This window comes from Bos indicus x Bos taurus, chromosome 27 (assembly GCF_003369695.1).
Source record: "Bos indicus x Bos taurus breed Angus x Brahman F1 hybrid chromosome 27, Bos_hybrid_MaternalHap_v2.0, whole genome shotgun sequence".
Classification (NCBI taxonomy): domain Eukaryota; kingdom Metazoa; phylum Chordata; class Mammalia; order Artiodactyla; family Bovidae; genus Bos; species Bos indicus x Bos taurus.
The window spans coordinates 19212608-19500965 of record NC_040102.1 but is presented as its reverse complement, the minus strand read 5'-3'; the positions used below and the strand labels follow the sequence as shown (position 1 = coordinate 19500965).

General features: G+C 39.4%; 3 protein-coding genes across 26 annotated transcripts in view; 1 reads left to right on the top strand and 2 right to left on the bottom strand.

Moving 5' to 3' along the window:
- MTUS1 (microtubule associated scaffold protein 1) overlaps positions 1–86802 on the bottom strand; it is a 187032-nt gene extending 100230 nt beyond the window's left edge. The window contains exons 1-3 of one of the 3 annotated variants that reach the window (XM_027530154.1): positions 86184–86802; positions 21635–23876; positions 15868–16075 (exon numbers count right to left, since the gene is read on the bottom strand). In XM_027530154.1, coding sequence (XP_027385955.1) covers positions 15868–16075; positions 21635–23728 — 2302 coding nt within the window. In that variant the 5' untranslated portion in view covers positions 23729–23876; positions 86184–86802. Of the gene's footprint in view, positions 1–15867; positions 16076–21634; positions 23877–85463; positions 85674–86183 lie in introns of those variants that run through there. The other 2 variants (XM_027530156.1, XM_027530155.1) reach the window with 2 other exon arrangements.
- Positions 86803–125905: 39103 nt separating this feature from the next.
- FGL1 (fibrinogen like 1) lies at positions 125906–179832 on the bottom strand. Of its 2 annotated transcripts, none has more exons than XM_027529884.1 (8): positions 179382–179832; positions 144104–144183; positions 141155–141335; positions 135778–135937; positions 135453–135550; positions 131749–131837; positions 131293–131480; positions 125906–126271 (listed from the first exon to the last, which is right to left on the bottom strand). In XM_027529884.1, the coding sequence occupies exons 2-8, from the start codon at positions 144173–144175 to the stop codon at positions 126112–126114; spliced, it is 948 nt and encodes a 315-aa protein (XP_027385685.1). In that variant the 5' UTR covers positions 144176–144183; positions 179382–179832; the 3' UTR covers positions 125906–126111. The 2 variants fall into 2 exon arrangements, with proteins under 2 accessions (XP_027385685.1, XP_027385684.1); XM_027529883.1 differs by lacking the exon at positions 179382–179832 and adding an exon at positions 150794–150904.
- Positions 179833–179964: 132 nt separating this feature from the next.
- PCM1 (pericentriolar material 1) lies at positions 179965–270859 on the top strand. Of its 21 annotated transcripts, none has more exons than XM_027529869.1 (43): positions 179965–180366; positions 182255–182325; positions 192516–192633; positions 194860–195105; positions 196205–196375; positions 197300–197470; positions 197653–197769; positions 199244–199432; positions 205011–205188; positions 205356–205445; positions 208098–208198; positions 210110–210326; positions 212563–212764; positions 213889–214062; positions 214579–214736; positions 214855–215093; positions 219230–219366; positions 219505–219634; positions 220627–220767; positions 221567–221757; positions 222350–222553; positions 224326–224545; positions 224651–224796; positions 225693–225883; positions 228129–228300; positions 230747–231105; positions 240032–240196; positions 242511–242567; positions 244975–245147; positions 245496–245627; positions 250313–250424; positions 252065–252226; positions 252466–252602; positions 256293–256427; positions 257097–257294; positions 261566–261628; positions 261890–262025; positions 262318–262478; positions 264988–265063; positions 265383–265657; positions 267193–267285; positions 267377–267491; positions 268617–268805. In XM_027529869.1, exons 3-43 carry the CDS (start codon positions 192538–192540, stop codon positions 268775–268777), a joined length of 6591 nt encoding a protein of 2196 aa, XP_027385670.1. In that variant the 5' UTR covers positions 179965–180366; positions 182255–182325; positions 192516–192537; the 3' UTR covers positions 268778–268805. The 21 variants fall into 21 exon arrangements, with proteins under 21 accessions (XP_027385670.1, XP_027385661.1, XP_027385665.1 ...); XM_027529860.1 differs by having other exon boundaries at positions 196106–196375; XM_027529871.1 differs by lacking the exon at positions 268617–268805 and adding an exon at positions 268849–270859 and having other exon boundaries at positions 179966–180366; positions 196106–196375.
- The last annotated feature ends 17499 nt before the right edge of the window (positions 270860–288358 follow it).

Genomic DNA, 288358 nt, shown 5'->3' with positions numbered 1-288358 from the left:
AACGTATTGACTCTTATTCCTAGATAAATCATGTCATTATTTTCAAAGAGGAAATTGGGAAAATTTTTTAAAGAGCAATTTAAACTAGAATAAGGAAGAATAGTCAGAATTTTTTAGAACATAAAAATGAGGATTGTAACTCAACAGCAACAGCAACAAAACTGATTTTAAAATGGGCAAAGCACTTGAATAGAACTTGCATGAAAGAAGATACAGTGGCCAAGAAGCACATGAGAAATTGCTCACCATCCCTAGTCATTAGGGAAATGCAAATCAAAACTACAGTAAGATACCACTTCACATCTATTCGTATGGCTATTATAAAAACAAGACAGAAAATAATTGTCAGTAAGAACGTGAGGAAATTAGAACTCTGCACTGGTGCTAGGACAGTAAAATGGTATAGCTGCTGTTGAAAATGGGATGTTGGGTTTCTCAAAAAAAATTAAAAACAGAACTGCTTTATGATTCTTCTGGGTAGTCATCTGAAAGAACTGAAAGCAGGACCTTCAGTAGATACCAGTACATCAGGTTCCTGGGAACATTATTCACAATAGCCAAAAGGCGGAAGCAATCCCAGTGTCCAGCAGTGGATGCCCGGATAAAGAACATACAGCACATACATAATTACCACGAAATATTTATTCAGCCTTTAAATAGGGAGGAAATTATGACACAGGCTACAACATAGATGGACCTAAAGACCTTATGCTAAGTGAAATAAGCTAGTTCCAAAGGACAAATGACTCGTCTTATGTGAGGTGCCTGGAGCAGTCATATTCACAGAGAACAGAAAGGGGATTGCCAGGGGTTGAGGGAAGGGGAGGCTGGGAAGCTGATGTTTATTGGACAGAGTTTCAGGTGCAGAAGAGGAAAAGCTCTGGAGACGGGACGGTGGTGGGGGCCGTACAACAATGGGAATGGACGTCATACCACCAAGCTGTACACTGAAGTTGTTAAAACGGTAAATTTTCCATAGTATTTGTTTTACTACAATTTTTTTTTAAGTTTAAAAGCGTAGAAGGAATGTTACTAGTTTATTACAGTATAAAATAGTGAAACAGTCTAGTAATGGCAAAAACATATTTACAGATTAATAAACTGGTGTGTCAATCTCAGAAATACAAAAATTTAGAATAAGATAGTGGAGATACTTCAAATCAGTGAAGACACCTATTTGTGATATTAACATATATGAATTAAAAAACAATTAAAAGTGAGAAGCAGTATGGTGTAGTAAAAGTAAAAGTCGACAATCTGGAGTCAGAATTGTCCAACAGTTAAGTTGTGTTCAACTTTGCGAGCCCATGGACTGTGGCATGCCAGGCTCCTTTGTCCCCCATTATCTCCCGGAGTCTGCTCCAATTCATGTCCATCGAGTCGGTGATGCTATGTAAACACCTCATCTTCTGCTGCTCCCTTCTCCTTTTGCCCTCAATCTTTCCCTGCCTAGGTTTAAACCCAGTTCCTCTATGCCATGTCCTCATGCATAAAAGAATGTGGGTGATTATAGTGGACTCATTTCACAGGTGCTTGGGACATTTAGATGAGTTTATATTTTAAGGGCTTAGAATAGCAACTGGCAGATAGTTAAGTGGCATATAAATAGCAGCTACTAGTTCTCATCATACACCATAAATATTTATAAAATTGGATTAAAAAGGAAACTAAAACCATACCAATTAACCATAATAATTATATGTCTTTCAGTTGTGAATCATAAAAACACGAAAAATTACAAGATGTGACTATAAAAAAACGGAAAAATTTCTAAATTGTTGTATGCAAAATAAAGTCATACAATGAAACACAAGCCAAAGGACGACAGATAATATCAAGTCAGTAACAAAGCATCATATGCCCCAAAACAGTACAATATAGCAAAAGGTCTAAACAAGAATAAATTAAAATAGAACTCTTTTTTTTTTTCTTCAATTTAACCTTATCGCGTGTAACATCTCTGTTTCCCCAACTGGCACTCCTAATCTCCATTTCTATTGCTCATCTTATAGAAAGCTTCAAATAAGCCAAATACTTGCGTTCCTAACCATTCTTCAAGTTATGGGTAACCATGTGATCCGGTATGTGCCAATAAGACTTAAAGGTAAGAGTGCCAGGGGGCAAGGTGCTCAGTAGCACCTTTCCTTCCTGATAAAGGTAGGCAGGCATGTCAGGAGAAAGGCCGGTCCGCTCAGCCCACCGCTCCCAGCCTCTGCCCAGCAGCAGCAGGACCTTGGAACCCTTAGCGACCATACTTAACTGAAAAGTCCCTGACAAGAGCAACATGCGGAGGCAGCACGAGGGGAAGGACAGAAGAGGTGACAATACTCAATCACCAACCCAGGAACTGCCTGCCTCTGGCTTCCTGTTAAATAAACACACAATCAGATCAGATCAGATCAGTCGCTCAGTCGTGTCTGACTCTTTGCGACCCCATGAATCGCAGCATGCCAGGCCTCCCTGTCCATCACCAACTCCCGGAGTTCACTCAGACTCACGTCCATCGAGTCAGTGATGCCATCCAGCCATCTCATCCTCTGTCGTCCCCTTCTCCTCCTGCCCCCAATCCCTCCCAGCATCAGAGTCTTTTCCAATGAGTTAACTCTTTGCATGAGGTGGCCAAAGTACTGGAGTTTCGGTCTAAAACAGTTTTTGTCTTAACTACCACATGTTCCTTCCTCCTACCTTTCTGCAGTCCCTTCCTGCTCCTTATTGTGACTCCTTCTCCTCTCTCCAGCCCTTTAAAGCCAGGAGGACCCCAGAGGCACTTCGCACGCACTCCACGGAGTTCCCTAAAGGACCCTTGACCCGTTCTTGTGCTCTGATCCAGTTCAGTGGCTTTAAACACCATCTACCTGTTGGTGAATCTCAAACTAATCTCCCTCGACCAGACTCCTCCTTCACACTCTAGACATTGGTCCGCCTTTCTACGCTGCACCTTCACTTACGTATCTAATATTCATCTCAACATGGTGTTTGTACAACTGAGATCCCGATACCCACCTCCCAGCATCTGTGTCTCCTTCCTGCTTCCCCATCTCAGCATCCCGCCGCTGCTCATACCGGAATACTAGAGCATCTCTGACTCCTCTCTTTTGCTCTTGCCCCTCATCCCACCAGTAAACCCCACTGGCTTTATTTTCAACACATATATCTAGAATCTGGATCCCTCTAAAACCCTATCCAACCCCTCATAGCCCTGTGTAAGCCACAGCCTCCTGCCATGATTACATCGAAACCTCACTGAGCTTTCTGATGCGGCGCTCACCCCATTCAGTGCATCCTCTCCACAGCTGTCACAGTGATTCTGTTACAATTAAAGTCACTTCGGGAGGATGGGCAAAACAGTTAGGGACTCTGAGACTGACATGTACACACTATGGTATTTAAAATGGATAAACAGCAAGGACCTACTGTATAGCACAAGGGACTCTGCTCTGTGTGATGTGGCAGCCTGGATAGGAGGAGAGTCTGGGGGAGAATGGATACATGTGTATGTATGGCTGATTCTCCTTGCTGTCCACCTGAAACTATCACAACATTGTTAATCAGCTATACTGCAATATAAAATTTTAAAAAATCAAAGTCACTTAGGTTAAAAGCCAAAGTCCTTATGATTTTCAAGACTGTATGTGATCTGGCTCTCTACTACCTGTCAAACCTCATCTCCTGGCTCACTTATCTCATTCCTTGCTACTCCTGGAGCTGTTAGACACTGCTTCAGGGCCTTCCCACTTGCTGTTTCCTCTCACTGGTACAGTTTTCTTCCAGATGTTCACGCACTGGGTCCACAGGCCGTCACACAAAAGCCACCACTCCATCCCCTGACCCACGCTCTCTGTCCCTCTCTCTCCCACCCCCCACAAACCCCAACATTTCACATTCCCCTTATTCCACCTTAGTATTTGTTCTCTCTTTAGTACTGGAGGTTGTCAAACATCCTTTATATTTCACTTATGAAGGCCCTGTCTCTCCTACCAGAATGTAACTTCACAGAGGACACATTTTGACCTTGTATTCACTTCAATTTCTGAGCACTTTGCCCCTTGTATCTACAGTCATCGACAAATATTTGAGCGCCAAGCATATGCCAATTAAAATAACACATTTTACTTTCCTAAAGAGTGAATATCTGGCAAGATTGTCAGTGAGGGGAATATAGCCAATATTTTATAATAACTATAAATGGAGTATAACCTTTAAGAATTATGAATCATTATACACCTGTAACTTACATAATATTGAATAGCAACTATACTTCAATTAAAGAAAAATTTAAAACATGTATTGGCTAGGGTGCTGGGATAAATGCTTACAGAGTCAGAGCAGGAGCACAGACTTGCATGTTGTTTCTAAAGGGCAACTTGTAACGTGTATCCAAAGTCTTACAGATGCCCACACCCTCTGATTCCACTTAAAGGAATGTATCTAAGTAATTTATCTGATCAGCTTAAGTACTAATATACAAAGGCCTTCAGTATAGAGTTGTTTAACCTACTGAAAAACACTGGAAACAATGTGATGTTCAAAAAAGTCTGAGAAACAAATCACAACACATTTAGGCTACAACAGAGTCATTTTAAGTCATTTCTTAAAAAGAATATATAAAATAAATAAATATATAAATATAAATAAATATATAAAATAAATATATAAAAACTTCAAAAGTCTACCAAAATAGGCACCACACCTTTTAAAATGAAACAGAATTTCAATCAAGTAAGTGCCTACTGACTGTTATGTTTGGGGTTTATTACCCTCTTTTCTTGGTGGTTCAGACATTAAAGAGTCTGCCTACCATGCAAGAGACCCGGCTTCAATTCCTGTGTCGGGAAGATCCCCTGGAGAAGGGAATGGCAACCCACTCCAGTATTCTTGCCTGGAGAGTTCCATGGACAGAGGAGACTCGTGGACTACAGTCCACAGGGTCACAAAGAGTCGAACACAACTGAGTAACCAATACTTACACTTTCTCAGAAATTGTTTTTCCCCATCAAAATGTGTAAGCATATGGGCATGAGAATATGCAAAAAGAAAAACTAGTGAATATCTATAAATTATGAAGTAACACTGGCATTGATTAGATTAAGATGTTCCCCACTCTGCCACTTGCTCCTTCCTTCCCACTTCTAAAGGGCTATGTACTTTTTAAATAGTCTGCTGGGAAGAGGGCATTGGAAATCTGATGTGATATTCAAAGCATTAATACCGGGTTAAATTCATGATACAGTGGGGCAGAGTAAGGTTTACCTTGCTTGGGACAATGCCTGCCATGCTCCTTTCTTGACCTTGACAGACCTGGGCTCTGTCCAAACCCCTTATCTTTGCTGACTGCTTAAACACCAATGCTTCCCTGATAGCTTAGTTGGTTAAGAATTTGCCTGCAATGCAGGAGCCCCAGGTTAGATTCCTGGATCAGGAAGATCCCCTGGAGAAGGGATAGGCTACCCACTCCAGTATTCTTGGGCTTCCCCTGTGGCTCAGCTGGTAAAGAATCCGCCTGCAATTCGGGAGACCTGGGTTCAATCCCTGGGTTGGGAAGATCCCCTGGAGAAGGGGGAGAAGGGAAAGGCTACCCACTCCAGTATTCTGGCTTGGAGAATTCCATGAACTGTATAGTCCATGGGATTGAAAAAAGTCAGACTGAGCGACTTTCACTAAACACCAATGCACTGCACTCTAATTACTTACCTGCCCTCCTCAATTGGTCCACACATTCTGTACTGACTGCCCACGACCTTTACATTCTATACTCTGAACCCTAGCTTCCCATTTATTGATACTTCCTAGTATACCATGGAGAAGGAAATGGCAACCCACTCCAGTGTTCTTGCCTGGAGAATCCCAGGGACGGGGGAGCCTAGTGGGCTTCCGTCTATGGGGTCGCACAGAGTCAGACACGACTGAAGCGACGCAGCAACAGCAACTAGTATACCAGCCAAGTATTAAAAAACATTTGAATTCATATGCTTCCTTCTTATTTTTAATTCTGGGATTTCAGGGGCAGAAATTAAAAAGCAGAGAGCATCAACACTAACCCAAGACTCTTATGTAGGTAAAAGTATACCTCCATTATATTAGAGAATTATCTATATTATTACTGCAAGAAAGAAATTCAACAAACTTTGATATTTGTAAAGTTATACCCTTCTAAATCCCTAGAGCTCTTTTTTTTTTTTTTTAAATAGTACTCTAAGGATAGATGTGATGAGGGATGAATTGCCATTGCCGCCTTCTAAGAATGGGCCAAGAATCACATCTTACCCATTCCATGACTCTTCAGGCCCTGGAGTAAGAGTTGCACAGTGCACACTTTCAAACTCTCTGCCAAGGGAACAAGTGAAGTGCAAGTGTGAGTCATTCAGTCTGCCTGACTCTTTGTGACCCCAGGGACTGTAGCCTGCTAGGCTCCTCTGTCCATGGAATTCTCCAGGCAAGCATATGCGAGTGGGTAGCCATTTCCTTCTCCAGGGGATCTTCCCAACCCAGGGATTGAACCTGGGTCTCCTGTATTGCAGGCAGATTCTTTACCATCTAAGCCACAAATGCCTACAAAAATCCAGAATTTCAGAAGCATTCTACATCTATATATTGTAAAATATGACTTCAGTATTCCACATTCTTGAATTAGCTAAGGCAATATTATGCCAGTAGGGTAAAAGAAACTGTCCTCTGTACAATCACGACTATTTCCTTAAGTTCAAAGATATACCATTCAGGTATGACCTAAATCGAATCCTTCACGATTATACAGTGGAAGTGCCAAATAGATTCAAGGGATTAGATCTGATAGACAGAGTGCCTGAAGAACTATGGACGGAGGTTCATGACATTGTACAGGAGGCTGTGATCAAAACCATCCCAAAGAAAAAGAATGCAAAAAGACAAAATGGTTGTCTGAGGAGGCCTTACAAATAGATGAGAAAAGAGGAGAAGTGAAAGGCAAAGAAGATGAGGAAGGATATACCCATCTGAATGCAGAGTTCCAAAGACTAGCAAGAAGAGATAACAAAGCCTTCCTCAGTGATCAATGCAAAAAAACAGAGGAAAACAACAGAATGGGAAAGACTGGAGATCTCTTCAAGAAAATTAGAGATACCAAGGGAATATTTCATGCAAAGATGGGCACAATAAAGGACAGAAACAGTATGGACCTAACAGAAGCAGAAGATATTAAGAAGAGGTGGCAAGAATACACAGGAGAACTATACAAAAAAGATCTTCATGACCCAGATAACCACGATGGTGTGATCACTCACCTAGAGCCAGACATCCTGGAGAGCAAGGTCAAGTGGGCCTTAGGAAGCATCACTATGAACAAAGCTAGTGGAGGTGATGGAATTCCAGTTAAGCTATTTCAAAGCCTGAAAGATGATACTGTGTAAGTGCTGCACTCACTATAGCAGCAAATTTGGAAAACTCAGCAGTGGCCACAGGACTGGAAAAGATCAGTTTTCATTCCAATCCCAAAGAAAGGCAATGCCAAAGAATGTTCAAACTACCGCACAGTTGTATTCATCTCACATGCTAGCAAAGTAATGCTCAAAATTCTCCAAGCTAGGCTTCAACAGTACCTGAACTGAGAAATATCACAAGGTCAAGCTGGATTTAGAAAAGGCAGCGGAACCAGAGATCAAATTGCCAACATCCACTGGATCATCGAAAAACCAAGAAGAGTTCCAGAAAAACATCTACTTTTGGTTTATTGACTACGCCAAAGTCTTTGACTATGTGAATCGCAACAAACTGTAGAAAATTCTTAAACAGATGGGAATATCAGACTACCTGATCTCCCACCTGAGAAATCTGTGTGCAGGTCAGGAAGCAACAGTTAGAACTGGACATGGAACAACAGACTGGTTCCAAATCGGGAAAGGAGTATGTCAAGGCTGTATATTGTCACCCCAATTATTTAACTTATATGCAGAGTATATCATGTGAAATGCCAGACTGGATGAAGCACAAGCTGGAATCAAGACTGCCAGAAGAAATATCAATAACCTAATATATGCAGAAAACACCACCCTTATGGCAGAAAGCGAAGAAAAGCTAAAAAACCTCTTGATGAAAGTGAAAAAGGAGAGTGAAAAAGTTGGCTTAAAACTCAGCATTCAAAAAAATAAGATCATGGCATCCAGTCCCATCACTTCATGGCAAATAGATGGGGAAACAATGGAAACAGGGACAGACTTTATTTTGGGGGGCTCCAAAATCACTGCAGATGGTGACTGCAGCCATGAAATTAAAAGATGTTTGCTCCTTGTAAGAAAAGCTATGACAAACTTAGCATATTAAAAAGTAGAGACATTACTTTGCCTACAAAGGACTGTCTAGTCAAAGCTATGGTTTTTCCAGTAGTCACGTATGGATGTGAGAATTGGATTATAATGAAAGCTGAGCACTGAAGAATGGATGTTTTTGAACTGTAGTGTTGGAGAAGACTCTTGAGAGTCCCTTGGACTGCAAGGAGATCCAACCAGTCCATCCTAAATGAAATCAGTCCTGCATATTCATTGGAAGGACTGATGCTGATGCTGAAGCTCCAATACTTTGGCCACCTGATGGGAAGAACTGACTCATTTGAAAAGACCCTGATGCTGGGGAAGATTGAAGGCAGGAGGAGAAGGGGATGACAGAGGATGAGATGGTTGGATGGCATCACCAGTTCTATGGACATGAGTTTAAGCAAGCTCCAGGAGTTGGTGATGGACAGGGAAGCCTGGCGTACGGCAGTCCATGGGGTCACAAAGAATTGGACACAACTGACTCAACTAAGAGTAAACTCAAAGGATAAAGTCAAGGAAGTACAGGTGAGTCACAACAAAAACAGCAAGTCTTAAGAGAGCAGTAGTTTGACAGAGAAAAAAGAACATCCCACAAACAAGGTTCTCACGATGACTCCAATTACATAGGAGCATAGTGCTTATGGTGATACTGTCAGTACCTGTTCCTGCAAGTAAGTTCACAAGATGCCTGCTGCTTCAGGTGGAGATTAAACCAAAATAGCTTCCTGAGTCACGGGCCTGAGAACACACGCCCCATAGCCAAGGGTGTAGTAAGTCAAAGGCTTAGAAATGTTGCGTGGCTTTCCAGGTACCACAAAGATGAACGAGGGTCTTCACGTGTTCATCAGCAAATGTACTGCCCTGGTTGTGAGTGATCTCACCGTTACTCACAAGAGAATTCCTAATAAGAGCCGAGGCCACAGTAGGGAGCCTCCTGGCTCACTGAAAACCAAGGTCCACAAGCAGAGCTATACTTTGAACACTGAGGTCACAGAGACTCAGAACGGAACACCCTCTTCAATCTGCTACCCCTTCTAAGCCGACAAAAACAAATCAATCAACAAAATCTGCACAAGCTCCCCTGAAAGAAATCACCTAAACTCACAAAAGTGAGCCAGAAAATCTGAAAGACAAAGCCACCCATTCTCCACAGCTGGGGCTCTGAATCTTCACTCTTAACCCCTCGACCTTTTACTCTCTAAGTGGGTCTGTATATGCACACTCTGCACCTCCGTCTCTGTTTCAGAGACTAACGTGCCTGTGCCCTGGAAACATGGGTGCTCCCCTGCCCGGCTGTCACTCACCCTGTCCTTCATCTCTGTACCAGCTCTTTCCCTACAGCTTCTTCACCATCCTTACATTTTTAATGTCTTAACACATACATACACACACACACACACACACACACACACACACACACACACACACACACCCTTCGAGGTGCTTTCTCAGTCTTTAACCTCTTCAAGTTCAACATGCCCCCAAACTAACCCATTATTTTCTCTCTCTTTTTTTCTGGCCGTATCACAAAGCACCTTAGATCCCAGCCAGGGATCGAACCTGCAGCCCTGCAATGGAAGCATGGAATCTCAACCCCCGGACCGCCAGGGAAGTCTCCCATCACAAGGCCACTCAGACAAGAAAGTTGGGCAGACACTTGGATCATTCACTGCCAGTGGGGCTTACCAGACCCTCTTTCTGCAAAAACATTTTTATTATTTTCACTCTGCTCTCTACTCCCAAACACCAGGGTGACTCTTACAAGTCTGTGCCTAAACTATTAGGACTGATCTGCCTTGACCTTTCTTGGGGCTCACTCATCACTTACCCCAACACATGGCCTGCTCAAAGCATGGCTGACCCCACCTTTTATGTTCCCCAAACACCCCAGGCTCCTCATGAGGCTACATTTGCACCCCTGGGAATGCCAGCAACCTCCCAGGCCTGGAAACCCCCCAGGGGCACATTCCAAGGCCAGCTCAATGTCACCACCCTTCTCCAGTCTTCCCTCTGGCTAAGTTAGTGGTGTTCCCTTTACTGTGGACACACGGTACCTCATACAAGTTTCCAGGCAAGTCAAGCCAGATAACATTTGAACACCTGTTGTGCAATAGGTACACTGTGCTGAGGACTGGAAAGGATAAAAATAACTAAGACCTGGACTGTATCCTTATGGGTGGCATGGAGATGGAAGAAAATTACTATAGCCCAGCACAATAAATGCAGGTTATCACAGAAAACAGGACAGTTCAGCTGGGGTGTGAAGAAGGAAGAGGTGGTGTTCAAATGATTTTCCGTAACCCCTTCCCACCTCACCCTCCAACTAGGGAGTTCATTAATAGGGTGCATAAGTCATGTTTATATTCTCCGAATCTAGCAGACCACCCAGCACAGAGCAGGCATGCCAAACATTTCTTGAATGGACAAATAAGACAGACTGCACGGTGTGTGAGTCACTGCCTGAAGCAATCATCCCCAGAATTACTTGCCAAGTGAGAATGGTGTGAAATGATCAAGAATTCACAGCGATGATGTGAATAAAGAAGAAGAGAGAAGACACTGTCTCTGAGGTGTCTGCAAGGCCCTCCTTGGTTGGCCTCATCCCCAGTCCCTCATACTCACACTCACTCACACACACACACACACACACACACACACACACACACACACCCCTAGGACAGCTGCCTGGTTCTCAGACCCTACCCCCACTGCCTTGATCTTCTCACTTGTGTTCCCTCCACCTGATAACCAGATATTTCCCTCTCCTCCCCCAGGTGTCTGCTCAAATATGTCACCTTATTTAAAGACCTAACTTCCTAGCCTGCCCTATTTCCCTCCTTAGCCATTATCATTTTACACACACAATATTTTAACCACTACTTGGTTTTCTGACTAGAATTTAAGCTCCACAAAGGCAAAAATTTGCCTGTTCCATGTACCTGTTCATGCCCGGTGCTTAGAGGAGTTCCCAGGCACTCAGAGGCTTATTGAATGACTGCGCGTGCCCAAGGGGCAGGGGCACAGAGCTGGGGACTCCCAGGCCTGTTTCCTGTCTCCACCAATTATTAGCCATGTCAATTTGGGCAGACTGCTTAAACTTTCCAAATCTCAAAATCCTTATTTGCAGGATGGGAATAATCATGGTATGTATACATCATGAGTTGTGAAAATTAAATTACACATTTAGAAATTATAATCTAAATTATACATTTAGAAAGCTTAGAACAGTTAGCACTCAAAACACCTTACTACTATTATTATTATTTTTTATGGAGAACAACTACTATTATTATTTTTTTATGGAGAAAAACCTTGAGATACATTCTTTAAAATGTGAGTGAGTAAGTGGTTTAATTACATACAAATAAACAACATCTCTATAAGCAACATATTCAAGTTTGCTTTTAGACTGGTTATTAGATGATCTTTTCTGGCTTTCAGTACTTCTGCAAGCGTGACTACATTTCTCATAATTCTGATTGCTATCTCTTCTCAAACTCTTGCCTTGAAAAGGCCGAAACGGTACAGAAGTAAGCTGAGACAATTTTAAAAAACACTCTAGCACTAAATCAACAAGAAGCCAGTTTACAAAAACACCTGAGTGGGAAAGAAGGGAAACCTCGAAGGGTAGGCAAGTCATTACAGGTTTGGGATGTACTCCTGGTCTGAGAGGAATTTATTTTACTAACCCACATTAGATGAATGAACACAAAGGTTTACCCTTTTGAAATGGTCTTTAGTTTTCTTCTGGAGAAAGAGAACCATTTCCTTCATGAGGCCTTGCTTCAGACTCTGGTATGATCAGACGGGTCCCTGAACATCCTTCTTTTCCTCCAAATCCTAAAGCACCTAAGGGCCCTCTGCACACTGCTTACATATCCCTTTGAGCTGCTCTGCGGTTGCTGTAGGAACACACTCTCACCCTTGCCAGGTAGTTAGTTAAAAGGTGCTCCACGGCAGGGGCATACTCTGCTTTATTTCTGTAATCCTGCCTACCTCAGGCTGGCCCCTGGCAGGGCAATTACAAGTGGCTATGAAGGAACACACACAATTATAATCTAAAACCTGGCAAGAACTGGTATTACCTCTGAAAGAGGGTAGCAGGCAGTTTCTGAAGGCACTCGATCTCGAGGTATTTCCTAAGCAGTTGTTTTATTCAACAGCATTAATCTGCAATGCCCACATAAAACCATTTACATCACAGGAAATTGATACAGATTGTGAAGACAACAGACATACCACAGTTTCTAATGTATTCAGCTGAGCCTAAGAACTTTTCCAAAACTCATGGTTAATTTGAAAGTGTTTCTTTCATGAAGAAACATGATAACATGAAGGTGAAGAGCATGGACTCTGAGCCCTGTTACTGGTCAGAATCTGTAACCTCTGTGACGTTCTAGCTGCACAACCTGGAAAATGATTCAACCTCAGTGTGATGGTTTCCTCTTCTGTAAAATGCAGACAAGCCTCATAGACCTATTGTGAGGAGTAAAGGAATTTATAGGTGAGATGATAAAGACAAAGCCTGGAACCTGGTAAGCATGTTAACAAGTGTGAGCTGCTACTATTGGCATTATGATTATTATTAGAAATATTTTTCCTTGCTTATGTCATCTTATTTGAGGGGTTAAAACACATACATACTCCAAAGAAGCAAAGATGACTTGCATATGGTTTGTTATAATCACTAATCTGGTTTCATATGAATTTCCAGATTTAAGTTACTTTTTTATTTCTAGTTTTAATGAGATGTGATTGACATACATCACCGTATAAGTTTAAGGTGTGCAGCGTAATAGTCTGACTTACATGTATTGTGATTACCACAACACCCATCATCTCATATAGATACAATTAAAAAACTTTTTTCCTTGTTAGGAGACTTACTCTCAGGATTTATTCTCTTAGCAACTTTCCTATATATTAATATATAGCAGAGTTAACTACAGTTCTCATGCTGTACATTACAATTCCCAAGTTTTGACAAGTGAAATGGAAAAGTTCCATTGGGTTTAATCCCAAGTCTTCCTCATACTCATTTTATAGCTTCAAGAAAATGGCTATTTCACAGCTCCAGGTCTGGTTTTCTACTTGGTTCTCTGAAAGGATTTATTGAAAACCCCAAGTGGGCTGGAACATTCCTGCTGGTTACCTTTCAGGAGAGCAACTTTGTATGAGCACAGAGAATGTCCATTTGGTTTCAATTTTCAAAGACACAAACACTTCATTGTACGGCAAATGGCAACATGCTCTCAAAGATCCAAAGACACGTTGTTTTGGCTGCTTGATTTTCTGTTCTAACTCTGTGATGATTAAGTTTCCCATTTTCCACGACAAACACCTCTCAATTTACTGTCAGCGTGCAAACAAGTTATGGTTGCTATTAATTTTATTAAAAGATAAACACATTTTAAACATAGCATCACCAAGTTAATCTTCCAACTGTTCAACTCAAATGCAAACCCACAAAATTTCTGGCTACAGTCATTTTTTTGCGTTTATATATGGAAAATTACCAAGTGAGAGATTCCGTTTTTGCCTAATTGAGTTTTTAACTTGGATTGAAAACTCTGAATGCATAACTTAGTTATTAAGCTTATGTACACAGGTTAATAAAAGCTCAAGAAATGTCCTGTCTTTTCATGAAGACTAGGCAGACCTACTTTTCTCTCTTTAAGGCATGGCATTCTGTAGCATACAGTAAAGGGACTTCAAAAATATGTCACTCCTTGGTGGGATCACCTATATAAAAGAATCTCATCTTTTACAATATATTCTGGGTACTGGCCTAATTTGTAGAAATGTGTGTGTTTCAGGTTTTCTGGGATTTGAGCACCACGTGCTAGAATTACACTACGAGCAGCCACTACTCAGAAAATTAGGTGAGCTCCACACTGTCCCTAGAAAGATGAGGACTGCAAAAGCCTGACTGTCTCAAACCCTGTCACTTCACAGAAGCTGGGGGAAGGCACATGACTAGCTCAGGCAGCTCCCTGGGGCCACGGCCCTGCCATAAGGCAGCACTCCTCGCAACAGGCCAGGCTGCCAGCGGCTATGGCCTTCCTGGACGCCAGGCCACCGGGGCCCCTGATGCCTGAACAGGAAAGGGGCTTCCCATCTGCAAATCCGTGAGCCTTGGACGGCAGCAGCAGTGAGGACCAAAGCTTCGATCTCACTTCTGCCCCACTCTCCAGACTGTGGCAACATCCCGAATAAGATTTATTGCTTCTCCCAACGTCTTGAGCGCCTCTTACTGTTGTTCTCCCAGAGTTCCTCTCGGGGTAGAAATGGAAATGCATGCAAAGTCCCCTTCCTCCTCCTGGGTTTGCTCCTCACGACAACCCTCAAGATTTGGATGCACAAGCCCTGATTTATTGGGGCCTGGACCTAAATAAATCACCCTTACAACCTGTCTGCGTGTTATATAAGCTTCTCACGTAACAGCTTCATAATAGGAAGCTCGACAGCTTCATAATAGGATTGGAAAATAAAACCTCAAAATCCTAAGGTGTAGACAGGTAAAGAGAACCCTGGGGATTTCACTGGTTTCGTTAAGTTTCTGCAGAATGTTCTCACATCTGAGGACACAGAAACTTTGGGGCACCTTCTCCCTTAGACCATTCAACAGCAGCCACTATTTTTATAAGGGAACTCACTTCTAAATCTATCTGACATGCCTTTCATTTGCTCAGTGCTATACCTGCTAAAATGAGGGGTGACCCCTGCAGAGTGCTCTCAGTCAACTGGAATGGCCAGCAGGCTTTTTGTCTTCGTCTCTTTGAAAGGGGCTGCCTTCCCCACTTCCTGTTCTGATTTTGTAACACAGAGAAATCCTAACCTCAGCCAAACTTAGGAAGACATTTAAGAGCTGCTCTGGAAGCTCTCAAATTTTATAAATCTGCCTTCACTACTTCTAATATGCAAACCAATATAAACAACCTTTGTATTAGAAAAATGTAACTCTGTAGTCACCTTCATATCCCCGAAGATTTTTAACATATTTATCTGACTGCGTCGGGTCTCAGTTGTGGCGTGTGGGACCTAGTTCCCTGACCAGGGATCAAACCCCGGTCCCCTGCATTGGGAGTGTGGAGTCTTAGCCCCTGGACCACCAGGGACATTCCTCCTAGAAGATTTTATAAAACACCTTTCAGTAAAATTCAAGAAAAACACTAGTCTCTTCATTTTTTGATGAGGGCACATGATGAAAGGAGTGTATCACACAAGTATTATTAAGCACTTCACTGTTTGTAAAGTGAAACGATTCCTGTATGACCAGGGCCTGCTTGTATATGGAGACACGCCTGCTTCTGGAGAGCTTTTATGTCAGCTTATACACATCTCTCTCCGTTCCAACCAGCCTCCAGCGCTGCTCAAGGATCAGAGCTGCGTCTTGGACTTCTTTTTCCACCTTTCCTGTGCAAGATGCTGGACCACAAAAGACGAAACGCTTTAGTGACACAATGCACCAGAGTTCTAGAACCAAAACCCATCTCTCTGAGACAGGTTCCTGATGGGACCAATTTAAATCTGAATCATTTATGAGCTGCTCTAAAGCACAGCTGAATTATTTGACTCTTACCAGAACTGGACACACGCCTGATCCTCTGAGGAGACACGGCCCGATCGCAGGTGAGATTTCTGCTGTCGCTATTCCGCCTCAAACAGGAAACAGAAGGCCCCACTCTGGCTTTCGGACCAGGTGTTTTCCTCAGAATGGAGGGGCTGGGCGTAGCTGGTTTTGTAGCTGGTTTCCCACCTGAGATGCCTGCAGGTTTGGAAGCGGAATCCTGTGGGGAAAAGAGGGAAGACGTCAGGCCAGGTCACACCTCCCACTCCCACACCACCACTTCCCGATGGTGGTAGGTATGGGAAAGAAACAATCTCTGTCTAAACAGATACGCCCGATGGATATTTTTCATTTTTACTATGAAGACATTTCCGCTCTTGATAGTTTACTCTTTGATTCACCATGATCTGCCTTGGGTCCCATCAGGGAAACTGTGCCCAAGGTGACTGGTGTCACAAGTTAAATTCATAGCTTTCAGTCCTTTTCCTAGATTTCCTCTCCACGGTCTCCAGCCCCCATGATGCCATCTTCCATTGGTTTCTCCCACAGAGCTCTTTCCTGGATCCTCTTCTATCCGTCTGGCTATTCCTTCTCTGGGTTCTGTTCTTCTCTGCCTTTAAATGCTGGTCATCGCAAGTGTTCTAAACTTGGCCCTGGAAACTTTCTCACCATATACTCTCCCCAGATGACCTTGTCCACTCTTTCAACCACCACCAAGCCCTCACGTCCGAGTCGGCACTCTCTCCCGAGTTCCCCACATACTTCATTTCTTTCTTCATCTGCCTCACTTAGCATACTTCAGGTGCCTTGACCCAATAATGTTGACAATAATCATATTATTGTTGTTTTTACTAACCAACATACAGCCCTTTTAAAATGAAAAGTAAGTTCAAAATGTACGTATCAATTCATGATCCTAACAACCCTTCAGGGATGCTTTCACCATACTCCATTTCACAGCCGAAGGACATGAAGCAGTTTCTAAAAATCAGGTGAATTTTATCCACCCATCTCAAAACTTAGCTTTTCTCATATTCACCACCACGTGCCCAGACACCCGACCTACACAGTGAAAGCTATCTCTACAAGTCTCCTTTCTTAACTTCTGTATGTTTCTGTATCACCGTTCCAACCACATACACAGAACACAGCAGACAGAGGCATAACCCAACCATCTTCAATTAAGTCAGACATTAAATTTACAAAAATGTGGAACAGTGCCAGTCTCCTCATTAAGTATTTTTGTTTTGGAAAATGCGGTTAGTTTTTAAAATGTTACATTAAAACACAATGGATTTAACTTTATTTCAAATGAATATATATTCTGGAAATGTCTTAGTTTTAATGTTAAATGTCATAAATGCTGACAGTCCAAACTGGGCCAGGAGGCTTCCCTCAGTCTCCTAGATAAAGTCAGCTCTTCTATAAAAGGCCTCTGGGGTGTGGCGGTCCTGCCCTCCCCTTCACTGGTTCCTTACTGCCTGTGGTTCTGCACTCCCAGCTCCAGATATCCTCACTACCCTGTGACCCCTGCGTGACAATGCGCCTTCATCTTGGCACATGTTATTCCTTCCACCCAGAATACCCTTCCAACTCATCCTCGATCTTTAAGCTTCAGCTGGTGATCCATGCGCTCTCCCCCCAGAAGCCTTCCTTCCTGGATCTCTCTCCCCATCACCGCCACCAGCACAGCAGCCATACACACCCCCAACTGACAGCCTGACAGCCCATCTTTCTTTACATTCTAATGCCCGCTGCACTAGACTCTAGGCTTGGCCAGGGGCTGGGTCTTTCCATCTCTATATCCCAACAATCACCACCATATACAGCACACGGTGTGTGTTGGCTGCTCAGTTGTGTCCAGCCCTTTGCGACTCCATGGACTGTAGCCCATCAGGCTCCTCTGCCCATGGGATTTTCCCAGCAAGAATACTGCAGTGGGTTGCCATTCCCTTCTCCCAGGGATCTTCCCAACCCAGGTATGAAACCATGTCTTCTGCACTGGCAGGCAGATTCTTTTACCACTGAGCCACTTGGGAAGCCCCCCAAAGCACACAGTGGGCACCCAATAAATGTACACACAGGAAGTGAGAGCCTGAGGTTTACTCCAAGAACAAATTTCAACACTGTAAGCCATGATTTATATTCTTCCATTACATAAAGAAAAATTGAGCCTCACAGAGGCTGAAACTTGCCTGATGCCTCTTTGCCAATGAATGGATGGAGCTACCATGTGAAACCATGTCAATCTCCAAAATCGGTGCTATGAACCTCTGCGCTGCCTTTCCCCCAGCAGGACCCTTGCTTAGTAAGTCAGAAGTAGATAATTTCCCACAGAATGATATAAAGTCCATGCTGATGACATCCACTACGTGAATTAAAAACTAACTTACATAGGGCAATACTCTAAGAGAACACTGGAAAGCAATGTAAAATTGGCCAAGAAAAGCAAGCAAAGGATAAAAAATCTTCTCCCACCATTGTGAAACTGGCTAAGGTAATCTCCCCAGAGAACAACATTTAAAAAGTAACCCAAACTTCTAACCAACTTACAAAGTAAATCTTTAACAAATCAGATTTGCTCTGCCTTTTAGAGTCAACATTCCTTGAAATTCTGAAAGCCCAGTGTGTGGAGCAGAAAGGGCTAGGATTCAGATCAGGAGACCTGAGTTTGAATCTCAGCTTTTACAACTTACCGGCTGTCTCTGTGTTTTAAGTGACCTCTATGAATCCTTAAACTGTAGCAAGAACTTGCCTGTTGTTACTGGAAAGAGTAAATGATAATGTATAAAGCACCTGAACATTCTGGAAAATTAAATGGCATAATATACGTAAGAGCCTAGAGCAGAGGGTTTCGCACAGTCACTGAAGAAATACGTGTTTCCTTGCTTTTAGATAATTCCCCATTCCTTTCATCAAACACACTATCACCAATACAAAAGCTCTGTAATGCATAGCTACACTCAAATGCATCAAATTAAAATCAAGTTCCTTCTGACATAGAACTTTTATGAAGTTTCAGATAAGCCCTGACTAGCTTCCCTTGCTATGGAGAAGGAAATGGCAACCCACTCCAGTGTTCTTGCCTGGAGAATCCCAGGGACGGGGGAGCCTGGTGGGCTGCCATCTCTGCGGTCGCACAGAGTCGGACACGACTGAAGCAACTTAGCAGTGGCAGCAGCAGCAGCCTCCCTTGTGGCTGAGATAGTAAAGAACACGTCTGCAATGCAAGAGTCCAGGGACCGATCCCTGGGTCGGGAAGATCTCCTGGAGAAGGGAATGACAATCCACTCCAGTATTCTTGCCTGGAGAATCCCATGGACAGAGGAGCCTGGTGGGCTACAGTCCTTGGGGTCACAGAGTCAGACATGACTGAGAGAATGACACTCACTCAACTCAAACAGCTGTGAAGCTGTAGGCAACCTAAGGATTCCGTAAACTCAAGGACTAATTCTGCTCAGGACCAACAGAGCACAGAGAAAACGCATATCCCTCCAGCACTGTCTCAGCATGGACCCAGGGCAGATCCAGAATCTTTAGGTACTGCCGAAGTGACCAAGAAACACAGGGGTCTGCCTACAACATGAGGCAAAGGCTGATTCATTCAGCTCTCTATAGTAAGTACAAAGCCTGTGGCCAGTGGCCGTTTGGCCAGCTCCTGCCCTGTGACACACAGAAATGTGTAAGCAGTGAATAGGGATATTGGAGAGAACTGCGCATAAAACATTACCATGGGGGGGAAAATGAGTTTGTAGTATTTGTCAGTAAGTAAACATGTCAGTGCTAAAAATATGGAAATTCTACTGCAAAATTTCTAAGATGAAAAGTGCTTCTTCTCCAAGATACACTGGGATCCAGATGATTCTATCACCTTATTTCTATACGACATCATCACGCTGAAAAATAGGATTTCCTTCTGCCTGTGGGAAACAAAATGCTGACTTACATGATGCACGGATCAGAAAAGCTTTTCATTTCAAAATTACACCACCAATTTATAGTCAAAGCAAATGTTATTTAAAGAAACTTTATGCTAGGATTTGGGAGGCAGTTGGTGATCAATGCACAATTAAAAAGTCTCCCATAAATCAAGGAGGAATAATTCTATTGTTTTCATGTATATGTATCTAGAAATAGCAAACTAAGACTGTTTCTTAGCATTACAACAGTGTATTATTTAATTTAGCAAAGTATCAAATTAAAAATTGGATACAATGAGTTTCCTAAGTTTGACTTCAAAAGAAGTTAAAAAAATAAACACCTGGGTTTTGAAATAATGGACAATCTCAGTAGTTCAGGGATCACTGTGGTGTACCATTCTTTCTAAAAGATTTATTATAAAAGCTAAAGCATCTCTAAGCTGACCTAGCTCAAGACTATCTCTAGCAGAACCTAAGAATTCCTGATGTACCATGAAAAGTGAAATTGTTAGTTGCTTAGTCATGTCCGGTTCTTTGTGACCCCATGGACTGCAGCACACCAAGCTTCTCTGTCCATGGGATTCTCCAGGCAAGAATGCTGGAGTGGGTTGCTATGCCCTCCTCCAGGGCATCTTCCCAACCCAGGGATCAAACCCGTGGTCTCCTGTGTTGGCATGCGGATTCCCATCTGAGCCAGTAGGGAAGCCCTGAAAACACTTACAACAGCCTTTCAACACTTCAAGCCATACATGTATCATTCCTTCAGACGGGAGTCCTTCACACAGATGACTCACAGCTGCCTTCCTTCCCTGGCACCTGGCACCCGGCACCCACGTCCACTCTTGACCCACAAGACAGAAGCCCAAGAAAAGCCCTACATGGGCTGAAAACGCATGCCAGTGCCCACTGCCAAAAACAGGACCAAGGACACACACACAGAGTCCAAGACTAGCCTCTGAAATGCTTCTACAACTCCGAAAGCCAGTTTCTTCATGCTCTGGGCAAAAATTACATACATGTTTAATGTCTACGGCTGAGTCCCTTTGCTGTCCACCTGAAACTATCACAATATTGTTAACCACCTATACTCAAATATAAAATTAAAAGTTTAAAATAAATACACATGCTTAATGAAAAATAATCTTTGAACTGCATATGGATTCCTGTTTAAATCGAACACCCAAGTATCTGCCAAGTGCTGTAAAAACATATTGCCTTTTCACCATACGAAATACAGTGGGTTTTCCTTTAGTATCAGGGACCAATGTGTTAGGACAGCAAGAGATCTCAGACAGCTACTAGCCCAATCCTTTCATCCCTGTGTCTCAAAATACTACTTGGCCGAAGTCACATTAGCTGATCAGAGGCAGCATCCCGAATCCTCCTGTTCACCAGAGGGGGCTCCACTGCCCAGAGTGCTTCCTCAGAGCAGCCCAGGAGCTATTTTCATATTAACTCTGTTTACCAGCACTGCTGAGACATTGTTCAACTGTGGTCTGATACAGTTCAAAGTTCATAAAAAATGTTTTTTTTTTTTAATAAATATAAAATCCAACCAGATATCTAACTTCAAACAACTAATTACACGAAAACATTAAAGTAACTTGTCCTTTCAGCTTACTATTAAAAGGAATATTGATGCTCAAAATAAAATACCGAAATTGAGATTTTTTTAAAATATGCATATAACCAATGAACACCCTAAAATGTACTAAAAATTAATGAATAATACTGCAATACCTGAAAGCAAATCTGCACACAGAGTTCAGCAATTTTATTCACTATTAAAGGGGAACCAATTGCTAATCCATCCCGCTGTTTCCACCACCACTTCTGAAGCAGGAAGAAATTTCACTTACCAAAAACAGAGAACCAAAGTCAGAGGTCTCGCTCAGGATTTCCTTTTTTAGCTCCTGTTTTGCCACTGGTGTCCCATTTCCTTCTTCACCCTTCTTTTCAGGGCTAATCCTATCGATGTGGGAAGTAGAGGGCACTTCCAAGCCTTCTGTGCTTTCCATTTTCACAGGGAGCTCATCTTTGATCTGAAAAACTGCAGCCACGGACCCAGTCTCACATGCTGGATTGGAAGAACTTGCTTTGTCAACATCTTCCTGATTTGATTTCATGGCAGATGTTGTTCTTGGATGCTTCTTGTGTGAAGCATTTTTAGAATGAGTTGTAACATGCACAGCCTGGCTCGTAATGAGTTTATTAAATTGCTGCTTATGCGTCTTGTTAATTGGAATTTCTGCTTTGGGGTCTGCATTCAAGTCATATGTTGCTGTTTTGCTTAAACCTGTTGACTGTCTTGAGGAAGACACTGATGAGGGAGATGAGGCACCAGTTAACTGAGGTCTGGGTGCAGCTTTTGATAGAGCAGGGTCCTTGGGCTGCAACATGGGTCTGGATATAACTTTTGCTTTAACGTTCTTGAAGTTTGGTCTTGGGTAACTTATAATTTTGGTTTTTCTAACTTTGCTGCCTAGGGGGCTATTTGCTTTGGTGGTTGATTTTCCTAGGTTAAGTTTTGACACAATCATTGGTGCCGCCTTCAAATTTGGTAAACATCGGAGCTCTCGATTACTCGTCGGCACTTTGCTACATTTCTCCACGCCTTCAACAGGTGAGACAGAAAAGGTTGTATTTATAGGTTCAAGGACTGGCGTGGACATGCAAATTCTGTTATCTGTACTGATGACCATATCATCTGCATTCCAAGTCAGCTCAAGTACTGACGCTTCCTTTTGTCCTGGCGGGCTATTCGGTATCAGTTCTATGGTAAGATTTTGGGTTCCCAAATGCTTTTCATTGGGGGCAGTTGGTGTGTCTTTAGTCCCAGTGACTTGGTGTTTTGGGCCCAGCACTTGGGTTTTGCTTTTATTAACAGCTGGCACCAGTAAAGGGCATTCATCATCTATAAGACAATTGGACACTGTTTCTCTTACATTTTGGCCCATTTCCTTTTGCCCATATGAGCTCTGTGAATGTGTCTCCCTATTTGGTTCATCTTTAGATGGACAAAAGAACTCTTGTAATACAGACCCACTGGGAACATCCATGCCATCAGAAACTTGTGTTAGAGCTTGTATCTCCTTTTCTGTGCCTCGTCTTTGCTGTGCTCCATCTGGGTACTCACTGGCAACCTTTCCTGAAGAACAGTGACACTGATTTTCAGTATCTGGAACAACAACATCAATTTGCATCACCATGTCAGAAAATACTGTGTAAGTTGTGTCCTGGGCCTGTGATGCCGCAGCTTGAGAATTTTCAAAGCTCTCTCGATCACAACTTGTTTCTCTCACATGTATCTTATCAGAATGGGAAGATGGAAGAATGGAACAGGATAAAGATGTATTTATGCTTCTTGTGTTGTTTGGCTGCAGGCTTGCAGTGGTAGGCAAAGACTGACTTTTTCCAGTGGTATCATGTGTTACGAATGTACCGTTAACGTTATCCACTTTTATGTCAAAAGTCTGGTTGAGCAGCAAGGCAGTAGGATTGTCTGTACAGTTCAAATCATCACTGTTAGTTTTCCATACAAAAGTTAGAGATGTCTCAACACTCTGGTTCAACGATCCTAGGGAATGACAACTGCTATGCAAATGTTTGGGTTCCACTGTATTTACAACATGTGCAAAAGATGGACACGTGGAATCCGTGTGCGCCTCCAGTGCCTCCTTACTGATGAAGTTACTTGAGGACTTTTGGTGATCGTGTACTTCAACACACTGAGGGTTTAAAGAAATATTTTCGCCAATGTCCACATCAGAGCCAGTTTCATAATCAACCACCATGCCATCTGGGTTGGCACAATGCCAACTCACATTATTGGTTGAAGCGTTTTGGGTAGGTGGTGATTTTTGTTTGCATCCATATGTGTTTCCATTTTTATCACAGATAAATAAGGACTGCAGTTCATCTTCTGTCTTGCCATCTGAATTATCATCATTCATCCTGAGTATTAACTTTAAACCTCCGCCGTTTTATTTCTTTTTTAACTCCTTTCAAATGAGAGGGAAGGAAAATTTGTCTTCGGTTTTTCAGCACAGTTGAAAGTTTCTCAGTCTAAGATGCTTTGCAGTTGAAATGGTTTGTTGTTTCCTGGAAAAAACAAAAAGTTTCACATTCAAGTGAACATTAGAAAAATCAACAAGTCATTATTTGATTAATTTCAATTGCCTTATTTTTACATTTAAAACCTGCAACTAAGGACATAGGTAATTAAGATATTAGCTACAGACTCAACCTCTTTTCAAACACACTTTTTCATTTGAGGAAATGGGCAAAACGGAAGACAGAGGCAAGATGCTGTTAAAACTGTCCCCTCCCTAACTCACTGCAGTAGAGAAGGACGCCCAAATCTGACAATAGCTTTTCTTTCTTTTTGGTTGACAGAGTTGACCACTGGTTCTAATTTGCCTAGGATGGTCCCAATTTATGCTTATTGTCCCAACATAATTATAAAGAATGCCCTTTTCACTTTCGGAAGGGCCCCCTACTGTCTCCTTGGAGGGTGATTACCAGATAGACTAGGCAGGCACAGCAAAAAAAGGCTGAATATCGATGAAGACTCAGGGCACCAGCATTTCTCTTTTCCCTGCTTTCAGTGTGAATCTCAAACATACTGCACTTCAAAATTGAAAACAAAAGCCATTGATTCTTCATAGTTAAAGTGGTATTCTATTGGAAGTACCAAAAAATGTTAAACTGAGTTACTGTGTGACACAGCAAATCTACTCTGACATATCTACGAAAAAGAAAAACTTGTGTCCAAAAATTTATACACAATAGTACATGATTTGTAATAGAAACATTATTCACAATAGCCCAAAAGTGAAAGCAAGCCACAGGTCTACTAACTGGTAAACAGATAACAAAATGTTATATATCCATGCAATGAAATATTTTTCAGCAAGAGAAAGGAGTATTGATTGGTACGTGCTACAACATGGAATCAACGTTAAGACTTCAAATATTATAAATAAAAGAAGAGTATAAGCAAAAATTACAAAGTATAAGAAGCCAGTAACAAAAGACTACATATGATGTGACACTATTTCCATGACATGTCCAGAATAGGCAAATCTATAGAAAGCAGATGGGTGGTTCTCTAGGGCTAAGAAGGGGCAAGAGGGAAAAGAATGAGGAGTGGCTGCTAACTGGAGCGTGTTTCTTTTTCAAAGTAATGAACTACAAACGTTAAGACTGTGGTGATGGCCGCAAAGGGCTGTACATACCCTAAAACAATTCAATTGTACACTTAAAAAAAAAAAAAACCGTTAAAAACAACCCATGAAAGCTTTCAAATTCAAGGATTTTGTAAATAACTAAAACCTTATTATGCTTTTGGTTAAACTGAAGTGCTTAAGAAAGGCCCAAATATTTAAGCTAAGACTGCAAATAAGTCACACAGATAGACATTTGTTTGAACTGACTTGCTCATCTTGGTAGGTACTGTCAATTGGGTATCATGGTGCTGTTCTGAAGAAATAAAATATCCATCAGGGAAAACAATGACATTCTGTAACCTAGAAAATTGTAAATTAAGAGTAGATCTCATTTTTCTAACTTTCAATCTTTCCTCTGTATTCAAACATACTTCAGTGACCTAAATACAACCAGGACAATAGGAACAAGGGAAGAACTGAAACGATCAGTATCTCCACTAACAGGGCTCTGTGTTTCCTGCCATGAATGCTGAAACCAGCCTTTACTGGGGGCACGAAGAAAGGCCTCAGTGTTTATCTCAATAGCACTCATGTGCATGCATACCAACACATGCAACCAAGAGACTCTGATCTCAAAATAAGTGCTATATAACTCATATACTAACAGAAATAGAAATAGAATTCTATAGAAAATAAAATTTTCTATACTAATAGAAAATGTAAATATCTTTTTTTCCCCACTGTAATTCCTTAGTTAGAAAATAAATTACTGAAATAATAAATTTGGGGGCAGCACCTTAATAAAAGATTTTATGAAACACAAATTAACATTTTTAATTCTCAAGTATAAAACAGGTTCAAGCTAAATGAAAAGGGAAGTCCGTGTATTCATATTTTAGCTTTGTGTGTGGAGGGGGGGAGGCGGTGATTTCACAAAGCACTAAATATGCTACACCTTTATGCTTCCATGAAGGCCAATACTCATTTAAGAAACCCTGGTATAAGCAGTTGGGAGTGCTAGAAACAGAAGAATTGAACACAAATCATAGAAGTTATTTGTCTGTATAAACAGATTCACTAAAGTCAACTGATGGAGCTTTCACTTCCTGAGCTCCCTCCTCCAAAGTATATAAAATATGATTTAAAAATCGCAAAAGAATAAAGAAAATGGTTTGTATGTCAAAACATCTCAAATTATTTCAAAAAAAAATGTACAGAGGATAATTTACACCACTTTGTTGTTTAGTCACTAAGTCGTGTCCGACCCCATGGACTGTAGCCCCACCAGGCTTCTCTTTCCATGGGATTTCCTAGGCGAGAATTCTGGCTTGGGTAGCCACTTCTTTCTCCAGGGGATCTTCCAGATCCAGGGACTGAACCTACATCTCCTGCATTGGCAGGCGGATTCTCTACCACTGAGCCACCAGCGAAGCCCTAATTGACAACATGAGTTACACGTCATTCTCTGCTTAGGTTGTTTCTAGTTTTATTATTAAATATTATTTACTTATAAATAACACTGGACTAAATATTTTTGCTGTTTCCACTGTTTGTCACTGTTTCCCCATCTGTTTGCCATGAATTGATGGGAAACAGTGGAAACAGTGACAGACTTTATTTTGGGGGGGCTCCAAAATCACTGCAGATGATGACTGCAGCCATGAAATTAAAAGACCCTTGCTCCTTGGAAGGAAAGCTATGACCAACCTAGATAGCTTATTAAAAAGCAGAGATATTACTTTGCCAACAAAGATCCATCTAATCAAAGCTATGGTTTTTCCAGTATCATGTATGGATGTGAGAGTTGAACCATAAAGAAAGCCGAGAGCCAAAGAATTGATGTTTTGAACTGTGGTGTTGGAGAAGACTCTCGAGGGTCCCTTGGACTGCAAGGAGATCCAACCAGTCAATCCTAAAGGAAATCAGTCCTGAATATTCATTGGAAGGACTAATGCTGAAGCTGAAACTCCAATACTTTGGCTACCTGATGGGAAGAACTGACTCATTAGAAAAGACCCTGATGCTAGGAAAGATTGAAGGCAGGAGGAGAAGCGGATGACAGAGGATGAGATGGTTGGAAGGCATCACCATCTCAATGGACATGAGTTTGGATGGCATCACGACTCAATGGACGTGAATTTGAGTAAACATCGGGAGTTGGTGATGGACAGGGAGGCTGGGGGTGCTGCGGTCCATGGGGTTGCAAAGAGCCAGACACAACTGAGCGACTGAACTGAACTGAAATATTTTTGCCATCTTTGACTACCTGTTATTGCTTCCTTTGGAAAAACTTCCTGAAAAAAACAGCATCACTGAGTCAAAGGATGTGACTTTTTAAGGCTCTTGATATAGTCTGTCAAATCATTAAAAAAAAAAGGCAGATTATTAATAACATACATATTAATATGCATATGTAACCTGAGTTTTCTTTTAAAGCTTGTGCATCTTGCTCAGCATTGTCTCCCAAAAATTTTCCCGTGTTACTGGAATACAAAAATATTTCTAACAGTTGTGAAATTCCACTAAAAGTAAGATTAAATTTTTTAGATTTATAAGTCAGTAGATTGCAAAGACTAATAGGAAAATAAAGAACCCATCAATTCTCACATGACTGTTCAGCACACTTGGGTTTATGATTTTTTGAATTCACAGATACAAAAAAAAAAACAACTCCAACTCAGTGAACAAAGCTATCAAAAAAAAATAAATAAATAAATACCACAGGGAGTTCCCTGGCCGTACAGTGGTTAGGACTGTTATGGCTCTGGGTTCACTTCCTGGTCGAGGAGCTAAGATCCCGGAAGGCATGCAGTGAGGGAAAAAAAAACAACCCACCCCACCTCCCTAAAAAAGAAGCCACAAAGAAATGGATTCAGAAGAAATACTTTAGGAAAATTTTGGTAAGAAATCAATTTACTGAAGTCTTTCCTACTTTAGACTTCCCTGGTGGCTCAGATGGTAAAAGCACCTGCCTATAATGCAGGAGACCTGGGTTCAATCCCTGGGATGGGAAGATCCCCTGGATAAGAAAATGGCAACCCACTCCATGGACAGAGGAGCCTGGTAGGCTACAGTCCATGGGGTCACAAAGAGTCACTGAGCGACTTTACTTCACTTCATTTTTCCTACTTTTAGATAAGAATAGATAAGAGCAGATAAGAGTAAAGAATTAGAGGTACAGAGATGTGAATACCACACGAATTCTGCAGTAAGCTTATCAGCTTCAGGGTTAGTTGGAAGATTAACCTCAACATTCACTGAAGAAAAAAATAGCTTCAAGACATCATCACTACGGAGATAGAGCCCTGGGCAGGATAAAGTTGACCAGCCTTCCCTCAGGAATTTTGTAAAAAAAAAAAAAAAAAAGGTTAGCCTTGTATTATGGCCAGTTTCACTCCCTTCCTGCCTTAAGAGAAGCACTGACATATACCCACTACCATGTGTGAAACAGACAGCTGGTGGGAAGCTGCTGCAGAGCACAGGGAGCCCAGCTCTGTGATGACCTAGAGGGGTGGGATGGGGTGCAGGTGCAGGAGAGAGGCTCAAGAGGGAGGGGATATACTCATACTTGTATCTCATTCACTTTGACATACAGCAGAAACACAACATTGGAAAACAATTATACTTCAACTTAAAAAAGAATAGGACTTCACTGATGGTCCAGTGGTTAAAGAATCACCTGTCAATGCAGGGGACACAGGTTCAATCCCTGGTCTGGGAAGACTCTACATGCCTTGAGGCAGCAGCTAAGCCCCGGCACCACAACCCCAGAGCCCAAGCCCTAGAGTCCGGGAGCCACAACGGAGGAAGCCTGCACACCCTACAGCTTGTGCTCTGCAGCAAGAGAGTAGCCCCACTCGCTCCATCTAGAGAAAGCCTGTGCATAGCGATGAAGACCCAGCACAGCCAAAAATAAAACAAACAAAAATAAATCTTAAAAAAAAAATAGTACCTAAATTTCTATCACATAGAACTCAGTCTCTGACCTAGTCTCATGTTCTTTGCCTTAATCTCACCTGACACATGAAGAAATGTCTTTATATTTCTATGATTACAATGTGATTTGTAAAGCCTTTCAAGTTACTACCTTGGGAACTTTTTTTTTTTAACTAAAGCAAAATTAAAGATGCTTAAAAAAACAGAGAGAGAAAAGGTTGGACTAAATCATTCTCACCCAAACAGTTAATTTCTCAAGCTGTCTTTCAGTAGCATTATCTACCAGAACAAAGTAGAATGATTAACTTTGCTCTCCTTTCTAAGACAGCCATCTAGGAAAATAGGGAGATCTTTTTCCGAGAACAATTTGGATGAGAGAGAACAAATCCTCTACTTATTAAGATTTGGGAATATGATAGGGGAGCTCCTCTTGAAAAAAAGATTCAGTTCAGTTCAGTCGCTCAATCGTGTCCGACTCTTTGCGACCCCATGAATCGCAACACAGGGCAATTTCTATAATTATCTGTAAGGTCAAATATTGATAGGTCGTAAAAGAAACGTTCAATGAAAAGCACCACTGGTACAAGATGTGAGCTATTTCAGCATCTTTAGAAAAAAAATAAGGTTGCTCTCTAAATCTTAGCTTAAGAAGAATGGCTATTAGTTCCCCAAAGATAAAAATTCATTATCATATAGTTGAATTCATTATCATTAATACTGGAGGACATTTTAGAGATTCAATTCAAATTTCCTCATTTTACAAATGATGAAACCACTTCTAAGAAATAAACTACAAGGCTGGACCAAATTAGTTCTAATGGCAGTTTACTGTGAGATTACACAATAGTTATATGTTTTCTTTGTCAACTGAACTATAAACCCAGAAGAGGCTAACACATCGGTAGGTATCGTCTACATTTTCCAATGACCCTGCAATGTCGAATCCAATGGTTTGAACTTAATATAGCTAAACTTGAATCCCATATAATTATGAAATACTATGTTTCCACAGGTCACATTGCTTTGCAGCCATAAAGAACTTTACTACTTATTTATGTTAACACAGCATACCAGTTGTTTAATACAAATATGGCTATAATTTACAGCTTTAAATCATAAAATTATGTCAGTCAACTTTTTAAGAACTCACTAATTACAACTGTAGTTCAGTTCTCTGAGCTTTAAAACCCAAAGTATTATCTAATGTTCAACTTACGGTAAAAAAAAAAAAAAAAAAGAAAAAAAGACACATGCATTCAAGCCCTGAGTTTAGTAAAGAACATCTTTATATCTAGGAATCAAGTACCAACATACCTACTACTTGCTGGTTTTGTAAGAGCATAACAGTTTTCAGTGAAGCCATTTAAAGGAATGGCTTTTCTTCCTTCTCCAGAAGGAATCTAGAGTTGGTTTAGTAAATTTAAAAATGAAAGCTACGATTAAAAATAATGAAATAATGCCATTTGCAGCAACATGGATGAACCTAGAGAGTATTATACTGAGTGAAGTAAGTCAGACAGAGAAGGAGAAATATCGGATGACATCCCTTATATGTGAAAGATACAAATGAACTTACTTACAAAACAGGGACTTACAGACTTAATGAACTTATGGTTGCCAGGGAGGACGCATAGGGGGAAGGGTTAGTTAGGGAGTTTGGGACAGACACATACACACTGTTACATTTAAAATGGATAACCAACAAGGACCTACTGTGTATTACAGGGAACTCTGCTCAATGTTATGTGGCTGCCTGGATGAGAGGGGAGTTTGTGGGAGAAAGTGTGTGCATGTGCACACTCAGTCGTGTTTGACTCTATGACCCTATGGATTACAGCCCACCAGGCTCCTCTGTTCATGGGATTCTCCAGGCAAGAATACTGGAGTGGGTTGCCATTTCCTCCTCCAGGGGATCTTCCCCATCCAGGGATCAAATCAGCTTCTCTGGTTTCTCCCGCATCACTGGCAAATTCTCTGCCACTGCCTGGGAAGCTCTTGGGGAGAATGAATACGTGCACTTGTGTGAGTGAGTCCCTTCACAGGACTGACCACCTGCAGCTCTCACAACATTCTTTGTTGATCAGCTATACTCAAGTACAAAATAAAAAGTTTTAAAAAAAAATGAAAACAGTAGAAGTTCCACAACAAAACTGAGCTTTCAATAATTTAGAAAAGAGATACAAATCAACTGGGCTGCTTGTAAAAAAAAAGCAGACTGAGTCAGTAGATCACTGGTGGGGCCTGAGAGTCTGCATTTTCTATTCATTTCCCTAGTGATGCTGAAACTTCTGGGCCATGGACCATCCTTGGAGTAGCAGGGATGTAGCAGAGTGCGCTGAGCAAAGACTGCCCACCGAGTCAATCGGATCAATACAGGAACTCGTCGGTCAGAAGCAGTTAGCCTCACATCCAACTTTATAGTTTGTTCTCCAAAACAGACATTTCCTACTTTTGAACCCTTAATTTATGCTTTTGCTCTTTCCTCTCAGCTTCCCAGATGGCACCAGTGGTAAAGAACCTGCCTGCCAATGCAGGAGACGCATGTTCGATCCCTGGGTTGGGAAGATCCACTGGAGGAGGGAATGGCAACCCACTCCAGTATTCTTGCCTGGAGAATCACATGGACAGAGGAGTCTGGGGGCTACAGTCCATGGGGTCACAAAGGGCCAGACACTACTGAAGTGAACTAGCAGCTCAGACAGCTAATATGCCCTCTATAGAAAATAACTGGAAAAATTTTTTATAGTCAGAGTTTATGTTGCTTCTAAATCCTACTTGAGTTTATTCCTTCCACATGGAGGGAGTTCAGTTAATGCAACATTCCTGCCCCTCTTCTGTGCTTTTATTCATTCCATCCAGAAGCAGGAATGTGACTGGATTCCACAAATTCAGAAGAACCAGCTGGGTGAGGACTAGTAATGATGAGGGGGGCATTTGCCTCGGGCACTAAATTTAAGACAGACTCAGTAACAGTCCCCACTGGAGCCTGAGGCGAGGAAAAAGTCACTAATGCTGACCCCATCTTCATTTTAAATTTTGAGATTTTGTTTATGCTTTTTTTCTTAACATTCTGATATTTTAAAATAGCGCATTAAATATTTATCTTGATCACCGAGGTTTTTCCGGCCTCACTCTCTTCACCCTAGTCTCAGCCCCATTGCCCATAGAGAACACAAGCTCTATTCTGTTCCCCTGTCCCTACAGTGCAGGGACACTTAAAGTTGTAATTCACCTGTAATCATCTAGCCACCTTACTCTCTTTCCTATTTCTCAGATGGTTCATAACCAGAGAGAGGAAGGAGGAGAGTATCCAAGAATCAGCAGCTAACCCTGACCATGTGCTGGCCACGCTTTGGAGCAGAGCCCAGGAAGCCGGGCCCCCGGATGCTGGATGGGGTGGCAGGAGGTCGGGGTGAGGGGGCAGCGACAGAATCCCCCAGGAAGGGCTGCAGTGGCTGCGGCAACCCAAGGAAGCTCGTGGGGCTTTGGACTGTGCTTTTTCACAAACCACTGCAGGAGGGCGTCTATACTGTAACCATCAGCTCAGCCAGTCTGAACAGCCGTCTCAAAAAACAAGGTATTATTTATTGAGCCCTCTCAAAACTGTAAATATGTCACACTAGGCAGCAAACCATCAGAAATTAAGAAGGGGTAAAGTGTGCGGGAGTAAAACCCATGTGGGGAAACTGGGGCTCCTGCCCTGGCCAAAGTGGAAGGTGCTTAGGCTCAAGGCACTGCCTATCCTGTAATCCAATGGCAACCCACTCCAGTATTATCATCTGGAAAACTCCATGGACAAAGGAGCCTGGTGGGTTACAGTTCATGAGCTGGACAGGACTGAGTGAGTAACACAACAACAATGATCTTGTAATCCAGCTCACTTTTTCAGCTGGAAGGTTGGTTTTAAATAACATGGACTGGGCGAGAGGCTTTAAGCCTAAAACTGTACATTCTTCTGACCTGAGTGAACAGCTGCAGCTCACAGGAGCTGGGTCCGTGGGAGAGTGGCTGTCTCCACGGAAGGAGGCTGCACAAGTCTGCATCTTGAAGAGAACCGGGCCAGGGACCCCGTCTGAAACAAAGCCACTTGGGTGGAAGCCTGAGGACAGGCTGTTCGCAGGCAGCCTCTCTGTGCGGGGCACCCAGCTGGACCTCGAATGGGGTCTGGCAGACGTGGGCGAAAGCAGAGGCTCCAACAGACCCATTAGACAGCTGGCGGGAAGCTCGGGTGAGGCTCAACTACAACTGTAGGGAAGAGAGTTGTGATGGCCCTTTCAGACATTGGTGGTCTACAGAATACATGCCTTGCTCATGACAGCAAAGCAGAAGATTCCTGTGTGCCCCACGGAAAACGAGAATGTTTCTGGCTTTCAACTGTTAGCAACAGATCTGGCAGGTGGCGCTAGACAAGTCACCCCCAATTCCATTCTAACCAGTCAATTAATTCTAAAGGAAATCAACCCTGAATATTCACTGGAAAGACTGATGCTGAAGCTCCAATACTTTGGCCACATGATTCAAACAGCCGGCTCACTGGGAAAGACCCTGATGCCAGGAAACATGGAGGGCAGGAGGAGAAGGGGACAACAGAGGATGAGATGGTTGGATGGCATCACCGACTCGGTGGATATGAGTATGAACAATCACAAGGAGATGGTGTAGAACAGGGGAGCCTGGAATGCTTCAGTCCTTGGGGTCACATAGAGTCGGACATGATTTAGCCATTGAACAACAAACAAACACATTCAGAGACAATGTGGGAATGTAGATGGGCTTTGGTGAACAGGAATCCATGTGGGATTTCAGAAGTTTCAAGAATCACAACACCAGCCCCCCAACACACATACACACCCCAAAGTGTTTCCAATTCCTCCTTGATTGGATAATTAAATACTAAGGAGTAAATCCTCCATAAGACTCAGGTTTCTTATATTTAAGAAATCTAGAAAAGAGGCATAAGCAATAAGCTGTTAGCAGCACAAACATGAAAATGTTTGCTTAAAAGAGAGGGTTAAGGTGTGTCATAGGTGGGGGCTTTCCTAGTGCAGAGCAGTGACCTTCAGAAACACTAAAAACCATTTTAGAAACTACAGCTCAGATAAACTTTCCCTGTATTACTATTTTAGGGTTAGGCTATTGGGTTGTTTTCAAAATGTGGTAGTTTGGGAAGGGGGAAAAGGGACAAGATGATACCGGGGTCACCTGTGTGCCCTTCACACTCTGGCTGCTGAACTAACAACTCGGCAGTAATGACAGCCCTGACTATGAAGAACTCAGACCGTGTTTTCTGGAAGAACATGAAGTCCATCTAGATTCTGAGACCTCTTTAGCCTGACAACCTGAGTAAGATACTCGTGTGCTAAGTTGCTTCAGTTGTGTCTGACTCTTTGCGACCCCATGGACTGTAGCCCACCAGGCTCCTCTGTCCGTGGGATTCTCCAGGAAAGAACACTGGAGTGGGTTGACATGCCCTCCTCCGGGGGATCTTCCTGCCCAGGGATTGAATCTGTGTCTCCTGCATTGGCAGGCGGGTTCTTGACCACTAGAGCCACCTAGGAAGCCCCAGATACTGGTAAGGATATTTAATGAAACTCAATTCTGGTCTTTTAATTCAAAGTCTCCAGAAAGTAAGGTCCATAAGGACAGGATTTCTTCTCCCTTGGGTCTGGTTTATTCACCAAAATATCCCCAATACTTGGAAGAGTACACAGAGTGGATTTTCAATAAACTGTTGAGTTAATGAATATATGAAAGGGCCATGAAAATTTGACTTTGAACTTTCACTTCTGTAACATATTTCAACTTTAACTTTCAAAGTTAGGCAATTCTACAATTAACTTTCCCCTAGAATCATGACAGTGGTAGAGGTTTATAATCAAATTTAGGCATCGTCACTATATTATTGGCAGCCTTCCCAGGTGGCCCAGTGGTAAATAATTTGCCTGCGATGTAGGAGACACAAGAGACGTGGGTTCAATCTCTGGGTCAGGAAGATCCCCTGGAGGAGGGCATGACAACCCACTCCTGTATTCCTGCCTGAGAAATCCCATGGAAAGGGGAGCCTAGTGGGCTGTAGTCCATGGGGTCACAAAGAGTCAGACATGCCTAAGCACACACATACACACACACATGTTACTGGCAATTTAACTCTGTCATGGGAACTCACTATAATTTGTGGGACAACATGGCTTTATACCATCTGAGATTAGAAAGAGGAAAGTAAAATTAAGTCCCGGGCACAGAGTGGCCAGAGTCAATGTAATTAATGCAACCATCAGAGCCTCCAAACTCTCTGCCCAGATGTGCTAGAAAAATACCCAAAAGGAGAGAGGTTTCACTGGGGAGCAGTCCCTTGAACCCTCAAGGGCAAGGCCCTGGTTAACCATGGGTTAGATTCTAAGTACAACGTGTGAAGAGACCCAGAACCAGAGAGGTTGGAGGAGAATCTGTTCCCTGCACATGGAAGCTCAGTCTATCCTCCATGTCAATCTGACCTTTACCTTCATCCTGCCCTGAGGATGGACGTACTATATCTGCCTGGAAAAATGGGGACAAGTAGATGGGGCAGGTTTGGCTGAGCTCTGCCCACTGTCTTCTGGGATCACGAGGTGGCCTGTGGGGAGCACAGGACCCCCCACTCCAGGGCAGCCCTACAGTCACCAGGAGAACCGAATTCTGGGGGCTGTACCAGAGTTCCAATTTACTTACATTTTCACCAGAACATATTCCTTTGTTCTTTTTATTTTTTTTAAGATATAACAGCCATCCTATTGTGTATGAAGTGATATATCATCGTGGCTCTGAACTGTATTCGCCTAATGACTCATGATGTGGAGCATCTTTTCACGTGCATACTGATCATTTGTTTATTTTCTTTAGAGAAATGTCTATTCAAGTCCTTTCCCATTTTTCAATTGGTCTTTTTGATACTACGGTTGTTTAGCCCACTCTTTAAGATCACACGCTTTAGAAAAATATTTTCCTTTTCTCTGGGAAGCTTGACTGACTTAGTCTGTTGGAGCAGGCCCAACATCAACTCCTGTTACTAAACTGGTGTTACAGGTTGCATTGCGTGTCTCAAAAAGAGACTTACGAATGGGCATTGTTTGGAAATAGGGTCTTTATGAATGCAATCAAGTTAAGATTAAAGTCATTAGCGTGGGCCCTAATTCAACATTAGACTAGTGTCTGTATAAGAGAAGGATCATGCAAAGAGAGAGGAATGCCATATAAAGGCACAGAGACACAGGGTGAAGACAGCCATGTGAAGTGGAGGCAGAGACTATAGACTTACACTGACAAGTAAGTGAGAGCTAGAAGAGGCAAGGAAGCACCCTCCCCCAAAAGCTTCGGGTGGGCAGGTCCTGCTGACACCTTGACTTTGAATTTCTGGCCTTCAGAGCTCTGAGAATAGGTTTCTGTCAATTTAAGCCAACCAGTTTGTGTCACTTTGTTACAAACTACTACAACTCTGTTCTAGAAAAACAGTGCATCACTCAAGTCCTTTTACAGGTTGGTTGTATGGAATTCAGAACACAGTTTCCATTATTTTAAACACACACACCCATAAACGATGACTGGGTTCCCAGGCAGCCTAGGGATGGCGTTTTAACCCTTCCTGGAGCATAAGCACAGCCCAATAGTACTGCTATATCTCCCAGAATTATGGGAAATTCAGTGAGCACTGGACATGGGGCCCTAAGTCATGTCCGACTCTTTGCAACCCCATGGACTGTAGCCCACCAGGCTCTGCTGTTCATGGGATTCTCCAGGCAAGAATACTGGAGAGGGTTGCTATTCCCTTCTCCAGGGGATCTTCCCAACACAGGGATCAAGCCATGTGAGCCACCAGGGAAGCCCATGCCAGCAACACAAATCCTCTCCCATAGCCACAGCCTCCAGATAAGTATACCTTTTCTCTCTAAAGCGCTCGAAGTGCTCCCTGTTGCCCAAATGCTGACTATCTATCCTTGCTGCCCTCTTCCGCACACACCTGCACTCCAAGTGCACAGCCAGTGACAAGAAAGACTATAGCTCCTCCAGATGTTTCTCTCCCTGCTTATAAAGGCAGCAAAAGTTTAAACTGTCTTTCACTTCAAGGATAAGTAGCAGTGAAAAGAAATGATTTGAGGTAAAGATCTTGGTTTTAATCCAAAACTATCTTTACCTTTGGGAAAGTTAACCCAGGTAGCAACTAACAGTTCAACTAACAAGTCCAGCAACAGTGGAAAGAGATTTACCTTTTTTATTATAAATATGATGGTTAATACCTCAGTTTAGAATTTCAATCCATATAAATTTAACAATAAAAAAATCAAAAGAACAGACTCCTATTTAAGCTCAAAGTTTCAAAGTCTTTTCATCTGAAACTCACAAGCAGATGTAAAAGAGTCAAATGCCAAACTTAACCTTGAGGATGATGGTAGCAAAAGCAATGCAAACACACCATCACACAAAAGCTACACAGAAAGTTGCGGTAAAAGTGCCAATGAACAAAGCAACATTGCCAAGAACGTTTCATTGTGTAACTAAAAATGAACACAAGTAGTACCTTCCCCCGTTCTCCCTAAAGTACAAAGTCATCCTTCCCCGTATGAAGACACGTGACTTTGATACAGCACGCTTACTCTTTGCCTAGTCTGAAATCATTATAATCAATTTTTAAAATATTTACTTGAAAAGGAAAAAAATAAGAATAACAAAAAATCCACTATTATGCGACATGATAATCACAAACCTCAATATCTGAGGGCAGAAACGACTTACTAGAGTACAAAGAAGTCAAACAAGTTTGCAAAGAACATACTGCAGGGTGCAAGGCAGACAGGCTGCACAAACCCAGAGGGACCCAGGAATTAGACACACAAACAACAGAAGGTGGGCAGGCGGTGCTCACGATGGGGAGAATATCTGTCTCTGTTGTTCAGTCACTAAGTCATGTCTGACTCTTTGTGACCCCATGGACCACAGTACACCAGGCTTCCCTGTCCTTCAGTACCTTCCAGAGTTTGCTCACATTCGTGTCCATTGAGTGGGTGGTGCTATCTAACCATCTCATGCTCTGCCACCCCCTTCTCCTTTTGCCTTCAATCTCTCCCAGCATCAGGATCTTTTCCAATGAGTGAGCTATAAGGAATTATAATTCTCTGTAAGGATCCACTAAACACCTCCTCTGCCCAGGTCCCCACCTCTACCCTGTACATTTAGACAACTGTCCCGACTCTGGCAACAGCCATATGATCTTAGAAGAAACGGGCGAGACACCCCCATTTAGAGCCACCAGACCCAGAAGACGGCACGGATAAGGCACGGTGGGTACAAACAGGGAAATTTGGTGAAATTTTTCCTATAAAATGGTAGGACTACCAACGCACTTCCTGTCCGCAGCTCCATAAAAAGCTTATCATTGCCAGGCTTAAACATTCCAGGCAAAGGATAAGATTATTTGCAGGAGAACAATGCTTGGAAAGAACAGAGAAAAAGACCCACAGATACTGACACCAAAGGTTTCACATTATCATGCCTCCCAGGGTAAACCCTGCCCTGAAGACAGAGACAGTTTTCTGAGCTTTTTTAGAGGATCAACCTGATGCAAGGAAGCCAAGCATCAACTAGATATTTGAGGACATTCTGATATAAAAGAAAAACAAATAATAAAAAAAATTCTCAGAGGAAATTGAGGCCATGCTGGCAAGAGAAGAAAAATTAGAAAATCTGTAATTAATAGCCTGAAATATATATCCATGCTAAAACTGCGATTATTTTAAAAAATATAAGGATATAAGAATGCTCAGAAATCAATGTGAAAGTCATAATGAAAAATTTCAGAAGATATAATCTAACAAACTAGCTCAGAAATGTAAACTAACTCAGAAATTTTCACAAAAATGAAAAAGGATTTTTTTTTAATTAAAGATTAATCCATGTGATCCAGCATTCAACTCATAGTATTATAAGAGGGAAAAGAAAAATTTTGTAGTAAAATATAATTAAAGAAATAATACAAATTCTTCCTAGAGCTGATGAACTAAAGCCTCCAGATTGAAGAGGTGCATTGTTTGTTCTACACAATAAATGAACAAGCTTTGATCACTGCATGTCACTGATGTTTCAGAAAAGTTAGAGTTTAGTGACAAACAGCAGCCACTATACGACTCTTACACGCTAACAGCAGTTCCAAGCACCATACATCTTGTATAATCCACAAACAAGCTTTCAGAGGCATCAAGTACTATTATCCTCACTTCACACATGAGGAAACTGAGGCCCAGAGAGTTATATAACTTGCCGTAGCCGTGTAGTTAGAAGGAGGCAACCCTAGACAGTCTGGGGTCATGCCTGTGGTTTCACTCCATGCTATGAAAAGGACTTATGAGGTGGATGAACCTAGAGCCTATTATACACAGTGAAGTAAGTCAGAAAGAGAAAGACAAATATCGTATATTAACACATATATACGGAGTCTAAAATGATGGCTACCGATGACTCTAAGTGCAGGGCAGCAAAGGAGACACAAACATACAGAATGGACTTTTGGATTCTGTGGGAGAAGAAAAAGGTGGGATGATTCACGAGAACAACATTGCCACATACACAATACCATATGCAAAGCTGCCAGGGGGAGTTTGATGTACGACCCAGGGCAACCAAAGCTGGTGCTCTGTGACAACCTAGAGGGACGGGGTGGGGAGGAAGGTGGGAAGGTACAGGATGGAGGGGACAAGTATATCCTATGGCTGATGCATATTGATGTATGGCAAAAACCATGCTGACTCATACTGAGGTATGGCAAAAACATCACAATATTGTAAACTAATTATTCTCCAATTAAAATAAATAAATAATATTTTTTTTTTAAAAAAGGACTTACAGAAGACCAGGTATCAGAATAGCAGACTTTACCATATTAATACTGAAAGCTAGAAGACAAATGAAGTGATATCTTCAAAGTTCTGAGAGAAATGTTCAAATAGGAATTCCAATCCTGCCAAGCCACAAATCCAACTTGAGTGAATAAAGGGGACTTTAGGCACACAAAGCCTCACATTTCTCTCTCCTACATGTTTTCTCAGGAAATCTACAAGAGGCTGAATGCTGCCATCGTGAGGAATTAAACCAAAGAGGGGTATCATGGAGGAAACAGAAAGTCCGAGAGGAGAAAAAAGGAAGGACTCTCCAGAAAAGCCCAGGTGACAGCTGTGTCCTCTAGGCCAGCAGGAAGTCAGCGGTCCGACAAGGACGTCTGTGGGAAAAACAGAGCTAATCAGCTTTAGGAAGTTGGCACCAACTGAGAAACTGAACTGAGAGAAATGTGAGAGTGCTTTTGAAGGATGTGAGCTGTTTCTGCCAGATATTAAAACTAATAATAAAAAAGAAACATCACCCACTTCCCTCTGGCTGGCCCACCAGCACGTGGCCGTTCATTGCTGCCTCCACCATCATCACCTGCCTCTTTGCCAGCTGACATGCCTTGTTGCCCCCTGCACAGCAGGGGACTTGGGCAAGGGTGCTGAAGGCAGGCAAGGGGCGCACAGAGACAAACCAACTGACAGCCAGGCAGCCCCTAAGGACAGACATTCAGGCAGCAAAGTCTCCCTGCCCTCTCTTCCTTCCACGATCAGAAACTTGTCCCCCTACCTTCACAAATGATGGGAGGAAGAAGTGGGAAAAATACCCTTCCAGTATCCCCCAAATGTCTGAGCCTTCAATGTTGAGTTTTTTCTTTATAAAAATGTACTTTTATTGTATAAAACAAAAAAACAAAAAGAAACATCATAAAATGCCAGTTGTATCACAGAAATACTATTCATAGTCATTTTGATTTAAGAGATGAAACACAAGAAACAGTGGAGAGAAGAAACATGACTGTCTCTGAGAACAGAGTGGGCTGTTCTTTTACATAAGCCTCTGCAGAACACTACTTATCTTCTTAAACTCTCAACATTTGATAAAAAGTTAAGGAATTTGTTGTTCACTTGTTTCCAACTCTTTGCGACCCCATGGACTGCAGCATGCCAGTCCTTTACCATCTCCCGGAGCTTGCTCAAACTCATGTCTGTTGAGTCAGTTATGCCATCCACCCATCTCGTCCTCTGTTTGGTAAAAGAATTATTTTGAACCCTTTCTATTTATCTTCTTTTCTCCTCTTATCAAACAAGGCTGCTGTCTTAGTTCCTTTTAAAACCCTCAACAGCTTGGCTTTTCTGTGGCTGAGCCTCGGGAGAAACCAGTGAGATTACAGACAGGACTCCAAGAAGAAAGCCAAACTTGAGCTGCAAGGGGCCTCTTCCTGAGCCTAAAACTAGCAGCTTCCTCGCTGCTGCACTATCCTGACAGTGTCTTTGTTCACCTTAAGCCAGCAGCCACACTTCAACATTGTCCTGCTAACTCAAGCCACTCTTAAGGACACCTATAGACCATCAAGGTCAAATGTCAGATGCTGTTCTAACTATATTTCAAAGCCAAGAGTCCCTCGGACTTCCCTACAGTCCTAGACATGCTGTAGGCTCCCCTACAGTGGCGAAGAATCCATCTGCACATGCAGAGAACATGGGTCCAATCCCTGGTCTGGGAAGATTTCACATACGGAGGGCAACTAAAGCCTGTGTACCGCAGCTCCTGAGCCCATGTGCTGTGATTACTGAGGCCCGAGTGTCTACAGCCCATGCTCTGCAACAAGAGAAGCCACCACAACCAGAGTAGCCCCACTCACCGCATCCAGAGAAAGCCTGCCCTCAGAAATGGAGACCCAGTGCAGTCAAATAAATAGCCCCTCTTGTAAAACACATCCTTGCATCAGAAACATTAAAATGCAAAAACATATGTCTTAGAAATGAACAAATACTATAATTTAAAAGTTCAACACTTCAAAGTCACTGACTCTCAGGGTTACAAGAGACCTTAAAAATGACCTGTGGAATCTTAACACTAATCTGACATTTAAATCCTCTTAAGCTGTAATCAACCAAATCTCTGCCCCTCCAGAGAATGTACAATGGTTCCTGGCAGTTCCTACTTCCCCTGTCTAAACACTCCCTGCCCAGACTCATAAAGTATACAATAGGATTTAGGATTCAAAGTCCAGCCATAGCAGACAGAAAACCTCAAATAAGTGGCAAAAGACAAGTTTATTTCTGTCCCAGACAAAAGCCTGCATAGGTTGTCCAGGGTCAAGAGATCCACATGTTAGGGACCAGGGATCCATCTTTCTCCTTCCTCTCCTGTGCATGACCTCAACCTACAGCCCCAAATGGCATTATCTGTGTTTCCTTGAATAGGGCAAAAGGGTCCAGAGGCAATAAACATGAAAGTTAAGTCCAGATAACACAGCATACTGAAGCCAGTGGCCAAAACCTGACCATCCAGCCACACCTGCCCATAAGGCAGGCTGAGGCATGGACACCAATACAGCATACCTACACCTGGTTAAAAATCCTATAAACATAAAAGATGAGGAGAAGTGGAGTGATGGACAGCCACCTCTGTCACATTTAACCACAGACCCCATGCTCCACTCCACAGAGTACTACTCTTCACTACCAAGGGACTAGATCTGTATTTAGACAATCAGGTTTTCTAGAAGCCAGGAGGTCTCAATCTCAGATCCTTTCTGAGAGTACCCTGCTAGACTCTGGGGAAAAGTTCTTGTGGGGAGATCTTCACCGTTAGGACATGAAAGTGAAAGTGAAATCGCTCAATAGTGTCCAACTCTTTGCAACCCCATAGGCTGTAGCCTACTAGACTCCTCAGTCCATGGAATTTTCCAGGCAAGAGTACTGGAGTGGGTTGCCATTTCTTTCTCCAAGGGGATCTTCCTGACCTGGAGATCGAACTCAGATCTCCTGCACTGCAGGCAGACGCTTTACCATCTGAGCCACCAGGGAAGCATCTATGTTACGACATAGATGTGATCTATGAACTATGGAGATGGGCTTGTAGACTTTAAGCAAAGCTTGTGGACCACTCTGAACTACCCTGATGTAACTGAAAATTTTAATCTGTTTTCTTAAAGATGGTCTATCAAGCTTACTTTCAGTCTGGTTTTGCTTTTCGGTGAATCAAACTCCTTGAATGGTCCACTTGAAGTGTGATTCATGGCAGTTGTACTTTTGGATCCTGGACTAAAATTTGTATGCAATCCAAAGTTGAAGACCACTAAAATCACAAGATGAATACAATTAGGGATATTATTTGAAATATGCCTTTCCTGTCTCCCATGTACTGGGCAGTCAGGTTCTGGGGCTGCTGTAGACTTGACTGTGGGCGTTTGTCTGGGACATGAGCTGTAACAACAAGATGAGTGCCTTCCTGAAGAAAAGATCAACAGACCAATACAACAGAAGGATGAACAGACCATAGCTGAGAGATCTGTTTGCCTAGTGAAGCTGGGGGAAACTATCAAGTATAAATGGAAAGACAGGCAATGCAGCAGAAGGAATCCAACTGGCTCTAAAGTAGGAAAGGGCTGGAAAGACTGCGAAGACTACAAAGCTCAAAGTGGCTGCAGATGGAAAGGGTAAAGAACAGCCACTGGGAATGTTCCACAGTTTGAATTCTATTCTGGGAATGGTGCGAGTCTGCCAAAGCTGTTAAGAAGACACTAATACTTTGGTTTGGCTGGAGAGGGGAAGATGTCCCGGTGAGCAAAGAGCGACAGCAGGATATATTGGGAGGGACCTGAACCAGCACAGCAGTGTCGGGATGAAAAGGAGACAAAAAGCCAGATGGAGCTTAAAAAGGTTCACCTCTGTGCTTTCTGCAGCAGAGAGCCTGGCGCACAGTAAGCACCCAATTACGTGACTGCAGACACACACATGAGTTTAAAAGACTACTTCATTTGTGTTAATATTTTTAAGATGGAAGTCACAGCAAATATATTGAAAAACTGCACAAATAAAACTGGGTAGATGCAAAAAAAAGATTTCAGCATTCAGTACAAATTTTCTAAGTATTTCAGAATATTCTTTCTATTTTTCTTTAAATAAGCTGACATGAGTTTAGGATATTGATTCTGGGAGCACTAACTGCAAAAAGGCTTTTTAACCATTCCAAGCAACAAATGAGAGATTCACAGAATGAATAAAAGATCTAAGTTACAATGAATAAGGTATTAGGCACAAGGACATATTGCTTAATCACTCAAGGAAAATTAATTCATTTCTTTCTAAATCATCTCAGCTTTAGAATTTTTAAGTGAAAATACTATTCAACAGTAAAACCTACCAGGGAAACTTTGTTTATGCCGTGATAAAACAAAACTACTTCAACAAAAATATATCACCTCACCCCCCATCCATGCCCAAAACCATATGACGTTTGTATTTAAAATACCTTTAAGATCTTCTATTTCATTGATTAGAACATGTTTATAGGAAGGATCTATTTATAGTATTCCCAACTGTCCTAACAGAAGATCCTCAAATAACCCCAGTAATAAGACTCTCAGCAGGTAACAGAGTAAACAGATGGCACTCAAAACGGACATAAAACACGCCAGAAAAATTAAAGAAGTATCCCAAGGGGAAACAAACAAACCATTTTTACACTAATAAATAAAGATTAAACGATTAACTGATAGTCTTTGAGCCTTGTAACCACAAATAATTTTAAATTATTTTAAATCTATGGTCACATCTTAATGAGAACTGACGTCTGAAAACAGACTATTCTATACTTATTACTACACAATACAGTTGGCCCTCCATATCTGTGGGATCTAAATCCATGGGTTCAATCAAGATCAGATAAATATTGGGAAACAATTCCAGAAAGTTTCAAAAAAGCGAAACTTGAATGTGCCATCATCCACTGGCAATTTTTTACATAGCATTAATATTCTATTTCTATTACATTTACTTAGCATTAATAATAGGTTACACGCAAATACAACCCCATTTTATACAAGGGACTGGAGCATCCACAGATTTGGTGTCTTCAGGTCCTGAAACCAAGCCTCCACAGATATGGAGGGACTATAGCATAGTTAGTCCTTTTTAGATAAATCCACACTTACAGGAAATCCAATGGACAGAGGAGCTGGTGGCTACAGTCCATGGGGTAGCAAAAGAGTTGGACACAACTTAGCAACGAAACAACACTTGCAAGAGAGGCAGAGAGAGTGAAGCCCTGGCTGATTAGGATAAGGACACCACCACTGAAGAAGAATCTGCTAGAAGAGTCAACACAAAGCCCGTTAACAACCTCCTGAGCTTCAAGAATTCAGATCTCTGGACTTTATTCCAAAAATGTACTTTTATTCCAAGACTTCCTGGCTGAAGAATTTCCTAAAACCTCAAACCAGCATGTGGAAGACCCCACACACTCACAGACTCTTAAAACCACATTCCTGAAAGCTTAGTCAGAAATTCTCTTAAATAGAATGTTTTAATATTTTCCTTTTACAAATGTCTACATTTCAGGACATTCTATATTCTTTAAACATATCAAACAGCATAAACAACCAAGCTGTGTTTCCATAATTCTCTTATCTTGTTGCTAAGATAGCATGGAAGTCAAATGGCCAGGTTAAACATGCTCAGAGCATTTTAAATCATAAATATTTCAGTAGTTCTAGCTTTCTTCCACACCTCCCTCCCTTCCTCCTACCCTCTTCTGTTCTCTCTCTCTCTCTCTCACACACACACACACACACACACACGGACTCAGAGTTATAACCAGAATCACAATGCAAAGCTGACCAAATAACCAAGGATCTAGGCACTTCAGATGACAGAGTAACTACATCTGGAATCATCTCCTACCATACACTTTGCTATTGTAGGTGTAAAAACAAAACAAAACATTAAAATGACCATGTTGTGACAATATAGAAAATTTACAATATATAAAATTATATATTATATTAAAAAACTGACTGGGTAACGTGAACTCTGATGAGGCAATGTGTGAAATTTTTATTTAGCAACTTAAACACAAAACACAGCATCACAGGGGCTGAACTTTTTTCCTCTCTAAAAAAGTGATCATTTTGATATGATCATTTGTTCATAATAATCTTTGGCTTTCACACATTCTAGAATTTATCCTGAAATAGCTGTATTTTAATAAGATAAATATTACATATAGAAGGAGACGAAAAAGTGTATCTGACTTAAAAAGCATTTTTTTAAAGTACCACTTCTAAAACATAATTAACTCTAGCATTTTTGCTTAAATGCCCCAAATCAACCATGTCAAGGTAACTTACCTATATTTCTCAGAAATCAAAATCAACAACTATCAATATAAGCAAGTGATGTCTCATTCAAGTTTAAAAAAAAGCATACTTGGCTGCACCTTAGGGACTGTCTTCTGATAACGCAGTGCAGAAACTACAGCCACACTGAAGGAAATGCACACCAGACCATACAATGAATCCTCTCAAGGGACCATGGTTATTCAAAGACCAGCTCGGCCTTGCAGCAGTAATACGGCTGGGTATAATGACTAATTTTTTTTTCAAAGTAAAGAATTTCCCTTGGGCTCTCTGCCAACAAAACATCACAGATTTTTTTAAGCCTTACGGAGAGAAAACGTGTATGTTTCTTGGCTATACTGTACATCACTTACAGTAAAACTCAAAACAAAAACAAAGTGTTCTGTGAAGTAAGCAACTTCCTGGCCTATCCAGACCAGGTCTGAAACAGGAGTTACTTTCACCTGTCAGAATAAATCAGCACTCACCGTTGCTGGGTGACTGCATCTGGATTAAAGAAACCAGAATATTCTAGTGATTTGGAAACAAAATATTTGAAGAAAAGATGGTAAGTAAGCATCTATATCAAAATATAAAACTCAGATTTAAGGTATAATCTTCATTCATTTACCTACAATTTCACTTCTCACTTCCTATACTAATAAATTCTTAGGCATTTCATATCCTTTGAACTTAAGGTGAATACTCAGAAATTTTCAACTTAACATTTGTGTGACAGAAAGTTCTAGAAGGATATAATTTCAAGAGTTTATCACTATCCCCTTAGGTTGGAGCAGGGGTGTAGAAGAGACTGCCACATTATACCTTTGTATTACACATTTCATTAAATATTTATAATTACTTTTGGAATTTATTTAAATACCAAGATATTAAAGATACATCTATATTCCAATGGAATAAAATACATTCTGTACAAACTGTACTTCTTTGATCACCGTGTTTTGTGTTTTTTTTTCCATAAAAACTGAAATTAAAGATTTGGAGGTCATTTATTCAGAATCTTTGGAGAAGGAAATGGCAACCCACTCCAGTATTCTTGTCTGGAAAATCCCACAGACAGAGGAGTCTGGTGGGCTACAGTTCATGGGGTAGTGATACTGATATATTAATATTAATGGCTAGTGATACTGGATATCTTTCCAAGTGCTGTTTGCTGTCTGTAGATCCTCTTTGGTGAAGTGTCTGTTCAACTTTTTGGTACATCTTTATATAGCTTTTTGGAGGGTGGTTTTTGAAGAAGGAAATGGCAACCCACTCCAGTACTCTTGCCTAGAAAATCCCATGGACGGAGAAGCCTGGTGGGCTACAGTCCCTGGGGGTCACAAAGAGTCGGACACGACTGAGCAACTTCACTTTCACTTTCACTTTATTCAACATCTTAGGTCAACATATCTGCTCTTCAAAACATGAATAACTAGTGTCGAAGCTGTTATAGATCTTCCTCAACTTATGATGGAGTTTACATGCTAATAGACCCATTGGAAGTTAAAAACAGTATAAGTTGAAAATGCATTTGGTACAGCTAACCCACCAAACACCACAGTTTACCTAGCTTACCTTGAACTGCTCAGAACACTTCCATTAGCCTACAGCTGGACAAAACCATCTAACACAAAACTTATAATAATGTACTATCTCATGTAGATGATTGAATACTGCACTGATGGTGAAAAACAGAATGGCTGTCTGGGTACAGAAAGGTGAGTGCATCGGTTGTTTACCCTTGTGATCACGTGGCTGATGGTGCCTGACACTACCCAGCATCAGCAGAGGATCCTAGCCCAGGAAAAGCTCCAAATTCAAAATATGGCTTCTACTGAAAGCACTAACACTATTTTGCACCATCAAGTCGAACCACCATTCGGACTTGACAAAACAGTCAGTGTAGTCCCTAAATAAATGCCTTTCAAATTCCAACAATAGAACCATTCAATTCAGACACCTGAAACATATTCCAAGAAGTCTTGGAGCAGTTTACTCATGAATCCAAAGACTACAACAGACGAACTTCTCTTGAAACAGACTACTCTTATGAGCGAAGGTAATTTTACTATTGTCCTGTGAACAGGGCCCACTCATGGAAGAGGGGTTGACAAACACTAATGACTGGCTCACGTGTCCAGATTCACTGAATCCAATCTGAAAATGAAAGTGTTGCTTGCTCAGTCATGTCCAACTCTATGCGACCCCATGGACTGTAGCCCGCCAGGATCCTCTGTCCATGGGATTCTCCAGACAAGAATACTGGAGGGGGGGCCATTCCCTTCTCCAGGGAATCTTCTAGACCCATCAATTGAACCCACGGCTCCCTCAATGCAAGCAGATTCTTTACAATCTACTTATTCTATATGTAAGAAAATTGTGGTCTAGAGAAAATAAGTTATGGTTTTTAGTGCTGCTTTTGATTACATGACTGTACGAGTCACCATTCACACATATTCTGTGGAAAAGAAACACCAACAGTAGAGTTACATTAAAGATGGTGGTGATGGTGCCCCAAGAATCATGCAAGGTAGCAGCTCTGATGACTTCCAGATTCATACAAGTATTTAGAGACAGAAGCAAGATTAAATACTCTTGCTTCCAGCCCCTTAGAGTCACCACCATCTTGCCTCATGAAAGTATGATTTAATGGTACATTTAGAATAAAGCCCTATCCTAAATTTTTATCCTCTTTAACAACATGCATTTAACCACCTTAGGTGAAACGGCACAAGTACCACAAACTAACCCTGCATTAAGAAGATCAAACATAACTTCAAAGAAAAGAAACCAGGCCTGCAGAAACTAGATACAAGCTGAAAGAATACAACACTTAAAAAAAAATATTAAAGGCTGTCTACACCAATGTAACGTATTAAATAAACAGTCTGTGTCTCAAAGCTACAAATGAGCAAGGGTAAATATTTCACTTGCATTGTCCAAACCTGAGTCCCTATTGTTCTCAATCTCCCAGTGACTACACCAAAGAGGAGCTAAATAAAGGGACTCTTACTACAACTGTCAGGCACATCTGCTAAAACAAAATTATCTGGACCTGCTTCCTAGAACAAGAGGCCAGCTTCATCTTTTGATGTCCTACCAAGGAAGCAGTTTGGCTACAATCGCCAATGCCAATTAAGATAAGAAAATCAGTACATTCAGTACCTGTCTCGAAACAGATTATGTTTTTCTACAAAGGGAAACTCGGCCAAAAACTAAACACTGTATGTTCAATGTTTTTTGTGATCCAGTATCACTCAATGATAAAGGAGATCTAGTAGACACAGTTCAGATTGTTCACTGAATAACCAAAGTAGTTCTTCCAGTTTCTGAAACTGTACAACCACCTGTGATACTTCACAAAGAAATAGGGGGAGACGAGGTAGGGGAAATGAGATGGACTCGAGCCTATGAAAAGAAGTAGCAGCTCAGCGGAAAAAGGAGCACATTTTAGTCAGTTCTAATGAGGTGGATGAACCTAGAGCCTGTTATACAGAGTGAAGTTTAAGTCAGAAAGAGAAAAACATCATATATTAACACACACACACATATATATTTGGAATTCAGAAAAATGGTACTAAGTAACCTATTTGCAGGGTAGGAATGGAGACTTAGACAAAGAGAATAAACTGTGGACACGCTGGGGGAAGGAGAGCGGGGGACAAACTGAGAGAATAGCACTGAAACTTAGACACTGTCAGGTGTAAAACAGATAGCTAAAGGGAAGTTGTTGTGGAGCAGGGAGCTCAGCCTGGTGCTCTGTGATGACCTAGAGGGGTGGGATGGGCTGGGGGGTTCAAGAGGGAGGCGACATGTGTATATGTATGGCTGATTCACATTCAGGTATAGCAGAAACCAACACAACATTATAAAGCAATTATCCTATAATTTAAAATAAATAATTTTTTTTAAAGTAGCAGCTTAGGAACTTGTGGAAGATTATATAAGAAAACTATTTAATCCATATAAAAGACTCAATCTACAAGAGATTAAACCTCCAAAGATATGTTCCTAAGAAAGAGAAATTAACTCCGAAACTAAAGCATCCTGTCAGGTTCCAAGCAAATGCAACAAACATGCGCACAATATTCCCTCCTTTCCCCTACTTGATTTGAAAAGTTAGCTTAGGCTGAGAACTAGTTCTCTTCATTCTCTGAGACACCAGTAAGCTCCAAGAGGAATAAAGGTATATAGCTGTAGGGGAACAAAATTTGCCACCCTAAAATCTCTCTTTGGCATGAAGATTATTTCAAGCTGGAAACAATCAAGCCCAAAAGACTCAGAAAGAAACTCTGACCTTCCCCCACTGACTGTCTGGGCTTCCCTGGTGGCTCAGTGGTAAAGAATCCGCCTGCCAATGCAGGAGACACAGGTTCGATCCTTGGTCAGGAAGATCCCCTGGAGAAGGAAACAGCAACCCACTCCAGTATTCTTGCCATGGGAAACCCCATGGACAAAGGAGCCTGGCAGGCTACAGTCCATGGGTCATAGAGTCAGACACAAGTGAGCACACACACACACACATGGACTATCTAAAGAATGTAGACAGAGGACTTGTTCCAGGAAGGGAGCCATCATCATAGACAATCTGGTATGAGCCAGCTATGCACAGGGGGAATCTAGCAGTCTGTTTGTTAAAATCCTCTGTGTCCCATTGTCTCTACTGACCCAGCAAACATTCATTTACCTAACATTTGCTTTTCCATCTTTGTGTCAACTGCCTTCCTCCCTTCTGAGGCCCCACCATTGTGCCCAACATCCTTTTTTTTCTTTAGCTGAAATGGTATTTAAGGTGAGGATTTCGGCTATTTTGATGAGTTGCTCCGTTTTCCTGGGTCCCTCCCATGTATAGTGATAGAGAAGTCACTCAGTCGTGTCCGACTCTTTGCGAAATGTATACTCTTTTTTAGTATACATGTTACTAAACTTCTGTGTGATTTTCTCCTGCTAGTCTGTCTCATGTCAGTTTACTTCTGAGACCAGCCAGAAGAATCTAGAAGGGTAGAGGAAAATTTATTCCTCCTTGTAAAATTACATAGAAAGAGTAGAAACCAGATCCCAAGGGGAAAAAACAATCACTTACACATCACTGGAAATCAGAATCTCTGAGCCAAACTTTTAAAACAGCTTACTGTTGATGCCTCAGACCAAACTCAAGTTGGGCCATGGGAGAAGAGTCCGTAAGAGCCATGCTAGCTCACGATCAGTAGAGACAGAGGTGCTCTGAGGTTGCTGGAGCCTTCATACTCAGCCATCTCTGAGACTCTGCAACTCCATGGACTGTAGCCTGCCAGGCTCCTCTGTCCATGGGATTCCCCATGAAGGAATACTGGAATGGGTAGCCATTTCCTACTCCTGGGGATCTTCCCCACCCACTGACTGAACTCGTCTCCTGCATTGGCAGTCAGGTTCCTTACTGCTGAGGCACCAGAGAAGCTGGGCTGCTGGAAGTCATTTGGAAAGTCTAGGGTGTCAATATTAAAACAAAAAAAAAAAGGGGGCAGGAGAAAAAAAGAATTCAAGGAATAGACACAGTTTTAAATGTCCGTATGAAAGGCAACTAAGACCAAAAAACAAAGTCTAGGGCTGCCTCGGTACACAAAGGCAGACTTGGGGTAAGATGCTACCCTTTGATGAAGCATCAAAACCCAGCAGGTTCAGTGACTGTGAAGCTGGGGAAACTCCAGCCAGGAGAAGGACTTCAGATCTCATTGTCCTCCCAGCCCTTTGATGCTCCCCCAAAGCCCCTCAATAAAATGGCTTGATCCTCCCCTTCTCCCAAAAACACTCTTCTGTCTCTCTTGATATTTCTGTATTTGTCAGTCAGCACACAGACGTTACCCCTAGGCACATGTGTATCAACAGCTGGAATTTCTGAGGTAGAAACTTGGCTCCAGAGCACCACCCAAGTAGGTGGGATGCAGACGCACCAAGCTGGTGCTGTTCCCCTCTCTGCAGCCCCTGTACACATGCTTCCTCCACAACTCCACTCAGCTCATCACACAACCTTCAGCTACTCTGCTGGTATAGGCAGTCCCCAGTTTATAAGCAGGTCACCACCCACAGTTCATTTGAAAATTTATTTTAACTCAAAACTAATTTGCCTAGAGCAATGCTCTTCATGAGGAAGAGGATTCTAGCCTGGCCCCAAACCGAAACAAATTTAATTTATAACGTAAGTCCTATTAGGTCAGCTAGACCTAGCCCTTAACACATGTCTGAAGACCAAGAAGCTGAACACAAGCTAGGGTGTTGTTTCAATGGGAAAAAAATGCACTCCGGGTCAAAAAAAAAAAGAGAATCAAAGAAGTTACTCGTCCTACTTGACCCTGGCTATCACCATCCTCATCTCAAGAGTCTGAAGATGTAGGGGCTGGGAAAATGAAAATGGGAGAAAGTTTTCTCCCTTCTAAAACACAAAGAAACAAGAGGGGAGGCAACCTCATTTTCCATCCTGCCTCCTCTTCCTCCTTTTACAATCCTAAATGGGGTTAAAGGCCTTAAGCCTTTCTTGCTCCAATCAGACAGGTGGAGTGGCCTACCTGCTCTGTGTGTGTGGGAGCACACAATCCACTTGAAGATCCCAAATGCAAATTTTTACTTCAAAGGATAAACCTGTAATATTTCAACATCTTCTGCTAAAACAGAGAAAACCTTCCCACTTTCAATCCAATCTTCTTAAGAATACATATATACACATAGACAAGAGAGCTAAAATATAGGACTGTGAAACACTGAAGCCAAAGAGCAGGAAATTTCATTCCAAGGAAGGAGGCATTTCTCCAAGGATGATATGCAAATGACCCTTGAAAAGATGCTTAACATTATGAGTCTTTGGGGAAATAGAAATCACAACCATGAGATGTCCATCAACAGAGGAATGGGTAAAGATGTGGCACACATATACAATGGAATATTACTCAGTCATAAAAAAGGAATGAAGTTGTACCATTTGCAGAGATGTAGATAGACCTAGAGGCTGTCATACAGAGTGAAGTAAGAAAGAAAAAAAATGCATATCAGCATATATGTGGAATCCAGAAAAATGGCACAGATAAACCAATTTGCAAAGCAGAAATAGAGACACAGACATAAAGAACAATATATGGACACCAAGGGGGAAAAGGAAAGATGGGATGAATTGGGAGATTGGGGTTCACATATACATACTACTATGTATAAAATATGTTAACTAATGAGAACCTGCTGCATAGTACAGGGAGTTCTACTTAAGGCTCTGTGGTGACCTAAATGGGAAGGAAATCCAAAAAAAACCCAGGAAATATGTGTGTATGTATGAAATTCCCTGATGGCTCTTAGTAGTAAAGAGCCACCTGCAATGCAGGAGACTTAAGAGACTCGGGTTCCATCCTTGGGTTGGAAAGATTTCGTCGAGGAGGAAATGGCAACCCACTCCAGTTCTTGCCTGACGAACCCCACAGACAGAGGAGCCTGGCAGGCTACCCTCCTAGGGTTGCAAAGAGTCAGACGCAACTCATCGACCGAGCATACATGCATGTATATGTATAGCTGATTCACTTTGCTGTTAACACATCATACCCACTGGCATGGCCATGATGAAAATGTCAGCAAGGATGTGAAGAAACTGAAGCCCTCCTGCATTGCTGGCGGGTAGGTAAAATGCCTCAGTGGTTGTGGAAAACAGTTTGGTGGTTCTTCCAAAGTTAAACACAGAATCACCATACAATCTCGCATTCCACTCCAAAGTGTACGCCGAAATGGACCCAATGCAGGGATTTGAACAGATCTCTGTACACGCATGTCAACATCAGCATTATGGATAGTAACCAAAAGGTGGAAGCAACCCAAGGATACATAGGTGAGTGAATAAACTAAATGTGGTAGCTAAATACAATGGAATATTATTTGGCCATAGAAAGAAATGAAATTTTAATAATGCTGCAAACAGATGGACCTTGGAAACATTCTAAATGAAAGGGACAGAAAACGATAAACATGGTATGATTCCTCTTACATGAGGTACCTAGAACAGGAAAATCCATAGAGGCAGAAGGTAGGAGAGAGGTTACCAGGAGCTAGTGAGAAAACTGAATGAGAAATTATTCCTCAATGATTTCAAAGTTTCTGTTTGGGATGATGAAGAATTCTGAAACTAGACAGGGTGATGATGATACAACACTGTGAATGTACTTAATGCCACTGAATTGTATACTTAAGAATGGTTAAGTGGGATGAGCAGAGAGAGTAACATGGAAACATACATTACCACATGTAAAACAGAGAGCCGATGGGAATTTGCTGTATGGCTCAGGGAACTCAGACTGGGGCTCTGTAGCAACCTAGAGGGGCGGGATGAGGAGGGAGGTTCAAGAGGGAGGGAAAATAGGTATACTGATGGCTGATTCATGCTGATGTTTGGCAGAAACCAACACAATACTGTAAAATAATTATCCTTCAACTAAAAACAAATGAATTTTTAAAAAAATCAAAATAAATAAAATGGACAGGCAACATGGGCCTTCTATACAACATATCGAACTCTGCTCAATGTTATGTGGTGGCAGCCTGGATGGAAGGGGAGTTTGGGGGAGAATGGATACATGTATATATGTGGCTGAGTCCCTTCACTGTTCACCATTGCTAATCAGCTATACCCCAATATAAAATAAAAAGTTAAAAGAAAAAAAAGAGAATGGTTAAAACGATGAATTGTTATGTGTATTTTACCACAACTAAAAAAAAAAAAAGATAACACCACAAACTGACAGCTTAATTTCACTGCTATCTCAACTTTCCCAATCTACAAAACAGGTGAAAAAGTCTATATCATGTATCTTAGAACTTTGGGATGCCAAGGTCCATACAGTCAAAGCTATGATTTTTCCAGTAATCATGTATAGATGTGAGAGTTCAACCATAAAAAAGGGTGAGCACTGAAGAACTGATGCTTTCAAACTGTGGTGCTGGAGAAGACTCTTGAGAGTCCCTTGGACTGCAAGGAGATCAAACCAGTCAATCCCAAAGGAAATCAACCATGCATATGCATTAGAAGGACTGATGCTGAAACTCCAATACTTTGGCCACCTGATGCGAAGAGCAGACTCACTAGAAAAGATCCTGATGCTGGGAAAGATTGAGGGCAGGAGGAGAAGGGGACAAGAGAGGATGAGATGGTTGGATGGCATCATCAACTCAATGAGCATGAATTTGACCAAACTCCAGGAGACAGTGGAGGAAAGAAGAGCCTGGTGCGCTGCAATCCATGGGATCACAAAGAGTCAGACATGACTTAGCGACTGAACAAATGACTATTTGAGATCTCAAGTGTTCAATCCACAATGGGAAGGGTCTACACAACGGCAGCACACTGACAACTGTGGCACCACACCTGTGAGGCAGAAGTTCTTCTGGGCTAGACAGTCGCATAGAAAGATACCATTTGCACATATGAACAGATACCCTTAAGTGTGCAAGTTTTGTTGTCACAATCTTTTAAATCCTCACCCTATCAACATCAGAGTCATAAAAGAGATATGTGATTTCAGAGAAGAGTAAAATCATGACAGTAACCAGGGCATGTTGCTGACAAAGACTTTCAGATGCGGTTGTCTGAGATTGAGGAGGAGGAAGCAGGAGCAGCTTCTAGACCCACAGCTAGTCAACTGGGCAAGTCCCCGGAGGGATCAGGCAGGGATTCCAGGACAAGCGGCCTGATCAGCCTAGGAGACTCCAGCCAGGGCCTAAAGCTTCAAGACAGCACAAGACACACAACCCTACTGGTCACACAGCTTAGGAGCAGGCTTCTAGGCAGGCATCCATAAATGGAGGTGCTTAGCTTCTTACCAAGCCTCCAAACCTTTCAGCATCACTGTCTGGTTCTTTTGGTTTTGTTTCTGCCACATCACAAAGCTTGTGGGATCTTAATTCCCCAACCAGGGATTGAACCCAGGATCACGGCAGTGAAAGCACAATTTTTAATCACTGGGCCACCAGGGAATTCCCAGCACCACTACTGAATTATTTCCAGATTGAAGCTGACATGACTACCTTTACATGGAACACTCCCACTCAAGGGCCACTTCAAAAGAAACTCCTTCAGGGTTAAACAAATCTCAGTTGGATTGCATGGTTGAGAGAATAATCGCTCTGAATAAACTACCTGTATTTTACACACGTCTTGGGCACAATGCTTATATAAAGTAAGCATTCAACAAATGTTGGCTGTAAAGCAGACTTTCTCAGCTATCCATTACATATCCCTCAGAGATGATGGATCAAAGCCAAGGAGCAGCAAACAACTATTTTTAAAATATAAACACAAATACAAGCACCCCAGGTGGCTCAATGGTAAAGAATTCACCTGCCAATGCAGGAGATGTGAGTTTGATCCTTGGGTTGGGAAGATCCTCTAGAGGAGGAAATAGCAACCCACTCCAGTATTCTTGCCTGGAGAATCCCATGGACTGAAGAGCCTAGAGGGTTACAGTCCACAGGGTTGCTAAGAGTTAGACACCACTGAGAAACTAATCATGCAAACACAAATACAAAAAACATACATATAATTACTGTCTACCAGCCTCCTCATTTTTTTTCAATTAACTGTTTTGGATTACTTTAAAACTTTCTATTTTATATTGGAGTACAGCTGATTAACAATGCTGTGACTATTTCAGGTGAATAGCCAAGGGACTCACCATACATATACATGTATCCATTCTCCCCTAAACTCCCCTCTCATCCAGGCTGCCACATCACACTGAGCAGAGTTCCCTTTGGAATTCAACTTCAACGGTGATGAAAATGGCTTTTATGTAGTCTTATTTGAAATCTATAACTTCAAGGGTGGGATCAGGTCACAACAATCCCCTTTGACAACAGTTCCCTTGACTCCCTGAAGTGGCCCCACTCTATGAACTGGCCCTGGTAGAGACACCAACCCTCAAACAGGGCCAAATTCTGTCTTCCAAACCACCACGCAGATTTGAAAGAGACTGGCAGAGTGGATCCATGGGATTCCCTAGAACGGAGAAGTCGATCAAGCCAAGCCTTGCAGTTAGTCCCCTTCCTCCCTGCACCCAGAAGCAGAGGAAGCGAGGATCTGCAGGAAAAAAAGCAGCTTTGTCCCAAGAGACGCAGAAATGAAAGCAGTGAGGGAACTGACTTGACTTGGTTCCCAATAGCTACCTTGACATTTGAGTTGTGAGCAACCTCCCACAACTTTCCTTATGAAGCCTATCTGGGTTTTGCCTTGGTTCACCTGGATTGATTTCTATCACTTTCAATTAAGAGTCTTAGTTAACTGTTGCCAAGAATTTGTCATAGGGGAGGCCAGAAGATTTTTAGCATATTTTCCACAACTGACTTAGAAGCAATCTAAATGTGAACAGGGACTGATAAGAAAATTGTAGTAGAGTAATTCAATGAAATACAACCATTTTTATCTATGCAGGGTACAAACAACTAGGGAAAATGTGCATTTTATGATTACAGTCATATAAAATATATAGTAAAAGAACATGAGAAGATGAATATATTAGATGTGGTGGGGGGTACAGGGCTATGGGCTATTAATGCTGTTTTAATATCATGTCTGTGTTATTATTAAGACCAGGAAGAAAAATTTAATCATTTCCCCAAATTATAAGTAAACACAAATGTTGATAGATGAATAAAATATCTACAGTATATCCATATAATGAAATAGCACTCATCAATAAAAAAAAAGGTATGGCTTCCTGGTAGCTCAGATGGCAAAGAACTCACCTACCAATGCAGACCTGGGTTCAATCCCTGGATCGGGAAGATTCCCCTGGAGAAGGAAATGGCAACCCACTCCAGTATTCTTGTCTGAGAAATCCCATAGACAGAGGAGCCTGAGGGGCTACTGTCCACAGGGTCACAAAGAGTTGGACAGGACTGAGCAAGCTATAAATAAATCATACCTCAGTAAATCTACCTTGAAAGCAAATACAATACTGAGCTTGGAAACCAAAGCTATGGTAGCACCTCTGAGAGAGCTCTTTTCTTGACATTCATTCATCCAATTTGTCAGGTGCCCATCATATGCCAAACATGGCTGCTAGGTGTGTGAACCAAATAGACACAAGGGTGAGTGAAATATACAAAAAAAAACATTACACAAGTATTCAGTCAGAAATTGTGGTCAATGAAGAAAGACATTGGTATTCTGGTTACTATTACAGGAGTAGGGGGTGTCTGAGCAAGTCACATGTGTAGGTGAGACCTGAAAAGTTAGTAGTGGCTAAGGAGGCAAAATCACTGCAGATGGTGACTGCAGCCATGAAATTAAAAGACGCTTACTCCTTGGAAGGAAAGTTATGACCAACCTAGACAGCATATTGAAAAGCAGAGACATTACTTTGCCTACAAAGGTCCATCTAGTCAAGGCTATGGTTTTTTCAGTGGTCATGTATGGATGTGAGAGTTGGACTGTGAAGAAAGCTGAGCACCGAAGAATTGATGCTTTTGAACTGTGGAGAAGACTCTTGAGAGTCCCTTGGACTGCAAGGAATTCCAACCGGTCCATTCTAAAGGAGATCAGCCCTGGGATTTCTTTGGAAAGAATGATGCTAAAGCTAACTCCAGTACTTTGGCCACCTGATGCGAAGAGTTGACTCATTGGAAAAGACTCTGATGCTGGGAGGGATTGGGGGCAGGAGGAGAAGGGGACAACAGAGGACGAGATGGCTGGATGGCATCACCGACTTGATGGACGTGAGTTTGAGTGAGCTCCGGGAGATGGTAATCAACAGGGAGGCCTGGCGTGCTGCGGTTCATGGGGTCGCAAGGAGTCGGACACGACTGAGTGACTGAACTGAACTGAACTGAAGGAGGCAAAGAACAAAAAGGGTCTTTATATATGTATATATCTAATTTAAATATTGATTTATTTAGTTGCACAGGGGCTCAGTTGTGGCACTCGGGATCTTTAGTTGTGGCATGTGGGATCTAGTTCCCTGACCAGGGATCAAACCTGGGATCCTGGCACTGGGACGGTCAAGTCTTAGCCACTGGAGCACCAGGGAGTCCCCAGGAAAGTCTTAAATGTAGTGTCTTATCAGCAGCCAACAGCAACTCAACTGTTTAATATATCAAGTGTGGTTATATTTCAATGTGATGTGGAATGGGGCCTCTGAAGTAAGAGCCCAGGCAAAGGAAGGTCTTAAAACAGCACTAAGGGCAGTCAGTGGTTGATATAAAGAAGTGTTTGGGGACTTAAGGGCCCTTAAAGAGAATTACGGTGCCTCCACCCACTGTCAACATTTCACAAATGATTAACAGAATGCATACATTTCTCTGAAATGAGGTTGCCTAACTAAATCTCAGATTCTGGGTTTTTTTTTAATTGATTTTTATTCGGAGTCTAATTTCTTTACAATGTTGTGTTAGTTTCTGCTGTACACCACGAGTCAGCTGTATGTATACCTATATCCCTTCTCCTCTGAGCCTCCCTCACACGCACCCCCCATGCCACCCCTCGAGGCTGTCAGACGTCAGCTCGCTGAGCCCCCTGTGCTATACAGCAGCTTCCCGCTAGCGCTCCATTCTACACAGGAGGATATCCATGTCAGTGCTCCTCTCCCAGTTCACCCCACCCTCTCCTGCCCCCACTGTGTCCACAAGCCTGTTCTCTATGCCCCCTCTCTGACATTCCTACCCTGGAAATAGGTTCATTTTTCTAGATTCCATGTATTCTGGTGCTTTATAGTAATTTGTTGTATTTGTTTTTACTTTTGGCTGAATTTGACCATGGTTTGCTAAAGCTTATCAAAGATTCTAAATGACAACTAAACACACACCAACATACAACTTAACCAAAAAGTGAACAACAGTGTTCTCTGTCTGGTAAACACAACTCTTCACCCACCCTAGGGTTCAAATTCAAGACACCTCCTTCACGTGACCTCAGAGGCATTGTTCTGTCTGCATTCTCTGAAACTCACAGGCTGCTTCTTGGCAAATTCCTCTTCTGGATTCTTCTCTGACCAACACCCCCAACCTTCACCCGTGTTGGGAGTAAGGCAGGGCTCAGCCCCTTAACCCCTTCTCTTCCCAACTCATGGTATTATTATAGTAAATACTTTCTGTTGGATAACGACTCCCACAAGCATATAGCTCTAGTCCTGATCTTTCTCTAAAGCTCCAGATTTTAACAGCCGGTTGTCGAGTCAACACCTACATTTGCTTATCTAATAAGCATCTCAAACTTCCTACACCTACAAGACAACTCTGGGCTTGTAGACCTCCCCCCAGCTTCCTTCTTGCCCCAGTCTCTGTACAGACACTACAGTGCAACCCCACTGATTACGCCGAAAACCCAGTTGTGAGCCTTCATCCCCCCTCCCACCCCAATAGCCACTCCTAAAGAGGAGAGAGGCTACCTTCAAAATACCTAATACATCCCAAACGCAGCTGCTTCTCACCCTCACTACTATCCCAGGTCCAAGTCACTATTGTCTCTCTGCTGAACCAAATGAGCAAATCATTAGCCTCTTGCCTCCTTTCAATACATTCTCCACAAAGTGACCAAAAGGATCCTTCTGAACGTGTCACCTCGTGCAAATCTTCTCCCAAAGCTCTCTATGGCCTCTCATCACACTTAGGAGGAAACACAGACCCATTGATCTAGAACAACAACTAGCAAAAGGTTAGCCTTTGTGCTAAACGTGAGAAGTATTTTCAGGAGGCAAGGGAGCTCTCACTGTGGCCCCCCAAAAAGATGATACGGTCTAAATAGTCAACTTGGGCTTCTCTGGTGGCTCAGTGATGAAGAACCCGCCTGCCAATTCAGGAAGCCTCAGGAGAAGTGAGTTCCATCCCAGGTCAGGGAGATCCCCTGGAGAAGGAAATGGCAACCCACTCCAGTATTCTTGCCTGGAGAATTCCATGGACAGAGGAGCCTGGAGGCTATAAATAATGGGGTTGCAAAGCGTCAGACATGACTGAGTGACAAAACGTCAACTCTGGGACAGAGTGGAAGAATCCTTGAAAATAAATAACCATCCATTCCTAAATCAGTATGGAGAACTCCCTGGTGGGCCAGTGGCTACAACTTGTCACTTTTCACTGCCAAGGGCCCAGGTTCAATCCCTGGTCAGAGAACCAGATCCCCAGGCCATGTGGCATGATTTAAAAAGAAATTAAATAAAGCCTAAATCAACAGGTATGCCTTCAAACAAAATATTCTCCATCTCTTCACCATCCATTGTTATTGTTTAGTCACTAAGTTGTGTGCAACTCTTTGTGACCCATGGATTTCCCAGGCAAAGAATACTGGAGGGGGTTGCCATTTCCTTCTCTAGGGGATCTTCCTGACTCAGGAATCAAACTTACGTCTCCTGGTGTTCACTGCTGAACCACCGGGGAAGCCCCTTCACCATTCAGTCCTCCACAATTACCTGAAGGCTGGGAGGAAAAAGGTGTTCTTGGCCTTTACATGACTGATTGTTTGTCAAGTGATAAAGGTTTCACCCTAAATTACATATACAAGTCTCTAAAATAACTATTAAGTTTTGGATATTTCATACTGAAACAAAAACCAGCTACCTTTCTGAAAAGAGTCTTCTGTGTCTCACTTTGAGACTGAAGTTTCTTCAAGCTCACATGACTTCAACATAAAATGCGCACCATATATATCCAAAGAGTTATGAGTAAACGTGTTAAATAATCATCCCAGAAATTTCCATTTAAAATGTACAGGTCTTTGTCTTAATGATCTGTTGTCTGCAAGTTTTCAGACAATGTTCGGCTTTGTGTTCCTGGGGCAGTATAGGAAACAAGGCCCATTACTGTTTCCATTCCTCAAAACTACTGTGACTAACATTAAGTACAAAGTGTTTTCTTACAAATGAGAAACATCAAGAAATATATCTCACCAAGCCCAGCCTCATAAAAAGATAGCCTCCGTTATTTCCCTTTTTCTAGGGTTTTTAAGCAGTCAATAACTAACACTGCTACCTCCCCCTACGCGAGTCAACAGGAGAACACTCGCCCTCCCTACACTTTTCACACCTGTCTTCAGACACACACCCTCCCGACACACACCCTCCCCCTTGACTGCTCCTTTCGGGATCTTCTCCTGGCAGCAGGAAGGCAGCAGTGGCTCTGTGCCATTGACTCTCTCCTTTTTTATATTGGGACTATTTTTAGGGCAGCAGCCCCTCTCTGATTCTGGACTTGGCCCTGGATCATCACAAGGCCAAGTCCTTAGAGAGAAATCCTGCAGAAGCCAGGCAAGTCTCAGGAGGATTAGTGGACACTCCTCTGCTAACGCAGCAAGAATCTAAGGGCCCTGCAAAGGCAAATGCCCTCCAAGGATAGCGAGGTCATGACCTTTACAGTCCAACCCTCCCCAACGCTGCCTTCAGTTGGCCTGACCAAAGCTCAGCTCCTTTTCCAAACATGCAACCCATAATGCCCACTATTTCATCAGGTTAAAAAGAAGAAGAAGAAAGGCTGAAAGATCTCCTGCTGCTGCTGCTGCTGCTGCTGCGTCGCTTCAGTCATGTCCGACTCTGTGCGACCCCATAGACGGCAGCCCACCAGGCTCCCCCATCCCTGGGATTCTCCAGGCAAGAACACTGGAGTGGGTTGCCATTTCCTTCTCCAATGCATGAAAGTGAAAAGTGAAAGGGAAGTCACTCAGTTGTGTCCGACTCTTAGCGACCCCATGGACTGCAGCCTACTAGGCTCCTCCGCCCATGGGATTTTCCAGGCAAGAGTACTGGAGTGGGGTGCCATTGCCTTCTCTGAAAGATCTCCTACTCTTATGAAAATTTTAACACATGTGCCAGGAAAAAAAAAATAAATAAATATTGTGGTTTTTTTTTTTTTTTTACATCTTTTGGCCATGCCATGAAGCAAGTGGGATCTTAGTTTCCTGACCAGGGACTGAACTGTCACCTTCTGCAGTGCAAGCATGGTGTCTTAACCACTGGACCACCAGGGAAGTCCCGTGCCAGGAAATTTTAAGCTCAGTGACAATTTTTTTTTCCTGAAATAATCACATCCAGCAAGCAGCAAGTTGGAGAATTTAGATTTGTGTAACAGCCTTGGGAATAGGTAGGTATTGATAAAAATATTCTAAGAAAGTTTTAGTCACCTTTCAAAAAAAGAATCGCATACCAAGACACAGTAAGTTAAATATCCCTTTGCACTATTTATAAACATAACCATATACTAAAACTTGTGTAATTGGAACAGAGCTACCAGAAACACTAAATATATCTTATGATAAAAGACTGCACCGTTTACTACTACACCACCATAAAAGACAGCTATGGCAATATGAGTTTCAAGCTAAGTGTTTGGTTGGTTTTTCCATCTCACTGCTAAAATGAAGCATTAAAAACCTCAAACTAGGCTTGAAGGTTTTAACAACTGAAATTTCAAGGGAGAACACATATAAAAAACACAGGGGAAAATACATTTCTGTATTTTATCTTGTACGTCTCCTGCAAGGACACCAGGCCTCATCAAAATTCATCTCTTTCATTCATCCCCAACTTGGATGTTCTAAAGAAGTTCTAAAGAAATGTGAATGTTTTCTGAAGAATCCACAGTGTTAAATATTTGCTCTTCAAATTTCTACTGATAAAAAAAAAAAAGAAATAAACAAATTTCTACTGATAACATTAAATGAAGACCTCATGAAAATGTTAAGAATAGCATGTTAGGCTCTAGTATTTGAGAAGACAACAGGGCAGCCTGACACTGAGCTGCAGGTCCAGGGAAGAAAGAAGGGTCAGTCAGGGGTCCTGGCCATGGCACTTAGCGTCTGCTCACTGGGGGTCTCCAGCCCTGCAGGTGAGCACCCTTCCCTCCTGCAGTCCCAGGACAGCTGAATGCAGGAATTCACCAGGAGAACAAAGGAATAATACAACATGAACCTCAGGACGTGAGAAACTCAGCCAGGTCCCCTCCTTTACCCTCATAAGCAGAATAAAACCTCACTGCTCCACAATTGGCTACTTTTGGCATTTCTCAGACAGGAGTATAGAGGGAGCCTATTCTTAGACTCTGTCCTCCAGAAACGTGGAAAAATAAACAGTGTAATTGAAAAAAAAAAAAAGACACTGAATATGCATACTGTTGCGCTAAAGGCTTCCCAAGTGCCTCAGAGGTACAGAATCCACCTGTCAATGCAGGAGATGTGAGAGATAGGAGTTCGATCTCTGGGTTGGGAAGGTCCTCTGGAGTAGGAAATGGCAACCCACTCCAGTATTCTTGCCTGGAGAATCCCATGGACAGAGGAGCCTGGGAGGTTACAGTTCACGGGCTCGCAATAGAGTCAGACACAACTTAGTGACTTAACAACAACAAACTGTTGTCCTATAGAAGTACTTGGAAATCCACAAATTTGGGTCTGTTTAGCTTTATATTTCTAAAGCAAACTGTTTAATACCAAGTCTTCAGCTCCATGAAAATGGTCCAAATTTGGCTCCCAACTGAATGACAGCCTGACTGATTGTGACAGCCTTTAAAATCATCAGTACATGAGAGTCAATTGAGACAGAAACCTCTCAACAAGTATCCTCAGCAATCAATTCTCAGAAGATATAATTCAATAATATAACTCCAGCCTCAATGGCAATCCAGAACTCAGTTGTGGCCAACATGCTGTAAACTGACCGAGGCCAAGAGCCCTGCTTCCCTTTACACAGACCTGTGATGGCAAGACAGGCTGGCTTGGAGTTGAAAAGGCAGAGATGGAGGTAATGAAAATTTGCACTTAAAAATAGGAGCAGATTCCTAGAGATGGAAATGGCAATCCACTTCAGTATTCTTGCCTGGGAAAATCCCACGGACAGAGGAACCTGGCAGGCTACAGTCCATGGCATCACAAAGAGTTGGGGACACAACTTAGTAATTGAACAACAACACACAATCAGGCAGACTGTGATTTGGGGAAATAGCTCTTGATGGAAATGTGGAACAAAATGGAGAGTGCGGTGACCTAGCATATGGAATACAGAGATTTGTAAGGAATTAAAATTTGTGCATAGGCTAATAGGTGCAAATGTGCAAACAATGAAGTCCGTGGTTAAAGGAAGAAGAAAAAAAATTGGGAGAGGATTGCTCCACTAAATAGTATTTGTGAAACTCAACATTCCAATTTAAGTGAAGAATTCCAGTATCTACTCATGCCTTTCTCCAAGTGACTGTAACTCTGTATAAAATATTTTAATCAGAATTACATAAAATAACACCACTCTTTTGGGATACTAACTTCCTAGTTTAGCTGTTATAAACAAGACGGCAGTATCAGTTCAGTTCAGTCACTCAGTCGTGTCCGACTCTTTGCGACCCCATGAATCGCAGCATGCCAGGCCTCCCTGTCCATCACCAACTCCCGGAGTTCACTCAGACTCACATCCATCGAGTCGGTGATGCCATCCAGCCATCTCATCCTCTGTCGTCCCCTTCTCCTCCTGCCCCCAATCCCTCCCAGCATCAGAGTCTTTTCCAATGAGTCAACTCTTCGCATGAGGTGGCCAAAGTACTGGAGTTTCAGCTTTAGCATCATTCCTTCCAAAGAAATCCCAGGGCTGATCTCCTTCAGAATGGACTGGTTGGATCTCCTTGCAGTCCAAGGGACTCTCAAGAGTCTCCTCCAACACCGCAGTTCAAAAGCATCAATTCTTCAGTGCTCAGCTTTCTTCACAGTCCAACTCTCACATCCATACATGACCACAGGAAAAACCATAGCCTTGACTAGATGGACCTTTGTTGGCAAAGTAATGTCTCTGCTTTTCAATATGCTATCTAGGTTGGTCATAACTTTCCTTCCAAGGAGTAAGCGTCTTTTAATTTCATGGCTACAGTCACCATTTGCAGTGATTTTGGAGCCCCCAAAAATAAAGTCTGACACTGTTTCCACTGTTTCCCCATCTATTTCCCATGAAGTGATGGGACTGGATGCCATGATCTTCATTTTCTGAATGTTGAGCTTTAAGCCAACTTTTTCACTCTCCTCTTTCACTTTCATCAAGAGGCTTTTGAGTTCCTCTTCACTTTCTGCCATAAGGGTGGTGTCATCTGCATATCTGAGGTTATTGATATTTCTCCTAGCAGTCTTGATTCCAGCTTGTGCTTCTTCCAGCCCAGCGTTTCTCATGAAGTACTCTGCATATAAGTTAAATAAGCAGGGTGACAAATATACAGCCTTGATGTACTCCTTTTCCTATTTGGAACCAGTCTGTTGTTCCATGTCCAGTTCTAACTGTTGCTTCCTGACCTGCATACAAATTTCTCAAGAGGCAGGTCAGGTGGTCTGGTATTCCCATCTCTTTCAGAATTTTCCACAGTTTATTGTGATCCACACAGTCAAAGGCTTTGGCATAGTCAATAAAGCAGAAATAGATGTTTTTCTGAAACTGTCTTGCTTTTTCGATGATCTGCGGATGTTGGCAATTTGGTTTCTGGTTCCTCTGCCTTTTCTAAAACCAGCTTGAACATCTGGAAGTTCACGGTACACGTATTGCTGAAGCCTGGCTTGGAGAATTTTGAGCATTTCTTTACTAGCATGTGAGATGAGTGCAATTGTGCGGTAGTTTGAGCATTCTTTGGCATTGCCTTTCTTTGGGATTGGAATGAAAACTGACCTTTTCCAGTCCTGTGGCCACTGCTGAGTTTTCCAAATTTGCTGGCATATTGAGTGCAGCACTTTCACAGCATCATCTTTCAGGATTTGAAATAGCTCAACTGGAACTCCATCACCTCCACTAGCTTTGTTCGTAGTGATGCTTTCTAAGGCCTACTTGACTTCACATTCCAGAATGTCTGGCTCTAGGTCAGTGATCACACCATTGTGAGGGCAGTATAGTTGAACTTAATCCACATTTACAGTTGAGACTAATTCTGTAATTCTGTCTCCCACAATTTTATAAATGTAAGATATTTTAGTTAGCAATCTAAACCTTAACCAATTTCCTTACAACTATTTTCTTACTATTAGAGACTTTCAAGCATGAAATATTTCTTATGCGATTTTTATTATATTCAAAAGCCTTCAACTAGCTACCAAAAAAATAAAAGAACCCATACAAGGGTACTAGAACAGCACTAAGTGAGAGTCAGTTACTTCACGCATCATCCTACCAGTTTCCTCATCCCGGCTATCAGGTGACCTTTTACTAAAAGAGCTGTCGTTCATTCAACAAAATGCGTTACTCACCTACCATGCACCAGGTGCTCTGCTAGGGACACGATGTTGAAGACAGTCCCTGTTCTCGAAGCAAAGGACAAATAAATAATTACAAAAATTGCAGGGGACTTCCCTGATGGTCCAGTGGTTAAGACTCTGAGCTTCCACTGCGAGGGGCATGGGTTCGATCCCTGGTTGGGGAACTAGATGTTACACGGCTCGGCCAAACAGTAAAAACGTTTTCTAAAAACTACAAAAATGACACAGTCTGAGGGAACCTGGAGGATGGGCTCTGCTGCTGCAGACATGGAGGGCATGGTCAAGTGTGGAGAAGGGGAAGCTTGAGCTGAAGATAAGGAACAGGTCAGCAAGTGCTGGTTGACCTTTCAGATTTCATGGACAAGTGAAAATTTCCTCTCTGAAGATATGAAGAGACAATGTGGGGAAGCCAGCTTTAAATATTGCCCCTAAAGACTTTAGACAAAGTAACTTTTTACTACTACCAACACACTATAAAAGGACATTTTAACACCAAAGTGAAGGGTGTACATAATTGTAGAACATTCTTTTAGACTATATGAATTAGCTTGATGAAAATCTCAGTATGTCCCCCCCCCCTTTTTTTTTTCACTTCATCATTTCATAGTAGACATTTTGTCCCCAAGCACACTTGGTTCATAAATCCTTACTTGGCACCTCTGAGCCCAGTGAAAGAGGCAGCGAGGAAGAAGAGGGAGGGTGCCCGGGGGGCCACAAGCAGCCGACGCCCACTGTCCAAGATGACCAAAGAGGAGAACAAGAGAGAGAGACTCACGCAAAAGAAACTGCAGAGACAGCCAGTGGATCAGAAAGGCCTGGGAGCCCTCGAAAAGGGTCAGTGGATGCCCCAGCCCTCCACTGGAAGCCCATACAGAGACCAAGAAGCTGGCACACACACAAAAGCCCCCTGGGCTTCACACATCAAGAGGCATCTCAAGACTGTCCACGATGTGTGGCTTCTGCAGAGACCAAGAGCTTGGCAGGAGGACCTGGACCAGACAGCCTCCCCTGTTGCTATGACGACATGATGCTGTAACGCTCCTCCAGGACCAGGAACCATCCCGGAAGCAGGTGTACTGGGGAAGGAGGAAAACGATCCTAGAGAAAGCAGCCCTGGAGAGAATGCCTGCACTGACCAAACTTAATTCCTGAAGTTAGGGCTACATTTCATCACTAGCATCTACGCTAATGATGGGAATGGCTCATCTTCAGGAACACAGAAGAACACATGAGAGAATTCCATTCAGGCTGGTACACATCCCGCAGTTCGGATTACTCAGGGACTCGCCCACCTCAAGCCAGTGCAAACTGTTTTGTATCAGGGGTCCACTTTTCAGAAAGAAAATCAAAATAGAACTGTTTAAAGACTCCCTTCAAATAAAATGACAAGCATTGTGGAGTGAGGCTGACGTAACAGCTGAAAAATGGAGGCTTTTGAATGTCAGAAGACGTGAGACAGAAAAGGCTGTGTAAACACAGTGTTCAGCACACCGAGAAACTGACAGGCAGGGACTGCTTCTCCCTGACACTGTCAAGTCCTTCTTGTCCGCCCACAGTTAGCCAGTGTGTGCGGCCAAGCTGGGGGAGAGGCACTACCTCTTCCGAGGTTCAAGATAACCCACCAGTGCACAGCACTTTAAAGTCCTCAACGTGTTCTCATAGTCATCCGCCCAGCTGATAGCCCCGTGGGTCAGACAGGTCCCATGACAGTCACCTCCTTCCCAACCCGAGCCTTTTCAGATGTTAAATCTGATGCTTCCAGTCATCCAGTACCTTGCCCAAGAAAAAGAGTTAATAAATAGCAATGGACATTAAAGTCAGTTCAAATGTGTCCTCAATCTCTTTCCAAACTCTCCTTTTCACAGTAATAAAATCAACTAACTTTTATGGATGTGCGAGTTGGACTATAAAGAAGGCTGAAGGGTGAAGAACTGATACTTTGGAACTGTGGTGCTGGAGAAGGTTCTTGAGAGTTCCTTGGACAAGAGATCAAACCAATCAACCCTAAAAGAAATCAATCCTCAATATTCATTGGAAGGACTGATGCTGAAGCTCCAGTACTTTGGCCACCTGATGCGAAGAGCTGATTCACTGGAAGAGACCCTGATGCTAGCAAAGACTGAGTGCAGGAGAAGAAGGGGTGGCAGAGGATGAGCTGGCTGGATGCCATCAACTCAATGGACATGAGTTTGAGCAAACTCTGGGAGATGGTGAAGGACAGGGAAGCCTGGCTTGCTGAAGTCCTTGAGGTCGCAAAGAGTCAGACACAACTGAGTGACTGAACAACAATGAACAAATACAGCTACAGACCCATAGCTGCCTAGAACTGAAGGCAGGCAATATTCATGGAGAGTGCCCACATTTACTCAATAACTGGGTTACCTACCTCGAGCAAGCCAAAAATAATCTTGGCCACATTTTCCTCATCTGTAAAAACTGACGCAACAAGAATTCTGTGAAAGTTTTAGAAACTTTCTAACTCACACACAATTGTTGGCTGCTATTGTTATAATGTTAGACAATCTTGCAAAACAAGCATTATTATAATCCTCACTTTACTAGTGACCAAAGCTTAGCAACTTGTTGACATGGTTGAAAGAACTTTCTGGGAGTGATGGACACGTTTTCTACCTTGATTGGTTACACAAATGAGTACCTGTCAAAACTCATAATTGTGCACTGAAGCTAAATGCATTTCAGGGTACTTAATTTTATCCCAATTAAAAAATTTTTTCACAGATCACATGGCCAACAAACAGCATAAGTATTCCAGAACACATCCATTCATTCAGGTTGGAACAGAGATGTTCTCCTGGTTCTTATTCTATAATACACTTTCCGATTAATCCTTCCTACCCAATTGAAAACCTGAATGCTGACTATATCCACAACCATTTCTGTCTCGATCTCATGGACATCAAACCTGCTCTACTTAAGCAGCTACATGAAAAAGAAAGGAATTAGAACATTCTTTGACACCATACACAAAAATAAATTCAAAATGGATTAAAGACCTACATGTAAGACCAGATGCAATAAAAAACAGGCAGAACACTGACATAAATTGTAGCCATGTCATTGATCTACCTCCCAGAATAATGGAAATAAAACCCAAAACAAACAAACGAGATCTAATTATACTCAAAATATATTGCACTTTAAAGGAAACCATAAACAAAATGAAAAGACAACTCACAGAATGAGAGAAACTATTTGCAAACAGTATGACTGATAAGGGATTAGACTCCAAAATTTACAAACATCTCATGTAGCTTATTAAAAAAAAAAAGTAAAAAAAAAAAAAAAAAAGGCAGAAGACCTAAATAGACATTTCTCCAAAGAAGACATACAGGTGGCCAAAAGGCACATGAAAAGATGCTCAACATTGCTAATTATTAGAGAAATACAATCAAAACTACAATGAGAGTATCACCTCACACCAGTTAGAAAGGCCATTATCAAAAAATCTGAAAAACAATAAATGCTGTTTATCTATTCCTTTTCTCCACCCTCCTTCACTGTTGGTGGGAATGTGTAAATTGGTACAGCCACTATGGAGAACAGTATGGAGGTTCCTTAAAAAAAACTGAAAATAGAGCTACCATATGATCCAACAATCTCACTCTTGAGCGTATATCCAGAGAAAAACATGGTTTAAAAGGATGCATGCACCCCAGTTTTCACTGCAGCACTATTTACAATATCCAAGACATAGAAGCAAGCTAAATGCCCATCAACAGGTGAATGAATGAAGAAGATGTGGTACCTATATGCAATGGAATATTACTCAGCCATTAAAAAGAATAAAATAATGCCATTTGTAGGAATATGGATGGATCTGGAGATTATCATACTGAGTGAGTAAGTCAGTAAAAAACAAATATCATATGATATCACATATTGCAGAATCTTAAAAAAGAAAAAAAAAGATACAAATAAACAGAAACAAAATCAGACTTAGAAAACAAACCTAAGGTTACCAGGGAAGAAGGGTAGGGGAACTGATAGAGTTTGGGATCAACATGTATACACTGCTATATTTAAAATAAAATGCCTTTCCATGGGAGGAAAAATGATGCTTTTCCTGGTTCTTATTCTATAATCCACTCTCCAATTAACCCTTTCTATCCAACTGAAAACTTGAATGCTCCCTGAATGAATTTGTATCCTACTGTTGCATGTAAACTGTATAAATCTTAATTATGCTGAACTGCTTTATAGTGCTTTTCGGTATACTATATCCTTCTACTTTACTGCATATTCATTCTATTAATTTTTGAATTTGATATTGAAACTCCACTAAATATCTTAATTTATTTACTTTAAAAAATAATTGTAAAAAAAATAAATAAATAAAAATAAAAAATAATTGTAATATACAGTGGAACTATATGTAGCTTTGTTGGAATTTTCCAAGTCTCCTGTAAATATGTTATCATACTTTCATAAGTTAAAAAGTGAAAAAGAGGGGGAAAAAATGAATGCTGACAACACCCCCTACCCTTTTGGTCTGATCTCACGGACATCAAACCTGCTCTATACTTATTCCAATATTTACATTTTACTGTTAACTTCCCACCACATTACATAGACTTCCTAGAGGAGGAAGTCTCTGGCAATGACCCTACAGGGCATTACAGGTCTAGACCTCAACAGCCACCTTGAAAATGCAAGTCAGGCCCATGTACTAGGTGCCTACAAGCCAAATCAACAGGTCCCCAAGAATCTAAAATATCAACTCGCAGTCTAAGTCAGCATTTCTTCAACATTTTGGGGGGTCAACTGATCATGCAAAGAAATAGAAGAAAACAATAGAATGGGAAAGACTAGAGATCTCTTTAAGAAAATTAGAGATACCAAGGGAACATTTTATGCAAAGATGGGCTCAATAAAGGACAGAAATGGTAGGGACCTAGCAGAAGCAGAAGATATTAAGAAGAGGTGGTAAGAATACACAGAACTGTACAAAAAAGATCTTCATGACCCAGATAACCACGATGGTGTGATCACTCACCTAGAGCCAGACATCCTGGAGTATGAAGTCAAGTGGGCCTTAGAAAGCATCACTACGAACAAAGCAAGTGGAGGTGATGGAATTCCAGTGGAGCTATTTCAAATCCTGAAAGATGATGCTGTGAAAGTGCTGCACTCAATATGCCAGTAAATTTGGAAAACTCGGCAGTGGCCACAGGACTGGAAAAGTCATCTCACATGCTAGCAAAGTAATGCTTAAAATTCTCCAAGCCAGGCTTCAGCAATATGTGAATCATGAACTTCCAGATGTTCAAGCTAGTTTTAGAAAAGGCAGAGGAACCAGAGACCAAATTGCCAACATCTGATGAATCATCGAAAAAGTGAGAGAGTTCCAGAAAAACATCTATTTCTGCTTTATTGACTATGCCAAAGTCTTTGACTGTGTGGATCACAATAAACTGTGGAAAATTCTGAAAGAGATGGGAATACCAGACCACCTGACCTGCCTCCTGAGAAACCTGTGTGCAGGTCAGGAAGCAATAGTTAGAACTGGTTCCAAATAGGAAAAGGAGTACATCAAGGCTGTATACCGTCACCCTGCTTATTTAACTTATATGCAGAGTACATCATGAGCTAATGCTGAGCTGGAAGAAGCACAAGCTGGAATCAAGATTTCCGGGAGAAATATCAATAACCTCAGATATGCAGATGACACCACCTTTATGGCAGAAAGTGAAGAGGAACTAAAGAGCCTCTTGATGAAAGTGAAAGAGGAGAGTGAAAAAGTTGGCTTACAGCTCAACATTCAGAAAACTAAGATCATGGCATCTGGTCCCACACTTCATGGCAAACAGATGGAGAAACAGTGGAAACAGTGTCAGACTTTATATTTCTGGGCTCCAAAATCACTGCAGATGGTGACTGCAGCCATGAAATTAAAAGATGCTTACTCCTTGGAAGGAAAATCATGACCAACCTAGACAGCATATTCAAAAGCAGAGACATTACTTTGCCAACAAAGGTCCATCTAGACAAGGCTATGGTCTTTCCAGTGGTCATGTATGGATGTGAGAGTTGGACTATAAAGAAAGTTAAGCACTGAAGAATTGATGCTTTTGAACTGTGGTGTTGGAGAAGACTCTTGAGAGTCCCTTGGACTGCAAGGAGATCCAACCAGTCCATCCTAAAGGAGATCAGTCCTGGGTGTTCATTGGAAGGACTGATGTTGAAGCTGACACTCCAGTACTTTGGCCACCTGATGCGAAGAGCTGACTCACTGGAAAAGACCCTGATGCTGGGAAAGATTGAGGTCAGGAGGAGAAGGGGACGACAGAGGATGAGATGGTTGGATGGCATCACCAACTCAAAGGACATGAGTTTGAGTAAACTCCGGGAGTTGGTGATGGAGAGGGAGGCCTGGCGTGCTGCAGTTCATGGGGTCGCAAGGAGTCGGACATGACTGAGCAACTGACCTGAACAGAACTAAACATAAGGCACTCTTCTAAGTATTCCTGACAAGGGAAGTAAATGAAATTAAATTCTTGGTTTGTGGCTATTTCATCATAGTGGAGATAACTTTCAGAATCCCATCAAAAAGTGAGCCTTTTCATCCAAATCAGTAAAACAAGTCAAAACAATAAGTCAATTTCACAGGAGCAATGAGCCAGCGCAGAAAGGCCTGTCTCTACGAAAGTAACTAAAACCAAACCACCACTTACACACAGTGCCTATCGAGGGCCACTGGCAAGGGTTTGTACAACTGGGCTTGAGAAATGATTTGATGTAAAAACTCTGCACTCTTTTTGTTTTTAAATTATGTATATCTACTTAAAGAAATTACCACCAGAAAACAGCACAGGTTGTTTCAGGGAAATAAAGATAGACCAGGTGCACAGGGCAGAGTTCAAAACTAAAATAATTATCTTTTCCTCAAAGTATTAAATGAGGGACTTCCCTGATGGTCCAGTGGTTAAGACTCCACACTTTCAATGCAAGGGACGCAGGTTCAATTCCTAGCCAGGGAACTAAGATCCCACGTGCAATGCAGTGCAGCAAAAAAATTAACTAATTTTAAAAATGGTACTTCCCTGGCAGTCCAGTGGCTAGGAAGCCACACTCCCATCACAGGTTCAATCCCTAAGATCCCACATGCCAAGGAGTCAAAAAAATAAAAACTAAGTATCAAATGACCACAAATAGGGACTTGTTTAGAATCTTTCAGACACTTGCCATATCTCTTCAAAGTTCACTTGGCAAAAAGGAAATAATTTTCCATCTGAATCACGCCAAGACCAACTGAAAAATGCCATTATGTGTGCACAGTTACGCAAGTCGGCACTTTACAAGTCGCTATCTTCCAACCTACATTAAATATCAGCTTCCTGTAGCCTTTACTGGAGAATGATAATGGGTGGTGAGCTTTCCACTAGCAAATAAGAGTGTTTAAACAGAACGTCCCGTATGTACACATCTAACTCACGGGGGCGGCCCGGGATGAGCCAGCCTCTCTGAAGGAGCCTACTCTCCAAGTCCTAACACCAGGCATTCTTTAGAAGTCACTTTGGTAATAAGAACTGTTGACCTTTAGGGCTAGAAACCCTGGCTGATATCCAAGGTGAAACTGTGGTTTTATGGGACATTCTCTTCCCGGTTCTGACTGACAACAGGCCTTACCTACTAGTTAAATTTCTATCTGGGATTAACTCCATCTGGCCAAGAATTACTTGCCTCCAAATAGCTTAAAATACGGAAATAAGATTCAAAATCTCCATGGGTGGAAAAAACTTTTCAGAAAACAAATATTGGACATCCCTAGTGGTCCAGTGCTTAAGACTTTGCCTTTCACCGCAGGTAGAGGCTCCTGGCTGGGAAGCTAAGATCCCTCATGCTTTGAGAGTAAAATAAAAACAGAAGAAATACTATAATAAATTCAATAATGACTTAAAAAAAAACAAGTATTAGTCCCTATTCAATGTGCATGAACTTGCATTACTATCTGTAAAATGGGTATACTTTACAATGTATTGTTGAACAGTCAAATGATTCAGATGATCGTTCAAAGGAATCTAATTAGGTTCTTTTTGAAAAAAGCAGCCTGAAAACTATAAATTCTTATAGAAATGTGATCTAGTATGGTAATAATCTGCAACTGTAAATTCTCCATTTGTGCTATTAATCAGAATGGCTTACAAGACTTAACATTCTGTTTTATGTTCTGTGGCTAGAAAATGGAAGAACAAATCCTAATTCTAAGCTATGTCATCTAAAATTTTACATATCCAAACTACCATGTGCCTTTGATCCCATTTCAGCAGCAGTGTGAAGAAAATGCTAGCAACACTAGTGTATTACACCTTACAGCATTAGCAATAGTCAAGTAGCAGTATCATATGCGGAGTGGGCAATGCACCAGCAGGGAAGACCAGGTCCCAGTCCTGGTTCCGTAACTTACTCATCATAACACAAAACATTTATGCAAAGAGTTCTGCTTCTCGATTTCCTCAGGTATAAAACAGAGCTCCAATCACATGCCTTGCCACCTCATAGGGTGGATGTGATAACTGAATGAAAACATCTTTAATATCATACCTACAAGCTACTTTCCAAAAACATATGGCATTTTATTTCACTCTTCTGAAAGATGAAAATTTAGCATTGCCTCAGTAATTATACATGATTGCTAACATTTTAAAACCAAAACCCTTAACATGACTGTCGTTGGACTAAGTAACAGGTTAAAAAGATCAGAGGGTGGCAGTACTTTAAAATCTACAAGTGCTTTTTCTGGTTCAAAGTGATGACTCAATTCTGAGCACTTTTAGAACGTGCTGACAACAAACTGGCAACATTATGAACAGATTTTGCAAAGATCAAAGTATCTAATTTAAAAAAAAGGCATCTCAAAAAAAAAAAATATATATATATATTAGCAACTCGACTCAACACAAACTTCCAAGAAACCAAGGAGTGACAAAGATGGTGTTGAAGGATAAGTTGTCTCAGATGGTACCAGTACAAATGGATTTCTTTTAAGGAAGAGGGAAAGTTATCTCAGGCTCCTGTTTCTGGAATTTAATTCTCTACAGAGAGCCCCAGAGGATGCAAGCAACACCCCCAAAGCTGAGTGGAGAAAATGAATGAAACTCCCTAGTCATGAATTAGAAGAGGTTTAAAATAAGAAGCAAAGGAAGATTGTTAGCATTTCTTTATACCTTTCACGTATCAGGCCCTGTGGCGAGTATTATCCCCACCATTCTGAGAAGGCAGCCGGGGTGAAAAGGAGATTGAATAACTTACCCACAGCCTCACAGCTTAGGCACAAACCCTACTTGATCAAGTCTGCACCCTCTCTATTACATCCCTGTACCAAATGTTCTGGGTATCATTAACATTTTTTCCAGTTCTATAACAAAGTATGCCCCCAAGGTTTCATAAAGGACATCAGGGTGAACAAAATGTAGCTCAAGGTTGAAATGCCTCTATTTGTTTTATTTTCCCAATTTTAATAAAAACACAAGGAAGCAGAGAAAAGCAGTACCCTGGCCTGGAGGCTTCTACAAGTAGAAAATATTTTTCACCTGATTATATACTTATAAAGTTATAAACTTTAAATAGTCAGTGTAACAAGATATAACCAACATTTTCAAACACAGTAGTCACATCTTCAATATAAAATCACTTAAAGTGTTTCATAAAAAGAGAAACGCAGGATTTTTCCTATCTCCATTCCCTTTTCATTGACTAGACCCACTCTTCTCATACTGCAATCAAAACGAATTAGTGAATCCTTCTGCATAGTTGTCATATTTAGTATCTCCGTAAAGTAACATCAGAACATTAAGCATTAAAAAATTAAATAGTTGAGAGTATTAAATTCAATAAGCAGCAATTCTAGTGAATAATCAAAAAGTTCCACAGAAATGCAAAACTACTCTGCAACAAATCCTATTAAATGTAGTAAGAGAAACATTCCCAGACTGAAAATTCATCTAAATCCCTCTTCAAAATGTAAATATGTATTTCCCCAGACAAGAAACAGTCCAAGTCTCTATTCATGAGAAACTGTCAACTTGGGGCTGTCTGCCCAAATGGAGAATGGAATAAAAAGGATCACAGGAGGCATTAACTCTGTGCAAGTATTTGCACGTGGGTGTGCCAGATGTTCTGAGAACATAATAAGACAGAATTATAACTCAGAAGGAGCAGAAACCACACACCTTCCGCTCTATTTTACCCATCAACCCTGAATATTCATTGAAAGGACTGATGCTGAAACTCCAATACTTTGGTCACCTGATGTGAAGAGCCTACTCATTTGAAAAGACCCTAATGCCGGGAAAGATTGAAGGCGAAAGGAGAAGGGGGCAGCAGAAGATGAAATGATCAGATAGCATTACTGACTCAATGGCCATGAATCTGAGCAAACTCCAGGAGATAGTGGAGGACAGGGGATACAGGATAGTGAAGGGGACCTGGCGTGCTGAGGTCTATGGGGTTGCAAAGAGTCACAGACATAGCGACTGAACACCAACAACCTAACGGTAGTCTTCCAAAGGGACACGAAGCCACAGGTTGAGCTGGGCTGAGTGTATCACAGTGAATGGAGAGGACGGAGCACCAGGAGAAGACAAGGAGGAAAGTCAAGAAAAGCAGTGAGGAAATTAATATCTTGGGCTTAAAAGATCCTCTAGTAGCTATGACTAACTGAAGAAAGAATTTCAAACTCCCATGCCATCAGAGTTCAGAGCTCTGGATGATTTACTCCAAGCTACATCTGATACAGATAACTATTAAAAATACAATTTTACCCAGCATTATAAGGTTTAGCCCCTATCCTCAAGAAGTTCATCACAAGACGTAATATAAAGATACAGGAAAAGGTCACTAAAAAGTTTATCCAGAGGAAGTGAGTGAAACCACAGACTGTAGTGCTAAGCATCTCTTGGTAAGAAGGAGAAGAGTAAGAGTGAGTAGCGATCAGGAGTCATTAGGTAACTAAAAATGTCAAAGAAGCTTTATGTCTACCAAAATTTGGTCAAGGCAGTAAGCAGAATTTCCGAGACCCGAGAGAACATATCTGGGAACCTGAACACTTACTAACATTTCCAAAACAGCCCTTTTCACAATGGCAGAAGCTTTCTTGAACTGACCCCTATGAGAACTGCAGCCAGTTTTGTTTTTTCCATATCTACCCTGTACAATATTTGGCCCATAGAAAGTTCTCAATAGATGGTTTGAGGCAGAAGAAAATCAAACTTAAGATTCCAACAGTAAGGATTGTTCAGTTCAGTTCAGTTGCTCAGTCGTGTCCGACTCTTTGCGACCCCATGAATTGCAGCATGCCAGGCCTCCCTGTTCATCCATCACCAACTCCCGGAGTTCACTCAGACTCACGTCCATCGAGTCAGTGATGCCATCCAGCCATCTCATCCTCTGTCGTCCCCTTCTCCTCCTGCCCCCCAATCCCTCCCAGCATCAGAGTCTTTTCCAATGAGTCAACTCTTCGCATCAGGTGGCCAAAGTACTGGAGTTGCAGCTTCAGCATCATTCCTTCCAAAGAAATCTCAGGGCTGATCTCCTTGCAGTCCAAGGGACTCTCAAGAGTCTTCTCCAACACCACAGTTCAAAAGCATCAATTCTTTGGCGCTCCTGAGTTTTCCAAATTTGCTGGCATATTGAGTGAGGATTGTTACTCATATCTTTTTTCCACCACTTAACATCAAAATATAATCTTAACTATACACCATGTATAGATGGCCTGATTCTATATAGGGTCTAACTAGAGGATCCAATAAAACAGGTGCATTTTTTCTTGGTAAACAGAAAAATTTACCCTTTGTAACCCATTTCTCCCATTTTTTGAAACTTATTATTTATTTGGGTTTGCGCTGGGTCTCTGTTGTGGTGTGGGGGCTTCTAATTGCAGTGACTTCTCCTGTTCTACTGAGCTTGGGCTCAGTAGTTGTGGCACTCGGGCTTGGTTGCTCCACAGCACGTGGCATCCTCCTGGACCAGGGATGGAACCTGTATCTCCTGCACTGGCAGATGGATCCCATCCACTATACCACCAGGGAAGTCCCTCTCTCACTTTTTTTGTTTAATTTTAACCATGCCTAGCCACATGTGGGATCTCAGTTCTCTGACAAGGGATCAAACTCTCAACCCCTGCATTGGGAGTTCTGAATCCTAAACTGCCAGGGAAGTCCCTCTCCCACCTTTCTTGATTTCTTACCCCCAAGGAAGATGTCTGAAGTTCTCATCTGAATTATGGACAATTTAGTTAGGAGAAATGTACAAATATGGTCCAAATCAATAGTCTACCTAGGAATGAAATGACTACAGTGTAGCAGTTTACTGTACAAGAAAAAACAGACCTTTTATAGCACAAGGAGATTTAACTGGTACTTATTCTGGTAAATAACTCAATCAACTTGACAGAGGTTGGGAAAGGGAGGGTAAGTCCACGTGTGAACATTGCCTCTTAGACTGCCTGTATCTGTATCGGCTTCTATTTTCGTTCCATGAAGCTAGCCACGGGAACTGTTTTTAAAAGATGCAGTTTCAACTTGATATCATTAATTGTTGCCAACTATCAAGAAAATCTATGAGATAAACATAAAAGAGAATTTCTCATTTGTCACTGAACAATAAGAAACACTTTGTATGACCTGCTTATCAGAAATAAGAAGAAATATTGGTTTTTCCTTCAGAATTGTGATGTATGTAAATAATGTCTGAGTTAAATATTAGCCAGTTGCCAGTGCAGAAAAAGCATGGAAGACAAGCTAACAACCAACAGTCAACCATGAACATTGCCATAAACATGAGTTAAGCTACAGGTTAATTTACACAAGAATATATATTTTTTCACCTCTCCTCCTTCCTCTTTTGATAAATGACTCTCTCCTAGAGGGGTTCCTTTCTCAATGCCAAATGAGGACACAAAATGCCCCAAAATATGTTGATTCATTGCAGAAGATTCGGGTAATTATGAATGATTGGCCCTCAAACTCAACACTCATGTTTTCTTGGCATTTAATTTAAATATAAGTTGACAAGGCACAATTTAAAAGAATGATAAGGTAATCTAATACCTTTAAAAAAAATCCTCTCCCCGGGACTCTCCCTGGTACTCCAGGTGTTAGGAGTCCGCTTGCCAATGCAGGGGACATGGGTTCGATCCCTGGTCTGGGAAGATTCCCCATGCCTCAGAGCAACTGAGCCCTTGTGCCACAACTACTAAAGCCCGTACACCTAGTGCCTATACTCCGCAACTAGAGAAACCCCCGGCTCACTGCAACAAAGACCCATGCAGTCAAAAATAAATAATAGTTAAAAACAAAAAAACAGGACTCCTTAACTCAGGGCTGACCCATTCCCCTCTGTTTTGTTCCCAGTCCTCTCTTCCTTGCGCTGTGTGTACACAGCCGGGGGGGTGGGGGGGGCTGGCCAGGCCTGCCCTTCCACTCAGCAGTTCTTACTGAAACACAAAACCTGTACAGTTTCAGACGAAATGACACCATCTGGAAGCATTGGATCAGCTGAAAAGTTCACTCAGGTTTTTCTGTAAGGTAGTATGGAAAAAGCCAAGCGAACATTTTGGCTGACCCAATAATTTTTCACAACCGTCTGCCCTTTCCCGCTTGAGAAACTCAGGACTCACTTTTCATCTTCCTTCACTGCTCACAAAGAATTGAATCAACCCAGAAGACGTCAACGTCTCCTTAAAAGAAACTTCTAACTGCCTTTAAAACTACCTGTACATAGTTTAATAACTTCAAAGTGAAACAAACTTTTTTAGGTTAGACTACAGGTAGGATGTGTGATTTTTCTTTTACTCGTGTAAGTAATGTGTACACAAGAACATTTATTAATTTAGATCTGGGCCTATTGGCTATCTTTAAGTAAATACACGTTTGCTTCTCTTCGATGTGGGACTTAAACTGAAAGCTAAGGAAAACCTACTAGTTTTAATGAACAAAGTTACTTTGGAATCAAAGATTCATATGCAAATATGTACTTCTACAATGTTTGAATGCTATTTACTTAAGCAAAATACCACTAGGTTTAACCTTGTTTACACTGTAAGGTTGAGAAACAAACCCTTTTTTTCCCCTTGATTGTATAAAAGTTAGACATCAGGACAGTCACAAGTTGCAAAATTACTTATGGTACACAAAAATGAAGCTTCATTGTACATAGTCAAGAGTAGCCCCCAAATCTGTCATCCCCAAAATGGAAAAGTCTTTTTCATCTTGAGTCAAATGAACAAGAAAAAGTCATGCATTAAGATCATGAATACCCACATAAGTAGTAGTACCTGCTGATTTCAAAGAATATTGAAGCCATTTTAAAAAGGAAACTACCATGAGGGCAATCTTTCATAAAACTTGCTTAGAAACAAATTTTTAGAGGTTGCCAGTCAAACTGAGTTCCTGGTTATACTGGATATCCTAAGCCAACTCTGGAGAAGCCCAATCAAAGCAGGCTTTTCTGAACCACATTTCAGGTTGGCTAATGTCACACCAAACCATTCAATCCTTGTCTTCCTGCAAGGCAAGATCACTCATCCTCGGTCCCTCTTTATCTCCTATGGAGGCCACAAGCCACTGCTGCCCAAGTACCTGCCAGCTAAGGGGCAGTGGTAGCTTCCTTCTAGACTCACGTACCTCCAGGTCTGGGCCCATTTCCACACACACCGCATACCAACCTCACCCCTCACACTCATATATGGCCCTATGGTTTATTGTTAGGCTGGAAAAGATGGGAAATGAAAGGCAGAAACTCAGGCTTTTATGGACAGCAGTCTGAGTGAGGTCTTTTAACACCCTCAGGGTATATTAAAGCTTCTATAGTAAGGGAAGATAACTCAAGTTTCAGAAATCAGAAGGGTTTTATCCCCCCACCTTCGAATAAATAGTTTAATCTATGAGTGGTGTTAAAAATTAACTTGGAAAAATTTTCGAATTACATATACATCTTATCAGACATCAAGAAATGACTTAAATCAATAACTCAGTATGAAAAAACAAAATGGATATGGAAAGAAGAATTCTGGCAAAATACTACTACTATCAATGGGTTACTGAAGATAAGGTTGTGACCCTAGTTTACATAATCATAGAACAGATCTGAAAGGCTCATTCCCTGCAATTGAAAACTTTCCTGATTTCAAAGGATGCTGTTCTGAATGTTACATACCATATACAACTCTCCTTCATCAACAGTCCACTCTGTTCTGCAACAGTCTCTACTCCAAGACATGGAGATTCTAATACATTTGAAAATTCTGGAGAATTCTCTTAAGAGTCATCTTGTGCCAGTGTCATACATAATGCTTAGCCTATGATTCAGAAGCATTAAACGTTTTTGTTTTTGAGTAAGTCAACTGGTTTGCCTATATTAAAGTACAGAAAGAACTATAAGTCAGAACCACTATACATGTGTGCTGTTTGTCTTTATAAGACAAAGACAAAATGGGGGGAGAGATATTTGCACTACGAAAGGCAAAAGTTTACTGCTGCTACTGCTGCTAAGTCGCTTCAGTCGTGTCCGACTCTGTGTGACTCCATAGACGGCAGCCCACCAGGCTCCCCTGACCTTGGGATTCTCCAGGCAAGAACACTGGAGTGGTTTGCCATTTCCTTCTCCAATGCATGAAAGTGAAAAGTGAAAGTGAAGTAGCTCAGTCGTGTCCAACGCTCAGCGACCCCATGGACTTCAGTCTTCCAGGCTCCTCCATCCATGGGATTTTCCAGGCAAGAGTACTGGAGTGGGGTGCCATAAAAGGCTCTTATGTATTCACAGAAAAATACTAATATCTCCAGGAAAGAAAATTGTCACTACATTCAATTAAAAGGGAATAAAAATGGAAGACAACTAGATTTTTTTTATATTCAACATCATTTAGAATCAAAGAAATTAAATTTAAATACTGAGATAGCACTGTTCACCTATAAGACTGGAAAGAATTATTTTTCCTTTGCAGGATAAGTTTCCACATTAACAAAAACATAGTAACACAGATACTCTCATATAGTGGTAACTGGTGGGAACAAACTTTGGTAAAACTTTTTTTTTTTGGAAAGCAATGATCACTCTGTATTGATAGATCTTTGGGCTATCAACTATCTTCCAGAGGACTCTATTCTAAGGAAACACAGGAGACACAAACAAAGTTTTACAAAAGTTATTTGTTGCACCAGGCTTCCCAGGTGGCACAGTGGTAAAGAATCTGCCTGCCAGTGCAGGAGATCCATCCCTGGGTCAGAAAGATCCCCTGGAGGAGGAAACGGCAACCCACTCCAGAATTCTTGCCTAGAAAATTCCATGGACAGAGGAGACTGGCTGGCTATCCATGGGGTGGCAAAGAGTCTGACATGACTGAGTGACTGAGCATATATGCATTTGTTGCATCAGTATATATTTAATAATAGTAACTGGAAATAAATGAAAAGTTCAACTATAAGGAAATGGTTACATAAATCGTTACATCTATACAATGTAATATTATATAGCCAGTAATAATATATAGAACTGTAACGACATAGAAATCTTGTCACATGTTAAGCAGAGAAAAAAAATGCAACAGTTACTAACTACAGTTACACAGTTTTGTGTAAACTATAAAACTGTAATAAATCTGTTACATGTTAATAAGTATAAAGAAAATACTGTAATTATTTTTGGATGCTGGAATTATTTAATCCTTACCCTTTTTCTGAATCTACCGTTTTTATACTGCAAGCATGCATTACTTGGAAATCATAGCAAACCAGGCCAACAGAACAGGGCTATTAAGTGACACACTTTTTAAATGTTCAAGGCTAATAACTGCAGCTTCACTTCCAAGAAATACTGAAAGAACTCCAGCACTGTATAATCCTCTGAATTATTGATACATAATTAAAAGATGCAGCTCTTCTACAGCATTATTTGTCCATATATATAATGCTAATCTTAAAAACAGGTAGAAAAGTTGGTGCATGTTAAATATTATATAAACAAAATTCCATTTCTAAGTATTTTTTAAGAGTACATCTATCTAATCATTTCTTTGCATAACTTATGGGAAAAAAGGGAAAAAAATAAAACATTTTATACATTGTAAAGCACTGTTCAAACAGGGCATCATTGTATCAATTTAAATTGCCTATCATTTCCTGCCCTAATTATCCCTGAAGAAGAAGTTTGTCTACAGAATAGCAATTTCAACTATGTAATTCCTTTCAGGGTTAACCACACACTCTTATCTGGGCTATCTACACTCCTTAAGAAGGTCAAAGGTTCCCAGGAAGGAGAGACTTTTTTTAAAAAATTCTCCTGCCTTTTAGATTCCCCTCCCATCTTCCCTCCAGGCCTAACACTCCAAGCTCACCCTTCAGCCCAAGGGCTCGAGGTTATGTGACAATGATTGAATTCCTATCACCTGGCTAAACACAAATACTTTCATCTCCCCTGTTTTGCCTAAGACTTGATTCAAACAAAGGGGAAAAAAAAACCAAAACCAAAAACAAAAAGAACACCAGATTTCCTAGTACACCGAGTCCTTAAAACAAATAGTAGTTAGTAGAATGTGAAATTTTATGCAGGCTAAGTGAAGAATTAATCTCTTCATTCCTAGTCCAAAATAAATGAGTCCAAGCCAAAAATCAATAAATAACTTAGTATAAAAGAGCAAGTCTGAAAAAGAAGAGGGGAAAGGTTTCTTGAAGGTAGGTAAACACCTCAGTCCACCAATGACTCGAGTTAATCAGGTGACCTTAGTTGAGAGTTGGATTTTTCTAAATAGCTAGGGAAGCACATGCGAACCTCAGGAAGTAATGAGACCCAGGCGAAGGGCCTTGAGAACTGCCCCAACCCCAAGAATGCCCTATTTCCAGCCCGGATCGACCAAGCTGAGAATGGGCCCCAGTGAACCGCCCAGCGGGACGGCTGAGACCAGCGGCCCAGTAGGGTCCAGTGTCCTGTGGGCGGCTTCCGGCGGAGGACTTGTCAGTCTGCGAAACTGACTCCCCTGGGAGCTCCTTCGGTCACTTTCAAGGTGACAGCTAGGAGATCGGCACCCGTCCCTCCCTCGGTGCCGCGCTGCCCCCACGTGAGACCAGCCGTCCGCAGCCTCTGCAGCTCTCCCCCAACTCCTGCAACCCGAGTTCCCAGGACGCCCCCCGCCGCCTGGCCCAGATCCCCTCCGCACCCCCGCGCATCGGCACCAACTCCGCACTCACCCGCAGCGCCGCCGAGCCGACCCCGCGCTGCACAGCCCAGACGCCGAGCCCGGGCGCCCCTCGGACCCCCGGCAGAGGCGCCCCAGGCCCACCAGCGGAGCCCGCGGTGCACTCAGGGCCGGGCTTGCACCTGGGCACGCCGGGGCTCGTCCCCCACCCCGGCCCCCGGCCGCATGCCGGCCGCCGCTGCAGCTGCCAGGCGGGAACCCCGAGTCCGGGGCGCCCCCAGCCTCCCCGCCTCCTCCAGGGCCGCCGGGGGTGGAGCCAGGGCGGGGAGTTGGGGAAACTTGTAAATAGGCGAGCGCGGTCGCCTGTGCCCCGCTCGCCCGCCCGCCGCCCCCTCCCGGCGGCCCCAGCCTGCGCCTCGCTGCGGGAGACAAAGGCCGGGCGGCCGCCGAGGGGGCTGCGCCCCCCACCTCCCCAAGAAACCTGAAAGACGCGCGAAGCAGAACCTCAAGACGTCGGCCCCGCAGGCTCCAGGCGCTCGGCTCCGCGGAGGGGCTGGCTTCCGGCTCTCGCTCCCGAGCTGAGTACCTACCCACCCCGCGCCCGCGGCGCCCGCTCCGGCCGAGATGCACCTGTTGCCACGTGCGACGCAGGACCCGCGGCTGCTGCCCGCGCACCTGGCGGAACCGCGGGTCCGGGACCACAGCGGTCCACGGCGGGCGACCCGAGCTCGGCCGCGCCCCCAAACCTGGCCGGCTGCCGAGCGGATCTTACCTCCTACTCCCCTCCTGTCACCTGAGTTTTCCGTGCGAGCTCGCGGGCTTCCCGCTAGCCCGGGGGCAGGGCCGCGGGGGCGGGACGGGCTGCGGGTGGGAGAGGCAAGCAGGCAGAATTGTCTGAGCGTAGGTGTGCGAGCAAGCAGCAGTGATTTTGTCTTCAGAGCGTCCCGACTCCAGATCGGTATTATCTTTGTGCTTCTAAGCGGTTAACTAGCTAACACCTAGTACAGGTTAAACCCAAAAGAGTTCCTAAGGACCCGCGGGGGGGCGGGGGTGGGGGAAGACGAGGCCCAACCCACTTTTCTCAAAACACAAATTAAGTCCCTTTTACTAAACTGAACAAATGTCATCCATAGCTGTTAGACCCGTAAAATATTTTCCTTATCGGCCTATTTTAAATACAAAGCTTTTCCAAAGAGGCTAGTCCACCTACAAGAGATGTATTAATAACGTTATTGAATTATTAAATGTCAGACAACTTGACTCCAAATTTCTTTGAAATGTTATCTGGTTTGGATTTCCCAAAAGCTTTTCAAGAGAAGTGAGTTTTTTGTTTGTTTGTTTGTTTTTTCTTGAAAATTAAGCTGATAATACTGTAATTGACAACGTTTTCTATACTGTCAATATCAGATCAACTAATAGATAATATTGCCATTTACTGTTGTAAAGCCTTTTCATTGTACAGTATTCCATTAGTTCTTCAACAAGATCAAGTAATAAATAGGTCAGATTATTACCTCCATTTTTCAAGTGAGGAAATGGAAGCTGAGAAAGGTCAAGCGATTTGCTCAAGGTCACACAGCTAGTGAGGGAGGGGCTAGCACAAACTAAGCTGACCTAACTCCTAATCTTTTTATTCCATTACCTGGAGGACAGTTCTTTGAGATTATTTTAGAGATACAGTGTTAAACACCATTGAATAGTTCTTCCTTATTGCAAAAGCACCAAAAAACAACACAAATTACAACAAAGCACTAACATTTGTTTCTGCAGGTCATGAGGCAAGTATGCTAATTAGCAACATGCCTCCTGCCTAAGCAGACTACTCCTAGTGTTAAACATATTATTTAATCTTTATAACCCTCATGTGACCCAGATGACTTGGTCCAACCTCCTACAGTTCTATTGTGTGGCTTAGTTATATCTATAAATATAGAACCTGTTTTACTTCATTTTTCTGTGGTATAGATTGAAGGGAAAAAACAAAACAAAAACTCCTAAGTATTTAGAAGCAACTTTTATGGCCGCTGAGGAATCTGAAACTTAGCTTCTAATTGCATTCACATAAAAACAGAAGTTACCTTCTAGGGACATCATCTGGGTCTCTGTCAAGGCAAACATGCTTCAAATGGGGCCTGCTGCCTTTTCTTTCCTTCTTGGTTCTGGGCATGTTGCCACGGTCTTGATCTCTGAACTCTAATACAGACTCCAGGAACAATACAAAGGGTGATAATACCACATGACTTTGTGGTCCTTTGTCCTAAAAAAAGATTAGCATTTTCTTTCTCCATTAGGAAGATGCAAATTAAAACTACACTGAAAAGTCACTTTTCACTTATCAGATTGATATTGACAAAGATTAGAAAGTTTGATAACCTCTGTGTGTTGGTGGAAGTGTGGAGAAACACAGTTGCAGTGCAGATTATGAATGTAAATTAGAATGATTTCCATCAAGGGCCATTCACAACAATGGCACCCCACTCCAGTACTCCTGCCTGGAAAATCCCATGGACGGAGGAGCCTGGTTGGCTGCAGTCCATGGGGTCGCTAAGAGTCGGACACGACTGAGCGACTTCACTTTCACTTTTCACTTTCATGCATTGGAGAAGGAAATGGCAACCCATTCCAGTGTTCTTGCCTGGAGAATCCCAGGGATGGGGGAGCCTGGTGGGCTGCCGTCTATGGGGTTGCACAGAGTCGGACATGACTGAAGTGACTTAGCAACAAAATTATAAAGACACATAAACTTTGAGCCTGTAAGTCTACTTGTAAGAATTCATCTTACAACACACGTGAGAAATGGCAGGTGTATATAAGCTTGTCCATTTCAGCATTTTTTATAACAAAAGATTTTTAAAGTACATTCATTAATACAAGACTGGTAAATTACTGATACAGCCATAAAATGACATCTGGGGGCTTCCCTGGTGGTTCAAATGGTAAAAAGAATCTGCCTGCAATGCGAGAGACCCAAGTTTGATCCCTGGGTCGGGAAGATCCCCTGGAGAAAGAAATGGCAACCCACTCCAGTATTCTTGCCTGGAGAATTTCATGGACAGAGGAGCTTGGTGGTCTGCAGTCCATGGGATAGCAAACAGTCGGACACAACTGAGTGGCTAACACACTATGAAAGCTTAAAAAAAAAAGAATGAGAGCTCTTTAAATTTCTATGAAATGATCTCTAAGATCCATTATGTGCACAAATTTTAAAATGCAAAATGATTATGTAATAGTGTATTTTCTATTAAAAAGGGGAAATTGTATACCGTTGTTTGTTTGTAGAAGCATAATATGTCTCTGAAAAGATATACCAGAAACTGGTAAAATTGGTTGCTTTTTGGGAAGGGAGCTGGGTGTCTGAAGGGCAGGATTTGCAGAAAATTTGAAGAAGATAAACTGCACGAGATATAATTTTGTATTTTTTGAATTTTGAATGATGTAAATAATAGTACCCATTTCAAAACTTAAAATTTTTCACCACTTGAAGTTGGCCATCAGGAATGGCTCAGATTCCCTCCTTACTAATTTAACTTACAGATAAAATAAATAATCAAATTTCTCATGCATTAATGGGGCAACAGCAAAATTCTCAATAGATGCTTTCAAACCATTTGTTCTCTAGTTTATCTAAAGAGAAAGGCTTTCGTACATAAAATTCTAACATGCTGTGATTATGGTGAAGATGATGAGCTAGCAAATTCCTCAGTTTTATTAACAGTGACATCTCCCTGGGGCAGAGCTTCCAGCTAATTTTCCCAAAGTCACATTCAATCAGAAATGAAAGAAGGAGCTCAGGCTAGTTCCCAAGAGGGATATTCTAGTACCATTGATTTGACTGCGGGGGAAATAATTCCGTGGGAATTCCATGGAGTCATTTATTTTACTCTCAAGTTTGATATCTTTTTGTTTTTTAATTTGGAAAAGATCCTGATGCTGGGAAAGATTGAAAGGAGAAGGGGGTGGCAGAGACCGAGATGGTTAGATAGCATTATCGATTCAGTGGACATGAATTTGAGCAAACTCCAGAAGATAGTGGAGGACAGAGGAGCCCAGTGTGCTATACAGTCTATAGGGTTGCAAACAAGTCAGACATGACTAATGACGTCCAACACTTTGGAGGAGGAAATGGAAACCCATCCCAGTATTCTTGCCTGGAGAATTCCATGGACAAAGAAGCCTGGTGGGCTATAGTCCACGGGGTCGCAAAGAGTCAGATATGACTGAGCAACTAATACACACACCATACCATCACTTCATTGAACAAGGGATCTGAACAACTCACAAAGACAGGCACAGTAAAACTTTAAAATAAATATTTACAAATGTAAAATAGAATCCAAGGAAAAGCAAACAGCTAAGAGTAAACATATCCCTGAGTAACAAATTAAGCCAGTGAGCTTGTTGGTAGCCAAGTGTCCCAACCACTTACATAACAGCCATTTTTCAAAAGGGGCTGATAGTTCCTCAGTGGAAGCTCTGAGTTTCCTAGCACTGAATTCAAAGAAAAAATTTTTTCACTCATATTTCCAGTCAAGACTACTGAATGGAAAACAATAATATATTGTTGATTATACTGTAAGAACCTTTTATGTGGTTATTTTTGTAGTCATTTTGAATAAAACTCAAAGTATTATAATGAAACTCAACAAAGGTATTCACCCAATCGGGTACCAGGTCAGTGTCAAACTGGACTGCAGTTCCTTACTATATTCTTCAGAAAATCAAACATACTCACAGTCAGATTTTTAATGTCTCCACACATCCCTCACCTTAGAGATAGATGTTTCTTTATATAGCATTCCAGAAATTGTCTAGTCGGCCAGTCATCTGATTATTATTAGAAGTGATACTCAGTTGGTATAGTCATGTCTGACCCTATGGACTGTAGTCTGCCAGGTTCCTCTGTCCATGGAATTCTCCAGGCAAGAATACTGGAGTAGGTTGCCATTTCCTTCTCCAGGGGATCTTCCTGACCCAAGGATCAAACCTGCATCTCTTGAGTCTCCTACATTGCAGGTGGATTCTTTACCACTAGTTCCACCTGGAAAGCCCTTAGATGTGATAGAGACCCAGAATGCTGGAATTTCGTAATGCTGTAGATGACTTTTTCCCTATTTTTGTTAACAGAAAGATGTACATTACAAATTGCCATATGACTTTTGCTACTTGTATCCCAAGATCATGAGACATGCAAAGTCAGATGTGTACACTGACCAACTGTAGCAATGACTGCAGAGCAAGAAAACATCGTCACAGCAGTGAATGATCTTGATTTATTTACAAATAATTCTTAGGTTCCTAATTATCCATTCTTCTTTTCAGTGGGCTTGGAGACTCAAGTGGACTCCCCTCTCTGTGTTCCAAAAGGGTGAGATCAGATTAGGGATGTTCTAGTGTAGAAGTCTGCAGATTAATAAGTAAAGTATCTCAAGAAAGAAAAGAGTTTCTTGTGACTTCAGAGCCATAGCAGTTATAAGGAAATACAGCTTTCTCTTATCAAAATGACTTGAGAACATCTAAGAAACTTCTCCATCCTCTAATAAAATGGAAAGCATCTTCAACAGTCCTTTTATTCCATTTATAGACTCGGTAGAAGGAATCATTCTTATAGCATGATGCCAAAATTATTTTAGCTCACGCACAAACAAGTTGTTCTGTAATTGTGCTTTTGACCACTTCATATTAGGAAAATATTAAAAAATATATAGCACTACCACTTTGTTATGAAACCACTTTGAAAATGTTTACTTGGACTCTTTTAAATGTCATGACTAAAGAAACTACTGTTGTGCGTGATCCACTCTTGACAGTGAATCATAACTGTCACAGTTGGACTTGGTTAGCCTTTGCTCTGATCTGACAGTCTTTCCTTAAAAAGTGGATGTCTTTCCAATTGCAAACTATTTATTGCTTCTTGAAAAATATAATAACAAGTTTGTGACTCTGAAATCCCATATCTTGGAGACTATCATAGTCTCAATTTAGACTTTTTGAATACGCTTTTAATTTATGCCTCTGGCTTTATGCTCCTGGCCAAACACAAGCCCTGAAAGGGCTGGGGGATGCCTTCCAACTAGCCTCCATTTCCCTCAGACCTTGATAATTGATCAGTTATCTCCTAAAAAAGAGTGCACACCGTGGAGTTCAGTGGGTTCAGTGTTGCTCCATGGTGACCCATACCCTGTGTCCAGGCCTCATCTACTGATTGATTTTTGGTTCCATACTTTGGCCACCCAATGCGAAGAACCAACTCATTGGAAAAGATTCTGATGCTGGGAAAGATTGAAGGTGGGAGAAGGGGATGAAGGAGGATGAGATGGTTGGATGGCATCACCGACACGATGGACATGAGTTTCAGTAGGCTCCGGGAGATGGTGATGGACAGGGAGGCCTGGTGTGCTGCAGTCCATGGGGTCGCAAAGAACCAGACACAACTGAGCAACTGAACTTTTACAGCTTTTGGTTTGGGATCAGAGTTCCTGATCCGTACTTGACCTGGAGATCCTCTGGCCCTGCATAGGATATGCAGTCCAGCAGGCCTAGTGTTCTAAATTCTAACAAATGTTTCAAAATATAATGATGTAGGAAGAGACCTAGACTAAATCAATGACAGCAATTAGCTCTCATGCTGTTACATAAGCATTCCTCAAAATAGAACCGCTCTTCTAAACATGGACTGGCAATTCAGGATAGAGCCACTGGAAATGCTACCCTTGTTATTCTCTTCATACAGTGAATAGGACCCACACTAAGGGCCTAAACCGCACACTGCTCTGCGACAACACTGTCAAGTCAGCATGCCTGGTTAGTTACCGGAAAGCAGGGAGATCTTAACTCTGGGTTTCTAGAACACTGAGAAGTCAGATTGATAATCCATGATAGCTATTTAACACTACCAAGATTTATCTGTTTTGGATAAGTCTACTTTTTATCTCTTTTTGAGTATCTACAAAATTATGGTTAGTTTTTCATAATTTACAACACAATTACCAATTACCATATACATACATACATATCTGTATATGTACATATATATATTTGTTATCTAATCCAGTAAAAAAATTTCATTGTCTGCAAATTTTAAATAGAAGAATAAATCCACTACAACCAGCAAAAAAATACGATTGGGACTTCCCTGGTGATCCAGTGGTTTAGACTCTGCTTCCATTGCAGAGGACGTGGGTTCAATCCATGGTTAGGGAACTAAGATCCCACATGCTGTGCAGCTTGACCAAAGAACACAAGACCAAAAAAACCCCATAAAACATTATCACTCCAAAATCAAGGACACAAATAAGACTTAGTTTTGATGCCTATTAATAGATACGTTTTAATTGATTTGATCGGGTTTAGATCTTAGGGTCTCTTCTATAAAATTACTTCTTTAGATCTCATGGGGGTTTTGTGAGGACAAAGTATGTTTGGAATTACTGATATCACTCATTTCCCTTCCCATTGGTCTGTGAACTTGAGCTAAGGAAAGGCTTACCTGCCCCAACACCATCCCCTCCAGTCTACTGAGGCCTGCCACATTCCTCCTCACTTAGCCTTTCATTTCACACCTGAAATATTCAAATGAGCAGACCAGTGATCTCCAAACCACTCCCCCATACACCCCATCTATAAAAAAAATTAAGTGTGCATGCCAACATTTGCTTATTTATACATTGTGTATAGCATCAGAGTACTGATGCTATGTACACAATAAACTACACACAAAAATAGAAACGGATCAGATTTTAAAATAGATAACTAAAGTTATCATATTTTGTTCCCACACCCCAACGTATACTCTCTGGGGACAAAAAACAATCTCACTCCTCTTAAGAGCCTTTATTTATTTATTAAAATTTTTTTTCATCATGCTGCACAGCTTGTGGGATCTGAGTTCCCCAACCAGGGATTGAACTCAGGCCCTCAGCAGTGAAAGCACAGAGTCCTAACCACTTGACTGCCAGGGAATTCCCTAAGCAGTCTTTAATGTAGAAGACTTCTCCACTGGTGACAAGTTAAAAGGCAAAAGTAAGTGCCACTTTTAGTGTAAATACCCAAAGCCGCATCTTTTAACAGTTGGGCATTCTAGGTAAACGCCAACAGGTTTCCATTAAAATGAATGTACCTGGATGCAACCCTTTAAATATTAATTTAACGTCTATCTATAAATTTAATTAATTTATCTTCTATCCAGAAAGATATGGGTGAATTTTTTAAACTTCCTCATTGTGTTTTTTTCCAACACACACATATCAATTCTCAGAGAACACTGACAGGTTGCCTTACAAATTTAACTTATTTCTTTGATAGCATCAGATCCCACAGGATAAGGGCTCAGTCTCACAAGACCTCTCTACTTCAGATGACACACCCAATTCCAGGTTGTTACCTGAGCTTCTGACCTTGTGTGTATGTGTGCATGCTCAGTCATGTCCCACTCTTTGCTACCCTATGGACTGTAGCCCACCAGGCTCCTCTGTCCACGGAATTTCCCAGACAAGAATACTGGAGTGGGTTGCCATTTCCCCCTCCCTTCCAGATCCAGGGATCAAACCAGGTCTCCTGCATCTCCAAGTCAAGGGAAGTGTTAGTCATGTCCAACTCTTTGTGACCCCATGGACTGCCCACCAGGTGCCTCTGTCCATGGAATTCCCTAGGCAAGAATACTGGAGTGGGTTGCCATTTCCTTCTCCAGGGGATCTTCCCAACCCAGGGATTGAACCCAGGTCTCCTGCATTGCAGACAGACGCTTTACCATCTGAGCCACCAGGGAAGCCACCAATGAGGAAAGATCTACCTATCACTGGAGAAATTTCAACGGTTTTAGGATCTTTGTGCCTTTAACTGAGGCAAAGACCTAACACATTTTTTGTTACACCACAGTCTAATTTTAAAACATAACAGACACAAAACTTCATGAAACAAATTCGTAACCTAATAAATTTTATAAAATAAACATTCTTTAAAGCCACTTCTTCACTTAGGAAGTAGAGGGGGAGTAGGAACTGGATGAAGATGATCAAAAGTACAGACTCTGCGAGATAATGAGGGACAGGGAAGCTTGGCGTGCTGCAGTCCATGGAATCTCAAAGAGTCAGACATGACTTAGCTACTGAATAACAACAAGGGCTGTAATGGCCAACATGATAAATATAATTAACACTGCTGCATGTTATATATGAAAGGTAAATCCTGAGTTCTCATTACAAGGAAAAAAATTTTTTTTTCTTTTGTATTTATGTGAGATGTTCACTAACTTATTGTGACAATTATTTCATGATGTGTGTAATACAGTGCTGTGATCCTCTGTTTTTATGGAGAGATTGGTGACCCTCCATCTTCCAGACACAGTGACTATCAGATGGAAAATTTTGGTCACCACAAAACCTGTTTGGTGGGCACTTCTTGACAGCACAGAGAATGAAATGTTCACACAGGTTGACAGAAGCCTTCTGTGGATGCTTAAAGAGATCCATAGAGAAAAAAAAAGAACACAGCAGAAGGCAACCAGCTTTTACTTGAAGTCGACTATGTGCTCAATATTTTGCTGCTGCTGCTGCTAAGTTGCTTCAGTCGTGTCCGACTCTGTGCGACCCAATGGACGGCAGCCCACCAGGCTCCCCAATCCCTTGGATTCTCCAGGCAAGAACACTGGAGTGGGTTGCCATTTCCTTCTCCAATGCATGAAAGTGAAAAGTGAAAGGGAAGTTGCCCAGTCGTGTCCGACTCTTCACGACCCCATGGACTGCAGCCCACCAGGCTCCTTTGTCCATGGGATTTTCCAGGCAAGGGTACTGGAGTGGGGTGCCATTGCCTTCTCTGTGATATTTTGCTAGGAGTTTCCATATCTGTCATTTCCATTTGCGTTAATCTAATTGGGATTTCTTTGGAAGGAATGATGCTGAAGCTGAAACTCCAGTACTTTGGCCACCTGATGCAGAGTTGACTCATTGGAAAAGACTCTGATGCTGGGAGGGATTGGGGGCAGGAGGAGAAGGGGACGACAGAGGATGAGATGGCTGGATGGCATCACTGACTCGATGGACGTGAGTCTGAGTGAACTCTGGGAGTTGGTGATGTACAGGGAGGCCTGGCGTGCTGCAATTCATGGGGTCGCAAAGAGTCAGACATGACTGAGCCACTGAACTGAACTGAATTGAATCATCACCACAATTTTCTGAAATAGAATTTAAACCCAGGTCTGCATAAGCCCTATGTTCACTTCACTTGTAATTATGAGAAACTTAATCTCTCTGAAGGAATAGAAATTGATTAAAATGTGACAGAGTACAGATAGCTGCCTCAGCATTACAGAACCTTTGAGGTCCTTTTGTTTTAGTCAAACTTGGTTGGAATCTTAAAGTAAGGTTATGAATACCTTTTAAACACAAAGGATGACATAGCTAAACTTAAAAAGCATAGGAAAATATCATTCTAAGATGTAAAAGGAGTGGATTTAATAACAGAGATCCTATCAAAGCAGGCAGTTCAGAAAATATAGACACACTGGCACAACACTGTAAATCAACTATAATTCAATAAAAAAATGTAAAAATATAGAAACATAGCCTTGAAAAGTTAAACAGCAGCACATAGCTTGATAGGGAGCATAGACTCAAGAGTTTTTTGGTTAAAATTCTGTCATTAAAATTAATTATGATTCAGATCAGATCAGTCACTCAGTCGTGTCCGACTCTTTGCCACCCCATGAATCGCAGCACGCCAGGCCTCCCTGTCCATCACCAACTCCCGGAGTTCATGCAGACTCATGTCCATCGAGTCAGTGATGCCATCCAGCCATCTCATCCTCTGTCGTCCCCTTCTCCTCCTGCCCCCAATCCCTCCCAGCATCAGAGTCTTTTCCAATGAGTCAACTCTGCATCAGGTGGCCAAAGTACTGGAGTTTCAGCTTTAGCATCATTCCTTCCAAAGAAATCCCAGGGCTGATCTCCTTCAGAATGGACTGGTTGGATCTCCTTGCAGTCCAAGGGACTCTCAAGAGTCTTCTCCAACACCACAGTTCAAAAGCATCAATTCTTCGGCACTCAGCCTTCTTCACAGTCCAACTCTCACATCCATACATGACCACAGGAAAAACCATAGCTTTGACTAGACGGAACTTTGTTGGCAAAGTAATGTCTCTGCTTTTGAATATTCCATCTAGGTTGTTCATAACTTTCCTTCCAAGGAGTAAGCGTCTTTTAATTTCATGGCTGCAGTCACCATCTGCAGTGATTTTGGAGCCCAGAAAAATAAAGTCTGATGCTGTTTCCACTGTTTCCCCATCTATTTCCCATGAAGTGATGGGACTGGATGCCATGATCTTCATTTTCTGAATGTTGAGCTTTAAGCCAACTTTTTCACTCTCCACTTTCACTTTCATCAAGAGGCTTTTGAGTTCCTCTTCACTTTCTGCCATAAGGGTGGTGTCATCTGCATATCTGAGGTTATTGATATTTCTCCCAGCAATCTTGACTCCAGCTTGTGCTTCTTCCAGTCCAGCGTTTCTCATGATGTACTCTGCATGTAAGTTAAATAAGCAGGGTGACAATACACAGCCTTGACGTACTCCTTTTCCTATTTGGAACCAGTCTGTTGTTCCATGTCCAGTTCTAACTGTTGCTTCCCTGACCTGCATACAAATTTCTCAAGAGGCAGATCAGGTGGTCTGGTATTCCCATCTCTTTCAGAATTTCCCACATTTTCTTGTGATCCACACAGTCAAAGGCTTTGGCATAGTCAATAAAGCAGAAATAGATGTTTTTCTGGAACTCTCTTGTTTTTCCATGATCCAGCAGATGTTGGCAATTTGATCTCTGGTTCCTCTGCCTTTTCTAAAACCAGCTTGAACATCAGGAAGTTCACGGTTCACATATTGCTGAAGCAATATTATAATTATGATTATAAAAATAATAACATCAAAGCTTGATGTGTGCCATGCACTAGTATAAGCATTTTATATTTTACATGTGTTGTATAATTACTCATAACAACCCTATTAAGTAGGTATTATTTTATCCATTTTATAAATTAAAAATTGAAACCCAGTCTGGCTAGAAATACTACCCAGTGTCACACAGCTAATAATTAACAGGACATAGGATGGAAACCCAGGTCAGTTTGACCTCCAAGCACCAAACTCTTCATAATTCTTCAGTAGATTTACTGTTGCGTTCCAGCAGCAGATGTATAGCTCAAAAATAATGCGTTACATTAAAACTAAAGGTAAGTTTTAAATGAAAAGAATCAGGAACAATTGTATACTCTGTTGTTAAGGATCTCTTAGAAACACTAGATTCAGATCACACAGTAGTCAGTTTACTTACGGAAACATAATGAGGTAATTCTGTTACCACATCACTAAATATAGAGTGTAAACAAATTTACATTTGCATATTACCTGGTTGCATGCTGAAAATTTCAATGGAGTTAAATAAGAATTAGTTATCATAGACAACTAGAAAGCAGAATTCATCTTATCAACAAATGCATTAAGTATCTGGAAGTAAATTTAATTAAAACATGCTTTTTATGATTAAATCCTAAGAGGGAAAAAATAACATAACTAAAGAATTGGGCATGTTTTTTCAGAGAAACTAAAGATATCAATATTTTTTTATTTTAATATATAGATTTATTGCAGTACAAGTAAGAAGAACTTACTTAGTTCCTGCAAGAACTAATGGTGAAAAATAAATGAACAACAACATCAAAACATTTTCATAGGCAATAAGGATAGATTCAGCCTAGCAAATGTGGAAAACTAAACTCACTGTGACAGTGATTAAAATCATACGGTATTGAGTTATTGGAGTTTGAAATATGAGCCTGACCTATAATAGAGACAAAATAAATATAGGGCAAGGGATAACCACTTAATTCATTGTCTTTCAAATAGTTAGCTAATGACTTGGAAAGAATCAACTTTAGATAAACACAGGAGAACCAAACACTACAATAAATTCCAGCTGCATCAAAAAGTAAAAGAATTTTTTAAAAACTGAAGAATAGCTTATTTATCCCAGATGTGGAGAGAACATGTTCTTCTAATCCCTGGAGAAATGAAGGTTGTTATCTGGAATAAAATAGAGTAATTGGATATGCTTTTAAAACTTTTAATTTTCATGCAACAGAATATAAAATTCAATAATCTGATTATAGGTTTCTCCCCCAAATATATGAGGAAATCAATGATTGTATAAGTCAATAACCACGACAAATTCATCACTTTCAAAGGGGGAAATATTCCCAACTAGTTTGATTTCAAATTTTCTTATAGGTTGACTCTTCCCAGGTAAGCCTGACCTGTTAGACTTCTTTGTCACTGCTTGATGGAATTATTCCTTATCTTACAGAGACTAAGGTGAACTGGAAACTGGGAGTTGAAAAGGCTTTTAAAAAACATTGTAGACTGTTGATATGTCTTCTGTTTTGTACCCCAGGTAGAAATGCTAAGCCAAGGAAAAGAAGTAGGCAAATTCAATTTTAGTTTCAAGGACCCTTTATGGGTAATTATAAGGATGAATTATCTGCATGCATGTGGTAAAGCTCTGTGGCCCATGAAAGGAGGATTTATAACAGACCTATGACTGGTATTTCAAGACAAAAGCCATAAAACAAAGACTTAAAATTTTCATCATTAGACTAATTGTAATTCACTTGATCCTCCAGTGTAACAATATCCTTCTGTCCAAGCCATTATTCCTTCCATTCAGCATTCTGGCTTGTCTGTCATTAAATATTCATTTTCTGCCATGCTTTTTGGAAGGCAGACAAAGCAGTCACTTTATTGCTTTATATTGATTCCTGCCTGGGTTGTCTTTAGGAAAAGGTTTCAGTAAGTTCAATAGTTTTGAAATATATTTAGGTTTACTCCATGATTGGCAAATATATTTCTTTCTTCTTACTTCAAAAATGGAATCTTAGAACTTAGATCTTAATTTTTTCCATCTAGTCTGTACTCTCATTATCAGTGAAGACCCTAAATGGTACTGAACTGTAAATGAACTCTATCTGCTTACGAGAGTATTAGAGGAAACAGGGTCACTTTGCATGCTTCCAGACATGAGTTCAATTGTTTTCAAAGGAAGTTGTACAGTGAAGAAAAGAGCCTTTAGGAAGGCTGAAGTTACTTACGGGCTTCAGGTATATTTCTGACTTCTATGAGGAAGAACTCAATAGTTTTATTTAACTAAGAAGGCTCTTTATCAAGACTTACATACAACTGGCTTAAACTTGAACTTGTGATTTATAGAATCCTTTCATGAAGCGTCAGTGTTTTTTTTACAAGACACTTATCACATATTTATCCAGGTTCTTATGAGACCCCTCTTTGGTTTGAGTGGATGATGTGTTATCTTCCATAAAGTGGATTTAAACAAAATAGTTTTATTTTATGTTATTACATATTTGCTGTGGTAAATATTTGAGGGGCCAGTTATAATGGAAAAAAATATATGGATGTATGTAATAATAGTCATTTTCTTTTCTTCCCCAGCTTTATGGAGATATAATTAATATAAAACACTGTACAAGTTCAAGGTGTGTCATTTGCTGTTTATTATAGCTAATCCAAAGATATTTACTAAATGGATGCTATGTTCTCTATATGCTGTACCATGTGCAGCTACTCTAAAAGATCCACTGTATAGAGTATAAAAAAAGTATAAAATGTAGTTCCTGACCTAAAATATAAAGTTATAGTAATCAAGATGGGTAATATTGGCAAAAGAAGAGACACATAGATCAGCAGAACAGAACGAAGAGCAGAAATAGGCCAGCATCTATATGTTTATTTCATTTTGGGTAAAGATGCCAACTCACAGAAATAGAAGAAACAATCCTAAGATTTCTGTGGAACCAGAAAAGACCTGGAAAAATAAAAGTAATCCTAAGATATAACAACAAAGCTGGCGTTATCTCAGTTCCAGATTTCAAACAAAGGTAACAAAAGGTACCAAAGCAATTCAATGAGGAAAGAAAGTCTTCAATAAATTATGCTGGAAAACTGGATATTCACATGGAAACAAAAGAACTATGACTTCTACCTCTTTAATTCAAGATAAATCATGGACCTAAACGTAAAGGATACAGCTATAGAGAGTTTAAAGTAAAAATATCAGTATATTGGCACAATGTAGGAAAAGGCAATCATAGAAGAAAAAAATTAACCAATTAAGCTTTCTCAAAATTAAAAAATCTTCTTTTTAAAAGTCAATTAAGAGAGTGAATAGGAACCCACAGACTGGAAGATGGACTTGTGCCCAGAATAGAAAAATAACTGCTGTATCTCAATAATGAAAGCCCAATCCCAAAAGAAAAGGAGTTAAAAAAAACAAACAAACTTTGAGACACATGGCAAAAGAAGCTTTGTGACCATCTAATAAGTACACAATAAATAACTCAGTATTGTTAATAATCAGGGAAACACAAATTAAACTACACTGAGAGAATTGCCTTCAGGCCAGTGGTTAGGACTCAGGACTCAGAACTTTCACTGCTGTGGGCTCAGGTTTGATCCCTGGTCAGGGAACTAATATCTCACAAGGTAGTGCCAAAAAACAAACAAGCAAAAAAAAAATACAAATATGATGAGATATTACTCCATACTCAACTAGAATGGCTAAAATTAAATACACTGAAGATACCAAATATAGGCCAAGAGGTGGAAGAAGTGAAACTCCCACATATTACTGATGAGATGCAAAATAGTACAACCACATGCCCTCTTGAGAGTCCCTTGGACAGCAAGGAGATCAAACCAGTCAATCCAATCCAAAAGGAAATCAACCCTGAATATTCATTGGAAGGACTGATGCTGAAGCTTGAAGCTGAAGAAGCTCCAATACTTTGGGCCACCTGATGCGAAGAGCAGACTCATTGGAAAAGACCCTGATGTTGGGAAAGATTGAGGACAAGAGAAGGGGACAACAGAGGATGAGATGGTTGGATGGCATCACTGACTTAATGCACATGAGTTTGAGCAAGCTCTGGGACAAGGTGAAGGACAGAGAAGCCTCACGTGCTGCAGTCCATGGGGGTCGAAAAGAGTTAGACGCGACTTAGCGACTCAGCAATAACAGCAACCAACCTCATTCATTTGGCAATTTCTTATAGACATACATCTACCTTATGACTCAGAAATTTTATTCATAAACGTTTACCAAAGAGGAGAGAAAACGTACATCCACCAAAATGCATGAATGAGAACATTCACAGGCATCAAAAACTGAAAATAACCCAAGTGCTCATTAATAAGTGGGCCAAAATCACTATTTTTTTTTTTCCCAGTCTCATTTTCAAGCCATTTTAACCCTCAAAATTCCTCCACAAAATCTGGTCTTCTTATATTTCCTGTCTCAAAGTCTGTCATTCTCATCCACTCAGTTGCTTAAGCCAGAAGCTTGGGCCTTATCCTTGACCTCACTTTCCTTCAGCACCCATATCCAAGAAAGCACTAAGTTCTGACCATTTCTTACCAAATAGCTTCTGAATTTTCACTCTTTTTTCCATCTCCTCTGACCCTATCTCAGTTCAATAGACATCTACCAAGAAGTTCTCTCCAAATCTCTCACATCTGTGGGTGTGTGTGTGCTTAGTCACTCAGTCTTGTCCGACTCTTTGCGACCCTGTGGACTGTAGCCTGCCAGACTTCTCTGTCTATGGGATTCTCCAGGCAAGAATACTGGAGTGGGTTGCCATTTTCTTCTCCAGTGGATCTCCCCAACCCAAGGGTCGAACCCAGGTCTCCCACATTGCAGGCAGTGTCTTTACCGACTGAGCTACCAGGGAAGCCCATGAAAACTGGACTCGAACTGAGGTCTCTTGCATTGCAGGCAGATTCTTTACCAGCTGAGCTTTAGTGTAAATATTACTTTTCTATGCACTAGAAAACCAACATTGCACAGTATGCCCCGAGGGGAATCCAGGGTGAAGAAAAACAGATTATTGGTCCTAGATAGTGAAGACACATATTAAAGAAATAATTTCAACAAGCCTCGACTCTTCCTATATGTAGAAAAGCACTAAAATCGTTAACTTGCGGTGTCTAGATTTTTGTAGCTAGAAGTAATCTTTTGATGTTCAGTTACATGTGTTGTGCAGTTTGGGTTTTTTTTGTTGTTGTTTTCTCTGTTGTTGGTTTTTTTTTTTCAGGTGAAAGCTACCACATATCCTAGTTCTTCCCTTATTTCTTTGATTAGACCCTCAGATCTGTATGAGAGGCTGCCTTCCCAGGCTACAGTCCTCAGCAATGTCTTTGAATAAAAATATAATTCTGAACTTTTAGGTTGTGCTTTTTTTTCAGTCAGACCTTCTTTTCTTGGTTAACACTTATTTAACAGTTGGATCTCAGCTTAATAGTTCCCTTTCTCACAGAAATCTTCCTTAATCCCCCAGCCTAGATCAAGTACTCTGCACTTTAACATTTACCACACTGTGAGGAAAAAAAAAACAGGTACAAAAACCTATTAATAAGATTTTACTTTTTTTTTTTTCCTACCATTAGCATGGAAATTTCTTGCCAGAAGCTAACTTCATTTGTACTGAGGCTGCTGCTACTGCTGCTAAGTCACTTCAGTCGTGTCCGACTCTGTGGGACCCCATAGACGGCAGCCCACCAGGCTCCTCCGTCCCTGGGATTCTCCAGGCAAGAACACTGGAGTGGGTTGCCATTTCCTTCTCCAATGCATGAAAGTGAAAAGTGAAAGTGAAGTCACTCAGTCGTGTCTGACTCAGCAACCCCATGGACTGCAGCCCACCAAGATTCTCCGTCCATGGGATTTTCCAGGCAAGAGTACTGGAGTGGGGTGCCATTGCCTTCTCCGGTATTGAGGCTAGACTAGATGAAAAAAGAGAGAGGGTGGGAGATCAAGGAGGTAGTTCTTCAGGCTGAGAGGAAGGAAGAACTTTGGGAAAATCAGTTTCATCAGCTTACCACTGGCTGGGTGCCATATTGAGAATTTAAGATAAAGGAAATAAAAGATATTTTATTGTGCAATAAGAATGGACTCACCCTCGGGTATTTTCTGCAGAGCCTGCAATAAAGATTCGAGTTGCTTTTATTTAATATGTCCTGCTGGACTAACCAAGAGGGTGGCTGGTTTATATGGGTTACACATATTGAATATTAACTTAACGACTCCCCACCTCTCACCCCTACTTGCATACAAACTTTATAAGGTCAGTGGCCTTGTGTGCTTTGCTCATTGTTTTAGCTCTAGTGTTTGCACAATTAGTAGCAGATGCTGAATCAATATTGGTTGAATTAATGTGTGATTTGAGGCAATTTGCTTAGTCTCTCCAGGCCTTAACTAGTATTGCAACTTCATGTTTCTCAAATTTTTCAATAGACAGAACCAGCTGCAGAAGAGAAAAAAAAAAAAAATTACCCTAGAAGCCTAGGGTTGCCTGAAACATCCCATTACAGTTCTAATATTTCTCTGGAGTTTCTTTCAAGTTTTGAAATCAAGCAAGACCCTGAGGGGCCCTCCCAAGTACAAAAGCCCTTCCGTGTCCCCATTTCTTGTTGTAGAAATAGGCTTTGCTGCTGCTGCTGCTAAGTCACTTCAGTCGAGTCCAACTCTGTGTGACCCCATAGACAGCAGCCACCAGGCTCCCCTGTCCCTGGGATTCTCCAGGCAAGAACACTGGAGTGGGTTGCCATTTCCTTCTCCAATGCATGAAAGTGAAAAGTCAAAGTGAAGTCGCTCAGTTGTGTCTGACTCTTAGCGACCTCATAGACTGCAGCCCACCAGGCTCCTCCATCCATGGGATTTTCCAGGCAAAGTACTGGAGTGGGGTGCCATTGCCTTCTCCGAGAAATAGGCCTTAGTTGAGTCCAAAGAAGAGACTCAACAGTTACTAATTAGGAAAGTGAGTGGATGCAGAAACAGAGGAAAAGAAGTTAAGCAAGAAAAGTAATGACAGCTTAAACAATAGTCAGCAGCTAAAACAGAGTTCTATTGATAGTTCCTCAAGAAATAATACATAACCATCTGACACATATCTTTGAGTTATCTGGCAGAAACTAAGACCCCAGCCCAGGCTGAGGATGATGACTACACGCTGACAACAAGCATGTAGACCCCAGACAGGTTGGAACCAAAAGGTTGATGAAGGTTCCTGAAACACCACCTCCTCTCACCAGCAACCAAACAGAAGACAGTCCATGTGTTGCAACCCTCACCCCCAAACATTTGCCTTTTAAAACCCTTCCCTAAAAGTCATTGAGTGGCTTCCCCGGCAGTCCAATGATCAAGACGCTGAACTTCCACTGCAGGTGGCACAGATTTGAGCCCTGGTCCAGGAATTAGGACTCCACACGTCATGTGGTGCATCCCCTACATGACCGCCCCCCCCCCACCCCCGGCAAAAAAAAAGGCTTGGTGGCTTGCAAATAAGTGCTGTACTTTCCTTTACCACAACCTGGTGTCCGCAGATTGGTTTTGCTGTGCAGCAGGCAAGCGAGCCCTAGTTTGGTAACAGTTTCAGATTTCAGCTTCTTTTGGCCACATGGCATATGGGATCTTTGTTCGCTAAACAGGGATCAAACCCATGCCCCCTGCATTGGAAGTGTGGCATCTTAACCACCAGACTACCAGGGAAGTCCCTCGTGTTTCATCTTAAAAACCTGTTTCATGTTTCACTTTAAAATGTACTTAAATTTTACACCACTATATATCAGTATTTATTTAAAACTAAAGTAATTTTTAATCTCAATTCTTCTAGTGAAAATGAATGACATTGTACCTATTACCGGCTGGGCTATACAAACCTCAAAACTTCTGAGAAACTCAAGCACTCATTAAGTGATCTATAAGGGTCCCTTTTCGCTCAGAGTTTTATGATTCTCTAATTATAACTAGTCAAACAACTAATATTTACCGAGTTCCTTTCCTGTTCAAGTCACAGGGGGAGAATACAAGCAGCAGACAAACCATTTGCTTTTAAGAAGGTTGAGCTGTCATGACAAGTCATAAATATGTAAAAAGATAGTATTACAAGGTAGTGCAGACTGGTGCCAAGCGACTGAAGAATCTTGTTAGCACAGAACAGTGCAGAAGAAGAATTAAGCCCTCTAAGCCTCCATTTCCTCATTTGTAACACGGGATAATGATGCTCACACCTTTTATCTCAGAGGGTGGTTGTAAAGTTCGAGAAGGTAAAATATGCCCACTTACAAATAAAAAATAACATCATTAAGAGATCAGGGCATTCCGTAGCATGGTGGAAACTTGACGTATGGGTTGCAGACAAGTGGAAAGGCGAGTATGGGCAATGGTCTTCATGAGGTCATGGAAGGAGAAATACATCACAAAGGCACCGGAAACTAAAAATAACATAATCTTTATTGAGCTGAAAGCTCAATGAAGGAAGATATGTCTGAACAAAGCAGAATATTGCTGGCCGTGAATTCTAAGTTAGGGAGTGTAGAATCACTCCTGTAAACTTTATTTTGAAAAGATAAAGTTGGAATAATTTGGTCCATATTTTGAGACAGCTGGGAATATTTTCACACAGACCAAAGAACTATTTAAAATGTTTCAATTCCTTTAAAGAATAGTAAAAGGAGAATTGAAGAAACCAGATAATTGTTTGCAGAGATCAAGTGTCAGGATTGCAATATGGCTAAAAGAATAAAGAAGGAGAGCATGGTTGTTTTTTCTAGCCAAAAGTGAGTTGGCATTATGCCAAGTGAGACAGAACAAAATAGAAGTAAATTCAAAAAGGAGTTTCAATATAACTCTTGATGGGAGGCTAGAAGCAAATGGCCTCTAGAATAATTTGGAATACATCTCAGCACTATTGAATGAATAACACATGGTTCAAATCTTAATCTGAAAACTCCATCAGTTACATGGGATGAAACCTGACATTTGTAGAAGGCTGAGCTTTGGGGGCATGCGTTTTTTAGGGGAAATGGTACCTGGTGATGATGACAACTCTATCTGATCATTTAAATGGGATATCTGAAAATCAATTAAAAAGAAAAGCCATTGCTAGTACACAGCCTGAGAAGGCAGAGGCACTCCACTCCAGTGTTCTTGCCTGGAGAATCCCAGGGACAGGGGAGCCTGGTGGGCTGCCATCTATGGGGTCGCACAGAGTCAGACATAACTGAAGCGACTTAGCAGCAGCAGCAGTACACAGCATGAGAATTTGTGTTTAATGGAAGCATGTAAGTGCAAAACAAATCCCTATTTGAGGAAATTTCTATAAACCACACCTTCTTTTGCAAAATTAGAAAAGGCCATAGAACTTAATGTTGGCATCATATACATTGAGTACATCTGAACAGTGAGTAGGGTGTACCACATTTTGTATAGAAAAAAGAATATACCTATTTGCTGGTGTATGCATAAAATAAGCCTGGAAGGATACAAAACAAGCTATTCATCTTGCTTTGCCTCCAGGAGACAGGAATAAAGAGGAGAAATTTCTTTGTGTGCCCTTTTTTATTTTTTAAATTGGAGTATAATTGTTTTACAATGTTGAGTTTCTGCTGTACAACAAGGTGGATCAGCCATAAGTATACGTATAGCCCCTCTCTCTTGAGCCTCCCTCCAACCCCACCCCCAACTCTAGTTCGTAACAGAGCACAGAGCTCGGCTCCCTGTGCTACTTCCCACGCTGTTTTACACATGGTGGCGTATATATATCAAAGCTACTTTCTCAATTTGTCCCACCCTCCTCCCTGTGTCCACAAGTCCGTTGTCTACATCTGCATCTCTACTCCTGTGGTACCCATTTATATTTTTAAAATCTGACTCCCGTTCATTATGTAGTCCGATAAAGAGACAAATCAAGTGTCTGCAAAGAAAACAGGTATCTTTGACACGGTTTCTGGAGATGTGATGTTCAGTGAATTAATAAGTGAAACTGCTTACACTCTATAGTCAGACAGATAAGAGTAACCCTTCTGAAGCATGTTTTCCCCAAACTTTAGCATGCATTAGAATACCTTGGCTAAATATAGAACTGACATGGTAACATTACACTTTACCCACCAAATTGTGTGCAGTGCAACAGTGGAACATTTCGGGGGAGAATACTGAAAAAACTAAAATGCAATGAATATGCCTTTTGTTGAGGAAGGCTTGCCTCTGATTGTTTTGAATTTGTGAGTCAGAATCTGGAGGAGGAGGGAGTGGAATCCTTCCCCTCCCCTCCCACCCCCCATCCCCTGTTCTCCCACACGGCGCCCCTTACTGACCACAGATTCTTGGCTTTGACTCTTATTAGGGGTTTTCTGTCAGATTTTATGGTTTTCCACATTCTAAAATACAAGTTGTATAAATAAATGACACATGCTTCAGGCCCACAGATGCCTTTAGATGTTTTTGAGATTCCCTGTGGGCTAGTTCTCCACCTTCCTTCATAATGTAACACAGATTGGGCATTTGGACTGGAATCAGCCAGCAATAATTGGGTTTCAGCCCTGGACTTTCACTTGCCCGTTGCTGCAGTGGCCCTGGCTGGTGTTTGATTAGGGTATATAGGATTTTAATCAACCTACTTTTAACAATTTTTGGAAAGTTCCCATCTATCAAAGTAAAAATTTTTGTGATGTCTCTGTGAATATTGACAATATGTTGGTGTATCGTGTGCTTCATTCTGTAAAACTAACCTGCAGTGTATCACAGGCAACTGGTAAAGGTAGGGTTCATTCAGTCAGCTCCTACCCTCAGGTTCAAGGATACATCCTACCAAGTAGGCAGAAGGGAGAATCAGAAGTTTCCACGGAGCAACGGGGAATAAGGTATTAATAGCCAACTCACTGCAAAAGACCCTGATGCTGGGAAAGATCGAGGGCAGGAGGAGAAGGGGGCGAGAGAGGACAAGATGGTTGGGTGGCATCACTGACTCGATGGACATGAGTTTGATCAAGGTCTGGGAGATGGTGGACAGGGAAGCCTGGCACGCTGCAGTCCATGGGGTTGCAAAGAATCAGACACAACTTAGCGACTGAACAACAACAACATAATGAAGAATATTAGTGGACTTCCCTGGTGGCTCAGTGGTAAAGAATACTGATAATATAAGTCAATACTGGAGACACGAGTTCAATCCCTGATCTGGGAAGATTCCACATGCATGTAGCAATGAAGCCTGTTCACCACAATTATTGAGCCTGTGCTCTAGAGCCCAGGAACTTCAACTACTTAAGCCCGCACTCCCTAGAGCCTGTACTCCAAAATAAGAGAAGCCACCTCAATGAGAAGCCTGTGCACCGCGACTAGAGAATAGCTCCCGCTCGCCACAACTAGAGAAAGCCAGCACAGCAATGAAGACCCAGCACAGTCAAAAGTTTTAATAAATAAAATTATATATATATATATAAGAATATTAATAAGATCTTCCCCCAATCAACTCTGATTGTACCAAATTAGGGAGAAATTTCTAGGATCCAGAGAAAGGACTGAGCAAGAGATGATCTTGGCCTCCAGCATCAGGGGCAGAAGAAGGCTTCTGTGGTGGATCATCATTTTGAGATTGTATATAAGTATTCTTCCACTACTTACCTCCATCAACCAGATGAAAAACATGCGTGCTGTGTGCTTAGTTGCTCAGTCGTGTCCAACTCTTTGTGACCCCATGGATTGTAGCCTCCACCCTCCCCCTCCCCACCCTGCCCCAGGCTTCTCTGTCCATGGGGATTCTCCAGGTAAGAATACTGGAGTGGGTTGCCATCAGGGGATCTTCCCAATCCAGAGTTTGAACCCAGGTCTCCTGCATTGCAGGCTGATTCTTTACCGTCTGAGCCACCAGGGAAGACCAATGAAAGACATACTATTTTCTAATTACTGAGTCTGAGGATGCCTGAATCCTTACTCATCGTGCCTGAGTTTGGGCTTTGTTACAAAGATGACAATTAAAATGAGGTGCTTTCTTCCCTCTGTCCCTGTCAGTTCAGTTCAGTTCAGTCACTCAGTCGTGTCCGACTCTTTGCGACCCCATGAATCACAGCATGCCAGAACTCCCTGTCCATCACCAACTCCCAGAGTTCACTCAGACTCACGTCCATCGAGCCAGTGATGCCATCCAGCCATCTCATCCTCTGTCATCCCCTTCTCCTCCTGCCCCCAATCCCTCCCAGCATCAGAGTCTTTTCCAATGAGTCAGCTCTTAGCATCAGGAGAAACCAAAAAGATCACTCCACTTATTACTCAGCTGATGCACGTGTGTATTTACAATTCAGTTCAGTTCAGTTCAGTTCAGTCGCTGAGTTGTGTCCGACTCTTTGAGACCCCATGGACTACAGCACGCCAGGCCTCCCTGTCCATCACCAACTCCCAGAGTTTACCAAACTCACGTCCATCAAGTCAGTGATTCCATCCAGCCATCTCATCCTTTGTCATCCCCTTCTCCTCCTGCCCTCAATCTTTTCCAGCATCAGGGTCTTTTCAGATGAGTCAGCTCTTAGCATCAGGTGGCCAAAATATTGGGGTTTCAGCTTCAACATCAGTCCTTCCAATGAACACTCAGGACTGATCTCCTTTAGGTTGGACTGGGTGGATCTCCTTGCAGTCCAAGGGACTCTCAAGAGTCTTCTCCAACAACACAGTTCAAAAGCATCAATTCTTCAGGGCTCAGCTTTCTTTATAGTCCAACTCTCACATCCATACATGACTACTGGAAAAACCATAGCCTTGACTAGATGGATCTTTGTTGGCAAAGTAATGGCTCTGCTTTTGAATATGCTGTCTAGGTTGGTCATAATTTTCCTTCCTAGGAGTAAGTGTCTTTTAATTTAAAGGCCGCAGTCACCATCTGCAGTGATTTTGAAGCCCCCCAAAATAAAGTCTTTCACTCTTTCCACTGTTTCCCTATCTATTTGCCATGAAGTTATGGGACCGGATGCCATGATCTTAGTTTTCTAAATGTTGAGCTTTAAGCCAACTTTTTCACTCTCCTCTTTCACTTTCATCAGGAGGCTCTTTAGTTCTTCACTTTCTGCCATAAGGGTGGTGTCAAACCTGTATATCTGAGGTTATTGATATTTCTCCCGGCAATCTTGATTCTAGATTGTGCTTCATCCAGCCCAGCATTTCTCATGATGTACTCTGCATATAAGTTAAATAAGCAGAGTGACAATATACAGCCATATCCTCTACCAAAATTCCAGCTTTGGTTAAATCCTGTGATGATAATTTTATCAACACAAGAGGCAGCTTATATTATCTTTTAGGTAGCTTTGATTCTTAGGAGATTTCTCCTAACTTAATCAACATTAGCATACTTGAAGTTTGCATCCATCATGCATTTAATTTACTTGTTTTACTCTTGAGTTTGGGGGAATAAATACAATACAACATCTTTCCACAGAAACACTTCAGACATTTGCTGACTGTTCATATTTCTCCATGAGTTTCTCTGGGTACCCCAGTTGAGCTAAGTATTACTAATTTTGTCCATCGTAGACAGTCTTTCCTCAGTGAACTTACAGTTTCTTAATATCCTTTTAATTTTGGTCCAAATTGAACCCAGTATTCTATATCTAGCTGGTAAAGTTCAAAGTAGTTACTACTGATATTTACTATTCTATATTCTAGATGTTATACTTCTACTAATAGTTCCCAAGATCAAACTAACTTATTTTTTGGTAGCAACATCATCTTTGTGAATAATATTGTATTAATTTTGTCCAAGTGACTGTCCCCACACAGGTCTAATTAGCAGCTCATTCTTTGGCGGTTCCATGGCATTTGTATATAGACTGCTATTATCAAAGTACAAAGGTATTTTAATCATTTTATTGTGCTTTGATTCTAATTTCTAATTATTTTATTGTGATTTTGCATTTGACTATGAACTCTACCTAGGGGAATTTTTCATCATTTGTTGTAGTGACTAACAACTTATCTACTACATAAACATGTCTGTTCAATAAATGTTATATTAATCATTATAGTGCTTTTTAAAGGTCATTGTAGTTAACAAAGATCATTGTACCATAAAGTCACATAAAAATTTTGATAGAAGAGGGCCACAGAGATGAAAAATCCCATCTCCTTTTCTAGAAGCTTGCATTCCAAACCATCTAGATAAAGAGTTGTATAACCTGAATCTACTGAATATCAAGATAAGGGATTATTAAACCTAGTAGCTTAGCCAAGTGTATGCCCTGTGCATGCCTCCCACTGTATAACCATTGAAAACATCATGTGAGATATGAATGGATTACCATGCAGAGTCAGCACCCACCACGGCAAAGTTATCAGTTTTAGAAAACTAACGCCATGAGCAAACCTGTTCCAAGGAAACCTGATGCTGGAAACTTCCAGTGAATTCTGCAGCATCGGCAGTTACTTGACATCCCACAATCTGGACCAAGAAAACTTAGAGAACAGCATGCCTTTCAGGAGATTGCAATGACTCTGACCTTAAACTAAACATGGGAGCCTGAAAGACTATGGTTCTATTTCTGCTGTTTGGGTTTTTATGTCCTTCATATCCTTTCTTATTTGCCCTTTGGTTAATATACTTTCTTCGGTAACAGCTGCTGTACTACACACAGAGGAACAGCTACCTTGAGACCTTAAATTCTACTGGATTTTGCAAACTTGATGTACAATTTCTGGATTAGCATTGATAGCAATGGTTCCAAGTGACAATTAGTAGAAAATGATGAGGTCGGTTCTCCCTCAGTGCAGTCCTGTGTGCACTGGGGCGATGTGGGACACTGAAAAAGTGGCTGTCCCTGTCTTTGATGTGACTCAGGCTGCATCCAGTAACTTCCTTTCCTTTATGTCCAGAAATTCCCAACAGAAAAGTTACAACCAAAATAAATAAAGCTGTTGCTTGCTTACTGAAGGGCATTTCCATTACTTGAGAAGAAGGGAAGACATTCTAGCCCTTCCTTATTAACATCTCAGGAGGCATTGGTGAAGCAACACCTGAGAAGATACAAGCAAGAATGGACAATCAATTCCCATTGACTGTTTGTTCCCAGGCCCATACACAGAGCCTCTCTGAAGACCCTGAGGAGCCCGAGGCAGAGAATGCCAAGCAGTGGTGAGGCGTGAAGGCCTCGGCCAATGTCTAGGGAGCCCACTGGGCCAGTTCCTTAGGGAGGAAGGCCTAAAGACAGGAGAGGGAAAAGCCTGGCTTCACCTAGGATTTGATCTGCAAAGAAAGTTGTCTCTGGGAGGCATCCTTTGTCACTATCACTTTGCAGGGTGAGCAAGCCATGTTCTGAATCCACAGTACAATTCCACCCGGGAAGTAGCAGGAGCAGATGCACAAAGCGGCCTATGAGCAATCAGACAGAGGCAGTCACTCTGTCAGAGCCCACATGGTCTGGGCAGGGAGGCCCGGCCTACACTGCAGCCAATTCTTCAGACAGCGGACACAGTGTCTCACTGAAGGACGGAACTCAGGTCACACCCAATGAAGGGCCTCGGGTCTGTCTGTTTTACACCTCTCCCACCAAATTCATAAATAGCAAAGCTAGAAAAAGCTAACAAGAGTGTCTTCATGTCCCACCACTGCTGGACCTTTTTTTTTTATAAACTATTGCACAAAATTCCCTCCTACATTTTCTTTCTGTTTTTCAGGTAACGTACGCAAGTATTTATTATAAAATATTTAAATTTTTACATTTTAAAGCACTCTCTGGCCCAGAAAGTATTCTGTCCTGAGGACTTGTCGCATCTTAGAATGGATGGCTGTGTTTTGGCGGGTTTTATTTATGGATATAGGAAAAAACAAGTCACTGAAACTGGTCAAATAGACTGCCCCCACACTTTACCAAAAAAAAAAAAAAAAATTGCTCTGGGCTTGCATCCAGCGTGGAAAAGTTTTAGTCTCTAAATAGACTCAGGAAGTTGTGGGTGATGGTGAAGGATGGTATAAAGAGAAGACTTGTGGCACTCTAGCTTTGGCTTTGATGAATATTTTCTTATTAAAAAACTAGAGTGACCAACGGACTTCGGGGACCAGTCTTTCATTAGATTATGAAACGAGGAGAGAGACAGCTGACATTCATGCCGCCTTGGCCAGCCTGGGCTTATTGACTGAAGGAATGAATGCGGAGTGCTCTCCAGCTGTCTAAGCATCCTCCTTTGGGGCATCTGATCCTCCAGCGGTACCTGAAGGACTGGGAGAGCATACCGGATAGCCATCAGCACGCTGTAACCATCACTGAGAGGTTTCCTTCTTGCACTGTTTCAGAAAACCGTGCTAGACAATAGATCTGGTTTTCACATAAAATACTATCATTTTCCTTTTCTCCTTTTCTCCAGGAAAGCGAAGTTTATCGCTTTCAGGTTCATCCTGGAAGACTATCCTTGAACTAAGACTAAGATGTCAGACAGTTCAACTTCTCTGAATGAGAAGAGTGTAAAAAAAAAAAAAGAGAAGAGTATAGAGGAAAGACTCCAAGGATCTTTAAATTCACCCTGAAGGGTGAACCAGATTTGTTTAAGCAACTTGTTCAAAAGTAAGTGGCCCTGGATGACAGCTTGATATTTAAAAACAGCCTTGAAAATAAGACACATGGTCCTTCCAAATGCCTAGTTTGTCTGAGTTACTCATCCTGCTACCTGTGACTCACATACAAACAGTATGCAGATGTTCTCTGAACCCACCTTTCAAAGATCCTTATTGAGAAAAAACTCTTCATCATATTCACCAAATTCCTTACATATTCTGAAAGTTTTCAGAGTAATTATTGTTCTGGTCCTACTGGTCTCTGAGGCAACACGGAATTCCATGTAGGGCTCTATTTTAATTTGACACATTATTTTGCATAATCATTGCCTAGATAGAAGTCTATCAGCTTTTGACTTTTCAGCCAAAAGCTAATAGACTTTTTTCTGTTTTTTCTTTTGAGTATATTATTTCCTGCCTCTTCAACATGAGTGAATACATGAGGGTATAATACTCTTTCAAACCACAGCCATCAGAATCAGACAAAAGTTGCAAGAGAATGATCATTTTCCACCAGTGAGCTACTTAGTATTGTTTCAGAGTTAACTTTCTCCTAACTTGGAAAACATAAGTTATTTTTATCTTTTTTAAAAAACTCATGATTAAAAAGATGGTATTATCTCTTGAGGGCCTTCTTTGAAGAGTGTGAGATTCCTAAGGATCTCAGTTAGTTAGCTGGTCACTAGAAAAGGAAAGAGAAGCCTTCATAACTAGCTGACTTTTCTGAGGTTTCATTTTACATTTCAAGAGCTCCAAGTTTCAGTATCCCTCAACTGAAGAGATAGAGTGGGTGTAATTACAGGAGAAGAGCAAAAGAGATGAAACAGCTGGCATGTGTTAGCCACCTTTACTGCTGCTGCTGCTGCTGCTGCTAAGTCGCTTCAGTCGTGTCCGACTCTGTGCGACCCCATAGACGGCACCCCACCAGGCTCCCCCGTCCCTGGGATTCTCCAGGCAAGAACATTGGAGTGGGTTGCCATTTCCTTCTCCAATGCATGAAAGTGAAAAGTCAAAGTGAAGTCGCTCAGTTGTGTCTGACTCTTCTCGACCCCATGGACTGCAACCCACCAGGCTCCTCCGTCCATGGGATTTTCCAGGCAAGAGTGCTGGAGTGGGGTGCCACTGCCTTCTCCAAGCCACCTTTATGAGCTCCCAAACTACCTGGTATTCCAAAGAATTATGACGTGCATGATCATTCCTAAGGGTTTAATCATTCCTTCTGGGAGAGAAGCCACAGCAGAAACCAGAGAGTGAGCTAGTATCCAACAAAGGAGTATCTGTTCAACACCGTGAAGAAAGAAAAAAAAATCACACTACCCCTAAATCCAACTGTGTAAGGTCGTCTCTGAATGAACTAGAAAACTAGTTCTTTTAAGATATACTCCTGGCCTCATTCCAGTTACTATATGACCTTGCATAAACCTCTTTTGAAGTTTTCTGTGTCTATAAAACCTGGATAATAGTACTATCTGTCCCAGATGGTTGGATTATATGAATTAATTAGTTCAAGCTGGAATGATCTTTGATAATCTTAAAGTGCTGAATATTGTTGTTAGAGGTGCAGGTCGGGACAATGTTATGAAGCACATCTATAATTAGAAAGGCCTAGAAACTGCAAACGGTGCCAACACCCAAGGAGTGAAGCTAAAAAGACAATACCCGGTGTCATTTTCTCCCTGAGACCAAGTTGGCATGACTGAATGCCTAATTTGCTCTTTTATCCTCTTGTAAATGTGGCAGCTTGTCATGAACTTACCCACCATAGAGTGTAGTATTTACTGAGTGCACAGGCTTTAGAAGGCAGTGTTCTAAAGGAAGTGCTGATATTCATTAGAACACAGGGTACAGTCTTGGGATTATAATACTTCTTAACTCACCTGAATCCAGGGAGTAACTAAGTCCTTTCCCAGAAAGACCTGTCCTCTGCAAAATGCAGTAAACTTCTTCCTGAATCTGAAAAAAGGAACAGATCTAAACCTTGTTTGAGAGACAATAAGCTTTCTTTCCTTTCCAAACAAACAAAGTGAAGTGAGGTTGCTCAGTTGTGTCAAACTCTTTGCAACCCTGTGGACTGTAGCCCACCAGGCTCCTCCATCCATGGGATTCTCCAGGCCAGAATACTGGAGTGGGTTGCCATTTCCTTCTCCAGGGGATCTTCCCGACCCAGGGAAAACAAACAAAACCACATATGTGGAACCCAAATACAGAGACTAGATTAAAAACAAAAACAAACAAACAAACAAAACACAGCTGTGTCGAATGAAAAATGAAAGACGAAAACTTCCTGTTCTCTGAAGTGACCCCAAGGCACACTGTCAAAATCAAAGACCCTTCCCCACCCCAGCCCTCTGTAGAGACCACTGGATCAGGTTTCATTCTCTCACTTTTTAGTATTTTAAATTCTATTAAGAATCTGTAAACCAGGTTTCATTCTCTCACTTTTTAGTATTTTAGATTCTATAAAGAACCTGGACTGCAGAGCTTTTAAAAAAGATACAACTTACCCAGGGACATAACTCACTGTATCTACACCCTGTCTGGAGAACCTCTGTCTTCTCACACCTTCAGCTTTAGGTGAAGGTCACACAGGACTCTAGTTCGCCATTACCACATTCCTTTTTTAAAGAAACTTTTGATGACTTTGCCAATTATCTTTTAAAAAATACATTATTTATTTTTTTATTTTTGGCCATGCAGTGGAGCATGCAGGATCTTAGTTCCCTGACCAGGGATCAAGTCTGTGTCCTCTGCACTGGGAGTGCAGAGTATTAACCACTAGACAGCCAGGGAAATTCCCATATTCCTTTTTTATCTTCCTCTTCTTCACTAGCATCACCACTGTTATCATAGTAAATATTTATGGAGCACTTAGTATGTGCCCAGCATAGTATACCTCATTTAATCCTCACAACACTACTATAGGGTAGCTATATTGTTATTAATACTTTAGAGATAAGAACACTCAGCACAGAGATGTAATTTGTCATAGAAAAAAGCAAAGATAAAATTTAAACTCCAGACAGTCACATTGCAATCTTTTGGGACAATAGATAACATTAAACCATCTTGATTATCGCTTGGAATAGACTAACTGCCTGTGTGTTGACTTGTCTTTCTTCCCGATTAATTTCGTGCTGGCTGAACCATAGATTATGGGCTGTATGGTGGGATCTTAATTTTATTATTTACATCCTTGTTGAAATTATAGATCTTGGGCAAACTTGTGAAGTTGGTACTTTAAGGAACACCTCCCTACCCTCCTTTTCTTAAAAGTATCATTCATCTTCTGGTGGAAAACTCTTCTACAATGATGTCAGGTATTCAGTATTCTTGCATTTTATTCTACTTTGCTTTATTTAAAAAAACAAAACAACTCTTGGCCATAATACAATCACCTGATGTAAATTAAAATATATTTGCAATTTTAGGATGGGGAGGGAGATGGGAGGGAGGTTCAAAAGGAAGGAGATATATGAATATCTATGGCTGATTCATGTTGAGGTTTGACAGAAAACAACAAAATTCTGTAAAGCAATTCTCCTTCAATTAAAAAATTAATAAACATTTTTAAAAAGTGGTAAAGTCTAGCAAATAACCCTCTAACAGTAAATTATTTGAGGAACTGGTTTCAGAATGGGGTATTTCTGGGGTTTTGACTTCAGGTAGTAGTAGCAGTGAAGTCGCTCAGTCGTGTCCGACTCTTCATGACCCCGTGGACTGCAGCCCACCAGGCTCCTCCATCCATGGGATTTTCCAGGCAAGAATACTGGAGTGGGGTGCCATTGCCTTCTCCAGGGGATCTTCCCGACCCAGGGGTCGAACCCAGGTCTCCCGCACTGTAGGCAGATGCTTTTACTGTCTGACTTCAGGTAAATAAGTCTAATTTCCCTCTCTCACATCTAAACTCAAATAGCCTATCTTCTCTATCTGCTTTTATTTCCGCCCTCTGGCTATTCTCCCAGACTAGTCCATTGAAATGGGCTTAAGGACACTTAAGTTTAAATAACATTAGCACTATATCCAAAGGTTTTTCATTAGAACTCTTTCTCTTCCATCTTTTTATGGCATTAAAATTGTTTTTCATTCCCTCTGCATTGAAAAATTATTACACTGAGATTTATGTAACACGATATTTGTTTAGCTCCCCTCCCACTTGTCTGTAAAATCATTTTTCTCTCCTTTAAAAGCTTTTCTTCTTTTGATCTCCTAATTGCATGAGGTCTTTATGCTATTACTTGAGCAAATAATACCCATATTTTAAATTGCCACTGGTGTCCCATTATTTATACCTTCGCAAAGTATGATCTATGGAACACTGTTCCCTCAAGACTGCATTTTTTAAAAAAAAGTTCAGTAATCTATGAAATAGAATCACAGAAAGAGCAGACTTGTGGTTGCCAAAGGGAAAGGTGGGATGGGGGAAGGATGTGGGAGTCTAGGATTAGAAGATGCAAACTCATACATAGAATGGATAAACAAGGTCCTATTATATAGCCCAGGAAACTATATTCAATACTCTGTGATAAACCATCATGGAAAAGAATATGAAAAAGAATGTATCTATATGCATAACTCTGAATCACTTTGCTGCATGGCAGAAATTAACACAACATTGTAAATCAACTATAATAAAATAAGTTTTAAAAAGTTCAGGAACCATGGCAGATACTTCTCTTGCCTGTACATTCTAGTAACTATAAAATAAAAGAATCTCCCTAATAATCTTACTTTCAGCTAGAATAACTACATGACGCAATTCTGGCTAATAAGGCATAAACTGAGGTCTATTTATGCTTTATTAAGCCAATAAGGCATAAATAAGAAGATAAATAAATCCTCCCTTCTTCCTGCTTTCAACAGGGACTCAAAGCAGAAACTGCAGTAGAAAACCTGAGATTCTGAAGGAAGGGCAAAGTGAGTGGCAGAGATATCAGCTTCCACACTGCAGAGCACTGAACCAAGGCCAGCAACCTCCTACCTCCTGAGTTCCTGTTACATAAGAGGGACATGTCCCCGTTTGTCTGGACTTCCATAATCAAGTGATTAACATCTTGCAGCTGAACACACTCGATGCTGCTGCTGCTGCTAAGTCACTTCAATCGTGTCTGACTCTGTACGACCCCATAGACGGCAGCCCACCAGGCTCCCCCGTCCCTAGGATTCTCCAGGCAAGAACACTGGAGTGGGTTGCCATTTCCTTCTCCAATGCATGAAAGTGAAAAGTCAAAGTGAAGTCGCTCAGTCAGAACATACTCCTAACTAGATCTAAGAACACAAAAGTGGTTTCCCCTGCTTATCTGCAGGGAATATGTTCAAAGACCCTCATGGATGCCTAAAACCGTGGATAATACTGAACTCTATGTATTTTTTTTTCTTATACATACATATCGATGATTAAGTTTAATTTATAAATGAGGCATAGTAAGAGATTAACGGGCTTCCCTGGTGGCTCAGAGGGTAAAGTGTCTGCCTACAATGCAGGAGACCCGGGTTCAATCACTGAGTCAGGAAGATCCCCTGGAGAAGGAAATGGAAACCCATTCCAGTATTCTTTCCTGAAAAATCCCATGGACAGAGAAGCCTGGTAGGCTACAGTCCACGGGGGTCGCAAAGAGTCGGACATGACTGAGCGTCTTCACTTTCACTTCACTAAGAGATTAATAACAACATTCGTTGGATCATAGAGAAAGCAAGGGAATTCCAGAAAAACATCTACTTCTGCTTTGTTGACTATGCTAAAACCTATGTATGGACCACAACAAACTGTGGAAAATTCTTAAAGAGATGGGAATACCAGGCCACCTGACCTGTCTCCTGAGAAACCTGTATGCAGGTCAAGAAGCAACAGCTAAAACCAGACATGGAACAACAGATTGGTTCCAAATTGGGAAAGGATTACGTCAAAGCTGTATATTGTCAGATCAGATCAGTTGCTCAGTCATGTCCGACTCTTTGCCACCCCATGAATCGCAGCACGCCAGGCCTCCCTGTCCATCACCAACTCCCGGAGTTCACTCAGACTCACGTCCATCAAGTCAGTGATGCCATCCAGCCATCTCATCCTCTGTCGTCCCCTTCTCCTCCTACCCCCAATCCCTCCCAGCATCAGAGTCTTTTCCAATGAGTCAACTCTTCGCATGAGGTGGCCAAAGTACTGGAGTTTCAGCTTCAGCATCATTCCTTCCAAGGAAATCCCAGGGCTGATCTCCTTCAGAATGGACTGGTTGGATCTCCTTGCAGTCCAAGGGACTCTCAAGAGTCTTCTCCAACACCACAGTTCAAAAGCATCAATTCTTCAGTGCTCAGCCTTCTTCACAGTCCAACTCTCACATCCATACATGTGCTTATTTAACTTCTGTGCAGAGTACATCATGCACAATGCCAGGCTGGATGAATCACAGGCTGGAATCAAGATTGCCAGGAGAAATATCAACAACCTCAGATATACAGATGATACCACTCTAATGGCAGAAAGCAAAGAGGAACTAAAGAGCCTCTTGATGAGGGTCAAAGAGGCGAGTGAAAGAGCTGCCTTAAAACTCAGCATTCAAAAACTAAGATCATGGCATCCAGTCCCATCACTTCATAGCAAATAGAAGGGGAAAAAGTGAAAACAGTGACAGATTTTACTTTCTTGGACTCCACAATCACAGCAGATGGTGACTGCAGCCATGAAATTAAGACAGTTGCTCCTTGGCAGGAAAGCTGCAACAAATCTATACAGAATATTAAAAAGCAGAGATATCACTTTGCTGACAAAGATCAGTATAGATCACAGCTATGGTTTTTCCAGTAGTCATTTATAGATGTGAGAGTTGGACCACAGAGAAGGCTGAGCACCAAAGAATTGATGCCTTCAAATTGTGGTGCTGGAGAAGACTCTTGAAGAGTCCTTTGGACTGCAAGGAGATCAAACCAGTCAATCCTAAAGGAAATCAACCCTAAATAATCATTGGAAGGATTGACACTGAAGCTGAAGCTCCAATAGTTTGGCCACCTGATGCAAAGAGTCGATTTATTGGAAAAGACCCTGATGTTGGGAAAGATTGAGGGCAGAAGAAGGGGACGACAGAGGTTGAGATGGTTGTGTTGCATCACCGATTTAATGGACATGAGTTTAAGCAAACTCTGGGAGATAGTGAAAGACAGGGAAGCCTGGTGTCCTGCAGTCCATGGGGTCACAAAGCATCATACATGACTGAGTGACTAAACAACAAACAATGAAATAATGATACACTAATAATCACGATGGTGTGATCACTGACCTAGAGCCAGACATCCTGGAATGTGAAGTCAAGTGGGCCTTAGAAAGCATCACTATGAACAAAGCTAGTGGAGGTGAGGGAATTCCAGTTGAGCTATTTCAAATCCTGAAAGACGATGCTGTGAAAGGGCTGCACTCAATATGCCAGCAAATTTGGAAAACTCAGCAGTGGCCACAGCAATGGAAAAGGTCAGTTTTCATTCCAATCCCAAAGAAAGGCAATGCCAAAGAATGCTCAAGCTACTGCACAATTGCACTCATCTCACACGCTAGAAAAGTAATGCTCAAAATTCTCCAAGCCAGGCTTCAGCAATATGTGAACCGTGAACTTTCTGATGTTCAAGCTGGTTTTAGAAAAGGCACAGGAACCAGATATCAAATTGCCAACATCTGCTGGATCATGGAAAAAGCAAGAGAGTTCCAGAAAAACATCTATTTCTGCTTTATTGACTATGCCAAAGCCTTTGACTGTGTGGATCACAACAACTGTGGAAAATTCTGAAAGAGATGGGAATACCAGAACACCTGATCTGCCTCTTGAGAAATTTGTATGCAGGTCAGGAAGCAACAGTTAGAACTGGACATGGAACAACAGACTGGTTCCAAATAGGAAAAGGAGTATGTCAAGGCTGTATATTGTCACCCTGTTTATTTAACCTACATGCAGAGTACATCATGAGAAATGCTGGACTGGAAGAAACACAAGCTGGAATCAAGATTGCTGGGAGAAATATCAATAACCTCAGATATGCAGCTGACACCACCCTTATGGCAGAAAGTGAAGAGGAACTCAAAAGCCTCTTGATGAAAGTGAAAGTGGAGAGTGAAAAAGTTGGCTTAAAGCTCAACATTCAGAAAACAAAGATCATGGCATCCGGTCCCATCACTTCATGGGAAATAGATGGGGAAACAGTGGAAACAGTGTCAGACTTTATTTTTCTGGGCTCCAGAATCACTACAGATGGTGACTGTAGCCATGAAATTAAAAGACGCTTACTCCTTGGAAGGAAAGTTATGAACAACCTAGACAGCATATTCAAAAACAGAGACATTACTTTGCCAACAAAGGTTCGTCTAGTCAAGGCTATGGTTTTTCCTGTGGTCATGTATGGATGTGAGAGTTGGACTGTGAAGAAGGCTGAGTGCCGAAGAATTGATGCTTTTAAACTGTGGTGTTGGAGAAGACTCTTGAGAGTCCCTTGGACTGCAAGGAGATCCAACCAGTCCATTCTGAAGGAGATCAGCCCTGGGATTTCTTTGGAAGGAATGATGCTGAAGCTGAAACTCCAGTACTTTGGCCACCTGAGTTGACTCATTGGAAAAGACTCTGATGCTGGGAGGGATTGGGGGCAGGAGGAGAAGGGGACGACAGAGGATGAGATGGCTGGATGGCATCACCGACTCGATGGATGTGAGTCTGAGTGAACTCCGGGAGTTGGTGATGGACAGGGAGGCCTGGCGTGCTACAGTTCATGGGGTCGCAAAGAGTCAGACATGACTGAGCAACTGAACTGAACTGAACTGAACACTAATAAAAGTTATGTGAGCATGGTCTCTTTTCTCCCTCTCCCTGCAAATATTTTATTGTATTAATTTACTGTCTTTTCCATTTTAACTAAGCACTTACCACACTCTGTGGCTGACTTTTGCAGTTTGAGATGCAACAGCAAAACTAGCACAAATTTCTTTTTCCTTGCTCACAATTTCACAGAAAGGAGATGAGGTCTTACTGTAGACTTTAGCAACTCTAGCATATGACTTCTTTTGCTTTCTGATTGAGAATTTTCACCTTTCAGTTAAAGGAAGCACTTTATAACTCCTCTTTGGCAAATCCGAACTGCAAGCATCACCACCCTTGCACTTAGGGTGTCATTATGAAGTAAAGGAAGGGTCGCTTGAACAAAAGTATCCTGATACCCAGTTGATCTGATACTGAGGTGGCTACTAAGTAACAGGTAAGAGACTCCAGATAAAGGGAAGATTTACGTCCTGCAAGGGCCAGAGCAGATCGGCGCAAGATTTCATCTCGTTAATCAGAAGTTACATAATTTATCAATAACACATAGTTTATTTCTGAAATTTTCTGTTTAAAATGTTCATACCATGATTGACTGTGGGTAACTGAAACCTTGGAAAGGGAAGAGGAGGAGGACTGTATGTTCCTGTTGGAACTTTAGCATGTACCTAAGAGTATTACAGGACCCGAGAAATACTCAAGAGAAGAAATCTGTTGAATTTTGTTTACTATATCATCTCCTAAATACATTTGATAGAGCCCTTTTCTTCTTATATTAACTATTACTATCTCACAGAACTATAGTTTCCTGTTTTTGTTGTTTAGTCGCTAATTCGTGTCCGACTCTCTTGCGGCCCCATGGACTGTAGCCCTCCTGGCTACTCTGTCCATGGGATTTCCAAGGCAAGAATACTGGAGTGGGTTGCCATTTCCTACTTCAGGGGATCTTTCCAACTCAGGAACTGAACCCGAATCTCCTGCATTGGCAGGCAGATTTTTTGCCACTGAGCCACCAAGCAAGCCCGTGGTTCTGTACACCCTTACGGTTCAAAATGTGATCCCTAGACCAGATTCCTCAATATTCATCACCTGGAAACTTGTTAAACTCACATCTTAGGCCCCACCCCAGAATCACTTTAACAAGATGCCCAGGTGGCTGGTGTGACATTAAAGTTTGAGAAGCACTGCTTTGGGAAACACCGTTTAGAGAGAAAGTACGACTAATTTTAACGTCTTTACGTGACTCATTATTTCAAGACATCTATTTTTATTGTCCCCTAATGCCTATTTCACTAATAATCACACCTACGTCTTTCTGATTGTTTTGTGCAAGGCACTATTCTAAGTACTTATGTAATCCTCAACCCAATCCAAAGAGGCAGGCACTGTTATAATCTTCACTTTATGGATGAGATTACTGAGGCTCAGCGGAGTTAAGTAGCCTATCCAAGGTCACACAGATATTAGGTGGCAGAAACCTTGGTTTAAGGAATTAAGGATCACCAAAAGGCAATGGCACCCCACTCCAGTACTCTTGCCTGGAAAATCCCATGGATGGAGGAGCCTGATGGGCTGCAGTCCATGGGGTCACTAAGAGTTGGACACGACTGAGCGACTTGACTTTCACTTTTCACTTTCATGCATTAGAGAAGGAAATGGCAACCCACTCCAGTGTTCTTGCCTGGAGAATCCCAGGGACAGGGGAGCCTGGTGGGCTGTGGTCTATGGGGTCGCACAGAGTCGGACACGACTGAAGCGACTTAGCAGCAGCAAATATACTCTCTATGTTTCCATGTACTTTCTTGCTTTGTGTACTTTACACAAGGATTTCTTTCTTCCTACAATGATCTCCCACACACACACCTAGTGAAAAGATCTCAGGGACTTCCCTGGTCGTCCAATGGTTAAGAATCCACCTTTTAATTCAGGGGACTCGGATTTGATCCCTGGTTGAGGAACTAAGATTCCACATGCCAAGGGGCGACAAAGCCCTTGTACCACAACTACTGAGCCTGTGCTCTAGAGCCCATGCCACAGTGAAGATCCCACATGCCGCAACGAAGACCCGACACAGCCAAAGAAATGAAAACATATTAAAGAAAACAAAAAAAGCTCTCGGTTTAAAAAGTTCATTCCTCCAGGAAACTTCTCTGGCCCCTCTCCTCTGAACCAGGTCATGTTCCCTACTACACATCTCCCAGGCACACATTTTTTCCTTCTTACTTATCAGCTTTTAGAATTATTTACATTTCTGTGATTGTATGGCTGGTGGATAGCAGTAGCAGTGTTAGTCGCTCGTCGAGTCCAACTCTTTGTGACCCCACGAACTGTAGGCCAACAAACTCCTCTGTCCATGGGATTCTCCAGGCAAGAATACTGGAGTGGATCACCATTCCCTTCTCCAGAGGATCTTCCTGACCTAGGGATCGAACTCAGATCTCCTGCATTGCAGGCAACTTCTTTACCATCTGAGGTACAGGGAAGATCTATGGTTTAGTGTATATCTTTAGCTAAAAAACTGAGCTTCATGTGGACTTGAAGTATATCTTCTGTGTCTGACACAGGCTGGCAGAAGCCGTAGCCTGGATGCAAAGTATTTGATTTTGCATCAGAAGACTTGGATTTGAGTCCTTGTTCCCCTACTTATTAGTTTTGTAATTGTTAAGCAATCAAACCGTCTTAGATCCATAAGTTCTCAGCTCTGTTAAGTGGGGATAATAATGCCTGGGCTTTCCTGGTGGCTCAGTGGTCTGCCTGCCAATGCAAGAGATATGGGCTTGAGCCCTGGGTCGGGAAGATCCCCTGTAGAAGGGAATGGCAACCCACTCCAGTATTCTTGCCTGGGTAACCCTATGGACAGAGGAGCCTGGTGGGTTACAGCCCATAGGGTCACAAAGAGTCGGACATAACTTGGCAACTAAACAACAGCAACAATAATGCCTTACAAGATTGATAAAAGAATTAAAATGAGGATTCTGAAAGAAGCGTATAGTCTACATAAACATCCAAAAAATATGAGAGAGTGTTCCATAGTGATTAAGATCCTGGGTTGTATTTTAAGGTTCTAATGTGCAGTGAGACACCTGAGTTCATTGCTAACTCATAATATTTACCATCCAGGCAGCTGATTTGGCCATCCATCATTTCCTAAACTTTTTTCATGTATTTTTTAAACTGTATTCATATGTAATTTATTATATATCTATGCTATGTTGTCTCCCAAGTAATGTATATACTGTATGATTTTATATTTTGCTCATCATCTCTTATCAGAGCCCTTTGCACACAGCAATTCAATAGATATTAATATAATCTACATTTATTTGGTAATTATCACATATTTGCTGTATGGAAAGTACCTGAAGTAAGAAAAGTGAGAAAGAAAAGTAGTGCACATAACAATTGCCATCATCATACATGTGAATATTCAGATTTGCTACATTTTTCAAATCACTTAAACCAAGATAAACTGCAGAACTGAAACTCCAGCAGGGACAATTAAACAATATTTGGAATGAAATCATTTGGCCTAATTTTCATAACCACAGATTTCAAGGAATACCACCATCCATGCCAGGTGTGCCAGACAATCCCATTGTCCGTTTTAGCGGTGTAGGGACCCTTGTGGTAGAAGCCATTCAGGTTTGCAGAGTGACACCTAGTGGGAGGAAAAATAAACACGAAGCAATCAGACTAGAAAAATATCCTTTGAAACCCTTATTCTGTGATCAAATGGCTGAAAATATTTTAACCAAGAATTCTGCCATTTTTTCTTTTTTTGAGGGGGGGCTATCCCTTGTGGCTTATGGGATTTTAATTCCCCAACCAGGGACTGAACCCGTGCCCTTGGGAGTGATTGCACAGAGGCCTAACCATTGGACTGCCAGGGAATTTCCTGTGCTGTTTTTGGATAAGAGAATATTTAGCAGTTTCCAAAAGCCAAGAGATTTCTACAACATGAGTATTTTAAACTGGTGGGTTTTAGTACCATAACAACTCTCAGGATAAAACCCAGGCCACTTATAGAGTATTTATTTATTTATATCTGGCTGCACCTGATCTTAGTTTCAACATGCAGAATCTTTGATTGTCATTGCAGCAATGCAAAACCCCACTCTTGCAGCATGTGGGATCTAGTTCCCTGACCAGAGACCAAACCCAGGGCCCCCTGCATTGGGAGTGCGAAGTCTTAGCCTCTGGACCACTATGAAGTCCCACTTATATTGATTAAAAAAAAAAGTAGCTCTGTTCTTAACAGACTTTAAATGAGAAAGAAAGGAAGGAAATGAGAGAGGGAGAGAGAGAGGCAGGAAGGAAGGAAGAAAGAAAAACAAGCAAACAAAAGCATGACCTGGTAAGCCTGAGCCTTAGCCAGAGTGGTATGGGTGTGGTGCGCTGCTCCATTTGCCAGCTTCCCTGTATAATTTACACTTAAAATGTTCATCCATCTGCTGCCAAGACTTAGCTTTCATAATTTCAATTCCCTTCCTCCCTCTTGAGTCACCAGTATATCAATTATTTTAACCTCAAAGGGGTAAAGAAACAAAACCCAAACCATGATTTAAAGTTTTCTAGTATCAACTAATGATCATCTGTCTTAATTGCAGAGTTTATTATTTTTACCTATATTGTTCCAACCAAGATACACTGGTTAGGTTATCATAAATCTTAAAATGTCCCCCTTCCTCTTTGGGATCTGTACATTTTGCTCCTAATATGGCTAAACGAAGAGTAGGCGATAATTTTCTGGGTACTGTTATTAAATTAGTTACTATATATTTCTTTATTGCTACAACCAATGAAAAGATTTCAGACACTGGGACATAGAGGAACATGCAAAAGAATAGTTCTAAAAATCTATGGAAAGTGCCTGAATTACTGAGTCAAAGTAAGCATGTAATTTACCCGTCAATGTTGAGTGGTTGACTAGCCTCACTTACAAGCCCTCATAATTCTTTCCTGCTAATTGTCCCCACAGTCCTCCTAATTTAAATTGATGTAACTAATCAAAACCATGTATGCTAAATCTTCAAGTGTTAAGAGCCTGTTATGTTTTTAAAACTGCATGGAAAGTAATGGCAAAAGAGAAAATACTCTAGACTGAGCCTCCCAAATACATATTTTGACATATTCTATCTTCCTAGAGATATCTACTATATATATTAATATTTTTCTATTTAGTCTGTGATTTGAATCCTGTTAGGAAGCTGACTCTGGTCAACATAGCAAACCTTAGCAATTCTAAGACCACTTTTTCCCAGCATCTTTCAGGTTCTAGAACAGCCTGGACTTGAGGCTAGGTTGGGAGATTGTTGGGGCTCCCTTGGTGAAGAAGTAGCCTTGTGCACACACATGAGATGCTACATTGGTAAAGAAGAGAAGACATCAACGCAACGCTCAGTGATTGGTTTGCTATGATGAGAAGGAATGCCTAGTAGGTGGGTAAAACTTAGAAATGCCAAGAGTTTATGTAAATTGGAAGAACTATGGGACAGGAGAAAAATAAGAACAAAACAAGAATAAGGAGGAAGAGGATGATGGAGTTAAACCATAGCAGAGGCAGGCATGGAAGAAGTAGCACTGAGCTGCTGGAACAGTTGGCTTTCTCTTCAGCTTTTCTGACTTTCCACCTGCATGATTTCATTTGACTCCAAGGATAATGGAGCTTCCTTGGGTGGCTCCAGCAACTGAATTGCCTTTCTTTGTCTTCCCTGAACTCCTATCTTTAAAGTCAAGTAAATCATTTATTATTCCACGTTGAACTGTGTGCCACTTATCATTTAATTGGGTGGGTACTTGGTTTTGATCTGCTAATATTAACCAATGTGGTTGTTATTTCCATGTATGGAATTCTGTTACATTAAGGGGTGCTTGAGACTTTGTGAATTATAGACAAGTTTTACATAATGTTGATAACTCTTACATAATGCTAACTTAGAGGGAAAGGGGAAGAAAAAGGAGGATAAAGAGAAGGTGATAAATACAGTTTTAAAGAGAACGAGAAAACCATAAGGGAAAAAGATCGTCACCACCTTTGTTTGATCTGTTAAGTAGGAAAGATAACTTTGGTTTTCTCTCCCCTCTCACTGCTGTGTATGTTCCACTTCCTTTACAAATGACCAAAATTTAAATGGACTCAAACTTTGAAAAAAGCAAAATCCAGATAAAATAGTGTTTATATATTCAATTTGATATTCCACACTATATACAGCTAACTGTACCTCCATAGAATTTATGACTCTAAAATCAGCACATCATAATAACTCAAGATGTTCATAAGGAGGATTCTCATGATTTTATAGAAAATAGATCTATGTCTGGTATACCTCCACTTAAAAAGATGGAGGATTCTTTATGTAAATACTTAAAAAGTATTTACGTAATGAAAAAATGTTAAAATTTAGATTGTGGAATTTAAATGATTAGTCCTCAATTACACGGAAAACTCAGCACTCCAGACATACTCACGAAGGATTCTGTAATGGAATGTTTAAGTGTCCAGATATTTTGTCTTCTAAAGACAAAAGGAGATGTTCAAAGGCCATGTACTAAAGAAAAAAAAAAAAAAAAAGCCCATGTATGGCGTAACTGTTGAACACAACTGCTTTGTAGACATAGTGGGCTTATCAGGTTATTTTAAAGAATGACTGAATTTTTCCATTCCTGCCTTAACTTTGTGATGACAACAAAAGGTACTGTCTGGAAATCATCCTGGGTGAAGAATAGTTAAAGGAATGAAATGTTAATGAATAGTTAAAGAAGAGAAAACGTCGAGGAGCACAGTAAATATTTTCTTACCCAGACCCGAAGAGTTATGTTGAAAAAGAATACAGTTACTCTGTAACTACTGAGGAAAAAAACTGACAAAGTAATAAGAAGCAAGATTTCAGGTTAATACAAGAAAATGAAGAAAAGCTGACATAGCGGACTTCCCTGGTGGTTCAGTGGTTAAAACTCTGTGCTTCCAGTGCTGGGGGCCTGGGCTCAGTCCCTGGTCAGGGAACTAAGATCCTACAGGCCCCACAGTGCAGCACCCCCATAAAATTTTCAATACACAAAAAAAGATTAAAAAAAGAAAAACTGATTTAGTACAATCAAAAATGGAATGAATTTGCTGATAAAGGAACATTGGAGTATTCAACCAGAAGATAGAATTAGGTTTCAGGAATGTTAGAGGAAATTTATGCATTGAGAGGAGCTTGGGTTGAATGATTTTAAAAAAGTCACAGTAAATGTAAAACAGTATTACACAGAAAAATTTATAATAACATGCTAGGAGAAGGTGAAGAGCTACCTGGTTATTAGAATGTCGAAAATGCTCTGTATTTCTTTGCGTCAATTTGTGACCCACTATGATAACTCACCCGTAACTCCATTTGCAAACAATTTTTATGAAAGCAGTAGTTTGATTTTTCTCTATGACGTATCTTTCAAGCTTGACTAAGGTACACAGTGAACAAATCCTCAAAGCTACTTCATTACTGAAAGATTCTAATAAGGATGATTACTTAATAATACCAGTATTACAAAGCAGACCAACACTCCTGCATACGTTTTAATTAATGCCCACCAGTCAGATATCTGGAGAAGACAATGGCAACCCACTCCAGTACTCTTGCCTGGAAAGTCTCATGGACGGAGGAGCTTGGTAGGCTGAAGTCCATGGGGTCGCTAAGAGTTGGACACGACTGAGCAACTTCACTTTCACTTTTCACTTTCATGCATTGGAGAAGGAAATGGCAACCCACTCCAGTGTTCTTGCCTGGAGAATCCCAGGGACGGGGGAGCCTGGTGAGGTGCCGTCTATGGGGTCACACAGAGTCGGACATGACTGAAGCGACTTAGCAGCAGCAGCAGCAGTCAGATATCATCAATGCAATTGCAACTGTGTTTAAGAAACATCAAACCTGTTTCTTAAACAGAATGGCAATGAAACATGTAAAGTATCATGTGGGAAACGAGTTGCCAGTCCAGGTTCGATGCATGATGCTGGATGCTTGGGGCTGGTGCACTGGGACGGCCCAGAGGGATGGTATGGGGAGGGAGGAGGGAGGAGGGTTCAGGATGGGGAACACATGTATACCTGTGGCGGATTCATTTTGATATTTGGCAAAACTAATACAATTATGTAAAGTTTAAAAATAAAATAAAATTGGAGAAAAAACCAAAAAAAAAAAAAAAAAAAAAGAAAAACTAAATAGACAATTATACACATTAAAAAAAATCATATTGCGTGTAGAGCATGTATTGTTATATAAGCCACATTTTTCCTAAATCACAAAGTAACACATCTTTCTGTGACTATAGATGTTGCTCAGAATTTCAAATGGTTACAGAGCATTTCCTTACATATCTGATCATTCTCTTAGCACTGGACATTTGGATTTTCTATTATAAACAAATCTTAGGTGAACCATCTTGTACAAGCATTTTTCTTACTTGTCCGGTTCCCAGCAGGGGCGATTCTGGGGGTCAAGGTATTTTAAAAAAGATTTTTGATTATTTTTCTTAATTGGTTTTACAAAGGTTGTACTAGTTTCAACTGCAGTCAGTTAAGTTTGACAGTGTCTTGTTTCCTATATTTATATGACTTTCTTTAATCTTTACCAGTCAGATAGGTAGGAGATAAATAAAGATGTCTTATTGCTTTAAAAAAAAAAAAAAAAAGAAACATCAAACCTGTTAAACCACCAGCCAGACTGATCCTCTTTCGCACAGTTCCCTTCGTAGTTGTCGTTGTCTCTGTCCCACGTGCTGAATTTCATTCTTTGGTGACTGGCCCACCATTGCACTTCAGGATGAAAATTTCCAGTAAGGGAGTCTCCAGCGGTTCCAGAATATTCCCCAATATGTAAATCATAGGAATTCTAAAGAAAAAGAGGCGATTTCCATGATCAGTTGTTACTATTTTGTGTATGTGTATGTGTGTGTTCAGTCACTCAGTAGTGTCTGACTCCTTGTGACCCCATGGAGTGTAGCCCACCTGGGTTTCTCTATTACTATTTTAAAAACAGGCTTATGTAATAAATAAAAGATCAGGCTCTATCACAGATTTTTGTTTCCCCTGACTTTGGGTTTTATATTGTATGTTTTACACATTAATTTGTGGTGATATGTATTTGAAAATGTTAGTACCTTTTCATCTCCAACTTTGAAATTTTTATATTGAGCATAACGGCTATTTTTCTCAAAATCTGCAAGGTCGATTTTTAATGTGTAATCTCCTAGGAAAGGGAAAAAACAGAAATTGTAGGGTTTTTTTTTTAATGTATGAGATGACATTTACTTCAGTTCAGTTCAGTTCAGTCGCTCAGTCGTGTCTGACTCTTTGCGACCCCATGAATCGCAGCACGCCAGGCCTCCCTGTCCATCACCAACACCCGGAGTTCACTCAGACTCACGTCCATCAAGTCAGTGATGCCATCCAGCCATCTCATCCTCTGTCGTCCCCTTCTCCTCCTGCCCCCAATCCCTCCCAGCATTAGAGTCTTTTCCAATGAGTCAACTCTTTGCATGAGGTGGCCAAAGTACTGGAGTTTCAGCTTTAGCATCAGTCCTTACTGAGGCTTAAAAACAGTTTGTGGCTCTATTTTACTTAGACCATTTCCTTCTACCATGAGGCAGCTTTCAAAGAATAAACAGTGACTCCATTGTATTTACAATATGCATGTTTTATTGTGTATTTTACTTGGAAAAAGTTAGGAATGTAATATTAAAGGTAGAACATTTCTACTAGATCTATTATAGATAAGAGCCAGTGTAGTTCACTTGGCAAAGAAGAACAGAAAGCAAGTCATTTTTCAGTACATAGATTAAGAAATCTAACAGTGAATAAACAGAAGTTTTGTGAAGTTTAAAAGCTGACTTTTTTTTCTTACTTTTGGTAAGGATGTTGATCTTCAACATTAAATAATGACTGAAATAGTTGATACCATCAAGTAATCAGCTTTTCTTCATTATCTCATCATTTGCAAATAACAAAGACTACTCTTTCAGAAACAGAACTATTGTTAGAAACATAAAAAGTTATAAATCAAACTGACAGTCAGATAATATATTTGTATTCAATCCTTCTACTTTGATAAATAAAATTTCACAATGACTAGTAAGATCAGGTCTGAATTCAGAGTCTTAGCCTCTTCCTAGTTCTAAGCTGGAACATAGCAGCAGGTCATGCAGACCTGGCCCATGGTCAGCCTGCTCTCTTGTCCCACCCCAGTCTCCATCACACAGAGCAAAGGGCCTTGCCCACACTTATGGACATTCCAGACTGCACACCAAGCTCTGTTGACATCCAAAATAAAAGCCGTTTCTTTACTTCCCCTCAGACTTAGGGGTGCACACATCAGATGTACAATTTTCCTACAGGGGGACAGATGAAGAAGAGGCATGAATAGGTCCTGGAGACAAAGTCAAGGCTTCTTCAGTAGAGAATGCTGGACTCTATATCGCCAGAGTGAGTCTAGGAGACTCTCTGGCCCCACAGATTCCTTGGCTCATGGAGCTCTCTAAAGTGGGATTTCAAGGAAGAGGCCGCTTTAATCTGATCAAAAGGTAGTAAATGTTATGTGAGCTAAGACTGTGAAGTGGACTAGAGCAGAAATAAAGGCTAAATCAATGCTCCTAAAAAGTACTTTGCATTATAGAAGAGGTTTAGACTTTTAGGTAACCATCTAAATATCTCTTTAGTCCACGAGTAAATAAAAATTCAATTTTGGATCATTTCTAAATTAGCTTTACTGCAAACACTTCCAGCCAAAATTTATATAATGGGGATAAAGTTATTTTAAAGAGGCAACTCCTTAGCTTTAAATGTTCTCATAATTAAGAAATGCAGGGGGACTTCTCTGGCAGTCTAGTGGTTAAGATTCTGTGCTTTCACTGCACAGGGCATGAGTTCTATCCCTGGTCTGGGAACTAAGATCCCTCATGCCGAACATGGGGGATATTGTGGTACAGCCACAATATTTTTTTGTTTTTAAATAAAAAGGAAAGAAAAGAAATGTAGGGAGAAAGTCACTCTTTTTCCTTGGGATGATGTTCTATGCAGTTGTGATCCCTGGAACTGATAAATACATTTTTGCCACCATGAGAGTAGCCAGCCTGAAATACCAATGAAAATGTGAAGCAGATATGTTGCCAAAGTGCATCTGGACAAATAAATACTTAATAATAATTTGAAAAATAATATTTATTTTTAAAATAGTTAATTAATAATATTTGTTGTTGTTTAGTTGCTCAGTCATGTCTGACTCTTTGCCATCCCATGGACTGCAGCATACCAGGCTTCCCTGTCCTTCACTATTATTAATTAATAAGTTTAAATTCTGTATGTTTAGAAGGATCCAAGGGTTACTTCTTGGGGTTTTCATAGTTTCAATGAAAAACCAGATGCATATTAATATGTAAAAGAAACAGGAATTGGTATGATAAATGTTATATATCTATCATAAAACACAAGTAGGATAATAAATACTTTGAAATTTAGAGAACACTGATCATAAGAAGAATGTACAAAGAAAGCTTAAGATTTCTAGGATTATCCATCCTCTCTAAGTTACTATCCTGGGGTGTTTCCAAGATCTCTATAATACTATTATGAATATAGACACACAAATCACTTTCCTTAACTTGTTTGGAATGAATAAACCTTGCTCTTACAATTAGTGCCTTGCCAGTGTGATTTAACATGCTTTCTTGAGCAATACAATTGTCTTTTATGAAACATTAAGAATCAGATTTGAGTGGAACTGACTACAATCTCAGGTAGAAAGTGAGGTAAGGAAGATAAAGGACTGGAGCAAAAGAACATGGAAAAGGGAAGCTTGGAAAATATTAAGCTAGTGATACTTTAAACAAATGTCAAACTCCAGTGAAAGACATCCATGCAAAAGCAGATAGAGGGAATGATACAGATGTCTGCAATATACTTGGAAATGTCAAAGAAATGGATCAATGGATGGATAGATGAAAAGTTACAGGATTAAAATGTTAATGTAAAATCTAGGTGGTAGGTTGAAATCTCTTCCAGTTTTGTTGTATCTTGCAAGTTTTTCAACTTAAGATTTGCAAGGGGATGGGAATAAGAACATTTATATTCTTTGGTATTTGATTCCAAAAACAGCCATAATTCCTCAATTCTTCACCTTTCCCTTTGCAATGGGACTTTAAGTCCTCCCATTAAGCCTATTTCCTTTCTCCTTACATCTGAGCTGGTCCTGTGACTTGCTTTCACCAAAACAGAAGGCAGTGTAAGTGACTGTGTGCCATTACTGAGTCTAGGTCTCAAGTTAGTTATGTGCTTTCATTCTCTTTCTTAGAACTCTGCTTCTGCTTCAAGAACAAGTCCAGGCTAGCCAGCTGGAAGATGACGGACCATGTGGAGTGAGCTGGACAGCCAGCCTCCCACTGATGAGGAAGCTGGTCACCAGCTCATGAGCAAGCCCAGCGAGATCAGCAGAGCCCAGCCCTAAGGAGCAAAACCACCCAGCTGCCCTGTATATTTGTGAGAAATAATAAAGAGTTGTTGTTTTAAGTCACTAAATTCATAAGTGGCTTGTTATGCATACAATATATATGTTTTGAGTCACACAAGTCATTTAAAAGAATGATTATGACAGTAGATTTCCTTCCCAGAAACAGAAAAAATGTATGTGAGAAATATCTCTCCCACAACCTAGGTCTAAGCAGCCACCTTTTACAAAGGAGATTATTTCCCAAAAGGGATTATTGGCCATCTGCAAATCATAGTAGTTACTGAATTTGTTCTAGGATTTAGAGAAAAACAGTTGTGTTCCCTTTTTGTATTTCCAGTGAATTTGGTATGAGGTAAACCTTACCTTGTGTGGTCAATAAGTGAAGATTTCTATTACCCAACCAATATTCACCATTTTTTTGGACAAAATTTCCAAAGCCATTTTCATAGTCACTCCAGTCTCTAAAAAAATGAAAGTGAAAGCTGACTTTAGCAAAATCCAAACGGACCTTTGCAGTACCCAAGGTGCACACTTTTACCCCTACCCACAATATCTTCTTGATTAGCTAATGTACTTCTATTTAGAAAGAATGAAGTTCTAATACACTTCAGGTATAATAAAGAGGCTTAACTTTGGTAAACCTCATATTTCCTACTCCAAATAAATCCTTATATCATAATTAGCACACCTGTTAAAGTTTTCACTGCCATCAGATCGTCTCTGAATTACAGTCCATCCTCCTCCATCAGACATGTCACAATAAACAGAGAATTCTGCTGGGCTCTGGAGAGGTTTGATTTTATAAAATCCACTCTGCTTGTACCCGTCATTGAAAATCTCTGAACAATCTGTTTGGAAAACAAAGTAATGTAATATTTGTCATGTGTCTTTTTTTTTTTTTTTAAAGGGAGCCTCTGAATGAGATTACTCAATACTAATGGAGACAGATAAATACATGATGTAGATAATCAGCTGTTTAAAACTGCATCTTGTACATCTTCCAGTGGCTACTAGGAAGTTCTTTTTTTCTAGATGATATAATTATCATCTGACTTCTTGATATGATCATGAAAAAAATAAAATGGTGAAATAGGTATATGGTTTCTCATTTTGATTTTTTTAGAAGAGTCTGAAATTATATTTTAGTTAATTACAGTATATTTAAGTGAAACATTTTATCAAACAGTACAGAACTTTTTTCTCTCATGGCACTAAAATGAAAGTAGAAATATAATACCAAACAATTTAATACAGATTATCTTGATTTACAGCATTATAAATCATTCTGAACATCTGGAAATGAACTCAAAATAGTAATCTTGTTAGATTCTTATAACCTCCCAGTCTCACCAGAGTTTTTACTCACCCACTGAAATTTCGAAGAGTCCATGCATTCTTAGATGTTTTTGCTAAAAACTGCAAGTTTCTATTATTTCATCCCTGCGGTCTTCTCTGCGCTGATATTTCTTTGACCACTGAAGCCACCAATTTGTCACCAAAAAATAATATCTGTTTCTTAAATCATGTGCTGCTGCTGCTGCTAAGTTGATTCAGTCGTGTCCGACTCTGTGTGACCCCATAGACAGCATCCCACCAGACTCCCCCGTCCCTGGGATTCTCCAGGCAAGAACACTGGAGTGGGTTGCCATTTCCTTCTCCAATGCAGGGAAGTGAAAAGTGAAAGTGAAGTCGCTCAGTTGTGTCCGACTCTTTGAGACCCCATGGACTGCAGCCTACCAGGCTCCTCCGTCCATGGGATTTTCCAGGCAAGAGTACTGGAGTGGGTTGCCATTGCCTTCTCTGTAAATCATGTGAAGGTGGGATAAATTAATAATCATTGGTCTCATCTAGGCTGATCTGGGCTGAATTAGAGAATACGGCTGATATGTGTGTACTAGATCACTTCAGTCAACTCCAGCTCTGTGGGATACTATGAACTGTTGCCCACCAGGCTCCCCTGTCCATGGGATTCTCCCAGGCAAGAATACTGGAGTGGGTTGCGGTGCCCTCTTCCAGGGGATCTTCCCAACCCAGGGATCAACTTGGCGTCTGCACTGCAGATGGATTGTTTCCCACAATCCTCCTGCATTGCAGGTGGATTCTTTACCACTGAGCCACCGTGGAAGCCCATATGGCAGACAGGAACTCGATATTGTTTAGATGCCCAGGCAGCTCTGCTTTAGGGTAGCTGAATTGATGGCCACTGTAAAGAGATAGTTTCAAGGATACCCAATCACAATTGGGTATTTCTTTAATAAAAAATACTATAATTTAACATCACGAACTTTCAAATTTTACCCTTATTATTTTGTTCGTTTCCTCCTTTTTAAAAAAATGTATTTTCTACAATTCTGTAACTATAAATGGTGATGGATGTTAACTGGACTTAGTGTAGTGATCATTTCACAATATATACAAACATCATATCATTATATTATATACCAGAAATTAATATAATGTTTTATGTTTAATTGTACCTAATGAAAATTTTCTTTCCCTGATTGACAATTTCATTCTTTTAGCATATTAAGTTCTTTCTTCATTTTCATTGTTCTGATGCCAAATTGTCTATAATTTTGTTACAAATAAAATATATCCCACATTAAATAGATTGAACAGGCAATAGGAATCAGAGGAGAAACAAAAATAAAGAACCTTAGTCACTTTCTAAAACCCTCATCAGGTTGAGACCCATCATTTACTACTGCTTTGGTGAGATGTCCATTTTTCTAATGAGTTAGGCCTTAATCATGTATTTATTTTTGAGATTCAGAAGCCCCTGTGTTCTTTTCCACATCCTGGATTTTTTTTTTTTAATCCTGTTTTGCAGTTAAACAAGAAGAAAAACAATGTGAAAGTGATTATCTAAAATTAGTTCAAGGTTGTTCAAAAGCTTACATCTTGTGGTCAAGTACATTGCACAGCATTTTTCATTAGAGTAAGCAGATTTTTTTTTTCCACTTACTTTTTTTTTAAATTGGAGGATAATTGCTTTACAATGTTGTGTTGGTTTCTGCTGTACAACAAGGTGATCCAACCGTAAGTACACATGCATCCCCTCCCTCTTGAGCGTCCCTTCTAGCCCGACCCACACCCCCAGGTTGTCACAGAGCACCCTGTGCGCTATAGTGGCCTCCCACTGGCTATTTTACACATGGTAGGGTATGTATCTGGAGAAGACAATGGCACCCCACTCCAGTACTCTTGCCTGGAAAATCCCAGAGACAGAGGAGCCTGGTAGGCTGCAGTCCATGGGATCACGAAGAGTCAGACAAGACCGAGCGACTTCACTTTCACTTTTCACTTTTCTGCATTGGAGAAGGAAATGGCAACCCACTCCAGTGTTCTTGCCTGGAGAATCCCAGGGACAGGGGAGCCTGGTGGGCTGCTGTCTATGGGGTTGCACAGAGTCGGACATGACTGAAGCGACTTAGCAGCAGCAGTGGCAGCAGCAGTGTATATATCAATGCTTCTCTCTCAGTTAGTCCCACCCTCTCTTCCCCCTGCTGGGTCCACAAGTCTTTTCTCCATGTCTGTATCTCTATTCCTGCCCTGCAAATAGGTTAATCAGTACCATTATTCTAGATTCCATATGTATGTGTTAATATGCAATATTTATTTTTCTCTTTCTTACTTCACTCTGTATAAGCTTGTTAAGAAAACAGCTCTTTGCTTACATTTAACCACCTACCAAACAGCTGAATAGTAAAGACTCACAAGGTTCAGACTATTTCCCAAGCAAATGTGGGAATAATTAGCTATAACATTTGTCTCTGGAAAATTCTGTGAATATGGAGTTTTCAGCCAACATTTTCTATTTGTTCTTATTTTATGCCAACTCTGAATTTAAGTTTTTAAAAATTTTTTGATCTTCCCAGAGGAAAATGCCAAACAGAACTTAAGATTCAGAGGAAAGATTTCCACTGAAAAAAACAAAAACAAAACCCAAACAAAGAAAAAAAAAATGCCACTAGCTCAATTTCTTACAGCAAATAGATTAAGGAGCCTGCTTTGGGAAAATGTGACTTTTACTCTGATAGAAAGTTCAAGCAATAGAGGGTTTAAAATATTAACTAGATATTTCAAACTACGATTTCAACCACCCCAGAGAATAGACAGAAGAGGGGTAGAGGGTTAGAGAGATCTGTGCTCACGGGAGTTTAAAAAAGAATTTTTGGATACTTACATAATGCTAGAGTGAGGCCAAGGCTTCCTGCCCTCTGTTTGACAAACAGTGTGTTAAACTGGGTGAGGTGAATACGCTCTGCTCAAGCATAAAGCAAACCGTGCTGGAAGCACGACTGTTGAAGCTTCACAAAGGGACGTGCCAGCCTGCCAAATGAACTTTTTCCTTTTGTCCCAGAATGGTGACTGAGAACCAAAGGCACTAAGTACCCCCACATTCTAAACTCGAAGGAAGGCCAGCCTGAGCTCAGCCACATGCCACAGAGCATGCTGGGAAATGCCAGGAATGCCATCCTCAGCCCCAGGCAACATAAGATGAGATTTAGAGGAGAGAGAGGAAGTTGCAATATTGCTGTGCGGAGGATTGGTGGGCTCTCTCCTCTGAAAGTAAGGGAGAGAAGATATAATAATGTAGGTAGAGAGCTGGCATTCATTGAGCCAAATGAGAAATGCTTTTGTAAGCATTTCATTAGATCTATTAACTTATTTGATCTTTACACCAAAGAAATAGGTATCCTTATCACTCCCATTTTACAGATGAGGAATTAGAGGCACAAAGAGGTCAAGTAATTTGCTCAAAGGCCACTTCTAGCAACATGTGCAACTGGATTTTGAACCCAGGCTTTGGAGTCTCTACTTTAAACGCTACACATACTGCCTTTTGAGATACTGTCTCGTAAATACTGGGGGCTCCTGCACAAGGGGCCATGGTTAAACTAGTGGTCATGTTGGCCGAACAGATGATGCTAAAAGGCTGTTTTGATTGTCAACAATAAGTGTGAATTTGGTAGACTAATCTTTTAATAAAGGCACATAATTCAATCACACCCAAAAGCTTAAAAAATACATTTAACTATATGTTGTATAAAAATCATGTGATTTGTGCATTGTTTTCAAAAATTGCCAGGTTGTATGTAATTAGGTGTTTCCTACTATGAGATGAATTAGGATTCAGAAAATAATTGATTTAGTAATAATACAGTAACTTATAAATAAGAAAAAATAAATTTATTTCTATGGATCATATACATAAATATTTAACCTTTTTTTAAATTTAAGGAGACCAAAAACATACCCTTTGGTGTGAGCAAATTTTTATATATTTTATACATTATATATTACGCTAAATATATTATGTATTTTCTTAGAATTTATGTTTTATTATGTATTTTGTTTATTGAGTGTTTTTTTTTTTTTGCTCTTGATAGATTCTCCAGTAGTTTTCCTGTATGCTGAAAAATAGAGTAAAATTGAATTGGATTTGTATTTCATAGTTTATTCCTCCTTCTCCTCCTTCATGCTTACAACATCTGTGAAGAATATTAAATACAGATCTACTGACTTCTGGAATTTTCTTTTAGCTGTTATACCCCCAAACAGTCACACAGGATGTCTATTATCCATCTTAGGGGCTCCCCTCATAGTTCAGTCGGTAAAAAATCTGCCTGCAATGTGGGAGACCCAGGTTCGATCGCTGGGTTGGGAAGATCCCCTGGAGAAGGGAAAGGCTACCCACTCCAGTATTCTGGCCTGGAGAATTCCATGGAGAGTCAGACACGACTGAGCGACTTTCACTTTTTATTATCTATCTTATCATTGTGTCATAAATTTTTTATTTAAAAATCTTTATTATTATTATTTTTAATAAGCTTTGGCTTAAAAAAATTTTTTTTGGCCAGGCTGCACAGCATATGGGATTTTATTTCCCTGACCAGGGACGGGACCCATGCCCCTTGCATTGGAAGAGTGGAGTCTTAACCACTGGACCACCAGGGAAACCCCAATGTTAAGTTATTGAAACACTTAAGAAAATTAGATTATGTAAATGAACTATACCCCAATAAAAAATTAAGGAAAAAGAAATAAAAATAAATTCTGACCTGCGTATTGCCTCTTTCCTCCAAGGTCAATGACACTATTCTCCTCTCCTTTATCAAGGAGCTGGACTTGTTTCTCATGCAAAAGCTGCGAGATCTTGACTTGTTGCTGCTTGACCCGGGTCTCCAGCAGGTACACTTGGGCTCTGAGCCGCGCCTGCTCCTGGAGGCAGTTCTCCAGAGCCTGCAAAGTAATGTGCATATCGTCTTACAGAAAATAAGCCCCCGGAATGAGTTGCTAAATGTATGGTTCAATTTTCTCCCCAGTTCCCATTTCAGAATAGTATTCTAACTAGGAAGTGTTTAGAGGTCCGAAAACCATGCATTTGAAGAAAAAGAAATTATGGCTTACCAGAATAAGAAATTTTTGAACTAAAAAATGCTATAATGTAAATGACCATGCTAAGAGCTTTAGAGTCGCTGCTTCATTTGATCCTCATAACAATTCCATGAGACAGGAAAGAGCTCATCTTTGAGTAAAGTTGCTCAAAAATTCTCAGTGGGCAAGAAGAGTCTGGATTCACATCCAGTTCAAGGTCCCTGCTCTCAATCTCAATATGTCTTCTCCTGAGTGCTTTCTTAACAGGAAAGTGCCTTATGCATGACTAGTGTTGCAGTTTCTAAAATAAACGAGGCTTTTGAATGATCTTTTGGTATTAACATGTTTAAAAATATATTTGAATGCTTATAACCTGATGACACATGGCCATCTTTATAAAGGATGCTACTTCAGTTCCTCCTGTCCCCGAGGATCTTACCCATTTACCTGTTGCTAGAAATATGACTGGAGTCACTTTAACTTTGTATAGTGTTTTTCCCTCAATGACTTCAAAAAAGGGATGGAGAAGCCTGAGTTTTTCAGTTGAATCAGCTACTTTCTTTAACAAAGGCAAATAACCCAAGAATGCTGCACATGAACGAGTTTATCAGTTCCTTTCTAAAGTGGCATCTGACTGAGCAGATTCCTCCAGAAATAAAGCAAATTCGGTGAGTTGGGAAGGGGAGTTGCAGAGGTGGGTCTCCTGGGAAGAGCTACTGAGACCAAGAAGCTGTAATAAAGGCTCTTAAGTATTTAACACTGGGAGAGTTACTTGGGGACCATGAAAAAAAAGGACAAAACACAAATTTTTGCCACTTTCCCATTTTTACTTTGACATCTCTGTTTGCAGCTCATGTCATGATCTCCTGTGATAAATGCAAATGTTTGCTGAGAAATTTCGATTCTTAACATGTAAGTGCTTTATACTACTTTTATATTATTTCCTTTTATAGGCATTTAATTAGTCAGGTATATTTCTCAATTTATATTCACATAACTTTCTGTTCCTATCTTTATCTGCTACCTTATATGTATTCCTTCCATAATCCTCCAGGGGATCTTCCCAACCCAGGGATCGAACCCAGGTCTCCTGCTTTGCAGGCAGATTCTTTACCAGCTGAGCTACCAGGGAAGCACCTTATATATATTTCTTCCATAAATTGGAGGACCTACTGTGTTCTGGGCACTCTGTTAGGCAGTTTGAACAGTAGATATCCTATTTGAGAAAAAGAAAGAGGTGCGTTTTTTCACTATGGACTATAATGTAAAAACAAATTCAACCTCAAAACTGAAAGTCTTACAGCAAGTGAGTGGCAATGAGAATAGAGACCCCCTCTCTCCAATCTCCAGTACCAAGTCGCCGACTCGCTCCTGGCTGTTTCTCTAAGTACTATTTCTCTTTCTTAAAACTTTTCATTTCTTTCTTTATTTCTGGCTGTGCTAGGTCTTTGTCGGTTGGTGAGTGCAGGCTTTCTTTAGTCGTGGCAAGCAGGGGCCACTCTCTAGTTGTGGCGTGAAGGCTTCTCCTTGCGGCTTCTCTTGTTGCAGAGCACCGGCCCTAGGGCACGCAGCTTTCAGTTGTGGCGATTCCGGGGCTCTAGAGCACAGGCTCAGTAACTGTGGCACACGGGCTTAGTTGCTTCTCAGCATGTGGTATCTTCCTGGATCAGGGATCGAAATCCTGTCTCCTGTTTTGGCAGGCAGATTCCCAACCACTGGACCTCCAAAGAAGCTATTTTGTATTTTTGTAACTTTCACCTCACCACTCTTTGATTCATTCTGTTTGAACCAATTATTTGCTTAGCCCCCTCAGTCACACCTGTCTAAAAAATGAACAGCAAAGTCATTTTAGGGCATCTGGAATTCTGCCTTGCTTTCTAACAGTGGAAGATTGGTTGTGATACTGTTAAATACAGTGAACTATACAATTTAAAGTGACTACAGGATTACAGGGCAAGAATGTTCAATTTTTATGTGACTATATATACCGTGTTAGTAAACTTATTTAAAACTTAGTGGGGGAGCTTCCCTGGAGTACAGTGGCTGGGATCTCACCTTCTAAACCAGGGGTTGCAGGTTTGATCCCTGGTCGGGAAGCTAAGATCCTACGTGCCTGGTGGTCAAAAAAGCCAAAACATAAAACAGAAGTGATATTGTAACAAATTCAATAAAGACTTTAAAAATGGTCCACATCAAAGAAAAAAAAGATCTTTAAAAAAATTAGGGATTTTCTTTCTCCTACAACTTTGAGTAAATGAGTGTTTTCACACTTTTATTCATGGAGGGAGGCACAAGTGCATTGCAATTACTTTCAAATAATCTGTTTAGTTTACATGGACAGTGTCCAATATTACAAAGCTCAAGGTAAATCTGAAAGAGCTTTTAAATTCTTAATACCATGTAACCACCCAAATAACCTCAGTAAATCAAAAAGACAGTGTAAATACTGATTTTTTACTCTAAAAAAATTTTAAAGCACTTAATAATGCCTATTATGTGGCAGGTACTTCCACAAATCTTTTTTAGTTTTCCTCCTTAGTTTTTTCAGTGACAAGTTACTACAGTTTTTTTGCAAGAGAAAATTAAGATCAAAGCAGGAATTAAAAATATAATAGTTTTTGTAATAAGCTTACCGAGCTTCCCCTGCCCATTACCAGAGCAGTGGTGACAAGGATGAAACTAAACATCTTCGCCATTTTTCCCATTGGAAGAACTGTAGGAACAAAAAGGATTTAACTTATTGTGAATTTCTTATGAGACCAGTGTTGGCTTGACTCTACGTGATCCAGGAGCTCAGACACAGCTCTAGGTCGAGTCTAATCTGTGAGTTGCCAAGGAAATTCTCGGATTTTCCCAGGCTTCCCCCCACAGAAGGATGCTCACTGTTATCTTGTAGAGAATTGAAGCAGTTTGCAAATATAGAGGCAGGTCTATGGTTCTCTGGAGTGTGGAAAAGGCACAGACTCTTTAAGCACAAAGACCTGGTTCCATATTTTGGCTGGTCAGTTCCTAGTGGTGTGACCTCACACAGCTTACTATAAAATGCTCCTGATCTGTAAAATGGACATCATGATTCTTACTTTGTAGGACTATGGCCATTTTGATATTAATTTTTCCATATACCCTGGCATGTGATAAGTGCTAAATGATTAGTTACTCATTTTGTACAGGGAAGCCTGTTTTTATTTTGAGAAAAAGGAAAAAAAAAGTTACAACAAATAGGAAGTAATATGAATTGCTTTTCTCAATGTTTTAATGTGTAGGCAGCTAATGAGATAAAATAAAACCTGAAGTTCTCTTTAAAGTTGTAGAAGAAAATTAATTTTACCACTTGAGATTATTCTTAAAATCAATCATGAAGTCATGAGTCTTGATGAAAAATTTTGCTCATCCTCAAAATAATTTCTCTATGTCATCAGTTGTGAATTCTCATAAATTTTAGAAGCTCAGGAGCCTAAGAGGACAGAAATATCTGCATAATATTCAAAGAAATTTTATACCTATGGTTGCTGCTAAAAAAAAAACAAAACTGAAATCAACTGAATTATTTATTTGTCAGCCTATTTTTATCCTTATAAAACCTATGACCACAGGTCCTTTCCATGTATCTCTTTCTGAGTTTCTATGTAATTAAAAAAGTGGGTCCTAAACTTTGGTGCCCATTGGGATCACTTGACGAGCTTTAAAAACATTTCCATGTCCAGGAATTAAGTCTAATGTCTAAAGGTGGCAGTCAGGCCTTAGAATTTTTAAAAGACTGCCAGCTTTTTCCAAGGAGAAGGCAGTGGCACCCCACTCCAGTACTCTTGCCTCGAAAATCCCATGGATGGAGGAGCCTGTAGGCTGCAGTCCATGGGGTCGCTAAGAGTCGGACACGGCTGAGCGACTTCACTTTCACTTTTCACTTTTCTGCATTGGAGAAGGAAACGGCAACCCACTCCAGTGTTCTTACCTGGAGAATCCCAGGGATGGGGGAGCCTGGTGGGCTGCCGTCTATGGGGTCACACAGAGTCGGACATGACTGAAGTGACTTAGCAGCTTTTTCCAATGGTCAGCAAAGTTTGGGAAGCAACGATTTAGGGATTTAATAGACATATTTTTTCCAGTCTATTTTAACAAAATAGGTAGTTCTCAATCCTTGTGGGGCCATACAAAACAACAACAACAAAAAACAGCTACAGTACGAGAGGGGCATTACTTAAATTCAGGGGCAAATAGCATGCATGAGCATCTTGGGAAACATTACTATATATAATGTAAATTTTTAGAATATGTGAAATTTGCACATTACAGAGAGTAATAAAGAGTCTCCTAGATAAACCATAAAATTTTACTTCACACAATTTTACTTTTGGCTGATGTATATTTTTATTACATACCTAGAATTGTGCTATGCATTTGACCCAAAGACTTTTTTTTTCTTCTAATTTTATTTATTTTTTAACACCAAAAACATTTTGCATTGGGGTACAGCCAGTTAACAATGTTGTGATAGTTTCAGGTGAACAGTGAAGGGACTCAGCCACACATATACATGTATCCATTCTCCCTTAAACTCCCCTCCTATCCAGGTTGGCACATAACATTGAGGAGAGTTCCATGTGCTATACAATGGGTTTTTGTTGGTTATCCATTTTCAATATTGGGCTATGCATTTTCTGAGCATCTTATTTCATCCTCAAATAATTCTCTAAGGCAAGTATTATTATCTGCATCTTACAAATGGATAGATCAGAGATGTCAAGTCACTGAATACCTAATGTTCCTTCACGAAGCACAGGACTTAGGAACGGATAAGTCATAGTCGTGTTTTAGAAGTGAGAATGATCTTCACTGGAGAAGGTCAAGGAGCAGGGCCTCTATACCTCTGTGCATCTTGCGTCCCTTTGTGTAACAGGCATATATGTATATAGAAAGGAAGACCATGCAGAATACAGGTTCGGGGTCATGGGCCCTCCAGGTAGGAAGCCTTTGGCTCCTGTGAAGGAACATTAGGTCAGCCTGGCAGGAGAGGAGACAGCAGCACTAACCAGAAGCAGTCCTAGATAATCCTGGGGCCAGCAAGTGCTACCTGATCATCAGCTAGCTGCTCAGCACTGGCTCACATGCTGTGGGAAAATAACATAGCTGCCTCATCAAGGCAATATTTGGGGGAAGAAATTAAAATAAATATTAAAATGGAAAGAAAGACAACAGAAATTTAGCATACATGAAGCCATATGTAGTTAAACATAAAAACTAAATTTTTCCAGATGAACTCTCAAGACAAAATTAATTACTTCCTCCACTGTGATCTCACACTATGTTTACAGACCAATAAAGCATTCACTCACTCAGGGAACAGTGTGCGCTTGCGTGCTACGTATGGTCCAGGCACTGTGCCAGGTGATGGAATTATCATCTAGTCGGCTTTTCACATGTCTCTCTCCAAGTGCTTCCCTTTGTCCATGATTCTGTTTAGGGTAGGGTTTTTGAAGGCAAAGGCCACATCTTGGTAACTGTTGTATCCCAGCATCTAACTGAAATTGCGGTGACTCCAATATAAGTTTAGAGTTTCCCAAGAGGGAACATCTTTCCCAGCGGGGAAAAATGTGATTTCCTTGGCATAAAACTGGTCTGTTCCCAGTGACATAATTCCTCCCCTGTGCTTATCCTTGTCAGGGGGAAAACAACGAGCTAAGTATATTTTGAAAATATGTGTTAAGAAGGAGTTAGGGACTTTGGGTTGGATTGAACACATACATTTTTTTTTTTTTTTCTTTTTCACAAAACCCCACTAGGAAAGGAGTAAAGATAAATGGAAAAGACAGGGATTGACAAGGTGGAGGAGAAAGAGAGAGGATAAAACACTTTGCATGCAACGTCAACAACAGGACAAAAAGCACATGGCAGAGTTCACAAAACTGCTAAAAAAGAATTATTTTAAGAAGAGATATTTGGATTTATAAAATCCCCAAAGGAAAAAAAAAATGGAAAACTTAATACCTAGAATATTAAAAATTTGGCTCTTAATGGGCAGCTCAGTTGGTAAAGAATCTACCTGCCATGTGGGAGACCTGGGTTCGATCCCTGGACTGGGAAGATTCCCTGGAGAAGGGGAAGGCTACCCACTCCAATATTCTGGCCTGGAGAATTTGATGGACTGTATAGTCTATGGAGTCCCAAAGAGTTGGACACGACTGAGTGACTTGCACTTCGCCAATGGGGCTAAAGCCATTATCATAGCTATCTCATGATAAATTATTAGTTTGACTCTTATTTTCAGTTGGTAGTAAATATATTTATTGAGCAAAATTACAACAGTTATGCTGCTATTTTTAAAAAATCTCATTTGTACTCTTATGGTCACTTATTATTTAATTTTAAAATTTACCATGAAGTTTAAGTAGCAAAAAGTAAAACCAAACCAAACCAAAAAAACCCTCCACATAATGGAGGTTTCTTAACGTGTAATAGTCTTCTACATATAATCATACAAAAAAAAGAGGCAAGAATAATCGTTTTATTATAAGCAAGCAAAAGAAAATAAAGACAAAAAATAGAAAATATTCTTTTAAAACACATAAAAGAGATTTTAGAAGTAGAAAGTATTGTCCCATGAGGCTAGAACACACGGTCAAAATATAATTAAAGGAAGTGAGATCATCTGGTCAAATGTCATCAACATTTGAGGAAACATTTGAGGTTCAGAGAGGGAAAATAATTTGCCTAAAGAAATAAAACAGACTTACTAAGGAGATTCACATTAACTTAGAAGCTTTAAAAATGTACTACCATTTGTGAATGTGAGTCATATGAATGTGAGTCATACTGTTTTTCTGACTGAAAAGAATCAATATAGTGAATGGATTATTGATTGGGGTTTTTCCTTTTTCTTTCCAGTAGGAAAAGTAATCTCATTTTTCTTATAAAATAGCAACCAGATCTTCATTACTTTAATTCACTTCCAGCAGCTATCATATAAAATATTCAGGAATCAGGAACTAAGTTATGAAAACTTTTGCCATTCTCACTTTAATATTATCTGTTGAAAGTATTATATTTTTGTTTGGTTCATCACATTCCCTTATATATTTGTGGGATCAAGTATTTTATTTCAGAAATGAATAAATTAGGTTAAAAAGAGAGCTTTAAAAATTGTTATTTTCCCCCCCCAGATTGAAGTATAGTTAGAAAGCAACCTAAATGTCCATGGACAGATGGATGAATGAAGGAGATGCAGTGTCTGTGTATATATAATGGAATATTACTCAGCCATAAAATGAATGAAATAATGCCATTTGCAGCAACACAGATAAACCTGGAGATTATCACATTAAGTTGAACTGAAGTCAGACAGAGAGAAACAAATACCATATGATATCACTTATATGTGGAATCTAAAAAAAAATGACACAAATGAATTTATTTACCAAACAGAAACAGACTCACAGACATAGAACACTTATGGTTACCAATGGGGAAAGGGGCAGGGACATTAGGAGCTAGGGGTTAACGTATACACAACACAATACATATAAAATAGGTAAACAGCAAGTACCTAATATATAGCACAGGGAACTATGTTGCTGTTTAGTCACCAAGCTGTGTCCGACTCTGTGCCCTCATGGACTGTAGCCTGCCAGGCTCCTCTGTCCATGGAATTTCCCAGGCAAGAATATTGGGAGCGGGCTGCCATTTCCTTCTCCAGGTGATCTTTCGGACCCAGAGATTGAATCCATACCTCAGGCGCCTCCTGCATTGGCAGGTGAATTCTTTATCACTGAACCACTTGGGAAGTCACAAGGAACCGTACCACTTTGCTATACACTTGAAGGCACCATTAACTATACTTTAATAGAAAAAATTATGTTCTTAAATCTGTATCTGAATCTGGCTCTTGTGCAAGGAAAAGTGTGTGTTAAAAGTGCTCTGGGAGATACTGGGAAATTATTTAACATATATACAGATTGCAATGTATTAGATTTTGTAGAAAATAAAGGGCCAATGAAAAGCTTTGGCAGGTTTCTCTTGGTCTCCTGAAATTTCCAACTCATTGACAGTAAAATAGTCAAATCTGATCTTTCCCAGAGAAAGGAGGCAGCCCTAGTCTGGCAGATCTTTAAACAATAAGGCATTTTAAAACGCTATATATATTTTAACAGTCATTACATTACTTTTATCATCTTTAGAATAATTCCTGAGACTATCTTAAGACCTCTAAAATTCCCTAGTGCCTCCATTAGTAACCCCACCCATATTCTACAATATTGAAGAAGTATTTAGGTATAAGAAACTTGCTTTGAAATTCTCATCTCCATCATTCATTATAGTAACCATTACTGTTTTGCAAATCTGGCTTGTGGTGAAGCTATCAGATTATTCACTCTTCATTATACAATTAGTTGTATTTACTTTACAATGCTTTTGCTTTGGCTGTCTCAAAACTTTAAATTATTGTAAAATTGAAATAGTTTCAAATGGTGGTCCTTTGATGTACTGTATTATTTGATACAAATTGTTCAAAGTGTTAAGTCTAATTTCTTCCCAATAAACATTTTTAAGTTAATTAATTATAGTAAATTAAAATTAAAGGCAAAATATTAACTTTAGGGCTATAAAGTTTTATAGCTAACATGTAAGTCTTAAAAACACAATCACCAAACAAACATACATTACTAGCATGTAAAATTTCAAAAATGGTATGTTTTAAGTGAGCTATTATGAAAGGATACAAGATAGAAGAAATTAAAAAGAAGAAAAAGTTATTGAAGGAAGCATATTTAATCAGTTGGCATTCTCAGACAGCAGTGCTCACACATATTAATGTGTCTCATATTAATGTAAAACAGTTAAACAATTACCCATTAACATAGACTTAGAGACTCCCTTTGGGTTATTTTCCCCTATTTTTTTCCCCCTCTTTTTTCTGGTAATGGAATATAACAGTATTTTTGTTATTTATCTCAAGAGTGTATACTCAATGAAAGCCTTAAAAAGCCAAGTAAGTTTGACTTTCAAAAGACAGAAATAAAGAACAACATATCTGGAGTTTTTACTTCTGAGGTAAAAATTATAACATGGTCCATTTTGTTTTCTATTTTGTATTTAAAGTTGCAATCTTTTTATTTACATCAAGTTCTCATCTAATTCATTCAAAATGTATCAGGAATGGAAAAGAGATGTAATTCTAATCTCTTTTCCAAGCCGCAGAAGCGGACATCTATCTAATCAACATCCTTCTCAAGAGCCAACAGTTGTTTCTTGAGTTGTGTTTTAATATCGTACCTATGAAACAAACTAGCATTATTATAATTATGTCAAAGTGCTGAGAAGTTAAATACCTTGCCTAAAGTCAGAAATGAGTCAGAGACACAGCTTAGGCGAGGTCCAGTTGCTCTGCCTTCCAGGCTCCTCTATCTGCACTCAGACTTTGTAATTGCTTCTCCACTATTTGATTAGAAAAACGGACAATGTTGATTCTGGCTTCAGTCCAGAAATAAATAGATGAGGAAATCAGTTTAACTGGAAGGAAAACTAAAAAAGGAGATTCAAGGACAAATTCTAATACTCTGATATTTTTCTTGTTTTCCCTATTTGTATGAATTTTTATGAAAGATCCAATAATATATCTTTATAAAAATATATCTCTGATTTTTTAACCTTTTACTATTGTGCTCATCCAGAAAATTTTTGTACTTTGACTAATTTAAGTAATGCTCACTTTAAGATTAAGTAAAACCAAAGTGCAGTGGAAGCTTTGCTTTATTGTACTAATGATGATAAAATTTTACCTATAAAAGATATGGATTAAATGTCATTTCAATTACCATATGGAGAGAGCCAGATTTTTCTTACAGAAAAAAGTGGCAATATTTGCCAAGATGAAACAGTTTATTTGATCTTTAAAATATACAAAAATATTCCCTGAGGGGCAAAATTGTGAAATTTATCTGTAAGCATCAGTTATCCTCTGAATGAGCTGTTCCTTTTGTTTTAAATTGTAGAGGAGTTTGAATGTGTGAGATGTTAGCTTCATTATTCATATTGTGTAATAGTTTCAGACTGGAAACCCAGGTTCATTTCTATTTTAATTCTGTTGTAACTCACACAGTCCTTTGCTGTTTGTTCTTTGATCACTATTTATTAACTCAGATTCCAGTAAAAAGTTGTTTCTTTGCTGTTCTTTTCTGAACTCAAGTATTACTGGTGTTCAGCCTTCCCGTTAAGCATTGTCACATTATTCCCTGAGAAGTTTTCCAGTTTATTAAGGAAAAGGTAATCCTGCTGATTTATTGGAAAGAAAAAGTCAATTAGGTTGGAGTGATTTACACCCACAGGAGAAGTGGAGATTATACATTCATAATAACAAATTCAAGCTGCTGCAGTTAAATTTTAAAAACAAAGGTATGGGATTATTTGGCTGATTTGATAATTACCTCTGGTAAAATGCAACATTTTCAAGTAAAAATGTATTTTTTTTTTTAATCCTTGTATCCCTTTTGCCTCTTCCCTGTTCAAGCATTTAATGAGCCCTGTGCCTACTTCCTCAGAGGAGGGACAATCATTGTGGTAACAATAGCTATCATGTGTGGCACAATTATGTACCAGACATGGTAAAAAATGAACTCATTCAGACCCAACAACCCTATCATCAGGAATTGCTATCTTCATTTCACAGATGAGGAAACTGAGGCACAGAGGTTTAAAGAACTAGCCCAAGGTCACATATTAGCAAGAGGGAGAGCTAGGATTCAAAGGAAGACTGGCTCAGAATCTGTGCCCTTTACCATTAAAGATGGTCAGTGCTGTCTGTCAAGGATCTCTCCAGCCCTATGCCTCAAGAGAAACTTGGAAAAAGCAAATTAGACACAGGGACAGAAAAAAAAGTAAAAGTGAAAGTCACTCAGTTGTGTCCGACTCTTACAACTCTATGGACTGTAGCCCTCCAGGCTCCTCTGTCCATGGAATTCTCCAGGTGAGAATACTGGAGTGGGTTGCCATTCCCATCTCCAGCGGATCTTTCTGACCCAGGGATCGAACCTGGGTCTCCTGCATTGCAGGCAGATTATTTACCATCTGAGCCACCAGGGAAGCCCCCAAGGGCAGAATTTAGGGTGAATGTCTTGTGAAGGCATGCCAGAAGCTGAACCTCCTGGGAGGAATACTATCGCTGTAGTTCATGGATGCATTGTCATAGCGTAGTGGAGGAACTGTCATCAGGAAAGGTCAGATTTGTGACCTTGCACAGCTGTACCAAAGCGATGAAGTGAGAATGAGACCTGAGCTCACTGGCTGACAGAAGTGTGAGAAAACAATGATAAAGAGGAGCCAGTGGGATCCAGTTTTTGAGGAGATGGGCCAGAAACAGAGTGGTTGGGATGCGTACTCTAAGGTGCAGCTGCTTCCTGCTGCCCACCTGCCCCGCTTTCTTTCTTTGTTAAAATTTGAAGTATAGTTGCTGTACAATATTATATAATACAAGTGTACATACAGTGATTTGCCATTTTTAAAGGTTATACTTCAATGATTGTTATTATAAAATATCGGCTACACAGAGTCACATAATAAAGAACAAATTTATAGTCATCAAGGGGGAAGGGAGGAGTGGGATGAACTGGGAGAATGGGATTGATACATACATACTATTGATACTATGTATAGATAACTAATGAGAACCTACTGTACAACACAGGGAACTCTACTCAATGCTGTGGTGACCTTAATTGGAAGGAAATCCAAAAAAGAGGTGATTTATGTTTAGGTATAGCTAAGTTACTTTGCTGTACAGCAGAAACTAACACAACATTGTAAAGCAACTAGATTCCAATTAAAAAATAAAATATTGGCTATATTCCCCCATGTTGTACAATAAGTCCTTTTAGTTTATTTTATATGTACTAGTCATACCTCTTACTCCCCTACCCCTCTTTTTTCCCCTCCCTGCTTCTCTCTCCTCACTGGTAACCATTAACTTATTCGCTATATCTGCAGGTCTGCTTCTTTCTTGTTATATTCACTAGTTTGTGTATTTTTTAGATTCCCCATATCATACAGTATTTGTCTTTCTCTGTATTTTTTCACTTAGCATACAGGGCACAGCTTCTTAAAGAGACTTTACTGAGCAGAATAGTGAGATCATTAGGCTTACACCTTCAATCAGCTTGTCTAGAAGTTGTATTTTACACATTTACCCTGAGTGATTATTTTCTGGAAAATGAACTCACGGATAACAGTTTCTCAAAGGATAAATAAAACAAAAGTAACCATATTAATTTAGAAAAAGAGAAGTGCTTGGTAAGATAACCTGTTTAGGAATTTACAGAGATTTCCTCATGGTGGACAGATATTCAGTTCAGTCAGTTCAGTCGCTCAGTTGTGTCCGACTCTTTGCAGCCCCATGAACCGCAGCACGCCAGGCCTCCCTGTCCATCACCATCTCCCGGAGTTCACTCAAACTCATGTTCATTGAGTCAGTGATGCCATCCAACCATCTTATCCTCTGTCATCCCCTTCTCCTCCTGCCCCCAATCCCTCCCAGCATCAGAGTCTTTTCAAATGAGTCAGTTCTTCGCATCAGGTGGCCAAAGTATTGGAGTTTCAGCTTCAGCATCAGATAGATATTACACAAAAGCAAATCAAGCAAAAGGAATTTTGATGAACAAAGAACTTGAATAAAGTGCATTGGACTTAGAGGCTTTTTTTTTTCTTTCCCCAAAGTAAAGTAATTAGATATACTTTTCCTCTCTGACCAGAGAATATTTCCACTGGATGACAGATATAGTTGCACCAAGATTAATCAGGTCACTCTGGCTCCCAGACAAGATTAGATGAGCACTGACAAATTCTTTCCTTCTCCTTTTGGATTTCCCTGGTGGCTCAGATGGTAAAGCATGTGCCTACAATGCAGGAGACCTGGGTTCGATCTCTGGGTCAGGAAGATCCTCTAGAGAAGGAAATGGCAACCCACTCCATTACTCTTGCCTGGAAAATGGAGGAGCGTGGTAGGCTACAGCCCATGGGGTCACAAAGAGTCGGACATGACTGAACAACTTCACTTTCACTTTTCTCCTTTTGGAAGACTCTAGTCAGAGAACTCTCTCAATTAATACATCACTTATAGCACACTATCATCCAAACCCTCTGGACTCTGTATTGTGCCTGCCCCTTACTTGATACCTGACCCAGTCCCAGGAGGAAAGTCAAGTTCCGGGTCTCCCCATCTTTAGTGGCTCCCGCCTGCAGCAGTGAACATGTCTGTTCTCATCCCCATCATGAACTAAACTCAGACAACTGTCATATATCCTTTAGTGTATTCTACCAGCATACATTCCTGATGGTCACACTTTCCAACCTTAACCGCCAATGAAGGGGGAGACACCTTGTATGGGACTTATAAAATCCTTTGCTCTAAATACAGTGAGTGCACAATTGCACTCATCTCACACGCTAGGAAAGTAATGCTCAAAATTCTCCAAGCCAGGCTTCAGCAATACATGAACCATGAAATTCCAGATGTTCAAGTTGGTTTTAGAAAAGGCACAGGAATCAGAGATCAAATTGCCAACATCTGCTGGATCATCGAAAAAGCAAGAGAGTTCCAGAAAAACATCTATTTCTGCTTTATTGACTATGCCAAAGCCTTTGACTGTGTGGATCACAACAAAATGTGGAAAATTCTTAAAGAGATGGGAATACTGACCTGCCTCTTGAGAAATCTGTAATGCAGGTCAGGAAGCAACAGTTAGAACTGGACATGGAACAACAGACTGGTTCCAAATAGGGAAAGGAGTACGTCAAGGCTGTATATTGTCACCCTGCTTATTTAACTTCCCTGGTGGCTCAGATGGTAAAGCGTCTGCCTACAATGCAGGAGACCCAGGTTCGATCCTTGGGTCTGGAAGATCTCCTGGAGAAGGAAATGGCAACCCACTCCAGTATTCTTGTCTGGAAAATCCCATGGATGGAGAAGCCTGGTTGGCTACTGTCCATGGGGTTGCAAAGAGTCAGACACGACTGAGCAACTTCACTATCTATCACTTTGCAGAGTACATCACGAGAAACGTTGGGCTGGATAAAGCACAAGCTGGCATCAAGATTGCAGGGAGAAATATCAATAACCTCAGATATGCAGATGACACCACCCTTATGACAGAAAGTGAAGAAGAACTAAAGAGCCTCTTGATGAAAGTGAAAGAGGAGAGTGAAAAAGTTGGCTTAAAACTCAACATTCAGAAAACTAAAATAATGGAATCTGATCCCATCACTTCATGGCAAATAGATGGGGAAACAGTGGAAACAGTGGCTGACTTTATTTTTTGGGGCTCCAAAATCACTGCAGATGGTGACTGATGTCATGAAATTAAGATGCTTGCTCCTTGAAAGAAAAGTTATGACCAACCTAGACAGCATATTAAAAAGCAGAGACATTACTTTGCTGACAAAGGTCTGTCTAGTCAAAGCTATGGTTTTTCCAGTATCATGTATGGATGTGAGAGTTGGAGTATAAAGAAAGCTGAGCGCTGAAGAATTGATGCTTTTGAACTGTGGTGTTGGAGAAGACTCTTTAGAGTCCCTTAGACTGCAAGGAGATTCAACCAGTCCGTCCTAAAGGAAATCAGTCCTGAATATTAATTGGAAGGACTGATGCTGAAGCTGAAACTCCAATACTTTGGCCACTTGATGCGAAGAACTCACTCATGTGAAAAGACCCTGATGCTGGGAAAGATTGAAGGCAGGAGGAGAAGGGGATGACAGAGCATGAGATGGTTGGATGGCATCAACGACTCAATGGACATGAGTTTGAGTAAAGTCAGGAGTTGGTGATGGACAGGGAGGCCTGGCATGCTGCGGTCCATGGGGTCACAAAGAGTTGGACACGACTGAGCAACTGAACTGAACTGAATACAGTGAGCACATTTTCAACTTAAAAATATAACTTTTATAAAATATTTAGAATGGAACATACTTTAAGTATCAAGGAAATGATTATCAAGGCTAATCTTCATTTCAGGCAACTAACAGGGCCCCTCAGGTGGAAATAATAAAACTCCTAAATATATAAACTTTCTAAAATGTTGGTTTAGATATCATTTCATATGGAGTCCTGACAGGATATAAAACATTCTCAAGTAGTGTAAGTCTGAGAAATTACTATGGAAAAGTATTTTTAAAATTAGTAAAACTAAACCAAAATCTTACTAGTGAATCACCCTACCTATTCCTGTTGTCTATGTAACTAGTAAAGTTTAAATTAATAGATACTCAAAAATGGGTCCTGAATTAATTAATCCATGTCATGTCAATATGAATGGTATGGTCAAGGGAATAAAGTCATTTTCCTGAAGACTGAGAGAACTGCATTGATTTCCAAGCTCTGTCATGGCTCATTATATGCTCTTGAGCAAGTCATTGCTCCTCTCTGAACGTTAGTCTTCTCATCTATGAAAATAGCTATTGGATCTAATAACCCTTATGACCCACTCCCACTTTTAAATTATTTTTTGCTTATTTATTATTATCTTCAAGAAATCTCCCTAGAACATGCTATAAAGAAAGAAAGATAGCACTAAGTCATGTCCAAGTCTTGCAACCCTATGAACTGTAGCCTGCCAGAGTCCTCTATCCATCAGATTGTCAAGGCAAGAATACTGGAGTGAGTTGCCATTTCCTTATCCAGGGAATCTTCCCAACCCAGGGATTGAATCCAGGTCTCTAGCATTGCAGGCAGATTCTTTACCAACTGAGCTACACAGGAAGCCCAGAACATGCTATGAAAAAGGACTGAAGTTTTATATCAAAGTTAAGAAAGTTCATGGATAGCAAGGCAACACTAATAAGTATGTGCAATGGATGAGTCAACTAGGTTGGAACTGAGACTTGGGGTACAGAGTCCCATGGAATTAAGAATCCCCTTCATAGCTCCTCTGGGACTCAAAGCAGAAAATCACAAAACTGCTGAATTATCCAGTTGGGAAACCCGTATTATCTAAAAAAGTCTAGTCGTTTTGCTCTGTTTCTGGCCAACTCCTGCAGTTATAGGGCCATGGTGGTCTTGAAATGCTGCGGTTACCACCAGATTTCAAAATATAAGTCATGGTGGTAGGAAAAAATCACTTTCTCCTTCCCTAACCTAATCTAGACTTGGACACAAGCCTCTCCCCTGAAACCCCAACAAAAGCATTTAATAGGCTGTGATTTTTGCAAAACTTCTGAAACTCATGGGATAATGGAAGGAAATTACAATGCAGAGAAGGAAAATGTTAAGCAGCAATATTAGCTATGACTATTCTCTTCTCCATAGAGAATAGAGGGCCCCCTGGGCCACCTCTCCCCTTATCCATGGACCCACACTACTGACATATTGAAGGAATTACATAACCCCCCATGCAGAGAATGTCCTTGATCATATCCTACCCTTAATTCCTCTCTTGGTTTATAAGAGGGGAAGAAACTTCTATGTCCCCAGCCAATAAAGTACTAACTACTAGGGATTCTTTACCTACTATTAAGACAAATTTATACATGGTGCAGAAAAATTTTGCTTTTTTCCATAAAGTTTCCATTTCAGAATATAGTCTGCACTGTACTTTTGTATAATAAAAGCTTATTAAAGTATCACTTACCAAGAAAAAGAAAAGCTGTCTCCAAAGATAAGTACAGCTCTGTTTCTAGCTAAAAAAAAAATTGTTACCAAAATCTTGTTAAATATGGTGGATTGATTACATATTTTAATATGTGTTTTCTCCTCAAATCTCTTTAAAATGACAGCAATGAAATAAAAAAATATAAACCTACAATGTCAAAAAAGGGCTTCCCTAGTGGCTCAGTGGTAAAGAATCCGCCTGCCAATGTAGGAGACATGAGTTCATTCCCTGGGTCAGGAAGATCCTCTGTAGAAGGAAATGACAACTCACTCCAGTATCTTTGCCTGGGAAAGCCCATGGACAGAGAAGCCTGGTGAGCTATGGTCCATGGGGTCGCAGGGTTGGACATGACTCAGTGACTAAACAACAAGAACAATGTCAAAGCAAACAGGAATGACATGTGAAGGAATAAGAGATTACAACAACTTATTGGAAGAGATTTTAGAGGAAACACAAAATTTGAGAGTGACTGTCAAGGATGAAAATAAGGGGATTGGTAAAATAATATATAAAGTGTAGTTGGACCTGATTGCCTCTTCCCTACCCCATGTAACTGCTACCCTCTTTATACATATACTACCTACCACTTGCCCAATTTTTACTCCTAAAAGAATTTGATTTGGAATTTATTTTCATTTGGGAGTAGCAAGAACATTGAAAGGCAGGAGCTACAAACAGAGAAAGTTAAAGTATGTATAGAAAAAATACAACCAGGCACCTCTTTCTATCAGCACAAAGCAGAAAGAGCTTAAATAAATTAAATAGTCAAAGTCAAACTTCACTGAGTGCATTAGAATATATATTCAAGGAATCCTGCCAAAAAGCAGAATAAAAATACAAGGGAAGCTGAATAGGAGAGAAAAGATAAGAAAATTAGAGGTATAGTTTAGGAAGTCAATTAGGTACCTAATAGAACTTTCAAAGAGGTGACAGGCCCCAATGGAGAGTGAATTATCAAAGAAACAATACAACTCCCAGGACTGAAGGAGAGGAACCCAGCAAGCTCCTCTGCCCAGGGGATTTCCCAGGAAGAATACAGGGGTAGGTTGCCATTTCCTCCTCCAGGTGACCTTCCCAACCCAGAGACCCAATTGGTGTCTCCTGCATGACAGGTAGATCCTTTGCCACTGAGCCACCAGGGACGGCTCAGTGAAGGAGAGGGAGATGAGTCTATTTACTTGCCAGCACAAGGCTTTCCTGGTGGCTCAGTGGTAAAGAACCAGCCTGCCAGTGCAGGAGATGTAGGTTTGATCCTTGGTCTGGTAAGATCCCCTGGAGAAGGAAATGGCAAACCACTCCAGTATTTTTTTTTTTTTTTTGGCTACACTGGGTCTTTGCTGCTTTTGCGTGGGTTTTCTCTGGTTACAGCAAGCAGCGGCTGCTCTTTGTTGTGGTGCTTGGGCTTCTCATTGCAGTGGTTTCTCTTGTGAAGCACAGGCTCTAGGCTCTCGAGCTACAGTAGTTGAGGCACACAGGATTAGTTGCTCTGTGGCATGTGGAACCTTCCTGGACTAGGGATTGAACCCATGTCCCCTGCACTGGCAGGTGGATTCTTATCCACTCTGCCACCAGGGAAGTCCCCACTACAGTATTCTTGTCTGGGAAATCCCATGGACAGAGGAGCCTGGGGAGCTATAGTCCATGAGGTCACAAAGAGTCAGACAGGACTTAGAGACTAAACAACAACAACAGCAAAGAATTTATAAAACAAGACAAAAAACACCCACCTCTTGGGAAAATCATGATAAAATTTTGAACAGCAGTGTTAGTGAAAAATTGCAAAAAGCTTTCAGAAGTGAAATCACATAAAAAAGTATGGAGACTCAGAATGACATCTTGCTTCTCCACAGAAAGACTGCCTTAAAAATTCTGAGGGAATTTATATTGCCCAAATTGGGACTCTCCACTGCCAAGGTAGCAATCACGTGTAACGTGTGAATAAAGCCATTTCAGACGTGCAAAAACTAAAAAAAAATAATAATAATAACAAATAAAACAAATAAACTGCCTTAATGTAGCCTTTCTGAGAAAGTCTGACAAATATGATCCAGAAAAAAAGGCCGAATGAAGATTGATAAAGAAAAAGACAAAGAAGGAACCAAGAAAAAGGGTTGGGGCGGGAGGAGGGGGTGGGGTTGGGGATGGTGTCAACTTATCTAGACTAAGGTCTTCCCTGTAGCGCAAATGATAAAGAATCTGCCTGCAATGCCAGAGACCCCAGTTCAACACCTGGGTCGGGAAGATCCCCTGGAGAAGAGAATGGCAATCCAATCCAGTATTCTTGCCTGGAGCATCCCATGGACAGAGAATCCTGGTGGGCTACAGTCCCTGGGATCCCAAAGAGTCGGACTGGATTAACACTACTATGTAGACTGAACTCCATTTCCCAGAAATCCCTATCCTTTCCCACAGCTGAGATTCCTGCTGAGAGGCTCGCAGGGCAGGCAGGCTTTGTAGCTGTCTCCTGCTGTTGCCTGTCTGTTGGCTCATCTCATCGGCCTAAGGCCTCTGCCAGAGTTGCAGCTGCCCTGGCTTCCTCTGGATTTTCAGCATGTGACAGAGGGTTCTGCTTCTCCGGGACACCCACAACACCAAGGTCAGAGGCAACTAGGGCTGACACAGCTTTCAGTCCATCTTCATGGGCTCCGGCTCCTGCTTCCCGGAGGGCCATCTACCCTTCCCACTTTACCCTCATCCTTCGAACTCATCCACCATCTTATGTCAAGAAAAGGGCCTTTGTGAGATCCACAGTAGCCTAAGGTTCACCCCTTATGTATCCTAGAGGCTCTGCTTCTCTGAGTGAACTCTGTTATGTACAGGATCTGAAACAGAAAGACCGAATGCCAGAGAAGGAATTTTCCGAATACACTGTTGTTTGCTGGAGGACTCCCAGCCAGAGCCCTCAATTCTGCTCAAATCTGGAATGCTGGTCCTGTTGGTCTGCTACATGAAGCCTGGAAAAAGTTCTCCTCAACAGATGTTTGACAGATGTCCCCAAATGTAGACCTTCAGGTCCCACAACACCTTTATCCTCCCCTGCTTCCCTGTTAAGATACAAAATGAAATGCTTATTCACTACTCTTCTTTCCAGAGGTTGCTCACCTATCTGAAATTTTTTTCCTCTGGTATCAGACCAATTCAAAATTTGTTGCTTAACAGGGCTAAGTACAAAAGATGTTTCTTAATTTATTTTCCCAGCAAAGAATAAAAAGAGCTCTGGCCAAGGAATGTTTTTCTTACAATGTGTATGCAAGGACTTCAGAATTGCATATATTTTATGCTTCTGAACAATAACATCTTTCCTTAAATAGGAAGCTTCCCATAAGTTCATGTCATTAAAAAAAAAAACTGTAATCAAATAAATATTAAATTCTAACATTTTAAAACATATTTTTTACATTAAATACATGAAGATGAAATTCAGCCATATTGTGTAAAAAATACATGGAGAAAAAATAAAACAAGAGCTCATATTAAGTAAAACCACATTTTAAAATACAATTTTATACCCAAGGAAGGTGGGTGGTAACACAAGTGTCTGCTTTCACTCCACTCCTCAGTACAACTTCTCTGATTTCTTTGATAAATTTGCTATAAATCTTTTTCGTTCAGGTACCTAAATCTGATTTCTGTGTGTGCTTTCCCCTGCCCAGATTTTAGATTCTTAAAATATTATCTCTCCTAAAACATCACCCAACTAATTTGAAAACACATGATGACCACATCTAAAATTAGAATTCGCAGAATTATTAGCTATCCTGACAAAATTTCTGGACACGAGCAGAAAATTTAAAATAAAAAAAAAATTTTTTTTGCAATTGTCGAAAGTGTATTTGCACATTTGAATTTAAAAGTTGCCCTTATTTTTCATTCAGCTTTTAATGATTTTTATTTCTTAGAAAAAACTGACAGTCTAAATATAATGCTCTGAGATACGGTTCTTACTTTCACTTCAAAATAGCTACACAATCTGAGAGAAAGTTTTATTGTGCACAATTAGACACATATTCTGATTTGCTGGTTAGCCCACAGATGGCTCATTACAAGGAATTAATTTTTCTGCATGTGCATTTAAGATCAGAAACTGGTGTATTAAACTTTACGTTTAAAAATTTTACATTGACACGTGAATGACTTTACCAACAACTAAGACTAATTCAAAAATAAAGGATAGGTGCCCACACATGTGCATGACCAACAGTGTACACTGAAGTGATTCTCTAAGACTAAAGTGTTTTCTTGTGTCCTCCTTAGAGATAGTGAAGGAAAATTCTAGAACTTTTAGACTAGATCTTTTGTCCCTACCTCTAGTAATCAAAGATTATGAAATATCAAAGCCCAATCTCAGAGTAATTCATTTACACTGTTTTTCGTTTTGTTTGTGCTTGTAAAGCTAAAAAAATTAATTTATCTAGTCATTGTGAGTAAAAAAAGCAATTTAATTTATTGGAGGGATACTAAGGTAAGTAACAGAATCAATAACATGCTGCCACAAAAAATGCTGAGAAAGGCAGAATGTGTATTGCAGCAAAACCCTCAGCAGGAGGTGTTGTGGGATTGACTCTGCTGTGTGCACCCTATGTTGCTGTCTAGTTGCTAAGTTGTGTTCGACTCTCTGGGACCCCATGGACTGTGACCTGCCAGCCTCCTCTGTCCCTGGGATTTCCCAGGCAAGACTGCTAGAGTGGGTTGCCATTTCCTTCTCCAGGGGATCTTCCCTACCCAGGGATTGAATCCAAGTTTCTTGAGTCTCCTGTATTGGCAGGCAGATTCTTTACCACTATATGCGTATATATGTGTAAATAATATATTCCAGTCTCTTTTCATTTATTTGCCTATTCTAATATTCCAATAATCCCTCTGTAGCCTCTATGAGTGAAATAAGACTTCCCTGGCCACCTGCTCTACCCCTGAGCCCATTCACCTAAGCTAGATGTCTTCCTGTGTTTCCTCTCTTACATCACACATCACTATATCGTGTACTAGAATTTCTCTTGTCATTAAAGAGTGATCATGGACATTTTTCTTGCTTCTTTATCCACAGCATCTTAGTATATACATATCATACAACAGAGGCTCAAAAATAGTTATTGTTCATGGAACAATCCCCTATGTGTAAGAGTATATAATAAAAGATTCAAACTTGGTAACTTAAATGAAGTACTCACTACTGGGCCTAATACACAGATGACATAAATTTTAGTTTCTTATTGTTTTGAAATAGGAATATGCCTATTGAATTTAATCTATAGAGAATGAGGAAGCATTATATACACACAGATAATTAAAAGTTTCATGTGCTAAGTCACTTCAGTCATGTGTGACCCCATGGATTGTAGCCCACCAGGCTCCTCTGACCATGAGATTCTTCAGGCAAGAATACTGGAGTGGGTTGCCATGCCCTCCTCCAAGAGAGTATCCTGACCCAGGGATCAAACTCATGTCTCCTGCAGCTACTACATTTGGATTTTTTACTGCTGAGCCACTGAGGAAGCCCTAACAGTTTCATATATATTGTTAATTTAGAAGAAGGAAGAAAGTGCTATCTAAAATATAGAATTATTTGTGAGATGGGGAAGAGGTGAATCTGGAGACAGTATCCTGCTCCTAAAATAATTTTCTAACAATGCCAAACTCACACGTCAAGCAGAATGAGAATTTTATATTCTAATAAAGAAAGGTAACAGAAGCTTCTGCTTTGATCTATAATGGAAGTACTTGTAGCATAACAAAATTGTTACCAAGAAAAACTTGATCACTTAGGGAAATAAAAAAGACTATCTGTATGAAAGCATCAGGGAGTCACTAAGGCAGTCAGGGCTTAAGGGGCCAGACTGCAAAGAGAAGAAAGCTGCCCACAGTCATACCACAATAAATGTAAGTTATTCTTGTTTTTTTTTTTTTTAAAGTGTAAACAGTTGAAAGCAAAAAATACACACAGGAAAAGTGCACAACTCATTAGTATATAGTTCAGTGAACTTTCTCAAACTACTTTTTCTGTAGTGTAGACATTCTGGTGATTGATTTTTCCATTTATTTACATCTGAAAATATTTTTGCCTTAGTTTCTGAAAGGTATTTTGCTGCATATAGCATTCTCACTTGCATTATTTCAACAAGAAATGCTCTAGTATCCTTGTTTCTCCCTATGTAACACTTGTTTTTTCCCTCTTGCTGGTTTTAATGGAACTAAGTCTGTCCATTCAGATTATATTCTCCAGGAAGCTAACTGTGAGACAGAGTTTTGTTCTTCCCATATTCAAGAGGGAGTGGCTTGTGATCCACCCCTGTGGAAGGGAGCAGGTTTGGGTAAAGGGAGAACCTATGCAGAGTTTTGAATTAATATGGCCCATCAGAGGTACACTGTTTTGGGCCAAAACAGCTGGACCTTACTCCCTGCTTGATGGGACATGACATGTGGGCTGCCCAGGGAGGCAAGAGACCTTGGCCAGAGGGGGGTCTCTATACTGAGGGAAGCCTTTAAGGGGCTGACAGCACACCCAGCAACAGGGCAACAAATTCTCCCTTGAAGTGGTCATCTGGATATGGTGCATCACCATTTTGATTACACCTACGGATATGGTCGCAGGAATTATTCATTCACTTGGTGGAAGAGAGCAGAGCCTATTAATAGATACCCAATACACAGAAAGGAAAGGAGAGTGAAGTCGCTCAGTCGTGTCCGACTCTTTGAGACCCCGTGGACTGTAGCCTACCAGGCTCCTCTGTCCATGGGATTTTCCAGGCAATAGTACTGGAGTGGATTGCCATTTCCTTCTCCAGGGGAGCTTCCCAACCCAGGGATCAAACCCGGGTCTCCCACATTGTAGACAGATGCTTTACTGTCTGAGCCACCAGGGAAGTATACAAAAAGCTCTTTATGACCCAGATAACCATGATGGTGTGGTCACTCACCTAGAGCCAGACATCCTGGAGTGTGAAGTCGAGTGGGTCTTAGGAAGCATTACTGCAAACAAAGCTAGTGGAAGTGATGGAATTCTATCTGAGCTATTTCAAATCCTAAAGATGATGCTGTTAAAGTGCTGCACTCACTAGGCCAGCAAATATGTAAAACTCAGCAGTGGCCACAGGACTGGAAAAGGTAAGTTTTTATTCCAATCCCAAAGAAAGGCAATGCCAAAGAATGTTCAAATTACCACACAATCACACTCATTTCACATGCCAGCAAGATTACGCTCAAAATCCTTCAAGGTAGGCTTCAGCAGTATGTGAACTGAGGATTTCCAGATAAACAAGCTGGATTTAGAAAAGGCGGAGGAATCAGAGATCAAATTTCCAACATAGGCTGGATCATAGAAAAAGCAAGGGAATTAAAAAAAAAAATCTACTTCTGCTTCATTGAATAAGCTAAAGTCTTTGACTGTGTGGATTACAACAAACTGTGGAACATTCTTAAAGAGATGAGAATACCAGATCACCTTGCCTGCCTCCTGAGAAATTTGTATGCAGGACAAGAAGCAACAGTCAGAACTGGACATGGAACAACAAACTGGTTCAAAATTAGGAAAGGAGTAACGTCAAGGCGGAGAAGGCAATGACACCCCACTCCAGTACTCTTGCCTGGAAAATCCCATGGATGGAGGAACCTGGTAGGCTGCAGTCCATGGGGTCGATAGGAGTAGGACACAACTGAGCGACTTCACTTTCACTTTTCACTTTTCTGCATTGGAGAAGGAAATGGCAACCCACTCCAGTGTTCTTGCCTGGAGAATCCCAGGGACGGGGGAGCCTGGTGGGCTGCCGTCTCTGGGGTCGCACAGAGTCGGACATGACTGAAGCGACTTAGCAGCAGCAACGTCAAGGCTATATATAATCACCCTGCTTATTTAACGTATATGTAGAGTACATCATGTGAAATGCCCCGCTGGATGAAGCACAAGCTGGAATCAAGATTGCTGGGACAAGTATCATAACCTCAGATATGCAGATGACACCACCCTTACGGCAGAAAGTGAGGAAGAACTAAAAAGCTTCTTGATGAAAGTGAAACAGGAGTGTGAAAAAGTTGGCTTAAAACTCAACATTCAGAAAACTAAGATAATGGCTTCTGGTCCCATCACTTCATGGCAAACAGATGGAGAAACAATGGAAACAGTGACAACTTTACTTTTTGGGGCTCCAAAATCACTGCAGATGGTGACTGCAGCCACAAAATTAAAAGACGCTTGCTCCTTGGAAGAAAAGCTATGACCAACATAGACAGCATATTAAAAAGCAGAGACATTACTTTGCCAACAAAGGTCTGTATAGTCAAAGCTATGGTTTTTCCAGTAGTCATGTATGGATGTGAGAATTGGACTATAAAGAAAGCTGAGTAGTGAAGAATTGATGCTTTTGAACTGTGGTGTTGGAGAAGACTCTTGAGAGTCCCTTAGACTGCAAGGAGATTCAACCAGTCCATCCTAAAGGAAATCAGTCCTGAATATTAATTGGAAGGACTAATGCTGAAGCTGAAACTCCAATACTTTGGCCACTTGATGCGAAGAACTCACTCATGTGAAAAGACCCTGATGCTGGGAAAGATTGAAGGCAGGAGGAGAAGGGGATGACAGAGGATGAGATGGTTGGATTGCATCACTGACTTGACGGATATGAGTTTGAGCAAGCTCCGGGAGTTGCTGATGGACAGGGAAGCCTGATGTCCTGCAGTCCATGGGGTCGAAAAGAGTCAGACATGACTTAGTGACTAAACAACAACAATATTCCATTGTATGTATATACCACATCTTGTTTATCTATCCGTCTGTTGATGGATATTTGGGTTGTTTCCACCTCTTGGCTACTATAAATAATGCTACTATGAACATTGGTATACAATATATCAGTTGCTTTTTAATCTCTCCATGACTAATAAAGGATAAAAGAGAGCAAGAGGCCAAAATATGAACTATGAACTTCAGTTGGTGAGATTCAGTGTCAGATTTTGAGTTTTAGGTCATTCACACTATATGAGAATTAAAAGCAGGTTTGCAAAACAGGTAAGTGCCTTAAAAAGTATTGTTCAGCTCTCAGAAGAATAAAAGTCCAGGAAAGGTCTGAACAAACTCATGTTTCCTCCACCCCAGCCAAACTGGATATGTGCCATTTCCCAAATACAAGTTGTACTTTCTGTTTCTGTACCTTTGCCCATGTTGTTCATTAAGCCTGCAGAAAACTTTTCTCAAAGGACCTGTGATAGTCAACTCTGACCTATAGGTCGGAACAGAGCAAAATGCTAATAATTATTTTCCTATTCTGAGGCAATTTCATTTAGCATCTTTTCATTACACTGCTAATGCCTATTTCAATTTATTCCTTTTTTATTTTTCAGTTTGTCCTTTAAATACTACATTATACACATTACAGCCAACGAAAGTTGTATGTTCTAGGTCATAAGGTTCTTATGTGCTGTGATCAGATAGATGGTCAGTCATGTTTGACTGTTTGCGATCTCATGGAGCGTAGCCCACCAGGCTCTTCTGTCCATGGAATTTTCCAGGCATAAATACTGGAGTGGGTTGCCATTTCCTCCTCCAGGGAATCTTCCGACCCAGAGATCAAACCCAAGTCTTTAAAGTCTCCTGCGTTGGCAGGTGGGTTCTTTACCACTAGCGCCACCATGTGGTTATTCACTTATTAGTGACCAGTTCTGCATCACCCACAGTCAACAGGCAGCCCCAGACAACAGCCCTGTCTGGTTAACTGAACTGTCTGGTTATCTGCAGTTCTTTTGCCTCCCCCTTCTATTTCTCCTCCCTAATAGCATCTCTATTTTGCCTGGGGCTTCTCCAGAACTTTTTGGGGAATTAATTCTGTGCTTCCACTGCAGGAGCCAGAGGACAGTGGGCTGAGGGCGCTAGGTGCTTTCTCCAGAATTTGCCTGTTTAAGGAGAGACACAAGGAGGTTATGCATCCCAGGAGAGCAGAGGAGGCAGCATGCTGGCCAAAAGGTCCAGGATATGATACAGCTGCTCTACCCTCTGCTTCCTGCTTCTTGGCTTTCCAGAGCTCCCTGAATTTCTGTGCATCCTCAAGTCTGATGGTCCCAGATGCCTTATGATTATGTGAGCCTGACAGTTTACAGTAAACTTCAATAAAATTGCTTAAATTAGCCAGTCAGAAATAGGAACTCTGATACATTAGTATTTTCTTGCTCCTACTCACCTCTCGAATTTCTGTTCTGCTCTGCTTCTGCTGCTGCTAATTTGCTTCAGTTGTGTCCGACTCTGTGCGACCCCATAGACGGCAGCCCACCAGACTCCCCCGTCCCTGGGATTCTCCAGGCAAGAACACTGGAGTGGGTTGCCATTTCCTTCTCCAATGCATGAAAGTGAAAAAATAAAGTGAAGTCGCTCAGTTGTGTCCGACTCCCAGCAACCCCATGGACTGCAGCCCACCAGGCTCCCCCGTCCCTGGGATTCTCCAGGCAAGAACACTGGAGTGAGTTGCCATTTCCTTCTCCAATACATGAAAGTGAAAAGTGAAAGTGAAGTCGCTCAGTTGTGTCCGACTCTTAGCGACCCCATGGACTGCAGCCCACCAGGCTCCTCCATCCATGGGATTTTCCAGGCAAGAGTACTGGAGTGGGGTGCCATTGCCTTCTCCGATTCCCATCTCTAACTACCCTCTTATTGTTCTCCCTCCTTTCCAACCAAGCTTCATAAAAAGGGCATTCTACACTCACTTCATGGCAGATAGATGGGGAAACAATGGAAACAGTGACAGACTTTATTTTCTTAGGCTCCAAAATCTCTGCAGATGGTGACTTCAGCCATGAAATTAAAAGGCACTTGCTCCTTGAAAGAAAAGCTATGACCAACCTAGACAGCATATTAAAAAGCTGAGATTACTTTGCTAACATAGGTTTGTGTAGTCAAAGCTATGGTTTTTCCAGTAGTCATGTATGGATGTGACAGTTGACCATAAAGAAAGCTGAGTGCCGAAGAATTGATGTTTTTGAATTGTGGTGTTGGAGAAGACTCTTAAGAGTCCTTTGGACAGCAAGGAGATCAAACCAGTCCATCCTGAAGGAAATCAGTCCTGAATATTCATAGGAAGGACTGATGCTGAAGCTGAAACTCCAATACTTTCGGCACCTGACTGGAGGAACTGATTCATTTGAAAAGACCCTGATGCTGAGAAAGACTGAAGGTGGGAGGAAAAGGGGATAACAGAGGATCAGATGATTGAATGGTATCACTGACTCCATGGACATGAGTTTGAGCAAGTTCCAGGAGTTGGTGATGGACAGGGAAGCCTGGCATGTTGCAGGCCATGGGGTCGGACACAAAGTTGGACATGACTGAGTGACTGAACTGAACTGAATGTTCACTGACTCTAGTCTCACTTCCTATTAATCCCACAACTAAAGCCAGTGACTTCTGATCTCTTCATTTTGCTGCAGCTGCTTACTGTGAGGTTGCAAGCCTCTTCAGAGCAATTTATTGATTTCTCAGACTGCTCCTTCTTCAAGACTTACTCTTCAGTGAGTTTTCCTAAAACCCTTCCCTCTTAGCTCTCTGGGTGTCCTCCAAGTTTTTCCTCTTTTCTTTATATAGTAGTTACTCTTCCTCTGCTAGTCCACTGAAAGTCAGTGTTTACCAACTCCCAAATTTCCAACTCCAGCTTTCACTTCTATCTGTAACTCTAGAAGCATTTGACCAACAGTCAACTCAGCCTCATTCTCTTCTGTTCCCCAGAAGAAAAGTCTTGCCTTTGGGAGAACACAGCGAGTTGGTAAAACTCCTACTTACTTATTTAGTTCAAAAACCTTGGCATTATCAGACATCAGTCCTCTCCCTCATCTGTTATTTCCTTAGTAAGTCTTACTGAATCTACCTCCTAAATCTGAATTCTCAGCATCAGCCCCTTGGTTACAACCTCATCACCACTGCAATCTGAATTTATGTCCTCACCACCTTAGCTTAGTATAATCTGTTGGTAGCTATTCCTTTCTCCAGGGGATCTTCCCAACCTAAGAATCAAACCGGGGTCTCCTGCACTGCAGGTGGATTCTTTACCAGCTGAGCTACCAAAGAAGCCCATAATCTGTTGGTACCTCCTCTGTGATCAATCTGCTTCTAGTTTCCTTCCCATGGTGAATATTTCCTTTGCAGTTAAAAAAAAAGTTATCTGTATAAAAACAAATGTGACCACATCACTCCTCTGTTAATAAGACTAAAGTGGCCCTTGATAATCAACAAAATAAAATCCAGTTTCTTTTATGTGGTGATTTTGTCTTGGTGTCAGTATCCACTGGTAGTCAAATGGTCCCGACGGTTAAAGCCATCTGTGACTTAGCCAAACTGGTATAGTGTGAATGCTTTGAAACCTCTGCTAAAATGTGATGCAGGAATGGGTCTTGAAAACTTGAGGCCTAAGTCAGTATTGACACAGAGCCTTCTTTGCAAGCTTAATAAGGGTAAACATTTGTATCTGTGAGTTGGGTGACATTTTCTGTGTATTAACTCATTTAATCCTTGTAACAGCTCTTTGAGATATGTATTTCTTATTTTTATTCCCATTTTGCCAGTGAGGTAACTGAGACATAAAAAAGGGCAAATAACTTGCTGAAGGTGGTCAAATATACTAGAGTTTGACTTGAAATAGTCTGGCCTCAGAAGTATGTTCTCATCCATTTGCTGAGGTGCTCTGCTAGCTTTACACAAAGGCAGTGGGGTCACCCAGCCTTAGAACATCATTACAGCCTCTCCAGGGATCTATGCTAATCAGAGGCAAAGTGTGGGAGCCTGAGTCAATGGCAGCTGCTGCTGCTGCTGCTGCTGCTGCTAAGTCGATTCAGTCTTGTCGACTCTGTGCGACCTCAGAGACAGCAGCCCACCAGGCTCCCCCATCCCTGGGATTCTCCAGGCAAGAACACTGGAGTGGGTTGCCATTTCCTTCTCCAATGCATGAAAGTGGAAAGTGAAAGTGAAGTCGCTCAGCTCAGTTGTGTCCAATCCTCAGCGACCCCATGGACTGCAGCCTTCCAGGCTCTTCCATCCATGGGATTTTCCAGGCAAGAGTACTGGAGTGGGGTGCCAATGGCAGCTGAGGGCAACCTAAAGCTGCAGCATAACATTTTACGGAGAATCCTTGTCTCCACATCTTCCCAGTGCCCCCAACCTCCTTGCCAACACTCCATGAAAAGCTTCTGAGAGCCCAGAAGTGGAATCACTGCTGCAGGGGATAATGATGGCCACACATCATACAGGGATGTTTTTAAAGATGACAAGATGAGGGCAGTAGAACAAAGAACAAAACGTGGGATCTGTCTTGAAAATCAGGCATAGTCTGCCCTTCTCTCCCCACTGTGGGTTTGGACTAGACTGACTCCTAAGAACCGAGTTAAGCATCCTCCACTCCATTCTTGAATATCAAAGGAGGAAATGTCAGGGAAGTGGTTCAGTTCAGTTCAGTTCAGTCGCTCAGTCACGTCCAACTCTTTTCGACCTCATGGACTGCAGCACACCAGGCCTCCCTGTCCATCACCAACTCCCAGAGCTTACTCAAACACATGTTCACTGAGTCGGTGATGCCATCCAACCATCTCATCCTCTATCATCCCCTTCTCCTCCCACCTTCAATCTTTCCCAGCATCAGGGTCTTTTCAAATGAGTCAGTTCTTCGCATCCGGTGGCCAAAGTATTGGAGTTTCAGCTTCAACATCAGTCCTTCCTATGAATATTCAGGACTGATTTCCTTTAGGGTGGACTGGTTGAATCTCCTTGCAGTCCAAGGGACTCTCAAGAGTCTTCTCCAACATCACAGTTCAAAAGCATCAATTCTTCGTTGTTCAGCTTTCGTTATAGTCCATACTATAACTCTCACATCCATACATGACCACTGGAAAAACCATAGCCTTGACCAGATGGAAGTAGAGGGACATGTTTCTTCTTACAGTCTCTGCTCATCAGGATAGTTAAGTCTTATGCAGATAATTTCAGCATTCAAAGAAGATACAACTTTCTTAGAACTTCATGCTGAGGAAATGGGTCACATTAATTCTTGTAGCAGAAGAAGAACATTGTTTATTTTAATGGTAGGTCTAGCTGGGACAGGCTAGAAGCAAGACCAAGGGAAAAACACTGTTCTGATAACAAGGAATTGCTGAAGAATTTGTAGGTTTCATGGGGAACCCAAGAGGAAGAGGGTGAAAAGTGAGGAGTGAGTGAGATAAGAATGGGGAGTAGAATGTGAAGAATTCATCAAGATGACAAAGTTCATGAGTGGCAGCCAGTGAGAAATTCCAGCTATGGCCAAAGATCTCTATAGAAAGGGGTGCTGATATCCATTTTTAAGATGTTTGCTGAAGCACGACTAAGTCCTCTTTCTCTTCACCCCCTTGCACTGCTAGCTTTTCTTCAGTGAAAAACTACCAGACAAAGGTGCCTTGTGTCCGTGGTATTTTGAGAAAATAAAGAGGAAGAGGCCATGTTTGCCTTGGGAATGATGTGGGATGAAGAAAAAGAATAGCCAAAAGAGGCTAGACTTGGGAATTCAGCAGAAGCAAAAAATAAAGCAAAACATAAGCTCCAAGGATTCCAGAAGATGTTGGCAAATGAGATCAGGTTTCCTGGTGTTTCTGTGACTGCAATGTGGTTACCCCAGCAGCCTTGAGGGCTTGGGATCAGTTAGGTAGCTGACATCTGAACTGTGTAAGTAAAGTGGGTATATTTCTTATGCCACAAACTTACATGAGAAAGATAACTGTAATTCTTATCTTTCCAATTGGATTTCAAGACAATATTCTACGGGCTTGAAGAAACCCAGTCTCACTTGCACTGATTTCTGGGGCTTCTGGTAGGTGAGGTCTGCGTTGGCCAATGAGAACCAGCTATTCCTGTTGCAGATACTGGCCCCTCTGAGTTCTCCTCAGTCATCAGTCCACACAGACTGCTGCTAAACCTTCCTCCCCTTCCTTTTCAGAGATGCAAGGGACAGCATCTAACTCTTTTGACTTCCCATCCGTTCTTCCTCTTTCCACAAATTCTAAGGGATAGAAACTGCTCTGACCTTAATTTTTTTTTTTTTTTCCTGAAAATTTTCTGTCTCTGAGTGTGACAACCCATCATGGAGGCAATGCATACCTATAACTAACCCGAATGGGGGAAAAGAAAATACATAAGAAAATGAAACAAACTAACACCTACAAATACTGTTCAGTTGCATTTGCTTGATATTCTCCCTTTCTTCAATAGTTCAAAAGATTCCTTGCAAAATGATCACCCTGCAAAGTAGTGAAACTGTACTTTTTTTTCTGTTGCTAACTTCTCCTTTGATCTATCATTAATTATCTAAAAACTTTAAAAGTTCAGTACTCTATATCAGGGGTCAGCAAACTATGACACCTGGGTTAAATTGGGCCCACTGCCTATTTTAATATTTTTAAGTGGTTGGAAAAAAATTAGGTGATGATTAATATTTCGTGACTTGTGAAAATTATATAAAATTTAAATTTTAGTGGTTTTTAAAAATATTTTATATAAAAACAATATATTTCCAAAATATTGTTATGTTGGAACACAGACTGCTTTCACTGCACAATTATTAAGTAGGGGGACTGTATGGTCCACAGTACCAAAAATATTTCATATCTAGCCTTTCACAGAAAAAGCTTGTCAACCCCTGCCCTACATCATTCTGTTGCTCTTACTGGCAGGGTTTTATTTTTTCCTTCTCTAGACTGGACTGTCCATCATTCAATATCTTCCAGTTTTTAACTCTGGAAATTTTGTACTCTTCTGCTAAAGAAAAAACATTCTGACTTCTCTTACCTGATTAATCTGAGTTCACAGGTTTTGACAATTCTCCCTGACCTTAGATAGAGTCTTTCTTATGAAGAAGGAATGCGGTATGCGAAGTATTTTTATGGTAAAAGAGCAGAAATCACAGCAAATACAGATGGGGTCTCCCTACATAATGGAGTGAATGGAAAATGACTCAATGTAACCCCAATCATGTTGGATACATTATCCCACCCTTAGTTTCATGCATATACCAATCTAGTTGTCACCTACAATCTCCTTATTTATTGGAGAAAAAAGCACCCAGAGTTCATCTTTTACTGAGTTACTCCAGATTACTCCTTTATACCCATGGCAATTGTTGAGTTATTTCATGTAATTTTAATTTTAATGACAGGTTTTTAAAAGTAAAAGCTGAAGATTACTTTTCATAACTTTCTAATATTTTTCATATGAATTAAGGCACAAAATCTCTATTAGCCTGTATTTCCATAAGGGGCTTTCTGGGTAGCTCAAATGGTAAACAATTGCCTGCAGTGTGGGAGACCTGGGTTCGATCCCTGGGTTGGGAAGATTCCCTGGAGAAAGGAAGGGCACCCCACTCCACTATTCTTGCCTGGCAAATTCCATGGATAGAGGAGGCTGGTGGGCTACAGTCCAAGGGGTTGCAAAGAGTCAGAAACCACTAAGTGACTAACACTTTCACTTTTCACTTTCCATAATTACCACTTAATTACATGATTTAATTATTAACAACCGACATCTAGTTATATTTACTACTTTCCTGTTGTAGGGTTGGTGGGAAGCTCATAAAAAATATAGATTATTTTCTTTCCAGTTTTTTATTGCTACTCAGAATCTTTTTAATTTTTCATTTTTTGGTCAAGAGCATGGAGGATGCATACAAACATCCTGCGTGACCTTAGGCAAATGACTTAACTTCTCTGTGCTTCAGTTTCCCTCTCTCCCCCCCCGCCTTTTTTGGCCATGCTACTCGGCATGTGGGATCTTAGTTCTGGACTAGGGATTGAACCCACATCCTTGCAGTGGCAGTGCAGACTCCTAACCACTGGATCACCAGAAAGTGAAAGTTAAGTCGCTCAGTCATGTCCGACTCTTTGCAACCCCGTGGACTGTAGCCCACCAGGCTTCTCTGTCCATGGGATTCTCCAGGCAAGAATACTGGAGTGGGTTGCCATTTCCTTCTCCAGGGGATCTTCCTGACCAAGGGATTGAACCCAGGTCTCCCCCATTGCAGGCAGATGCTTTAACCTCTGAGCCCTTAAAAAAAAATCCCTCTAACTTGATTTTTTCCTGGGAAGCAAGCACTGTACACAGGAGTGCATGACTGCAGCTCTGATCAGGTTTACAGTGAATAAATAAGGAGGGTAAAAACATACAGACTCCCAAGAATATATACAAGCAACATAGATGAAGAAGGGTATAGTAATTATACCTCTACAGTTGGAAAGCCATGCAAATATGTATGGGATTGTTGGAATCACAGGATTGCATATATTGAATGAGTGAATTTTGAAAGAAAAGGACCATAAATTGGTTAGGAAGGAAAGAACAGTTTGGACTGATGTAAATGTTATTATTATACATTGGAAGGGGTGATTAGATATTTTGGAATCTAGTAATAAAAAGTCTGAGCTAAACAGTAATGAGAGATGTCATGGTAATTAGATATGGGGGAAACAGAGGATGGTAAGAAGAGCCTTGAAACATTACTTATGCATGTGGATTTGGTATAATTATGTGATATAATTATATAGTAATTAATTGATTTAATTATTTATATTAATTATAGATAATTAATATAATTATTTCATTCAGGTTTTTTGAGCAAAAGAAGTACATAAAAATTATAATTAACACAGTGGTTTCTCATTGCAAACACTAGACAGTGCTTCTCAACTGGGAGTGATTTTGCCCTCACCCCCCTACCCCACCCTGACTCTGGAGGGTATTTAGCTATGTCAGGAGACATTTTTGACTGTCACAGCTGGGGAGACAGGGTGCTACAGGCATCTCGTGGGAAGAGGCCAGGGGTCCTGCCATGCATAGGACAGCCCCCCGCAGCAAAGAACATCCAGCCCTGAATGTCAATCATGTCAAGATTAAGAAACTCTGGGCTTACTTAAGGCAGAGCAGTAAAATGCTCAGATTTAACCAAAAGGTGAAAAAACTAGGCCAGAGGTCTCCAACTAGTATCCTGTGTGACATGATCAATCTCTCTTTTTTTTTTATCAAAAAGCTATCTTACTCACAAAGCTAAGATAAATAGTAAAGACAAATCAGTTATACTCAATTGGAGAACTATTCAAAAATTAATTTTACATTCTGCTCTTAATAGATCTTGTGTTTCTACCCATCGACATGGATGAATCTCAGAAATGTTAACAATGAGTCAATAAACAAGTCAAGCAAGAAAATAATCAGCATGATATCATGCATATGAAGGTTGAAAACAAAACTAAAAAATATACTATTTAGGGATATATAAATATAGTTACACAAGGAAAATGAAGGAATTATAACACCAATGTCATTCAAGATAGTATTTATGTCTGCAAAGAAGAGGAACAAGCTTGGTGGAATGCTAAGGAATCCTTAAATATACAGATTATATTCTACATTTTATGTTAGTAAGTGGGTTATTCAGTATTTCTTTTCTTGTTGTACTTAATAATTTTCTTGGATATACAAAAAATCACATAAAAACAATCTTAAATTCAGTTATAATAGTAATATACTTTGGCCACCTGATGCGAAGAGCTGACTCATTTGAAAAGACCCTGATGCTGGGAAAGATTGAGGGCAGGAGGGGAAGAGGACAGAGGATGAGATGGTTGGATGGCATCACCGACTCAATGGACATGGGTTTGGGTGGACTCCGAGAGTTGGTGATGGACAGGGAGGCCTGGAGTGCTGCGGTTCACAGGGTCGCAATGAGTCAGACACAACTGAGCGACTGAACTGCACCAAACAGTGGTCTCTGAAGGGTTTTCGTTTAAGTTCTATTGCCACCTGCAGGTTATAACTAAGTACTGCAAAAACTGTCTTCAATGAACATCAAAATTAATGAACATGAGAAAAAATGAACTTCACAAGGCATTTGGGATACAAAGAAGCATAAAAGGCAGGCTTTCTTCTCAAGCCACACTTAAAATCTATCTGTGGATAAAGAACTTACAGAATACATTAAAGAGATAAACAATATAGCACAAAACATTATATTTTAAGTGCCCCCTGTTCAGTGTCATACTAAATCTCAATAACACATTTTGATATTTTATACAGCATGACAACTGATTTAATTAACCATCAGATTCCAAGCCCTTGACTTGATTCATTCTGCCACCACCTTAGACCAGGCTTTAATTATTTCATGCCAGTTACCACCCATTCTTTGTCTCTCCTCTGTCCTCTCCCTAGTCAGTTCTAAACATTGCCACTAGATTAATGTCTTAAAATGACTACTTCATTTATATCATTGCCTCTTTCAAACCCTCATTTGGTTCCACACTGTCTATCGAACAAAGCCCAACCTTTCAGATCAACATTTAAGATTTTTTTTTACAGTTTGGCCCTAACCTGTTCATCCATTTTGCTTTCTTCTCCTGTTTCCCCATTCCCCACCACATGAATTCTCTATTTGACCCTGTCTGTCTTCTGCATTATCTATTGCTTATTTTGGACATACTATCTAACTTATAGCTCTTTTTTCCTTGAACATCATTCTTCCATTTAGGCCTTCACACCCATCTTTAATATACGTTAAGTTTTTCTTAAACATGGAAAGCTGAGATGTAGTTTCAACCTGTATCTCTTAGAGGCCGCTCATTCCTTATTTACATTTCCACAAGGGTGTTGCCCCTAATTTCACCCTACAGAGATATCATAGAACTATCACCATCTTTGAGGCAATGTAACATACTTACTTCAACAGAGCTTCCCAGTGATAAAGTATCTGTTTTCCAAGGTAGGAGATGCAAGAGATGTGAGTTCAATCCCTGGGCCCAGAAGATCCCCTGGATGAGGAAATGGCAACCCACACCAGTATTCTTGCCTGGAAAATCCCATGGACAGAGGAGCCTGGTGGGCTACCACGGGCCCAGAGGGTCACAGTGTCAGACACGACTGAATGGCTGAGCACGTAAGCATTTAATAGAACATACTTTTTCTCTGCATTCCTAAAGCACTTACTGTATCTTTATTTGCCATATTCATACACTAACACTACCGATGCTAAACTGGTTTATTTGCATCGTTGTTTTCTAAATTAGATGTGAAGTTTTTAGAAACTGGGGACAATTTCATCATTTTTGGGTTCTTTCCTCTGTCCACTGCCCATACTTATTTTGAGGCCCCCATTTTAATATAAACATTTATCAGGCTCCTCCCACCACCAGACATAAGAACATTAACATTTTTTTAGGGTTCATAAATTTAAAAAAATTTAAAAATAAAATAATGACCACAATGATTTCAGTAGTGCTTTTGAATCCATTTGAACTGTTTCAATGCCAGTAGCTTCTATCACCATTTTGTTTTATGCATATGTTATTATAGGCATAAAACAAAATGGTGATGATGATGGCTTATTTTTTTTTCCCCATGCATTTTCTTGATTAAAAAATTCTTTTAAGGGGTCACTAGACCTCAGTTTAAACCTGGGCTCTCCCACTTGGAGCCCTCAGAACTCTGACGATTTATTTAACCTCTCATTAGTAAAATGGAACTGATGCAGAACGAGTTATCTTCATGACAGTTGTGAGAATTAAAAAAATTACAACAGATGAAATGCTGGAACCGGTGTCCGTTACAGAATTAACATTACTTTAAGCGGGGGGGCGGGGGGGCGGTGGGGGGAGCGGGGCGCCGAGGGAGCCTTTCAAGGTAGGCAAGGTTACTAGCTCTTGTCCCTCCTTTCATGGATGGGGCAACTGAAGCTCAGAAAGGTTAACTTGCCCAAGGTCTTAATGGGCTAGAGTAATCTAATCCATTATCCCATCGGTGGTGTGAGTTCCCACAGCACTTTATTATCTTATAAAAAAGAATTTATTTACATCATACCTTATTTCTTCATCATTCAATAAAATACCTCTCAAAGGGCAGGGACTAAGTTTTTGTTATCTAAATAATGTACTTAAAAATGTATGACGAAGTGTCAAAGATCACTGCACTGAAACTGAACCTACATTCAGTTGCAAATTACAGTAGCAGGAAGGGCTTTATTTATCTGAATTATGTATTGACATGCAGTTCTACTAATCGGTTTTGCTAACAGTTTTTATTGGTGACTAAGAACAATTTGTTCTTGGAACTCAGATGCGTATTCTTCATTCCTCCTACCCTTATTTTGCTTAAAACAAAACTATCCCGCAACCGCAAACTGTCGAAAAATAAAATGCTCTCGCACTCAAGAAAAATTGAGCTGTGTTTAAAGCTTTCAGTTAGCCACACCGAAGACCTTAACTATCACTTTACCGCATTTGGGGGGTTTACGAGAGAACCTGTCAATGTATTACTAACCTTAACAGTGTCGCTGATGAGAGAAGAGAGTACATACACAGGGAATTCAGAGACTATGGTTTCAGATAACATTTCTTGAGATTCAATTTTGATGAAAATCATCCGGCTCTTCTAAGACCAGCAGGGCATGAATTCAAGCTGGTATTAATTACTGACTGATGATGCTCCCACTGACCAACTGGACGATTTCGACTATTAAACTTGCGTGGGTTTATCTCCTCAGGCGTATAAAATTAGGCCCATATTGTAAAGGTCCTTTTGGTTCCATCCTTTCCCGACCCACATATGGGTGGAGAGAGACCCCAGTTTCTGGTCTCTCTTCTTCCGGCACTTTCAGGGGCTGGCACCCATCCCGCCCCTACCCCCCGCCCCAAGGAAAACGAGATCGCGCCTCCTCTCGTTTTCCATCTGTCAAAGTAGGTCTCCAACCATTTCCTCAGAGGCCTCGCCTTCCTTGTGGAGGAGCCGGAAGCGCACAGCATGCTGGGATTCGTAGTCACATCCCTCGTGGCGAACGAGCGGGAGCGTGTAACCCGAGATCGAGCTGGCATTCTGGGATGTGTAGTTTCTGGTGGTTCGTTTGTGGACTCGACACCGGGCTCCGGAACGAGAGGTGACACCACCGACTCCAGCGGGTCACATGACTCCGGTCTAGCGCGCGGATCGCACTGCGGCTCCCGCCCGGGCGAGTTTCGCCCCCGCGCGGCCGTTGCCGAGGAGACGGCGCATGTCTCCCGGCGCGTTGCCCCCTCTGCAGTCCCCCCGCCCCTCTTCTCCCACCACAATGAGATCCTAAGATGGCGGTGGCTGCGGCGGTTGGCGCTGAGGAGCTGAGGTAGACGAGGCGGCCATTGGGCCCTAAGCAGCCAGGGAACTTGGGGCTTCTCCCTGCTGCGGTCTCTAAGGGCGGCCCGCTGCCGGTGGCGGGTCGTGGGGGCGCTGACCGCTACTCCGCTTTTGGCAGGAGCGGCTGCTTCGTTTACAGGTAATGCCTGCGCGTTCCCAGCCCTTGGCAACCGAGGGCAGCGCGGCGCCGGGGCGGGAGAGCAACGGCCCTGGGACACTTGACCCTGGAGAGCCTGGCCTCGGGCCCACGCCTCTGCTGGGGCTCCTTGCTGCTTGCTTCCCGTCCCCTGGGCGGGCCGATTGCCCCTTTCCCCAGACCGAGCGATGCTAATCTCGGGGTGAGCATCTAGGGACGCGTCGGCAACTGCAGGACCCCCTGGTTGCCTCCCCGCCCCTCTTGCTGACCCCGGGGAGGAGGCCGCCCTGGGGACTCGGGCGCTCCAGGAATGTCCTTCGCGAGTGGAGGAAGCGGAGTGGGGGCTACGATTTGGTTGGCGGGCGGAGGGGGGGGGGTCTTGTTTTCCATAGCAAGGGGCCTTAGTGGGCCATAATCTGCGCCTCTTCTACCCTACCCCCCAAATTCTGTTCCGTGGGGCTCTCGAGCTCCAGAATTTGGAGTGGAGAAGAGCGGGTTAGGAGCGGTGCGACTTTGGGGTTGGGCCGTGAGCAGCAGGACTTAACGCCGTCCCGGGCGTTTTTAGAGCTGAAGGGCCGGGGGAGGCGTTCCTGACTTTGGGGTTCCTACTGGCGAGGCGAATGCTAATTTCACCGCGCTTCCTTCCGCCCTCCCTCGGCGCCCCTTCGCCATCCCTTACTGCAGGTCCAGTTTGGATGGGCCCCGGGTGGGGAAATAATAAATGCCAAATGGATTCGAGGAACGTTGCTTGCTCTGCAGAAACGAGTGTTTGGGGATTAGGTCGTAGGCCCCGCTGGGGAGGCGGGGCCTCCAAACTTTTAAGCCCCGCGTCTCATTCCTCTAGAGCTCATCCTATCTGAAAAAAATTTTTTGTTTTTTTGGACCAATTCGAGGTCTGTGGCGGGGGCTCTACGGGTGACGGATCGTGTTTTGACGCTGGAAGAAGCGGGGTTTCTGGGCGCCCCTTCCACCCCCGCCCCATAACTGCCTTCCAGACTCCGCCTTGTGCTATTTCTCTGGTTACTGGAGTGGGAGGTGGTGTAAAGCTTCGGGTGCACCTGCTTCTTTCTTTCCCTAACACCTTCCCAGATAGAGCCGCTAGAAACCATTATAATTATGAGTTTTTTTGAACTGAAATGTAAACCTTGGTTTCTGTAGTGACAGGGTTATTTTTTAATGAAGTATCTAGCTTTTAAATAAAGAAAAAGATGTTCTCATCAACGGGGATGCAAAGTTCTGGAATAGTTTTGCGTGACAGGAAGTTAATGACTTGGTCAATCTGAAAGAGTAATCTTTTGCGTGGATTTTAACTTTCATGGAGAAATCTATGTGATGATTGCATTATAGTGTTTTTACATTATAATTTCATTGTATTCGGAGAAGGCAATGGCACCCCACTCCAGTACTCTTGCTTGGAAAATCCCATGGGCTGCAGTCCATGGGGTCGCTAAGAGTCGGACACGACTGAGTGACTTCACTTCCACTTTTCACTTTCGTGCATTGGAGAAGGAAATGGCAGCCCACTCCAGTGTTCTTGCCTGGAGAATCCCCAGGGATGGGGGAGCCTGGTGGGCTGCCGTCTGTGGGGTCGCACAGAGTCGGACACGACTGAAGCGACTTAGTAGTTCATTGTATTCTAAGTAGATATTAAGGTATCACAGTGCTGTTTGGTAGGCTCTTAACAGGTTTGGAGGATTTAAACCTGTTTATCGCCTTGTTTTCCTAAAGGATTAAAGTACGTTGACGTTGAATTTAAAATATTGATTAATTGGATTTTTCCTTTTCTGTTGATTTTCTGAGCACACTTCAGGTTATAAATACTATTTGATATTCTGTACATCACAGTGAAATGGGCTAAAATGATTTTTTTTTCTTTTTTTTAAATCATAAGCACACAACGGCTTTGAAGTGTGAAGCAGGAAGGGAGCTGTTTCTGAGCTACGAAAACTAGATTTTAAACAGGTAATTTGACATCACTGTATATGTTATTGGCTTTTGTATTCTATTTGAAGAAGACTTGATGCTGGATACGGTTATAAAGTACCAGTGCCTGTAGTAAATGAACGGCCTCGGTTTGCTGCCCTGTTTGGCCTGCTTTTTACTGTGCCACTTTGGTCTGTCTTCATACTTTTGTTTGAAAAGAGCCATGTCATTCGTAATTATTAAATGCTACAATAGTTTATGTAATACTTTTTAAAATGTCTTTGTCTTCACAGTTTCTTCATCTGCTCATTTGAGTTTGAATGTTTCCTGTAGCAACTATTTGGATAGCCTCTTGTTCCCAATTCATTTAAGTCATCCGGTACAACTTTTCTATTAATTGGCTGTTTTTATTTTTTATTCACAAGCTCCTCTACTTTTTGAGCTTATTATGTATACTGTTGATTGAAGTTTGTTAGTTGCAGTTGTCTAAACTTACTTTAAACTTTAGTTTCCATACACAGGGCATTCTCAAATGCTGGTTACGTAAAGATACTCTCTGACCAGCAGGAAGAAGTCAATGTAAGTTCACTGAGGGAAAGTTAAGAAATTGTTTGTTAAGGACAATTTAGAAATTAAATGACTAGAGGATAAGGATTAGAAGAAATTTTTGTTAGAACCATTTTAGCAATCAGATCAGATCAGTCGCTCAGTCGTGTCCGACTCTTTGCGACCCCATGAATCACAGCACGCCAGGCCTCCCTGTCCATCACCAACTCCCAGAGTTCACTCAGACTCACATCCATTGAGTCAGTGATGCCATCCAGCCATCTCATCCTCTGTCATCCCCTTCTCCTCCTGCCCCCAATCCCTCCCAGCATCAGAGTCTTTTCCAATGAGTCAACTCTTCACACAAGGTGGCCAAAGTACTGGAGTTTCAGCTTTAACATCATTCCTTCCAAAGAAATCTCAGGGCTGATCTCCTTCAGAATGGACTGGTTGGATCTCCTTGCAGTCCAAGGGACTCTCAAGAGTCTTCTCCAACACCACAGTTCAAAAGCATCAATTCTTCTGGGCTCAGCCTTCTTCACAGTCCAACTCTCACATCCATACATGACCACAGGAAAAACCATAGCCTTGACTAGACGAACCTTTGTTGGCAAAGTAATGTCTCTGCTTTTGAATATGCTATCTAGGTTGTTCATAACTTTCCTTCCAAGGAGTAAGCGTCTTTTAATTTCATGGCTGCAGTCACCATCTGTAGTGATTCTGGAGCCCAGAAAAATAAAGTCTGACACTGTTTCTACTATTTCTCCATCTATTTCCCATGAAGTGATGGGACCGGATGCCATGATCTTCGTTTTCTGAATGTTGAGCTTTAAGCCAACTTTTTCACTCTCCACTTTCACTTTCATCAAGAGGCTTTTGAGTTCCTCTTCACTTTCTGCCATAAGGGTGGTGTCATCTGCATATCTGAGGTTATTGATATTTCTCCCAGCAATCTTGATTCCATAATTACTCTCTTTTAAAGATTTCAGAAAATTTAGTTCTCCTGTTAAAATTTTAAAGACAGCCTAATTCTCAAAATAAGATGAATATATCCTTGCTTTCTAGCAAAGCAGACAAATCTTCAACACACTTATGCAATAGGTTATCATAAGAATATAGATTGGCCATTGATTTATATCTTAATTGTACTTCTTGGTATCTTTTTCTGTTAGTTGAAAGACTATAATAGAATAAGACAAGAAAAATAGAACTCAGAGGAAATGTCAGATATGAATCTGTGTTTCAGAGCCTTTAACACTGGAGTATTTGGTAAAATAAAAAGTTGTAAAATCAGTCACAAATAATTTTCCTTTTAACACTTTAGCAAAGATGGGTAAAATAGAATAAAAATACAAAGCAGTTGAGTTAAACTTGCTTTAAAAGATCTTGGTTTTCTCAATAGGAGATTTGGCCATTTGTTGGAAAAGAGGTAAATGTGTATGAGATTTGGAAAACATAGAGTGTTCAGAGTAATCACACTAGGGAATTTATTAAGAAGCCAGAAAAGGGTAACATGATAACATAGCATTCATCTTACACATTTAACTGAGTGCATACAATGTGTGACTTCATGGCTGCAAAGTACTAGAGATAGAGCAGTGAGCAAAACAGATAAAGTGCCTTAGCTCAAGGAGTAAACCTATATTTTGAAAGTGTCAATGTGTAGTATACCTTAGTAGTGGACACAGTCAGTGCCATTTTCTAACTATTTGACAGTTTTGAGAGTACCAACAGAAAGAATGAGAAATGAGGTTTATGCAGAATTGAGTTGATGAAATGGGCAAATTGATGAGGAGGCCAAGGATGCTATCAAGGCATTTTTGGAAGTAGCATTCATGGGTTAAGTAAGACAGTAAGAAGCGAATGGATTCTTGGAAAGGGAAATGATCAAGGGACAAGAGGTATTGAGCAGGGCCAAGGGGTAAGTTCAGCAGGAATGAGCAGGTGAGACAAAGCAGGATGCAAGGACTTAGGTTCAAAAAGTGGTATTTCAGAAGTGTAGGATGTTGAACAAATTATCTGTCCAGAGTAGAAATAGAATAGAGCAGATAAGATGAATGTTGTAACTGAGGTCAGAGTCTTAGAAAAAATCATTACAGATGTTCAGGTCATGAAAGCAAAGAGTGACGTGGAGAGTGAAAACCACAAGCCAGTTAAAAATGTAAGACGGTCTTGGGGTGAACAGTAGGAAATCGTACCCAAGATAGGGAGAGTGGTGTTTTTGATGGTTAACTTGTTCAAAAGAGGAAGGCTAAGCATTGTTAAATAAGAATAGTCTGTAAATGATATTCTTTCCCCATGAATCTGAGAGACTAGGAAGAGTAACATCTTCTAGAAAGGATTTCTAAGGAAATAGTGCTTTCAGAGTGGTTTAGGATTTTATTGAAGCCAAAGAAGTAGAAGGAATGTTTGGGAATAGATCGAGGATGTATAATAGGGAGTGAGTTTGTAATGGTCCAGTGGAAAGGAATCACAGGAAGAGCTGTTATCAGTAGAGAGTATGGGATGGAATGGCATTGAAGATTGGGATTGGTTATAGCAGGATGTATAGATTTGCCTAGGGAGGTATCAATGACAAGGAAGTGACAGATTTCAAATATAAGCTGTAGAGAGAGGTTTTAACAACCTGAATTTAGTTGACCTCAGGGTTCTCATTTGCTTTTATAGAGAACGAGGATATATTAAATTTTCTTGGTGTGGAAACATTCTACACAGAGTAACTGTATCGTAAGATAGACCCAGTACAGTACTTGGTACATGGTGAGGTCTAATCAAATTTTTGTTGATTCCAATTGAATGTTGTATGGCAGTCTATTCATCCTCTTTCCCCCAATACCTAAAGAGCTTTTGTTTTTTTTTAAAGAGGGTAATTATAAAGAGATACCTTAAGTTCTAAAAAAAATTACTGAAATTTTTAGTAAGTGTCAAACTCAAAGAACTATGCAAAAGATCTGTATGGTTTTTAGGTATAGAGAAGAAATTGAGAAATTCCTTAAATGAAACTAAACAACACATAATGCCAGAAACTTACACGTTTTCTTCTCAGTTTCCATTGAACGTGCTTAGTGTAGTTGTGCACTATGTTAAGGCTTTCAAAAGAGTATACTGGATATTTCCTTATATAATTAGTAAAAGAAATAGCCCAGCTAATTCAACCTTTAGAAAACTTGTGCAGATAATATAAGATACCAGCTCTGGTTATTTTGTGACTCTAAGCAAATATTAAAAAAAATATATATATATATATATATACTGTCTATAATATTTTATTTGGATGTGCTTAGTTGCATCTGACTCTTTTCTACCCCATGGATTATAGCCTGCCAGGCTCCTCTATCCATGGGATTCTCCAGGCAAGGATATTGGAGTGGGTTGCCATGCCCTCCTCCAGGGAATCATCCCAACCCAGGGATCAAATCTGCGTCTCTTGCATTGGCAGGTGAATTCTTTACCCCTGAGCAAACAGGAAAATCCTTTATTTTGATGAGAATTTCTAAAACCTTGGTTTACAACTGTCAGTTGAGATGTAAGATATTTCCAAAGACACTTATGAGTCATTTAATATCATTTGAGAAATAATATCTGAATTTTAAAGATTTTAGGAAAAATAATTTTTTCTTTTCTTGATTAATTTGTTTGTATTTTTATTTCAAAGGTAACTTTAATCAGTCTTAGGTATTTTCATGGTAATTAATACTGTGATATTCTACTTAGATATCTGTAATACTTATAGTAAGACTCCTACAACAGGATTTTCTTCAGAAAGATCAGTCACTGAAAGTACCTTGTAAATTGCCATGGTATTTTTGCATTTCATATCCTTGTAAGATGAGGAAACCAAATAAGACTGTCAAAAATAGCAAAATGAAACTTATAAATAATACTTTCAACTTACTTTAGTAGGTCATAGGGTGGATGAAAGTGCTTGTTTGAAGTAAAAGAATTTTATCTCCATTCTGCTTCACACACGATCATCCATCACTTGTGCTAATTATTTTCCAGTGGCTTCAGCTTTCCCATCTCATTGTTTTTCTATTAAACCTGCCTGGCAAAATCCCAACCTTGGACGGATTCAGTGGAATCCACTGCTTTATATCAAGGCTGATGAGCACTTCTGGGAAAAAAAATGGAAACTGCAGATTAGTGTTACATTAGTGCTAACAGTGAATGTTCTCTGCTCTCATCTGAGTCCTGAGTGCTGCTTATTCACTCTCCGTCACTCTTCCCCAGCCTCTCAGACACTGTCATCTTACCCTCACATATTTAACGAGCAGTCGGTTTTACTTCATGGTAATTAACAGACTCTTTCAGCTTCCTACCACCAGTTCTGCTAACTAGCCTGTATCCAATTCTATCCTTTCTTGCTTTCATTTCAGTGAAAGAGATATTCTTTTGCCTATCTAATGCTAATCATGTTTCTTAAGCCCTAGATCCCAGTCCTTCCCAGTTTTTCAGAGACCACACACAGTTTGCATCTTTGTCTCCCTCTGTGAGCGCTATCCTGACAAATTTTAAATGTACTCAAGATACCTCCCTCTTTGCCCCCTGGTTAGATATATATTTATCGGTTTTATTAATACTTTTTTAAATTTTATTTTTAATTGGAAGATAATTACAATATTGTGTTGGTTTCTGCCATACATCAGTATGAATCAGCCATTGGTATACATATGTCCCCTCCCACCCCTCTAGGCTGTCACAGAGCACCAACTTTGGGTTCCCTGCGTCATACAGAATGCATTTGAGTCAGTTATACTGAGGTGGACAAACCTAGAGTCTATTATACAGAGTGAAGTAAGTCAAAAAGAGAAAGACAAATATCATATATTAATGTGTATATATGGAATCTAGAAAGATAATACTGATGATCCTATTTGCAGGGCAGCAAAGTTGCTAAGAATCGGACACAAGTGAGTGACTTCACTTTGACTTTTCACGTTCATGCATTGGAGAAGGAAATGGCAAACCCACTCCAGTGTTCTTGCGTAGAGAATCCTAGGGACGGGGGCGCCTGGTGGGCTGCTGTCTATGGGGTCGCACAGAGTCGGACACGACAGAGGTGAATTAGCAGCAGCAGCACAGGAAACACCGACTTTTGGATACAGTGGGGGAAAGGAGAGGGTGGGATGATATGAGAGAGTAGCATTGAAACATGTGCATTACCATATGTAAGATGCCTCCATTTTAAGGAATCTTTCTACCTGACCTTCTCTGGCTGCTTTGCATCACAGAATGGTTTTTTGAAAAAAATCACCTAATGACTTCCTTTAGTTTTTGCTCTTCACCATCAATAAATGCATTTCAGTTACGGAATTGATTTTTACCAAGGTTGCCAGTAACCTTGTTGCTGAATCCAGATGTACACTTCTCACTAGTTTGTGTATATGATAAAGTAATACTTGGCATTCTTATCATACCCTCCTTCTTTACACACTTCTCCCTCTTGCTAGCACATTCTTCTGGTTTTGGTTTCCCTCCTGTCTTTCTATACCTTCTGAGTGTTCTTTTCCTTTCTTTTTTAAATATCTATGTCCTTCAAGGTTTAGTCTTCTCTTACTCTTTATCTTCTCCATGAGCCTTCTGTTCCACTTTTCATTCTCTTATTGATGATTCGCACATCTCTGTAGGCTAGATTTCACTGCTGAGAGATGGCTGTTTGCCCACTGGACAAATTTAATTGGGCATGGAATAGATATCTCAAACGTCTCTAAAACTGAGCTTATCTTTTTGTTTCATTAACAGAAATGTGTTTCTTTTCAAATTACTTTGAATGTATCATCATATACCCTGTTTTCAAGCTAGAAACCCAGGGGTCACCCGTTAACTCCTTTCTCCCTGCCTCATCTCCAACTTCATTATTGAAGTTGGATTATTGAAGTTGGATTATTGAAGCCATATTGATTCCGCCATCAAAATCTTCCTTGCATTGGTCCTCTTCTCTTGCATACCTAGTGTTTTGATTATTAAAAGTCTTTCTATACAAATCAGAGATCAGATCAGATCAAATTAGTCGCTCAGTCGTGTCCGACTCTTTGCCACCCCATGAATCACAGCACGCCAGGCCTCCCTGTCCATCACCAACTCCCGGAGTTCACTCAGACTCACGTCCATCGAGTCAGTGATGCCATCCAGCCATCTTATCCTCTGTCGTCCCCTTCTCCTCCTACCCCCAATCCCTCCCATCATCAGAGTCTTTTCCAATGAGTCAACTCTTCGCATGAGGTGGCCAAAGTACTGGAGTTTCAGCTTTAGCATCATTCCTTCCAAAGAAATCCCAGGGCTGATCTCCTTCAGAATGGACTGGTTGGATCTCCTTGCAGTCCAAGGGACTCTCAAGAGTCTTCTCCAACACCACAGTTCAAAAGCATCAATTCTTCTGGGCTCAGCCTTCTTCACAGTCCAACTCTCACATCCATACATGACCACAGGAAAAACCATAGCCTTGACTAGACGAACCTTTGTTGGCAAAGTAATGTCTCTGCTTTTGAATATGCTATCTAGGTTGTTCATAACTTTCCTTCCAAGGAGTAAGCGTCTTTTAATTTCATGGCTGCAGTCACCATCTGTAGTGATTCTGGAGCCCAGAAAAATAAAGTCTGACACTGTTTCCCCATCTATTTCCCGTGAAGTGATGGGACTGGATGCCATAATCTTTGTTTTTTGAATGTTGAGCTTTAAGCCAACTTTTTCACTCTCCTCTTTCACTTTCATCAAGAGGCTTTTGAGTTCCTCTTCACTTTCTGCCATAAGGGTGGTATCAGCTGCATATCTGAGGTTATTGATATTTCTCCCGGCAATCTTGATTCCAGCTTGTGTTTCTTCCAGTCCAGCGTTTCTCATGATGTACTCTGCATATAAGTTAAATAAGCAGGGTGACAATATACAGCCTTGACGTACTCCTTTTCCTATTTGGAACCAGTCTGTTGTTCCATGTCCAGTTCTAACTGTTGCTTCCTGACCTGCATACAGATTTCTCAAGAGGCAGATCAGGTGGTCTGGTATTCCCATCTCTTTCAGAATTTTCCACAGTTTATTGTGATCCACACAGTCAAAGGCTTTGGCATAGTCAATAAAGCAGAAATAGATGTTTTTCTGGAACTCTTTCTTTTTCCATGATCCAGTGGATGTTGGCAATTTGATCTCTGGTTCCTCTGCCTTTTCTAAAACCAGCTTGAACATCAGGAAGTTCACGGTTCAAATATTGCTGAAGCATAATATAATCAAAAACTATACATTATATTAATGTGTTTACAGAATAAAATTTAGAGGGTAGATATCAGTAGTTTTAAAGGTGACTTTGGGAAGAGGTTAAAGAGGTTGACATAAGAAAGAAATGACTTGCCTTTGTTTTCACTTCATTAGCTTCATGCTGATAATTTTACTTCTGTAGGAGTATGCCTTCTCAACCATTTGGTATCATTAGTACTGAGTTATAAATACTCAATATCTTACGTCAATCACAACTAGACAAAGTTGTTTATAAACTTTGTAGACTTTTATTTAGTAAATGGTCTTTAAAAATGATTTTTAAGAAATAGTTGACCTATTTTCTCCAGACTAATTTTAATATATGTTTTAAGTTGTTTTAGAAACCTGTGTTCAAAGTCCTTAGCTTATCACTAGATCCTTAGGAAAAGCTCATTTTAGGAGGAATTCATTATAATAAAAAAATGAGTATAAAACATCTCTTTGAATATATTTTTAATTTATCTTAAAGTAAACTTACTTTATTATTACTCTACTGATAGAAAATGCAAAATACTGTATTTTACCAAAAAATTGGTAAGAGTTTTTACTTAAATATTATAGCAATTTCTCTTCTAATCTCCACTTTAAGATAAATTGCTTTTTGTAATGTTAGGTATTGTTTTCACCTCTATTGCTTATGTATTTTTTTGAGCTCCTGTTCTTTAATATTACAAATTACATCAGTGCATCTTAGAAAAAGGTAGTTGTAAAATGTTTCATTTAAATGAGTCAGTTCACTGGACATACCTCTTTATGAGTATCAGTTATTTTGCAAAGTTCTTAAATATATTTCTGGTATAAAAAATGTTGTAAAATATTGCGGAAAATATATAAGGTAAAGAGCAAAAATCACATTCCTACCCTGTAACCAACAACTGCTTTCATGCAAGCATTTTTTAATATAGTAAAGATACTAATTATATACTTCATATTTCTTTCAGATTTTTTTCCCAGCTTGTCATTTACTATTTATTCTCAGTATACATAGGATTCACTTGTGTGTGAGTAAAATTGGTTGAACATATTCCTTTTTATTTCCACATTCCAAATTGGTAAAAATCTCTATTTTTAAAGCTCGTTCTTTTTTCTTGTCTTTTATTTGACTCTTTAATCTTATCCATCTATTTTTAATCTACTGGATAGTATCTTGGTTTATGGTGTAAGGCAGTCTTTTTCATCTGAGGGGAATTAAGCTCTAACACTGTAAGGCATCTGTTGTTTACTATGAATTAATTCTTCTGTGTGTCTGGAATGGTACTGGGTATGTACCATCCTTGGGAGAATTGAGAAAATAGTCACTGAAATAATTTTTCTGTGTTTTGTGTTTAAGATGATGAATCCTAGTTTAGGAAGTCTGTTAAAGCTTTAAATAAACTTTTTTCAACATTGTTAGCAAATTGTCCCATGTGGAGAATCCTGTGGACAGAGGAACCTTGCGGGCTGCAGTTCATGGGGTCGCAAGAGTCAGACATGACTGAGTGACAACTTGACTTGACTTACCACTCAATTATTGCAAAGGTTAAATGATAAACATAAAATGTTTAGCATTAGCATTTGGCATATAGTGAACAAAATTGATGTTAGCTATAGTTAATTTTTGTCATTAAATTTTTTGAATTGGGTATATTTGAGGATTTTCTTTTTGAGTGGTGCTTATTGAACCATATAGATACTTAATGTGGTTTAATATCTTGGGATTAATTTTCTACTCTCTTGACCACTACAGCAACTTTTTCTTTTATTTTTCAGGTAATTTTTTTCTAACTTGTTTGTTCTTCCAGATCGTTTTTAGAATTGTTCTGTCAAATTCCAAGAATCCCAGTGGGTATTTAATTAAGTCTATAAATTCAGAAAAAATGTTTAGTCTTCTCATCAAGGGAGATAGTATGTTTTTCCACTTATTCACATTTTCTCTTGCATTGTTTTGTAGAGTTTAATAGTGCTTCTTGTATGTGTTTAAGTGAATCACTTTGCTGTACAGCAGAAATAAGCACAACATTGTAAATCAACTATACTTCGATTTAAAAAATAATGTGTCTTTACTACATAGGGCAAAATTATATTATTCCTAGATAATTTTACTTTTTGTCACTATTATAAGTGATGTCATTTCCATCCAGTAACTTTTTCCTACTCTTTACCTTTTTGGATTGTATCAGATAAATTGAGTAACCTTAAAGGATGCAAGCCTGCAGAAAGAGTGGATATTCCAAGGTTTTTTCCTTCCCCTCCCCGTCACTTCAGCTACTTAATGCATGCTAAACATACTATGCCTGTGGCAGATAAATCATTTTGTGTATGGTTGATGATGCCTCTTTTATTTCATAAAATCAACTTTTTTGATACTTGTTTTTATTGCTGAGCTTCATGGAAAGATTTAAATATTACAGTTTGTTTTTATGTGTTAAAAAGTTTAGTCTTCACTTGTTTTGCAGAAGATTAATTGTAAAAGCCAGTATGGCCACAGGAGGAGCTCCTTTTGAAGAAGGTGTGAATGATCAGGATTTACCAAACTGGAGCAATGAGAGTGTTGATGACCGACTCAACAACATGGTAAGATATCTTATTATTGATGGTGTGTTGTTGGCTACTGACATTAAAATGCAGTTTTCCGCTGACTTAGCCAAGTCACGCTCACTGAAACTATGTAGACACAGTTTTCTTGCTGGCCAGTATAGTAAACGACCCGGGGCTGTTTGCTATATTAGTTGAAGACATTTTTCTTTGCAGGTTAATGTATCAACTTGAGTTAGCTTAAACTGAAAAGAGATTTATTATAAGAATATAAAGATGTTTTATGGAAAATAAGTTAAAGGAATATAGCTGGGTTTTAGGAAGGAAATAGAAAAAGCAGTCAGGAAGTTGTCAAGAATTACTTTTTCACTTCACTTACTCTTTGCTTCTGAGTGCCTCTACTAGACCCAACTTTAATTTCACAGACCAGTTTTCTCTCTCGTCTTGTCCACGTGATATACTGTGGCTGCTCCTTCATTCTACAGTTTTCAGTTATGGCTGCTGTTATATAGACTGACTAGTTATCTGTTAGTTCCAATTTGAAATTTTAAAGTATGATTATCCTAACTTGTGTTAGTATGCATCTCTTTTCCAGTCACCTGTGGCCAAGATTGGGTGGGGTAAGTAGAACAGGAGGTTGGCAGGAACATCCACATGTGAATTGGGCTGGAGGGACAGTGTATAGAGAAGGAAGTTTTGTTACAAAAGTGAAAAATATTCTAAAAGGTGTTAGTAAAGTAAAACTAAAATATTCTTCCAATATGGATAAGGTGGGAATTTACAGAACTTTTGAATGTGTTATGTGAGTATAGCTAAGTAAATAAACATATTTTCTGGTAAAACGTTCAGTTCAGTTCAGTCGCTCAGTCGTGTCAGACTTTTTGCGACCCTATGGACTGCAGCACGCCAGGCCTCCTTGTCCATCACCAACTCCCGGAGTTTACTCAAGCTCATGTCCATTGAATCGGTGATGCCATCCAACCATCTCATCCTCTATCGTCCCCTTCTCCTCCTGCCCTCAATCTTTCCCAGCATCAGGGTCTTTTCAAATGAGTCAGTTCTTCCCACCAGGTGGCTAAGGTATTGGAGTTTCAGCTTCAGCATCAGTCCTTCCAATGAATATTCAGGACGGATTTCCTTTAGGATGGACTGGTTGGATCTCCTTGCAGTCCCAGGGACTTTCAGGAGTCTTCTCCAACACCACAGTTCAAAAGCATCAATTCTTCAGTGCTCAGCTTTCTTTATAGTCCAACTCTCGCATCCATACATGACCACTGGAAAAACCATAGCCTTGACTAGACAGACCTTTGTTGGCAAAGTAATGTCTCTGCTTTATAATATGCTGTCTAGGTTGGTCATAACTTTCGTTCCAAGGAGTAAGCGTCTTTCAATTTCATGGCTGCAGTCACCATCTGCAGTGATTTTGGAGCCCCCAAAAATAAAGTTTGTCGCCATTTGCACTGTTTCCCCAACTATTTGCCATGAAGTGATGGGACCAGATGCCATGTTGAGCTTTAAACCAACTTTTTCACTCTCCTCTTTCACTTTCATCAAGAGGCTCTTTAGTTCTTCTTCGCTTTCTGCCATATTTTTTTATCATTTCATATAAGACCTTATCATGTAGTACATTGTTGTTGCCTATAGAAAATAATAATAACATTATTATTATTAACATCTATTGCTTACTACATGCTAGGCACTGTGCTGGATGTTTTATATATGTTATTTTAAATTGTATTTTAAAGGTAACACTATTTTAGAGATTAGGAAACACATTTATGAACGTTAAGTTGCCTAGGGTCACACAGTGGAGCATTTCTTCATATAACAGTAACTGCTTTAGAACACAGGTTGATTCCTCATCTGTCTACCTATACATGTTGACTTTAAAGGAGACCAGTGAAGATATCTATAATTTTATTTCACTAATCAGTTTATAAATAGTAAGGAACCATTTTTTAAAATGCTTCTGAAAACATTTAGACTGATGCTAGGGTTAGAGGTTGGGTATTTGTTAATGATTTGTGACAGGGAAGTAGTTATTTTCTGAATAATTACAATAATTTCAGCACAGTTTAAAATTTAGGCTATGTGTAGTAGAGGGAAAATGGGCTAATACAGGTAAGTTATTGTCTCTAAGACTGTGTATTTATGTGAAAAATGTTTTGTCATTTCTAACTTTAAGACCCAAAATTTTAAAGCATACCAAAGTATTTTCCTGATTTGATAGAGGCCAGATTAACATTTGCCTTTACTTTTTTAAAGGATTGGGGCAGCCAGCAGAAGAAGGCAAATAGGTCATCAGAAAAGAATAAGAGAAAATTTGGTGTAGAAAGTGATAAAAGGGTAACTAATGATATTTCTCCGGAGTCATCGCCAGGAGTTGGAAGACGAAGAACAAAGACTTCACTGACGTTTCCACATAGTAGATACATGACTCAGATGTCTGTTCCTGAGCAGGCAGAACTAGAAAAACTCAAACAGCGGATAAACTTCAGTGATTTAGATCAGGTTTGTAAATATTTTACAAATCAAGTTATGACTGTGGAAAGTACTTGCATAGATAAATCATTTGTCTTAATGAAGTTGAACTGTTTACTTCTTTTTCTTGGCTTCTGTGTATATGGAAAGAATGTTAATCAGTGGTGATGGTACTGTGTTCTTTGGAAGGCAGCAAAGTCCTTATTTCTAAACTTGCTGAGGACAGGTTTTTCAGAACTTTATTATTACAGTGTTTGGCTGACTTAAATGATTTCATTTTGAAACTAAAATTTGCATGCTACTAACTGGGTAAGATAGCTGTTAAGCAAAAGAGAAGATCCACTTTAGAATATTTATCATTGGCTAAGTGTGGAATGTGCTGTTACCTCAAGTTTAGAATAAAACTGTTATTTGTGTTTATAATCACCAAAGTCAAGTTTAGAACTAAAGCAAGTAGAAATGAAAATGAACTCTTCACATTTTATTGTCTGATCTGTACTTGATAAAGTTTCTCTAAATATGCATAAAGATAGATTCTAGTCTGGTATGATGACGGTGATGATCATATATCATTTAGTCACCTTTGTATCAATTATTGAACAGTTACTGTATGCTGGGCACTAAGTTGAATAATTTATCAGACAGTGCTTCACGTTGACACATCTTTATGTTAATGTTTGTATTATTTAACGTTGATTCATTAGGTCCAAAGCCTATGTTACATTCTGTGATCAAGTATGACTAGCAATTTGAGTTATAAATATGGTTCATAATCGTACTTTATTTAGACCAATCTTGCTCATAGTCATCATTTCAGTTGTCTCTGACAGAATGAGGAATAGGACGTGATAATTGAATTTGGTATTTTTCTAAAATAATTTTGTAGGTCTGAAGCTGCTCTGAATCTTATGACAGATCTTTTTTATATACCTCCTGAATCAATGTCTGATGGTGAAGCTAAGAACATTGGATTTTTTTTTAATTTTGAAAGATTAATGTTTGTGGGATTTGGTTTTTCTTTCATGTATAGAGAAGCATTGGAAGTGATTCTCAAGGTAGAGCAACAGCTGCTAACAACAAACGTCAGCTTAGTGAGAACCGAAAGCCCTTCAACTTTTTGCCTATGCAGATTAATACTAACAAGAGCAAAGATGCCACTGTAAGTCCTCAAAAGAGAGAAATGATTGGATCAGCACAGTGTAAAGAGTTGTTTGCTTCTGCTTTAAGTAATGACCTTTTGCAAAACTGTCAAGTCTCTGAAGAAGATGGAAGAGGAGAACCTGCAATGGAGAGCAGCCAGGTGATATATTTCTTTTACTCTTTGCTTTCATAAACCTCAGATTAGAAGCATGAAGATTTTAAAAAGTACACATAGGAATTTCAGTTAGGTAGAATGAAAGTACTTCCCAGGTTTCCCATGTGGCACTAGTGGTGAAGAATCCACCTGCCAGTGCAGGAGTCATAAAAGACAAGGGTTTGATCCCTGGGTTGGAAAGATTGCCTAGAAGAGGGCATGGCAACCCACTCCAGTGTTCTTGCCTGTAGAATACCTTGGACAAGAGGAGTCTGGTGGGCTACAGTCCATAGGGTTGCAAAGAGTTGACATGACTGAAGCTACTTACCTTGCATGCATAGTACTTCCTTAACTTTTGCTCATTAATCCTGTCAGGTTTATTAGAAACTGTGTAAATTTATTTTTACAAAAATGATTTTAGAAGTGGCATAGTCAGGTAAATTAAGACTTTCTGTTCACCTGTAAAGTGCTGTATTGTTAATTTTTAGTAAAGAGAAGTTGGAGTAATGTGATTAATAGATTGTTGTAGAAATTTCTTTAAATGGTTATATAATTCATTTGAAAAGATAATTGTTTTTAAAGTATTTTAATTTTTAAAATTTATAAAGAAATATAAACACTAGAAGAATTTATATAAATAATAGTTTAATATGCAGTTTTATAAAGTGAAGTTTTCAAGTAATGTAAATTAAAACTAATTTTGAAATTAATGGAAATTGGAGTTGTTAGTATTGCCTATTAAGTTTTGATTAAATTGTAAATTTGGTTCAGATCTTTGGCATGTATGAATTCATGCAATAAACTTAGAAGTATCTTTGGTTATTTGAAATTAAAATCTGTAAAATTGTTTCTGTTCAATAAAATATGCTCATTTTCACATCCTGTTTATTTTCATGTCCTTCCCCCACCCCCCTAATATTTCCCCTGCAGATTGTAAGCAGGCTTGTTCAGATTCGTGAGTATATTACTAAAGCTAGTTCCATGCGGGAAGACCTTGTAGAGAAAAATGAAAGATCTGCTAATGTTGAGCGCCTCACTCATCTAATAGATCACCTTAAAGAACAAGAAAAGTCATATATGAAATTTCTCCAAAAGATTCTTGTAAGTTTTGAACCTTTTACTTAATGTACTGATTTTTGTAGTACATTAGTGTGTACTTATGGTGATAACATTCTGATTGCCACCCCAGAGGAGTTAATATATTTAAAAAATCATGCCATCCCTTGTAACATTTTATTGCCCTTTTTAATAGTTGTATGATTTATACCACTAAAATATTTCAGGCTAGAGAAAATGAGGAGGAGGATGTTCGGACTATAGATTCAGCTGTGGGATCTGGTTCTGTAGCTGAGAGCACATCGCTAAACATAGATGTGCGGTCTGAGGCTTCAGATGCCACGGTAAGCGGCTTTTTAGTAATTAAAGTGCTGGAAATGAAGATAAAAACTTTCCCCTTATTTTTCACAATAATACTTTTGTAGGCATTCCTTAATGAAAAATTTATCTCAGGAAAGAAACCCTCAGATTGTTAATGCTGTATATATTCTTTTTGAACATGGAAATTTAAAAGTTTTATTTATTAACATTAAAAGTAGTTTTAATGGTTGATTAATTTCTGGTCTTCAGCTTGCAAAAACCTGGGTTTCCTCATTTGTATCGTTAAGCACAGCTTTGCTCATTTTAAGAGGCACTGGGAGAGTTAAAATTCTTTGTAGATGTACTAGTTATGAGGACTGTGTCATTGCTTGGCATACTGTCTTTTGGAAAAGCCTCCCAAGTTTCTCTGCCACTGAGGACCCGTTTGAAGGCTGTTAGGATTTTCATTTGTCAGGCTAGCCTAGAACTGAAGCCAAACCAGACGGCTGGTAAACTGAGCTGAAAATGGGACAGGTTAGCATTTACTTAGGGATTTATTTAGTGAGAAAAGTATATAAATTTTAACTCTGCAAAATGAGATGTATCAAAATACTGTCTTTTGGGAAAATCAGAAATTTTCAGAACTTTGAGGCAAGATTTGTAAAATATACTTCATAGAAGTTAGTATGAAACTAGTATACTTGTAAACATTTTAATTTTAGCAACTGCACCTATAACCATGCGTTAGTAAACTTGAAACCCTGTTGTCAGTAATGCCTTTCTTGTGAAAGGATAGACCATGTGTATCGTTTGTTTCTGAGGTATGTTCCAAATTTCTAGTCAGCATTAAGAATCTGAGGGTTTGTTTCCTTTTAGCATCGCCCTGCATAGTTTCTTATCTGCCTCCTTTCTCATCCTGCCCTTCCTGATTCGAAGAGGAAACTTGAATTTTTTTTTCTCCATTATTTTCACCAGGAGGTGCTCAGAGGGCTTGATCCAAATGGTTGTTGAAGAATGCAGTCTACTGTGGGGAAATTGTTTTTCTGTTCACAGTGGTGTGGGGAATAATTCTTTCTCACATTTCATTCCAGCAGAAATGGAAGGGTGGGGGCATGTGTGTAAAGGAATTGTGTTTGAGAGGGGTGGGAAATGGTATAATTGATTATAATAATTTATCTGTATATGTAGTGTATATAGTGTTCACCACGATGAGATTTTCTTTCATAGCGTAAAATCAGGACATTTTGGAAATCAGTAACATACAATAAATGTTAAAATATGCTTCAGTGATTGTTGTATAGCTTGGAAATTGCCTAAGATATGATACTTATTTAGAATAAGCCAATAGTCTAGTCTGTGGGAATTTAAAAGTCTAAAGTTTTATTGCCACTTGGGGAGAGGGTGGATTAATTTTCTAAATCATGGATTGGTGAATTTTTATATTTATTTACAAGGCTGGCTTGTATGTTAAACAGGAGTTTGTATTAAGAAATTAATATGCTACACTATTTAATAAAGGAGGCATCTTTTAGTCTGAGAATTCGGCCGTGCGTTGAGGACAAACTAGGGAATTCAGCTTCACAAGCACAGGTTTCAGACACTGACGTTACTACAAGTCCAAAAGGGAAAGGTGACAGACCTCCTCAGCATGACAGGGAGCTGAGGCCTAATAGGAAATGTAGCCGGAAACGTGGATTTCCCTCAAAGGTATACTTTATAATATTAACTTGGGAACCCTCTAAATGAGCACCTCTTTTGTTCGTATTTCCTCTTGCTTATTTGCTTTTCTGTTATTGCTGTAACTTTTAAATTTGTATGTTATTAACATGGTTAGTTGTACAGTAATTTGCATTAGTAAAGATACCTTAGTGTTTTTCTTCTTTTCTGCTCTCCGTGGACTATGTGTGGCAGCTGTTTTTAATTTGCATTAACAAAAGACTTGAAACTTAATCCATTTTCCTTTTTTTTTTGCTATTGAGAACTCAAAATATAACACATTCTTAAACCCTAATCATTAGTTGCCTTTTGTTTCTGATATTTGTGTCTGTGGATTAAAATGGTCCTTTTAAATCTTGTCTTATTTCCTTAGTCATTTATTAAAGAGAAAAAATGGAGCAAGCTGTTAGCGTTCCTTTTTTTTTTTTAAGAATGAAATATTTTTATAGTGTTTTTGATTTATATTTTTTCTTCCCATTGGAAATCCCTTCCCTTCTTTTTTTTTTTTAGAAAAATATTTTATTAGTCAGTTGACTTGTTTCCTAATGTTTTTGCTCCTTTTTTTCCTCCAGTGTTTGCTCTAAATGTTCTTTCTTTAGAAACTTTCCATGACTTGCATCAAGACATTCAGGAAGGGTTTAAAGACAACCATTTGTGTAGCTCCACTTCTCTGTGGGAGAGGGAGAGGGTGGGAAGATTTGGGAGAATGGCATTGAAACATGTAAAATATCATGTATGAAACGAGATGCCAGTCCAGGTTCAATGCACGATACTGGATGCTTGGGGCTAGTGCACTGGCACGACCCAGAGGGATGGTATGGGGAGGGAGGAGGGAGGAGGGTTCAGGATAGGGAGCACATGTATACCTGTGATGGATTCATTTTGATATTTGGCAAAACTAATACAATTATGTAAAGTTTAAAAATAAAATAAAATTAAAAAAAAAAAGAAAAAAAAACAGTTTGAATAAAAAATAGCATTTGTAAAAGTGCTCCTATCCATTTGACAAGAGTACAGTACTATTTTAATAATTGAGTATGCTGCTGCTGCGTTGCTTCAGTCGTCTCCGACTCTGTGCGACCCCATAGACGGCAGCCCACCAGGCTCCCCCGTCCCTGGGATTCTCCAGGCCAGAACACTGGAGTGGGTTGCCATTTCCTTCTCTCCAATGCATGAAAGTGAAAAGTGAAAGTGAAGTCGCTCAGTCATGTCTGACTCCTAGCGACCCCATAGACTGCAGCCTACCAGGCTCCTCCATCCATGGGATTTTCCAGGCAAGAGTACTGGAGTGGGGTGCCATTGCCTTCTCCGATAATTGAGTATAAATAAGATCAATTTCGTATGTTTTATTACTAGCTTATTACCTAGGATTAGTTTTTATCTTTGGAGAAGGCATTGGAAACCCACTCCAGTACTCTTGCCTGGGAAATCCCATGGAGAGAGGAGCCTGGTAGGCTGCAGTCCACGGGGTCACAAAGAGTCGGACACGACTGAGTGACTTCAATTCCACTTTTCACTTTCATGCATTGGAGAAGGAAATGGCAACCCACTCCAGTATTCTTGCCTGGAGAATCCTGTGGACAGAGGAGCCAGGTGGGCTGCTGTCCATGGGGTCGCACAGAGTTGGACACGACTGAAGCGACTTAGCATGCATGCATGCATTGGAGAAGGAAATGGCAACCCACTCCAGTAGTCTTGCCTGGAGAATCCCAGGAATGGAGGAGCCTGGTTGGCTGCCGTCTATGGAGTCACACAGAGTCGGACACAACTGAAGTGACTTAGCAGCAGCAAAAGTGACCCCCCAAAAATTAAAATGACTGAGCTTAACCTCTAGTTATTTTGGTGTCCCACCCCAGCTCCCGCAAGGTTTTGAAGATATGGTTTCAAACCAGCTGAGCTTCCCTGGTAGCTCAGAGGTAAATAATGTGCCTGCCAGTGCAGGCGACAGAGGTTTGATCCCTCAATTGGGAAGATTCTCTGGAGAAGGAAATGGTAACCCACTCCAGTATTCTTGCCTGGAGAATCCCATAGACAGAGGAGCCTGGCGGGCTACAGTCCAAGGAGTCGCAAAAGAGTTGGATGCGACTTAGCCACTAAACAGCAACAACGTAGTGATCTTACTATAAAATGTTAAGCTAAAGGTGTCCCAATTCAACAGAAGAGTAAAGTAGCTGGTTATTTTTAAAACTAGTAGCATTGGAGAAGAAAAGGTGAGTGGGGGGAAAATAGATGTCCTTTAGAACTTAATGTTCCTTTCTTCTGAAGTCTTTGAATAGCAACAAGCAGAACTTGAGTTGACAATTACTATAGCATAGTATCTGCTAGCTTTTTTCCTTAAGGCATTATGTTTGCTTTTAAAAGCTATTATTCTGTTTTTAGGTTTCTTTGAATAATGACCTTATAAATGAATATGATTTTCTCTTGAACTTCTTTTTTGGAGTTTATTTTAATTTGCTTCTTTTGAATCTTTTGATTCTTAGGGCCATCCTAGGGTAGTTTTGTCAGTACTCTGTTCATAAAGTGATTTCAGTTTCTTTAAAAAAAAACCCTAAGTCCCACTGACTGTCTTTATCCTTTCTCTGCTATGCAGACCCTCTTGTTCTCCCCACCTACCTTCATTCCCTCCTTAACATGTTTGAAAATGTAGTATTCTGCTACAAAATTAGGGAAGAAAGTTGGTGTCTTAACCAAGGTTCTGAGCTTAAAGCAGCCTTGTGAGTTGCAGCTTAATAGGAAATAAGTGATATTCTTGAGTTGCCTACAAGGGCAGAGTCTATTCCTTAAAATATTTTATAGACATGATATCATTGCATAATTTTTTTAAAAAGCCTTCCCAGAATGCTTTCATTGTTTTCCCACACTCATCCTCCCCCCACATACTTAATCTCACTTCTTAGAGAATTCATAAGCTTTTCAAAATGCCATCTACCCATTTTTTGCTATTATTTTTTTTTATCATTTCTGATTATTTCATGTGGGCTAGATATGTCTCCCAAGCCAGATTATGCTTCTTCAGAGATAGTTCTAAGTACATAAGACATGATCTAAGGATGTAATTTGGGTAAGAAACCGTAATATTAAATTGTTTAGTAAATTCTTTAAAGTTAATCTAATTTTGAGAGATGAGAAAATGATGAGTTAGATGGAGATAGTGCATTCTTGCGGAGAAGGCAATGGCACCCCACTCCAGTACTCTTGCCTGGAAAATCCCTTAGACGAAGGAGCCTGGTAGGCTGCAGTCTATGGGGTCGCTAAGAGTCGGACATGACTGAGTGACTTTACTTTCACTTTTCAATTTCATGCATTGGAGAAGGAAATGGCAACCCACTCCAGTGTTCTGGCCTGGAGAATCCCAGGGACGGTGGAGCCTGGTGGGCTGCTGTCTATGGGGTCGCACAGAGTCGGACACGACTGAAGCGACTTAGCAGCAACAGTAGCAGCAGCAGCAGCATCAGTGCATTCTTGATGGTTTTTTCCCTAGGTGAATTTTTGTCTTAATATGTATAATGTTTCTTTTCTTAGTTATTTCCATTGATGCTTTGTTGGAGTATTTGATGTCAATCTGGAGATATTTCTCTTGAGTCTTTCCAATTGAAATCTGTACCTAATTGGATCTGGTTTATATTTTACCAATGACTTTGATGAAATTGCTTCCATTGTGGCTCAGCTGGCAAAGAATCCACATGCAATGCAGGAGACCTGGGTTTGAGACCTGGATTTGAGACCTGGGTTGGGAAGATCCCCTGGAGAAGGCAAAGGCTACCCACTCCAGTATTCTGGCCTGGAGAATTCCATGGACTGTATAGACCATGGTGTTGCAAAGAGTCCGACATGACTGAATGACTTTCACTTTTCAATGAAATTAATTTGGTTCAAATCTGAGATGACTCGCTATATCAGATTCATAGTTTTCTCTCACCTTTCAAATTATTTTACGAGATGTAAACAATCTTAAATTGAGCCAGAACTAAGAAGATGACTTTTTATAGGAATGAGTGTAATGTTAACAGAGTAACTCTACTTGTGTTGGATGGGAGAGAACTGAGTAAATTGTTGTTGATTTGAAAATGGGTTCAGTTTATTGGGAATTCTCCAGGAAATAGTAGCTTAACCAAGATGTGTTATTTCTCTTCCATGTTCATGATAGAGCACTGACCTGGCTTCTCTGATACATTCATCAAAAATTCTGATTGCAGTCTTCTACTTATTATTTGATCTTCATTTCTTTGAGTTCTTAATTCTGAGCCATGTACTTACTTTTATTGCTTGCCAAGTTACACGGTTACTCACTTACTGATGAGTTCTGCTTGGGGAGATAAAGAAGTTTTTGCAAAGTATTGGTAAGGGATGTCACCCAGAAGGAAACTTCTCTAGAGCCATTTGTGTTCTCCTTAATTTCTCCTGGAATTACATGTACATAGGGAATACAGATCAGTGCATTTTTATTTTCAAAAGAAATCATTGAACTTCTTTATCCTCCTTGTTAACTTCAGCCAGGGCCAAGGGAGGTCATTGATTTAAAGTCTATAAATAACCCCAACAAAAATTTGATACCAATGCAAATTTAAAATTGACTGTTTCTAAGCTGATAGAAATACTTTATGTAAATATTAGGTAAAATCATTAAACTTTTAAGATATAAAAATTTTAAAAGGCAAATCAATGATGAAAAATACCATTGTGGTATAATTTCATGCATAATTTGACTTAAAATTTTATTGTTTCCAAGTTGCACTTAAATTTGTCTCTTTGATTAATTGACCATAGTGTTTCTGGTTGAGTTACATTTGAATAGGTTGAAGATTAATATTTAAAATTTTATAGTTCTTTATAATTGACATCTATTCAGTCTGTTCCTCTTTTAGGCAAAATGCTGTCTTTAGGGGGAATTTCAAAGTAATTTGTGTTCTTAGACTTATCTAAAGGAGCATCTTTCAAAAGAAAAAAACGTTTTTCTTTATTGTATGCTTATATAAAGTGATACAAGTAAATTAAAGCCTTTCACATCAGATAATCAAATAAAAATGCATTTTAAAAATTAAATAAAAATTAAAAATTAAAAAATTTTTCATCTGTTGGTTTTGTTGGGTTTAAACATCCCTTCTAGGAATGAGGCAGAGCATCTTTTTGGTCTGGGCTTTTTCAGGGCTACCTTTGGGGCATTAGCCTGGTATAACATTGCTTCTCCCTTTCTAAGACCTGGATCTCATTCCTGTGTGTGTGTACGTGCACGTGGGCATGTGTCTGTGTTTCTGTGTGTAGCTCCTTTTGCCTTCTTGACCCTTTTATCTTTCTTTTTGTAAGCCTCTTCCTTTATTTTCCTTTTGTTAATTCTTCTTCATGCTAAGTTTGTGCATATGGTCTTTTACCTTGAAATTACTTAATTACCTAATTCTTAACATGACAGGCTGTCTCTGTGTCATCATTTTCTTTTTTTTCCTTTCAAGTCTGTATCTTGTGTTGTATATTTAATACAAATTTATTATTTATGTTTGTATTTTACCATTGATAGTTGACACATGAGCATAGATTTTAAATAGATATAAGTGTTGTTGGTCTTATTTTTCAGGCCAGAGATCCTCAGCAGGAGCCTATAGAAGAGATAGAAAATTTGAAGAAACAACATGATTTATTAAAAAGGATGTTACAGCAGCAGGAGCAGCTGAGAGCTCTACAGGGACGACAAGCTGCTCTGCTTGCCCTGCAGCATAAAGCCGAGCAGGCTATAGCTGTGATGGATGATTCTGGTATGCTACTGTCTTAGGATGTTGTTTTTATAAGTAACGCCCAGTAAGCAATGGTACGATTGCAAGGTGGATGCTGGTGGTTTTTTAATCAGATCTAGGATTGTTGCCTAGTTTAAAAACCTACATGTAAGGCTTACTCTGTCCTGTGCTTTTCTCTGGTTATGCAGAAAAGGTTGCGGAGACAACTCCTGGCCATCATACTGTACCAGGCAGACAGCCGGCTCGTTCACCTTTGCATCAGAGAGTACCCATAAGAGGTAAAGGGACAGGCTGTCATTCTGTTTTTGCATTTCAGATTGATAGGGCTCTTGTTGCTTTTATTTTTGCCTTTTGTACTTATTTAGCTAGGATTGCTATACTTTGCTTGCCTGCCAAGGAAGGGTTAAAACTTTTAAGTGAGGCAGCTTCACTATTGTATCAGTAAGGTACCCAGTTGTATGCACTAGTTCCTTTGAACTAAATTTGTATCCTATCCAGTCTCCCTGAGACTCAGAAAGGTTCTTTCATTGTTTCCTTCTTCCCTCAGAGCCGTGTACCACTTAGATGGAAATAGTATTGAGTTCCTTGGTATTGAATCTAACCTTACAATTCTTCTCATTACCTTCAAACCTAAGTGTTTGATTTCTCAGTAAGTCAAAAACAAATTGTTACTTTTTAGAACTCAGTAAAACTAGGGTCTAATTTGTAGTAGTGTGTCATCCCAGTCTAATAATAATTTATCTCCTGTGGGCTCTCCATTTTAGCTTCTTACTGTGGTTACCCTCTTGTTACTCAGTTTATCATGCTGTCTACACTGAGCCCATTGGCTCAACCTTCTGATCACTGTTATTTGTAATTTAATTTTCCATTTTCATAGGAAATTTTTATGACTTGTAAGTTAACTTACTCTTTTATAGTAATTATATATAGTATAGCATATACCATATATATATTTGTATATATATGGTATAGTATATAATTATAATTATGCAAATCTTCATCCCTATTTTTCCCTTGTAGTAAGCGGGTAATTTTTTTTTTTTTTTACTGTACTCTTATGAGTCTGGGACCAAGAGGAGAATGGACAGGAATTTAAATTTGAATTTATTTTATGTACTAGTTCAAAAAGAATTTTAGGTTAATGATTGAAGACAGTTTTCCTCTTGTACTTAGGAGATTTTGCAGGAGAATACTGATAAAAAAACAAACTTACAGTATTTAATCTTCTGGTCTATGAGAGAGGCAACATGATTTTCATGGGAAAGAGTTTCCCTTTCATCAGTTAACTAGCTTGTGTGTTATCCTAGAGTCTAATTTATTTTTTTCAAATAGTTTGGACTAGATACGTGGGATATTATCCTGCCCTGAAATTCTAATTTCTCATTGAGAAAGCTAATATTTTTCCTTCAAAACAGAAATAGTTTATAGTGTCTCTTAGAGCTGGAAAGATAAACATGGTTGAGTGAGTAGTAGAGCAGTAACTTTTATCAAAATTGTCATCAGAATACTGCCTTGGGAATACAGCCTGACAATAAAAACTGTGGTCTTTTAGTATAGCTTGTATCACAAGCAAGTGCTTCAATAAATTACCTGTTCTATTGTAGAAGTGAGCAAACTAGCCTGAAATAAAATTTCGTGGAACATAACCATGTTCATCTGTTTATGATTATATATAGTAGCTTTTGCCATGCAAAGGCAGAATTGGGTAGTTGAGACAAGTAATGTATTTCCACAAAGCCTAACATATTTACTATCTGAATCTTTAAGGAAAGTTTGCTGACCCCTGTATAGAGCATTGATTTTGTTGGATGAAGTGGGGATTGAGGCTGGTGAGAATCAGCTGGGCTTTTTCAGAAGCACCACTTTCCCTGCCACTTTTCCAGCCCAATTTGGTAGACCTGCTTGCACCCCAACTCTATTGAGTCCCTATTATTTTCCCCCCTTTTAAAAAAAATTTATTTTTAATTGAAGGATAAATGCTTTACAGCATTGGTTTGATTTCTGCCATACATCAACATGAATTAGCTATAGGTGTACATATGTCCCCTCCCTCGAGAACCTTCCTCCCACTTCCCACCCTTTGCCACCCCTCTAGGTTGTTACAGAGCCCCAGTTGGAGTTCCCTGAGGCATATAACAAATTTCCGTTGGCTGCCTGTCTGACATATGGTGGTGTATGTATTTCCATGGTACTCGCTCCGTTCATCTTGCCCTCTCCTTCCTTCCCCTCCCCTCCCGCCCTTGTGCGTAAGTCTGTTCTCTGTGTCTGTCTCCATTGTTGCCCTGCAAATAGGTTCATCAGTAGCATCTTTCTAGATTCCATGTATATGTGTTAATATATGACATTTGTTTTTCTCTTTCTGACTTACTTCACTCTGTATAATAGGCTCTAGGTTCATCCACCTCATTGGAACTATGTTGAGTCCTTTTGCTTAATTGAGATGTAGCAATTTCCCTCTTGACTGTTGGGACAGAAAGAGTTGAACCACAATACTAGAGTTTTATGAATTTTCCTTTATTTCAGGTTAGAAATATAAAATGATTGGTTGGCAGATAAATCTAAGAGTTAACTAGTTTCAACTTACATTAAGTGACATTTTAAAATCCTCACCCCTACCCCTCAATTTAGGCTTCCCTGGTTGCTTAGATGGTGAGGAATCTGCCTGCAATGCAGGAGACGTGGGTTTGACCCCTGGGTTAAGAAGATTCCCTTGGAGAAGGAAATGGCAGCCCACTCTAGTATTCTTGCTTGGGAAATCCCATGAACAGAGGAGCCTGGTATGGTACAGTCCATGGAGTCACAAAGAATCAGACATGACTGAGTGACTAAGCATGCCCCCTTCCAATTTATTTTTAGCTTCTCAGAAGTAAAAGTGTTGTTTTCATTTATTTGCTTTAATGAATAGTTAACTTTCTTTTTAATTGTAACAGAAACTACAGGTAGCCTATCTGGAGTCAGTATCACCTCTGAACTAAATGAAGAATTGAATGATTTAATTCAGCATTTTCATAATCAGCTTCGTGATTCTCAGGTATCTGTGATTCTGTATGCCGTGATTCTCATGGCAGCACTTCGTTATTTTGGTGTACTGGATTTAAAATCACATTAACGAAAGCAGTGCTTCTCAGACTTTACCAAGCATAATGATGTCACACAGCATGATTGTTCGAAATTGTAGATTTCTGGTCAGTGGGAACCTCCACTTCCAAAATTGTTTTGATTCACACATTTGAGATGGGCATCCTGCCATGCAATTCCACTGCTGGACATGTTGGGACTATACTTTGGGAAACACTAAATTAGAGGAAATACCTCCTTTAAACGTAGTGATGAGTGAAACTTCCCCTTCCTATGCTTCCAGATGACACATTCTTATTTCACCTTAAAGATTGTATAGTCACAACTGTTAAGTTATTGTGAATATGTGTTTTTGCAGTGTTTAACTAACAAGAAAGTCCTAAAGTTTAATTTCAGAGTTAATAAGTTTGATGACCTTTGTAAATAATGATATAAATGAAAAATTTCAATCTGTGGACTTTAAATAATAAAGGATGAATTAATCTCTCTCCACTGGAAATGAGTATGGTTGACAATGCATTATCTCCTGTCTGCTGACCAAGTTAAAATGACCCAACTACTTTGGAGAGTTATTTAGCAGTATCTAGTACATTTTCTTTCGGAGAAGGGAATGACACCCCACTTCAGTACTCTTGCCTGGAAAATCCCATGAACAGAAGAGCCTGGTAGGCTGCAGTCCATGGGGTCGCTAAGAGTTGGACACGACTGAGCGACTTCACTTTCACTTTTCACTTTCATGCATTGGAGAAGGACATGGCAACCCACTCCAGTGTTCTTGCCTTGAGAATCCCAGGGACTGGGGAGGCTGGTGGGCTGCCGTCTATGGGGTCGCACAGAGTCGGACACTTAGCAGCAGCAGCAGCAGCAGTACATTTTCTTTAGTGACCCTGCAGCGGCCCACCTTGGAGAAACTCTCAGATATTCAAAAGGAGATACATACAAGAATGTTCATGGCAGTATTGTATTAATAGCAAAGTAGAAACAATCTAAATGTCCATGAACAGGAAAATGGGTTAATAAATTATGATATATACACAGAGCGAAATCCCATAACCAGTTAGAGTAAACAAACCAAAGCTAATGAATGAAAATGAAAGTTTAAGAAGGATACCACTTAGCTTATCTAATGAGTAATGAGTGTATATTTTTTATGGATACATGGACAGGTATTACAAAATAAAAACATGTATGAGAATGGTAGATGTCAAATTCCAGATTGTGGTTATCTCTTGAGAGAGTAATTGGTTGAGGTTTTGTACCTATAAAGCTTTAGCTTTAATATTATATTCATAATATTTCTCTAAAAGAATTGACGTGAATGTGGCAAAATATTGAGTTAGCCAAAAAGTTTGTTGGGGTTTTTCCCATAACATCTTAATATTAAATATTGAAATTGGACTAAAGTCAGTGGTGGTTATTCATATATGATTCCCTAATCCTTTGTGGATTTATGTTTCATAAATGTTTCATTAATTTTTTTTAATAGGAAAGAAGTGTTAGGAAAAACCGATAGGTTAAGAAGTGTATGATGGTGATTGTAAAAAGATGGCAAGAGAGAGGATGAGATTTTTGAAGGTTTATTCTGTATAAAATGTGGCATTTCTAGAACTTAATTTAGATCCAGGTAATAACATCCAATAAATCCCCACTGTGTAGTTATTTGTGTCTATAAAACAGTATATATCACATTATATATAGTGGCACATCAGAAAACTGTATGCAATTGAGGAAAAGGAAAGACACGCTTACCCAGCAGCACAATACAGTTGTTTATCTCTTTTTATAAAGAATATTTACGCATCTTTAAAATGAGAATGCAACCTTGAATTGCCTTTATTTTTCTTCTCTTTTTTTTTTTAATAAGCCTCCAGCTGTTCCAGACAATAGAAGACAAGCAGAAAGTCTTTCATTAACTAGGGAGATTTCTCAGAGCAGAAATCCATCAGTTTCAGAGCATTTACCTGATGAGAAAGTCCAACTTTTTAGCAAGATGAGAGTGTTACAAGAAAAGAAACAAAAAATGGACAAACTTCTTGGAGAACTTCATACACTTCGAGATCAGCATTTGAACAATTCATCATGTAAGTAAATCTGGCTCAGTAGTCTTAAGTATAGGACGCATAAGTATATATGTCAGCGTGTAGTAATTACTTTGTAAATATTTGATGAATAAATGAATGCATAGTTACTCAAAATTAAGATTTTTGTGGTGAAATAGCACTTGCATGTGAAACATTTTTGAGTAATAAAGCAATATAATGTAGAGCCAAATAGATGGTAGATATGTTCTGTAAAATTCAGAAAAAAAGATGAATTTGGACTTGAAAAATTGGTAGCATTTTAGAAAGGGAAAAGTATCAAAGCACTTAGATACTTGGACATAGTAATGCTGCACTTTTTAGCATATCCAAAATTTTTCCTTAAAGAAAAACTAAACCAGATTAGTACATTTATTTTAAAATTATAAAACAGATTTAGGAAGTATTTATACAAAAAAATCGAGATATGAAAAACTTAGTCCAGAAAGTTCCAAACACCTCATTTTTTGAAATATAGAAATAGTCATCTCAGGCAGGAATAGAAAAGGCATACAGTCAACCTAGTTAATACTAGTTAAATAATTATACAGCCATTTGTTAGTATCCATGGGGGATTGGTGCCAGTACTCCCACCCACACCTTCTACAGATGACAAAATGTGAGGGTGCTTAAGTCCCTTATCTAAATGGCATAGAATTTACATATAATCTAAGCACCTCATCCAGTCCATTTGAAATCATCTCTGGGTTACTTAAAATACGTAATACAGTGTCAATGCTGTGTAGACAGTTAACCAGCATGCTGCAGATCCACGTTTTTTTTTTTTTTCCTGAATATTTTCTGTCTGCTTTTTGTTAAATCTGCACATCTCTTGTATATGGAGGGCTGATTGTACTATTTATATTGATTTATAACTAGTTAGTTATATAAGAAAACCAATGGTCATCTCAGTTATACTGTAGAAACTCTTTTCCGACCTCATGTTTTACTTGCCTTTGTCTAATTGAGATCTAGTTACTTGTCCTCATTTAACCTTATCCTTCTCCAAGTCTGGTCACGCCTCTTCCTCAAACAGTTGATAGTAGGAGCTATAGTGTTGGAAATCAGAATTGGCAGGATCAACCCCACTGGTCATTATTCTCTTCAGCTGCTGTCTTATTAAAGAAAAAACGAGGGATAGAAAACATCATCTCTGGACCTCTGTTCCTTGTTCTTCAACCTAATTCTCTGCCACCCTCAAAGAAGTGTACTGTTTCTTCCCTGAAATACACTCCTTTCTTTCCCCCGACTTCAGCTACTCCCCCCCTCCTCCAGAGTATAATCTAATCCCAATGCTTATTCTTCCTAAACTGATGATCATAACCAAGAAAAACATCTTAAGTTTTTCGGAAGTTGTACTCAGAGCCTTGTGGTCAGCTTTATATATATAAAGGAAGGAGCACTCTGTCTACTGAGACTAAAAAATCATACTTTTCTCTGGGAAAAAGCGTGAAAGCAGCAGCAAAAGGTAAAACAGTCAAGGAATAGAAAGAAAAGACTATTGGAAACCAGCTGTAGTAGATGGTAATGTGAGCAACAAATGATGGTTGTCATTGTGAGAAAGATAAATGATTATAGCTTAGAGTGGTAGGAGAGAAGCACAAAGGTTCTTAGCCTTCATTCATTGCATTTGAAAGCATAAAATATCTTTGATTTGTGTGGACAGAAGAGTAATTAAAATGTAGTTCAAGAACTGCAGAGGATTAGCCATCAACCAATTAGAAAATTTTATTGCATTTCATGGTGTAATGTACCACAGTCACTTTAACAATTTTGCTTTATCTTTTGGAACAAGAAGAGTTCTATCTTGGAGACCAGATAGAATCCCTCTGGAGTGGAACATTCTCAGGGACCTGATCAGCTAGGGCTGCCCCGTAAATTTGTAGCTCGTGGGCTGTACATCATACACAGTGGCTGTGTTTAACTTAACCTAGAACCAAATTGATCACAGAAGCACTCTCGTTAATTTTTCAAGGTAGAATATCATAGTTCTTGTTGATTTCCATCTTGTCTTCCTGCTCTTCTTTCCCTTCTGTTTTAACTCTGGTTGGTTGAGGGACTTCTTAATTAACAAGTAGCCTGGATGTTATATGCTTAAGTTTCACATTTTAAAGCTGCAGAATTTAAGATGTTAATGACTTTTAGTTTTCATTTTTCTCTATCCAAGCAAACTGTGAATGTGTTGTTTGATGCTATATTTATGTATGTTACCTGGCTTTTTTTTTTTTTTTTTTGGTAGTTGTGCCTTCTTCAGCCTCTCCACAAAGGAGTGTGGATCAGAGAAGTACAACCACAGCTCCTTCTGCTCCTGTAGTCTTAACACCAGTGGTCAATGGAGAATCCAATAACCTCACGCCATCTGTTCCTTATCCTGCTGCTTCTCTAGTTTCTCAGAATCAGAATGAAAATGAAGGCCACCTAAATCCAACTGAAAAACTCCAGTAAATAATTTATACGCACATTGTTTACATAGATTATAATTGAATCATAGCGTCAAATTTAGGGTTTTTTGTTGTTGAAAATTCTGGAAAAACTGAATTTAATATGATAAACATTCCTAAGTGATATAGTGGAAGAGTAAGTGTGTATGTATTATACATGCATTTTTGAGTTATCCCAGAGAAATGTAATTTCTGTGAGCTAATGTATTCCTGGGGTATTCCCAGGTGGCACAGTGGTAGAGAATCTACCTGCCAGTGCAGGAGATGCAAGAGACATGGGTTTGATCCCTGGGTTGGGAAGATCTCCTGAAAGAGGGCATGGCAACCTGCTCCAGTATTCTTGCCTGGAAAATTCCATGGGCAGAGGAGCCTGGTGGGCTATATAGTCCATAGTGTCACTAAGAGTCAGACCAGACTGAGTGAATGAGCACAGCAGTACATAATATATTCCCATTTTACAAGTAAAGGTACTGCAGTTAAAAGATCTGTGTATTTTAGCCCAGACTGTAGAGTCAGATAGCTTTGAAGTTGTATTTCACAAGGCTGTGTGACTGGACGAATAGCACCCTCACTAAGCCTCTTTCTCTTCATTTGGCATAATATATTTGATGATAAAGGTGTTTTAAGTATTAAAAACTATTGGCATTATTACTGGAATTCAGTAAAAACAACCTAATTATTATTTTTTGTAAAATGTGACATACTTTATAGAGCTCTATATATTGTAGACAAATTGAGAATCTTCAGTAAATGCTCAGTAATCCCTATATATTGGATTTGCCTGAGAGGTACTATTTAAATGAAATATTTAGTACTTCACATTCTTGATACTTATTAAGAAACCTAGGAATATCTTTGACATTAAGATTTAAGCTGTTAACATTTGTACCTGTTTAAAGTGAGCACTTTAAGGAGAATTTCTTACATTTTTGTCTGTAACGTTTAGATATAAGGTGATGAGATTTTGAATAACTTGCACTTGAAATTAAATTCATTGCAGTCTCGTACCCTGGGTATTTGACTGAGTTTAACATTTGTATGTGCTGGCTGCTACTGTATGGAAATGGTGTATTCTTTATTTTACTAAAATGGGTATTAATTTGTATATATTTGTTGTTTATCAGGAAGTTAAATGAAGTTCGAAAGAGGTTGAATGAACTAAGAGAATTAGTTCATTATTATGAGCAAACATCAGATATGATGACAGATGCTGTGAATGAAAACACAAAAGAAGAAGAAACTGAAGAGTCGGAATATGATTCTGAGCATGAAAACTCTGAACCTGTTACTCATATTCGGTGAGAACTTTTTTCAAGTTTGTTTTTCTAACATACTCATTCTAATAGTACTTTTAATATGGAACAGAAAACCCTCAGTAGAGTGCTTACTGTTTGCATTTTACTTAAGCTTTTCTCCTGTAAGTCTGCTGTTTGGTCAGTGTAATCTTAACTTGTCCTGTAAAGAATAGCAAGTAGGGATTTATTGAGTACGGAAGTTTAGTAAATTTGCTGTTTGTTACATCAAATATAAGTTAATTATAAGAAGTATATAATTTCTCATTTTCCTGTGTCTTTATTTTTTGGTGTAATTTTAATTTTCTTTGTTGTAATTTTGATTTTTTTAGATATTTTTCTTCTTAAATTTCTGAATAGCTGAAGCCAGTGAAATGCAGGAGCCATTTATTTAAAAGATGAAATAGCCAATGATGTTCATAGTTTGGAATTATTTTTTTAGTAGTTCTAAAACTTTGATTTTTTAATATTACATATATTTTTTTACTTTAAGTAACTTGAGGCTGTTTTCCTTCCTTTCAGAAATCCACAAGTGGCTGCCACCTGGAACGAAGTAAATAGTAATTCTAATGCACAGTGTGTTTCTAACAATAGAGATGGGCGAGCAGTTAATTCTAACTGTGAAATTAACAACAGGTCTGCTGCCAACATAAGGGCTCTAAACATGCCTCCTCCTTCAGGTATGATTGACTCTATTCACAGATACTTGTACCATACTCTTCGGAAGTGGATTTTCTTTCTTTAGAGCTCTTAATTAAGTTCATTAAGTTACTGCATTTCAGTGATACATATTTTCAGCAGATTGTCGATACAATAGAGAAGGAGAACAGGAGATGCCTGTTGCACAAGGTCATGATGAGGAGGAGGAGGAGGAGGAAGCAGAAGATGAGGCCCTCAGTGGAGCTTCACTGTCTAGTCACAGCAGCAGCCTGATCATTGAGACTCCTGAAGATGCTGAATTTGAACATAAGATCCAGAAGCTTATGGCTGCAAAACTGAAACTTAGACACTTACAGAACCTTGTAGCCATGGTGCAGGTAAATACTGCTTTTTTTTTTTTTAATCTGTCAAAAAATGTATAGTCTTATAAGGTAAAATGTGTGTATATGTTTGATAATTATGTGGGTGTAAGTATACTAGTATATGTTTATTGGATTCTAACTATATAGTAGTTTATATGCTTAGCACTTTACATGCCATATTACCAGAGATCAGCAAACTTTTCCTAAGGGTGAATTAGTAATTATTTTAGGCTTTGTGGGCCATAAAGTTTCTGTCATAATACCCAGCACAAAAGCAGCAATAGACAGTAAACAAATGAGCATGGCTGTGTACCAGTATAGCTTTATTACAAAAACAAGTTTGTCTTCCTGCCAGAGATTCTAGTTCTGTATCTTGTAGAACGCAGTAGCATCTCATTTAGGTGGATATACATACAGACTAGAAATGTTAATTAACCACAGTTGTACTATTGTCAGAGCCAGAGTTGAGACTTCTAGCTGAGATCTTAACTCACTTGATGTAGAAAAACCATATGTTGTCTGAATTTTATTCAGTAAGGCCAAATAAGTAAAGTTGGACCTATTAGCTGTAAATTTTTAAAAAGCCATTTGTATATATGAACATAAAATTACATAATTATTAATATACTCTAGACAGTGTATTTATTAACTGTTGTGGTTCAAAGTTATGACTAGCTCTAAACCTTTTTAAAAATGACTAAACTTTTAAAAATCATTCATCTATTACATATATATTTCTGTTGTTTTCTCAGCAGCGTAATCACTGTATAGAAGTATCCTTAAGAGTGTTTCTAAAGTATTCAAATTTATATGATTTTTGAAATCCAGAAATCTTCTGGTAAAATTAATCATTTGTTTTCATTTAGGTTTGCTTAGCTTATGTTACGTTGAAAAAATGAAGTGTATATAACCACACTAATAAATGTATAGAAAAAAATTTTTTGGCGAATAAAAAATTTCAAGTATTATTTAAAACCTCTTTTGAAATTCTTATTTTAAATTACTCAAGTGAAAGATGACTGTGTACTTTATTTTAAAATAAAAGAAATATTACTCATAAACTCCCTCTGAACCTTCATAATCCCATTCTCCTTTACAGAGGTTGCTGTGCATTTAAATCAGTTTGCAGTTGTAAACAAAAATTACATAAAAGTTTTGTTTTTTATTTCTTTGTGTTTATATAGATTATATTATTTTACAACTTGCTTTTTTTCCTACTACACATGTCAGAGAATTCTTCATGTCAGTGTGTTGTTTTTCAGTCACTAAGTCATGTCCAGATCTTTGTGACCCCATGAGCTGTAGCATGCCAGGTTTCTCCGACTTCATATCAGTGTATATATACCTGTCTATATAATTACACAGATAAATAATTATGAAATATAAATAATACCTTATATGTTTATACATATAACGTTGTTCTGTTGCTAAATCGTGTCTGACTTTGCAATCCCATGGACTGCAGCGCACTAGGCTACCTTATCCTTTACTATATCTCCTGAAGTTTGTTCAAATTCCTGTCCATTGAGTTGGTGATTCTGTCTAACCACCCCATCCTCTGCAGCTGCCTTCTTTTTTAACCTTCAGTCTTTCCCAACATAAGGATTTCCAGTGAGCCAGGTCTTTGCATCAGGTGACCAAAGTACTGGAGTTTCAGCTTCAGCATCAGTCCTTCCAGTGAATATTCAAGGTTGATTTCCTTTTGGATTGACTGATTGGATCTTCTTGTAGGCCAAAGGATTGTCAAGAGTCTTCTCTAGCATCACAATTTGGAGTCATCAGTTCTTCAGTGCTCAGCCTTCCTTATGGTCCAACTCTCACATGTGTATATGACTAATGGAAAAACAGTAGCTTTGACTATATGGATGTTTGTTGGCAACGTGATGTCTTTGCTTTTTAATATGCTAAGTTTGTCATATCTTTCCTTCCAAGGAGCAAGCATCTTTTCATTTTGTGGCTGCAGTCACCATCTGCAGTGATTTTGGAGCCCGAGAAGACAAAATCTGTCACTGTTTCCACTTTTTCCCCTTCTGTTCGCCATGAAGTGATGGGACCAGATGCCATGATCTTAGTTTTTTTAATGTTGAGTTTCAAGCCTGGTTTTTCACTCTCCTCTTTCATTCTCATCAAGAGGCTCTTCAATGTCTCTTCACTTTCTGCCATTAGAGTGGTATCATCTGCATATCTGAGCTTGTTGTTATTTCTCCCAGCAATCCTGATTCCAGCTTGGGAATAATAAATCAGAAATGGTGAATAACTTGGTGGCTTAGAGATGAGTCAGCTTAACTTCAGGTTTATGTTGACTGGAACTCTTTTGTTTTAGGGAAATGACATGTATGAAAAAAAAAGAAAACTGCAACCCCAAAGGATTAAGGGGCCTTGTCCTGAGAGCTTTTTAAAAAATGATCCAAAACTCCCCAAATTTTTGTATGTTTAAGATTGATAAGTTTTATTTATTTTATTATGGATAGTTTTCTTTTGCTTGTGCCTTTACTTATATCCTTTTTTTCCAAGGGACTCAGGAGAAGTTCAAAACAATTATACAGTTACCATGATTGTATAAAACTATCATTATTCCTGATTAGATTAAGTGAGACAGCTTATATGTTCTGTAAAACCTTATGATGTCTTTTAAGTCTCCACATGTCCATCTGATGTATCTTAGTCTGTAAAACAATGTGTTAGTGCCCTCCAAGAGTAGAGTCTCTGTTTCCTGTCCTATGGAAGTTCTATAATCAAACCCCACTGGCCTCCAAAGTCAGGTTCCCTGGGGATTCCCAGCCCCTTTGCCGGATCCCCAGGCTGGGGAGACTGATGGGCCGCTTAGAACCTTCACAATAGTGCGAGAACTTCTTTGGTAGTATTGTTCTCCAATTTGTGGGTCGCCTACCTGCTGGGTATAGGATTTGGTTTTATTATGATTGCGACCCTCCTCCTATCTCATTGTGGCTTCTCCTTTGTCCTTGTATGTGGAGTATCTTTTTTTGGTGGGTTCCAGTGTCCACCTGTCGATGGTGGTTCAACAGCTAGTAGTGATTTTGGTGCTCTCTCAGAAGATGAGCGCTTGTCCTTCTGCTCCGCCATCTTGAACCAATCTCTTGTAATACAACATGTATTACATCAGTAATTCTGTAGTCAGTTACTTTTAGTGTTGGAGTTTATATCAAGTGATCAGACACCGTCATATAACAATCTGAAACTTCAGGGTATTTTTTTTCTCATACTGGTTTTTCCACTTATTGTGTGAAAATGCCTCATGATCCATTTTTGGTATCTTTGGGTTGCAACTCAGTTCTTTTTAAGCTTACTGTATTAGTAATATATTAGCTTAGCTTTTAGATCCATGAGAAGACCAGAGTAACACCATGTCTAGAAGCTTAAAATGGATTAGACAGGTTTGCAATCTAGTCAGCTTTAACTCTTTAAGATTTTACTATAATTCTATATCCAGCAGTTAGAGTTTCAGTTGATATCTGCAGAGAAAGCATGTATAAAGTGTACAGTATTAAATATTTTTAAGAAAATGTGACAGATGACCTCCAGTCTTAACATTTTAATAAGTACATTGATTTTAACAGAAGATATGGACCTACTGTTAGGAAGATAAGTAATTTTTTGTTGTTTTTGTTGTTTTTCCAGTGACACATTTGAGATGGTTCATTCTCATTAGCTTTTCTATTGGGAGCCATTGGTACTTGTTTCACAAACTAAATACCAAAGTGAGGAAATGGAAAACTAACTGAGCAAGTGATACTAGACATAAATTATTAAATTGTTGATATAAAAGTTATATATCTGAAGAAAAATGATCTCATATCAAGAGTTCCCAGCTTCAGTGATGCAGTTTTTATCTTTTTCATATAAACTGTTTTTTGATAGTTCACAATCTAGTCAAGGAAGGAAAAGTCAAACTAGTATTTGCCCCAGTACTAGGTAATTGGCAGCTCAAATTATTAATGTACTGTTTTAGTTTTAGTACTTTATTTCTTGTCATTGGTAGAAGATGAACTTCATTATTCTCTAAAAATCATGCTTTCCCTACTGCTTTCAATTTTATGTGAATTTTACAACCGAGTCATATTTTACTAAGTTATGAATTGGATAATGTCTTTACATATCAAGATGATTTTAATATAATGATGCTATTTTAGGACGATGATGCAGCCAATCAAGGAGTTACTTCTGTGGAGGATTTCTTCCCAGCAGAAGACACCAAACAAAATGCAAATAACACTAGAGGAAATGCCAATAAAACACAAAAAGATGCTAGAGTAAATGAAAAGGCAAGGTATGTTAAGCTTCTGACTTTCATGTCATAAAAATTTAGTGCTTGTTAGAAAGTCTCCATAGGTACTCTACTACATCATGTTTAATGCTGTTATCAGATTTATTGGAGTCCACAAATATAATGTCAATTTAATTATAGAGAGAAATTTTATGAGGCTAAACTACAGCAGCAACAGAGAGAACTCAAACAATTGCAGGAAGAAAGAAAGAAACTGATTGAGATTCAAGAGAAAATTCAAGAATTGCAAAAGGCATGTCCTAACCTACAGGTAATTAGGAAATTTCTTTGTTTGTCTGAAGAAAGATGTTTAAAGCCTTAATGTCAATTGAAAGTACTCCTTGTCTTTTCTAGTACTAATATGATAGATTTATAAATCTTTCATGATTAAAGAAATGGAGGGACAAATGAAATGGGTTAGGGATGTACCTTTATACTGTGAAAGATAGCATGTATGAATTAACTCTGATTATTTACATTCTTCACTTGTTGGGCTGCCTGGCTAGTGATTCAGAACATGTGTGTTCATAACTATTTATTATATTAAGATATTTTGGTTTGAACTTTGCAGTTAAGGGAGAAGCATTTCCATTTCTTACTGGTCTAAAATTACATGGTAAAGCTGTTAAGCTACTGTGAGTTTTTTTGGAAATTAAAATACTTTATTTGTAGTTTGAATATTATATGTATATATGCTTATTAAATGGTACCCCACACATGGGTGTTTGAGATTGAGCAGAGAATGTACAGTCTTTGTCCATGTCATGTAATCAGGAGTAGGGTTAATATGGGAGGGAACTATCCATTCTTTTGGAGGTTTTTCCTACACTTTATTGTTATGAATAGCTTTATTTATGAGTCAGGTTTTGTTTTCAAAGAAAAGGAAATGTATCAAGTGATATTTCTAATATAACTTTGTTTTCTAGATGTTTATCTTTTATTCTTTGTCTACGTCTTTTTTCTTGTTCCCAGTCTAAATACCAGAGGAATATATGCTAGAGTTGGGTTGAGTATATGACATTTTCCACAGTAATGTTTTATTCCTCATGTTCTGGAGGGTTAGTAATACTGATCATCTTTAGCCTGCATTTTCATCTTGTTTTCTTATGTTAGGTTTTCTTTGAATCATGATGGCAATTGAGGTGTGGCAATAAAAAACTAAATATGGTACCAAAGCCCTAGAGAAATGGTGAATAATTGCTTTTATGAAATTAACTTAATTACTTTAATTCTTTATAATAGTTTTTATTTATTCTTTTTTAGCTGTCAGCTGCTAGTGTGGGTAATTGTCCCACAAAAACACATATGCCAGCTGTTACTTCATCCCCAACCGTTAATGAGAATGAAGCCAGTACAAACAAATCTGGTTTTGAGCCTCATGATTCTTCAGTGGTAGATAATGAGGTATTGTATATTGCATCTTGTTCCTGGGTCTTAAGTCATGTCTTAAGGAAGAAAACTGAATATCCGTGAAACATGTTTTTAAATGTAGCCTATTATGTAGCCTATTAAGTTGTGGAAAGAAATAATTTTTTCCAAAAAGTAATTAAGTTGAGATACTTCTAAATATCTTAAGTCTTGCCCTTTATTAACAAATATTTGGCAGACTTGTATGTAAGGAATAGTTACAGTAAGTAGTATTCATTTCAATTAGAAAAACTTGTCCTTTGGCATTTTATTTATATGTGATTTGTGGAAAACATAACAACTTTCTCTCAATAGTTGATGAAGTTAATATGTCCGTGTTCAGTTGCTTAGTCATGTCTGACTCTTTTGCAGCCACATGGACTGTGGCACAGGCTCCTCTGTCCATGGGATTTCCCAGACATGAATACTGGAGTGGGTTGCCATTTCCTCCTCCAGGGAATCTTCCTGACCCAGAGATGGAAACCGTGACTTGCGTGTCTCCTGACTGTATTCATTAAGAATTAATGGTTGCCTAATTTTTTTTTTTCTAATTTTATTTTATTTTTAAACTTTACATAATTGTATTAGTTTTGCCAAATATCAAAATGAATCCGCCACAGGTATACATGTTATTACTAAAATAGCATTTTAACCTTCATGGGTGTCTCAGTGTAAAAAGGATAGAGTCAGGATAGAAATTTTTGTTGGTGTTAGCAATAGTATTAACCTGTTTTTCTTTAAGGCTGAAACAAATCCAGTATTTATAGTAACTTGACTGTAACTTTTGAAATAACAGGTATGGTCAGATATGCGAAGACATGAAATGTTAAGGGAGGAGCTACGACAGAGAAGAAAGCAGCTGGAAGCTCTGATGGCTGAACATCAGAGGAGGCAAGGTCTGGCTGAAACTGCATCTCCAGTGGCTGTTTCACTGAGAAGTGATGGATCTGAGAACCTGTGTACACCTCAGCAAAGCAGAACAGAAAAGTAAGAGAGGTGTTTAAATCAGTTTAAAAAATACCACCAACTTAACACTTGTAGGATAGGCAAGCCTCATTTTCCCTCTGCATCACAGCACAAGTCTGCTATTGCAGTGAGGCTTGGGTGTTATGCATCACCTTTGTGACTCAGTGCAGCTACTTTCTGTTGTAACTTCTCATAGCATCACTTTTCTCTCTTTTAAAATTTTTTTAAAAAATTACTAAGACACTTGACCAAACTGATAGAGATTTTCTTGAGGGTTTTGATCTAGAAAACTGTCACTCATGGAAAAGTTAAAAGTTGAGGGAGGTTTACTTTAGGAATGAGTCCCAGGGGATATGATTACTGGTTTAATTTATTTGAAGAATTGTTTTGTGGAAGTCAGAGTAAACATTTTATATTACAGCAGTTGGAGAGTAACAGCCATCTCATAGTTAATTATCCCTAAATGAAGTTTTATATACACAACCCATGTATGCATATACATGTACATATATTTATGTAATTTTTTTTGGTGAGGGGTATAGAGTTTGTTTCATAGTAGGAGGTGAAGTAGCTCATCTCCAGAATGATCTGTATTTTGTCTCTTAATCTCCAGAACAATGGCAACTTGGGGAGGTTCTACCCAGTGTGCCCTAGATGAAGAAGGGGATGAAGATGGTTACCTTTCTGAAGGAATTATTCGGACAGACGAAGAGGAGGAAGAGGAGGAGCAAGATGCCAGTTCCAATGATAACTTTCATATGTATCCTCCAAACAGTGCAAATCGTAATTCTTACAATGTAAAGGAAACTAAAAATAGGTTAGTTTCAGTGTTTTAACTTTTTGCTTGATTTTAAAGAGTTTCCTGTCTTTCTGACACCAAGCAGTTCTTCAGTTACCTGAACCAAGTGCATGTTCCACTACATAATTCCAACACTAACTGCCTGGAGTTGGCCAGACTCCACAGGTTAGGAGACTCAGTCCCAAGAAGAGTGCCCTCACTTCAGATGCCACTTTAAAGTCTCGAGTCTTCAGAGCACCCGCACTTCTGTATGACTTGGCTATAGATTTTGGGATTTCCTGGCTTTGCTTTGCCGACAAAGGTCTGTATAGTCAAAGCTATGGTTTTTCCAGTAGTCATGTATGGATGTAAGAGTTGGACCATAAAGAAGGCTGAGTGCCAAAGAATTAATGCTTTTGAACTGTAGTGCTGGGAAGACTGTTGTGCTGGGCAGACTCTCGAGAGTCCCTTGCATAGGAAGGAGATCAAACCAATCAATCCTAAAGGAAATCAACCCTGAATATTCATTGGAAGGACTGATGCTGAAGCTCCAATACTTTGGCCATCTGGTGCTAGGACCTGACTCCTTGGAAAAGACTGATGCTGGGAAAGATTGAAGGTGGGAGGAGAAGGGGGTGACAGAGGATGAGATGGTTGGATGGCATCACTGACTCGATGGACATGAGTTTGAGCAAACTCAGGGAGATAGTGATGGACAGAGAAGCCCGGCGTGTGCAGTTAGGACGTGACTTAGCAACTGAACAACAACAGCAACAGCCTCTTTCATGTTCCATCATTTGCTAAAACAGCTCATAGAGCTCTGGAAAATACTTGTATTTACTGACTTATGAAAGATATTACTCAGAGAAAGAGATGTGTAAAGCATGGGTGGGTTGGGAAGGAGCAAAGAGTTTTTATGCCCTCTCTGGGCACATCAGCTGCCTAGTACTTCACTGTGTTCAACCCAGAAGCTGTCCTCACCATGCTGTTTATGAGTTTTTATGGTGATTTCTTTACACAGGCAGAATTGATTAAGTTATTGGCGATTAAGCTCAGTCTCCCTCCCTGGAAGTTTGGGGAATGCTGAAAGTTCCAACCTAACATCTGGTTGGTTTTTCTGGTGACCAGTCCTCATCATGAAGCTAACTAGGGTTTGCCAAAAGGAGCGCATGATGAATAACAGAAGCAGTTGGCACTCAGGAGATGGTCAGGAGTTAGGAGCTCTGTGCTGGGAACCTGGGACAAAGACCACATAGGGTGTTTACTTTATCACAGGAGACTGTTGTCAAGATAGATTCCAGCTCGATAGCAGGAAGGTTGATTATCTTTGATCTTCACTCTTGTTTTGGGGAATTAAGCAAAAATAAAAATCATAGATAGTAAAAAAAAGATGTGTCAGCAAAGATGTCTACTGCATTGTTATTTATAACCAAAATACATTTCATGTATAAAAAGATGGTTTAAGTAGTTGCACTTGATGGGGTGTTATGTGGCTAAGCTTAAAGGCTTGAAGAGTGGGAAAATGCTTGTGATAAAGTATCCATAATAACTTTTCATTTTGAAGAATACAGAATTATATGAACTCTTCTCTGTAAAACATAAGTGAAAAAAGACTGAAAAGGAATGCAAAGTGATACTGTACAAGACTAGAAATCCGGAATTTTTCTCACTCTATTTTACATACATTTTAAGTTCAGTGAACTTAAAAATGGAATACAGGCGTATGGGACCAAGCAGGGTATCAAGGTTTTTTGCTAGATTTAAAATACACATAATTACATAAAATGACAATGCTTTAAATCTTGTGTTAGGTGGAAGAACAATCGCCCTTTTTCAGCAGATGGAAATTATCGTCCTTTAGCCAAGACAAGACAACAGAATATCAGCATGCAGCGTCAGGAAAACCTTCGCTGGGTGTCCGAACTCTCTTATGTAGAAGAGAAAGAACAATGGCAAGAACAAATTAATCAGCTAAAGAAACAACTTGATTTCAGTGTCAATATTTGTCAGACTTTAATGCAAGACCAGCAGGTAAAGTTTACTCTGCAAGTAAATTTTTTTAATCTTGTTTTTGAAGCAGTACACATTTTTCTCAAGTCATTGGTAACTGTTAAGGAAAATTTTTTCTTTCCACAGACTCTGTCTTGTCTGCTACAAACTCTTCTCACAAGTCCTTATAGTGTTATGCCCAGCAGTGTTGCATCCCCGCAAGTGCACCTTATAATGCACCAGTTGAACCAGTGCTATACCCAGCTAACGTGGCAGCAGAATAATGTACAGAGGTAATTTGCTCCTTAGAAGTAGTGAGAATGTGTACTCAGTGCTAAAGCTCAGTTTTAGCATTGGTTTGCAGTGTAAAAGCAAAGGTTTTACAGTTACCTTCTGGGAGAGAAGGGCTGAACCAAATTGCATTTTTGAATCTTCTCTGATTCCTGAGAATTTTATAAGCAGTGATTTTTGCCTAATGTTTTCTTTTAATTCTGTGGACCAGACTTAAAAAAAATAACTATGGTTTTCAACTTTACACTTAACCTTAGGTGAAAGTGTTGTCATTATGCCTATCTGATAGAAGTGCTAAGTGTAGTTCTTGTTCCAAAGGCTAAGTTATTAAGCATGCAGCACAAGCAAATATTTGTTATAGTAAACATCAGAGCAGCCAGTTTGTTCCACATACCATTTTTTGTTTTGTTTTTAATTAACTGTTATTTAACATTATAAATAATGTTATATTTATTATTATAAATATAATAAATATAATTATGGCTGGGTTGGATTTTCATTGCTGTGTGGGTTTTTCTCTAGTTGCAGTGAACATGGGCTACTCTGTAGTTGGCACGGGCTTCTTATTGCAGTGGCTTCTCCTGTTGTAGAGCGTGGGCTCTAGGGCGCCCAGGCTTCAGTAGTTGTGGTTCTCAGTCTCTTGAGCACAGGCTCAGTAGTTGTGGCACGTGGGCTTAGTTAATCCGTGGCACATGGGATCTTTGCAGACTAGGGATCGAACTCATGTCTCCTGCATTGGTAGGCAGATTCTTTACCACTGAGCCACCAGAGAACCCTGTGTTCCACATACTGTTGAATCATTTTATATATATATATACACACACACACACTTGGATATACTTGACATAGATGCTAATGTAACTAATCTTTAAATTACTGACTCCTTCAATTTTTATAGGTTGAAACAAATGCTCAGTGAACTCATGCACCAACAAAATCAGCATCCAGAAAAACCTGCAAGCAAGGAAGGAGGCAGTGGTGCATCACACCCTCCTTCTCCCAGTTTATTTTGTCCTTTCAACTTTCCAACTCAGCCTGTAAATCTGTTTAACCTACCGGGATTTACTAATTTTTCGTCATTTGCACCAAGTAAGTGGCCAAAAACTTAAAGGAAAATAAGTAAATGCAGAGTCCTTGAGAATAACATTTGTGTAATACATGGATTTTTATCATTTACTTTTGGAATGGTAGGAAGTGTTTGCAAAGAAAAATATAAATTCTTCTCTACTTTAATTCTTTATAGTGAATGTTTAAACTGAATATGGTTGCTAGTGAAATAAAGTTATGAAATGTTTGCTTAGTCTTAACATCTTTGAATTATTCCACAGCTATTTATCAAAGAAAGAAATTAACTTGTCTACTGACTACTATACATCAGGTGCTCTGTAAGATATTAGGAGAGGAGAGGTGCATAGGACAGCACCCTTCTAGAGGAGTTTTATGTCTTCGTAGGGAGATAAACCTCTAGGCTAAGGGTGACTGTTTGGTTCAGGCTCATATTTACTTTTATTTAGTTCAGACTTTTTTCAGACTGTCTCCTCCTGTCATGTGCCATACAGTATATAAGTGGCTGGGATTCAAAGATGAGTAAAGCTGATGCTTTAAGGCATTTAAGAGTCTAGTGGGGAAGCTAAAAGTGTCAGTAAATGCTTGGTGCTTTGTCATGGGTGCTGTAGGCTGGGTGCAGGTGGGGTTGAATAGCCTGCTTTTTGCGGGTACCGGATTGTCTGCAAATCTAGAAAGGGATAGTAAAGCTAAAGAACCAATAGAACTTTTTTCCAGGGAGTTTAGAAGGGAAAGGACTTTCTGATCAGTGGAACCACTTAGAGTTGCAAAGCAGGGGAACAAGTGTATCATGTAAAGAATTTAGAGGTCATAAAGTGTGGCTGGTGTTTTGGGCCTTGGCAGGGGCAGAGTAGTTCATGTGCTGGAACACAGCAGAGGCCCTTGTGCTGGGCAAAGAAGCTTGGACTTTCCATTGCTTACTAGAGGGGACACTGGCGGACTTTGGGCAGAGGAATGGCATGAAATTTATATTTTAGAATGATGACACTAGTCATAGTGTTGATTGAGATTGGGGGGACAGAGCTGAGAGTATAGATGGTGAACAAAAGGCTATTGCAGTAATAGCAGGAAGGGGACGATAGCTTGACCTAAGACATTGGCAGTAGTGATAAGAAAAAGGAGTAATTTTAAAAATGTTCTGGAGATAGAATGATCAGTTAGATGGGTCATGAAGAGAGAGGAGTTGAAGGTGTTTGCCAGAGAATATATGAAGAGAAAAAGGGTTGGGAGGGTTTTGTAAATATAAATATCCATGTATCACAGTGTATTTTCTTAAGGGGATTGTAAAAGTAATAGTGTTAAACAGTTTAACAAGTTTTTTAGTTCTTGAGTGTGGGTTAATACTGGCAGTAAATGTTTTTTGACTAGGCTGTTTAAGTAACAAATAATATAGGCAATTAAACGTACTGTTCCTTTTTGTCATAATACGCCTTCTACCAATGGCAGCTCTGTTCAGAGACTGTTCATTCTTCATCATGTAGTTCAGTTTCCTGAAACCTTGTTCCCCTTCTCCTCCAAGTTGTTAGTGGCCCCTTTGCAAATACCTCTGATGCAGCACTGTATGTTAAAGTATGTGATTATATTTTACTTCTCAGTTAGATTGGAAAGAACCTGAGCTTTGGAGTCATGCAGACCTGAGATCTAACTTTTGCTTTCATTTACTAGGCATTTGATCTCTAAGCCTATTTTCTCACTAGTCAAATAAATACAGTACCTATTTCACAGCATTGTTTTGAGCATTGAAAGAAGTAACATGTAATGCGCCTACAGTAGAGTCTAATGCACCTGCAGTAGAGTCATGCTTACTTTGATAAATATCATGTATTATTTTTTCTAACTTTTAACTCTTAAGGAGGTGGGGATCGATATTTATCTTTGAATCACCAATGCTGAAAACATAGTAGGACTGAGCTGCAAAACAGTGATTAAATAAATGAGTGATGTTGTTTAGTTGCTAAATCGTGTCCAACTCTTTTGCAACCCCATGGATTGTAGCCCATCAGGCTCCTCTGTCCATGGGATTTCCCCAGCAAGAATACTGGAGTGGGCTGCCATTTCCTTCTCTAGGGGATCTTCCTGACCCAAGGATCAAACCTTCATCTCCTGCATTGGCAGGTGGATTCTTTACCACTGAACCACCCTGTTAGTTTATTTTAATTAGTTTTTTGTTTTGGTGGATTGGAATGGCACATTTAATTAAAACTATCTTTGAATTTTGTTTTAAGGTTAAAGGTGCTTCTGTATCTTACCCATTGTTTTTATTTACTAGGTATGAATTTCAGCCCTTTATTTCCTTCTAATTTTGGAGATTTTTCTCAAAATATTTCTACACCCACTGAACAGCAGCAACCGTTAGCCCAGAATCCTTCAGGGAAAACAGAATACATGGCTTTTCCAAAACCTTTTGAAAGTAGTTCTTCTATTGGAGCAGAAAAACAAAGGTACTTTATTGTAAACATAATCCATTATTTGCTTAAGCGTCACTTGGTGATTATATGTATTATATGTCATTTGAAAATGTAATTAGGGAGGATGTTTGTGATTGTTTGGCTTGAGAGTGTTGAGAATGAAGCTTTGACTTCTTACCAGAGGTCTCTCAGGCATACATCTGCTGCTAACGCTGGTTCAAAAACAGTTCAGAGTTTTGATCAGAGTGTCCTGTGGGATTCAGTTTGAAAGAATAAGACCTAATCTATAGAGTATCTTTGGCCTTGATTTCGTACCTTTCTTTAAGATTATAAACAGTTCACTGTTCATTGGTTTAGAACTGGAAACTAACATTAACTACTGGAGGATGGTTTTTATAAAGTGATGACTTGTTTGATTCATAGCCCCTGATTAGAGTATGTGCCCAGGGTGCATCCAGACACAATGTTGAATGCTATTAGATTGTAAAAACAAATTTTGCCAAGAAAGTTTTAGTGATACATACTATCAGTCATAGTCAGGATTTTCTTTGTTTCTCACACGTTTACTATTTTTTCAATGTGATATTCTTCCCAGTTATAATTTTGACTCAAATAGTGTGAAAGACTTACTGGCCCGGGTTAATCATTCTCTAAGCATTTTTATGGCTCAGTAAATAAGTTTTTTATGATTGTTTTAATCCAGAAAATGATTTTGATAGCCAGCTGATAAAAATATTATAACCTTTTTATTGTTATTTCCTTCAGAAAAACTTTAAAAGGATGAAAAATTCGATTTTTTGAGCCTAATACTTGTTCTGTCAGAAGTATCTGTATGATTTTGTCTTTCCTATTCCTTTATAAATGTATGTCACATTACTTTCCTTTTAGTTATGTGTTGGGGCATGTCTCAAGCTCTTAGCACTTTGATAGTTTTTAAATCATGAACTTTTTTTATTTTTTACTTAATTAACAACAAATTCTTAGAATTTGACTTCCTGTTTGTCTTGAGGAATCCTGGGATGGACTGCCCTGAACTTGTTGATGCCTTTTCTTAGCTGTACTAACCACTTTTTCCTACTAAGTCTCATTTTATTCTGTGAAAGTATCCTATTGTCAGAGCCTGAGACCGTGTTTAGTGCTCAGTTGCCATTCAAAAATGATTTAAGCAATGGACATTTATTCAAAGCCTTAGCCTTCCTGTTGAAAGGTCCCTACTTCAGTATTAACTGTATTTTATATTTAATTGATAGTTAAAAAATAAAGGATGGATCTGGATATTACTGTTTTAAATATTTGACTACTTCAGATTAGACCTCATCTCTTGCTAAAATTTCAGCTGTTATAGATTCTCTGAATTAAATGGCTGGAGATAACAAAGAGGTCAAATGAAACATTGTAGTCTTGAGCTGGGATCAGGAAACTGTTCCTATAAAGGCCTAGCTAGTAAATATTGCTAGAGATAGAGATAACCATTTGTCTATGCCATTTTTGCACAGAAGCATTCATAAACAGTTATGTAAACATATTAATTGCTGTGTTCCAATAACATTTGATCTATGATCAGTGAAGTTTGAATTTTATATGATTTTCATGTGTCACAAGCTATTTTTCTCTGTTTTTTCCCCAACCTTTTAAGAATATAAAGCTCATTCATAGCTCTCAGGCCATACAAAAACAGGCAGCAAGCTGAATTTGGCATGTAAACTGTAGGTCTGCTGTCTTTATCTTGAGTTACTCCCTGTAGATCAGTGTCTCCCAAATTATATTCTTAGGAACACTGTTGTCCATGTCAGGTTCTGTAATAAAAAGTGTTGTACATCCTATTCACTGTGTTCTCTTCTAAGACATATATTAAAGGACATTGGCATATTAAAAGTTCTGAGAAGTGCCTGTTTAACTTTGTTTTGCCCATTTTCCCCCAGACTTAGTTAACCATTCAATTCCTGTTAACATAGTCAAGGATGTTTAGTAGATAAAATTTGGAAAGTGACACTAGACTAATAGAGCTAAACGAGGTTTAATGTGCAGAGAAATAAATTACTCGTTATGTGACCAATTGTCTTCACCAAATTCTGGTTATATTTGGACTGCTGTAGGTGACACAGATCCATGTATGTTTCCAGCTATCGTTCTTTTTCAGTTGTTTCTGTGTTTTTTTTTTTTTCCTTTTGTGTCCCATCCTCCCTTGATTTTTCTTTCCCACTCTTTTCCATCTTGAATGTTGGATCTTTGGAACTTGAACTAGTGAAAATGGTTTAGTGAGAAAGATCCAAAATTAAATTTTAAAATAATTTAGTAAATTAGTCTGTGTAATGTTTTCATATTTAATGTATATTTGGTGAGAATATTTTTTATAGTCTGTTGACAATTTTTATTTATCTGACTCTACTAGTACACTACAAATTAAGTATATCTGGAGTTTTCCATAGACATAGAAATGTATCATTGTAATATATAAAAACTTACTTTCATTGGTAAGGAATCAAAAACAGCCTGAAGAGGAGGTGGAGAACAGTAGGACACCATGGTTTTATGACCAAGAAGGTGAGGTAGAAAAGCCATTTCTCAAGACTGGATTTGCAGTGTCTGTAGAGAAAACAACAAATAGTAATCGCAAAAATCAACTAGATACCAGTAGGAGAAGACGCCAGTTTGATGAAGTGTCCTTAGAAAGCTTTAACAGTATGCTTGACCCAGTAGATCCAACAACAGTAACTAAAACATTCAAGTCAAGAAAAGCATCTGCACAGGCCAGCCTGGCATCTAAAGATAAAACTCCCAAATCAAAGAGTAAGAAGAGGCATTCTGCTCAGCCGAAAAGCAGAGTGAAAAATATTGGTAAGTACTGAAATTTGTTGACTGTTGATAAGCCTAACTATTGGTAACCTTACTCTCACTGTTGTAAATAATTGCAGTATGGCTAGATGTGTAGGTGCTGTTTAGACCCACTTGAATAAAGTCATTTTTTAGTTACCTTTGAGAACATTTTAAATAAAATGTATCAAGTAGGATTTAATGTTGTAGATATTTTAAAACATAACATTTATTCTTTTTAGTGCCTTCTTAAAACTTCTTATGTTTCCTATGTATGGTGGTTCCTGTGAGTTTGGAAGTTTTTACTATTCTATAGTTTAATATTACACGTAACACTTTATTCATGACTTCTGGCTAGATCTGTAGGGATTCATGTAAAGAAATGTGGCCCTCTAACTACATTGCAGTCTTTGAATATCATGTAGGTGAAATCACTTTTGAAATGTTTGCTCTTAATCCTTCAGGAATTGAACCTTAGCTAGTACGATAAAGCATTAACCCATATTTTATTGAAGCTTGTCATTGAGTATCACATTAAAGTTCTCTTTATAGCACTCACTATTTATGATTTTTTTTTGTTGTTATTGTTCTCATGGGTGTTTTGTTTTTAATTTTATTTTATTTTTAAACTTTACATAATTGTATTAGTTTTGCCAAATATCAAAATGAATCCGCCACAGGTATACATGTGTTCCCCATCCTGATTTATGATTTTTGAAGAATTTACTGAAGTCTACTGCTAGATTAAAAATACATTTATTAGCTAAAATCTGGAACATTATAGCTAAACAATGCTCCTTCCAGTTTGCAAGGGACACTTTTTGACTGTGGCCTTGAAAGGTTCTGTGTTCAAGGATATAGTATTTGGTGCTTGAGAACAAAATATTCTAGGCTTATAATCAGAAAAGTTTGAAAACTGACTGCACCCACTGACTCCCTCTCTTGAAAGCTACAATATGTATAAGTATAGTAGGAGATCCAACCAGTCCATTCTAAAGGAAATGAGTCCTGAATATTCATTGGAAGGACTGATGCTGAAGCTGAAACTCCAGTACTTTGGCCACCTGATGCAAAGAGCTGACTCATTTGAAAAGACCCTGATGCTGGGAAACATTGAGGGCAGGAGGAGAAGGGGATGACAGAGGATGAGATGGCTGGATGGCATCACCAACTCAGTGGACATGGGTTTGGGTGGACTCCGGGAGTTGGTGATGGACAGGGAGGCCTGGCATGCTGCAGTTCATGGGGTCACAGAGTCAGACACGACTGAGCGACTGAACTGAACTGAACTGAAGGGTCCTAGGGCACTTTGCAGTTAAAAATCCACTTGTGAACTTTGGCAGCATTTATCTCAAGCATTTTTGGATACTGGAACCCTTGAAAAATCTGATGAAAACTATGAACATGAAAAAAATACATGTACATTTTTTTTTTCCATTTCAATACTTCATGTATCCTAAAGTCCTGGACTCTTACCTCTACTCCCATGTAGAGAAAATGATTTGATGGTTAAATAAGTGGATTTGAACAGGGGCAGAATTTTTCTCAGCATATGCATTATCATCCTTGAAGTAACTTTTCAGTTGTGTAGGTTTGGGAGGAGCTGGTTACTTAGCAGATTAATTAGTGATCTGAAACCATCCAAATGAATGAAAATACATTTGTGCCTTCTCTGTGGTCACTCTTGGTGCCACTAGATAACATTTGAGTAGATAGTGATCACTTAGAGAGAGACTGTCTGGGTAACTCTGAACATCATATTGAAGTACAATACCTGCCCCAACAAAATGCTTTTTTGTCTTATGAATAAAAGGAAAGAAACTAACATTTGTTATCCCAGCATTCTCTCTTACAGCTAATTAATTTGTGTGTATTAGCTTCTTAAATGCTAACATTTCATACAGATCTCCTTGGGAATCTTGTTTAGTGTCAAGAGTCTGATTCAGTCAGTCCCAGGAGGGACCTGATAGCCTTCATTTCTAACAAGCTCCCCAGGATTGTTGACTGGTATTGACATTGTAGTCTGTGGACTACAGTTTGAGTAACAGGGTCTTAGAAACTCTCAACCAACGTTTGGCCATGGCTACCTTAACCTGGAAATCCTGGTGTATTTGTATTTTTGAAATTTGTTTAGTCTGAAGAATTATGGTTCCAGCTATACGAGTCACCTTTTTTTCTACCTTAAGGCAAAGATGGACATTCTAATCTATTTGCTCTCACATTTAAGTATCAAAATACTTGCCCAGAACACACACATTTGTCAGAGGCATTTAAGACCATTTGTCCATGAGAGTTCCCCTTTAAGGCTTGCACACAAAGATAAAAGACCTAATAGGAGAACCAAATTAATATATGCAGAGTCAAAATAATATGTAGCAAAATCAAATGACCTAAATGCTTGCTGTTAGAATGTGAACCATGGACAGGCAGCGTTTGTATCATCTGGGAGCTTATTAGAATTGGAGCCTCTTGGGCCCCACCTTACACCAACATTGCTTTTCAGTACACATGTTAGCAAGATTCCAGGTGTTTTAATTTGAGTATATGCACATTAAAGACTGAGAAGTGCTGAACCATATTTATTCTTCTTTTGTTCTCTATGGGATAGGAATAGCCATGACTTCTTAGAAAAAAGAATGTTTACTTTGTCTTAAAGAAATTAGGGATGGAGGTCGATAGAGGGAAGATTGGAAAGCATTCCAAATTGTGGTAACAATAAGAAAAGTAGTATATGAGTCAGGATGAAGCAAGAAGAGAGCTTGAGAGAACTGCGGAAACAAATAGACCAGCACAGTGGGAGTTAAGTTGCTATCTTGTGAGATGAAGCATAGACATATATACTCTCCCGAATGAACTGTTAATCTGGTTTTTCTGCACATGTTGACAGTCTTTCAGAGTTAGTATGCTAAATCTTCATTTAACTTTGTTTCCCATAGAAGGTCTTTATGAAGATATGTATTATTGCATGCAAAGTAAGATTTTACAAATTATTTGCTAATCATTTTTTCAAACTTCAGTTCAAATTCAGATTTTATGAGTTTAGCATGATTTCTTGGCATTGCTGGATGGGTACTTGAGTTATCAGACATATAACTTGGTTATCAGACCCATAATTTGGCTCTGTCTACCAGGCCTGTTTCCTCTTTTGATGTTATTAGAGGAGTAGAAGCACATAGTTGAGATGGTCCTCGTTCTTTTGGGAAATTGGTTGGGACTGTTTGTGTAATGACTTTGGGGTTCTACCCAGCCCTGAATCTTTCCATTTCTTTCCCCGCTCTTTGTGCTCGCTGAAGACTGAGGTTAAATAAATGTCCAGCGTCAGGCAAGACAAGTCCTGACGGATGTGGCCCTCTTTAGACCCAGAGAGTTTATTGCTCACAAAGTCAGAGAAAGGAAGGGTGGCCAAAAGCGCCAGCTCCCCGTGTCCCTTATTCCACCACAAGGGCGACACCGAGACAGCGGTTGCATCATGAGTGGTGGGATGCCCTGTAACTTCGGAGCCAGTGCTGTGCTGTAGCTAAGCTGCAGTACAGAAAGGAGCTGTGTCCTCAGTGGTATGAGCCAAACTTGGTCTTATATTTTATCAGAGCCTAGGAGGAGGTGAGAGATCCTTTCATGAAACCTTTCAGGGGAGAGAGAGAGGGAGGTTCCTGTGTTCCATGTTACAGGGGGACAATAAGGCCTTCTCCCAAGACTTAGATTCATTGATGATTCGATCCTTTTCTGTGTGGGAACATGGAAGGTCTCTAGGAGGCCATGGCCAAGCTGTTTCCCTATAATGGCGACTCAACTGGCTGTGGCAGCCACTTGTGCTGAGGAAAACAGAAAGGAGGTAAGGGAAGGAATGATGATGTGAGACAGGAAATAACCCCCTTATATGAATAAGGGAGAAGTATCAATAACCTCAGATATGCAGATGACACCACCCTTATGGCAGAAAGTGAAGAGGAACTAAAAAGCCTCTTGATGAAAGTGAAAGAGGAGAGTGAAAAAGTTGGCTTAAAGATCAACATTCAGAAAACGAAGATCATGGCATCTGGTCCCATCACTTCCTGGGAAATAGGTGGGGAAACAGTGGAAACAGTGTCAGACTTTTATTTTGGGGGGTTCCAAAATCACTGCAGATGGTGATTGCAGCCATGAAATTAAAAGACGCTTACTCCTTGGAAGGAAAGTTATGACCAACCTAGATAGCATATTGAAAAGCAGAGACATTACTTTGCCAACAAAGGTCCGTCTAGTCAAGGCTATGGTTTTTCCATTAGTCATGTATGGATGTGAGAATTGGGACTGTGAAGAAAGCTGAGCGCCAAAGAATTGATGCTTTTGAACTATGGTGTTGGAGAAGACTCTTGAGAGTCCCTTGGACTGCAAGGCGATCCAACCAGTCCATCATAAAGGAGATCAGTCCAGGGATTTCTTTGGAAGGAATGATGGTAAAGCTGAAACTCCAATACTTTGGTCACCTCATGCAAAGAGTTGACTCATTGGAAAAGACTCTGATGCTGGGAGGGATAGGGGGCAGGAGGAGAAGGGGACGACAGAGGATGAGATGGCTGGATGGCATTACCAACTCGATGGATGTGAGTCTGAGTGAACTCCAGGAGTTGGTGATGGACAGGGAGGCCTGGCGTGCTGCGATTCATGGGGTCACAAAGAGTCAGACACGACTGAGCAACTGAACTGAACTGATAATAAGGAACATCATAGTTGTTATTGCTGTTGTTATATCAGCTGGCCTGGCGAGTGTTACTCTGAAATATTACTAACTTTAAATCTCCTGCTTTCCTGGAGAATTACTATTAAAGTGCTCCAAAGAGAAACTAGTCAACAGTAGTACCCTAATTTTGGAAATCTAGCCCTTGATATTTTAAATCTGCTGCTGCTGCTGCTAAGTTGCTTCAGTCGTGCCCTACTCTGTGCGACCCCATAGACGGCAGCGAGACTCATGTAAAACCATGGTTTCCCCGCCCTGCCCCCCCACCCCCCCATTTTGGTAACATCTTAAAAGTTATAGCATGTTTCTCTCAACAATTTCAACTCTTTGGAGGATGACTGAATTTTTTTTTTTTTTTAACTGTTGGGGAATTAACTGCTCCCTAAAGAGAATTTTGTGTATGCTGCATAATACATATTTTAATTTTGATTAGAATTCATTTGGCACTTTTCACATGATTCTGTAATAGCAGTCAGAAACTTAATTTCATTTATATAATATTATTAGAATATGTGCTTAGTCAGTCATGTCTGACTCTTTGTGACCCTATGGACCATAGCCCATGAGGCTCCTCTTGTCTATGGGATTCTCTAGGCAAAAATACTGGAGTGGGTTGCCATGCCCTCCTCCAGATGATGTTCTTGACCCAGGGATCAAACCCATGTCTCCTGCATTGGTAGGTGGATTCTTTACCGCTGCGCCGCTGGGGAAGCTTTTCTTACTAGAATAACATATTTCATTTTCTTTGATCTATGTTTGCTGTTAATTAAATGAGCAATAGTACAACCATTCATATCATTTTACCTGTTACTTTTGGCAAGCATACCTTTTATTGCTGTTTTGTGTAATAGTCCATATTAACCAAGAGAGCTCTTTTTCTAATAAGCTTCATGCAAAATGAGTTAGGGTAGCTGGAGAATCTGGGAGACCGACAAAGAAATCAGGAACCTATGTATGAGATGATGAAGTCCTGACTTGAAAGATGGTTTTAGAGAAAGAAAGGGAAGTTGAATCCAGATAGGATATCACAGAAAATAAACTGACAGTATCTTGGGAACTTATTTATTACTAACAGCAGCTGTTGTGATCTGGAGGTAGAAACAGCAATGCTTTAGAATCTGCTGGCTCTTGCAAAGAGTGTCTGGAGCAAAAGTCAGAGCTCTGTGGTTCTTGGAGAAAACTTGGTTGGAGGAAACCCATGCAACCCCTTCTGTGAGAAGGGCACCTCGTTCCCTTCCAAGAGTAGCAGTTTTTTGCCACTTCAAGGTACTAATGGGAAAGGGTGTCATTGGAAAAGGAGGTGGCATCCTGCCTACCCTGAACATGGTAGAGCATATACCTTTGCAACTGACGAGACTGAGGAATCGAGAGGCTTCCTTTTACTGTCTTGATGGGAGGCTGACAACTTACTAGCCAGAACATTGCTTCAGTGTAGTCATGAGACTTCCAGGCACTATCGGTGTGCTGCCAATAAAGCTCCCCAGCAGTTGGGTCCAGCCCTATGGGTAGATGAGAGTCATGACTAATCTAGTGAATATAACAATGCACATAGAAGGGAGCAGCAGTCAGAGAGAAGACATAGAAGCTGACCACTGGAACAGGTAAAGTCTAGTAAAAACAATTATTGAAGGAAATACTCACTTGAGTGAAATAAGAATACTTAAATAGAATTATTTTTAAAAAGCAAGTTGAATTATAAATTCTTTAGAACTAGAAAAAAGATTTTCACATTTAATGTCTAGATTATTTGGAAAAGAGGATGAATGCTGTTAAGTTCCAAATTACTGGCCTAGAAAATCAAAGGGAAGAACTGTGTCATTGCACAGAGCAGAAAGTGCCGCGCCGTGTTTAGTTGCTCAGTCGTGTCTGACTCTTTGTGACACCATGGACTGCAGCCTATCAGGCTCCTCTGTCCATGGGGTTTCTCCAGGCAAGAATACTGGAGTGGGTTGCATGACTTCCTCCAGGGGACCTTCCCAACCCAGGGATCGAACCCACATCTCCTGCATTGCAGGTGGATTCTTTACCATTGGGGCCACCAGGAAAGCCAGAAAGTACTAAGAAATAAAAGAAAGAGGGAAATGATTAGAGGCATAAAGACAAATCTTGGGAGCTGATAACACAAGGAGTTCTAAAGAAGGAAAAAAACAGATGAGAAGGCAATTATTAAATAATAAAAGAGTATCTTTAATGAAGGAAGACTTAAGATTGCAGATTGTTTTCTAGCCAGGAGATACAGAGAGAATGTACACACCCTCAAAGAGTCCTTTTCTCTGACAAAGAGCTCATCTTTACCTGTCAAGATGAAAAAAAATGTTGGTGTATCCTATCTTCATAGAAACAATGTATGAATGAGATAGAGACCTGTGAAAAGGAGAGGTAACAGTTCAGTAAAGAAAGCAGTAGTTTAATCTCATTTGTTAATATAAATTCAGAAGTAAAATATTAGCAGATTTAATCTGCCAGTCTCTCAAAAGAATATTAGAATGTCAAAATGTAATCATGATTTATTATCAGGAAATCTGTCAGCATAATTTATTGTATCAAATACATTACAGGACAAATCATGTAGTCATAGCAGTAGATTAGATAAAATTTTACATCATTCCTAACGAAAATGCACCTAAAAAGGGAGGCAGTTATTTAAATATAATAAAAGCTGTTAGCTGATGCCAGTTACAAGCACTGTTGTAATGAAAATATTCCAGAGACAGAAATTAACTGAGATTCCCTCTCTGCCACCATCATTATTAAGCATTTTTTCGTAAATTATCTTGACTAGATTAAATGATTGGAATAATGTTTGAAAAGGAGGAAAGCAGATTTTTTATTTTTTTCTAAGCTAGCCCAAGAGACACTGGAAAATAGCTACCTAAGTTAACTTAAGTAATTATGAAGTAAGGTTATGAAGTAAGTGTATAAGTATTTATCATAGTATTAATAATACCCAGTAGAAATGGAAGTGGTGGAGAGTATTTTCTTCATAGTAGTATCCAGAGCTACTGGGACAAAAAATGCTAAGGAATAAATTTAGCAAGAAATGTACTAGATCTATAGAAAAACTTTGAAGAACATGAAATAAGATTGAGCAAATATAAAACATAATTGTATTCTTAAGTTAGAATGTGTAAAATTATTTAATGTCAATTCTCTGCAAATTAATAAATACTTCAAGTGAGATTCCATTTTGAATCTCCATGGATTGTTTTTTAAACCGGGGGCAAAAGATTTCAAAGCTTATATGGAAGGACAGATGTCCAAAATTAGCTAAGAAAAGAAGGTAGATAGGAGTTGCCTTACCAGATGTTTAAACATACTGTGAAACTTCTGTGGCATTGGAATAATTAAAACAGATGGAATGTCCAGAAATAAAACCCAACAAATAAGGAGATTTAATGTATCGACCAAGCTTGCATTTTAATTCAGTGGGAAAAATATAGGTATAATCAATCAGCTCTTCATGTGGAACAAAATTAAGTTGAATTTCTACCTTGTGCTAGATACCAAAAAGCAAATGTAAAAAAGATTAACAACGAAGCTTGGAAAATTTAATAGAATGTATGTATAACCTATGGTTGGGGTAGCACTTCCTTTATAGCTCAGCCGGTAAAGAATCTGCCTGCAATGAAAGAGACCCAGGTTTAATTCCTGGATTGGGAAGATCCTCTGGAGAAGGAAATGGCAACCCATTCCAGTAGTCTCGCCTGGAGAATCCCATGGACAGAGAAGACTGGCAGGCTGCAGTCTATGGGATCACAAGAGTTGGACACAACTTAGCAACTAAACCACCACCATGGATGGGAAAGAATTTTTAGACCAAGTCATATTATTTACAAAAGGCATATGATCAAACGCTTTATTCTTCTATTATGGACGTATATAGACTAGATATGATTCTTACATTTACTAATATTGAAAAATTGTTAACTTGGAGTCTAGTAGAGAATTTGGGTTATGTGAGGTCTACCATGTAGTTCGAGTTGGGGATATATTCACTGAGGTGAATATCAAAGGACAGTGAAGTGTTAGAATTTATTACTGTTACCCCATGCCTCCAAAGATTATTACAAAGATATTTCTAAGACATATTCTTTACTCTTTTGATTTCTTCTTAAACAAAGCCCTCACAACATTATAAATTAAGTTACTCGTACTATTTCACTATGGAAATCAGTTTCCCTTTCAGTTTGAGTTAGTTGCAACTGATAACAGTTGTCAATTTTTTTACTCAAGGGTATGAAAGTGCCAGTGTGTCTAGCACATGTGAACCTTGCAAAAGTAGAAACAGACATTCAGCCCAGACCGAAGAGCCTGTTCAAGCAAAAGTACTCAGCAGAAAGAAACATGAGCAGCTGGAAAAAGTCATAAGATGTAGTAGGTCTACAGAAATATCTTCAGGTATGTTCTGTTTTGGTTTGTTTTAATTTAAGGATTTATTCATCCTAGATTTGAAAAGCTATATTACAACTAGCTGAAAATTGATCTGTCACACTTTCCTATCATGTATAAGGTGTTATAGTAGAGTGTAAGTACACAATTCTTGACACCAAAAATGTAAACTGGAAATATTAATATATTTTATTGTTACTGTGATATTGTCTTTGATGCATTTTGATAAAACTCTGAATAAACAAACTTAGTTGACATTAATTTGGTTCTCCTAATTTGAAATTCTGATAATATTATCTGAATAAGAATTCCATATAAAATCTTACCATTCCCCTGCTTAAGATCTTTGGTCTTCAACCATGCCTACAGGACAATGTCCTGTTGTCTTAATGCAACATGTCTGGCCAGCAGAGATTTGATTCCTTCCTGCCTGCCTCTCCAGACTCCTTTCTCATACCCTCTGCCTTGAACTTGACTCTCACTGACATTTTTTCATAGCCACCGCAAGAGTTGTCTCACCTTGACAGTTGCCTTTTTTGCCTCAAGTCCTTTTCTTTGTAAGCCCTTTTCTCTGCTGGCTCTTAAATAAAATCTTAATTCTGTAATTATATCCAAGTCCAAGCAGGGATAGGTTCCCTTTTCCTTTTTGTTTTTCTGTCAAAGCCTGTGTAAACCTCTTCTGTTGCCTGTATTACATTATACAGTATTCACCTGTTTAGTGTCTGTATTGCTTTTTTGAGTCCCTTGGCAATAGATAATATTTTTTCATATTTGTATCTTAAATGTTAGCGTGGTACCTGACATATGGTAGGCACTCAGTGAGTGTTTATTGAATGAATGGAGTCATGTATTTGCCACCATTTTAGTTTAAATACATACTAGTACTTTCCTAATTTATAAAGAGTAAGTACATCTCAAAGAAATATGGAGAAAGAGTCAGTAAATATGGACTCTAAATTTTCAGTTGTCCCTAAGACCTTTCGTGAAAATGATAATAGCAGCTACCATTTATATTATGCTTCACTGTTTACAAATTAATTACTTATGTCATTTGAACTTCATAATCCTGTGAATTTATTTTTTATTTTGTAGATGAGGAAACATTATCACAGGGGGTACCTATTTTTTCTCAGTGCTCATAAAGGACCAGTAATATAAACTGATCTGGTTTAACTGGTTCTTGGGAAAAAAGTCATGCCTTTAACTCAGTAATTGTACTTTTAGGCATGCATCCTAAAGGAAACAAAAGTGAAAGAAGAAGTTGGGATTTAGGTGTTGACCAAACATTGTGATTCCAACTATTTTAAACAAAAATCTGGATGAAAAAAAAAGTGTAAGAACATCAAAGTATTAATAATGGTTTTATGTATACCTGTGGCGGATTCATGTTGATATATGGCAAAACCAGTACAATATTGTAAAGTTAAAAAATAAAATAAATTATATATAAAAAATAAACTCCTTTATATTTTCTAAAACTTACAATGAATATTTATTTTTCATATTTTGAAATGACTTCTTCAAGGTCATATTGCTAGCAAATGATAGAGCTGAAGTTTCAATCTTAGTCTCTTAAGTCCAGGATCCTTTTGTCAAATATATTAATTCTGTTGTTCTGACCCCAGCATTTTATTGAAATTTTGTAGTTTCCATCTCCTTTCACTATCTTTATCAAATAGTGATGTCATCAAACAGACAGTTAGGTGAGGGTTGGGGAAGGGCACTAAATTGATAGGCTTAATAAATTAATTATCATTACCTAAATAGTTGATAGTTGGTCATAGTACTTCAGATCTTATTACTGTCACTTAGAAACATAACCATCAAATTTTGATGAACTAAAACAAGTTTGAATAATATAAATATTCCTATTTTGTAGAAGACTTAATTTTAGTTTTAACCATTACCCTAAAGTTCTTTGTAGCATGTAATAGTAGTTTTTTGTTACATGATCATTTGATTGTAACATCTAAGGCTGCTAGTATTGAACTGTATACGATTCAGTACAGTCCTCTTGTCCCTCGAGGACTGTGGGAAGTTGCCTTGATGTGTACGCTTCTAAGAGTGAATGGTAAAAGTTTACTATATGAGAGTCATATCAGTCATATCAACACAAGTTTATAGCAGATCATTTGATATTTTCTCCAAAGAGATTATTTTTATATAGAGCATAAACCATACCTTGTGATAACATTTCAGTTCAGGCAAATGATTTTAAAGAAATTTGCTTCTTTTTTTTTCATTCATTTATTCATATTATAGACCCTGTCTTTACTATTCATACACATTTTATGTTCATCCTTATGTCTGCCCTTTCCTACAGCACATGCTAGGAGAATACTACAGCAGTCTAACAGAAATGCATGCAATGAAGCGCCAGGTAACAATCTGCTTAGTTCTGGTGTCCGCTTTTTGTTAACTTTTACCATTGGTCCTAAAAATCCTTAGTTTTATTGTTCTAATTATTTTTTAGATTCAGTTTAGTGTGTATATGTTATTTGGCTGGTAAAAGTGAAAGAGAATTCATACCCATTAAATTCTGAAGCTTTTCATTTATAATTCTTAATTGGTAAAATTGCCTGCTTTTCTCTTACTTTCATTTTCTGTAGTGTGTAACATAACCAACACATTCATGTAGGTAATAGAAAACTTTTTTTGTAATTTAATGTTTTATTTGAAGTTATTTATTTTGTATTCTTTAAATGCTTATGAGCATTAATATTTTTGGAAACAAAAATACAGTTGTTTTTATTCTTAGCTGTGATTTACAGTGTTAAGTATTGTGTATGACTTCTGTTGTAGTTATTTTTTTCTTACCAGTCCACACGTGTAAAAAAATAAACCATTGAACAAAACAACTATGACATGTAAATACCATGATTAATAAAGGTCATGGAAAACTGCATAATGCTATTTTTGTCTTTAAACTATGAATATTTATTAGACATGTATGATTTAGAATTGTAAATATTCTTTAATGCCTCCTCTGCTACACATGAGTGAAAAAGAAAAGCCTGTTATGAACCTTTAGGAGAATTTAAAGGAAAAAAAAACACAAAACAAGGATCTATCACAGATGAAGTTAAATATATCAGTGGCACTTCCTAAAGAAAAGAACTCTGAAGAAAGTAGGATAAAAACAAGATGGAGTCATAGAAATCTGGCTGAGGTCAGAGATTTTTCTAGCTTAAACTAGTGCACCTCAGTCCAGAAAGAGAATGGTAAAAACTTTCGACTTCTCTATTGTAAGGATGAAGTATATGTCTGCTATAATTCATTATTTGGAAATAATTTAATCTTTACTGATATATAATTTAGAGTGATCATTTTATCACATAATGAAGGTATGAAAGATATCATTAAATATGCTTTGTTCTTACATCTTTAAGATATAAGAAACCATTTAAAAATCATTTTTTAAAACAACTGATCAAATTACAATATAGTGTATGAATTGGGAAAGTTTGTATGCTGTCACATCTTATCTGGATTTTTCCTATAAGTAGAAATTTCCTACAGAGATAGTTCCAGTTCCTGCTCATAATAAATATTTTTATAGTAACAGTGCATCATAGTATATCATTTCATTTTATACTCATAAATATCTGAGGCACGGTAGGGACATTGTATATTTATTATCCTTATCATCTTATACTTGTGGAAATTGAGGCCCGAGGATGTTAATTTGCTTAGCAAGTTAATGGAAAGTTTTTTCATTAAACCACATTTGCTTTGCATTTTGAAAATTTCTTTCTTGGAAAAAGTGAATTAAATCTTAATGATCTTGCAATATTTATTTGAAAGCACAGTGTATTAAAACACTTAACATTTCAAATTCCCTGTTGTGAAAATTTAGCACTACTTTCTGTGAGCTAAAATGAACTTAAACTTAAGTATTTATCTATTTGTGGTTCTACTATTACTCTAGAAAGTTTATAGAGTTTGATAGCTAGAAGAACACTTGGAAATGTTTTTTTCGTAGAGAACTCAAAATGGGATCAGTTCCTAATTTGTGTGGAAATTTTTTTTTCGTAGAGAACTCAAAATGGGATCAGTTCCTAATTTGTGTTTTTAAAAGTAAAGGTATGGCTGTATACCTTTAAGTGTGATAACTCTTTGTTATAAATAAATACATGCAGCAGAAGTGTTGCTAAATAATAGAGTGATACCTAATTCTGGGTAACTGAAAAGTTCATTTGGGTCACTGCTTGCTTCAGCTTATACTGAGTGTGTCAGTAAGACACTGTAGTAAAATTGTACCTATTTTGTTACATTTACAAATTCAGTTTTTCATCAGTACAGCAGGATAGTAGAGATTTGAGAATCAGTAGATCTAACTAGATAAACCTTAAAGTAGTAGGTCTCCTTGGCAGCATTTAGTTTGTTCTCAACATTAACAAAATAAATTTCCTTTTCTGTAAAAAAGTTCATATTAGCAAAAAAAGAAAATAATTTTCAATTCACTTATTTTATTCAAGTGCTGAAAGATTTCCACTGATTATTCCTATAAAACATGTAAAATTTTCCAGATATTTTTCACTGAGAAATAACTTTGGTCTAAGTGATGCTAGATAATGTTATTTCTCTAGTAAGTAGTATGTATCTTGAGATTTTTAGAATTATCTTTATCCTGGTAATTATGAAGATTCTTTTTTTACTTTAAAAGCTCTGCGATAGAATTGTGTTCTGATTTTTAAGTAATTTAAAGTTGAGAGCAATGATGCAAGTTAATAGAAATAGGAATATATTTCGCCAATATTAGCTTTCTGATCTTTAATATCTTCCAGAAACCAGTAGTGATTTTTCCATGTTCGAAGCTTTGCGGGATACCATTTATTCTGAAGTAGCTACGTTGATTTCTCAAAATGAATCTCGTCCACATTTTCTTATTGAACTCTTCCATGAGCTTCAGCTACTTAATACAGACTATTTGAGACAGAGGGCCTTATATGCATTGCAGGTATCTTGTACCTAAGATTCTCTTTCCTCTGCTTTCTGGTACTGCTAATTTTCCCAATTCTTTCTGTTTACTTTCTTAAATTGAAGTATGTCCTTGTTCCATAAGTATTTCAATCTGTTTCTTTATGTATTTCCATGCCATTTTAATAATTTTCTTATATAGCTTAAGTGGCTTTAGATAAAAGTCTTTTTCTGACAGTTTTTCATTGTATTGTCCTGTTATATCTTTCTCATAGTTAATCTTTGAGGTTGGGAGGATTGCCTTTGTTTTGCTGTCTCCTTTTACTTTTAATTTTGTGATTAAACACAAATGTTTTTCATAAATAGCTATCTTCTCTCCTTATTTTAGGACATAGTATCCAGGCATATTTCTGAGAACCATGAAAAAGAAGGAGAAAATATAAAGTCCGTGAATTCTGGTACTTGGATAGCATCCAACTCAGAACTTACTCCCAGTGAAAGCCTTGCTACTACTGATGATGTAAGCTGATAATGATTAATGAAATGTAGACATAATTTCAATATGCAGTGAACAAAAGTTAAGTAGTTTGTTAATAAATTGTGATTATACGCTATGTATTTAGTTTTTAGCTTTTTTCAAAAGCTAAGTGTAATGTATTGCTTAATTTTGAGGTGAGGTATAAAATTCAGTCAAAATATGACAGCAGTCAAACACCGAAAGTTATATAGAAATGATAGCTTATAAGGTCTAAAATAACTGTATTTATATCTCCTTTGTCCAGTACAGGAGTTGAGTCGTAATAGCTCAGTTAGTAAAGAATCTGCCTGTAATGTAGGAGACCCTGGTTCGATTCCTGGGTCAGAAAGATCCACTGGAGAAGGGACAGGCTACCCACTCCAGTATTCTTGGGCTTCCCTTGTGGCTCAGCTGGTACAGAATCCACCTGAAATGCCGGAGACCTGGGTTCAGTCCCTGGGTTGGGAAGATCCCCTGGAGAAGGGAAAGGCTACCCACTCCAGTATTCTGGCCTAGAGAGTTTCATGCACTGTATAGTCCATGGGGTCACAAAAGAGTCAGACATGACTGACCAACTTTCACTCACTCACACATTTAGTAAAAATTGCTGTGTTCATTCAAGACATTTGAGTAAATCATACAGCAATTAGATCACAGAACCGTTGAATAAATACAAGATAAATTATGTTTTTAGGTTAGAAGAGAAGCTAGACCAAAAAAAGCCTAGAAGAAAATGTAATTTAATGTATTAAAACTGTTGAAGAAAATTTTGAGTAAAGTAAAAAGGGCCTGGAAATGAAAGAGTGATGAGGGAAGTATATATTTTCAATAAACTATATTCTCCAAGTAGCACCTACTTTGCACATAGTGGATTGAATGTATGCCAACTGCTAAGAGACTGAGGAGGTAATGAGCTCACTTGGAAATCACCTGTTTAAAGGTTCAGATCCTGATTCTATTTTAAAAGATTGTATGTATGTGGTCCTGGGATAGCAAGTATGTTCTTTTATATACCACCTTCAGCACCTGGATATTCATGGATCAGAGTACCATAATTTATTAGCAAATGTCTACTATGATTATGAAGTTGGAAGCATATTATTGTGTTTCTTCCCATGGTTAATATGATAACATAAGCTTTTTTCCTGAAAAGATAGTGTTTTCTCCAGAGATGATCATCTTTTCTTCATGTATAGTAACTTCCTTAGAATTATTGAGGACTTCTAAATTTTTGCTCTATTTTTGCTCTTGTGTTTAAAATGGTACTTCCCCAAGTCATCTTTTCTGCTTAAAATTTTTCTTCACCAGGCTCCAGCCCTTAAACTACTATGAACATAAACCTGTGTACAAAAAGTACATGGTTTTGATTGACTTTATTATCAAATATAAGTTAATGTAACAGATTGGTACTTGGAATTAATTGTTATTGTAACCAGTTGAAAATTGTGTTGTCTTTTTTGGTGGGAAATGAAGTGTTCCAGCTGTATACATAAAACATAGGAGATACTAGCTTATATTAAATTTATTAGCCTTGAAATGACTGAGAGAGCATGAAGAATGTCTTTTTTGAAAAATCTTTTTTAGTAATTTTATATCCTTAACTCTAGCGCCTTTCTTTTTATCCAAATTTCATATAGGCAGCATTACTTCCAGTTATTTTAAAGGATTTGAGCCCATTGTTTTGCACAATACATTTGGAAAATTGAGCTACAACTTACGATATAATTAACCTGACAAGCTTTTAAAGTTAAATAAGATTTAAAGATGTAGTAATACTTTGTAAGTAGGTGTCTTAGCTTAGGCTGGTTCAACAAAATACTGTAGACTGGATGGCTTAAACGAGAGAGATTTATTTCTCACGATTCTGGAGGCTAGGAAGTCCTGAGAATGTTGTACCGGCAGACTCGGTTCTTGGTGTGGACCCTCTTCCTGGCTTGCAGATGGCCACCTTCTCCCTGTATCCTTGTGCAGTGAGAGAAAGCTCTGATGTCTCTTCCTTGTCTTAAAAGGGTCATCAAGGGGACTCTACCCTGGTGACTTCATCTAAACCTGACTACCTCTCAGCTGCCCTGCCTCCTAATATCTCCACTTTGGGAGTTGAACTTCAATATATAAATTTTGTGAGGGACACAAAAATTCATTCCATTACCATAGGGACTTGGCACAAATAACTATACTTAGAATTACTTTTAAATAAATAAATCAGTTCTTTAATTTTTCATCTAAAACGTAAATTCTTCATTTATATCATCATCTTCCCTTTATTTATGTCATTTAGTCAGCAGCAGTGCTAGCACAATGTCCAGTGTTCATATCCACAGATCCAGAGCAGTGCTAGCCACTAGAATGTTCCAAATGTCTTACAATCTGCATTGTCTAGTACAGTATCTATTAGCACATGTGGCTTTCGAGCACTAATGTGGCTAATGGGATTGAGGAACTAAATTTTAAGTGTTGTTTAACTAGCTGCATGGCTAGTGGTTACCATATTGGGTGGATATAGAGTCTCATTCTCCATGTTACTAAGCCAGGGTCCTTGGAGTTCCATTTATGGAGGTTTTCAGATACCTTTTAGGGCATGTAAACATTTCCATGCCATGAAAGAGAGAATTGAAGTAGTCATCTGGAGATTATAAATTAAGGAGGATGAGGAATTGAGGTTTAGGAAGAGGAAGAGACAGTTTCCATCATCGACTCCAGGTGCTGTAAAATGGCAAAGTCACATCTAACTTTGGGTATTGCTTGAAGGCGTAACAAAATGTTTCCATTTCTTAAAACATGTTCCCTTATGCCAGAATTTCCTTTAATCAGGGACAGGCCTTTCATTTCATAATTTAAGAGAAACTTTAAAAGATCAATAACTTGGAAAGAAGATAGTTTTGAGATGAGTTGCAGTCAAAATATAATTGATACTCCCTCCTACTCATACTGTACACAAAAATTAATTTGAAACTACTTTATAGTAGTAGAAGGAACTTCTCTGGTGGCTCAGTGGTAAAGAACCCACCTTCCAATGCAGGAGACACAGGTTCGACCGCTGGATCCGGAAGATTCCCTGGAGGAGGAAATGGCAACCCACTCCAGTATTCTTGCCTGGGAAATTCCATGGACAGAGGAGCCTGACAGGCTACAGTCCATGGGGTCTCAAAAGAGTCACTAAAGAACAACAGTACTGGAAAAGTTAAAACTATAAAACTTAGAAAAAAAAAAACTATGATTTTGACATGAGAGAGATTTTGTAGGACATAGCACTAAATATGAAAGGAAAAAAATAAATTGGACTTCATCAAAGTAAAATCCTTCTGCTTTTCAAAAGGTACCATTAGGAGATAACAGCCTTAGTACATGTATCTGGCAAATGACTGTATAAAAAGCCTAACTATAGAAAGGGCTTTAATTGTAAGAAATCAACTCAAGGGACTCCCTGGCAGTCCAGTGGTTATGGCTTCATGCTTCTAGTGCAGGAGGCCTGGGTTCAATCCCTGGTTGGGGAACAAGGATTCCATATTCCATGGGGTGCATCCAGAAAAAAAAATCAGCTCATAAAAATGGGCAGGAGATTTGAACATGTGTTTCACAAAAGAATATATATAAATGGCCAGTGTGCAAATTAAAACCACATGAGATTCTACCTCACACCTGCTAGAAAAGCTATCTAAAAAAGCTTTTAGACATCTAAAAGATGGACAATAAGAAGTATTGGTGTGCACTTGAAACAGTTGGAACTTTCATACTGCTTGTAGGATTGTAAAAATTGTAACAACCACTTTGGAAGGCAGTTGGGCAGTTCTTGTAAAGTTAAACATAAACTTGGCATGTGACCCAGCAATTTCTTTTCTAGGTATTCATCTTAGAGAAATGAAAACATATCCACAAATACTTGTACACTAATGTTAATATCATCTTTAGTCATATAGCTTCAAACTGGAAACATCAACAGATAAATGGATAAATAAACAGTGGTATATCCATACAATGGAATACTATTTCAGCCATTAAAAAATAATGAACTTCTGAAACACAACAACATGGATTAATTTCAGAAACATACTGAGTGAAAGAAGCAAGACACTAAAGAGTATATACTGAGTGGTTCCATTTATATAAGGTTCTAGAAACAGCAAAACTAATCTCTGGTGATAGAAATCATGTGAGTGGGGAGTAGAGGATACAAAGGAACTCTCTGGGCTGATGGAAATGGTCTTATCTTTAGGAAAGATGGTTGCCTCAGTGCGTATATTTTTCAAAACTCATCAAACTGTACACTTAATGGGTGCATTGTTGTATGTAAATTATATTTCAATAAAAATTTTTAAAAATATAAATGGTGCCGTCAGTGTTTTTCTTCTGATATGAGACAACCAGGTATCATAGTAAAGTATTAGATACTGTTAGAGTTTGAAGGTAGAATCTCCCCGAGGGTGTAGGAGTAATGTTGCCTCTTCCAAGGTAGAGTGTGGTTAGCTGGCACTATGCATTTTCACCTCAGTAATGACAACGTGTTCTGCAAGGCTACTTGATGTTTGATATTCTCTGTGACTCTGCATTCAACCATTCATAACTTCCATTATATCACAGTTTGAAGTGTTTTATGCAAATAGTTTCTATGTTACATTTTTAATATTAATCCATACAATTTTAAAAGCAATACTAGTGACTTTTATTTGTTTTTTTAAACTACAACTTAGGAAACTTTTGAGAAGAACTTTGAGAGAGAAACACATAAAATAAGTGAGCAAAATGATGCTGATAATGCTAGTGTATCTTCAACTTGTGAGCCTTTTGCAACAGATGTTCTGGGTAAGCAGAATTTTTTGTAATCTTAGAACATGACTTTAATAAAATCTTTGAATTGTATTGATAAGGAAACAAAAGTTTAGAAAGGGAAGGTGTGGTAGAAAGAATGTGAACTTAAAACACTACCCATCCATCAGTCTAAATTCAGCCGTCTCTTGACTGTTAACTCTTTGACTTTGGGCCAGTCATCTCATCTTTCTGACTTTCTGCATATACTTAGTAAATGGGGTCTTACCATGCTATGTTCTTGTGGAAAATAAGCAGTTTTCTAGCATGCTTAATAGAAGTTCAGAGGAAAGTCATCCCTTGTCAGTTCTGTGAGAAGAGACTCTGAATGCTCAGTTGCCAGAACAACGACATGCCACATATATTAGGCAATTAATGTTTAATAAATGAATGAAATCATTTTTTACTAAATGTTGGATTTCAAAATAAAAATCATCTTAAGATCTTCTAGTTAATCAGTAAGAAGAATTTAGAGGTAGCATTGCCTCATCCAGTCACATCTTCAATAAAAATGTGAACTTGGTAATTTGCAATAAGAACTGAAATTTCTTAGCATATATAATCTATCGTTGGAAACCCAGGCAACTCTAAGGCATGACACATTGTATTTCTTCCATCAGTAGTAAAACAAAAGCTTAAAGAGTCTCATAGATCAGAGAGAAAAAAGCCCCAAGTCCTAAATTTGGAAAGAAAATTAGAGAAAAGAAAGATGTCTAAGTACCTGATTCATTTTCCAGGCTGTAGCATATCAAAATGTCCCCAAGTATTCACTCATTCAGACTTCCAGGACACTTAGTTGTTAGAATAATGTCCTGTAATTCTAGTTTTTGTTTATATGATGAAAACAAGATTTAGATGATTTCAAAAGCCTTTTCCATGACAAAAGAAAAGGGTCAAGCCTTGCTGTATTGTTAGGTACCTTTCAGTAAGCAGTAAGTTTTCCTTTTGCCTTACTAAGTATTAATATGAGGACTCTAAACCCTAGCTCTCTCTAGGAGCTCCCATCTATTAAATATTAACACTTATCAAGTCTGTACTGAGCTCATGTCATTATAGAGAAAAGGTAATCTATAGTCAACCTTCTCCCTTTTTTTTTTACTTAGTTCTCAAGCGATTTTGAGTTGTACCTACTTAGTTTCATTAGCTGATTGTTTATTTAAAGTTCTTCAACATTAGCTTTGTCTGAAGTGAGCAAAAGAGAATTGGGAAATCTCATTCTTAGGTCTTGTCTTTACCTTAATTGCTTGTATTAGGTTGGATTATTTACATCAGAATTTGCATGATATTTTGAAATTATTTTTTGCTGTACTGTTTATGTGAAATAACATATGGACTTACGAGTCTAAGAGACCTGGGTTCCAATTCTTGATTCTGTATTTAACTGGCTGTGAAACCTTGGGCAGTTGCTTAAGTTCTGTGAAAATGAGGGTACTATCATCTACTATATAGGGTTATTTTAAGGATTAAGTACATGTGGTAATACATGCCAAGTACCCAAATAGTACAGTATCTGAAACTTGTTAAGTTAGTTTTTCTTCCCTATATTCAGACATTATATTTTTATTAGTAAATTTTATAGGATACATGAAAAGAGTTTGCTTTTATATTTGCTAGAAATATTTTTGTTCTGTACACAGGTGACACTGTGATTCACTTAGATCAGGCATTAGCCAGAATGAGAGACTACACGCATATGAAGATGGAGGCTGAAAGTAGTCCAGACGTCAGGTGCACCTGCAGGATCGTTGAGGATGACGATGGTGCTGCTGCCACGACCACGATTAGTAATAATTTAGAAGGTGTGTTCTTGAACTGACTAAAAATCCATATATAAAGAACTATGAACCCCACCTGATGTATAATGGGAATTTTTGGACCACTTTTAATTATCAGCGGTACTAGAACTACATGAATGTTCCTTTGTGTTATTTTAGCATAATATCATCAGAATTCAATGTTCTTTAGAATTTTGCATAAATGTATACATTTCACATCATAGACTTTATTTGCTAATGTAGCATTTTCTCTTTTAAAATAGAAACTCCTGTTATTGAAAATCATAGTTCCCAGCAACCCGTGAGTGAAGTTGCTACCGTCCCGTGTCCTAGAATTGATACTCAGCAACTGGACCGGCAAATTAAAGCAATTATGAAAGAAGTCATTCCTTTTTTGAAGGTAAGTAATAATTTTTAAAAATAAGTAAGTGTTCTGTTTTATATTTTAAAATTCATGCCAAAGACTCCATTGTAGTAAATTAAGAAAAATAGATAAAAGAAAAAACTAAAATCACTCATAATTATGTTACCCAGAGATAGCACCTGTCAGTATTTTGTCAACCTTTCTGTAATATTTTGCCCACATATATGTGCATTCTGCTTTTTTCAAATATTAATGATACCATAAACATCTTTCTAGATCACTATTTTTCTATTGCATATTTTTTAATGGTTATACATATACACATTGATTCATTATTCATTCAAAAATTTTTGTGGAATACCTACTTTATGCCAGGTGTTGGGACATAATAATGAACAAGTCAAGGCCTTTGCTCTCATGAAGTTTACATGATAGGATGAGAATATGGGTTTAAAAAAATAAGTAAATATAGAACATATAAGTAGATGTATGTCAGGTAGTCCATGCAGAGAATTAAAATATGGTGATGTGATAGTGTGTTTTTGACTGGACGGTCAGGGAAGTCTTCTTGAAGAAGGAGCATTTACGCAGAGGTGTGAATAAAGAGATGGCTTAAGCCAAGATCATTCCAGACGGAGAAAGGCCTTGAAGTAGAAGCTTGCTTGGCATGTTGAAGAAACTGGAGGAACGACTGTATGGCTATAGGAAAATTCGTGTGAGATGATGTTGGAATAGGAGGAAGGGCCAATTATGCAGACTGTCATAGGCATGGGTCACAGCTTGGATTTTGTTGGAAGTTCGAAGGGTAACTTGTAGGAGATTTTAAGTAAGAGAAACAAAATCTGATGTTTCTGGAGAATTGAGTATAGGGGTCAGAACAACAGTGAGGCAGGCAAGAAATGATCATGACTTAGGTAAGGGTGTGGTACTAAAGATGGGGCACAGTAGACAAATGGGATATATTTTGAAAATCAGCAGATCTTACTAATAGTAGATGGGGTCACCTAAAGCACAGCACTAGATAAGAGAAGGGAGCCTAGAACTAGAACTAGGGCCCAGGATCAGTGATCAAACATAAAGAGGTTGTGCAAAAGCAGAAGAGCCAGAGTTGACTAAGTAGGACTGCCAGTAGTAATAACTTACTACTTACAATATGATTGCTACTGTGAGGGTTGAGTATTCATAGAACAAAATTTCCTGTTAATTATTTTATTAGTTCTTGTTGTTAAATGTTTGTGTTTATTCTCTTCTGGTTTGTTTTTCACTATTATGAAAAATGCTTAAATGATTTAGCTAAATTTAAGTATGCATCCCATTTTTATTTCCTTTGACATAATTCTTAGACATAGAATTTGTAGCTTTAAGGGTATAAATATTTTTAAGACTTTTGAGACATTATGCTACCTTATCCCTCAGAAAGGTTAACAATTTATATTCCTAGCAACAGTGAAACTATAAGACAAGTAAAGCAGTACCATTTTTTGTTTAATAACAAGGAAGAGGGGAGAGAAGGAAAGCCAGGACTGGTTTCTGAGATGGGACTCTTACATTCTCATTTAATGGAAATTTTAAAAAATAGAGATGAAAAGACAATCTTTTCATTCAGAGTTGGGAAAATACAAAATATGTTGTCATTAGGTTCATTTCTTACAACCTGCTTGTACTTGCCAATGTGTTAGATGCTGACAGCAAAAATTTTTATTTCCGTACACTTATATTTCTTCCCTTGGTGGAAGTAATTGCTTTTTTTGGAGTATTTTGAGAGAAGAGAGAAAAAGCAGTTCTAGGAACAGTTTTCTCCAAAGAGGCTTGATAGCCAAGAGAGGAAAGAGGATCCATCTGTCTACGCCCAAATTATTGCATGTAGAAACTAAAAACCTTAGCCTCTTCCTGAGCACCCCCAGCAGCACCAGATGGTTTTGTCTCTGCTTCCTCTTCTAATCTTTCAACTCTCCTGCTAGCATTACTGGTGCTTCGAAGGCTTTGACACTTGCTGATACTTCTGTCTAGAATGCTGTTTTTTCACATGTCTGCATGGCTTTCTCCTTTGAACCCTGAAGGCTTTAGTCAAATGTTATTTATTTGGTGAACAGATCTCCCCTTTCCTTACCTGCTTTTCTTTATCTTCATAGTGCTTATCACCTTATAACCTATTTAATATTTGCTCATTGATTTTGTCTGTTTCCCTTGTTACATGTAAACTCCATGAAGTCATGAAGAGTTACATCAGAGATAGTTTTGGTCAGTGTCTTACCAGTCCCAGGAATAATACATGCACATAGTAGTATTCAGGAAATACTTATTGAATGTTAGTAAGTGAATTGATCTACCAAACCTTGACTGTGGTTTTTAAACTAGTCAAGTATATAGGTTGAAAACTGTTGGCCTACAGGATCCAGATCAGATTCAGCATTGCTCATAAAACTTCTACAGCCTGATCCCAGCCTTTTAACTGTTCCTTCCACATGCCTTGTATCCTGCTTGACATTGTTCAAAAAGGCACATTGCCCATGTTACTTCCTTTGCCCAGAATGGCCTTTATCCTTCCTCTGTTGGTCTTATCCTTCAGGATTGAGCTGAAATAGTTTTGTATGTATTAGCTGGCAGAATTTCTCCTTCTTTTCCCTGCTCTTGGGAAACTTGGTACCTGTCTTTATAGAGCACTTAAGACAAAGTATCGCGATTTCCTGCTATACCCCGCCAATAGAACAAGATCTTTCTCAATTTCTTAGTACTTACCCTCAAGAAGGATCTCAGAGACTAGATAAAAGGAATTTGAGGAGATTAAACAAATACATCAATTTCATCAATTATTTTTGTGTCTTTATTAAAATATATTTTTACCCCTAAAATATTTATATTCCCCTAAATTATAAGAATATATGCTATTTTATTCTATTTAGGTTATTGCTTACTTCCATCTTAGCCATAAACAGAGTAGTATTGCCTTTTTTCTTTTACATTTTTGTGTTCATGTAATGCAATAAATACTTTTAAATGTGTCTTTTTTGTTAAATTAGGTATATTGGTAGTGATATTTATTTGATATGTATAATTATTTTCTAAATGTTAAAAAATATAACTTACCTTCATGTGTAGGGAATGAAACCATCTCAGAAAATTTTGTTGCATTTGCAATTTTGTGTCTGATTCTATTCTTTCATGAGGATTCCCTTGCTAAATTTATCACTTCAGACAATTTCTGAGGCCAACAAAATTAGTAGAACTAATGATCTGATTTCAACTATTAAGTCTCGTTTCACTTCAAATCTTGATTTTTTTGGGTAGACTTCAGAGAGCTGCTCAACGTCTTCCAACCCACAGGATGTCAGCAGTGCCAAGGCTAAGGAAAGTTAGCAGATAACACAGGAAATTTGGTGGAAGTTGAAGTATGATTGTGCGATTAGTTGAACTGCACTGCAAATAGGCATACAGGCGATATGGAAACTATGGCAGGAATAGTTCCTTAAAGTACAGAAAGGAAGTAGTGGGAAATGTTGAATCAGCCAGTTTCTTATTGGCTATTATCTGCTATGGTGAATCAAAATTTGCAAACCTTTTAGTGTGTGTAGTGGGGAGTTGGCTGTTCTTATGAACAAAGTCTCCAAATGTGCCTCTAAAAGTTGAGGAGCTTATGCAAGAACAATACACTCTCATATATCATGTGGATTAACACTTTTTACACAATAAGTAAGTTATATCTTAACCAACTAGAATTTTTCTCAGGAGCACATGGATGAAGTATGTTCTTCTCAACTTCTAACCTCAGTAAGACGCATGGTTTTGGTCCTTACTCAGCAAAACAATGAGAGCAAAGAGTTTGTAAAGTTCTTTCATAAGCAGCTTGGAAGTATATTACAGGTAAGAGCTTGTACTTATATGACTTACCAGTATGTACCATGTGGTTAGGACTCCCTGCCCACCCCCCCCACCCCCCCATTTTCTGGCATTACACAATTTATTCAAGTAGATGTTCATTCTAGCATCCGTTTGGGATGACGCTGTAATACTTTTTAGGTTATTCCTTACTTAATTAAAAAATACTGTATTAGGCCCTGTGTCTTCATTTAACTTTACCATCTCTAAGGCTTTTTCCAACTCTAATAAAATTTTGTTTTGATTTTTCCTCTACCTAAGAACAACATTTCAAGTTTGGAATGTTTAGAAAGTATTCCTTGGTATTTTCTAAAATAATTTTTTTTCTTTTTTTTTTTTTACCAATCTGGGAAATTGTAGAAACTGGAAACTATTGATAGTAGAGACTTCTTGGGCTGTAACAGTAACTAAATTATGTAATAGTAGTGCTTCCTAACTGGGGGCAGGACTAGCAAGAGTCCTGCTTAGTAATATTCACCTATTGTGTTTTAGCCTATCTTGGACATTAGTTTTAAGTTTTTCAGTACTAAAAAGTTACAAAATTGTTTTTCCCTTCATGAGTATTATAATTCAAATTTGTTAATCATCTGTATTTCTCTACCCACAGTTAAAGTTTGGTATAATCTTAAAGTGATTTGGTTTGTCTTTGAATAGGATTCACTGGCAAAATTTGCTGGCAGAAAACTGAAGGATTGTGGAGAAGATCTTCTTGTAGAGATATCTGAAGTGTTATTTAATGAATTGGCTTTCTTTAAGCTCATGCAAGATTTGGATAATAATAGTGTAACTGTTAAACAGAGATGCAAAAGGAAAATAGAAGCTGCTGGAGTGATACAGTCTTATGCAAAAGAGGTAAATGACATTCATTTTGATATAGAAATAGTGGTAATTAGTGTATAAATGTCCTTTTTGATCTTTATGAGTAAATAAAATCATACTTGACCTCACCGAAGCATTTTTTTTTTTTTTTTGTAATGTGAGTTAATCAGATTATAAGTCAATAACGTAACACCAGCCACTTACTGAATCTCAGTAACAGCAGTGGCTCGAGATCAGGGATGCTCAAGACAGGAACAGGTGGCAGGGGATTGTCAAGTATCTACTTCACGTTATGGCCGCTTATCCAGAGAGAGAGGACTGGGATCTGGCCATTGGCCAGCTGCCTGCCGTGGCTATTGTTAATCACAGTAGATGCCCCAGGAGTGTTAGCACCTCAGCCAACACACATGCTTGTTATTAGTTAGGCCATGGTTGCACATCCCTGTAGCTACTATGCCCTGTTGAATTAGTCTTGATCACATATGAAATTGGATGTTTTTTCCCCTCAGCTGAGGCCTCAGTTCAGTCAGTCAGTTGAGTCGCTCAGTCATGTCTGACTCTTTGCAACCCCATGAATCGCAGCACGCCAGGCCTCCCTGTCCATCACCAACTCCTGGAGTTCACTCAGACTCAGGTCCGTCCAGTCGGTGATGCCATCCAGCCATCTCATCCTCTGTCGTCCCCTTCTCCTCCTGCCCCCAATCCCTCCCAACATCAGTCTTTTCCAGTGAGTCAACTCTTCGCATCAGGTGGCCAAAGTACTGGAGTTTCAGCTTCAGCATCATTCCCTCCAAAGAAATCCCAGGGCTGATCTCCTTCAGAATGGACTGGTTGAATCTCCTTGCAGTCCAAGGGACTCTAAAGAGTCTTCTCCAACACCACAGTTCAAAAGCATCGATTCTTCAGTGCTCAGCCTTCTTCACAGTCCAACTCTCACATCCATACATGACCACAGGAAAAACCATAGCCTTGACTAGACGGACCTTTGTTGTCAAAGTAATGTCTCTGCTTTTGAATATGTTGTCTAGGTTGGTCATAACTTTCCTTCCAAGGAGTAAGCGTCTTTTAATTTCATGGCTGAAATCACCATCTGTAGTGATTTTGGACACTGACACTGACACTGTCTCCACTGTTTGCCTGTCTGTTTGCCTTGAAGTGATGGGACCAGATGCCATGATCTTTGTTTTCTGAATGTTGAGCTTTAAGCCACCTTTTTCGCTCTCCTCTTTCACTTTCATCAAAAGGCTTTTTAGTTCATCTCACTTTCTGCCATAAGGGTGGTGTCATCTGCATATCTGAGGTTATTGATATTTCTCCCGGTAATCTTGATTCCAGCTTGTGCTTCTTCCAGCCCAGTGTTTCTCATGATGTACTCTGCATAGAAGTTAAATAAGAAGGGTGACAATATACAGCCTTGATGTACTCCTTTTCCTGTTTGGAACCAGTCTGTTCCATATCCAATTCTAACTGTTGCTTCCTGACCTACATACAGGTTTCTCAAGAGGCAGGTCAGGTGGTCTGGTATTCCCATTTCCTTCAGAATTTTCCACAGTTTATTATGATCCACACAGTCAAAGGCTTTGGCATAGTTAATAAAGCAGAAGTAGATGTTTTTTCTGGAACTCTCTTGCTTTTTCAATGATCCAGCAGATGTTGGCAATTTGATCTCTGGTTCCTCTGCCTTTGCTAAAACCAGCTTGAACATCTGGAAGTTCACGGTTCACATATTGCTGAAGCCTGGCTTGGAGAATTTTGAGCGTTACTTTGCTAGCGTGTGAGATGAGTGCAATTGTGCGGTAGTTTGAGCATTCTTTGGCATTGCCTTTCTTTGGGATTGGAATGAAAACTGACCTTTTCCAATCCTGTGGCCACTGCTGACTTTTCCAAATTTGTGTGCATATTGAGTGCAGCACTTTCACAGCATCATCTTTCAAGATTTGAAATAGCTCCACTGGAATTCCATCACCTCCACTAGCTTTGTTCATAGTGATGCTTTCTAAGGTCCACTTGACTTCACATTCCAGGATGTCTGGCTCTAGATGAGTGATCACACCATCGTGATTATATGGGTCGTGAAGATGGTTTTTGTACAGTTCTTCTGTGTATTCTTGCCACCTCTTCTTAATATCTTCTGCTTCTGTTAGGTCCATACCATTTCTGTCCTTTATTGAGCCCATCTTTGCATGAAATGTTCCCTTGGTATCTCTAATTTTCTTGAAGAGATTTCCAGTCTTTCCCATTCTGTTGTTTTCCTCTATTTCTTTGCATTGATTGCTGAGGAAGGCTTTCTTATCTCTCCTTGCCATTCTTTGGAACTCTGCATTCAGATGCTTATATCTTTCCTTTTCTCCTTTGCTTTTTGCTTCTCTTCTTTTCACAGCTATTTGTAAGGCCTCCCCAGACAGCCATTTTGCTTTTTTGCATTTCTTTTCCATGGGGATGGTCTTGATCCGTGTCTCCTGTACAATGTCACGAACCGCCATCCATAGTTCATCAGGCACTCTATCAGATCTAGTCCCTTAAGTCTATTTCTCACTTCCACTGTATAATCATAAGGGATTTGATTTAGGTCATACCTGAATGGTCTAGTGGTTTCCCCCACTTTCTTCAGTTTAAGTCTGAATTTGGCAATAAGGAGTTCATGAATCTGAGCCACAGTCAGCTCCCTGTCTTGTTTTTGCTGACTGTATACAGCTTCTCCATCTTTGGCTGCAAAGAATATAATCAGTTTGATTTTGGTGTTGACCATCTGGTGATGTCCATGTGTAGAGTCTTGTGTTGTTGGAAGAGTGTGTTTGCTGTGACCAGTGCTTTCTCTTGGCAAAACTCTTATTAGTCTTTGCCCTGCTTCATTCCATATTCCAAGGCCAGATTTGCCTGTTGCTCCAAGGTGTTTCTTGACTTCTACTTTTGCATTCCAGTTCCCTGTAATGAAAAGGACATCTTTTTGGGGTGTTAGTTCTAAAAGTTCTTGTAGGTCTTCATAGAACCGTTCAACTTCAGCTTCTTCAGCGTTACTGGTTGGGGCATAGACTTGGTTTACTGTGATACTGAATGGTTTGCCTTGGAAACAAACAGAGATCATTCTGTCTTTTTTGAGATTGAGGCCTACCAGGAGGCTTTCCCCCGAGACACCAGCACCCTTTTCTTGACTCTAATCGTAAGAGGAAAAACAGGTCAAGACCCAAAACATAAAGAGATAACCCTTCTTGCAGAAATCTAAAGTAGGTAAAATCAGGCAGGCCACCTTTTTCAGGCTTTTCGTAATGTTTTTCTTCTAGACATAAGTTTCAGATAATTTCAGCCATTACTTAGAGCTTGAAGGAAATAGAACAGGATGATATGATAAAAATGATAGAGAGGACTGCTTTAGATGGCAGAATCAAGAGGCTCCTTCAGGGGAGCTATGGAAAGCTATGGAAAGACAAGAGTTTATAACGAAGATGAGAGGAGAGAACTGTTAAGTGTAACAGTTCCAGGCAGAGAGAACCATTAAGTGTAAAAACTTCAAAGCAGGATTGAGTGTTTTGGGGAAGAGAGAAACCAGGGAGGCAGGAACACTTTAAATGAGGTGAGCCTGTAGGAGATGAAGTCACAGAGGTAAATAGGACGAGTTTGTGAAATCTTAGAAACTGTTGTAGGGACCTTATATTTTATTTTATTCTAAGCATGATGGAAACTCACAGGAAAGTTTGAGAGAGGGGAGTGTCCTAATCTCAGTTAAGATTTGTCAGGCTTCGTTATTGAGTAGGAATTGTAGGTGAGTAGAGAGAGAAGCAGAGAGACTTCTTGGAAGGTTGTTGCAGTTGTCCATGTAAGAAGTGTCTCAGCTCTTATGTAAGAATTGGGTGAGTAAGAAGTGTCTCAGCTCTGAGTGTGTAACAGTACGTACATTAGGATGATTGAGTCAAATGCAGTCTAGTAGTTCAGATGTGGGTAATAAACATAAAGTACAGGCTGATTCTGACTTGTGCATTTTGGTGAATGAAGGGCAGTTTACTGAGATTAGGAAGACTGAAGGGAGACGGGGGTTTTAGAAGGAAAGGAATCAAGATTTTTGTTTTGGATTTAGTAAGTTTGTGATGTTTCTTAGATATCCAAGGAGATGTCAGGTAGACCGTGTTGCTTTTTGTTTTTCTTCATTTAAAAGATTTATTTAATAAGAGTTGAATTTATATTTCTAAGAAAACAGTAATCTCTTTGGATGATGGTTTAAGAATGCAGGATTTGTTAAAGTTTACTGAGTACTTAAGCGTGATAATGAATGATCACCCCTGAATTCTGCCTAACCGATTTGCTTATAGGCCAAAAGGATTCTTGAAGGAGATCACAGTTCACCTGCTGGAGAAATTGATGATGAAGACAAAGTATGTGCTAATTCAGTGGCTTTTGAAACAAAAGATTAAATAATTTTAGTAGCTTTTACCTTAATAGTAGAGAGCAAAGTAGATCATAAAATGTCCTTTCTTCTGACAGAGTTTTATTTTCTTTTAAAAACAACTAAATTTAAAATCATTCTTTATATTTTTTAATTAGATAATGACTTACTAATTTTTATGATAGACTTACTATATACCTTTAAAAAATGTACTTTAAGGAATTAATTACTCAAATTTATTTGTGGCTAGGACAAGGATGAGACGGAAACAGTTAAGCAGACTCAAACGTCTGAGGTTTATGATGGTGACGGCCCCAAAAATGTGAGATCTGATATTTCTGATCAAGAGGATGATGAAGAAAGTGAAGAATGTCCAGTGTCTATTAGTAAGTCTGAAGGCTCTAGACTAGGTTTATGCATTAGTTTTTTACAGATCACTTATTGAAACAGTTTGTTGCAGTGGAATGAATATAGAATTAGGTGTTAGACAACTGTGAATTTCAGTGTGACCCTGACTAAGTTCCCTGTCCTTTCAGCAGCAGTTTCCTAGCACTTACGGGTTTGAAGGTTTCAGACGCTGTATGTGAGGCACTTGCACAGTGTGGCATGCAATAAATGGCAGCTGCTAGGAAAGAAGTGCTGGAACTTTTACTTAAAGTTGTGTGTTGATCGACCTAGGTTTGTCCAAAGCTGAAACTCAGGCTTTGACTAATTACGGAAGTGGAGAAGATGAGAATGAAGATGAAGAGATAGAAGAATTTGAAGAGGGACCTGTAGATGTCCAGACGTCACTTCAGGCTAACACTGAAACTACAGAAGAAAATGAACACGATGATCAGGTATTCCAGTGCAGACTTACACACTCTTCACCATTCTTCCTGTGACACCTAAAAGCACGTTCTTTTTAAACATGCTAAAATCAACAGCTTCCCCATTCTGATTTTCATGAATATAGACTTCTTCAATATCCTTATTAAAATCTAAAACACTTATTTTTTTTTATTCAGCAATGTTTTTACATTTAAAGCACTTAAAATATTTTAATAACAAATCCTGAAAACTATGTGATGACTTTAGATTTTTATTTTTAACTTATGTTTTTTCTAGTTTTACATGGAAGTAGTATGTAACAAAATAAAATCATTCCCCTTCCTATCCTCACCTCAGCCTGCCCCAGAGGCAAAACTTTGTGTGATTTCTTCTGCTGTTTAGCCTCTATCTAAATAATATGTGTGTGTATTTATTTATTCGTGTATGTGTTAGATGTTACCTTTTGAATTCTGTTATAGCAGGTGAAGACTCTCAGGTCACATATGATTCCTCATTTAAGCACGTCTTTTAATTAAATCTATTTTAATCAAATATTTAGATTTAAATGAACCATGCCAATATTACTGGCTGTTGAGCTAAGAAAATAGTGTTTACTGCTTAGTCTTGTACATTTTTTTCACCTGAATTTAAAAACTGTCTCAATTCTTTATTTATTTTCTTTGATCACGTACCCAAGTGCTTGCTCTGGCCACCAGTAGCTTAATAAATCTCTCAGAATTTTCTTCATGAACCAGTCACTCAGTTTTGTCCTTTCCGGAGCTTTCTTGCTTCCTGCTCCATTCTGGGTTTGGCTCTTCTTTAGACCTATAGATAGCTACCAGCTAGGGAATCCCCTCTTTCGTACTTTAAGGTCTCAGTTTCTGGAATCAAATCTTGCCTTTCTCTTCCTTGGTTTATCACCTAATTTTGGTGGAACACATCTTCCAGTCACTCTCTAAGAAAGAGTGCAAAACATATCTTGACTTTTTTTTTCCCCCTGCTCAATGTCTGACTCTTTTAGACCCCATGGACTATAGCCCACCAGCCAGTGAGTAACCATTCCTTTCTCTAGTTGCCATTTTATATTGTCTAAGAAAACTCAGTATTTCTGTGTTGAAAATCATTTCCGCTCAGGTCTTTGAAGGCCTTTCTTAGTTCTGATTTTTCATATATGTCCTTTTTTCTTTATAACTCTAGAAGTTTTTTTCACCTGGAGTTCTGAAATTTTACAGTGATAATATACATTGTTGCTGGTCTTTTTTATTCACTACACTAGGTGTACTCAGTTGTCTTTTTAATCTGTAGCATGTTTTTCAGGTTTGGTAAATTTTCTTTAATTTCTTCCTCACCATTTTCTCTTCTTTTCTTCTGAAATAAATGTTATCAGATGTTAATTGGCCCTATTTTCTCCTTTTCATTTTATTGACCCATTGATCTGTTTTATTACTTTCTGGGAGATTTATTTGACCTTAACTCTATGATATTATTTTTAGTTCAACTGTCATAATTTTAATTTCTAAGTACTTTTTTCTGATTGTTACTTCTTTTTAGCACCCTTTTACTTCATGGGAGCAGTATTTTCTCTTACCCACACATAAAGGCTTTCTCCAAATATCCAGTCTACCTTTGGTGCTGACATTAAAGAATAATACACCAAAAAGCCAGTTGGAATTCTTTTGGGCTTTACTGTGGGGCAGCCAAGTAGATAACTCTTTGATAGAAAATCCTAAATGGCAATTCCTATTGGAATAGTTTAATTTCTTCAAAGTAGGGAGGGTCTGCCCATCTCCTTCTGCCCGGTAGGAGGTCCCTCTCCTTGGCTGTTGGTGTTCTGAACTTGGGTGCAGGGTTAGGGCTGAGAGTCCCACCATTATACAGCCTTGCGCTAGATCTTCCGTTTCATTTTGACACTGTATCCGTTTCATTTGACACATGTCACTCATGCTTTCCACAGCCTGTCCCTTCCACGGTGCCCCCAAGTCTGAGACTCACTAGCTCATTTCCTCCAAAATATAATTTCCAATTTTCTGTTGAGCCTGGGGAGGGAATCTTAAGTGTCCACGTTTTTCTCAAGCAGCTTCAAACAGCCTTCAGCACCACCCCCTTGTCACCGAGTCCCACCCCACCACTCTACTCCTTCCTTCCTAGAATCTGGGGCATCCAATTATGAGGTGAATCTTCAATTTTCTCTCCTCCTACAGATAGCAGTTAGCTTGTTCATCCTTCTCTCCTTTCCTTCAGTTAACATCTACATATAAGCAAGTATCTTTTAGTTTCATTTAATATAGAGTCAGGTCTGAAAAAAATAGTAGTAAAATCTATACTACTCCAGTTCTTTGTGTTATTCTGAAGTTAAGAAAAGTAAACTTTTTAAACTTAGCCATCTTGAAATTGCAACCACAGCCTTCTTGAAACACTTCTAGAAGATTATTTTAAAATTTCCTTGTATGAAGGTCTCAGGTTGGAAATACCATCCATCTCCTGTATAGTGACTATATATTTAGGTCCCACTATTAAGACATTATTTTTTCCTTCTAGGTTCCACAGCATGATTTTGAAAAATCATCAGAAAGCAAAAATGTCCCATCAGAACAAGAACCCACTACTAGTAAAGGTAAAAAAAAAGTTTAAAATTTGCATTTTAAAATTATCTGCAGTGTGTCCTTTATGTGCTTAAAAACAAAGAAATCTAAATTCTTAGCTAATGGAAGTTTGAAGGTATTTTGGACCTGATACATGTCTTTTTTCTCTCCCTAAATCCTGTGTAGAAAATGCTAGGGCTTTGTTTCTGCAAACAGCTGTTAAAGAAAAGTTGATAAATACTTAAACACAAATTTTGTAAGGAAAGTAGTCTGATTATACATTTATACATTTTAGTCTTTATTTGGCGCATTAGTAAAACTTAATGACAGTTGCATAACACTAATGTTAAGACTTTCTTTTGATGACAGGTGACCAGGATAGCACTCCTGTGAAGCCATGTTACCTCAATATCGTGGAAAATGAGCAACCTTTAAATAGCCCTGTCCAGAAGGACACTCTCACTACCATCGACTCGTCCAGTCAACCTAACCCTTTGCCTTTACCTTTAACTGAAATTGAAACCTTGGTGCCTAGAGTCAAAGAAGTGAAATCTGCTCAGGAGACTCCTGAAAGTTCTTTGGCTGGAAGTCCTGATACTGAATCTCCAGTGTTAGTGAATGACTATGTAGGTATCGTGTGCATTTCATTTCTGTGCCCCTCTCTTCATTTGCAGGTTAACATTTCTCATATGTAAACACAACTCCACTTTGCGTTTGGGTTTAGAAACTGTTAGAGCATATTATTTCTCATTCAGACTTATTTTAAACTCAAACAGAAGAGTGATAGTGAACGAAGATGACTATTTCAAAACCTACAATTCTACTTTCATAGTTTTGAGAACCAAAGAGATGAATTGTATGTGGTAACCTTGAGAGAGTTCATTTGACAGCAGTAGAGTCCCTGTCTATTTATAGTGAATGACGAAAAAGTAAGCTAGCAAATTTGCATTTATAATGTAAGTACATAAGTTTAGGTTTTCTCCAGACATTTGTTTCAATTTAATTTTATAGCCAATAGGTTGTTTTTTGGGTCCTTGGGTTGTGTATGTTTTATATACTTTGTCTTGTGGGTAAAAATGAAGGGATTTGTAATAATGTTCTTTAAGTCTAAAGAACATGTTTCACATATTTTTTAATCAACATCAGTTTTCTTCCAAAAGATATGTTTATAATATAATTTCAAAGCTTCTCAGCAAAAGGGGGTATTTCAGAAACAGTAGAAAGAGTATCTTAATTGTTTTATTTGCTTCACTAACAGTAAAATTTTCCATTGAAAACTGTAAAAGTCACTTATTAGGTTTCTTACTGTTATTATTTGATGAGTGCATAGAATTGCTACAGAAGAGATTTGCTCAAAATTTACTTGAAGTTAGATCATAGAAGGTCCTGAAGGATTTTGGATTTTAGGCAGGGAACACTATTAAAGGTCTTGCGCAAGAAAGTGAAATGGTCAGTCAGAGTCACGGATTTTGAAGATGAATCCGATGACTGTATAAGAAGTGTTGTTGAGGAGTCAGAGTTGAGAGTCTCCAATATCATATAAATACAAATTGAGCTGAATGAGAGAGGAATGGGTGAGAAATGTTTCAGGAAAAAGAAGAACTTAAGGTTTCCACTTGGGTAATTGGTAGAGTGATGATACTATTAAAAATCAAAAAACTGGGAGAAAACGCTTCAGGTTTCTGAAAAACAGTGTGAGGTGATTTTTAATAACTTTTGTGAATTACTAAATTCGCACCTCATCTTTCTGTTTGAGCTTCCAGAGTTGATATTGAAAATCTGTGTTTACTTATATTCTTCTGAGTACAGCTCTGATGCATTCTGTTAAAATATCAAGAAATGAGGGTTGTCATAATTATTTTAGCCCTCAGTGTAACTACTACTGTTTCTTCCTTTAACCTGTATGAATGGGCTCTTTGTAAAATGGGTGCACAGAAGCTTCACTGTGTGCCCACTGTTACAAGTGGGCAACCCTTCATGTTGAACTCTAGATTTCTGTTCTACTCATTGAGCTAAATATAGAAGAAAAGCAAATACGACAGAATTACTGACATCTATACACATGTGAGAATCCACTTTATCTCTTGGCATGGATGACTTTGGTTTAGATCCAGAGATAGAGTGGATTGCCTTCATTAAATATAATTTGTTAATCTTATAGGAAGCAGAATCTGGTAACATAAGTCAAAAATCTGATGAAGAAGACTTTGTGAAAGTTGAAGATTTACCACTTAAACTGACAATATATTCAGAGGTATTTCACTCTCTTTAATTACAGTTGTTGTTATATAGCAGATATTGTTAAAATGAAAAATGATTTTGTATTTTTCATTTTCATTCTATAGGCAGATCTAAGGAAGAAAATGGCTGAAGAAGAACAGAAAAACCACTTATCTGGTGAAATATGTGCAATGCAGACTGAAGAATTAGCTGGGAATTCTCAGACACTAAAAGAACCTGGTAAGAGTTAGCAGTTTTAATCATATCACACTGAAAAGTTACTGAATCTTGATACCATCATTTTGTTTTAGTTTTTAAAATGTGCTACTAGTACCTGGAAGATAGAAGCCAAACATTAGAAAGGAAGCATAATTCTGTAAAAATTTTAGTTCCACTGCCCAATTTATAAAATAGTACTATCAGATAATGTTTTCTATTTTTAGTTTTAACAGTGTAATAGATGCACATGGCTTAAGAAAGAAAGCTACAGAGGAGTTAGTGATGATTGTCAAGAGCCCATTTCTTTTAATCATTGGTTTTCAGTTCTTTTGGAGGAGGCCCTTTATATCTCTATATACTATTCTTATAATTTTCCTGAATTTTAAAAATTAGATAATGTTTCTTTTATCCCAAATGAAAAGTTATTTACACCTACCTCTTTTTTCAGTGTTTCTGTTATTTTTGGTTTTTCTGCTACCTTTGTTCTTATAAAGGTACGCATTTTCTAGTTCTGTCAGTTTTGGTCATTACCCAACTGCTTGCTCCTCCCTTTTTCCTTCTCTGTTTGATTTACTCATTTCATACTTTATTGACCTTATTAAACACACTTATATTCTGTTTTTGTAACTATAAAAATGAAATCTTTTATACTTTCCTGAAGATTTTATGATTCATTGCAGAGCCAAGTGATAGTCCCAGGAAATCTGGGAAGATTTCGTTCTTTTGGGTCTAATAGCACAACCCAAGGGCCACTCAGAGGAGAACATTTCTTGCATTAAGGTCAAGGATTTTCTGTTTGTTCATCAGTTGATGAAACTCAAGATTTTTTGTTTTTTTTTTTAAGAAATAGGGTGACGAAAAGAGAAACCATATATCAAACCTTCAGTTAATCTCCCAGTTTTCAGCCCATTCCTGCCTGTTAGGGCTGCAGTTGGTACCCTCTCCCCTGCTGCCCGTCGTCGCGTGTCTGGGCTGCAGCTTCCTCCATGCTGCCCTGCGCCTCCATCTGTTCTCAGCGTTCTGGAAATTTGTTTTTATCTCCTGTCCTCTGGTTCTCTCACAACCACTTCTTTTATTGGTCTGGATTTATTCATTTTTATACTTTTTTTTTTCCCTAATGTATTTTTTGTTTTGTTTTTTTTTGAGAGCAAGTATGTGCTCAGTCTGCCATCTTAAGATGGAAACCCTTACCTATGCCTTTTAAACTGTTGGTGGTGTCGTCAGGGAATTATTGTAGCAAAGTAAGTTTCTTTTGTAATAACTTTATATTAAAATTGAAAGTTTTAAATGGAAGAGAACAATATTAAACTAAATTCTATAAGGTCATATTAACTCAGTAAGTAATTTATAAGGCATTAACCATGATTCTGTTTTTCAGAAACAGTGGGAGCCCAAAGTACATGAGATGTCTCCAGAGGCTCATCTAACTCTTTCTTGACATGATCAATACGTATATGAAAATGGCACTAAATAAACATCTGTTTTAATCTGTATAAAATGTAAATCAGTTTGACACTGCATTTTTGGTAGGTGTGCTAATCTCTGCCCATGGCAGTTTAAAACATCAAAAACTGAATTCTGGACAGATTCAAGCCTTGATACACTGTGGGGTTTTTTTCTTTTTCTTTCATTTTTTTGGTCCTGATTTTTTTCCCCATTGTGATGTTTAGTAACATAGAATTTAAAATGTAGTTTTAAATAAAGTTTGGACTTATCTGTAAACTATCTTTTTTGAAAATTATGTTGAATTCTATACAGCAAGTCACTGTTCTATATAATTAGGCTGTTCAGAGAAGAGCAATGGTCAAGAGTTAAAGAAATATACTATTTATTATAAAGCCCAGCCTTCAGGCCAGGCTTCCAAATAATGCCAGTGTTGCTGCTATTGAGTCTGATATTCTTTTAGATACCTGCAAGTCTTATTCCTTTGCAAGAATAGGGCAGGTTATAAAGGTATCCAGGATTTCTGAGAAGTTATTATAGAATATAAATATTCTATTCAAATTGGATAATAAGTTTAGAATACTTGTCCTTAGTACCTAGAATTTACATAATTATCTATTAGATAAATATTTTCTAGGATTTCAATTCATATCTGTGTTGCCTCAGTTTAAACGTTAAAAGAGAGAACATTTTCTATAATTAGAGAATATTTCCGCTTAAACAAGGAAAGTAACATTGCGATTACTTTAAAAAGGAAAACCAAGCTCTTTAAAGTAAGGATTAATAGAACTAAATTTACGTACCAGAGCACTAAGGTTCTATTTGCTTTTGGACAACCTTGCTTTTTGAGACGATAATTTAGGCCAAAACGTAGCAGTTGTCTCTGTGTGTAGTGAGAGAGAAGCAGGTGTGCAGATGAAGTACTGTATGGAGTAATGAGAATTACGTGACCTCTTTATCACTAAGCAAATCAGCTTTTCAAAGGTGGTGTACTTGTAGATCCCATCTTGCCGTATATCGAGTTAAAGGCTTCACGAAGCCAGTTAACAAGTCAACTTTACAGACTGTTCCTTGAATAAAATACGAAGAATTAGTCCAAATTAGTCTTTTAAATTTGTCAACAGTTTACTGAAATACCCCATAAAAAAAGAATTTGGTTGGTATTCCTTCGAAATTCTTGCCTGATACTTCAGTGTAAAACTATAATGTCCAGTCAGGGAATATTAAATGAGGATTTCCTTCTGAGGACATTGACTATATTGTTCTGTAATTTAAATTAGGTGAAACATATATCTCCAACTTTATTAAACTTACTCAGAACACTATCATTCCAGAAGCAGGAATTATTCAATTGGCTTGACTTCAGGGAAATTGAAGCATAGTAGGTATACATATATATTATATGTATACTTAAGTTCTAGATTTGTTTTCTAGACTCTACAGAAACTTCATTTTGATACACTCAAGCCAAGCCTTACACATTAAATATTAAGACTGTCTCTCTCTCTGCATACAAATTAAAGATGGGATACAGTGGAATCGTTGTACTTAGATCTTAAGTTATTGTAGTATCTGTGAACCTTATCAAATTTGTTTATTTGACTTAACAGCTGTTGTAATCTGGTCTTTTGTTTTCTATTATAGTAGATGATTTAGTTTTAAGTGCTTGAGAGCAGATAACTTGCTTAATATGTTTTTCCCTGGTAACTGTTGCTAAAGGGTTAGGCATTCAATATGTACTGTTGTCTTAATTTTTAAGTTAAAAATTTGGTTAAAGGTAAAAGAGGAAGAAAGGTCAAAATAAGTGAGAGAGAAACCTAGGCAGGTTGAAATAATGCCTACAAGATTGAGCTCACCAGACTGTGCAGCAGGTACTCTTTGTATTTTTAACATTCACTTTGGGTAAATGCTTTTTCACTGTTAATAAATGTGTATCCTGCATACAACCCTGAATTGCATTTTCATTTAAATTGACAAACTCATTTATGCTTTAGAATTTATTCCAGATTTTTGGCTTATTTGACAATTTTAAGTGTGTTTAAAAAAAAAAAAAACTCAATACAAACTATTATATATAGAATAGAAAACAATAGGGTTCTACTGTATAGCACAGGAAAGTATTCAGTATCCCCTAATAAACTCTAATGGGAAAGAATGTGAAAAAGAATATGTGTATATGTATAACTGAATCACTTTGGTGTATGTATACCACACACTAACACTACATTGTAAATCAACTATGCTTCAATTAAAAGAAAAAGAAATGAAAGATAATGACATATCAACCAGCCAGAGAGATTTATTAAAGTAGAAACATTTTTTACAGTGCAGCTGTGCTCTTTTTTTTAGTTACATCTGTCTTACATACAGTGTACAGAAAATCCTCATGTTTACTCAAAATTAGATTGGTATATTTCTTGTTCAACTTTCTTTAATATAAAAAACTCATTTTTAAAAATCTGTCAAAGAAATAACTGGCTCTGGGTTTCACTTGTTTCACTGTACAAATATGGTTGCTCAGTTGCCTTGCCTGGAGGAACCAGCATTTCTTGTTCTTTCTGCACAACTCGACGTTTTAATGTTCACTATCTTTACACATCTAGTTTTTTCCTCATATTAACTAGTCTCTCTGGCTGACCCACTTTCCATTAAAGGAAAAAGGAACACAGGAAAATTCTGTGCCTACAAATGACTGATTCATATATGAACAGAGTTTTAATTATCTTATGAGTTCATTTCATCTGCCCAGACTCAGAAATATCCACAACAGAATATCCTTCAGGCCAGCAGTTTATAGAAAGCTATTGATTTATTTGAAAACTAATCACAGCATGTTTCAGTATAACAGAGTTCTGTTCTCTCACATACTTAATATATTTCTTGCATTATGACTTTTCCTATGTGTAGTTATCCCAAGTGTACATGTCTGGCAAATCACATGTAATTAACTTAATATAAATAGTATAGTTATAATATTAAGAATATTAATCAGAAATATTAATTAGAAATCTTCACCTTTAATGAGCTGAATATCCCAGAGTATAGTTGCATGTTTAAGGCCATTTTGTTAACCAAATGATATCATGAAAAGACTGAAAATTATAAGTGCTATACCAGCCCACAGTGGTAGCATTCAGCATTGGTGTTAAACCTCACTCTTTGTTAGACTGTGTCCATGTATATACATTTCAGGGTTTTTTCCATTTTCATTCCCCTTTCATCTGTCTCACAGTTGATACTCAGTATATCTTCCTAGAAGGTATGTGTATAGGCATATCACACTCTTGACAGATGAAGTAGTGCTTGTGGAAATGCTTTGATGACAAGTGCCATATAAATGTCAGGTATCATTTACATATTCATGTTGGAGAAAAGAAAGATCAAAAAAAAAGGGGGTAAGATTCTCCTCAAGCTTATACAGCTCAATAGTGAGGTTTTTGCTTCCTTTTCGGTGTGCTAACTGACATAATTTAAAATCTATTTCCAAAACAGAGTTTGTTTTTTTTTTCCTAATTTTATTTTATTTTTAAACTTTACATAATTGTATTAGTTTTGCCAAATATCAAAATGAATCCACCACAGGTATACATGTGTTCCCCATCCTGAACCCTCCTCCCTCCTCCCTCCCCATACCATCCCTCTGGGTCGTCCCAGTGCACTAGCCCCAAGCATCCAGTATCGAGCATCGAACCTGGACTGGCAACTCGTTTCTTACATGATATTTTACATGTTTCAATGCCATTCTCCCAAATCTTCCCACCCTCTCCCTCTCCCACAGAGTCCATAAGACTGTTCTATACATCAGTGTCTCTTTTGCTGTCTCGTACACCGGGTTATTGTTACCATCTTTCTAAATTCCATATATATGCGTTAGTATACTGTATTTATGTTTTTCCTTCTGGCTTACTTCACTCTATATAATAGGCTCCAGTTTCATCCACCTCATTAGAACTGATTCTTTTTAAAACTACTTACCAGAGCCTTTTCTGACATGTTCTGCTTATATACTCAAGTAATTTTTCCTTCTTTTGGTAAAGAGGCAAAGTCTAAAGAGCCTTCATTATAATGGATTTTAGATGTGGAGTTTTCCCACAGTGTCACTTTCACCAAGTTATCTTCCTTCTACTACTACATTTTATTTACTCTTCTTTCTATTCCTTCACTCTTACTATCCCCAAATCACCCAAAATGTTTAATAAGACACAGGAAGAGTAATTGAGTTTGTACTACAAAATTAGTATTTCAGATAGCTTTTTGGTTTTTGTGTTTGTTCTTTACTCAAGTGTAATTTACAGTATTAGCTTCAAGTGTGCAACATGATAATTCATTATTTTTATAGCTCATACTCCATTTAATGTTTTTATAAAATACTGGCTGTCTGCCCTGTGCTGTGCAGTATGTTCTTGCAGCTTATTTACTTTATAGGTAGTAGTTTGTGCCTCTTTATTCTCTACCCCTGGCTTGCACCTCTCCCTTTCCTTCCCCTCCTGGTAACCACTAGTTTGTTCTCTATGAGTCTGTTTCTATTTTGTTATACTCATTTCTTGTATATTTTAGATTGTACATATAACTGATAAGATATATATTTGTCTTTCTCTGACTTATTTTACTAGGCATAATACACTCTAGGCTCATCTGTGTTGTTGCAAATGGCAAAATTTCATTCTTTTTCATGGCTGTGTGTAATATGCCATCGTGTGTATGTGGGCATGTGTGTACCGCATTGTCTTTACCCATTCATCTATTGATGAGCATTTGGGTTGCTTCCGTATCTTGGCAATTGTAAATAATGCTGCAGTGAACACTGATGTGTGTGTGTCTTTTCAAATTAGTGTTTTTGTTTTCTTTGGGTATGTACCCAGAAGTGAAATTGTTGGTTAATATAGCAGTTCTATTTTTTGTTTTTTGAAAAATTCCCATACCATTTTCCATAGTGGCTGCAAATGTGCGTTCCCACCAGCGGTGTACACGGTGTTTTCTCCACATCATCAACAACACTTATTTGTTGTTCTTTTTGATAGTAGACATCCTGACAGGTGTGAGGTGATGACTCATTGTGGTTTAGATTTGCATTTCCCTGATGGTTAATGATGTTGAGCATCTTTTCATGTGCCTCCTGGCCATCTGTATGTCTTTGGAAAAATGTTTATTCAGATTATCTGCCTATTTTTTAATTGGGTTGTTTGTTGTTCTTTGTTGTTGTATGAGTTCATTGTATGTTTTGGATAGTAACCCTTTATCGGATAAATCTTTTGCAGGTATCATCTCCCATTCAGCAGGCGGCCTTTTCCTTTTGTGTATAGTTTCCTTTGCTGTGCAAAACCTTTTTAGTTTGATGTCGTTCCATTTGTTTATTTCTGCTTTTGTTTCCCTTGCTTGAGGAGACATATCTAAAAAAAATCTGAGGGGACTGATGTCAAAGAGTATACTACCTGCTTGCTTCTATGAGTTTTGTGGTTTGTGGTCTCTTACATTTAGGTCCATTTTGAGTTTATTTTTGTGTATTGTGTAAGAAAATGTTCTAATTTCATTCTTTTATGTGTAGCTTTTCGGTTTTCCCAACACCACTTATTGAAGAGACTGCCTTTTCCCATTATGTATTCTTGTCTCCTTTGTCATAGATTAATTGATCATAAGTGTGTGGGTTTATTTCTGGACTCTCTTGACTGAATTATTATGGTTGTTTCTCATTGGGCCATTCAAAAAGCCAGGTTTTTATTCAGATTTAAGAATATCTACTAAGGGTTTCTGGGAAGGGACTGAGAGACACAGCTCCCCCCACCGCACCCCCTGGTTTTCCTACTAAATGACCCATTTGGTACCACCTGTAAGTTTGGCAATATGCACCAAGGTTTTTTCATATTTATGTATATCCTTTGACAGAGCAATTCAGTTTCTAAAAGTGTATCCTAAAGATGCTATGCTCTGCTAAGTCGCTTCAGTCGTGTCTGACTCTGTGCGACCCCATAGACGGCAGCCCACCAGGTTCCCCCGTCCCTGGGATTCTCCAGGCATGAACACTGGAGTGGGTTGCCATTTCCTTCTCCAGTGCATGAAAGTGAAAAGTGAAAGTGAAGTCGCTTAGTCGTGCCCGACTGTTAGCGACCCCATGAACTGCAGCCTACCAGGCTCCTTCATCCATGGGATTTTCCAGGCAAGAGTACTGGAGTGGGGTGCCGTTGCCTTCTCCGATCCTAAAGATAAGTTGTAACAATTCTTTTTATATTCTCAGTTCAGTTCAGTTGCTCAGTCGTGTCCGACTCTTTGGGACCCCATGAACCACAGCATACCAGGCCTCCCTGTCCATCACCAACTCCCAGAGTTTACCCAAACTCATGTCCATCAAGTCGGTGATGCCATCCAGCCATCTCATCCTCTGTCGTCCCCTTCTCCTACTGCCCTCAATCCCTCCCAGCATCAGGGTCTCATCCAATGAGTCAACTCTTCGCATGAGGTGGCCAAAGTATTGGAGTTTCAGCTTCAGCATCAGTCCTTTCAATGAACACCCGGGACTGATCTCCTTTAGGATGGACTGGTTGGATCTCTTTGCAGTCCAAGGGACTCTCAAGAGTCTTCTCCAACACCACAGTTGAAAAGCATCAATTCTTCGGCGCTCAGCCTTCTTCACAGTCCAACTCTCACATCCATACATGACCACAGGAAAAACCATAGCCTTGACTAGACGGACCTTTGTTGGCAAAGTAATGTCTCTGCTTTTGAATATGCTATCTAGGTTGGACATAACTTTCCTTCCAAGGAAAAATTCTAGATAATAATTAGTCCTTTGTCTTACATATTTGTTTAAATTATTTCCTCCCAGTCGGTGGCTTGTAGTTATGATTTTTTTCTTGTTAAATGTTTGGTACTTTGTATCCTAAGGAATATTTATTTGCCTGTGCTAAAGTCATTGAAATTTTTTTTTCCTACTTCTAAAGGTTTTATAGTTTTAGCTTTTACATGTAGGTGTATTGTCCATTTTGAATAATTTTTTATATTATGTGAGGTAAGGATCAGATTTATTTTTCTCCCATATAAAGATATATGGGAGCAAACACCATTTGTTGACAGGACTGTCCCTGTCTATTATAAACTGTCTTGTCACCTTTATGGAAATCAGTTGGCCATGTGTGGCTCTATGTGTAGAATCTCTGTCCCATTCATATATCTAGTCTTATCAGACATATCCATGTCACTATTGTAGTTTTTTAGAAAGTGTTAAAAGTAGGCAACGTAAGTCTTCTAAATGTGTTCTTTTTTGCCTCAAGAACTTTTGGCTATTCTGTGTCTGTAGTCTTGCATTTCCAATTGTAGAACTGTCTTAGTTTTCATTAAAAAAAAATGCCAGGATTTTATTTGTAATTGCACCGAATAAATAGATCAATTTGAGAAAGTAAGAATGTAAACGATAACTGTTTTCCAATCCATGAACACTGTAGCTTTCCAATCGTTTAGGTTGTCTTCTGGTTCCGTACAGAAATTTAGTTTGATTGTATTTGTCAACTTCAGTAACATGCACTACTTATGTAATAACTCAACTGACCTGTTATTTGCTGGTCTTTGGCTACTCAGAGAATTCTGGCATTGCTGATTTCAGTGTCCCAAATTTTTGAAAAGGGAAGTGGTTAGGTAGACTTTTGAAAGAAACTTTTTCAAGAACAGAGGTAATTATTGTTAATCACCACAACAGTTTACTGTTTGGTGGCTAAATTGTGGGAAACAAGAACAACTTAATGTTAACTCTTCTTCAAAGCAAATGGATTCCATTCTGACTACCTCTCTATAAATAGAAGGCCAAACATCCCACGTGTTCAGGAAAGACTGTTATTGAGGATCCAAGATGTGGGAAGAAAAAAGGACAGGGCCAACCTTATCAATAGTTTCTAACCTTAAAGGCAAACGTAACCTTGCTTGCCTTGTCATCTTCCTGTTATTGCCGAGAGTGGCCAAGTAGGCAGAGGAGGAGCGGTAGTGTGTGGGCCTCTCCTGTCTGTAGTAATATGCTGGTCATATAGGAGGTCGGAGAACAGGACAATGCAATCACACTACTAAACCACAAACATCTTGTACAGTTTCTCAGCAAAAACAAGGCCATTTCCTACTTGGTATTTTGCAGAGTTCATTTCTTCATGTTTTTTTTTTGGGGGGGGAGCGGGGTGGAGTACCATGGGGTGTATAGTTATATTTATTTTGCACCACCTCTTTTGTGACATTGTGTATGTTGACAGTAAGGTTTAAGTGAGACATCGGTGATTGGTCAGGCCTTCTGAAGGCCATTTCTGCTGAGTAAGGATTTTTTTTATATGAAAAACACCACGAATTCAGCAAAGCATCAGATCCATCAAGGAAAATTATATGGATAAGTTTGAGTAGAGGAGATTTGAAGTCTTTGTTCTTATATACAATTACTGATGGTGTTTAGTATTACAGTGGATGCCAGCACATCTGACTAGTTGTTTTTCACTGATACGTTTTAAAATCTACATTTGTCACTGCAAAATGTTAGTCAAGTTTATTTCCCTGCCCTTATCATTACCCTTTCCTCACACTTTAACTACAATTCAAAGGAAAGGATGAAGAAAAGAAAGCATATGTGTGGATATTGTTCAAAACAACGTGTATACTTCATTGTTAACAAAAACTTTTTTAACTGAAGTATAATTCATTTACAATATTGTATTAGTTTCAGGTGTACAGCAAAGTGACTTTTTTATTTGTATATGTATTTTTATATTTTGTGTGTGTGTGTGTGTGTGTGTGTGTGTGTGTGTGTGGCTTCCCTTGTGGCTCATCTGGTAAAGAATCTGCCTGCAATGCAGGAGACCTGGGTTTGATCCCTGGGTTGGGAGAACGGAAAGGCTACCCACTCCAGTATTCTGGCCTAGAGAATTCCATGCACTGCATAGTCCATGGGGTTGCAAAGAGTCAGACACGACTGAGCAACTTTCACTTTCATATATATTTTAGATTATTTTCCCTAGTTATTACAAAGTATTGTAGTTCCCTGTGCTATACAGTAAATGTTTGTTACTCATTTATTTTCTATATAGTAGTTTATTAATCCCATACTCCTGATTTATCCTTCCCGCTGTTTTCCTTTTTGGTGACCGTAAGTTGTTTTCTCTCTGAGGCTGTTTTATACATAGATGCATTTGTATTGTTTTTTTTAGATTCTACATGTAAGTGATACAAGATTTGTCTTTATCTGACTTGCTTCACTTACTGTGGTATTCTCTAGGTCCATCCGTGTTGCTGCAAATGGCAGTATTTATTTTCTTATGGCCAGTCCTCTGTGTGTGTGTGTGTGTACATACATGTTAAACCAGTCATCTGTTGATGGGCATTTGGGTTGTTTCCATGTCTTAGCTATTATAAAGTGTGCTGCAATGAACACTGGGTGCATGTAGCTTGCAAATTAGTTTTCATTTTCCTGGATATATGCCTAAGAGTGGGATTGCTGGATCATATGGTGGCTCTATTTTTAGTTTTTCAAGGAAACTGCATACTGTTTTCTGTAGTGGTTGTGCCAAGTTACATAACCACTGACAGTCCAGGAGGGTTCCTTTTTCTCCACATCCTCTTCACCATTTATTATTTGTGGGCTTTTTGATAATGGTCATTCTGGTCAATGTGAGATGGTACCTCATTGGAGTTTTGACTTGCATTTCTAATAATTAGCAATGTGGAGCATCTTCTCAGGTGCCTATTGGCCATCTGTATGTCTTCTTTGGAGAAATGTCTTTTTAGGGTTTTCTAGTCATTTTTTATTTTGGGGTGGTTTTTTTTTTTTGATACTGTGTTGTATGGACTGTTGTATATTTTGGAAATTAAGCCCTCAAGGTCACATCATTTGCAAATATATTCTCCCAGTCCATATCTTTTCATTTTGTTTATGGTTTCCTTTGCTATGTAAAAAACTTTTATGTGTGACTAGGTCCCATTTGTTTATTTTGGGATTTAGTTTTTTAGCTTGGGAGACTGATCTAAGAAAATACTACTATTATTTACATCAGGGAATGTTTTACCTATGTTCTCTTCTAAGAATTTTATGGTGTTACGTTTTACATTTAGGTCTTTAAATCATTTTGAGTTATTTTTAGATATCGTGTGAGGGAGTATTCTAATTTCATTGATATACATGAAGCTGTCCAACTTTTCCAGCACTGCTTGCTGAAGAGACTGTCTTTTCTCCATTGTATATTCTTGCCTCCTTTGAGGAAAATTAATTGATGATAGGTTTGTGGGTTTATTTCTGAGCCCATGATTTTAACCCAGTGCTGGCTCTTCCGAGGACAGCTAGACAGCTTTCCTAACAGTACAAAAATAGATGTCACTGTCTCTACAAACAGAGGCCAGAGAATTCTATCCAGTTCCAAATAGCAGCCAAGTCTAGCTTCAGGCTCTGCTGCTGCTGCTTCAGGCTCTAGGATACTAATTCTAGCAGCCCTTGCCTGAAGCAGCGATCCAGTGAATCCTTTTTGATGTTAACAGCTTCCTCCTATGACACTGTAGTCACCGAGAGGGAGTGTGTGTGTGTAGCAGGGAGCAGGAGCTGAGCAAGAAAATGGGACAGAGGATTCTTCAGTGTCTTAAGATCTACAAAGACCTTGCCTTTTCTTTTTTGCTCAACATGGTATCCACAATACCTAGCAGACCACCCATGTTGTTGGGTATGCTCCCAAGTATATTTTTAACAACCTTATTTGAGGGATTATTGTGAACTCTGTGCAACTTTCTAAGTTTTTACATAGGTGTACACACCTGTGAGACCCTTACCACAATCAAGATGATAAATGTATCTGTTGTCCCCCAAAGTTTCCTGAGGCCTCTTGGGATTCCTTCCGTCTAGCCTATGCCCCACTTCACCTCACCTCCAGGCAACCACTGATTTGCTGACACTATTGATTAGCTTGCATTTTCTAGAAACTTATATAAATACAACTATACTGTATATAAGTTTGTCTGGCTTTCTTCACTCAGGGTATTAGAGATTCATGTTGTTATTCAGTTGCTCAGTTGTGTCCAGCTCTTTGTGACCCCATGGACTGCAGCACACCAGGCTTCCCTGTCCTTTACTGATCTCCTGGAGCTTTCTCAAACTCTTGTCCATTGAGTTGGTGATGCCATCCAACTGTCTCATCTTCTGTTGGCCCCTTCTCCTCCTGCCCTCAATCTTTCCCAGCATCAGGGTGTTTTCCAAAGAGTTGGCTCTTTGCATCAGGTGGCCAAAGTATCGGAGCTTGAGCTTCAGCATCAGTCCTTCCAATGAATATTCAGGACTGATTTCCTTTAGAATTGGCAGCTTTGATCTCCGCACATGACTATTGGAAAAACCATAGCTTTGATTATATGGACCTTTGTCAGCAAAGTGATGTCTGTTTTTCAATACACTGTCTAGGTTTGTCACAGCTTTTCTTCCAAGGAGTAAACGTCTTTTAATTTCATGGCTGCAGTTACCATTTGCGGTGATTTTGGAGCCCAAGAAAATAAAGTTTGTCACTGTTTCATTTTTTTCGCCATCTATTTGCCCATGAAGCGATGGGACTAGATGCCATAATCTGTAATTTTTTTTAATGTTGAGTTTTAAGCCAGCCTTTTCACTCTCCTCGTTCACCTTCATCAGAAGGCTCTTTAGTTCCTCTTCACTTTCTGCCATTAAGGTGGTGTCATCTGCATACCTGAGGTTATAATAGTTCATACCTTTGAATTGCTGAATAGTACATCCTGTGGACAAACTGAAACCACTGGGTGGCGTTTGGGGGCGCTTCGAGGAGCTCTGTTCTCCAGTGGAGTTTTCTTGTCCGTGCCTGGTCAAGCTGCGACTGTCATGTGCTAAAAATGGTAAATCATATCAGGTTCTAGTATAATGTAGCCTTTTCTTTCTAGTTTTTAGTGTGGACAGAGGAGTTATCATAAGCGCTTACTGAGCTCACTGGGCAGGGACGTGGGTCTCATGCCACGATTGTTTTATTGTTTGGGGGCATGTCCCCTGCTTCTGTGCATGGTTTTGTTGCTAAGCAAACAGTCTTTCTTGAATGATCTGGAATTCAATGACTCAGTAAGCAAAAGGGTTGAATTAGGTAGTTGATGTTTCCAAAATGACTTAATTTACGAAACGATAATTATAGCGCCTTGGATACATCATTCAGTGTTGAACTTGTTGACTTATAATGTGAAGTGAGTTGGTCACAAGCTGTTTATTTTGTCTAGGTGGAAAATACTGTTTTGGCACATGGGGCTACAGCCAGGAGTCCTAATTCTTGATTTCTTCCCACCTTTTCAGATTTTTTGGGTTTAGAGGTCTTCTGTTGGTCTTCCTTCTCCCTTTTTCAGTTGCTCCGACACGGGCACCTGGTAGCAGTACTCACAGTGGACCCCTCGCCAAGCTGGGGAGTTGGCCACCTGACCTCCTCTCCCCAGGGATATCTTTGCAGGATGTGCCAGGGATTCTCTGAAAATGAATATGGTAGTAGAAATAGAGGAACTGTAGTCTCACTCCTACAAATATGTTCACTGATACCATTTAACTACAATTACTGTTTGCATGTCTCAGGAAAAGCCATTCTCCCCACTGCTGGTGGAAGTGCATAAAGATTCAGACATTCTGGAAGGGACTTCAGGAGTGTCATACAAAATAAGTGTGCACCTAAACACATCTTTATCTGTTACCTGCTTTATAAGCTTTCATTCCAAGTATGTTCACTACAGCATTACTTACAATTGCAAAGCCATGAAAATAAACTAAATGTCCACAAATTGTATTTTAGAATCCTACAAAGAATTTTAAAATATGATGAAAACTGATAGTGACACGGAAAGAAATTCATACTGCTAAAGGAACAACAAAAATGAGCATAGGACATAGACACAGCAGAGTTTGTGTGAGGGGTTACCTCCTGGCAGAGAAGCAGAATTAGATGAAATTAAGAGATTTTTGGGTTTTTTTGTTTCACTAAAGAAAATAAACTTTTTTACCAAAAGGAATAAATTGCTAATTATATATTTATAAAAATAGTAAGATATATAACCCAGTGGCTTCTTGTATAGAAGCCACCAAGTAGTTCAGCGGTGTAACTGAAAAAAGTAGGTCTCACAGAAACTTAATGTAGTATCTACACAGAGACAACTCTTTTATATTACTATATCTGGGCTCAGTTCAGTTCAGTTCAGTCACTCAGTCGTATCCGACTCTTTGCAACCCCATGAATCGCGGCACACAGGCCACCCTGTCTATCACCAACTCTCGGAGCTCACTCAAACTCACATCCATCGAGTCGGTGATGCCATCCAGCCATCTCATCCTCTGTCGTCCCCTTCTCCTCCTACCCCCAATCCCTCCCAGCATCAGGGTCTCATCCAATGAGTCAACTCTTCATATGAGGTGGCCAAAGTACTGGAGTTTCAGCTGTGGCATCAGTCCTTCCAATGAATACCCGGGACTGATTGCCCTGATTGCCTTTAGGATGGACTTGTTGGATCCCCTTGCAGTCCAAGGGACTCTCGAGTCTTCTCCAACAACACAGTTCAAAAGCATAAATTCTTCGGCCCTCAGCTTTCTTCACAGTCCAACTCAAACATCCATACGTGACCAGTGGAAAAACCATAGCCTTAACTAGACAAAGCTTTGTTGGCAAAGTAATGTCTCTGCTTTTCAATATGCTATCTAGGTTGGTCATAACTTTCCTTTCAAGGAGTAAGCGTCTTTTAATTTCATGGCTGAAATCACCATCTGCAGTGATTTGGAGCCCAAAAAAAGAAAGTCTGACACTGTTTCCACTGTTTCCCCATCTATTTGCCATGAAGTGATGGGACCAGATGCCATGATCTTCGTTTTCTGAATGTTGAGCTTTAAGCCAACTTTTTCACTCTCCTCTTTCACTTTCATCAAGAGGCTTTTTAGTTCATCTTCACTTTCTGCCATAAGGGTGGTGTCATCCGCATATCTGAGGTTATTGATATTTCTCCTGGCAATCTTGATTCCAGCTTGTGCTTCTTCCAGCCCAGCGTTTCTCATGATGTACTCTGCATAGAAGTTAAATAAGCAGGGTGACAATATACAGCCTTGATGTACTCCTTTTCCTATTTGGAACCAGTCTGTTCCATGTCCAGTTCTAACTGTTGCTTCCTGACCTGCATATAGGTTTCTCAAGAGGCAGGTCAGGTGGTCTGGTATTCCTATCTCTTTCAGAATTTTCCACAGTTTCTTATGATCCACACAGTCAACGGCTTTGGCATAGTCAATAAAGCAGAAATAGATATTTTTCTGGAACTCTCTTGCTTTTTCGATGATCCAGCAGATGTTGGCAATTTGATCTCTGGTTCCTTTGCCTTTTCTAAAACCTGCTTGAACATCTGGAAGTTCACGGTTCACGTATTGCTGAAGCCTGGCTTGGAGAATTTTGAGCATTTCTTTACTAGTGTGTGAGATGAGTGCAATTGTGTGGTGGTTTGAGCATTCTTTGGCATTGCCTTTCTTTGGGATTGGAATGAAAACTGACCTTTCCCAGTCCTGTGACCACTGCTGACTTTTCCAAATTTGTTGGCATATTGAGTGCAGCACTTTCACATAATCTTTCAGGATTTGAAATAGCTTAACTGGAATTCCATCGCCTCCACTTGACTTCACATTCCAGGATGTCTGGCTCTAGGTGAGTGATCACACCATCATGATTATCTGGGTCGTGAAGCTCTTCTTTGTACAGTTCTTCTGTGTATTCTCGGAGAAGGCAATGGCACCCCACTCCAGTACTCTTGCCTGGAAAATCCATAGACAGAGGAGCCTGGTAGGCTGCAGTCCATGGTGTCGCTAAGAGTTGGACACGACTGAGTGACTTCACTTTCACTTTTCTCTTTCATGTATTGGAGAAGGAAATGGCAACCCACTCCAGTATTCTTGCCTGGAGAATCCCAGGGACGGCGGAGCCTGGTGGGCTGCCGTGCGTGGGGTCACACAGAGTCGGACACGACTGAAGTGACTTAACATTAGCATCTGTATTCTTGCCACTTCTTAATATCTTCTGCTTCTGTTAGGTCCATACCGTTTCTGTCCTTTATCGAGCCCATCTTCGCATGAAATGTTCCCTTGGTATCTCTATAATTTTCTTGAAGAGATCTCTAGTCTTTCCCATTCTGTTGTTTTCCTCTATTTCTTTTCATTGATACCTGAGGAAGGCTTTCTTATCTCTCCTTGCTATTCTTTGGAACTCTGCATTCAGATGCTTGTATCTTTGCTTTTCTCCTTTGCTTCTCTTCTTTTCACAGCTATTTGTAAGGCCTCCCCAGACAGCCATTTTGCTTTTTTGCATTTCTTTTCCATGGGGATGGTGTTGATCCCTGTCTCCTGTACAGTGTCATGAACCTCCATCCATAGTTCATCAGGCACTCTATCAGATCTAGTCCCTTAAATCTATTTCTTACTTCCACTGTATAATCATGAGGGATTTGATTTAGGTCATACCTGAATGGTCTAGTGGTTTTCCCTACTTTCTTCAATTTAAGTCTGAATTTGGCAATAAGGAGTTCATGATCTGAGCCACAGTCAGCTCCCCATCTTGTTTTTGCTGACTGTATAGAGCTTCTCCATCTTTGGCTGCAAAGAATATAATCAATCTGATGTCGGTGTTGACTATCCGGTGATGTCCATGTGTAGAGTCTTCTCTTGTGTTACTGGAAGAGGGTGTTTGCTATGACCAGTGCGTTGTCTTGGCAAAACTCTTATTAACCTTTGCCCTGCTTCATTCTGTACTCCAAGGCCAAATTTGCCTGTTACTCCAGGTGTTTCTTGACTTCCTACTTTTGCATTCCAGTCCCCTGTAATGAATAGGACATCTTTTTTGGGTGTTAGTTCTAAAAGGTCTTGTAGGTCTTCATAGAACCGTTCATCTTGAGCTTCTTCAGCGTTACTGGTTCAGACATAGGCTTGGATTACCGTGATATTGAATGGTTTGTCTTGGAAATGAACAGAGATCATTCTATCGTTTTTGAGACTGCATCCAAGCACTGCATTTCAGACTCTTTTTGTTGACCATGATGGCTACTCTATTTCTTCTGAGGGATTCCTGTCCATAGTAGTAGATACAATGGTCATCTGAGTTAAATTCACCCATTCCAGTCCATTTTAGTTTGCTGATTCCTAGAATGTCAACGTTCAGTTTTGCCATCTCCTGTTTGACCACTTCCAATTTACCTGGATTCATGGACCTGACATTCCAGGTTCCTATGCAATATTGCTCTTTACAGCATCGGACCTTGCTTCTATCACCAGTCATATCCACAACTGGGTATTGTTTTTGCTTTGGCTCCATCCCTTCATTCTTTCTGGAGTTATTTCTCCACTGATCTCCAGTAGCATATTGGGCACCTACTGACCCGGGAAGTTCCTCTTTTAGTATCCTATCATTTTGCCTTTTCATACTGTTCATGGGGTTCTCAAGGCAAGAATACTGAAGTGGTTTGCCATTCCCTTCTCCAGTGGACCAAATTCTGTCTTATTTTATTAATAAGGTTAAGGTTATATCTGGGTTACCTAACCTTATTAATAAAATTTTAAAATTACTATTAAATCTTGTGGCCATATCTAAAGCAGAACATGAAAAGAGAAAACATTCTCTCTAAATAAATTTGTTGTTAATGTCATGATAAAAAATTGCACCTAGTTGTTTAAGCTGAACTCTTAAAATATTAACTCTGTAAAATCTGTTGTTCACAGTGCTACAAATTTTAAATGTATTTTAATTTTAAGAGGGAAAAAGTAACTCTACCTGTAAACTAATGGAACTGTCAAAAATAAAATGATAAAAAATAGTTCAGTAAAATGTACACTTCTGTTTTCTGACTACCTTAGCAAAGCTGCAGGTTTTTTTTTAAAAATTTTATTTCATGTATTTTACACAGAATAATACAACAAAGGATAATTGCCTTGGTTAAAATTCTTATAAATGACCTGAAAATTTATTAGCTCTTCTGTTTTTAATGGCAAATTTATCACTAAGTAGCTGAGTTTGAAAAAAAAAAAATTAAAAGCACTTCTATTCAACCCTTGAAATCTAGGATCTAGCTGTATAGTCTATCAATTCTATGATTTAAAAAAAGAAAATAGCTATAATCTTTTCTAAATAACTACCTATGATTAAAAAATCCTGGCATATTGATAGCTTTAAGGAGATGGTAGAAAAATATATTCCATATCAGATTGCTTTGGCCATGGCAGATTTTCTACATGGAAATGATTTGAAAACTAGAAGTTTTTACTGGTTTCCAAGACAACAGTCTTGTTCAGTACTTATCGATTTGTTGTAGATTCCCTTATTATTTTGGTTATAAAACAGCCAAACCTCATTCCTTGGTCTGTGGTTGCCCTAAAAATTTGGCAAATATCAAAGATCTTCCATTGCGCCTTGATTTCTTCTTATTTAAATACAGGGAAAGTAATTGGCAGAGCAAAGACTAGAAGCCGAGTCTCGTAATGCCCAGGGATGCCCCTTCCCCTACATGACATAATCACTCACTGGCAATGAGAGTTATTGCCAACTCTCAATGGCAGTAGTTTCAATATTGAAACTATTACATATATAATAAGAACTCAGTATCCTTAAAGGCAAACAACAGTGAAAATTTGACTCATTCCATGTAGCAACTGTAAATTAACAGGAAAAAAATATAAAATTTTCTGTAGTTCAGACAATAAACTTAATTCTCTACTGATAATGTCAGGGCGAGCCAGTGATTAAGAGTTAGTTACACAATGAAAATACTTATTCTCAGTAACTGAAATGAAAAGTCTTACTTATTCCATTTGGTGATATGGTCCGTTGTAGCTTGAGTACATGAAAAACAGAAACTGTTACTAGCATCAAGGTTTTCTTCTTGGTCATTGATCCTGCAAGTGATGAGGTTGCACTTAATCCACAAACACCTGGGCGTATGTGGTCTTGGACTCGACTTGTTAGAATTCCTATCTCTTATCATTATACTTTGAAATAATTCTATCAACCCCATTTCATATCTTATCTATATGTGGGAGCTGAAATTATTTAGCCCAATGGCCTACTGTAGGGCGTAACTTGAATTAACTATGTTTTCCTGAGATTGATATAGTGTTGATATTGAACTTAGGTGTTTTCAAAACATATTTACGGCCTGTGTGTAAGATACACATGTTATCCAGGTATTATATGTGTATACCTATTTGCAACTGACAGGCTGTTTGGAGGCATCTGAGCTACTGCCATAATTGCTTTTAACAATGCACGTTAATTTGCTTCGTGCAAACTGAGTGTCATCATTATTTTAACTATTAAGAAAATGTTTGATTAGATTCATCCACTTACATCTGTGAATAAAGAAAACTACAACAGTTCTGACATTTCCAGCAGCACCTGGATATCAACTGCTCCCTAACTGCCTTCTAACCTGAGATGCAGTTTAAGTCTGGATTCATAAAGCTAGAGGAAACCTTGGGGGGAAACTGGGTTTAAACCCTTACCTGACCAAGGCAGGTCAGAGGGGGCAGAAAGGAGTGGTGGCTTGCCCCAGGGCGCACCACTGAGTGATCAAGAGCCAGAGTCAGGCCTCCAGGTTTCCATCCAGAGCTCTGTGATGCTGCTTTCCCCTTTTCTCAGGTCGTGGCACACAGAGAAAATGACATTGTTTTAAGACACGCTGAGGTAAACTGCAGGGGACATAGGACTTCATGAAAAATTCATGACAGTTTCTATTAAAAAATTATGAAATGTGTAAATTACAGAGGATCTTTAAAAATCAAATCCTGTTTTTAACACACAACCTCTTGTAATTCTCCTTGCTTCATCACTGCAGTTTGGTGGAAGCACCTCCTGTGTCGGAGAAGCTGCCTTTGGACACCTACACTCTAGGTTGATAACCACTGAATTACAATGAGTCATGTAAGACTGTGATCACTTAGTCATAAGTTCAATAACCCACTTACATAACCCTATAATGTTAATTCAAATATACTCAGCTTGGATTTCTCCATAGCCACCACCCTCAAACTGACACTTAACATATACACTGAATCATCGTACATGACTGCTGACTGATACTTCTTCCAGTGACTACTGAATGTCACGAAGACAGCTGACATTACACAGCAATGAAGTGGCTACAGTCTAGCCCAGCTGGCATACATTTCAAAATTGATTATGAAAATATGAAAGGTTAACAAGTTCTATTAGCACTTATAAATAGATTGATTTCTATAAAACATTTTTAGTAATTTACATTTTAAAATATACATACTGAGCACAAGGACAAACTAAAAAAATGTATTCAATGATACTTATGAAGAGTTAAGTAACGGTTCATCTCCTATTTTCCATTTGTCTTTGACCTGCTTACTTACTCTTGATTCACAGAAACTGGGACTGTTTTTGAAATTTAATAACTTTCTGGGGTTAGCTGGAGGCTAGTTATGAAAAAGGAAACACCTC

Excerpts from the sequence above, each read along its gene's own strand:
- FGL1 (XM_027529884.1), bottom strand. The coding sequence starts at position 144,175 with ATGGGAAAAATGGCGAAGATGTTTAGTTTCATCCTTGTCACCACTGCT. Across the intron at positions 141,336-144,103 it reads TAATGGGCAGGGGAAGCTCG|GCTCTGGAGAACTGCCTCCA; the intron begins GTAAGCTTATTA and ends ATTACTTTGCAG. Across the intron at positions 126,272-131,292 it reads TCTGGCTGGTGGTTTAACAG|GTGTCACTCTGCAAACCTGA; the intron begins GTTTGATGTTTC and ends TCCTCCCACTAG.
- PCM1 (XM_027529860.1), top strand. The coding sequence starts at position 192,538 with ATGGCCACAGGAGGAGCTCCTTTTGAAGAAGGTGTGAATGATCAGGAT. Across the intron at positions 210,327-212,562 it reads GCATTTGAACAATTCATCAT|TTGTGCCTTCTTCAGCCTCT; the intron begins GTAAGTAAATCT and ends TTTTTTTGGTAG. Across the intron at positions 250,425-252,064 it reads TTTTGCAACAGATGTTCTGG|GTGACACTGTGATTCACTTA; the intron begins GTAAGCAGAATT and ends TTCTGTACACAG.